The following is a 288,358-nucleotide window of genomic DNA, read 5'->3' as shown; positions in this document are numbered from 1 at the left end:
TAGGCCGAACAAAATGGTCGGATGCGAAGTGAAATTTTTTCGCTCGAAATTTTACGAGCTTGTGCAGAACTTCTAGGCAATCATATCGGCAGGTGACACGAAGTGATTCAAGTTCGTTTGCCCCCCCATTTTCTTTAACGAACGATAACTTTTTGTGAAAATAAGAAGTGCCTCGAACCCGGCCGAAACGACTCGAATTACACTTCGAGACCCGCCGACATGATCGCCACGATGCACAGAGCACCCTCGTAAATTTTCTGGACGTTTTATTTTTTCACAACCAGGACCGAAACCCTAGGCCGAAAAAAATGGTCGGATGCGAAGTGAAATTTTTTTGCTCGAAATTTTACGAGCTTGTGCAGAACTTCTAGGCAATCATATCGGCAGGTGACATGAATTGATTCGAGTTGTTTTGCCCCCCCATTTACCTTAACGAACGATAACTTTTTGTGAAAATAACAAGTGCCCCGATCCCGGCCGAAACGACTCGAATTACACTTCGAGACCCGCCGACATGATCGCCACGATGCACAGAGCACCCTCGTAAATTTTCGGGACGTTTCATTTTTTCACAACCAGGACCGAAACCCTAGGCCGAACAAAATGGTCGGATGCGAAGTGAAATTTTTTCGCTCGAAATTTTACGAGCATGTGCGGAACTTCTAGGCAATCATATCGGCAGGGGACACGAAGTGATTCAAGTTCGTTTGCCCCCCCATTTTCTTTAACGAACGATAAATTTTTGTGAAAATAACAAGTGCCTCGAACCCGGCCGAAACGACTCGAATTACACTTCGAGACCCGCCGACATGATCGCCACGATGCACAGAGCACCCTCGTAAATTTTCGGGACGTTTCATTTTTTCACAACCAGGACCGAAACCCTAGGCCGAACAAAATGGTCGTAGGCGAAGTGAAATTTTTTCGCTCGAAATTTTACGAGCATGTGCGGAACTTCTAGGCAATCATATCGGCAGGTGACACAAAGTGATTCAAGTTCGTTTGCCCCCCCATTTTCTTTAACGAACGATAACTTTTTGTGAAAATAACAAGTGCCCCGATCCCGGCCGAAACGACTCGAATTACACTTCGAGACCCGCCGACATGATCGCCACGATGCACAGAGCACCCTCGTAAATTTTGAGGACGTTTCATTTTTTCACCACCAGGACCGAAACCCTAGGCCGAACAAAATGGTCGGATGCGAAGTGAAATTTTTTCGCTCGAAATTTTACGAGCATGTGCGGAACGTCTAGGCAATCATATCGGCAGGTGACACGAAGTGATTCAAGTTCGTTTGCCCCCCCATTTTCTTTAACGAACGATAACTTTTTGTGAAAATAACAAGTGCCCCGAACCCGGCCGAAACGACTCGAATTACACTTCGAGACCCGCCGACATGATCGCCACGATGCACAGAGCACCCTCGTAAATTTTCGGGACGTTTCATTTTTTCACAACCAGGACCGAAACCCTAGGCCGAACAAAATGGTCGGAGGCGAAGTGAAATTTTTTCGCTCGAAATTTTACGAGCATGTGCGGAACTTCAAGGCAATCATATCGGCAGGTGACACGAAGTGATTCAAGTTCGTTTGCCCCCCCATTTTCTTTAACGAACGATAACTTTTTGTGAAAATAACAAGTGCCCCGATCCCGGCCGAAACGACTCGAATTACACTTCGAGACCCGCCGACATGATCGCCACGATGCACAGAGCACCCTCGTAAATTTTCGGGACGTTTCATTTTTTCACAACCAGGACTGAAACCCTAGGCCGAACAAAATGGTCGGATGCGAAGTGAAATTTTTTCGCTCGAAATTTTACGAGCATGTGCGGAACTTCTAGGCAATCATATCGGCAGGGGACACGAAGTGATTCAAGTTCGTTTGCCCCCCCATTTTCTTTAACGAACGATAACTTTTTGTGAAAATAACAAGTGCCCCGATCCCGGCCGAAACGACTCGAATTACACTTCGAGACCCGCCGACATGATCGCCACGATGCACAGAGCACCCTCGTAAATTTTCGGGACGTTTCATTTTTTCACAACCAGGACTGAAACCCTAGGCCGAACAAAATGGTCGGATGCAAAGTGAAATTTTTTCGCTCGAAATTTTACGAGCTTGTGCAGAACTTCTAGGCAATCATATCGGCAGGTGACACGAATTGATTCGAGTTCTTTTGCCCCCCCATTTACTTTAACGAACGATAACTTTTTGTGAAAATAACAAGTGCCCCGATCCCGGCCGAAACGAGTCGAATTACACTTCGAGACCCGCCGACATGATCGCCACGATGCACAGAGCACCCTCGTAAATTTTCGGGACGTTTCATTTTTTCACAACCAGGACCGAAACCCTAGGCCGAACAAAATGGTCGGATACGAAGTGAAATTTTTTCGCTCGAAATTTTACGAGTATGTGCGGAACTTCTAGGCAATCATATCGGCAGGTGACACGAAGTGATTCAAGTTCGTTTGCCCCCCCATTTTCTTTAACGAACGATAACTTTTTGTGAAAATAACAAGTGCCTCGAACCCGGCCGAAACGACTCGAATTACACTTCGAGAGCCGCCGACATGATCGCCACGATGCACAGAGCACCCTCGTAAATTTTCGGGACGTTTCATTTTTTCACAACCAGGACCGAAACCCTAGGCCGAACAAAATGGTCGGATGCGAAGTGAAATTTTTTCGCTCGAAATTTTACGAGCTTGTGCAGAACTTCTAGGCAATCATATCGGCAGGGGACACGAAGTGATTCAAGTTCGTTTGCCCCCCCATTTTCTTTAACGAACGATAACTTTTTGTGAAAATAACAAGTGCCCCGAACCCGGCCGAAACGACTCGAATTACACTTCGAGACCCGCCGACATGATCGCCACGATGCACAGAGCACCCTCGTAAATTTTCGGGACGTTTCATTTTTTCACAACCAGGACCGAAACCCTAGGCCGAACAAAATGGTCGGAGGCGAAGTGAAATTTTTTCGCTCGAAATTTTACGAGCATGGGCGGAACTTCTAGGCAATCATATCGGCAGGTGACACGAAGTGATTCAAGTTCGTTTGCCCCCCCATTTTCTTTAACGAACGATAACTTTTTGTGAAAATAACAAGTGCCCCGATCCCGGCCGAAACGACTCGAATTACACTTCGAGACCCGCCGACATGATCGCCACGATGCACAGAGCACCCTCGTAAATTTTCAGGACGTTTCATTTTTTCACCACCAGGACCGAAACCCTAGGCCGAACAAAATGGTCAGATGCGAAGTGAAATTTTTTCGCTCGAAATTTTACGAGCATGTGCGGAACGTCTAGGCAATCATATCGGCAGGTGACACGAAGTGATTCAAGTTCGTTTGCCCCCCCATTTTCTTTAACGAACGATAACTTTTTGTGAAAATAACAAGTGCCCCGAACCCGGCCGAAACGACTCGAATTACACTTCGAGAGCCGCCGACATGATCGCCACGATGCACAGAGCACCCTCGTAAATTTTCGGGACGTTTTATTTTTTCTAAACCAGGACCGAAACCCTAGGCCGAACAAAATGGTCGGATGCGAAGTGAAATTTTTTCGCTCGAAATTTTACGAGCTTGTGCAGAACTTCTAGGCAATCATATCGGCAGGTGACACGAAGTGATTCAAGTTCGTTTGCCCCCCCATTTTCTTTAACGAACGATAACTTTTTGTGAAAATAAGAAGTGCCTCGAACCCGGCCGAAACGACTCGAATTACACTTCGAGACCCGCCGACATGATCGCCACGATGCACAGAGCACCCTCGTAAATTTTCTGGACGTTTTATTTTTTCACAACCAGGACCGAAACCCTAGGCCGAAAAAAATGGTCGGATGCGAAGTGAAATTTTTTTGCTCGAAATTTTACGAGCTTGTGCAGAACTTCTAGGCAATCATATCGGCAGGTGACATGAATTGATTCGAGTTGTTTTGCCCCCCCATTTACCTTAACGAACGATAACTTTTTGTGAAAATAACAAGTGCCCCGATCCCGGCCGAAACGACTCGAATTACACTTCGAGACCCGCCGACATGATCGCCACGATGCACAGAGCACCCTCGTAAATTTTCGGGACGTTTCATTTTTTCACAACCAGGACCGAAACCCTAGGCCGAACAAAATGGTCGGATGCGAAGTGAAATTTTTTCGCTCGAAATTTTACGAGCATGTGCGGAACTTCTAGGCAATCATATCGGCAGGGGACACGAAGTGATTCAAGTTCGTTTGCCCCCCCATTTTCTTTAACGAACGATAAATTTTTGTGAAAATAACAAGTGCCTCGAACCCGGCCGAAACGACTCGAATTACACTTCGAGACCCGCCGACATGATCGCCACGATGCACAGAGCACCCTCGTAAATTTTCGGGACGTTTCATTTTTTCACAACCAGGACCGAAACCCTAGGCCGAACAAAATGGTCGTAGGCGAAGTGAAATTTTTTCGCTCGAAATTTTACGAGCATGTGCGGAACTTCTAGGCAATCATATCGGCAGGTGACACAAAGTGATTCAAGTTCGTTTGCCCCCCCATTTTCTTTAACGAACGATAACTTTTTGTGAAAATAACAAGTGCCCCGATCCCGGCCGAAACGACTCGAATTACACTTCGAGACCCGCCGACATGATCGCCACGATGCACAGAGCACCCTCGTAAATTTTGAGGACGTTTCATTTTTTCACCACCAGGACCGAAACCCTAGGCCGAACAAAATGGTCGGATGCGAAGTGAAATTTTTTCGCTCGAAATTTTACGAGCATGTGCGGAACGTCTAGGCAATCATATCGGCAGGTGACACGAAGTGATTCAAGTTCGTTTGCCCCCCCATTTTCTTTAACGAACGATAACTTTTTGTGAAAATAACAAGTGCCCCGAACCCGGCCGAAACGACTCGAATTACACTTCGAGACCCGCCGACATGATCGCCACGATGCACAGAGCACCCTCGTAAATTTTCGGGACGTTTCATTTTTTCACAACCAGGACCGAAACCCTAGGCCGAACAAAATGGTCGGAGGCGAAGTGAAATTTTTTCGCTCGAAATTTTACGAGCATGTGCGGAACTTCAAGGCAATCATATCGGCAGGTGACACGAAGTGATTCAAGTTCGTTTGCCCCCCCATTTTCTTTAACGAACGATAACTTTTTGTGAAAATAACAAGTGCCCCGATCCCGGCCGAAACGACTCGAATTACACTTCGAGACCCGCCGACATGATCGCCACGATGCACAGAGCACCCTCGTAAATTTTCGGGACGTTTCATTTTTTCACAACCAGGACTGAAACCCTAGGCCGAACAAAATGGTCGGATGCGAAGTGAAATTTTTTCGCTCGAAATTTTACGAGCATGTGCGGAACTTCTAGGCAATCATATCGGCAGGGGACACGAAGTGATTCAAGTTCGTTTGCCCCCCCATTTTCTTTAACGAACGATAACTTTTTGTGAAAATAACAAGTGCCCCGATCCCGGCCGAAACGAGTCGAATTACACTTCGAGACCCGCCGACATGATCGCCACGATGCACAGAGCACCCTCGTAAATTTTCGGGACGTTTCATTTTTTCACAACCAGGACCGAAACCCTAGGCCGAAAAAAATGGTCGGATGCGAAGTGAAATTTTTTCGCTCGAAATTTTACGAGCTTGTGCAGAACTTCTAGGCAATCATATCGGCAGGTGACACGAATTGATTCGAGTTCTTTTGCCCCCCCATTTACTTTAACGAACGATAACTTTTTGTGAAAATAACAAGTGCCCCGATCCCGGCCGAAACGAGTCGAATTACACTTCGAGACCCGCCGACATGATCGCCACGATGCACAGAGCACCCTCGTAAATTTTCGGGACGTTTCATTTTTTCACAACCAGGACCGAAACCATAGGCCGAACAAAATGGTCGGATGCGAAGTGAAATTTTTTCGCTCGAAATTTTACGAGCATGTGCGGAACTTCTAGGCAATCATATCGGCAGGGGACACGAAGTGATTCAAGTTCGTTTGCCCCCCCATTTTCTTTAACGAACGATAACTTTTTGTGAAAATAACAAGTGCCTCGAACCCGGCCGAAACGACTCGAATTACACTTCGAGACCCGCCGACATGATCGCCACGATGCACAGAGCACCCTCGTAAATTTTCGGGACGTTTCATTTTTTCACAACCAGGACCGAAACCCTAGGCCGAACAAAATGGTCGTAGGCGAAGTGAAATTTTTTCGCTCGAAATTTTACGAGCATGTGCGGAACTTCTAGGCAATCATATCGGCAGGTGACACAAAGTGATTCAAGTTCGTTTGCCCCCCCATTTTCTTTAACGAACGATAACTTTTTGTGAAAATAACAAGTGCCCCGATCCCGGCCGAAACGACTCGAATTACACTTCGAGACCCGCCGACATGATCGCCACGATGCACAGAGCACCCTCGTAAATTTTGCGGACGTTTCATTTTTTCACCACCAGGACCGAAACCCTAGGCCGAACAAAATGGTCGGATGCGAAGTGAAATTTTTTCGCTCGAAATTTTACGAGCATGTGCGGAACGTCTAGGCAATCATATCGGCAGGTGACACGAAGTGATTCAAGTTCGTTTGCCCCCCCATTTTCTTTAACGAACGATAACTTTTTGTGAAAATAACAAGTGCCCCGAACCCGGCCGAAACGACTCGAATTACACTTCGAGACCCGCCGACATGATCGCCACGATGCACAGAGCACCCTCGTAAATTTTCGGGACGTTTCATTTTTTCACAACCAGGACCGAAACCCTAGGCCGAACAAAATGGTCGGAGGCGAAGTGAAATTTTTTCGCTCGAAATTTTACGAGCATGTGCGGAACTTCAAGGCAATCATATCGGCAGGTGACACGAAGTGATTCAAGTTCGTTTGCCCCCCCATTTTCTTTAACGAACGATAACTTTTTGTGAAAATAACAAGTGCCCCGATCCCGGCCGAAACGACTCGAATTACACTTCGAGACCCGCCGACATGATCGCCACGATGCACAGAGCACCCTCGTAAATTTTCGGGACGTTTCATTTTTTCACAACCAGGACTGAAACCCTAGGCCGAACAAAATGGTCGGATGCAAAGTGAAATTTTTTCGCTCGAAATTTTACGAGCTTGTGCAGAACTTCTAGGCAATCATATCGGCAGGTGACACGAATTGATTCGAGTTCTTTTGCCCCCCCATTTACTTTAACGAACGATAACTTTTTGTGAAAATAACAAGTGCCCCGATCCCGGCCGAAACGAGTCGAATTACACTTCGAGACCCGCCGACATGATCGCCACGATGCACAGAGCACCCTCGTAAATTTTCGGGACGTTTCATTTTTTCACAACCAGGACCGAAACCCTAGGCCGAACAAAATGGTCGGATACGAAGTGAAATTTTTTCGCTCGAAATTTTACGAGTATGTGCGGAACTTCTAGGCAATCATATCGGCAGGTGACACGAAGTGATTCAAGTTCGTTTGCCCCCCCATTTTCTTTAACGAACGATAACTTTTTGTGAAAATAACAAGTGCCTCGAACCCGGCCGAAACGACTCGAATTACACTTCGAGAGCCGCCGACATGATCGCCACGATGCACAGAGCACCCTCGTAAATTTTCGGGACGTTTCATTTTTTCACAACCAGGACCGAAACCCTAGGCCGAACAAAATGGTCGGATGCGAAGTGAAATTTTTTCGCTCGAAATTTTACGAGCTTGTGCAGAACTTCTAGGCAATCATATCGGCAGGGGACACGAAGTGATTCAAGTTCGTTTGCCCCCCCATTTTCTTTAACGAACGATAACTTTTTGTGAAAATAACAAGTGCCCCGAACCCGGCCGAAACGACTCGAATTACACTTCGAGACCCGCCGACATGATCGCCACGATGCACAGAGCACCCTCGTAAATTTTCGGGACGTTTCATTTTTTCACAACCAGGACCGAAACCCTAGGCCGAACAAAATGGTCGGAGGCGAAGTGAAATTTTTTCGCTCGAAATTTTACGAGCATGGGCGGAACTTCTAGGCAATCATATCGGCAGGTGACACGAAGTGATTCAAGTTCGTTTGCCCCCCCATTTTCTTTAACGAACGATAACTTTTTGTGAAAATAACAAGTGCCCCGATCCCGGCCGAAACGACTCGAAGTACACTTCGAGACCCGCCGACATGATCGCCACGATGCACAGAGCACCCTCGTAAATTTTCAGGACGTTTCATTTTTTCACCACCAGGACCGAAACCCTAGGCCGAACAAAATGGTCAGATGCGAAGTGAAATTTTTTCGCTCGAAATTTTACGAGCATGTGCGGAACGTCTAGGCAATCATATCGGCAGGTGACACGAAGTGATTCAAGTTCGTTTGCCCCCCCATTTTCTTTAACGAACGATAACTTTTTGTGAAAATAACAAGTGCCCCGAACCCGGCCGAAACGACTCGAATTACACTTCGAGAGCCGCCGACATGATCGCCACGATGCACAGAGCACCCTCGTAAATTTTCGGGACGTTTTATTTTTTCTAAACCAGGACCGAAACCCTAGGCCGAACAAAATGGTCGGATGCGAAGTGAAATTTTTTCGCTCGAAATTTTACGAGCTTGTGCAGAACTTCTAGGCAATCATATCGGCAGGTGACACGAAGTGATTCAAGTTCGTTTGCCCCCCCATTTTCTTTAACGAACGATAACTTTTTGTGAAAATAAGAAGTGCCTCGAACCCGGCCGAAACGACTCGAATTACACTTCGAGACCCGCCGACATGATCGCCACGATGCACAGAGCACCCTCGTAAATTTTCTGGACGTTTTATTTTTTCACAACCAGGACCGAAACCCTAGGCCGAAAAAAATGGTCGGATGCGAAGTGAAATTTTTTTGCTCGAAATTTTACGAGCTTGTGCAGAACTTCTAGGCAATCATATCGGCAGGTGACATGAATTGATTCGAGTTGTTTTGCCCCCCCATTTACCTTAACGAACGATAACTTTTTGTGAAAATAACAAGTGCCCCGATCCCGTCCGAAACGACTCGAATTACACTTCGAGACCCGCCGACATGATCGCCACGATGCACAGAGCACCCTCGTAAATTTTCGGGACGTTTCATTTTTTCACAACCAGGACCGAAACCCTAGGCCGAACAAAATGGTCGGATACGAAGTGAAATTTTTTCGCTCGAAATTTTACGAGCATGTGCGGAACTTCTAGGCAATCATATCGGCAGGTGACACGAAGTGATTTAAGTTCGTTTGCCCCCCCATTTTCTTTAACGAATGATAACTTTTTGTGAAAATAACAAGTGCCCCGAACCCGGCCGAAACGACTCGAATTACACTTCGAGAGCCGCCGACATGATCGCCACGATGCACAGAACACCCTCGTAAATTTTCGGGACGTTTCATTTTTTCACAACCAGGACCGAAACCCTAGGCCGAACAAAATGGTCGGATGCGAAGTGAAATTTTCTCGCTCGAAATTTTACGAGCTTGTGCAGAACTTCTAGGCAATCATATCGGCAGGTGACACGAATTGATTCGAGTTGTTTTGCCCCCCCATTTACTTTAACGAACGATAACTTTTTGTGAAAATAACAAGTGCCCCGATCCCGGCCGAAACGAGTCGAATTACACTTCGAGACCCGCCGACATGATCGCCACGATGCACAGAGCACCCTCGTAAATTTTCGGGACGTTTCATTTTTTCACAACCAGGACCGAAACCATAGGCCGAACAAAATGGTCGGATACGAAGTGAAATTTTTTCGCTCGAAATTTTACGAGCATGTGCGGAACTTCTAGGCAATCATATCGGCAGGTGACACGAAGTGATTCAAGTTCGTTTGCCCCCCCATTTTCTTTAACGAACGATAACTTTTTGTGAAAATAACAAGTGCCTCGAACCCGGCCGAAACGACTCGAATTACACTTCGAGACCCGCCGACATGATCGCCACGATGCACAGAGCACCCTCGTAAATTTTCGGGACGTTTCATTTTTTCACAACCAGGACCGAAACCCTAGGCCGAACAAAATGGTCGTAGGCGAAGTGAAATTTTTTCGCTCGAAATTTTACGAGCATGTGCGGAACTTCTAGGCAATCATATCGGCAGGTGACACGAAGTGATTCAAGTTCGTTTGCCCCCCCATTTTCTTTAACGAACGATAACTTTTTGTGAAAATAACAAGTGCCCCGATCCCGGCCGAAACGACTCGAATTACACTTCGAGACCCGCCGACATGATCGCCACGATGCACAGAGCACCCTCGTAAATTTTGAGGACGTTTCATTTTTTCACCACCAGGACCGAAACCCTAGGCCGAACAAAATGATCGGATGCGAAGTGAAATTTTTTCGCTCGAAATTTTACGAGCATGTGCGAAACGTCTAGGCAATCATATCGGCAGGTGACACGAAGTGATTCAAGTTCGTTTGCCCCCCCATTTTCTTTAACGAACGATAACTTTTTGTGAAAATAACAAGTGCCCCGAACCGGGCCGAAACGACTCGAATTACACTTCGAGACCCGCCGACATGATCGCCACGATGCACAGAGCACCCTCGTAAATTTTCGGGACGTTTCATTTTTTCACAACCAGGACCGAAACCCTAGGCCGAACAAAATGGTCGGAGGCGAAGTGAAATTTTTTCGCTCGAAATTTTACGAGCATGTGCGGAACTTCAAGGCAATCATATCGGCAGGTGACACGAAGTGATTCAAGTTCGTTTGCCCCCCCATTTTCTTTAACGAACGATAACTTTTTGTGAAAATAACAAGTGCCCCGATCCCGGCCGAAACGACTCGAATTACACTTCGAGACCCGCCGACATGATCGCCACGATGCACAGAGCACCCTCGTAAATTTTCGGGACGTTTCATTTTTTCACAACCAGGACTGAAACCCTAGGCCGAACAAAATGGTCGGATGCAAAGTGAAATTTTTTCGCTCGAAATTTTACGAGCTTGTGCAGAACTTCTAGGCAATCATATCGGCAGGTGACACGAATTGATTCGAGTTCTTTTGCCCCCCCATTTACTTTAACGAACGATAACTTTTTGTGAAAATAACAAGTGCCCCGATCCCGGCCGAAACGAGTCGAATTACACTTCGAGACCCGCCGACATGATCGCCACGATGCACAGAGCACCCTCGTAAATTTTCGGGACGTTTCATTTTTTCACAACCAGGACCGAAACCCTAGGCCGAACAAAATGGTCGGATACGAAGTGAAATTTTTTCGCTCGAAATTTTACGAGTATGTGCGGAACTTCTAGGCAATCATATCGGCAGGTGACACGAAGTGATTCAAGTTCGTTTGCCCCCCCATTTTCTTTAACGAACGATAACTTTTTGTGAAAATAACAAGTGCCTCGAACCCGGCCGAAACGACTCGAATTACACTTCGAGAGCCGCCGACATGATCGCCACGATGCACAGAGCACCCTCGTAAATTTTCGGGACGTTTCATTTTTTCACAACCAGGACCGAAACCCTAGGCCGAACAAAATGGTCGGATGCGAAGTGAAATTTTTTCGCTCGAAATTTTACGAGCTTGTGCAGAACTTCTAGGCAATCATATCGGCAGGGGACACGAAGTGATTCAAGTTCGTTTGCCCCCCCATTTTCTTTAACGAACGATAACTTTTTGTGAAAATAACAAGTGCCCCGAACCCGGCCGAAACGACTCGAATTACACTTCGAGACCCGCCGACATGATCGCCACGATGCACAGAGCACCCTCGTAAATTTTCGGGACGTTTCATTTTTTCACAACCAGGACCGAAACCCTAGGCCGAACAAAATGGTCGGAGGCGAAGTGAAATTTTTTCGCTCGAAATTTTACGAGCATGGGCGGAACTTCTAGGCAATCATATCGGCAGGTGACACGAAGTGATTCAAGTTCGTTTGCCCCCCCATTTTCTTTAACGAACGATAACTTTTTGTGAAAATAACAAGTGCCCCGATCCCGGCCGAAACGACTCGAATTACACTTCGAGACCCGCCGACATGATCGCCACGATGCACAGAGCACCCTCGTAAATTTTCAGGACGTTTCATTTTTTCACCACCAGGACCGAAACCCTAGGCCGAACAAAATGGTCAGATGCGAAGTGAAATTTTTTCGCTCGAAATTTTACGAGCATGTGCGGAACGTCTAGGCAATCATATCGGCAGGTGACACGAAGTGATTCAAGTTCGTTTGCCCCCCCATTTTCTTTAACGAACGATAACTTTTTGTGAAAATAACAAGTGCCCCGAACCCGGCCGAAACGACTCGAATTACACTTCGAGAGCCGCCGACATGATCGCCACGATGCACAGAGCACCCTCGTAAATTTTCGGGACGTTTTATTTTTTCTAAACCAGGACCGAAACCCTAGGCCGAACAAAATGGTCGGATGCGAAGTGAAATTTTTTCGCTCGAAATTTTACGAGCTTGTGCAGAACTTCTAGGCAATCATATCGGCAGGTGACACGAAGTGATTCAAGTTCGTTTGCCCCCCCATTTTCTTTAACGAACGATAACTTTTTGTGAAAATAAGAAGTGCCTCGAACCCGGCCGAAACGACTCGAATTACACTTCGAGACCCGCCGACATGATCGCCACGATGCACAGAGCACCCTCGTAAATTTTCTGGACGTTTTATTTTTTCACAACCAGGACCGAAACCCTAGGCCGAAAAAAATGGTCGGATGCGAAGTGAAATTTTTTTGCTCGAAATTTTACGAGCTTGTGCAGAACTTCTAGGCAATCATATCGGCAGGTGACATGAATTGATTCGAGTTGTTTTGCCCCCCCATTTACCTTAACGAACGATAACTTTTTGTGAAAATAACAAGTGCCCCGATCCCGTCCGAAACGACTCGAATTACACTTCGAGACCCGCCGACATGATCGCCACGATGCACAGAGCACCCTCGTAAATTTTCGGGACGTTTCATTTTTTCACAACCAGGACCGAAACCCTAGGCCGAACAAAATGGTCGGATACGAAGTGAAATTTTTTCGCTCGAAATTTTACGAGCATGTGCGGAACTTCTAGGCAATCATATCGGCAGGTGACACGAAGTGATTTAAGTTCGTTTGCCCCCCCCATTTTCTTTAACGAACGATAACTTTTTGTGAAAATAACAAGTGCCCCGAACCCGGCCGAAACGACTCGAATTACACTTCGAGAGCCGCCGACATGATCGCCACGATGCACAGAACACCCTCGTAAATTTTCGGGACGTTTCATTTTTTCACAACCAGGACCGAAACCCTAGGCCGAACAAAATGGTCGGATGCGAAGTGAAATTTTCTCGCTCGAAATTTTACGAGCTTGTGCAGAACTTCTAGGCAATCATATCGGCAGGTGACACGAATTGATTCGAGTTGTTTTGCCCCCCCATTTACTTTAACGAACGATAACTTTTTGTGAAAATAACAAGTGCCCCGATCCCGGCCGAAACGAGTCGAATTACACTTCGAGACCCGCCGACATGATCGCCACGATGCACAGAGCACCCTCGTAAATTTTCGGGACGTTTCATTTTTTCACAACCAGGACCGAAACCATAGGCCGAACAAAATGGTCGGATACGAAGTGAAATTTTTTCGCTCGAAATTTTACGAGCATGTGCGGAACTTCTAGGCAATCATATCGGCAGGTGACACGAAGTGATTCAAGTTCGTTTGCCCCCCCATTTTCTTTAACGAACGATAACTTTTTGTGAAAATAACAAGTGCCTCGAACCCGGCCGAAACGACTCGAATTACACTTCGAGACCCGCCGACATGATCGCCACGATGCACAGAGCACCCTCGTAAATTTTCGGGACGTTTCATTTTTTCACAACCAGGACCGAAACCCTAGGCCGAACAAAATGGTCGTAGGCGAAGTGAAATTTTTTCGCTCGAAATTTTACGAGCATGTGCGGAACTTCTAGGCAATCATATCGGCAGGTGACACGAAGTGATTCAAGTTCGTTTGCCCCCCCATTTTCTTTAACGAACGATAACTTTTTGTGAAAATAACAAGTGCCCCGATCCCGGCCGAAACGACTCGAATTACACTTCGAGACCCGCCGACATGATCGCCACGATGCACAGAGCACCCTCGTAAATTTTGAGGACGTTTCATTTTTTCACCACCAGGACCGAAACCCTAGGCCGAACAAAATGATCGGATGCGAAGTGAAATTTTTTCGCTCGAAATTTTACGAGCATGTGCGAAACGTCTAGGCAATCATATCGGCAGGTGACACGAAGTGATTCAAGTTCGTTTGCCCCCCCATTTTCTTTAACGAACGATAACTTTTTGTGAAAATAACAAGTGCCCCGAACCGGGCCGAAACGACTCGAATTACACTTCGAGACCCGCCGACATGATCGCCACGATGCACAGAGCACCCTCGTAAATTTTCGGGACGTTTCATTTTTTCACAACCAGGACCGAAACCCTAGGCCGAACAAAATGGTCGGAGGCGAAGTGAAATTTTTTCGCTCGAAATTTTACGAGCATGTGCGGAACTTCAAGGCAATCATATCGGCAGGTGACACGAAGTGATTCAAGTTCGTTTGCCCCCCCATTTTCTTTAACGAACGATAACTTTTTGTGAAAATAACAAGTGCCCCGATCCCGGCCGAAACGACTCGAATTACACTTCGAGACCCGCCGACATGATCGCCACGATGCACAGAGCACCCTCGTAAATTTTCGGGTCGTTTCATTTTTTCACAACCAGGACTGAAACCCTAGGCCGAACAAAATGGTCGGATGCAAAGTGAAATTTTTTCGCTCGAAATTTTACGAGCTTGTGCAGAACTTCTAGGCAATCATATCGGCAGGTGACACGAATTGATTCGAGTTCTTTTGCCCCCCCATTTACTTTAACGAACGATAACTTTTTGTGAAAATAACAAGTGCCCCGATCCCGGCCGAAACGAGTCGAATTACACTTCGAGACCCGCCGACATGATCGCCACGATGCACAGAGCACCCTCGTAAATTTTCGGGACGTTTCATTTTTTCACAACCAGGACCGAAACCCTAGGCCGAACAAAATGGTCGGATACGAAGTGAAATTTTTTCGCTCGAAATTTTACGAGCATGTGCGGAACTTCTAGGCAATCATATCGGCAGGTGACACGAAGTGATTCAAGTTCGTTTGCCCCCCCATTTTCTTTAACGAACGATAACTTTTTGTGAAAATAACAAGTGCCTCGAACCCGGCCGAAACGACTCGAATTACACTTCGAGAGCCGCCGACATGATCGCCACGATGCACAGAGCACCCTCGTAAATTTTCGGGACGTTTCATTTTTTCACAACCAGGACCGAAACCCTAGGCCGAACAAAATGGTCGGATGCGAAGTGAAATTTTTTCGCTCGAAATTTTACGAGCTTGTGCAGAACTTCTAGGCAATCATATCGGCAGGTGACACGAATTGATTCGAGTTCTTTTGCCCCCCCATTTACTTTAACGAACGATAACTTTTTGTGAAAATAACAAGTGCCCCGATCCCGGCCGAAACGACTCGAATTACACTTCGAGACCCGCCCACATGATCGCCACGATGCACAGAGCACCCTCGTAAATTTTCGGGACGTTTCATTTTTTCACAACCAGGACCGAAACCCTAGGCCGAACAAAATGGTCGGATGCGAAGTGAAATTTTTTCGCTCGAAATTTTACGAGCATGTGCGGAACTTCTAGGCAATCATATCGGCAGGTGACACGAAGTGATTCAAGTTCGTTTGCCCCCCCATTTTCTTTAACGAACGATAACTTTTTGTGAAAATAACAAGTGCCCCGATCCCGGCCGAAACGACTCGAATTACACTTCGAGACCCGCCGACATGATCGCCACGATGCACAGAGCACCCTCGTAAATTTTGAGGACGTTTCATTTTTTCACCACCAGGACCGAAACCCTAGGCCGAACAAAATGGTCGGATGCGAAGTGAAATTTTTTCGCTCGAAATTTTACGAGCATGTGCGGAACGTCTAGGCAATCATATCGGCAGGTGACACGAAGTGATTCAAGTTCGTTTGCCCCCCCATTTTCTTTAACGAACGATAACTTTTTGTGAAAATAACAAGTGCCCCGAACCCGGCCGAAACGACTCGAATTACACTTCGAGACCCGCCGACATGATCGCCACGATGCACAGAGCACCCTCGTAAATTTTCGGGACGTTTCATTTTTTCACAACCAGGACCGAAACCCTAGGCCGAACAAAATGGTCGGAGGCGAAGTGAAATTTTTTCGCTCGAAATTTTACGAGCATGTGCGGAACTTCAAGGCAATCATATCGGCAGGTGACACGAAGTGATTCAAGTTCGTTTGCCCCCCCATTTTCTTTAACGAACGATAACTTTTTGTGAAAATAACAAGTGCCCCGATCCCGGCCGAAACGACTCGAATTACACTTCGAGACCCGCCGACATGATCGCCACGATGCACAGAGCACCCTCGTAAATTTTCGGGACGTTTCATTTTTTCACAACCAGGACTGAAACCCTAGGCCGAACAAAATGGTCGGATGCAAAGTGAAATTTTTTCGCTCGAAATTTTACGAGCTTGTGCAGAACTTCTAGGCAATCATATCGGCAGGTGACACGAATTGATTCGAGTTCTTTTGCCCCCCCATTTACTTTAACGAACGATAACTTTTTGTGAAAATAACAAGTGCCCCGATCCCGGCCGAAACGAGTCGAATTACACTTCGAGACCCGCCGACATGATCGCCACGATGCACAGAGCACCCTCGTAAATTTTCGGGACGTTTCATTTTTTCACAACCAGGACCGAAACCCTAGGCCGAACAAAATGGTCGGATACGAAGTGAAATTTTTTCGCTCGAAATTTTACGAGCATGTGCGGAACTTCTAGGCAATCATATCGGCAGGTGACACGAAGTGATTCAAGTTCGTTTGCCCCCCCATTTTCTTTAACGAACGATAACTTTTTGTGAAAATAACAAGTGCCTCGAACCCGGCCGAAACGACTCGAATTACACTTCGAGAGCCGCCGACATGATCGCCACGATGCACAGAGCACCCTCGTAAATTTTCGGGACGTTTCATTTTTTCACAACCAGGACCGAAACCCTAGGCCGAACAAAATGGTCGGAGGCGAAGTGAAATTTTTTCGCTCGAAATTTTACGAGCATGTGCGGAACTTCAAGGCAATCATATCGGCAGGTGACACGAAGTGATTCAAGTTCGTTTGCCCCCCCATTTTCTTTAACGAACGATAACTTTTTGTGAAAATAACAAGTGCCCCGATCCCGGCCGAAACGACTCGAATTACACTTCGAGACCCGCCGACATGATCGCCACGATGCACAGAGCACCCTCGTAAATTTTCGGGACGTTTCATTTTTTCACAACCAGGACCGAAACCCTAGGCCGAACAAAATGGTCGGAGGCGAAGTGAAATTTTTTCGCTCGAAATTTTACGAGCATGTGCGGAACTTCAAGGCAATCATATCGGCAGGTGACACGAAGTGATTCAAGTTCGTTTGCCCCCCCATTTTCTTTAACGAACGATAACTTTTTGTGAAAATAACAAGTGCCCCGATCCCGGCCGAAACGACTCGAATTACACTTCGAGACCCGCCGACATGATCGCCACGATGCACAGAGCACCCTCGTAAATTTTCGGGACGTTTCATTTTTTCACAACCAGGACTGAAACCCTAGGCCGAACAAAATGGTCGGATGCGAAGTGAAATTTTTTCGCTCGAAATTTTACGAGCTTGTGCAGAACTTCTAGGCAATCATATCGGCAGGTGACACGAATTGATTCGAGTTCTTTTGCCCCCCCATTTACTTTAACGAACGATAACTTTTTGTGAAAATAACAAGTGCCCCGATCCCGGCCGAAACGACTCGAATTACACTTCGAGACCCGCCGACATGATCGCCACGATGCACAGAGCACCCTCGTAAATTTTCGGGACGTTTCATTTTTTCACAACCAGGACCGAAACCCTAGGCCGAACAAAATGGTCGGAGGCGAAGTGAAATTTTTTCGCTCGAAATTTTACGAGCATGTGCGGAACTTCAAGGCAATCATATCGGCAGGTGACACGAAGTGATTCAAGTTCGTTTGCCCCCCCATTTTCTTTAACGAACGATAACTTTTTGTGAAAATAACAAGTGCCCCGATCCCGGCCGAAACGACTCGAATTACACTTCGAGACCCGCCGACATGATCGCCACGATGCACAGAGCACCCTCGTAAATTTTCGGGACGTTTCATTTTTTCACAACCAGGACTGAAACCCTAGGCCGAACAAAATGGTCGGATGCAAAGTGAAATTTTTTCGCTCGAAATTTTACGAGCTTGTGCAGAACTTCTAGGCAATCATATCGGCAGGTGACACGAATTGATTCGAGTTCTTTTGCCCCCCCATTTACTTTAACGAACGATAACTTTTTGTGAAAATAACAAGTGCCCCGATCCCGGCCGAAACGAGTCGAATTACACTTCGAGACCCGCCGACATGATCGCCACGATGCACAGAGCACCCTCGTAAATTTTCGGGACGTTTCATTTTTTCACAACCAGGACCGAAACCCTAGGCCGAACAAAATGGTCGGATACGAAGTGAAATTTTTTCGCTCGAAATTTTACGAGCATGTGCGGAACTTCTAGGCAATCATATCGGCAGGTGACACGAAGTGATTCAAGTTCGTTTGCCCCCCCATTTTCTTTAACGAACGATAACTTTTTGTGAAAATAACAAGTGCCTCGAACCCGGCCGAAACGACTCGAATTACACTTCGAGAGCCGCCGACATGATCGCCACGATGCACAGAGCACCCTCGTAAATTTTCGGGACGTTTCATTTTTTCACAACCAGGACCGAAACCCTAGGCCGAACAAAATGGTCGGATGCGAAGTGAAATTTTTTCGCTCGAAATTTTACGAGCTTGTGCAGAACTTCTAGGCAATCATATCGGCAGGTGACACGAATTGATTCGAGTTCTTTTGCCCCCCCATTTACTTTAACGAACGATAACTTTTTGTGAAAATAACAAGTGCCCCGATCCCGGCCGAAACGACTCGAATTACACTTCGAGACCCGCCGACATGATCGCCACGATGCACAGAGCACCCTCGTAAATTTTCGGGACGTTTCATTTTTTCACAACCAGGACCGAAACCCTAGGCCGAACAAAATGGTCGGATGCGAAGTGAAATTTTTTCGCTCGAAATTTTACGAGCATGTGCGGAACTTCTAGGCAATCATATCGGCAGGGGACACGAAGTGATTCAAGTTCGTTTGCCCCCCCATTTTCTTTAACGAACGATAACTTTTTGTGAAAATAACAAGTGCCCCGAACCCGGCCGAAACGACTCGAATTACACTTCGAGACCCGCCGACATGATCGCCACGATGCACAGAGCACCCTCGTAAATTTTCGGGACGTTTCATTTTTTCACAACCAGGACCGAAACCCTAGGCCGAACAAAATGGTCGGAGGCGAAGTGAAATTTTTTGGCTCGAAATTTTACGAGCATGTGCGGAACTTCTAGGCAATCATATCGGCAGGTGACACGAAGTGATTCAAGTTCGTTTGCCCCCCCATTTTCTTTAACGAACGATAACTTTTTGTGAAAATAACAAGTGCCCCGAACCCGGCCGAAACGACTCGAATTACACTTCGAGACCCGCCGACATGATCGCCAGGATGCACAGAGCACCCTCGTAAATTTTCGGGACGTTTCATTTTTTCACAACCAGGACCGAAACCCTAGGCCGAACAAAATGGTCGGAGGCGAAGTGAAATTTTTTCGCTCGAAATTTTACGAGCATGTGCGGAACTTCAAGGCAATCATATCGGCAGGTGACACGAAGTGATTCAAGTTCGTTTGCCCCCCCATTTTCTTTAACGAACGATAACTTTTTGTGAAAATAACCAGTGCCCCGATCCCGGCCGAAACGACTCGAATTACACTTCGAGACCCGCCGACATGATCGCCACGATGCACAGAGCACCCTCGTAAATTTTCAGGACGTTTCATTTTTTCACCACCAGGACCGAAACCCTAGGCCGAACAAAATGGTCAGATGCGAAGTGAAATTTTTTCGCTCGAAATTTTACGAGCATGTGCGGAACGTCTAGGCAATCATATCGGCAGGTGACACGAAGTGATTCAAGTTCGTTTGCCCCCCCATTTTCTTTAACGAACGATAACTTTTTGTGAAAATAACAAGTGCCCCGAACCCGGCCGAAACGACTCGAATTACACTTCGAGAGCCGCCGACATGATCGCCACGATGCACAGAGCACCCTCGTAAATTTTCGGGACGTTTTATTTTTTCTAAACCAGGACCGAAACCCTAGGCCGAACAAAATGGTCGGATGCGAAGTGAAATTTTTTCGCTCGAAATTTTACGAGCTTGTGCAGAACTTCTAGGCAATCATATCGGCAGGTGACACGAAGTGATTCAAGTTCGTTTGCCCCCCCATTTTCTTTAACGAACGATAACTTTTTGTGAAAATAACAAGTGCCTCGAACCCGGCCGAAACGACTCGAATTACACTTCGAGACCCGCCGACATGATCGCCACGATGCACAGAGCACCCTCGTAAATTTTCTGGACGTTTTATTTTTTCACAACCAGGACCGAAACCCTAGGCCGAAAAAAATGGTCGGATGCGAAGTGAAATTTTTTCGCTCGAAATTTTACGAGCTTGTGCAGAACTTCTAGGCAATCATATCGGCAGGTGACACGAATTGATTCGAGTTGTTTTGCCCCCCCATTTACCTTAACGAACGATAACTTTTTGTGAAAATAACAAGTGCCCCGATCCCGTCCGAAACGACTCGAATTACACTTCGAGACCCGCCGACATGATCGCCACGATGCACAGAGCACCCTCGTAAATTTTCGGGACGTTTCATTTTTTCACAACCAGGACCGAAACCCTAGGCCGAACAAAATGGTCGGATACGAAGTGAAATTTTTTCGCTCGAAATTTTACGAGCATGTGCGGAACTTCTAGGCAATCATATCGGCAGGTGACACGAAGTGATTTAAGTTCGTTTGCCCCCCCATTTTCTTTAACGAACGATAACTTTTTGTGAAAATAACAAGTGCCCCGAACCCGGCCGAAACGACTCGAATTACACTTCGAGAGCCGCCGACTTGATCGCCACGATGCACAGAGCACCCTCGTAAATTTTCGGGACGTTTCATTTTTTCACAACCAGGACCGAAACCCTAGGCCGAACAAAATGGTCGGATGCGAAGTGAAATTTTTTCGCTCGAAATTTTACGAGCTTGTGCAGAACTTCTAGGCAATCATATCGGCAGGTGACACGAATTGATTCGAGTTGTTTTGCCCCCCATTTACTTTAACGAACGATAACTTTTTGTGAAAATAACAAGTGCCCCGATCCCGGCCGAAACGAGTCGAATTACACTTCGAGACCCGCCGACATGATCGCCACGATGCACAGAGCACCCTCGTAAATTTTCGGGACGTTTCATTTTTTCACAACCAGGACCGAAACCCTAGGCCGAACAAAATGGTCGGATACGAAGTGAAATTTTTTCGCTCGAAATTTTACGAGCATGTGCGGAACTTCTAGGCAATCATATCGGCAGGTGACACGAAGTGATTCAAGTTCGTTTGCCCCCCCATTTTCTTTAACGAACGATAACTTTTTGTGAAAATAACAAGTGCCTCGAACCCGGCCGAAACGACTCGAATTACACTTCGAGACCCGCCGACATGATCGCCACGATGCACAGAGCACCCTCGTAAATTTTCGGGACGTTTCATTTTTTCACAACCAGGACCGAAACCCTAGGCCGAACAAAATGGTCGTAGGCGAAGTGAAATTTTTTCGCTCGAAATTTTACGAGCATGTGCGGAACTTCTAGGCAATCATATCGGCAGGTGACACGAAGTGATTCAAGTTCGTTTGCCCCCCCATTTTCTTTAACGAACGATAACTTTTTGTGAAAATAACAAGTGCCCCGATCCCGGCCGAAACGACTCGAATTACACTTCGAGACCCGCCGACATGATCGCCACGATGCACAGAGCACCCTCGTAAATTTTGAGGACGTTTCATTTTTTCACCACCAGGACCGAAACCCTAGGCCGAACAAAAAGGTCGGATGCGAAGTGAAATTTTTTCGCTCGAAATTTTACGAGCATGTGCGGAACGTCTAGGCAATCATATCGGCAGGTGACACGAAGTGATTCAAGTTCGTTTGCCCCCCCATTTTCTTTAACGAACGATAACTTTTTGTGAAAATAACAAGTGCCCCGAACCCGGCCGAAACGACTCGAATTACACTTCGAGACCCGCCGACATGATCGCCACGATGCACAGAGCACCCTCGTAAATTTTCGGGACGTTTCATTTTTTCACAACCAGGACCGAAACCCTAGGCCGAACAAAATGGTCGGAGGCGAAGTGAAATTTTTTCGCTCGAAATTTTACGAGCATGTGCGGAACTTCAAGGCAATCATATCGGCAGGTGACACGAAGTGATTCAAGTTCGTTTGCCCCCCCATTTTCTTTAACGAACGATAACTTTTTGTGAAAATAACAAGTGCCCCGATCCCGGCCGAAACGACTCGAATTACACTTCGAGACCCGCCGACATGATCGCCACGATGCACAGAGCACCCTCGTAAATTTTCGGGACGTTTCATTTTTTCACAACCAGGACCGAAACCCTAGGCCGAACAAAATGGTCGGATACGAAGTGAAATTTTTTCGCTCGAAATTTTACGAGCTTGTGCACTACTTCTAGGCAATCATATCGGCAGGTGACACGAAGTGATTCAAGTTCGTTTGCCCCCCCATTTTCTTTAACGAACGATAACTTTTTGTGAAAATAACAAGTGCCCCGAACCCGGCCGAAACGACTCGAATTACACTTCGAGAGCCGCCGACATGATCGCCACGATGCACAGAGCACCCTCGTAAATTTTCGGGACGTTTTATTTTTTCTAAACCAGGACCGAAACCCTAGGCCGAACAAAATGGTCGGATGCGAAGTGAAATTTTTTCGCTCGAAATTTTACGAGCTTGTGCAGAACTTCTAGGCAATCATATCGGCAGGTGACACGAAGTGATTCAAGTTCGTTTGCCCCCCCATTTTCTTTAACGAACGATAACTTTTTGTGAAAATAACAAGTGCCCCGAACCCGGCCGAAACGACTCGAATTACACTTCGAGACCCGCCGACATGATCGCCACGATGCACAGAGCACCCTCGTAAATTTTCTGGACGTTTTATTTTTTCACAACCAGGACCGAAACCCTAGGCCGAAAAAAATGGTCGGATGCGAAGTGAAATTTTTTCGCTCGAAATTTTACGAGCTTGTGCAGAACTTCTAGGCAATCATATCGGCAGGTGACACGAAGTGATTCAAGTTCGTTTGCCCCCCCATTTTCTTTAACGAACGATAACTTTTTGTGAAAATAACCAGTGCCCCGATCCCGGCCGAAACGACTCGAATTACACTTCGAGACCCGCCGACATGATCGCCACGATGCACAGAGCACCCTCGTAAATTTTCGGGACGTTTCATTTTTTCACAACCAGGACCGAAACCCTAGGCCGAACAAAATGGTCGGATGCGAAGTGAAATTTTTTCGCTCGAAATTTTACGAGCATGTGCGGAACTTCTAGGCAATCATATCGGCAGGTGACACGAATTGATTCGAGTTCGTTTGCCCCCCCATTTACTTTAACGAACGATAACTTTTTGTGAAAATAACAAGTGCCCCGATCCCGGCCGAAACGAGTCGAATTACACTTCGAGACCCGCCGACATGATCGCAACGATGCACAGAGCACCCTCGTAAATTTTCGGGACGTTTCATTTTTTCACAACCAGGACCGAAACCCTAGGCCGAACAAAATGGTCGGATGCGAAGTGAAATTTTTTCGATCGAAATTTTACGAGCATGTGCGGAACTTCTAGGCAATCATATCGGCAGGGGACACGAAGTGATTCAAGTTCGTTTGCCCCCCCATTTTCTTTAACGAACGATAACTTTTTGTGAAAATAACAAGTGCCCCGAACCCGGCCGAAACGACTCGAATTACACTTCGAGACCCGCCGACATGATCGCCACGATGCACAGAGCACCCTCGTAAATTTTCGGGACGTTGCATTTTTTCACAACCAGGACCGAAACCCTAGGCCGAACAAAATGGTCGGAGGCGAAGTGAAATTTTTTGGCTCGAAATTTTACGAGCATGTGCGGAACTTCTAGGCAATCATATCGGCAGGTGACACGAAGTGATTCAAGTTCGTTTGCCCCCCCATTTTCTTTAACGAACGATAACTTTTTGTGAAAATAACAAGTGCCCCGATCCCGGCCGAAACGACTCGAATTACACTTCGAGACCCGCCGACATGATCGCCACAATGCACAGAGCACCCTCGTCAATTTTCGTGACGTTTCATTTTTTCACAACCAGGACTGAAACCCTAGGCCGAACAAAATGGTCGGATGCGAAGTGAAATTTTTTCGCTCGAAATTTTACGAGCATGTGCGGAACTTCTAGGCAATCATATCGGCAGGTGACACGAAGTGATTCAAGTTCGTTTGCCCCCCCATTTTCTTTAACGAACGATAACTTTTTGTGAAAATAACAAGTACCCCGAACCCGGCCGAAACGACTCGAATTACACTTCGAGAGCCGCCGACATGATCGCCACGATGCACAGAGCACCCTCGTAAATTTTCGGGACGTTTCATTTTTTCACAACCAGGACCGAAACCCTAGGCCGAACAAAATGGTCGGATGCAAAGTGAAATTTTTTCGCTCGAAATTTTACGAGCTTGTGCAGAACTTCTAGGCAATCATATCGGCAGGTGACACGAATTGATTCGAGTTGTTTTGCCCCCCCATTTACTTTAACGAACGATAACTTTTTGTGAAAATAAGAAGTGCCCCGATCCCGGCCGAAACGACTCGAATTACACTTCGAGACCCGCCGACATGATCGCCACGATGCACAGAGCACCCTCGTAAATTTTCGGGACGTTTCATTTTTTCACAACCAGGACCGAAACCCTAGGCCGAACAAAATGGTCGGATGCGAAGTGAAATTTTTTCGCTCAAAATTTTACGAGCATGTGCGGAACTTCTAGGCAATCATATCGGCAGGGGACACGAAGTGATTCAAGTTCGTTAGCCCCCCCATTTTCTTTAACGAACGATAACTTTTTGTGAAAATAACAAGTGCCCCGAACCCGGCCGAAACGACTCGAATTACACTTCGAGAGCCGCCGACATGATCGCCACGATGCACAGAGCACCCTCGTAAATTTTCGGGCAAATCGGACGACGTTGTATTTTTTCACAACCTGGACCGAAACCCTAGGCCGAACAAAATGGTCGGATACGAAGTGAAATTTTTTCGCTCGAAATTTTACGAGCATGTGCGGAACTTCTAGGCAATCATATCGGCAGGTGACACGAAGTGATTCAAGTTGGATTGCCCCCCCCATTTTCTTTAACGAACGATAACTTTTTGTGAAAATAACAAGTGCCCCGAACCCGGCCGAAACGACTCGAATTACACTTCGAGACCCGCCGACATGATCGCCACGATGCACAGAGCACCCTCGTAAATTTTCGGGACGTTTCATTTTTTCACAACCTGGACCGAAACCCTAGGCCGAACAAAATGGTCGGATGCGAAGTGAAATTTTTTCGCTCGAAATTTTACGAGCTTGTGCAGAACTTCTAGGCAATGATATCGGTAGGTGACACGAAGTGATTCGAGTTCGTTTGCCCCCCCATTTTCTTTAACGAACGATAACTTTTTGTGAAAATAACAAGTGCCCCGATCCCGGCCGAAACGAGTCGAATTACACTTCGAGACCCGCCGACATGATCGCAACGATGCACAGAGCACCCTCGTAAATTTTCGGGACGTTTCATTTTTTCACAACCAGGACCGAAACCCTAGGCCGAACAAAATGGTCGGATGCGAAGTGAAATTTTTTCGCTCGAAATTTTACGAGCATGTGCGGAACTTCTAGGCAATCATATCGGCAGGTGACACGTAGTGATTCGAGTTCGTTTGCCCCGCCATTTCCTTTAACGAACGATAACTTTTTGTAAAAATAACAAGTGCCCCGATCTCGGCCGAAACGACTCGAATTACACTTCGAGACCCGCCGACATGATCGCCACGATGCAAAGAGCACCCTCGTAAATTTTCGGGACGTTTCATTTTTTCACAACCAGGACCGAAACCATAGGCCAAACAAAATGGTCGGATACGAAGTGAAATTTTTTCGCTCGAAATTTTACGAGCTTGTGCACAACTTCTAGGCAATCATATCGGCAGGTGACACGAAGTGATTCGAGTTCGTTTGCCCCCCCATTTTCTTTAACGAACGATAACTTTTTGTCAAAATAACAAGTGCCCCAATCCCGGCCGAAACGACTCGAATTACACTTCGAGACCCGCCGACATGATCGCCACGATGCACAGAGCACCCTCGTAAATTTTCGGGACGTTTCATTTTTTCACAACCAGGACCGAAACCCTAAGCCGAACAAAATGGTCGGATGCGAAGTGAAATTTTTTCGCTCGAAATTTTACGAGCTTGTGCAGAACTTCTAGGCAATCATATCGGCAGGTGACACGAAGTGATTCGAGTTCGTTTGCCCCCCCATTTTCTTTAACGAACGATAACTTTTTGTGAAAATAACAAGTGCCCCGAACCCGGCCGAAACGACTCGAATTACACTTCGAGAGCCGCCGACATGATCGCCACGATGCACAGAGCACCCTCGTAAATTTTCAGGACGTTTCATTTTTTCACCACCAGGACCGAAACCCTAGGCCGAACAAAATGGTCGGATACGAAGTGAAATTTTTTCGCTCGAAATTTTACGAGCATGTGCGGAACGTCTAGGCAATCATATCGGCAGGTGACACGAAGTGATTCAAGTTCGTTTGCCCCCCCATTTTCTTTAACGAACGATAACTTTTTGTGAAAATAACAAGTGCCCCGATCCCGGCCGAAACGACTCGAATTACACTTCGAGACCCGCCGACATGATCGCCACGATGCACAGAGCACCCTCGTAAATTTTCAGGACGTTTCATTTTTTCACCACCAGGACCGAAACCCTAGGCCGAACAAAATGGTCGGATACGAAGTGAAATTTTTTCGCTCGAAATTTTACGAGCATGTGCGGAACGTCTAGGCAATCATATCGGCAGGTGACACGAAGTGATTCAAGTTCGTTTGCCCCCCCATTTTCTTTAACGAACGATAACTTTTTGTGAAAATAACAAGTGCCCCGAACCCGGCCGAAACGACTCGAATTACACTTCGAGACCCGCCGACATGATCGCCACGATGCACAGAGCACCCTCGTAAATTTTCGGGACGTTTCATTTTTTCACAACCAGGACCGAAACCCTAGGCCGAACAAAATGGTCGGATGCGAAGTGAAATTTTTTCGCTCGAAATTTTACGAGCTTGTGCAGAACTTCTAGGCAATCATATCGGCAGGTGACACGAATTGATTCGAGTTGTTTTGCCCCCCCATTTACTTTAACGAACGATAACTTTTTGTGAAAATAACAAGTGCCCCGATCCCGGCCGAAACGAGTCGAATTACACTTCGAGACCCGCCGACATGATCGCCACGATGCACAGAGCACCCTCGTAAATTTTCGGGACGTTTCATTTTTTCACAACCAGGACCGAAACCTTAGGCCGAACAAAATGGTCGGATACGAAGTGAAATTTTTTCGCTCGAAATTTTACGAGCATGTGCGGAACTTCTAGGCAATCATATCGGCAGGTGACACGAAGTGATTCAAGGTCGTTTGCCCCCCCATTTTCTTTAACGAACGATAACTTTTTGTGAAAATAACAAGTGCCTCGAACCCGGCCGAAACAACTGGAATTACACTTCGAGAGCCGCCGACATGATCGCCACGATGCACAGAGCACCCTCGTAAATTTTCGGGACGTTTCATTTTTTCACAACCAGGACCGAAACCCTAGGCCGAACAAAATGGTCGGATGCGAAGTGAAATTTTTTCGCTCGAAATTTTACGAGCATGTGCGGAACTTCTAGGCAATCATATCGGCAGGGGACACGAAGTGATTCAAGTTCGTTTGCCCCCCCATTTTCTTTAACGAACGATAATTTTTTGTGAAAATAACAAGTGCCCCGAACCCGGCCGAAACGACTCGAATTACACTTCGAGACCCGCCGACATGATCGCCACGATGCACAGAGCACCCTCGTAAATTTTCGGGACGTTTCATTTTTTCACAACCAGGACCGAAACCCTAGGCCGAACAAAATGGTCGGATGCGAAGTGAAATGTTTTCGCTCGAAATTTTACGAGCATGTGCGGAACTTCTAGGCAATCATATCGGCAGGGGACACGAAGTGATTCAAGTTCGTTTGCCCCCCCATTTTCTTTAACGAACGATAACTTTTTGTGAAAATAACAAGTGCCCCGAACCCGGCCGAAACGACTCGAATTACACTTCGAGACCCGCCGACATGATCGCCACGATGTACAGAGCACCCTTGTAAATTTTCGGGACGTTTCATTTTTTCACAACCAGGACCGAAACCCTAGGCCGAACAAAATGGTCGGAGGCGAAGTGAAATTTTTTGGCTCGAAATTTTACGAGCATGTGCGGAACTTCTAGGCAATCATATCGGCAGGTGACACGAAGTGATTCAAGTTCGTTTGCCCCCCCATTTTCTTTAACGAACGATAACTTTTTGTGAAAATAACAAGTGCCCCGATCCCGGCCGAAACGACTCGAATTACACTTCGAGACCCGCCGACATGATCGCCACGATGCACAGAGCACCCTTGTCAATTTTCGGGACGTTTCATTTTTTCACAACCAGGACCGAAACCCTAGGCCGAACAAAATGGTCGGATGCGAAGTGAAATTTTTTGGCTCGAAATTTTACGAGCATGTGCGGAACTTCTAGGCAATCATATCGGCAGGTGACACGAAGTGATTCAAGTTCGTTTGCCCCCCCATTTTCTTTAACGAACGATAACTTTTTGTGAAAATAACAAGTACCCCGAACCCGGCCGAAACGACTCGAATTACACTTCGAGAGCCGCCGACATGATCGCCACGATGCACAGAGCACCCTCGTAAATTTTCGGGACGTTTCATTTTTTCACAACCAGGACCGAAACCCTAGGCCGAACAAAATGGTCGGATGCAAAGTGAAATTTTTTCGCTCGAAATTTTACGAGCTTGTGCAGAACTTCTAGGCAATCATATCGGCAGGTGACACGAATTGATTCGAGTTGTTTTGCCCCCCCATTTACTGTAACGAACGATAACTTTTTGTGAAAATAACAAGTGCCCCGATCCCGGCCGAAACGACTCGAATTACACTTCGAGACCCGCCGACATGATCGCCACGATGCACAGAGCACCCTCGTAAATTTTCGGGACGTTTCATTTTTTCACAACCAGGACCGAAACCCTAGGCCGAACAAAATGGTCGGATACGAAGTGAAATTTTTTCGCTCGAAATTTTACGAGCATGTGCGGAACTTCTAGGCAATCATATCGGCAGGTGACACGAAGTGATTCAAGTTCGTTTGCCCCCCCATTTTCTTTAACGAACGATAACTTTTTGTGAAAATAACAAGTGCCCCGAACCCGGCCGAAACGACTCGAATTACACTTCGAGAGCCGCCGACATGATCGCCACGATGCACAGAGCACCCTCGTAAATTTTCGGGCAAATCGGACGACGTTGTATTTTTTCACAACCTGGACCGAAACCCTAGGCCGAACAAAATGGTCGGATACGAAGTGAAATTTTTTCGCTCGAAATTTTACGAGCATGTGCGGAACTTCTAGGCAATCATATCGGCAGGTGACACGAAGTGATTCAAGTTCGATTGCCCCCCCATTTTCTTTAACGAACGATAACTTTTTGTGAAAATAACAAGTGCCCCGAACCCGGGCCGAAACGACTCGAATTACACTTCGAGACCCGCCGACATGATCGCCACGATGCACAGAGCACCCTCGTAAATTTTCGGGACGTTTCATTTTTTCACAACCAGGACCGAAACCCTAGGCCGAACAAAATGGTCGGATACGAAGTGAAATTTTTTCACTCGAAATTTTACGAGCATGTGCGGAACTTCTAGGCAATCATATCGGCAGGTGACACGAAGTGATTCAAGTTCGTTTGCCCTCCCATTTTCTTTAACGAACGATAACTTTTTGTGAAAATAACAAGTGCCCCGAACCCGGCCGAAACGACTCGAATTACACTTCGAGACCCGCCGACATGATCGCCACGAATCACAGAGCACCCTCGTAAATTTTCGGGACGTTTCGTTTTTTCACAACCAGGACCGAAACCGTAGGCCGAACAAAATGGTCGGATGCGAAGTGAAATTTTTTCGCTCGAAATTTTACGAGCTTGTGCAGAACTTCTAGGCAATGATATCGGTAGGTGACACGAAGTGATTCGAGTTCGTTTGCCCCGCCATTTCCTTTAACGAACGATAACTTTTTGTAAAAATAACAAGTGCCCCGATCTCGGCCGAAACGACTCGAATTACACTTCGAGACCCGCCGACATGATCGCCACGATGCAAAGAGCACCCTCGTAAATTTTCGGGACGTTTCATTTTTTCACAACCAGGACCGAAACCATAGGCCAAACAAAATGGTCGGATACGAAGTGAAATTTTTTCGCTCGAAATTTTACGAGCTTGTGCACAACTTCTAGGCAATCATATCGGCAGGTGACACGAAGTGATTCGAGTTCGTTTGCCCCCCCATTTTCTTTAACGAACGATAACTTTTTGTCAAAATAACAAGTGCCCCAATCCCGGCCGAAACGACTCGAATTATACTTCGAGACCCGCCGACATGATCGCCACGATGCACAGAGCACCCTCGTAAATTTTCGGGACGTTTCATTTTTTCACAACCAGGACCGAAACCCTAGGCCGAACAAAATGGTCGGATGCAAAGTGAAATTTTTTCGCTCGAAATGTTACGAGCTTGTGCAGAACTTCTAGGCAATCATATCGGCAGGTGACACGAAGTGATTCGAGTTCGTTTGCCCCCCCATTTTCTTTAACGAACGATAACTTTTTGTGAAAATAACAAGTGCCCCGAACCCGGCCGAAACGACTCGAATTACACTTCGAGAGCCGCCGACATGATCGCCACGATGCACAGAGTACCCTCGTAAATTTTCAGGCAAATCGGACGACGTTGTATTTTTTCACAACCAGGACCGAAACCCTAGGCCGAACAAAATGGTCGGATGCGAAGTGAAATTTTTTCGCTCGAAATTTTACGAGCATGTGCAGAACTTCTAGGCAATCATATCGGCAGGTGACACGAAGTGATTCGAGTTCGTTTGCCCCCCCATTTTCTTTAACGAACGATAACTTTTTGTGAAAATAACAAGTGCCCCGAACCCGGCCGAAACGACTCGAATTACACTTCGAGACCCGCCGACATGATCGCCACGATGCACAGAGCACCCTCGTAAATTTTCGGGACGTTTCATTTTTTCACAACCAGGACCGAAACCCTAGGCCGAACAAAATGGTCGGATGCGAAGTGAAATTTTTTCGCTCGAAATTTTACGAGCTTGTGCAGAACTTCTAGGCAATCATATCGGCAGGTGACACGAAGTGATTCGAGTTCGTTTGCCCCCCCATTTTCTTTCACGAACGATAACTTTTTGTCAAAATAACAAGTGCCCCGAACCCGGCCGAAACGACTCGAATTACACTTCGAGACCCGCCGACATGATCGCCACGATGCACAGAGCACCCTCGTAAATTTTTGGGACGTTTCATTTTTTCACAACCAGGACCGAAACCCTAGGCCGAACAAAATGGTCGGATGCGAAGTGAAATTTTTTCGCTCGAAATTTTACGAGCTTGTGCAGAACTTCTAGGCAATCATATCGGCTGGTGACACGAAGTGATTCAAGTTCGTTTGCCCCCCCATTTTCCTTAACGAAGGATAACTTTTTGTGAAAATGACAAGTGCCCCGAACCCGGCCAAAACGACTCGAATTACACTTCGAGACCCGCCGACATGATCGCAACGATGCACAGAGCACCCTCGTAAATTTTCGGGACGTTTCATTTTTTCACAACCTGGACCGAAACCCTAGGCCGAACAAAATGGTCGGATGCGAAGTGAAATTTTTTCGCTCGAAATTTTACGAGCTTGTGCAGAACTTCTAGGCAATGATATCGGTAGGTGACACGAAGTGATTCGAGTTCGTTTGCCCCCCCATTTTCTTTAACGAACGATAACTTTTTGTGAAAATAACAAGTGCCCCGATCCCGGCCGAAACGACTCGAATTACACTTCGAGACCCGCCGACATGATCGCCACGATGCACAGAGCACCCTCGTAAATTTTCGGGACGTTTCATTTTTTCACAACCAGGACCGAAACCCTAGGCCGAACAAAAAGGTCGGATGCGAAGTGAAATTTTTTCGCTCGAAATTTTACGAGCTTGTGCAGAACTTCTAGGCAATCATATCGGCAGGTGACACGAAGTGATTCGAGTTCGTTTGCCCCCCCATTTTCTTTAACGAACGATAACTTTTTGTGAAAATAACAAGTGCCCCGATCCCGGCCGAAACGACTCGAATTACACTTCGAGACCCGCCGACATGATCGCCACGATGCACAGAGCACCCTCGTAAATTTTCGGGACGTTTCATTTTTTCACAACCAGGACCGAAACCCTAGGCCGAACAAAATGGTCGGATGCGAAGTGAAATTTTTTCGCTCGAAATTTTACGAGCTTGTGCAGAACTTCTAGGCAATCATAACGGCTGGTGACACGAAGTGATTCAAGTTCGTTTGCCCCCCCATTTTCCTTAACGAAGGATAACTTTTTGTGAAAATGACAAGTGCCCCGAACCCGACCAAAACGACTCGAATTACACTTCGAGACCCGCCGACATGATCGCCACGATGCACAGAGCACCCTCGTAAATTTTCGGGACGTTTCATTTTTTCACAACCAGGACCGAAACCCTAGGCCGAACAAAATGGTCGGATGCGAAGTGAAATTTTTTCGCTCGAAATTTTACGAGCATGTGCGGAACTTCTAGGCAATCATATCGGCAGGGGACACGAAGTGATTCCAGTTCGTTTGCCCCCCCATTTTCTTTAACGAACGATAACTTTTTGTGAAAATAACAAGTGCCCCGAACCCGGCCGAAACGACTCGAATTACACTTCGAGACCCGCCGACATGATCGCCACGATGCACAGAGCACCCTCGTAAATTTTCGGGACGTTTCATTTTTTCACAACCAGGACCGAAACCCTAGGCCGAACAAAATGGTCGGAGGCGAAGTGAAATTTTTTCGCTCGAAATTTTACGAGCATGTGCGGAACTTCTAGGCAATCATATCGGCAGGTGACACGAAGTGATTCAAGTTCGTTTGCCCCCCCATTTTCTTTAACGAACGATAACTTTTTGTGAAAATAACAAGTGCCCCGATCCCGGCCGAAACGACTCGAATTACACTTCGAGAACCGCCGACATGATCGCCACGATGCACAGAGCACCCTCGTAAATTTTCAGGATGTTTCATTTTTTCACCACCAGGACCGAAACCCTAGGCCGAACAAAATGGTCAGATGCGAAGTGAAATTTTTTCGCTCGAAATTTTACGAACATGTGCGGAACGTCTAGGCAATCATATCGGCAGGTGACACGAAGTGATTCAAGTTCGTTTGCCCCCCCATTTTCTTTAACGAACGATAACTTTTTGTGAAAATAACAAGTGCCCCGAACCCGGCCGAAACGACTCGAATTACACTTCGAGAGCCGCCGACATGATCGCCACGATGCACAGAGCACCCTCGTAAATTTTCGGGACGTTTTATTTTTTCTAAACCAGGACCGAAACCCTAGGCCGAACAAAATGGTCGGATGCGAAGTGAAATTTTTTCGCTCGAAATTTTACGAGCTTGTGCAGAACTTCTAGGCAATCATATCGGCAGGTGACACGAAGTGATTCAAGTTCGTTTGCCCCCCCATTTTCTTTAACGAACGATAACTTTTTGTGAAAATAACAAGTGCCTCGAACCCGGCCGAAACGACTCGAATTACACTTCGAGACCCGCCGACATGATCGCCACGATGCACAGAGCACCCTCGTAAATTTTCTGGACGTTTTATTTTTTCACAACCAGGACCGAAACCCTAGGCCGAAAAAAATGGTCGGATGCGAAGTGAAATTTTTTCGCTCGAAATTTTACGAGCTAGTGCAGAACTTCTAGGCAATCATATCGGCAGGTGACACGAATTGATTCGAGTTGTTTTGCCCCCCCATTTACCTTAACGAACGATAACTTTTTGTGAAAATAACAAGTGCCCCGATCCCGTCCGAAACGACTCGAATTACACTTCGAGACCCGCCGACATGATCGCCACGATGCACAGAGCACCCTCGTAAATTTTCGGGACGTTTCATTTTTTCACAACCAGGACCGAAACCCTAGGCCGAACAAAATGGTCGGATACGAAGTGAAATTTTTTCGCTCGAAATTTTACGAGCATGTGCGGAACTTCTAGGCAATCATATCGGCAGGTGACACGAAGTGATTTAAGTTCGTTTGCCCCCCCATTTTCTTTAACGAACGATAACTTTTTGTGAAAATAACAAGTGCCCCGAACCCGGCCGAAACGACTCGAATTACACTTCGAGAGCCGCCGACATGATCGCCACGATGCACAGAGCACCCTCGTAAATTTTCGGGACGTTTCATTTTTTCACAACCAGGACCGAAACCCTAGGCCGAACAAAATGGTCGGATGCGAAGTGAAATTTTTTCGCTCGAAATTTTACGAGCTTGTGCATAACTTCTAGGCAATTATCGGCAGGTGACACGAATTGATTCGAGTTGTTTTGCCCCCCCATTTACTTTAACGAACGATAACTTTTTGTGAAAATAACAAGTGCCCCGATCCCGGCCGAAACGAGTCGAATTACACTTCGAGACCCGCCGACATGATCGCCACGATGCACAGAGCACCCTCGTAAATTTTCGGGACGTTTCATTTTTTCACAACCAGGACCGAAACCCTAGGCCGAACAAAATGGTCGGATGCGAAGTGAAATTTTTTCGCTCGAAATTTTACGAGCATGTGCGGAACGTCTAGGCAATCATATCGGCAGGTGACACGAAGTGATTCAAGTTCGTTTGCCCCCCCATTTTCTTTAACGAACGATAACTTTTTGTGAAAATAACAAGTGCCCCGAACCCGGCCGAAACGACTCGAATTACACTTCGAGACCCGCCGACATGATCGCCACGATGGACAGAGCACCCTCGTAAATTTTCGGGACGTTTCATTTTTTCACAACCAGGACCGAAACCCTAGGCCGAACAAAATGGTCGTAGGCGAAGTGAAATTTTTTCGCTCGAAATTTTACGAGCATGGGCGGAACTTCAAGGCAATCATATCGGCAGGTGACACGAAGTGATTCAAGTTCGTTTGCCCCCCCATTTTCTTTAACGAACGATAACTTTTTGTGAAAATAACAAGTGCCCCGATCCCGGCCGAAACGACTCGAATTACACTTCGAGACCCGCCGACATGATCGCCACGATGCACAGAGCACCCTCGTAAATTTTCAGGACGTTTCATTTTTTCACCACCAGGACCGAAACCCTAGGCCGAACAAAATGGTCGGATACGAAGTGAAATTTTTTCGCTCGAAATTTTACGAGCATGTGCGGAACGTCTAGGCAATCATATCGGCAGGTGACACGAAGTGATTCAAGTTCGTTTGCCCCCCCATTTTCTTTAACGAACGATAACTTTTTGTGAAAATAACAAGTGCCCCGAACCCGGCCGAAACGACTCGAATTACACTTCGAGAGCCGCCGACATGATCGCCACGATGCACAGAGCACCCTCGTAAATTTTCGGGACGTTTCATTTTTTCACAACCAGGACCGAAACCCTAGGCCGAACAAAATGGTCGGATGCGAAGTGAAATTTTTTCGCTCGAAATTTTACGAGCTTGTGCATAACTTCTAGGCAATCATATCGGCAGGTGACACGAATTGATTCGAGTTGTTTTGCCCCCCCATTTACTTTAACGAACGATAACTTTTTGTGAAAATAACAAGTGCCCCGATCCCGGCCGAAACGAGTCGAATTACACTTCGAGACCCGCCGACATGATCGCCACGATGCACAGAGCACCCTCGTAAATTTTCGGGACGTTTCATTTTTTCACAACCAGGACCGAAACCCTAGGCCGAACAAAATGGTCGGATGCGAAGTGAAATTTTTTCGCTCGAAATTTTACGAGCATGTGCGGAACGTCTAGGCAATCATATCGGCAGGTGACACGAAGTGATTCAAGTTCGTTTGCCCCCCCATTTTCTTTAACGAACGATAACTTTTTGTGAAAATAACAAGTGCCCCGAACCCGGCCGAAACGACTCGAATTACACTTCGAGACCCGCCGACATGATCGCCACGATGGACAGAGCACCCTCGTAAATTTTCGGGACGTTTCATTTTTTCACAACCAGGACCGAAACCCTAGGCCGAACAAAATGGTCGTAGGCGAAGTGAAATTTTTTCGCTCGAAATTTTACGAGCATGGGCGGAACTTCAAGGCAATCATATCGGCAGGTGACACGAAGTGATTCAAGTTCGTTTGCCCCCCCATTTTCTTTAACGAACGATAACTTTTTGTGAAAATAACAAGTGCCCCGATCCCGGCCGAAACGACTCGAATTACACTTCGAGAGCCGCCGACATGATCGCCACGATGCACAGAGCACCCTCGTAAATTTTCAGGACGTTTCATTTTTTCACCACCAGGACCGAAACCCTAGGCCGAACAAAATGGTCGGATACGAAGTGAAATTTTTTCGCTCGAAATTTTACGAGCATGTGCGGAACGTCTAGGCAATCATATCGGCAGGTGACACGAAGTGATTCAAGTTCGTTTGCCCCCCCATTTTCTTTAACGAACGATAACTTTTTGTGAAAATAACAAGTGCCCCGAACCCGGCCGAAACGAGTCGAATTACACTTCGAGACCCGCCGACATGATCGCCACGATGCACAGAGCACCCTCGTAAATTTTCGGGACGTTTCATTTTTTCACAACCAGGACCGAAACCCTAGGCCGAACAAAATGGTCGGATGCGAAGTGAAATTTTTTCGCTCGAAATTTTACGAGCATGTGCGGAACGTCTAGGCAATCATATCGGCAGGTGACACGAAGTGATTCAAGTTCGTTTGCCCCCCCATTTTCTTTAACGAACGATAACTTTTTGTGAAAATAACAAGTGCCCCGAACCCGGCCGAAACGACTCGAATTACACTTCGAGACCCGCCGACATGATCGCCACGATGGACAGAGCACCCTCGTAAATTTTCGGGACGTTTCATTTTTTCACAACCAGGACCGAAACCCTAGGCCGAACAAAATGGTCGTAGGCGAAGTGAAATTTTTTCGCTCGAAATTTTACGAGCATGGGCGGAACTTCAAGGCAATCATATCGGCAGGTGACACGAAGTGATTCAAGTTCGTTTGCCCCCCCATTTTCTTTAACGAACGATAACTTTTTGTGAAAATAACAAGTGCCCCGATCCCGGCCGAAACGACTCGAATTACACTTCGAGACCCGCCGACATGATCGCCACGATGCACAGAGCACCCTCGTAAATTTTCAGGACGTTTCATTTTTTCACCACCAGGACCGAAACCCTAGGCCGAACAAAATGGTCGGATACGAAGTGAAATTTTTTCGCTCGAAATTTTACGAGCATGTGCGGAACGTCTAGGCAATCATATCGGCAGGTGACACGAAGTGATTCAAGTTCGTTTGCCCCCCCATTTTCTTTAACGAACGATAACTTTTTGTGAAAATAACAAGTGCCCCGAACCCGGCCGAAACGACTCGAATTACACTTCGAGACCCGCCGACATGATCGCCACGATGCACAGAGCACCCTCGTAAATTTTCGGGACGTTTCATTTTTTCACAACCAGGACCGAAACCCTAGGCCGAACAAAATGGTCGGATGCGAAGTGAAATTTTTTCGCTCGAAATTTTACGAGCTTGTGCAGAACTTCTAGGCAATCATATCGGCAGGTGACACGAATTGATTCGAGTTGTTTTGCCCCCCCATTTACTTTAACGAACGATAACTTTTTGTGAAAATAACAAGTGCCCCGATCCCGGCCGAAACGAGTCGAATTACACTTCGAGACCCGCCGACATGATCGCCACGATGCACAGAGCACCCTCGTAAATTTTCGGGACGTTTCATTTTTTCACAACCAGGACCGAAACCCTAGGCCGAACAAAATGGTCGGATACGAAGTGAAATTTTTTCGCTCGAAATTTTACGAGCATGTGCGGAACTTCTAGGCAATCATATCGGCAGGTGACACGAAGTGATTCAAGGTCGTTTGCCCCCCCATTTTCTTTAACGAACGATAACTTTTTGTGAAAATAACAAGTGCCTCGAACCCGGGCGAAACAACTCGAATTACACTTCGAGAGCCGCCGACATGATCGCCACGATGCACAGAGCACCCTCGTAAATTTTCGGGACGTTTTATTTTTTCTAAACCAGGACCGAAACCCTAGGCCGAACAAAATGGTCGGATGCGAAGTGAAATTTTTTCGCTCGAAATTTTACGAGCTTGTGCAGAACTTCTAGGCAATCATATCGGCAGGTGACACGAAGTGATTCAAGTTCGTTTGCCCCCCCATTTTCTTTAACGAACGATAACTTTTTGTGAAAATAACAAGTGCCTCGAACCCGGCCGAAACGACTCGAATTACACTTCGAGACCCGCCGACATGATCGCCACGATGCACAGAGCACCCTCGTAAATTTTCTGGACGTTTTATTTTTTCACAACCAGGACCGAAACCCTAGGCCGAAAAAAATGGTCGGATGCGAAGTGAAATTTTTTCGCTCGAAATTTTACGAGCTAGTGCAGAACTTCTAGGCAATCATATCGGCAGGTGACACGAATTGATTCGAGTTGTTTTGCCCCCCCATTTACCTTAACGAACGATAACTTTTTGTGAAAATAACAAGTGCCCCGATCCCGTCCGAAACGACTCGAATTACACTTCGAGACCCGCCGACATGATCGCCACGATGCACAGAGCACCCTCGTAAATTTTCGGGACGTTTCATTTTTTCACAACCAGGACCGAAACCCTAGGCCGAACAAAATGGTCGGATACGAAGTGAAATTTTTTCGCTCGAAATTTTACGAGCATGTGCGGAACTTCTAGGCAATCATATCGGCAGGTGACACGAAGTGATTTAAGTTCGTTTGCCCCCCCATTTTCTTTAACGAACGATAACTTTTTGTGAAAATAACAAGTGCCCCGAACCCGGCCGAAACGACTCGAATTACACTTCGAGAGCCGCCGACATGATCGCCACGATGCACAGAGCACCCTCGTAAATTTTCGGGACGTTTCATTTTTTCACAACCAGGACCGAAACCCTAGGCCGAACAAAATGGTCGGATGCGAAGTGAAATTTTTTCGCTCGAAATTTTACGAGCTTGTGCATAACTTCTAGGCAATCATATCGGCAGGTGACACGAATTGATTCGAGTTGTTTTGCCCCCCCATTTACTTTAACGAACGATAACTTTTTGTGAAAATAACAAGTGCCCCGATCCCGGCCGAAACGACTCGAATTACACTTCGAGAGCCGCCGACATGATCGCCACGATGCACAGAGCACCCTCGTAAATTTTCGGGACGTTTCATTTTTTCACAACCAGGACCGAAACCCTAGGCCGAACAAAATGGTCGGATGCGAAGTGAAATTTTTTCGCTCGAAATTTTACGAGCATGTGCGGAACGTCTAGGCAATCATATCGGCAGGTGACACGAAGTGATTCAAGTTCGTTTGCCCCCCCATTTTCTTTAACGAACGATAACTTTTTGTGAAAATAACAAGTGCCCCGAACCCGGCCGAAACGACTCGAATTACACTTCGAGACCCGCCGACATGATCGCCACGATGGACAGAGCACCCTCGTAAATTTTCGGGACGTTTCATTTTTTCACAACCAGGACCGAAACCCTAGGCCGAACAAAATGGTCGGAGGCGAAGTGAAATTTTTTCGCTCGAAATTTTACGAGCATGTGCGGAACTTCAAGGCAATCATATCGGCAGGTGACACGAAGTGATTCAAGTTCGTTTGCCCCCCCATTTTCTTTAACGAACGATAACTTTTTGTGAAAATAACAAGTGCCCCGATCCCGGCCGAAACGACTCGAATTACACTTCGAGACCCGCCGACATGATCGCCACGATGCACAGAGCACCCTCGTAAATTTTCAGGACGTTTCATTTTTTCACCACCAGGACCGAAACCCTAGGCCGAACAAAATGGTCGGATACGAAGTGAAATTTTTTCGCTCGAAATTTTACGAGCATGTGCGGAACGTCTAGGCAATCATATCGGCAGGTGACACGAAGTGATTCAAGTTCGTTTGCCCCCCCATTTTCTTTAACGAACGATAACTTTTTGTGAAAATAACAAGTGCCCCGAACCCGGCCGAAACGACTCGAATTACACTTCGAGACCCGCCGACATGATCGCCACGATGCACAGAGCACCCTCGTAAATTTTCGGGACGTTTCATTTTTTCACAACCAGGACCGAAACCCTAGGCCGAACAAAATGGTCGGATGCGAAGTGAAATTTTTTCGCTCGAAATTTTACGAGCTTGTGCAGAACTTCTAGGCAATCATATCGGCAGGTGACACGAATTGATTCGAGTTGTTTTGCCCCCCCATTTACTTTAACGAACGATAACTTTTTGTGAAAATAACAAGTGCCCCGATCCCGGCCGAAACGAGTCGAATTACACTTCGAGACCCGCCGACATGATCGCCACGATGCACAGAGCACCCTCGTAAATTTTCGGGACGTTTCATTTTTTCACAACCAGGACCGAAACCCTAGGCCGAACAAAATGGTCGGATACGAAGTGAAATTTTTTCGCTCGAAATTTTACGAGCATGTGCGGAACTTCTAGGCAATCATATCGGCAGGTGACACGAAGTGATTCAAGGTCGTTTGCCCCCCCATTTTCTTTAACGAACGATAACTTTTTGTGAAAATAACAAGTGCCTCGAACCCGGGCGAAACAACTCGAATTACACTTCGAGAGCCGCCGACATGATCGCCACGATGCACAGAGCACCCTCGTAAATTTTCGGGACGTTTCATTTTTTCACATCCAGGACCGAAACCCTAGGCCGAACAAAATGGTCGGATGCGAAGTGAAATTTTTTCGCTCGAAATTTTACGAGCTTGTGCAAAACTTCTAGGCAATCATATCGGCAGGTGACACGAATTGATTCGAGTTCTTTTGCCCCCCCATTTACTTTAACGAACGATAACTTTTTGTGAAAATAACAAGTGCCCCGATCCCGGCCGAAACGACTCGAATTACACTTCGAGAGCCGCCGACATGATCGCCACGATGCACAGAGCACCCTCGTAAATTTTCGGGACGTTTCATTTTTTCACAACCAGGACCGAAACCCTAGGCCGAACAAAATGGTCGGATGCGAAGTGAAATTTTTTCGCTCGAAATTTTACGAGCATGTGCGGAACTTCTAGGCAATCATATCGGCAGGTGACACGAAGTGATTCAAGTTCGTTTGCCCCCCCATTTTCTTTAACGAACGATAACTTTTTGTGAAAATAACAAGTACCCCGAACCCGGCCGAAACGACTCGAATTACACTTCGAGAGCCGCCGACATGATCGCCACGATGCACAGAGCACCCTCGTAAATTTTTGGGACGTTTCATTTTTTCACAACCAGGACCGAAACCCTAGGCCGAACAAAATGGTCGGATGCGAAGTGAAATTTTTTCGCTCGAAATTTTACGAGCATGTGCGGAACTTCTAGGCAATCATATCGGCAGGTGACACGAAGTGATTCAAGTTCGTTTGCCCCCCCATTTTCTTTAACGAACGATAACTTTTTGTGAAAATAACAAGTGCCCCGATCCCGGCCGAAACGACTCGAATTACACTTCGAGACCCGCCGACATGATCGCCACGATGCACAGAGCACCCTCGTAAATTTTTGGGACGTTTCATTTTTTCACAACCAGGACCAAAACCCTAGGCCGAACAAAATGGTCGGATGCGAAGTGAAATTTTTTCGCTCGAAATTTTACGAGCATGTGCGGAACTTCTAGGCAATCATATCGGCAGGTGACACGAATTGATTCGAGTTCGTTTGCCCCCCCATTTACTTTAACGAACGATAACTTTTTGTGAAAATAACAAGTGCCCCGATCCCGGCCGAAACGAGTCGAATTACACTTCGAGACCCGCCGACATGATCGCAACGATGCACAGAGCACCCTCGTAAATTTTCGGGACGTTTCATTTTTTCACAACCAGGACCGAAACCCTAGGCCGAACAAAATGGTCGGATGCGAAGTGAAATTTTTTCGATCGAAATTTTACGAGCATGTGCGGAACTTCTAGGCAATCATATCGGCAGGGGACACGAAGTGATTCAAGTTCGTTTGCCCCCCCATTTTCTTTAACGAACGATAACTTTTTGTGAAAATAACAAGTGCCCCGATCCCGGCCGAAACGAGTCGAATTACACTTCGAGACCCGCCGACATGATCGCAACGATGCACAGAGCACCCTCGTAAATTTTCGGGACGTTTCATTTTTTCACAACCAGGACCGAAACCCTAGGCCGAACAAAATGGTCGGATGCGAAGTGAAATTTTTTCGATCGAAATTTTACGAGCATGTGCGGAACTTCTAGGCAATCATATCGGCAGGGGACACGAAGTGATTCAAGTTCGTTTGCCCCCCCATTTTCTTTAACGAACGATAACTTTTTGTGAAAATAACAAGTGCCCCGAACCCGGCCGAAACGACTCGAATTACACTTCGAGACCCGCCGACATGATCGCCACGATGCACAGAGCACCCTCGTAAATTTTCGGGACGTTTCATTTTTTCACAACCAGGACCGAAACCCTAGGCCGAACAAAATGGTCGGAGGCGAAGTGAAATTTTTTGGCTCGAAATTTTACGAGCATGTGCGGAACTTCTAGGCAATCATATCGGCAGGTGACACGAAGTGATTCAAGTTCGTTTGCCCCCCCATTTTCTTTAACGAACGATAACTTTTTGTGAAAATAACAAGTGCCCCGATCCCGGCCGAAACGACTCGAATTACACTTCGAGACCCGCCGACATGATCGCCACGATGCACAGAGCACCCTTGTCAATTTTCGGGACGTTTCATTTTTTCACAACCAGGACCGAAACCCTAGGCCGAACAAAATGGTCGGATGCGAAGTGAAATTTTTTCGCTCGAAATTTTACGAGCATGTGCGGAACTTCTAGGCAATCATATCGGCAGGTGACACGAAGTGATTCAAGTTCGTTTGCCCCCCCATTTTCTTTAACGAACGATAACTTTTTGTGAAAATAACAAGTACCCCGAACCCGGCCGAAACGACTCGAATTACACTTCGAGAGCCGCCGACATGATCGCCACGATGCACAGAGCACCCTCGTAAATTTTCGGGACGTTTCATTTTTTCACAACCAGGACCGAAACCCTAGGCCGAACAAAATGGTCGGATGCAAAGTGAAATTTTTTCGCTCGAAATTTTACGAGCTTGTGCAGAACTTCTAGGCAATCATATCGGCAGGTGACACGAATTGATTCGAGTTGTTTTGCCCCCCCATTTACTGTAACGAACGATAACTTTTTGTGAAAATAACAAGTGCCCCGATCCCGGCCGAAACGACTCGAATTACACTTCGAGACCCGCCGACATGATCGCCACGATGCACAGAGCACCCTCGTAAATTTTCGGGACGTTTCATTTTTTCACAACCAGGACCGAAACCCTAGGCCGAACAAAATGGTCGGATGCGAAGTGAAATTTTTTCGCTCGAAATTTTACGAGCTTGTGCAGAACTTCTAGGCAATCATAACGGCTGGTGACACGAAGTGATTCAAGTTCGTTTGCCCCCCCATTTTCTTTAACGAACGATAACTTTTTGTGAAAATAACAAGTGCCCCGAACCCGGCCGAAACGACTCGAATTACACTTCGAGAGCCGCCGACATGATCGCCACGATGCACAGAGCACCCTCGTAAATTTTCGGGCAAATCGGACGACGTTGTATTTTTTCACAACCTGGACCGAAACCCTAGGCCGAACAAAATGGTCGGATACGAAGTGAAATTTTTTCGCTCGAAATTTTACGAGCATGTGCGGAACTTCTAGGCAATCATATCGGCAGGTGACACGAAGTGATTCAAGTTCGATTGCCCCCCCATTTTCTTTAACGAACGATAACTTTTTGTGAAAATAACAAGCGCCCCGAACCCGGCCGAAACGACTCGAATTACACTTCGAGACCCGCCGACATGATCGCCACGATGCACAGAGCACCCTCGTAAATTTTCGGGACGTTTCATTTTTTCACAACCAGGACCGAAACCCTAGGCCGAACAAAATGGTCGGATACGAAGTGAAATTTTTTCACTCGAAATTTTACGAGCATGTGCGGAACTTCTAGGCAATCATATCGGCAGGTGACACGAAGTGATTCAAGTTCGTTTGCCCTCCCATTTTCTTTAACGAACGATAACTTTTTGTGAAAATAACAAGTGCCCCGAACCCGGCCGAAACGACTCGAATTACACTTCGAGACCCGCCGACATGATCGCCACGAATCACAGAGCACCCTCGTAAATTTTCGGGACGTTTCGTTTTTTCACAACCAGGACCGAAACCGTAGGCCGAACAAAATGGTCGGATGCGAAGTTAAATTTTTTCGCTCGAAATTTTACGAGCATGTGCGGAACTTCTAGGCAATCATATCGGCAGGTGACACGAAGTGATTCAAGTTCGTTTGCCCCCCCATTTTCTTTAACGAACGATAACTTTTTGTGAAAATAACAAGTGCCCCGAACCCGGCCGAAACGACTCGAATTACACTTCGAGACCCGCCGACATGATCGCCACGATGCACAGAGCACCCTCGTAAATTTTCGGGACGTTTCATTTTTTAACAACCAGGACCGAAACCCTAGGCCGAACAAAATGGTCGGATGCGAAGTGAAATTTTTTCGCTCGAAATTTTACGAGCATGTGCAGAACTTCTAGGCAATCATATCGGCAGGTGACACGAAGTGATTCGAGTTCGTTTGCCCCCGCATTTTCTTTAACGAACGATAACTTTTGGTGAAAATAACAAGTGCCCCGAACCCGGCCGAAACAACTCGAATTACACTTCGAGAGCCGCCGACATGATCGCCACGATGCACAGAGCAGCCTCGTAAATTTTCGGGCAAATCGGACGACGTTGTATTTTTTCACAACCTGGACCGAAACCCTAGGCCGAACAAAATGGTCGGATACGAAGTGAAATTTTTTCGCTCGAAATTTTACGAGCTTGTGCACAACTTCTAGGCAATCATATCGGCAGGTGACACGAAGTGATTCGAGTTCGTTTGCCCCCCCATTTTCTTTAACGAACGATAACTTTTTGTCAAAATAACAAGTGCCCCGATCCCGGCCGAAACGACTCGAATTACACTTCGAGACCCGCCGACATGATCGCCACGATGCACAGAGCACCCTCGTAAATTTTCGGGACGTTTCATTTTTTCACAACCAGGACCGAAACCCTAGGCCGAACAAAATGGTCGGATGCGAAGTGAAATTTTTTCGCTCGAAATTTTACGAGCTTATGCAGAACTTCTAGGCAATCATATCGGCAGGTGACACGAAGTGATTCGAGTTCGTTTGCCCCCCCATTTTCTTTCACGAACGATAACTTTTTGTCAAAATAACAAGTGCCCCGATCTCGGCAGAAACGACTCGAATTACACTTCGAGACCCGCCGACATGATCGCCACGATGCACAGAGCACCCTCGTAAATTTTCGGGCAAATCGGACGACGTTATATTTTTTCACAACCACGACCGAAACCCTAGGCCGAACAAAATGGTCGGATGCGAAGTGAAATTTTTTCGCTCGAAATTTTACGAGCATGTGCGGAACTTCTAGGCAATCATATCGGCAGGTGACACGAAGTGATTCAAGTTCGTTTGCCCCCCCATTTTCTTTAACGAACGATAACTTTTTGTGAAAATAACAAGTGCCCCGAACCCGGCCGAAACGACTCGAATTACACTTCGAGACCCGCCGACATGATCGCCACGAATCACAGAGCACCCTCGTAAATTTTCGGGACGTTTCATTTTTTCACAACCAGGACCGAAACCGTAGGCCGAACAAAATGGTCGGTTGCGAAGTGAAATTTTTTCGCTTGAAATTTTACGAGCATGTGCGGAACTTCTAGGCAATCATATCGGCAGGTGACACGAAGTGATTCAAGTTCGTTTGCCCCCCCATTTTCTTTAACGAACGATAACTTTTTGTGAAAATAACAAGTGCCCCGAACCCGGCCGAAACGACTCGAATTACACTTCGAGACCCGCCGACATGATCGCCACGAATCACAGAGCACCCTCGTAAATTTTCGGAACGTTTCATTTTTTCACAACCAGGACCGAAACCCTAGGCCGAACAAAATGGTCGGAGGCGAAGTGAAATTTTTTGGCTCGAAATTTTACGAGCATGTGCGGAACTTCTAGGCAATCATATCGGCAGGTGACACGAAGTGATTCAAGTTCGTTTGCCCCCCCATTTTCTTTAACGAACGATAACTTTTTGTGAAAATAACAAGTGCCCCGATCCCGGCCGAAACGACTCGAATTACACTTCGAGACCCGCCGACATGATCGCCACGATGCACAGAGCACCCTCGTAAATTTTCGGGACGTTTCATTTTTTCACAACCAGGACCGAAACCCTAGGCCGAACAAAATGGTCGGATGCGAAGTGAAATTTTTTCGCTCGAAATTTTACGAGCATGTGCGGAACTTCTAGGCAATCATATCGGCAGGTGACACGAAGTGATTCAAGTTCGTTTGCCCCCCCATTTTCTTTAACGAACGATAACTTTTTGTGAAAATAACAAGTGCCTCGAACCCGGCCGAAACGACTCGAATTACACTTCGAGACCCGCCGACATGATCGCCACGATGCACAGAGCACCCTCGTAAATTTTCTGGACGTTTTATTTTTTCACAACCAGGACCGAAACCCTAGGCCGAACAAAATGGTCGGATGCAAAGTGAAATTTTTTCGCTCGAAATTTTACGAGCTTGTGCAGAACTTCTAGGCAATCATATCGGCAGGTGACACGAAGTGATTCGAGTTCGTTTGCCCCCCATTTTCTTTAACGAACGATAACTTTTTGTGAAAATAACAAGTGCCCCGAACCCGGCCGAAACGACTCGAATTACACTTCGAGAGCCGCCGACATGATCGCCACGATGCACAGAGCACCCTCGTAAATTTTCAGGCAAATCGGACGACGTTGTATTTTTTCACAACCAGGACCGAAACCCTAGGCCGAACAAAATGGTCGGATGCGAAGTGAAATTTTTTCGCTCGAAATTTTACGAGCATGTGCAGAACTTCTAGGCAATCATATCGGCAGGTGACACGAAGTGATTCGAGTTCGTTTGCCCCCCCATTTTCTTTAACGAACGATAACTTTTTGTGAAAATAACAAGTGCCCCGAACCCGGCCGAAACGACTCGAATTACACTTCGAGAGCCGCCGACATGATCGCCACGATGCACAGAGCACCCTCGTAAATTTTCAGGCAAATCGGACGACGTTGTATTTTTTCACAACCAGGACCGAAACCCTAGGCCGAACAAAATGGTCGGATGCGAAGTGAAATTTTTTCGCTCGAAATTTTACGAGCATGTGCAGAACTTCTAGGCAATCAGATCGGCAGGTGACACGAAGTGATTCGAGTTCGTTTGCCCCCCCATTTTCTTTAACGAACGATAACTTTTTGTGAAAATAACAAGTGCCCCGAACCCGGCCGAAACGACTCGAATTACACTTCGAGACCCGCCGACATGATCGCCACGATGCACAGAGCACCCTCGTAAATTTTCGGGACGTTTCATTTTTTCACAACCAGGACCGAAACCCTAGGCCGAACAAAATGGTCAGATACGAAGTGAAATTTTTTCGCTCGAAATTTTACGAGCTTGTGCACAACTTCTAGGCAATCATATCGGCAGGTGACACGAAGTGATTCGAGTTCGTTTGCCCCCCCATTTCCTTTAACGAACGATAACTTTTTGTGAAAATAACAAGTGCCCCGAACCCGTGCGAAACGACTAGAATTACACTTCGAGACCCGCCGACATGATCGCCACGATGCACAGAGCACCCTCGTAAATTTTCGGGACGTTTCATTTTTTCACAACCAGGACCGAAACCCTAGGCCGAACAAAATGGTCGGATGCGAAGTGAAATTTTTTCGATCGAAATTTTACGAGCTTATGCAGAACTTCTAGGCAATCATATCGGCAGGTGACACGAAGTGATTCGAGTTCGTTTGCCCCCCCATTTTCTTTCACGAACGATAACATTTTGTCAAAATAACAAGTGCCCCGATCTCGGCCGAAACGACTCGAATTACACTTCGAGACCCGCCGACATGATTGCCACGATGCACAGAGCACCCTCGTAAATTTTCGGGCAAATCGGACGACGTTATATTTTTTCACAACCACGACCGAAACCCTAGGCCGAACAAAATGGTCGGATGCGAAGTGAAATTTTTTCGCTCGAAATTTTACGAGTTTGTGCAGAACTTCTAGGCAATCATATCGGCAGGTGACACGAAGTGATTCGAGTTCGTTTGCCCCCCCATTTTCTTTCACGAACGATAACTTTTTGTCAATATAACAAGTGCCCCGAACCCGGCCGAAACGACTCGAATTACACTTCGAGACCCGCCGACATGATCGCCACGATGCACAGAGCACCCTCGTAAATTTTTGGGACGTTTCATTTTTTCACAACCAGGACCGAAACCCTAGGCCGAACAAAATGGTCGGATGCGAAGTGAAATTTTTTCGCTTGAAATTTTACGAGTTTGTGCAGAACTTCTAGGCAATCATATCGGCAGGTGACACGAAGTGATTCGAGTTCGTTTGCCCCCCCATTTTCTTTCACGAACGATAACTTTTTGTGAAAATAACAAGTGCCCCGATCCCGGCCGAAACGACTCGAATTACACTTCGAGACCCGCCGACATGATCGCAACGATGCACAGAGCACCCTCGTAAATTTTCGGGCAAATCGGACGACGTTATAGTTTTTCACAACCAGGACCGAAACCTTAGGCCGAACAAAATGGTCGGATGCGAAGTGAAATTTTTTCGCTCGAAATTTTACGAGCTTGTGCAGAACTTCTAGGCAATCATATCGGCAGGTGACACGAAGTGATTCGAGTTCGTTTGCCCCGCCATTTCCTTTAACGAACGATAACTTTTTGTGAAAATAACAAGTGCCCCGATCTCGGCCGAAACGACTCGAATTACACTTCGAGACCCGCCGACATGATCGCCACGATGCAAAGAGCACCCTCGTAAATTTTCGGGACGTTTCATTTTTTCACAACCAGGACCGAAACCATAGGCCAAACAAAATGGTCGGATACGAAGTGAAATTTTTTCGCTCGAAATTTTACGAGCTTGTGCACAACTTCTAGGCAATCATATCGGCAGGTGACACGAAGTGATTCGAGTTCGTTTGCCCCCCCATTTTCTTTAACGAACGAAAACTTTTTGTGAAAATAACAAGTGCCCCGAACCCGGCCGAAACGACTCGAATTACACTTCGAGAGCCGCCGACATGATCGCCACGATGCACAGAGCACCCTCGTAAATTTTCAGGCAAATCGGACGACGTTGTATTTTTTCACAACCAGGACCGAAACCCTAGGCCGAACAAAATGGTCGGATGCGAAGTGAAATTTTTTCGCTCGAAATTTTACGAGCATGTGCAGAACTTCTAGGCAATCATATCGGCAGGTGACACGAAGTGATTCGAGTTCGTTTGCCCCCCCATTTTCTTTAACGAACGATAACTTTTTGTGAAAATAACAAGTGCCCCGAACCCGGCCGAAACGACTCGAATTACACTTCGAGACCCGCCGACATGATCGCCACGATGCACAGAGCACCCTCGTAAATTTTCGGGACGTTTCATTTTTTCACAACCAGGACCGAAACCCTAGGCCGAACAAAATGGTCGGATACGAAGTGAAATTTTTTCGCTCGAAATTTTACGAGCTTGTGCACTACTTCTAGGCAATCATATCGGCAGGTGACACGAAGTGATTCGAGTTCGTTTGCCCCCCCATTTCCTTTAACGAACGATAACTTTTTGTGAAAATAACAAGTGCCCCGAACCCGGGCGAAACGACTAGAATTACACTTCGAGACCCGCCGACATGATCGCCACGATGCACAGAGCACCCTCGTAAATTTTCGGGACGTTTCATTTTTTCACAACCAGGACCGAAACCCTAGGCCGAACAAAATGGTCGGATGCGAAGTGAAATTTTTTCGATCGAAATTTTACGAGCTTATGCAGAACTTCTAGGCAATCATATCGGCAGGTGACACGAAGTGATTCGAGTTCGTTTGCCCCCCCATTTTCTTTCACGAACGATAACTTTTTGTCAAAATAACAAGTGCCCCGATCTCGGCCGAAACGACTCGAATTACACTTCGAGACCCGCCGACATGATCGCCACGATGCACAGAGCACCCTCGTAAATTTTCGGGCAAATCGGACGACGTTATATTTTTTCACAACCAGGACCGAAACCCTAGGCCGAACAAAATGGTCGGATGCGAAGTGAAATTTTTTCGCTTGAAATTTTACGAGCTTGTGCAGAACTTCTAGGCAATCATATCGGCAGGTGACACGAAGTGATTCGAGTTCGTTTGCCCCCCCATTTTCTTTCACGAACGATAACTTTTTGTGAAAATAACAAGTGCCCCGATCCCGGCCGAAACGACTCGAATTACACTTCGAGACCCGCCGACATGATCGCAACGATGCACAGAGCACCCTCGTAAATTTTCGGGCAAATCGGACGACGTTATATTTTTTCACAACCAGGACCGAAACCTTAGGCCGAACAAAATGGTCGGATGCGAAGTGAAATTTTTTCGCTCGAAATTTTACGAGCTTGTGCAGAACTTCTAGGCAATCATATCGGCAGGTGACACGAAGTGATTCGAGTTCGTTTGCCCCGCCATTTCCTTTAACGAACGATAACTTTTTGTGAAAATAACAAGTGCCCCGATCTCGGCCGAAACGACTCGAATTACACTTCGAGACCCGCCGACATGATCGCCACGATGCAAAGAGCACCCTCGTAAATTTTCGGGACGTTTCATTTTTTCACAACCAGGACCGAAACCATAGGCCAAACAAAATGGTCGGATACGAAGTGAAATTTTTTCGCTCGAAATTTTACGAGCTTGTGCAGAACTTCTAGGCAATCATATCGGCAGGTGACACGAAGTGATTCGAGTTCGTTTGCCCCCCCATTTTCTTTAACGAACGATAACTTTTTGTCAAAATAACAAGTGCCCCAATCCCGGCCGAAACGACTCGAATTACACTTCGAGACCCGCCGACATGATCGCCACGATGCACAGAGCACCCTCGTAAATTTTCGGGACGTTTCATTTTTTCACAACCAGGACCGAAACCCTAGGCCGAACAAAATGGTCGGATGCGAAGTGAAATTTTTTCGCTCGAAATTTTACGAGCTTGTGCAGAACTTCTAGGCAATCATATCGGCAGGTGACACGAAGTGATTCGAGTTCGTTTGCCCCCCCATTTTCTTTAACGAACGATAACTTTTTGTGAAAATAACAAGTGCCCCGAACCCGGCCGAAACGACTCGAATTACACTTCGAGAGCCGCCAACATGATCGCCACGATGCACAGAGCACCCTCGTAAATTTTCAGGCAAATCGGACGACGTTGTATTTTTTCACAACCAGGACCGAAACCCTAGGCCGAACAAAATGGTCGGATGCGAAGTGAAATTTTTTCGCTCGAAATTTTACGAGCATGTGCAGAACTTCTAGGCAATCATATCGGCAGGTGACACGAAGTGATTCGAGTTCGTTTGCCCCCCCATTTTCTTTAACGAACGATAACTTTTTGTGAAAATAACAAGTGCCCCGAACCCGGCCGAAACGACTCGAATTACACTTCGAGACCCGCCGACATGATCGCCACGATGCAAAGAGCACCCTCGTAAATTTTCGGGACGTTTCATTTTTTCACAACCAGGACCGAAACCATAGGCCAAACAAAATGGTCGGATACGAAGTGAAATTTTTTCGCTCGAAATTTTACGAGCTTGTGCACAACTTCTAGGCAATCATATCGGCAGGTGACACGAAGTGATTCGAGTTCGTTTGCCCCCCCATTTTCTTTAACGAACGAAAACTTTTTGTGAAAATAACAAGTGCCCCGAACCCGGCCGAAACGACTCGAATTACACTTCGAGAGCCGCCGACATGATCGCCACGATGCACAGAGCACCCTCGTAAATTTTCAGGCAAATCGGACGACGTTGTATTTTTTCACAACCAGGACCGAAACCCTAGGCCGAACAAAATGGTCGGATGCGAAGTGAAATTTTTTCGCTCGAAATTTTACGAGCATGTGCAGAACTTCTAGGCAATCATATCGGCAGGTGACACGAAGTGATTCGAGTTCGTTTGCCCCCCCATTTTCTTTAACGAACGATAACTTTTTGTGAAAATAACAAGTGCCCCGAACCCGGCCGAAACGACTCGAATTACACTTCGAGACCCGCCGACATGATCGCCACGATGCACAGAGCACCCTCGTAAATTTTCGGGACGTTTCATTTTTTCACAACCAGGACCGAAACCCTAGGCCGAACAAAATGGTCGGATGCGAAGTGAAATTTTTTCGCTCGAAATTTTACGAGCTTGTGCAGAACTTCTAGGCAATGATATCGGTAGGTGACACGAAGTGATTCGAGTTCGTTTGCCCCCCCATTTTCTTTAACGAACGATAACTTTTTGTGAAAATAACAAGTGCCCCGATCCCGGCCGAAACGACTCGAATTACACTTCGAGACCCGCCGACATGATCGCCACGATGCACAGAGCACCCTCGTAAATTTTCGGGACGTTTCATTTTTTCATAACCTGGACCGAAACCCTAGGCCGAACAAAATGGTCGGATGCGAAGTGAAATTTTTTCGCTCGAAATTTTACGAGCTTGTGCAGAACTTCTAGGCAATGATATCGGTAGGTGACACGAAGTGATTCGAGTTCGTTTGCCCCCCCATTTTCTTTAACGAACGATAACTTTTTGTGAAAATAACAAGTGCCCCGATCCCGGCCGAAACGACTCGAATTACACTTCGAGACCCGCCGACATGATCGCCACGATGCACAGAGCACCCTCGTAAATTTTCGGGACGTTTCATTTTTTCACAACCAGGACCGAAACCCTAGGCCGAACAAAATGGTCGGATGCGAAGTGAAATTTTTTCGCTCGAAATTTTACGAGCTTGTGCAGAACTTCTAGGCAATCATATCGGCTGGTGACACGAAGTGATTCAAGTTCGTTTGCCCCCCCATTTTCCTTAACGAAGGATAACTTTTTGTGAAAATGACAAGTGCCCCGAACCCGGCCAAAACGACTCGAATTACACTTCGAGACCCGCCGACATGATCGCGACGATGCACAGAGCACCCTCGTAAATTTTCGGGACGTTTCATTTTTTCACAACCTGGACCGAAACCCTAGGCCGAACAAAATGGTCGGATGCGAAGTGAAATTTTTTCGCTCGAAATTTTACGAGCTTGTGCAGAACTTCTAGGCAATGATATCGGTAGGTGACACGAAGTGATTCGAGTTCGTTTGCCCCCCCATTTTCTTTAAAGAACGATAACTTTTTGTGAAAATAACAAGTGCCCCGATCCCGGCCGAAACGACTCGAATTACACTTCGAGACCCGCCGACATGATCGCCACGATGCACAGAGCACCCTCGTAAATTTTCGGGACGTTGCATTTTTTCACAACCAGGACCGAAACCCTAGGCCGAACAAAAAGGTCGGATGCGAAGTGAAATTTTTTCGCTCGAAATTTTACGAGCTTGTGCAGAACTTCTAGGCAATCATATCGGCAGGTGACACGAAGTGATTCGAGTTCGTTTGCCCCCCCATTTTCTTTAACGAACGATAACTTTTTGTGAAAATAACAAGTGCCCCGATCCCGGCCGAAACGACTCGAATTACACTTCGAGACCCGCCGACATGATCGCCACGATGCACAGAGCACCCTCGTAAATTTTCGGGACGTTTCATTTTTTCACAACCAGGACCGAAACCCTAGGCCGAACAAAATGGTCGGATGCGAAGTGAAATTTTTTCGCTCGAAATTTTACGAGCTTGTGCAGAACTTCTAGGCAATCATAACGGCTGGTGACACGAAGTGATTCAAGTTCGTTTGCCCCCCCATTTTCCTTAACGAAGGATAACTTTTTGTGAAAATGACAAGTGCCCCGAACCCGGCCAAAACGACTCGAATTACACTTCGAGACCCGCCGACATGATCGCCACGATGCACAGAGCACCCTCGTAAATTTTCGGGACGTTTCATTTTTTCACAACTTGGACCGAAACCCTAGGCCGAACAAAAAGGTCGGATGCGAAGTGAAATTTTTTCGCTCGAAATTTTACGAGCTTGTGCAGAACTTCTAGGCAATCATATCGGCAGGTGACACGAAGTGATTCGAGTTCGTTTGCCCCCCCATTTTCTTTAACGAACGATAACTTTTTGTGAAAATAACAAGTGCCCCGATCCCGGCCGAAACGACTCGAATTACACTTCGAGACCCGCCGACATGATCGCCACGATGCACAGAGCACCCTCGTAAATTTTTGGGACGTTTCATTTTTTCACAACCAGGACCGAAACCCTAGGCCGAACAAAAAGGTCGGATGCGAAGTGAAATTTTTTCGCTCGAAATTTTACGAGCTTGTGCAGAACTTCTAGGCAATCATATCGGCAGGTGACACGAAGTGATTCGAGTTCGTTTGCCCCCTCCATTTTCTTTAACGAACGATAACTTTTTGTGAAAATAACAAGTGCCCCGATCCTGGCCGAACAGACTCGAATTACACTTCGAGACCCGCCGACATGATCGCCACGATGCACAGAGCACCCTCGTAAATTTTCGGGACGTTTCATTTTTTCACAACCAGGACCGAAACCCTAGGCCGAACAAAAAGGTCGGATGCGAAGTGAAATTTTTTCGCTCGAAATTTTACGAGCTTGTGCAGAACTTCTAGGCAATCATATCGGCAGGTGACACGAAGTGATTCGAGTTCGTTTGCCCCCCCATTTTCTTTAACGAACGATAACTTTTTGTGAAAATAACAAGTGCCCCGATCCCGGCCGAAACGACTCGAATTACACTTCGAGACCCGCCGACATGATCGCCACGATGCACAGAGCACCCTCGTAAATTTTCGGGACGTTTCATTTTTTCACAACCAGGACCGAAACCCTAGGCCGAACAAAATGGTCGGATGCGAAGTGAAATTTTTTCGCTCGAAATTTTACGAGCTTGTGCAGAACTTCTAGGCAATGATATCGGTAGGTGACACGAAGTGATTCGAGTTCGTTTGCCCCCCCATTTTCTTTAACGAACGATAACTTTTTGTGAAAATAACAAGTGCCCCGATCCCGGCCGAAACGACTCGAATTACACTTCGAGACCCGCCGACATGATCGCCACGATGCACAGAGCACCCTCGTAAATTTTCGGGACGTTTCATTTTTTCACAACCTGGACCGAAACCCTAGGCCGAACAAAATGGTCGGATGCGAAGTGAAATTTTTTCGCTCGAAATTTTACGAGCTTGTGCAGAACTTCTAGGCAATGATATCGGTAGGTGACACGAAGTGATTCGAGTTCGTTTGCCCCCCCATTTTCTTTAACGAACGATAACTTTTTGTGAAAATAACAAGTGCCCCGATCCCGGCCGAAACGACTCGAATTACACTTCGAGACCCGCCGACATGATCGCCACGATGCACAGAGCACCCTCGTAAATTTTTGGGACGTTTCATTTTTTCACAACCAGGACCGAAACCCTAGGCCGAACAAAATGGTCGGATGCGAAGTGAAATTTTTTCGCTCGAAATTTTACGAGCTTGTGCAGAACTTCTAGGCAATCATATCGGCTGGTGACACGAAGTGATTCAAGTTCGTTTGCCCCCCCATTTTCCTTAACGAAGGATAACTTTTTGTGAAAATGACAAGTGCCCCGAACCCGGCCAAAACGACTCGAATTACACTTCGAGACCCGCCGACATGATCGCGACGATGCACAGAGCACCCTCGTAAATTTTCGGGACGTTTCATTTTTTCACAACCTGGACCGAAACCCTAGGCCGAACAAAATGGTCGGATGCGAAGTGAAATTTTTTCGCTCGAAATTTTACGAGCTTGTGCAGAACTTCTAGGCAATGATATCGGTAGGTGACACGAAGTGATTCGAGTTCGTTTGCCCCCCCATTTTCTTTAACGAACGATAACTTTTTGTGAAAATAACAAGTGCCCCGATCCCGGCCGAAACGACTCGAATTACACTTCGAGACCCGCCGACATGATCGCCACGATGCACAGAGCACCCTCGTAAATTTTCGGGACGTTGCATTTTTTCACAACCAGGACCGAAACCCTAGGCCGAACAAAAAGGTCGGATGCGAAGTGAAATTTTTTCGCTCGAAATTTTACGAGCTTGTGCAGAACTTCTAGGCAATCATATCGGCAGGTGACACGAAGTGATTCGAGTTCGTTTGCCCCCCCATTTTCTTTAACGAACGATAACTTTTTGTGAAAATAACAAGTGCCCCGATCCCGGCCGAAACGACTCGAATTACACTTCGAGACCCGCCGACATGATCGCCACGATGCACAGAGCACCCTCGTAAATTTTCGGGACGTTTCATTTTTTCACAACCAGGACCGAAACCCTAGGCCGAACAAAATGGTCGGATGCGAAGTGAAATTTTTTCGCTCGAAATTTTACGAGCTTGTGCAGAACTTCTAGGCAATCATAACGGCTGGTGACACGAAGTGATTCAAGTTCGTTTGCCCCCCCATTTTCCTTAACGAAGGATAACTTTTTGTGAAAATGACAAGTGCCCCGAACCCGGCCAAAACGACTCGAATTACACTTCGAGACCCGCCGACATGATCGCCACGATGCACAGAGCACCCTCGTAAATTTTCGGGACGTTTCATTTTTTCACAACTTGGACCGAAACCCTAGGCCGAACAAAAAGGTCGGATGCGAAGTGAAATTTTTTCGCTCGAAATTTTACGAGCTTGTGCAGAACTTCTAGGCAATCATATCGGCAGGTGACACGAAGTGATTCGAGTTCGTTTGCCCCCCCATTTTCTTTAACGAACGATAACTTTTTGTGAAAATAACAAGTGCCCCGATCCCGGCCGAAACGACTCGAATTACACTTCGAGACCCGCCGACATGATCGCCACGATGCACAGAGCACCCTCGTAAATTTTTGGGACGTTTCATTTTTTCACAACCAGGACCGAAACCCTAGGCCGAACAAAAAGGTCGGATGCGAAGTGAAATTTTTTCGCTCGAAATTTTACGAGCTTGTGCAGAACTTCTAGGCAATCATATCGGCAGGTGACACGAAGTGATTCGAGTTCGTTTGCCCCCTCCATTTTCTTTAACGAACGATAACTTTTTGTGAAAATAACAAGTGCCCCGATCCTGGCCGAACAGACTCGAATTACACTTCGAGACCCGCCGACATGATCGCCACGATGCACAGAGCACCCTCGTAAATTTTCGGGACGTTTCATTTTTTCACAACCAGGACCGAAACCCTAGGCCGAACAAAAAGGTCGGATGCGAAGTGAAATTTTTTCGCTCGAAATTTTACGAGCTTGTGCAGAACTTCTAGGCAATCATATCGGCAGGTGACACGAAGTGATTCGAGTTCGTTTGCCCCCCCATTTTCTTTAACGAACGATAACTTTTTGTGAAAATAACAAGTGCCCCGATCCCGGCCGAAACGACTCGAATTACACTTCGAGACCCGCCGACATGATCGCCACGATGCACAGAGCACCCTCGTAAATTTTCGGGACGTTTCATTTTTTCACAACCAGGACCGAAACCCTAGGCCGAACAAAATGGTCGGATGCGAAGTGAAATTTTTTCGCTCGAAATTTTACGAGCTTGTGCAGAACTTCTAGGCAATGATATCGGTAGGTGACACGAAGTGATTCGAGTTCGTTTGCCCCCCCATTTTCTTTAACGAACGATAACTTTTTGTGAAAATAACAAGTGCCCCGATCCCGGCCGAAACGACTCGAATTACACTTCGAGACCCGCCGACATGATCGCCACGATGCACAGAGCACCCTCGTAAATTTTCGGGACGTTTCATTTTTTCACAACCTGGACCGAAACCCTAGGCCGAACAAAATGGTCGGATGCGAAGTGAAATTTTTTCGCTCGAAATTTTACGAGCTTGTGCAGAACTTCTAGGCAATGATATCGGTAGGTGACACGAAGTGATTCGAGTTCGTTTGCCCCCCCATTTTCTTTAACGAACGATAACTTTTTGTGAAAATAACAAGTGCCCCGATCCCGGCCGAAACGACTCGAATTACACTTCGAGACCCGCCGACATGATCGCCACGATGCACAGAGCACCCTCGTAAATTTTTGGGACGTTTCATTTTTTCACAACCAGGACCGAAACCCTAGGCCGAACAAAATGGTCGGATGCGAAGTGAAATTTTTTCGCTCGAAATTTTACGAGCTTGTGCAGAACTTCTAGGCAATCATATCGGCTGGTGACACGAAGTGATTCAAGTTCGTTTGCCCCCCCATTTTCCTTAACGAAGGATAACTTTTTGTGAAAATGACAAGTGCCCCGAACCCGGCCAAAACGACTCGAATTACACTTCGAGACCCGCCGACATGATCGCGACGATGCACAGAGCACCCTCGTAAATTTTCGGGACGTTTCATTTTTTCACAACCTGGACCGAAACCCTAGGCCGAACAAAATGGTCGGATGCGAAGTGAAATTTTTTCGCTCGAAATTTTACGAGCTTGTGCAGAACTTCTAGGCAATGATATCGGTAGGTGACACGAAGTGATTCGAGTTCGTTTGCCCCCCCATTTTCTTTAACGAACGATAACTTTTTGTGAAAATAACAAGTGCCCCGATCCCGGCCGAAACGACTCGAATTACACTTCGAGACCCGCCGACATGATCGCCACGATGCACAGAGCACCCTCGTAAATTTTCGGGACGTTGCATTTTTTCACAACCAGGACCGAAACCCTAGGCCGAACAAAAAGGTCGGATGCGAAGTGAAATTTTTTCGCTCGAAATTTTACGAGCTTGTGCAGAACTTCTAGGCAATCATATCGGCAGGTGACACGAAGTGATTCGAGTTCGTTTGCCCCCCCATTTTCTTTAACGAACGATAACTTTTTGTGAAAATAACAAGTGCCCCGATCCCGGCCGAAACGACTCGAATTACACTTCGAGACCCGCCGACATGATCGCCACGATGCACAGAGCACCCTCGTAAATTTTCGGGACGTTTCATTTTTTCACAACCAGGACCGAAACCCTAGGCCGAACAAAATGGTCGGATGCGAAGTGAAATTTTTTCGCTCGAAATTTTACGAGCTTGTGCAGAACTTCTAGGCAATCATAACGGCTGGTGACACGAAGTGATTCAAGTTCGTTTGCCCCCCCATTTTCCTTAACGAAGGATAACTTTTTGTGAAAATGACAAGTGCCCCGAACCCGGCCAAAACGACTCGAATTACACTTCGAGACCCGCCGACATGATCGCCACGATGCACAGAGCACCCTCGTAAATTTTCGGGACGTTTCATTTTTTCACAACTTGGACCGAAACCCTAGGCCGAACAAAAAGGTCGGATGCGAAGTGAAATTTTTTCGCTCGAAATTTTACGAGCTTGTGCAGAACTTCTAGGCAATCATATCGGCAGGTGACACGAAGTGATTCGAGTTCGTTTGCCCCCCCATTTTCTTTAACGAACGATAACTTTTTGTGAAAATAACAAGTGCCCCGATCCCGGCCGAAACGACTCGAATTACACTTCGAGACCCGCCGACATGATCGCCACGATGCACAGAGCACCCTCGTAAATTTTTGGGACGTTTCATTTTTTCACAACCAGGACCGAAACCCTAGGCCGAACAAAAAGGTCGGATGCGAAGTGAAATTTTTTCGCTCGAAATTTTACGAGCTTGTGCAGAACTTCTAGGCAATCATATCGGCAGGTGACACGAAGTGATTCGAGTTCGTTTGCCCCCTCCATTTTCTTTAACGAACGATAACTTTTTGTGAAAATAACAAGTGCCCCGATCCTGGCCGAACAGACTCGAATTACACTTCGAGACCCGCCGACATGATCGCCACGATGCACAGAGCACCCTCGTAAATTTTCGGGACGTTTCATTTTTTCACTACCAGGACCGAAACCCTAGGCCGAACAAAAAGGTCGGATGCGAAGTGAAATTTTTTCGCTCGAAATTTTACGAGCTTGTGCAGAACTTCTAGGCAATCATATCGGCAGGTGACACGAAGTGATTCGAGTTCGTTTGCCCCCCCATTTTCTTTAACGAACGATAACTTTTTGTGAAAATAACAAGTGCCCCGATCCCGGCCGAAACGACTCGAATTACACTTCGAGACCCGCCGACATGATCGCCACGATGCACAGAGCACCCTCGTAAATTTTCGGGACGTTTCATTTTTTCACAACCAGGGCCGAAACCCTAGGCCGTACAAAACGGTCGGATGCGAAGTGAAATTTTTTCGCTCGAAATTTTACGAGCTTGTGCAGAACTTCTAGGCAATGGTATCGGTAGGTGACACGAAGTGATTCGAGTTCGTTTGCCCCCCCATTTTCTTTAACGAACGATAACTTTTTGTGAAAATAACAAGTGCGCCGATCCCGGCCGAAACGACTCGAATTACACTTCGAGACCCGCCGACATGATCGCCACGATGCACAGAGGACCCTCGTAAATTTTCGGGACGTTTCATTTTTTCACAACCAGGACCGAAACCTTAGGCCGAACAAAATGGTCGGATGCGAAGTGAAATTTTTTCGCTCGAAATTTTACGAGCTTGTGCAGAACTTCTAGGCAATCATAACGGCTGGTGACACGAAGTGATTCAAGTTCGTTTGCCCCCCCATTTTCCTTAACGAAGGATAACTTTTTGTGAAAATGACAAGTGCCCCGAACCCGGCCAAAACGACTCGAATTACACTTCGAGACCCGCCGACATGATCGCCACGATGCACAGAGCACCCTCGTAAATTTTCGGGACGTTTCATTTTTTCACAACTTGGACCGAAACCCTAGGCCGAACAAAAAGGTCGGATGCGAAGTGAAATTTTTTCGCTCGAAATTTTACGAGCTTGTGCAGAACTTCTAGGCAATCATATCGGCAGGTGACACGAAGTGATTCGAGTTCGTTTGCCCCCCCATTTTCTTTAACGAACGATAACTTTTTGTGAAAATAACAAGTGCCCCGATCCCGGCCGAAACGACTCGAATTACACTTCGAGACCCGCCGACATGATCGCCACGATGCACAGAGCACCCTCGTAAATTTTTGGGACGTTTCATTTTTTCACAACCAGGACCGAAACCCTAGGCCGAACAAAAAGGTCGGATGCGAAGTGAAATTTTTTCGCTCGAAATTTTACGAGCTTGTGCAGAACTTCTAGGCAATCATATCGGCAGGTGAGACGAAGTGATTCGAGTTCGTTTGCCCCCACATTTCCTTTAACGAACGATAACTTTTTGTGAAAATAACAAGTGCCCCGATCTCGGTCGAAACGACTCGAATTACACTTCGAGACCCGCCGACATGATCGCCACGATGCACAGAGCACCCTCGTAAATTTTCGGGACGTTTCATTTTTTCACAACCAGGACCGAAACCCTAGGCCGAACAAAATGGTCGGATGCGAAGTGAAATTTTTTCGCTCGAAATTTTACGAGCTTGTGCAGAACTTCTAGGCAATCATATCGGCAGGTGAGACGAAGTGATTCGAGTTCGTTTGCCCCCCCATTTTCTTTAACGAACGATAACTTTTTGTGAAAATAACAAGTGCCCCGATCCCGGCCGAAACGACTCGAATTACACTTCGAGACCCGCCGACATGATCGCCACGATGCACAGAGCACCCTCGTAAATTTTCGGGACGTTTCATTTTTTCACAACCAGGACCGAAACCCTAGGCCGAACAAAATGGTCGGATGCGAAGTGAAATTTTTTCGCTCGAAATTTTAAGAGCTTGTGCAGAACTTCTAGGCAATCATATCGGCAGGTGACACGAAGTGATTCGAGTTCGTTTGCCCCCACATTTCCTTTAACGAACGATAACTTTTTGTGAAAATAACAAGTGCCCCGATCCCGGCCGAAACGACTCGAATTACACTTCGAGACCCGCCGACATGATCGCCACGATGCACAGAGCACCCTCGTAAATTTTCGAGACGTTTCATTTTTTCACAACCAGGACCAAAACCCTAGGCCGAACAAAATGGTCGGATGCGAAGTGAAATTTTTTCGCTCGAAATTTTACGAGCTTGTGCAGAACTTCTAGGCAATCATAACGGCTGGTGACACGAAGTGATTCAAGTTCGTTTGCCCCCCCATTTTCCTTAACGAAGGATAACTTTATGTGAAAATGACAAGTGCCCCGAACCCGGCCAAAACGACTCGAATTACACTTCGAGACCCGCCGACATGATCGCCACGATGCACAGAGCACCCTCGTAAATTTTCGGGACGTTTCATTTTTTCACAACTTGGACCGAAACCCTAGGCCGAACAAAAAGGTCGGATGCGAAGTGAAATTTTTTCGCTCGAAATTTTACGAGCTTGTGCAGAACTTCTAGGCAATCATATCGGCAGGTGACACGAAGTGATTCGAGTTCGTTTGCCCCCCCATTTTCTTTAACGAACGATAACTTTTTGTGAAAATAACAAGTGCCCCGATCCCGGCCGAAACGACTCGAATTACACTTCGAGACCCGCCGACATGATCGCCACGATGCACAGAGCACCCTCGTAAATTTTTGGGACGTTTCATTTTTTCACAACCAGGACCGAAACCCTAGGCCGAACAAAAAGGTCGGATGCGAAGTGAAATTTTTTCGCTCGAAATTTTACGAGCTTGTGCAGAACTTCTAGGCAATCATATCGGCAGGTGACACGAAGTGATTCGAGTTCGTTTGCCCCCCCCATTTTCTTTAACGAACGATAACTTTTTGTGAAAATAACAAGTGCCCCGATCCCGGCCGAAACGACTCGAATTACACTTCGAGACCCGCCGACATGATCGCCACGATGCACAGAGCACCCTCGTAAATTTTCGGGACGTTTCATTTTTTCACAACCAGGACCGAAACCCTAGGCCGAACAAAAAGGTCGGATGCGAAGTGAAATTTTTTCGCTCGAAATTTTACGAGCTTGTGCAGAACTTCTAGGCAATCATATCGGCAGGTGACACGAAGTGATTCGAGTTCGTTTGCCCCCCCATTTTCTTTCACGAACGATAACTTTTTGTCAAAATAACAAGTGCCCCGAACCCGGCCGAAACGACTCGAATTACACTTCGAGACCCGCCGACATGATCGCCACGATGCACAGAGCACCCTCGTAAATTTTTGGGACGTTTCATTTTTTCACAACCAGGACCGAAACCCTAGGCCGAACAAAATGGTCGGATGCGAAGTGAAATTTTTTCGCTCGAAATTTTACGAGCTTGTGCAGAACTTCTAGGCAATGATATCGGTAGGTGACACGAAGTGATTCGAGTTCGTTTGCCCCCCCATTTTCTTTAACGAACGATAACTTTTTGTGAAAATAACAAGTGCCCCGATCCCGGCCGAAACGACTCGAATTACACTTCGAGACCCGCCGACATGATCGCCACGATGCACAGAGCACCCTCGTAAATTTTCGGGACGTTTCATTTTTTCACAACCAGGACCGAAACCCTAGGCCGAACAAAATGGTCGGATGCGAAGTGAAATTTTTTCGCTCGAAATTTTACGAGCTTGTGCAGAACTTCTAGGCAATGATATCGGCAGGTGAGACGAAGTGATTCGAGTTCGTTTGCCCCCACATTTCCTTTAACGAACGATAACTTTTTGTGAAAATAACAAGTGCCCCGATCTCGGTCGAAACGACTCGGATTACACTTCGAGACCCGCCGACATGATCGCCACGATGCACAGAGCACCCTCGTAAATATTCGGGACGTTTCATTTTTTCACAACCAGGACCGAAACCCTTGGCCGAACAAAATGGTCGGATGCGAAGTGAAATTTTTTCGCTCGAAATTTTACGAGCTTGTGCAGAACTTCTAGGCAATCATATCGGCAGGTGAGACGAAGTGATTCGAGTTCGTTTGCCCCCCCATTTTCTTTAACGAACGATAACTTTTTGTGAAAATAACAAGTGCCCCGATCCCGGCCGAAACGACTCGAATTACACTTCGAGACCCGCCGACATGATCGCCACGATGCACAGAGCACCCTCGTAAATTTTCGGGACGTTTCATTTTTTCACAACCAGGACCGAAACCCTAGGCCGAACAAAATGGTCGGATGCGAAGTGAAATTTTTTCGCTTGAAATTTTACGAGTTTGTGCAGAACTTCTAGGCAATCATATCGGCAGGTGACACGAAGTGATTCGAGTTCGTTTGCCCCCCCATTTTCTTTCACGAACGATAACTTTTTGTCAATATAACAAGTGCCCCGAACCCGGCCGAAACGACTCGAATTACACTTCGAGACCCGCCGACATGATCGCCACGATGCACAGAGCACCCTCGTAAATTTTTGGGCTGTTTCATTTTTTCACAACCAGGACCGAAACCCTAGGCCGAACAAAATGGTCGGATGCGAAGTGAAATTTTTTCGCTTGAAATTTTACGAGTTTGTGCAGAACTTCTAGGCAATCATATCGGCAGGTGACACGAAGTGATTCGAGTTCGTTTGCCCCCCCATTCTCTTTCACGAACGATAACTTTTTTTCAATATAACAAGTGCCCCGAACCCGGCCGAAACGACTCGAATTACACTTCGAGACCCGCCGACATGATCGCCACGATGCACAGATCACCCTCGTAAATTTTTGGGACGTTTTATTTTTTCACAACCAGGACCGAAACCCTAGGCCGAACAAAATGGTCGGATGCGAAGTGAAATTTTTTCGCTTGAAATTTTACGAGCTTATGCAGAACTTCTAGGCAATCATATCGGCAGGTGACACGAAGTGATTCGAGTTCGTTTGCCCCCCCATTTTCTTTCACGAACGATAACTTTTTCTGAAAATAACAAGTGCCCCGATCCCGGCCGAAACGACTCGAATTACACTTCGAGACCCGCCGACATGATCGCAACGATGCACAGAGCACCCTCGTAAATTTTCGGGCAAATCGGACGACGTTATATTTTTTCACAACCAGGACCGAAACCTTAGGCCGAACAAAATGGTCGGATGCGAAGTGAAATTTTTTCGCTCGAAATTTTACGAGCTTGTGCAGAACTTCTAGGCAATCATATCGGCAGGTGACACGAAGTGATTCGAGTTCGTTTGCCCCGCCATTTCCTTTAACGAACGATAACTTTTTGTGAAAATAACAAGTGCCCCGATCTCGGCCGAAACGACTCGAATTACACTTCGAGACCCGCCGACATGATCGCCACGATGCAAAGAGCACCCTCGTAAATTTTCGGGACGTTTCATTTTTTCACAACCAGGACCGAAACCATAGGCCAAACAAAATGGTCGGATACGAAGTGAAATTTTTTCGCTCGAAATTTTACGAGCTTGTGCACAACTTCTAGGCAATCATATCGGCAGGTGACACGAAGTGATTCGAGTTCGTTTGCCCCCCCATTTTCTTTAACGAACGATAACTTTTTGTCAAAATAACAAGTGCCCCAATCCCGGCCGAAACGACTCGAATTACACTTCGAGACCCGACGACATGATCGCCACGATGCACAGAGCACCCTCGTAAATTTTCGGGACGTTTCATTTTTTCACAACCAGGACCGAAACCTTAGGCCGAACAAAATGGTCGGATGCGAAGTGAAATTTTTTCGCTCGAAATTTTACGAGCTTGTGCAGAACTTCTAGGCAATCATATCGGCAGGTGACACGAAGTGATTCGAGTTCGTTTGCCCCCCCATTTTCTTTAACGAACGATAACTTTTTGTGAAAATAACAAGTGCCCCGAACCCGGCCGAAACGACTCGAATTACACTTCGAGAGCCGCCGACATGATCGCCACGATGCACAGAGCACCCTCGTAAATTTTCAGGCAAATCGGACGACGTTGTATTTTTTCACAACCAGGACCGAAACCCTAGGCCGAACAAAATGGTCGGATGCGAAGTGAAATTTTTTCGCTCGAAATTTTACGAGCATGTGCAGAACTTCTAGGCAATCATATCGGCAGGTGACACGAAGTGATTCGAGTTCGTTTGCCCCCCCATTTTCTTTAACGAACGATAACTTTTTGTGAAAATAACAAGTGCCCCGAACCCGGCCGAAACGACTCGAATTACACTTCGAGACCCGCCGACATGATCGCCACGATGCACAGAGCACCCTCGTAAATTTTCGGGACGTTTCATTTTTTCACAACCAGGACCGAAACCCTAGGCCGAACAAAATGGTCGGATGCGAAGTGAAATTTTTTCGCTCGAAATTTTACGAGCTTGTGCAGAACTTCTAGGCAATCATATCGGCAGGTGACACGAAGTGATTCGAGTTCGTTTGCCCCCCCATTTTCTTTCACGAACGATAACTTTTTGTCAAAATAACAAGTGCCCCGAACCCGGCCGAAACGACTCGAATTACACTTCGAGACCCGCCGACATGATCGCCACGATGCACAGAGCACCCTCGTAAATTTTTGGGACGTTTCATTTTTTCACAACCAGGACCGAAACCCTAGGCCGAACAAAATGGTCGGATGCGAAGTGAAATTTTTTCGCTCGAAATTTTACGAGCTTGTGCAGAACTTCTAGGCAATGATATCGGTAGGTGACACGAAGTGATTCGAGTTCGTTTGCCCCCCCATTTTCTTTAACGAACGATAACTTTTTGTGAAAATAACAAGTGCCCCGATCCCGGCCGAAACGACTCGAATTACACTTCGAGACCCGCCGACATGATCGCCACGATGCACAGAGCACCCTCGTAAATTTTCGGGACGTTTCATTTTTTCACAACCAGGACCGAAACCCTAGGCCGAACAAAATGGTCGGATGCGAAGTGAAATTTTTTCGCTCGAAATTTTACGAGCTTGTGCAGAACTTCTAGGCAATCATATCGGTAGGTGACACGAAGTGATTCGAGTTCGTTTGCCCCCCCATTTTCTTTAACGAACGATAACTTTTTGTGAAAATAACAAGTGCCCCGATCCCGGCCGAAACGACTCGAATTACACTTCGAGACCCGCCGACATGATCGCCACGATGCACAGAGCACCCTCGTAAATTTTCGGGACGTTTCATTTTTTCACAACCAGGACCGAAACCCTAGGCCGAACAAAATGGTCGGATGCGAAGTGAAATTTTTTCGCTCGAAATTTTACGAGCTTGTGCAGAACTTCTAGGCAATCATATCGGCAGGTGACACGAAGTGATTCGAGTTCGTTTGCCCCCCCATTTTCTTTCACGAACGATAACTTTTTGTGAAAATAACAAGTGCCCCGAACCCGGCCGAAACGACTCGAATTACACTTCGAGACCCGCCGACATGATCGCCACGATGCACAGAGCACCCTCGTAAATTTTTGGGACGTTTCATTTTTTCACAACCAGGACCGAAACCCTAGGCCGAACAAAATGGTCGGATGCGAAGTGAAATTTTTTCGCTCGAAATTTTACGAGCTTGTGCAGAACTTCTAGGCAATCATATCGGCAGGTGACACGAAGTGATTCGAGTTCGTTTGCCCCGCCATTTCCTTTAACGAACGATAACTTTTTGTGAAAATAACAAGTGCCCCGATCTCGGCCGAAACGACTCGAATTACACTTCGAGACCCGCCGACATGATCGCCACGATGCAAAGAGCACCCTCGTAAATTTTCGGGACGTTTCATTTTTTCACAACCAGGACCGAAACCATAGGCCAAACAAAATGGTCGGATACGAAGTGAAATTTTTTCGCTCGAAATTTTACGAGCTTGTGCACAACTTCTAGGCAATCATATCGGCAGGTGACACGAAGTGATTCGAGTTCGTTTGCCCCCCCATTTTCTTTAACGAACGATAACTTTTTGTGAAAATAACAAGTGCCCCGAACCCGGCCGAAACGACTCGAATTACACTTCGAGAGCCGCCGACATGATCGCCACGATGCACAGAGCACCCTCGTAAATTTTCAGGCAAATCGGACGACGTTGTATTTTTTCACAACCAGGACCGAAACCCTAGGCCGAACAAAATGGTCGGATGCGAAGTGAAATTTTTTCGCTCGAAATTTTACGAGCATGTGCAGAACTTCTAGGCAATCATATCGGCAGGTGACACGAAGTGATTCGAGTTCGTTTGCCCCCCCATTTTCTTTAACGAACGATAACTTTTTGTGAAAATAACAAGTGCCCCGAACCCGGCCGAAACGACTCGAATTACACTTCGAGACCCGCCGACATGATCGCCACGATGCACAGAGCACCCTCGTAAATTTTCGGGACGTTTCATTTTTTCACAACCAGGACCGAAACCCTAGGCCGAACAAAATGGTCGGATGCGAAGTGAAATTTTTTCGCTCGAAATTTTACGAGCTTGTGCAGAACTTCTAGGCAATCATATCGGCAGGTGACACGAAGTGATTCGAGTTCGTTTGCCCCCCCATTTTCTTTCACGAACGATAACTTTTTGTCAAAATAACAAGTGCCCCGAACCCGGCCGAAACGACTCGAATTACACTTCGAGACCCGCCGACATGATCGCCACGATGCACAGAGCACCCTCGTAAATTTTTGGGACGTTTCATTTTTTCACAACCAGGACCGAAACCCTAGGCCGAACAAAATGGTCGGATGCGAAGTGAAATTTTTTCGCTCGAAATTTTACGAGCTTGTGCAGAACTTCTAGGCAATGATATCGGTAGGTGACACGAAGTGATTCGAGTTCGTTTGCCCCCCCATTTTCTTTAACGAACGATAACTTTTTGTGAAAATAACAAGTGCCCCGATCCCGGCCGAAACGACTCGAATTACACTTCGAGACCCGCCGACATGATCGCCACGATGCACAGAGCACCCTCGTAAATTTTCGGGACGTTTCATTTTTTCACAACCAGGACCGAAACCCTAGGCCGAACAAAATGGTCGGATGCGAAGTGAAATTTTTTCGCTCGAAATTTTACGAGCTTGTGCAGAACTTCTAGGCAATCATATCGGTAGGTGACACGAAGTGATTCGAGTTCGTTTGCCCCCCCATTTTCTTTAACGAACGATAACTTTTTGTGAAAATAACAAGTGCCCCGATCCCGGCCGAAACGACTCGAATTACACTTCGAGACCCGCCGACATGATCGCCACGATGCACAGAGCACCCTCGTAAATTTTCGGGACGTTTCATTTTTTCACAACCAGGACCGAAACCCTAGGCCGAACAAAATGGTCGGATGCGAAGTGAAATTTTTTCGCTCGAAATTTTACGAGCTTGTGCAGAACTTCTAGGCAATCATATCGGCAGGTGACACGAAGTGATTCGAGTTCGTTTGCCCCCCCATTTTCTTTCACGAACGATAACTTTTTGTGAAAATAACAAGTGCCCCGAACCCGGCCGAAACGACTCGAATTACACTTCGAGACCCGCCGACATGATCGCCACGATGCACAGAGCACCCTCGTAAATTTTTGGGACGTTTCATTTTTTCACAACCAGGACCGAAACCCTAGGCCGAACAAAATGGTCGGATGCGAAGTGAAATTTTTTCGCTCGAAATTTTACGAGCTTGTGCAGAACTTCTAGGCAATCATATCGGCAGGTGACACGAAGTGATTCGAGTTCGTTTGCCCCGCCATTTCCTTTAACGAACGATAACTTTTTGTGAAAATAACAAGTGCCCCGATCTCGGCCGAAACGACTCGAATTACACTTCGAGACCCGCCGACATGATCGCCACGATGCAAAGAGCACCCTCGTAAATTTTCGGGACGTTTCATTTTTTCACAACCAGGACCGAAACCATAGGCCAAACAAAATGGTCGGATACGAAGTGAAATTTTTTCGCTCGAAATTTTACGAGCTTGTGCACAACTTCTAGGCAATCATATCGGCAGGTGACACGAAGTGATTCGAGTTCGTTTGCCCCCCCATTTTCTTTAACGAACGATAACTTTTTGTGAAAATAACAAGTGCCCCGAACCCGGCCGAAACGACTCGAATTACACTTCGAGAGCCGCCGACATGATCGCCACGATGCACAGAGCACCCTCGTAAATTTTCAGGCAAATCGGACGACGTTGTATTTTTTCACAACCAGGACCGAAACCCTAGGCCGAACAAAATGGTCGGATGCGAAGTGAAATTTTTTCGCTCGAAATTTTACGAGCATGTGCAGAACTTCTAGGCAATCATATCGGCAGGTGACACGAAGTGATTCGAGTTCGTTTGCCCCCCCATTTTCTTTAACGAACGATAACTTTTTGTGAAAATAACAAGTGCCCCGAACCCGGCCGAAACGACTCGAATTACACTTCGAGACCCGCCGACATGATCGCCACGATGCACAGAGCACCCTCGTAAATTTTCGGGACGTTTCATTTTTTCACAACCAGGACCGAAACCCTAGGCCGAACAAAATGGTCGGATGCGAAGTGAAATTTTTTCGCTCGAAATTTTACGAGCTTGTGCAGAACTTCTAGGCAATCATATCGGCAGGTGACACGAAGTGATTCGAGTTCGTTTGCCCCCCCATTTTCTTTCACGAACGATAACTTTTTGTCAAAATAACAAGTGCCCCGAACCCGGCCGAAACGACTCGAATTACACTTCGAGACCCGCCGACATGATCGCCACGATGCACAGAGCACCCTCGTAAATTTTTGGGACGTTTCATTTTTTCACAACCAGGACCGAAACCCTAGGCCGAACAAAATGGTCGGATGCGAAGTGAAATTTTTTCGCTCGAAATTTTACGAGCTTGTGCAGAACTTCTAGGCAATGATATCGGTAGGTGACACGAAGTGATTCGAGTTCGTTTGCCCCCCCATTTTCTTTAACGAACGATAACTTTTTGTGAAAATAACAAGTGCCCCGATCCCGGCCGAAACGACTCGAATTACACTTCGAGACCCGCCGACATGATCGCCACGATGCACAGAGCACCCTCGTAAATTTTCGGGACGTTTCATTTTTTCACAACCAGGACCGAAACCCTAGGCCGAACAAAATGGTCGGATGCGAAGTGAAATTTTTTCGCTCGAAATTTTACGAGCTTGTGCAGAACTTCTAGGCAATCATATCGGTAGGTGACACGAAGTGATTCGAGTTCGTTTGCCCCCCCATTTTCTTTAACGAACGATAACTTTTTGTGAAAATAACAAGTGCCCCGATCCCGGCCGAAACGACTCGAATTACACTTCGAGACCCGCCGACATGATCGCCACGATGCACAGAGCACCCTCGTAAATTTTCGGGACGTTTCATTTTTTCACAACCTGGACCGAAACCCTAGGCCGAACAAAATGGTCGGATGCGAAGTGAAATTTTTTCGCTCGAAATTTTACGAGCTTGTGCAGAACTTCTAGGCAATGATATCGGTAGGTGACACGAAGTGATTCGAGTTCGTTTGCCCCCCCATTTTCTTTAACGAACGATAACTTTTTGTGAAAATAACAAGTGCCCCGATCCCGGCCGAAACGACTCGAATTACACTTCGAGACCCGCCGACATGATCGCCACGATGCACAGAGCACCCTCGTAAATTTTTGGGACGTTTCATTTTTTCACAACCAGGACCGAAACCCTAGGCCGAACAAAATGGTCGGATGCGAAGTGAAATTTTTTCGCTTGAAATTTTACGAGTTTGTGCAGAACTTCTAGGCAATCATATCGGCAGGTGACACGAAGTGATTCGAGTTCGTTTGCCCCCCCATTCTCTTTCACGAACGATAACTTTTTTTCAATATAACAAGTGCCCCGAACCCGGCCGAAACGACTCGAATTACACTTCGAGACCCGCCGACATGATCGCCACGATGCACAGATCACCCTCGTAAATTTTTGGGACGTTTTATTTTTTCACAACCAGGACCGAAACCCTAGGCCGAACAAAATGGTCGGATGCGAAGTGAAATTTTTTCGCTTGAAATTTTACGAGCTTATGCAGAACTTCTAGGCAATCATATCGGCAGGTGACACGAAGTGATTCGAGTTCGTTTGCCCCCCCATTTTCTTTCACGAACGATAACTTTTTGTGAAAATAACAAGTGCCCCGATCCCGGCCGAAACGACTCGAATTACACTTCGAGACCCGCCGACATGATCGCAACGATGCACAGAGCACCCTCGTAAATTTTCGGGCAAATCGGACGACGTTATATTTTTTCACAACCAGGACCGAAACCTTAGGCCGAACAAAATGGTCGGATGCGAAGTGAAATTTTTTCGCTCGAAATTTTACGAGCTTGTGCAGAACTTCTAGGCAATCATATCGGCAGGTGACACGAAGTGATTCGAGTTCGTTTGCCCCGCCATTTCCTTTAACGAACGATAACTTTTTGTGAAAATAACAAGTGCCCCGATCTCGGCCGAAACGACTCGAATTACACTTCGAGACCCGCCGACATGATCGCCACGATGCAAAGAGCACCCTCGTAAATTTTCGGGACGTTTCATTTTTTCACAACCAGGACCGAAACCATAGGCCAAACAAAAAGGTCGGATACGAAGTGAAATTTTTTCGCTCGAAATTTTACGAGCTTGTGCACAACTTCTAGGCAATCATATCGGCAGGTGACACGAAGTGATTCGAGTTCGTTTGCCCCCCCATTTTCTTTAACGAACGATAACTTTTTGTCAAAATAACAAGTGCCCCAATCCCGGCCGAAACGACTCGAATTACACTTCGAGACCCGCCGACATGATCGCCACGATGCACAGAGCACCCTCGTAAATTTTCGGGACGTTTCATTTTTTCACAACCAGGACCGAAACCCTAGGCCGAACAAAATGGTCGGATGCGAAGTGAAATTTTTTCGCTCGAAATTTTACGAGCTTGTGCAGAACTTCTAGGCAATCATATCGGCAGGTGACACGAAGTGATTCGAGTTCGTTTGCCCCCCCATTTTCTTTAACGAACGATAACTTTTTGTCAAAATAACAAGTGCCCCAATCCCGGCCGAAACGACTCGAATTACACTTCGAGACCCGCCGACATGATCGCCACGATGCACAGAGCACCCTCGTAAATTTTCGGGACGTTTCATTTTTTCACAACCAGGACCGAAACCCTAGGCCGAACAAAATGGTCGGATGCGAAGTGAAATTTTTTCGCTCGAAATTTTACGAGCTTGTGCAGAACTTCTAGGCAATCATATCGGCAGGTGACACGAAGTGATTCGAGTTCGTTTGCCCCCCCATTTTCTTTAACGAACGATAACTTTTTGTGAAAATAACAAGTGCCCCGAACCCGGCCGAAACGACTCGAATTACACTTCGAGAGCCGCCGACATGATCGCCACGATGCACAGAGCACCCTCGTAAATTTTCAGGCAAATCGGACGACGTTGTATTTTTTCACAACCAGGACCGAAACCCTAGGCCGAACAAAATGGTCGGATGCGAAGTGAAATTTTTTCGCTCGAAATTTTACGAGCATGTGCAGAACTTCTAGGCAATCATATCGGCAGGTGACACGAAGTGATTCGAGTTCGTTTGCCCCCCCATTTTCTTTAACGAACGATAACTTTTTGTGAAAATAACAAGTGCCCCGAACCCGGCCGAAACGACTCGAATTACACTTCGAGACCCGCCGACATGATCGCCACGATGCACAGAGCACCCTCGTAAATTTTCGGGCAAATCGGACGACGTTATATTTTTTCACAACCAGGACCGAAACCTTAGGCCGAACAAAATGGTCGGATGCGAAGTGAAATTTTTTCGCTCGAAATTTTACGAGCTTGTGCAGAACTTCTAGGCAATCATATCGGCAGGTGACACGAAGTGATTCGAGTTCGTTTGCCCCGCCATTTCCTTTAACGAACGATAACTTTTTGTGAAAATAACAAGTGCCCCGATCTCGGCCGAAACGACTCGAATTACACTTCGAGACCCGCCGACATGATCGCCACGATGCAAAGAGCACCCTCGTAAATTTTCGGGACGTTTCATTTTTTCACAACCAGGACCGAAACCATAGGCCAAACAAAATGGTCGGATACGAAGTGAAATTTTTTCGCTCGAAATTTTACGAGCTTGTGCACAACTTCTACGCAATCATATCGGCAGGTGACACGAAGTGATTCGAGTTCGTTTGCCCCCCCATTTTCTTTAACGAACGATAACTTTTTGTCAAAATAACAAGTGCCCCAATCCCGGCCGAAACGACTCGAATTACACTTCGAGACCCGCCGACATGATCGCCACGATGCACAGAGCACCCTCGTAAATTTTCGGGACGTTTCATTTTTTCACAACCAGGACCGAAACCCTAGGCCGAACAAAATGGTCGGATGCGAAGTGAAATTTTTTCGCTCGAAATTTTACGAGCTTGTGCAGAACTTCTAGGCAATCATATCGGCAGGTGACACGAAGTGATTCGAGTTCGTTTGCCCCCCCATTTTCTTTAACGAACGATAACTTTTTGTGAAAATAACAAGTGCCCCGAACCCGGCCGAAACGACTCGAATTACACTTCGAGAGCCGCCGACATGATCGCCACGATGCACAGAGCACCCTCGTAAATTTTCAGGCAAATCGGACGACGTTGTATTTTTTCACAACCAGGACCGAAACCCTAGGCCGAACAAAATGGTCGGATGCGAAGTGAAATTTTTTCGCTCGAAATTTTACGAGCATGTGCAGAACTTCTAGGCAATCATATCGGCAGGTGACACGAAGTGATTCGAGTTCGTTTGCCCCTCCATTTTCTTTAACGAACGATAACTTTTTGTGAAAATAACAAGTGCCCCGAACCCGGCCGAAACGACTCGAATTACACTTCGAGACCCGCCGACATGATCGCCACGATGCACAGAGCACCCTCGTAAATTTTCGGGCAAATCGGACGACGTTATATTTTTTCACAACCAGGACCGAAACCTTAGGCCGAACAAAATGGTCGGATGCGAAGTGAAATTTTTTCGCTCGAAATTTTACGAGCTTGTGCAGAACTTCTAGGCAATCATATCGGCAGGTGACACGAAGTGATTCGAGTTCGTTTGCCCCGCCATTTCCTTTAACGAACGATAACTTTTTGTGAAAATAACAAGTGCCCCGATCTCGGCCGAAACGACTCGAATTACACTTCGAGACCCGCCGACATGATCGCCACGATGCAAAGAGCACCCTCGTAAATTTTCGGGACGTTTCATTTTTTCACAACCAGGACCGAAACCATAGGCCAAACAAAATGGTCGGATACGAAGTGAAATTTTTTCGCTCGAAATTTTACGAGCTTGTGCACAACTTCTAGGCAATCATATCGGCAGGTGACACGAAGTGATTCGAGTTCGTTTGCCCCCCCATTTTCTTTAACGAACGATAACTTTTTGTGAAAATAACAAGTGCCCCGAACCCGGCCGAAACGACTCGAATTACACTTCGAGACCCGCCGACATGATCGCCACGATGCACAGAGCACCCTCGTAAATTTTCGGGACGTTTCATTTTTTCACAACCAGGACCGAAACCCTAGGCCGAACAAAATGGTCGGATGCAAAGTGAAATTTTTTCGCTCGAAATTTTACGAGCTTGTGCAGAACTTCTAGGCAATCATATCGGCAGGTGACACGAAGTGATTCGAGTTCGTTTGCCCCCCCATTTTCTTTCACGAACGATAACTTTTTGTCAAAATAACAAGTGCCCCGAACCCGGCCGAAACGACTCGAATTACACTTCGAGACCCGCCGACATGATCGCCACGATGCACAGAGCACCCTCGTAAATTTTTGGGACGTTTCATTTTTTCACAACCAGGACCGAAACCCTAGGCCGAACAAAATGGTCGGATGCGAAGTGAAATTTTTTCGCTCGAAATTTTACGAGCTTGTGCAGAACTTCTAGGCAATGATATCGGTAGGTGACACGAAGTGATTCGAGTTCGTTTGCCCCCCCATTTTCTTTAACGAACGATAACTTTTTGTGAAAATAACAAGTGCCCCGATCCCGGCCGAAACGACTCGAATTACACTTCGAGACCCGCCGACATGATCGCCACGATGCACAGAGCACCCTCGTAAATTTTCGGGACGTTTCATTTTTTCACAACCTGGACCGAAACCCTAGGCCGAACAAAATGGTCGGATGCGAAGTGAAATTTTTTCGCTCGAAATTTTACGAGCTTGTGCAGAACTTCTAGGCAATGATATCGGTAGGTGACACGAAGTGATTCGAGTTCGTTTGCCCCCCCATTTTCTTTAACGAACGATAACTTTTTGTGAAAATAACAAGTGCCCCGATCCCGGCCGAAACGACTCGAATTACACTTCGAGACCCGCCGACATGATCGCCACGATGCACAGAGCACCCTCGTAAATTTTCGGGACGTTTCATTTTTTCACAACCAGGACCGAAACCCTAGGCCGAACAAAATGGTCGGATGCGAAGTGAAATTTTTTCGCTCGAAATTTTACGAGCTTGTGCAGAACTTCTAGGCAATCATATCGGCTGGTGACACGAAGTGATTCAAGTTCGTTTGCCCCCCCATTTTCCTTAACGAAGGATAACTTTTTGTGAAAATGACAAGTGCCCCGAACCCGGCCAAAACGACTCGAATTACACTTCGAGACCCGCCGACATGATCGCGACGATGCACAGAGCACCCTCGTAAATTTTCGGGACGTTTCATTTTTTCACAACCTGGACCGAAACCCTAGGCCGAACAAAATGGTCGGATGCGAAGTGAAATTTTTTCGCTCGAAATTTTACGAGCTTGTGCAGAACTTCTAGGCAATCATATCGGCAGGTGACACGAAGTGATTCGAGTTCGTTTGCCCCCCCATTTTCTTTCACGAACGATAACTTTTTGTCAAAATAACAAGTGCCCCGAACCCGGCCGAAACGACTCGAATTACACTTCGAGACCCGCCGACATGATCGCCACGATGCACAGAGCACCCTCGTAAATTTTTGGGACGTTTCATTTTTTCACAACCAGGACCGAAACCCTAGGCCGAACAAAATGGTCGGATGCGAAGTGAAATTTTTTCGCTCGAAATTTTACGAGCTTGTGCAGAACTTCTAGGCAATGATATCGGTAGGTGACACGAAGTGATTCGAGTTCGTTTGCCCCCCCATTTTCTTTAACGAACGATAACTTTTTGTGAAAATAACAAGTGCCCCGATCCCGGCCGAAACGACTCGAATTACACTTCGAGACCCGCCGACATGATCGCCACGATGCACAGAGCACCCTCGTAAATTTTCGGGACGTTTCATTTTTTCACAACCTGGACCGAAACCCTAGGCCGAACAAAATGGTCGGATGCGAAGTGAAATTTTTTCGCTCGAAATTTTACGAGCTTGTGCAGAACTTCTAGGCAATGATATCGGTAGGTGACACGAAGTGATTCGAGTTCGTTTGCCCCCCCATTTTCTTTAACGAACGATAACTTTTTGTGAAAATAACAAGTGCCCCGATCCCGGCCGAAACGACTCGAATTACACTTCGAGACCCGCCGACATGATCGCCACGATGCACAGAGCACCCTCGTAAATTTTCGGGACGTTTCATTTTTTCACAACCAGGACCGAAACCCTAGGCCGAACAAAATGGTCGGATGCGAAGTGAAATTTTTTCGCTCGAAATTTTACGAGCTTGTGCAGAACTTCTAGGCAATCATATCGGCTGGTGACACGAAGTGATTCAAGTTCGTTTGCCCCCCCATTTTCCTTAACGAAGGATAACTTTTTGTGAAAATGACAAGTGCCCCGAACCCGGCCAAAACGACTCGAATTACACTTCGAGACCCGCCGACATGATCGCGACGATGCACAGAGCACCCTCGTAAATTTTCGGGACGTTTCATTTTTTCACAACCTGGACCGAAACCCTAGGCCGAACAAAATGGTCGGATGCGAAGTGAAATTTTTTCGCTCGAAATTTTACGAGCTTGTGCAGAACTTCTAGGCAATCATATCGGCAGGTGACACGAAGTGATTCGAGTTCGTTTGCCCCCCCATTTTCTTTAACGAACGATAACTTTTTGTGAAAATAACAAGTGCCCCGAACCCGGCCGAAACGACTCGAATTACACTTCGAGAGCCGCCGACATGATCGCCACGATGCACAGAGCACCCTCGTAAATTTTCAGGCAAATCGGACGACGTTGTATTTTTTCACAACCAGGACCGAAACCCTAGGCCGAACAAAATGGTCGGATGCGAAGTGAAATTTTTTCGCTCGAAATTTTACGAGCATGTGCAGAACTTCTAGGCAATCATATCGGCAGGTGACACGAAGTGATTCGAGTTCGTTTGCCCCCCCATTTTCTTTAACGAACGATAACTTTTTGTGAAAATAACAAGTGCCCCGAACCCGGCCGAAACGACTCGAATTACACTTCGAGACCCGCCGACATGATCGCCACGATGCACAGAGCACCCTCGTAAATTTTCGGGACGTTTCATTTTTTCACAACCAGGACCGAAACCCTAGGCCGAACAAAATGGTCGGATGCGAAGTGAAATTTTTTCGCTCGAAATTTTACGAGCTTGTGCAGAACTTCTAGGCAATCATATCGGCAGGTGACACGAAGTGATTCGAGTTCGTTTGCCCCCCCATTTTCTTTCACGAACGATAACTTTTTGTCAAAATAACAAGTGCCCCGAACCCGGCCGAAACGACTCGAATTACACTTCGAGACCCGCCGACATGATCGCCACGATGCACAGAGCACCCTCGTAAATTTTTGGGACGTTTCATTTTTTCACAACCAGGACCGAAACCCTAGGCCGAACAAAATGGTCGGATGCGAAGTGAAATTTTTTCGCTCGAAATTTTACGAGCTTGTGCAGAACTTCTAGGCAATGATATCGGTAGGTGACACGAAGTGATTCGAGTTCGTTTGCCCCCCCATTTTCTTTAACGAACGATAACTTTTTGTGAAAATAACAAGTGCCCCGATCCCGGCCGAAACGACTCGAATTACACTTCGAGACCCGCCGACATGATCGCCACGATGCACAGAGCACCCTCGTAAATTTTCGGGACGTTTCATTTTTTCACAACCTGGACCGAAACCCTAGGCCGAACAAAATGGTCGGATGCGAAGTGAAATTTTTTCGCTCGAAATTTTACGAGCTTGTGCAGAACTTCTAGGCAATGATATCGGTAGGTGACACGAAGTGATTCGAGTTCGTTTGCCCCCCCATTTTCTTTAACGAACGATAACTTTTTGTGAAAATAACAAGTGCCCCGATCCCGGCCGAAACGACTCGAATTACACTTCGAGACCCGCCGACATGATCGCCACGATGCACAGAGCACCCTCGTAAATTTTCGGGACGTTTCATTTTTTCACAACCAGGACCGAAACCCTAGGCCGAACAAAATGGTCGGATGCGAAGTGAAATTTTTTCGCTCGAAATTTTACGAGCTTGTGCAGAACTTCTAGGCAATCATATCGGCTGGTGACACGAAGTGATTCAAGTTCGTTTGCCCCCCCATTTTCCTTAACGAAGGATAACTTTTTGTGAAAATGACAAGTGCCCCGAACCCGGCCAAAACGACTCGAATTACACTTCGAGACCCGCCGACATGATCGCGACGATGCACAGAGCACCCTCGTAAATTTTCGGGACGTTTCATTTTTTCACAACCTGGACCGAAACCCTAGGCCGAACAAAATGGTCGGATGCGAAGTGAAATTTTTTCGCTCGAAATTTTACGAGCTTGTGCAGAACTTCTAGGCAATCATATCGGCAGGTGACACGAAGTGATTCGAGTTCGTTTGCCCCCCCATTTTCTTTCACGAACGATAACTTTTTGTCAAAATAACAAGTGCCCCGAACCCGGCCGAAACGACTCGAATTACACTTCGAGACCCGCCGACATGATCGCCACGATGCACAGAGCACCCTCGTAAATTTTTGGGACGTTTCATTTTTTCACAACCAGGACCGAAACCCTAGGCCGAACAAAATGGTCGGATGCGAAGTGAAATTTTTTCGCTCGAAATTTTACGAGCTTGTGCAGAACTTCTAGGCAATGATATCGGTAGGTGACACGAAGTGATTCGAGTTCGTTTGCCCCCCCATTTTCTTTAACGAACGATAACTTTTTGTGAAAATAACAAGTGCCCCGATCCCGGCCGAAACGACTCGAATTACACTTCGAGACCCGCCGACATGATCGCCACGATGCACAGAGCACCCTCGTAAATTTTCGGGACGTTTCATTTTTTCACAACCTGGACCGAAACCCTAGGCCGAACAAAATGGTCGGATGCGAAGTGAAATTTTTTCGCTCGAAATTTTACGAGCTTGTGCAGAACTTCTAGGCAATGATATCGGTAGGTGACACGAAGTGATTCGAGTTCGTTTGCCCCCCCATTTTCTTTAACGAACGATAACTTTTTGTGAAAATAACAAGTGCCCCGATCCCGGCCGAAACGACTCGAATTACACTTCGAGACCCGCCGACATGATCGCCACGATGCACAGAGCACCCTCGTAAATTTTCGGGACGTTTCATTTTTTCACAACCAGGACCGAAACCCTAGGCCGAACAAAATGGTCGGATGCGAAGTGAAATTTTTTCGCTCGAAATTTTACGAGCTTGTGCAGAACTTCTAGGCAATCATATCGGCTGGTGACACGAAGTGATTCAAGTTCGTTTGCCCCCCCATTTTCCTTAACGAAGGATAACTTTTTGTGAAAATGACAAGTGCCCCGAACCCGGCCAAAACGACTCGAATTACACTTCGAGACCCGCCGACATGATCGCGACGATGCACAGAGCACCCTCGTAAATTTTCGGGACGTTTCATTTTTTCACAACCTGGACCGAAACCCTAGGCCGAACAAAATGGTCGGATGCGAAGTGAAATTTTTTCGCTCGAAATTTTACGAGCTTGTGCAGAACTTCTAGGCAATCATATCGGCAGGTGACACGAAGTGATTCGAGTTCGTTTGCCCCCCCATTTTCTTTAACGAACGATAACTTTTTGTGAAAATAACAAGTGCCCCGAACCCGGCCGAAACGACTCGAATTACACTTCGAGAGCCGCCGACATGATCGCCACGATGCACAGAGCACCCTCGTAAATTTTCAGGCAAATCGGACGACGTTGTATTTTTTCACAACCAGGACCGAAACCCTAGGCCGAACAAAATGGTCGGATGCGAAGTGAAATTTTTTCGCTCGAAATTTTACGAGCATGTGCAGAACTTCTAGGCAATCATATCGGCAGGTGACACGAAGTGATTCGAGTTCGTTTGCCCCCCCATTTTCTTTAACGAACGATAACTTTTTGTGAAAATAACAAGTGCCCCGAACCCGGCCGAAACGACTCGAATTACACTTCGAGACCCGCCGACATGATCGCCACGATGCACAGAGCACCCTCGTAAATTTTCGGGACGTTTCATTTTTTCACAACCAGGACCGAAACCCTAGGCCGAACAAAATGGTCGGATGCGAAGTGAAATTTTTTCGCTCGAAATTTTACGAGCTTGTGCAGAACTTCTAGGCAATCATATCGGCAGGTGACACGAAGTGATTCGAGTTCGTTTGCCCCCCCATTTTCTTTCACGAACGATAACTTTTTGTCAAAATAACAAGTGCCCCGAACCCGGCCGAAACGACTCGAATTACACTTCGAGACCCGCCGACATGATCGCCACGATGCACAGAGCACCCTCGTAAATTTTTGGGACGTTTCATTTTTTCACAACCAGGACCGAAACCCTAGGCCGAACAAAATGGTCGGATGCGAAGTGAAATTTTTTCGCTCGAAATTTTACGAGCTTGTGCAGAACTTCTAGGCAATGATATCGGTAGGTGACACGAAGTGATTCGAGTTCGTTTGCCCCCCCATTTTCTTTAACGAACGATAACTTTTTGTGAAAATAACAAGTGCCCCGATCCCGGCCGAAACGACTCGAATTACACTTCGAGACCCGCCGACATGATCGCCACGATGCACAGAGCACCCTCGTAAATTTTCGGGACGTTTCATTTTTTCACAACCTGGACCGAAACCCTAGGCCGAACAAAATGGTCGGATGCGAAGTGAAATTTTTTCGCTCGAAATTTTACGAGCTTGTGCAGAACTTCTAGGCAATGATATCGGTAGGTGACACGAAGTGATTCGAGTTCGTTTGCCCCCCCATTTTCTTTAACGAACGATAACTTTTTGTGAAAATAACAAGTGCCCCGATCCCGGCCGAAACGACTCGAATTACACTTCGAGACCCGCCGACATGATCGCCACGATGCACAGAGCACCCTCGTAAATTTTCGGGACGTTTCATTTTTTCACAACCAGGACCGAAACCCTAGGCCGAACAAAATGGTCGGATGCGAAGTGAAATTTTTTCGCTCGAAATTTTACGAGCTTGTGCAGAACTTCTAGGCAATCATATCGGCTGGTGACACGAAGTGATTCAAGTTCGTTTGCCCCCCCATTTTCCTTAACGAAGGATAACTTTTTGTGAAAATGACAAGTGCCCCGAACCCGGCCAAAACGACTCGAATTACACTTCGAGACCCGCCGACATGATCGCGACGATGCACAGAGCACCCTCGTAAATTTTCGGGACGTTTCATTTTTTCACAACCTGGACCGAAACCCTAGGCCGAACAAAATGGTCGGATGCGAAGTGAAATTTTTTCGCTCGAAATTTTACGAGCTTGTGCAGAACTTCTAGGCAATCATATCGGCAGGTGACACGAAGTGATTCGAGTTCGTTTGCCCCCCCATTTTCTTTCACGAACGATAACTTTTTGTCAAAATAACAAGTGCCCCGAACCCGGCCGAAACGACTCGAATTACACTTCGAGACCCGCCGACATGATCGCCACGATGCACAGAGCACCCTCGTAAATTTTTGGGACGTTTCATTTTTTCACAACCAGGACCGAAACCCTAGGCCGAACAAAATGGTCGGATGCGAAGTGAAATTTTTTCGCTCGAAATTTTACGAGCTTGTGCAGAACTTCTAGGCAATGATATCGGTAGGTGACACGAAGTGATTCGAGTTCGTTTGCCCCCCCATTTTCTTTAACGAACGATAACTTTTTGTGAAAATAACAAGTGCCCCGATCCCGGCCGAAACGACTCGAATTACACTTCGAGACCCGCCGACATGATCGCCACGATGCACAGAGCACCCTCGTAAATTTTCGGGACGTTTCATTTTTTCACAACCAGGACCGAAACCCTAGGCCGAACAAAATGGTCGGATGCGAAGTGAAATTTTTTCGCTCGAAATTTTACGAGCTTGTGCAGAACTTTTAGGCAATCATATCGGTAGGTGACACGAAGTGATTCGAGTTCGTTTGCCCCCCCATTTTCTTTAACGAACGATAACTTTTTGTGAAAATAACAAGTGCCCCGATCCCGGCCGAAACGACTCGAATTACACTTCGAGACCCGCCGACATGATCGCCACGATGCACAGAGCACCCTCGTAAATTTTCGGGACGTTTCATTTTTTCACAACCTGGACCGAAACCCTAGGCCGAACAAAATGGTCGGATGCGAAGTGAAATTTTTTCGCTCGAAATTTTACGAGCTTGTGCAGAACTTCTAGGCAATGATATCGGTAGGTGACACGAAGTGATTCGAGTTCGTTTGCCCCCCCATTTTCTTTAACGAACGATAACTTTTTGTGAAAATAACAAGTGCCCCGATCCCGGCCGAAACGACTCGAATTACACTTCGAGACCCGCCGACATGATCGCCACGATGCACAGAGCACCCTCGTAAATTTTTGGGACGTTTCATTTTTTCACAACCAGGACCGAAACCCTAGGCCGAACAAAATGGTCGGATGCGAAGTGAAATTTTTTCGCTTGAAATTTTACGAGTTTGTGCAGAACTTCTAGGCAATCATATCGGCAGGTGACACGAAGTGATTCGAGTTCGTTTGCCCCCCCATTCTCTTTCACGAACGATAACTTTTTTTCAATATAACAAGTGCCCCGAACCCGGCCGAAACGACTCGAATTACACTTCGAGACCCGCCGACATGATCGCCACGATGCACAGATCACCCTCGTAAATTTTTGGGACGTTTTATTTTTTCACAACCAGGACCGAAACCCTAGGCCGAACAAAATGGTCGGATGCGAAGTGAAATTTTTTCGCTTGAAATTTTACGAGCTTATGCAGAACTTCTAGGCAATCATATCGGCAGGTGACACGAAGTGATTCGAGTTCGTTTGCCCCCCCATTTTCTTTCACGAACGATAACTTTTTGTGAAAATAACAAGTGCCCCGATCCCGGCCGAAACGACTCGAATTACACTTCGAGACCCGCCGACATGATCGCAACGATGCACAGAGCACCCTCGTAAATTTTCGGGCAAATCGGACGACGTTATATTTTTTCACAACCAGGACCGAAACCTTAGGCCGAACAAAATGGTCGGATGCGAAGTGAAATTTTTTCGCTCGAAATTTTACGAGCTTGTGCAGAACTTCTAGGCAATCATATCGGCAGGTGACACGAAGTGATTCGAGTTCGTTTGCCCCGCCATTTCCTTTAACGAACGATAACTTTTTGTGAAAATAACAAGTGCCCCGATCTCGGCCGAAACGACTCGAATTACACTTCGAGACCCGCCGACATGATCGCCACGATGCAAAGAGCACCCTCGTAAATTTTCGGGACGTTTCATTTTTTCACAACCAGGACCGAAACCATAGGCCAAACAAAAAGGTCGGATACGAAGTGAAATTTTTTCGCTCGAAATTTTACGAGCTTGTGCACAACTTCTAGGCAATCATATCGGCAGGTGACACGAAGTGATTCGAGTTCGTTTGCCCCCCCATTTTCTTTAACGAAAGATAACTTTTTGTCAAAATAACAAGTGCCCCAATCCCGGCCGAAACGACTCGAATTACACTTCGAGACCCGCCGACATGATCGCCACGATGCACAGAGCACCCTCGTAAATTTTCGGGACGTTTCATTTTTTCACAACCAGGACCGAAACCCTAGGCCGAACAAAATGGTCGGATGCGAAGTGAAATTTTTTCGCTCGAAATTTTACGAGCTTGTGCAGAACTTCTAGGCAATCATATCGGCAGGTGACACGAAGTGATTCGAGTTCGTTTGCCCCCCCATTTTCTTTAACGAACGATAACTTTTTGTCAAAATAACAAGTGCCCCAATCCCGGCCGAAACGACTCGAATTACACTTCGAGACCCGCCGACATGATCGCCACGATGCACAGAGCACCCTCGTAAATTTTCGGGACGTTTCATTTTTTCACAACCAGGACCGAAACCCTAGGCCGAACAAAATGGTCGGATGCGAAGTGAAATTTTTTCGCTCGAAATTTTACGAGCTTGTGCAGAACTTCTAGGCAATCATATCGGCAGGTGACACGAAGTGATTCGAGTTCGTTTGCCCCCCCATTTTCTTTAACGAACGATAACTTTTTGTGAAAATAACAAGTGCCCCGAACCCGGCCGAAACGACTCGAATTACACTTCGAGAGCCGCCGACATGATCGCCACGATGCACAGAGCACCCTCGTAAATTTTCAGGCAAATCGGACGACGTTGTATTTTTTCACAACCAGGACCGAAACCCTAGGCCGAACAAAATGGTCGGATGCGAAGTGAAATTTTTTCGCTCGAAATTTTACGAGCATGTGCAGAACTTCTAGGCAATCATATCGGCAGGTGACACGAAGTGATTCGAGTTCGTTTGCCCCCCCATTTTCTTTAACGAACGATAACTTTTTGTGAAAATAACAAGTGCCCCGAACCCGGCCGAAACGACTCGAATTACACTTCGAGACCCGCCGACATGATCGCCACGATGCACAGAGCACCCTCGTAAATTTTCGGGCAAATCGGACGACGTTATATTTTTTCACAACCAGGACCGAAACCTTAGGCCGAACAAAATGGTCGGATGCGAAGTGAAATTTTTTCGCTCGAAATTTTACGAGCTTGTGCAGAACTTCTAGGCAATCATATCGGCAGGTGACACGAAGTGATTCGAGTTCGTTTGCCCCGCCATTTCCTTTAACGAACGATAACTTTTTGTGAAAATAACAAGTGCCCCGATCTCGGCCGAAACGACTCGAATTACACTTCGAGACCCGCCGACATGATCGCCACGATGCAAAGAGCACCCTCGTAAATTTTCGGGACGTTTCATTTTTTCACAACCAGGACCGAAACCATAGGCCAAACAAAATGGTCGGATACGAAGTGAAATTTTTTCGCTCGAAATTTTACGAGCTTGTGCACAACTTCTACGCAATCATATCGGCAGGTGACACGAAGTGATTCGAGTTCGTTTGCCCCCCCATTTTCTTTAACGAACGATAACTTTTTGTCAAAATAACAAGTGCCCCAATCCCGGCCGAAACGACTCGAATTACACTTCGAGACCCGCCGACATGATCGCCACGATGCACAGAGCACCCTCGTAAATTTTCGGGACGTTTCATTTTTTCACAACCAGGACCGAAACCCTAGGCCGAACAAAATGGTCGGATGCGAAGTGAAATTTTTTCGCTCGAAATTTTACGAGCTTGTGCAGAACTTCTAGGCAATCATATCGGCAGGTGACACGAAGTGATTCGAGTTCGTTTGCCCCCCCATTTTCTTTAACGAACGATAACTTTTTGTGAAAATAACAAGTGCCCCGAACCCGGCCGAAACGACTCGAATTACACTTCGAGAGCCGCCGACATGATCGCCACGATGCACAGAGCACCCTCGTAAATTTTCAGGCAAATCGGACGACGTTGTATTTTTTCACAACCAGGACCGAAACCCTAGGCCGAACAAAATGGTCGGATGCGAAGTGAAATTTTTTCGCTCGAAATTTTACGAGCATGTGCAGAACTTCTAGGCAATCATATCGGCAGGTGACACGAAGTGATTCGAGTTCGTTTGCCCCTCCATTTTCTTTAACGAACGATAACTTTTTGTGAAAATAACAAGTGCCCCGAACCCGGCCGAAACGACTCGAATTACACTTCGAGACCCGCCGACATGATCGCCACGATGCACAGAGCACCCTCGTAAATTTTCGGGCAAATCGGACGACGTTATATTTTTTCACAACCAGGACCGAAACCTTAGGCCGAACAAAATGGTCGGATGCGAAGTGAAATTTTTTCGCTCGAAATTTTACGAGCTTGTGCAGAACTTCTAGGCAATCATATCGGCAGGTGACACGAAGTGATTCGAGTTCGTTTGCCCCGCCATTTCCTTTAACGAACGATAACTTTTTGTGAAAATAACAAGTGCCCCGATCTCGGCCGAAACGACTCGAATTACACTTCGAGACCCGCCGACATGATCGCCACGATGCAAAGAGCACCCTCGTAAATTTTCGGGACGTTTCATTTTTTCACAACCAGGACCGAAACCATAGGCCAAACAAAATGGTCGGATACGAAGTGAAATTTTTTCGCTCGAAATTTTACGAGCTTGTGCACAACTTCTAGGCAATCATATCGGCAGGTGACACGAAGTGATTCGAGTTCGTTTGCCCCCCCATTTTCTTTAACGAACGATAACTTTTTGTCAAAATAACAAGTGCCCCAATCCCGGCCGAAACGACTCGAATTACACTTCGAGACCCGCCGACATGATCGCCACGATGCACAGAGCACCCTCGTAAATTTTCGGGACGTTTCATTTTTTCACAACCAGGACCGAAACCCTAGGCCGAACAAAATGGTCGGATGCGAAGTGAAATTTTTTCGCTCGAAATTTTACGAGCTTGTGCAGAACTTCTAGGCAATCATATCGGCAGGTGACACGAAGTGATTCGAGTTCGTTTGCCCCCCCATTTTCTTTAACGAACGATAACTTTTTGTGAAAATAACAAGTGCCCCGAACCCGGCCGAAACGACTCGAATTACACTTCGAGACCCGCCGACATGATCGCCACGATGCACAGAGCACCCTCGTAAATTTTCGGGCAAATCGGACGACGTTATATTTTTTCACAACCAGGACCGAAACCTTAGGCCGAACAAAATGGTCGGATGCGAAGTGAAATTTTTTCGCTCGAAATTTTACGAGCTTGTGCAGAACTTCTAGGCAATCATATCGGCAGGTGACACGAAGTGATTCGAGTTCGTTTGCCCCGCCATTTCCTTTAACGAACGATAACTTTTTGTGAAAATAACAAGTGCCCCGATCTCGGCCGAAACGACTCGAATTACACTTCGAGACCCGCCGACATGATCGCCACGATGCAAAGAGCACCCTCGTAAATTTTCGGGACGTTTCATTTTTTCACAACCAGGACCGAAACCATAGGCCAAACAAAAAGGTCGGATACGAAGTGAAATTTTTTCGCTCGAAATTTTACGAGCTTGTGCACAACTTCTAGGCAATCATATCGGCAGGTGACACGAAGTGATTCGAGTTCGTTTGCCCCCCCATTTTCTTTAACGAAAGATAACTTTTTGTCAAAATAACAAGTGCCCCAATCCCGGCCGAAACGACTCGAATTACACTTCGAGACCCGCCGACATGATCGCCACGATGCACAGAGCACCCTCGTAAATTTTCGGGACGTTTCATTTTTTCACAACCAGGACCGAAACCCTAGGCCGAACAAAATGGTCGGATGCGAAGTGAAATTTTTTCGCTCGAAATTTTACGAGCTTGTGCAGAACTTCTAGGCAATCATATCGGCAGGTGACACGAAGTGATTCGAGTTCGTTTGCCCCCCCATTTTCTTTAACGAACGATAACTTTTTGTCAAAATAACAAGTGCCCCAATCCCGGCCGAAACGACTCGAATTACACTTCGAGACCCGCCGACATGATCGCCACGATGCACAGAGCACCCTCGTAAATTTTCGGGACGTTTCATTTTTTCACAACCAGGACCGAAACCCTAGGCCGAACAAAATGGTCGGATGCGAAGTGAAATTTTTTCGCTCGAAATTTTACGAGCTTGTGCAGAACTTCTAGGCAATCATATCGGCAGGTGACACGAAGTGATTCGAGTTCGTTTGCCCCCCCATTTTCTTTAACGAACGATAACTTTTTGTGAAAATAACAAGTGCCCCGAACCCGGCCGAAACGACTCGAATTACACTTCGAGAGCCGCCGACATGATCGCCACGATGCACAGAGCACCCTCGTAAATTTTCAGGCAAATCGGACGACGTTGTATTTTTTCACAACCAGGACCGAAACCCTAGGCCGAACAAAATGGTCGGATGCGAAGTGAAATTTTTTCGCTCGAAATTTTACGAGCATGTGCAGAACTTCTAGGCAATCATATCGGCAGGTGACACGAAGTGATTCGAGTTCGTTTGCCCCCCCATTTTCTTTAACGAACGATAACTTTTTGTGAAAATAACAAGTGCCCCGAACCCGGCCGAAACGACTCGAATTACACTTCGAGACCCGCCGACATGATCGCCACGATGCACAGAGCACCCTCGTAAATTTTCGGGACGTTTCATTTTTTCACAACCAGGACCGAAACCCTAGGCCGAACAAAATGGTCGGATGCGAAGTGAAATTTTTTCGCTCGAAATTTTACGAGCTTGTGCAGAACTTCTAGGCAATCATATCGGCAGGTGACACGAAGTGATTCGAGTTCGTTTGCCCCCCCATTTTCTTTCACGAACGATAACTTTTTGTCAAAATAACAAGTGCCCCGAACCCGGCCGAAACGACTCGAATTACACTTCGAGACCCGCCGACATGATCGCCACGATGCACAGAGCACCCTCGTAAATTTTTGGGACGTTTCATTTTTTCACAACCAGGACCGAAACCCTAGGCCGAACAAAATGGTCGGATGCGAAGTGAAATTTTTTCGCTCGAAATTTTACGAGCTTGTGCAGAACTTCTAGGCAATGATATCGGTAGGTGACACGAAGTGATTCGAGTTCGTTTGCCCCCCCATTTTCTTTAACGAACGATAACTTTTTGTGAAAATAACAAGTGCCCCGATCCCGGCCGAAACGACTCGAATTACACTTCGAGACCCGCCGACATGATCGCCACGATGCACAGAGCACCCTCGTAAATTTTCGGGACGTTTCATTTTTTCACAACCTGGACCGAAACCCTAGGCCGAACAAAATGGTCGGATGCGAAGTGAAATTTTTTCGCTCGAAATTTTACGAGCTTGTGCAGAACTTCTAGGCAATGATATCGGTAGGTGACACGAAGTGATTCGAGTTCGTTTGCCCCCCCATTTTCTTTAACGAACGATAACTTTTTGTGAAAATAACAAGTGCCCCGATCCCGGCCGAAACGACTCGAATTACACTTCGAGACCCGCCGACATGATCGCCACGATGCACAGAGCACCCTCGTAAATTTTCGGGACGTTTCATTTTTTCACAACCAGGACCGAAACCCTAGGCCGAACAAAATGGTCGGATGCGAAGTGAAATTTTTTCGCTCGAAATTTTACGAGCTTGTGCAGAACTTCTAGGCAATCATATCGGCAGGTGACACGAAGTGATTCGAGTTCGTTTGCCCCCCCATTTTCTTTCACGAACGATAACTTTTTGTGAAAATAACAAGTGCCCCGATCCCGGCCGAAACGACTCGAATTACACTTCGAGACCCGCCGACATGATCGCAACGATGCACAGAGCACCCTCGTAAATTTTCGGGCAAATCGGACGACGTTATATTTTTTCACAACCAGGACCGAAACCTTAGGCCGAACAAAATGGTCGGATGCGAAGTGAAATTTTTTCGCTCGAAATTTTACGAGCTTGTGCAGAACTTCTAGGCAATCATATCGGCAGGTGACACGAAGTGATTCGAGTTCGTTTGCCCCGCCATTTCCTTTAACGAACGATAACTTTTTGTGAAAATAACAAGTGCCCCGATCTCGGCCGAAACGACTCGAATTACACTTCGAGACCCGCCGACATGATCGCCACGATGCAAAGAGCACCCTCGTAAATTTTCGGGACGTTTCATTTTTTCACAACCAGGACCGAAACCATAGGCCAAACAAAAAGGTCGGATACGAAGTGAAATTTTTTCGCTCGAAATTTTACGAGCTTGTGCACAACTTCTAGGCAATCATATCGGCAGGTGACACGAAGTGATTCGAGTTCGTTTGCCCCCCCATTTTCTTTAACGAACGATAACTTTTTGTCAAAATAACAAGTGCCCCAATCCCGGCCGAAACGACTCGAATTACACTTCGAGACCCGCCGACATGATCGCCACGATGCACAGAGCACCCTCGTAAATTTTCGGGACGTTTCATTTTTTCACAACCAGGACCGAAACCCTAGGCCGAACAAAATGGTCGGATGCGAAGTGAAATTTTTTCGCTCGAAATTTTACGAGCTTGTGCAGAACTTCTAGGCAATCATATCGGCAGGTGACACGAAGTGATTCGAGTTCGTTTGCCCCCCCATTTTCTTTAACGAACGATAACTTTTTGTCAAAATAACAAGTGCCCCAATCCCGGCCGAAACGACTCGAATTACACTTCGAGACCCGCCGACATGATCGCCACGATGCACAGAGCACCCTCGTAAATTTTCGGGACGTTTCATTTTTTCACAACCAGGACCGAAACCCTAGGCCGAACAAAATGGTCGGATGCGAAGTGAAATTTTTTCGCTCGAAATTTTACGAGCTTGTGCAGAACTTCTAGGCAATCATATCGGCAGGTGACACGAAGTGATTCGAGTTCGTTTGCCCCCCCATTTTCTTTAACGAACGATAACTTTTTGTGAAAATAACAAGTGCCCCGAACCCGGCCGAAACGACTCGAATTACACTTCGAGAGCCGCCGACATGATCGCCACGATGCACAGAGCACCCTCGTAAATTTTCAGGCAAATCGGACGACGTTGTATTTTTTCACAACCAGGACCGAAACCCTAGGCCGAACAAAATGGTCGGATGCGAAGTGAAATTTTTTCGCTCGAAATTTTACGAGCATGTGCAGAACTTCTAGGCAATCATATCGGCAGGTGACACGAAGTGATTCGAGTTCGTTTGCCCCCCCATTTTCTTTAACGAACGATAACTTTTTGTGAAAATAACAAGTGCCCCGAACCCGGCCGAAACGACTCGAATTACACTTCGAGACCCGCCGACATGATCGCCACGATGCACAGAGCACCCTCGTAAATTTTCGGGCAAATCGGACGACGTTATATTTTTTCACAACCAGGACCGAAACCTTAGGCCGAACAAAATGGTCGGATGCGAAGTGAAATTTTTTCGCTCGAAATTTTACGAGCTTGTGCAGAACTTCTAGGCAATCATATCGGCAGGTGACACGAAGTGATTCGAGTTCGTTTGCCCCGCCATTTCCTTTAACGAACGATAACTTTTTGTGAAAATAACAAGTGCCCCGATCTCGGCCGAAACGACTCGAATTACACTTCGAGACCCGCCGACATGATCGCCACGATGCAAAGAGCACCCTCGTAAATTTTCGGGACGTTTCATTTTTTCACAACCAGGACCGAAACCATAGGCCAAACAAAATGGTCGGATACGAAGTGAAATTTTTTCGCTCGAAATTTTACGAGCTTGTGCACAACTTCTACGCAATCATATCGGCAGGTGACACGAAGTGATTCGAGTTCGTTTGCCCCCCCATTTTCTTTAACGAACGATAACTTTTTGTCAAAATAACAAGTGCCCCAATCCCGGCCGAAACGACTCGAATTACACTTCGAGACCCGCCGACATGATCGCCACGATGCACAGAGCACCCTCGTAAATTTTCGGGACGTTTCATTTTTTCACAACCAGGACCGAAACCCTAGGCCGAACAAAATGGTCGGATGCGAAGTGAAATTTTTTCGCTCGAAATTTTACGAGCTTGTGCAGAACTTCTAGGCAATCATATCGGCAGGTGACACGAAGTGATTCGAGTTCGTTTGCCCCCCCATTTTCTTTAACGAACGATAACTTTTTGTGAAAATAACAAGTGCCCCGAACCCGGCCGAAACGACTCGAATTACACTTCGAGAGCCGCCGACATGATCGCCACGATGCACAGAGCACCCTCGTAAATTTTCAGGCAAATCGGACGACGTTGTATTTTTTCACAACCAGGACCGAAACCCTAGGCCGAACAAAATGGTCGGATGCGAAGTGAAATTTTTTCGCTCGAAATTTTACGAGCTTGTGCAGAACTTCTAGGCATTCATATCGGCAGGTGACACGAAGTGATTCGAGTTCGTTTGCCCCCCCATTTTCTTTCACGAACGATAACTTTTTGTGAAAATAACAAGTGCCCCGAACCCGGCCGAAACGACTCGAATTACACTTCGAGACCCGCCGACATGATCGCCACGATGCACAGAGCACCCTCGTAAATTTTTGGGACGTTTCATTTTTTCACAACCAGGACCGAAACCCTAGGCCGAACAAAATGGTCGGATGCGAAGTGAAATTTTTTCGCTCGAAATTTTACGAGCTTGTGCAGAACTTCTAGGCAATCATATCGGCAGGTGACACGAAGTGATTCGAGTTCGTTTGCCCCCCCATTTTCTTTAACGAACGATAACTTTTTGTGAAAATAACAAGTGCCCCGAACCCGGCCGAAACGACTCGAATTACACTTCGAGACCCGCCGACATGATCGCCACGATGCACAGAGCACCCTCGTAAATTTTCGGGCAAATCGGACGACGTTATATTTTTTCACAACCAGGACCGAAACCTTAGGCCGAACAAAATGGTCGGATGCGAAGTGAAATTTTTTCGCTCGAAATTTTACGAGCTTGTGCAGAACTTCTAGGCAATCATATCGGCAGGTGACACGAAGTGATTCGAGTTCGTTTGCCCCGCCATTTCCTTTAACGAACAATAACTTTTTGTGAAAATAACAAGTGCCCCGATCTCGGCCGAAACGACTCGAATTACACTTCGAGACCCGCCGACATGATCGCCACGATGCAAAGAGCACCCTCGTAAATTTTCGGGACGTTTCATTTTTTCACAACCAGGACCGAAACCATAGGCCAAACAAAATGGTCGGATACGAAGTGAAATTTTTTCGCTCGAAATTTTACGAGCTTGTGCACAACTTCTAGGCAATCTTATCGGCAGGTGACACGAAGTGATTCGAGTTCGTTTGCCCCCCCATTTTCTTTAACGAACGATAACTTTTTGTCAAAATAACAAGTGCCCCAATCCCGGCCGAAACGACTCGAATTACACTTCGAGACCCGCCGACATGATCGCCACGATGCACAGAGCACCCTCGTAAATTTTCGGGACGTTTCATTTTTTCACAACCAGGACCGAAACCCTAGGCCGAACAAAATGGTCGGATGCGAAGTGAAATTTTTTCGCTCGAAATTTTACGAGCTTGTGCAGAACTTCTAGGCAATCATATCGGCAGGTGACACGAAGTGATTCGAGTTCGTTTGCCCCCCCATTTTCTTTAACGAACGATAACTTTTTGTGAAAATAACAAGTGCCCCGAACCCGGCCGAAACGACTCGAATTACACTTCGAGAGCCGCCGACATGATCGCCACGATGCACAGAGCACCCTCGTAAATTTTCAGGCAAATCGGACGACGTTGTATTTTTTCACAACCAGGACCGAAACCCTAGGCCGAACAAAATGGTCGGATGCGAAGTGAAATTTTTTCGCTCGAAATTTTACGAGCATGTGCAGAACTTCTAGGCAATCATATCGGCAGGTGACACGAAGTGATTCGAGTTCGTTTGCCCCCCCATTTTCTTTAACGAACGATAACTTTTTGTGAAAATAACAAGTGCCCCGAACCCGGCCGAAACGACTCGAATTACACTTCGAGACCCGCCGACATGATCGCCACGATGCACAGAGCACCCTCGTAAATTTTCGGGACGTTTCATTTTTTCACAACCAGGACCGAAACCCTAGGCCGAACAAAATGGTCGGATGCGAAGTGAAATTTTTTCGCTCGAAATTTTACGAGCTTGTGCAGAACTTCTAGGCAATCATATCGGCAGGTGACACGAAGTGATTCGAGTTCGTTTGCCCCCCCATTTTCTTTCACGAACGATAACTTTTTGTCAAAATAACAAGTGCCCCGAACCCGGCCGAAACGACTCGAATTACACTTCGAGACCCGCCGACATGATCGCCACGATGCACAGAGCACCCTCGTAAATTTTTGGGACGTTTCATTTTTTCACAACCAGGACCGAAACCCTAGGCCGAACAAAATGGTCGGATGCGAAGTGAAATTTTTTCGCTCGAAATTTTACGAGCTTGTGCAGAACTTCTAGGCAATGATATCGGTAGGTGACACGAAGTGATTCGAGTTCGTTTGCCCCCCCATTTTCTTTAACGAACGATAACTTTTTGTGAAAATAACAAGTGCCCCGATCCCGGCCGAAACGACTCGAATTACACTTCGAGACCCGCCGACATGATCGCCACGATGCACAGAGCACCCTCGTAAATTTTCGGGACGTTTCATTTTTTCACAACCTGGACCGAAACCCTAGGCCGAACAAAATGGTCGGATGCGAAGTGAAATTTTTTCGCTCGAAATTTTACGAGCTTGTGCAGAACTTCTAGGCAATGATATCGGTAGGTGACACGAAGTGATTCGAGTTCGTTTGCCCCCCCATTTTCTTTAACGAACGATAACTTTTTGTGAAAATAACAAGTGCCCCGATCCCGGCCGAAACGACTCGAATTACACTTCGAGACCCGCCGACATGATCGCCACGATGCACAGAGCACCCTCGTAAATTTTCGGGACGTTTCATTTTTTCACAACCAGGACCGAAACCCTAGGCCGAACAAAATGGTCGGATGCGAAGTGAAATTTTTTCGCTCGAAATTTTACGAGCTTGTGCAGAACTTCTAGGCAATCATATCGGCTGGTGACACGAAGTGATTCAAGTTCGTTTGCCCCCCCATTTTCCTTAACGAAGGATAACTTTTTGTGAAAATGACAAGTGCCCCGAACCCGGCCAAAACGACTCGAATTACACTTCGAGACCCGCCGACATGATCGCGACGATGCACAGAGCACCCTCGTAAATTTTCGGGACGTTTCATTTTTTCACAACCTGGACCGAAACCCTAGGCCGAACAAAATGGTCGGATGCGAAGTGAAATTTTTTCGCTCGAAATTTTACGAGCTTGTGCAGAACTTCTAGGCAATCATATCGGCAGGTGACACGAAGTGATTCGAGTTCGTTTGCCCCCCCATTTTCTTTAACGAACGATAACTTTTTGTGAAAATAACAAGTGCCCCGATCCCGGCCGAAACGACTCGAATTACACTTCGAGACCCGCCGACATGATCGCCACGATGCACAGAGCACCCTCGTAAATTTTCGGGACGTTTCATTTTTTCACAACCAGGGCCGAAACCCTAGGCCGTACAAAACGGTCGGATGCGAAGTGAAATTTTTTCGCTCGAAATTTTACGAGCTTGTGCAGAACTTCTAGGCAATGGTATCGGTAGGTGACACGAAGTGATTCGAGTTCGTTTGCCCCCCCCATTTTCTTTAACGAACGATAACTTTTTGTGAAAATAACAAGTGCGCCGATCCCGGCCGAAACGACTCGAATTACACTTCGAGACCCGCCGACATGATCGCCACGATGCACAGAGGACCCTTGTAAATTTTCGGGACGTTTCATTTTTTCACAACCAGGACCGAAACCTTAGGCCGAACATAATGGTCGGATGCGAAGTGAAATTTTTTCGCTCGAAATTTTACGAGCTTGTGCAGAACTTCTAGGCAATCATATCGGCAGGTGAGACGAAGTGATTCGAGTTCGTTTGCCCCCACATTTCCTTTAACGAACGATAACTTTTTGTGAAAATAACAAGTGCCCCGAACCCGGCCGAAACGACTCGAATTACACTTCGAGACCCGCCGACATGATCGCCACGATGCACAGAGCACCCTCGTAAATTTTCGGGCAAATCGGACGACGTTATATTTTTTCACAACCAGGACCGAAACCTTAGGCCGAACAAAATGGTCGGATGCGAAGTGAAATTTTTTCGCTCGAAATTTTACGAGCTTGTGCAGAACTTCTAGGCAATCATATCGGCAGGTGACACGAAGTGATTCGAGTTCGTTTGCCCCGCCATTTCCTTTAACGAACGATAACTTTTTGTGAAAATAACAAGTGCCCCGATCTCGGCCGAAACGACTCGAATTACACTTCGAGACCCGCCGACATGATCGCCACGATGCAAAGAGCACCCTCGTAAATTTTCGGGACGTTTCATTTTTTCACAACCAGGACCGAAACCATAGGCCAAACAAAATGGTCGGATACGAAGTGAAATTTTTTCGCTCGAAATTTTACGAGCTTGTGCACAACTTCTAGGCAATCTTATCGGCAGGTGACACGAAGTGATTCGAGTTCGTTTGCCCCCCCATTTTCTTTAACGAACGATAACTTTTTGTCAAAATAACAAGTGCCCCAATCCCGGCCGAAACGACTCGAATTACACTTCGAGACCCGCCGACATGATCGCCACGATGCACAGAGCACCCTCGTAAATTTTCGGGACGTTTCATTTTTTCACAACCAGGACCGAAACCCTAGGCCGAACAAAATGGTCGGATGCGAAGTGAAATTTTTTCGCTCGAAATTTTACGAGCTTGTGCAGAACTTCTAGGCAATCATATCGGCAGGTGACACGAAGTGATTCGAGTTCGTTTGCCCCCCCATTTTCTTTAACGAACGATAACTTTTTGTGAAAATAACAAGTGCCCCGAACCCGGCCGAAACGACTCGAATTACACTTCGAGAGCCGCCGACATGATCGCCACGATGCACAGAGCACCCTCGTAAATTTTCAGGCAAATCGGACGACGTTGTATTTTTTCACAACCAGGACCGAAACCCTAGGCCGAACAAAATGGTCGGATGCGAAGTGAAATTTTTTCGCTCGAAATTTTACGAGCATGTGCAGAACTTCTAGGCAATCATATCGGCAGGTGACACGAAGTGATTCGAGTTCGTTTGCCCCCCCATTTTCTTTAACGAACGATAACTTTTTGTGAAAATAACAAGTGCCCCGAACCCGGCCGAAACGACTCGAATTACACTTCGAGACCCGCCGACATGATCGCCACGATGCACAGAGCACCCTCGTAAATTTTCGGGACGTTTCATTTTTTCACAACCAGGACCGAAACCCTAGGCCGAACAAAATGGTCGGATGCGAAGTGAAATTTTTTCGCTCGAAATTTTACGAGCTTGTGCAGAACTTCTAGGCAATCATATCGGCAGGTGACACGAAGTGATTCGAGTTCGTTTGCCCCCCCATTTTCTTTCACGAACGATAACTTTTTGTCAAAATAACAAGTGCCCCGAACCCGGCCGAAACGACTCGAATTACACTTCGAGACCCGCCGACATGATCGCCACGATGCACAGAGCACCCTCGTAAATTTTTGGGACGTTTCATTTTTTCACAACCAGGACCGAAACCCTAGGCCGAACAAAATGGTCGGATGCGAAGTGAAATTTTTTCGCTCGAAATTTTACGAGCTTGTGCAGAACTTCTAGGCAATGATATCGGTAGGTGACACGAAGTGATTCGAGTTCGTTTGCCCCCCCATTTTCTTTAACGAACGATAACTTTTTGTGAAAATAACAAGTGCCCCGATCCCGGCCGAAACGACTCGAATTACACTTCGAGACCCGCCGACATGATCGCCACGATGCACAGAGCACCCTCGTAAATTTTCGGGACGTTTCATTTTTTCACAACCAGGACCGAAACCCTAGGCCGAACAAAATGGTCGGATGCGAAGTGAAATTTTTTCGCTCGAAATTTTACGAGCTTGTGCAGAACTTCTAGGCAATCATATCGGTAGGTGACACGAAGTGATTCGAGTTCGTTTGCCCCCCCATTTTCTTTAACGAACGATAACTTTTTGTGAAAATAACAAGTGCCCCGATCCCGGCCGAAACGACTCGAATTACACTTCGAGACCCGCCGACATGATCGCCCCGATGCACAGAGCACCCTCGTAAATTTTCAGGCAAATCGGACGACGTTGTATTTTTTCACAACCAGGACCGAAACCCTAGGCCGAACAAAATGGTCGGATGCGAAGTGAAATTTTTTCGCTCGAAATTTTACGAGCATGTGCAGAACTTCTAGGCAATCATATCGGCAGGTGACACGAAGTGATTCGAGTTCGTTTGCCCCCCCATTTTCTTTAACGAACGATAACTTTTTGTGAAAATAACAAGTGCCCCGAACCCGGCCGAAACGACTCGAATTACACTTCGAGACCCGCCGACATGATCGCCACGATGCACAGAGCACCCTCGTAAATTTTCGGGACGTTTCATTTTTTCACAACCAGGACCGAAACCCTAGGCCGAACAAAATGGTCGGATGCGAAGTGAAATTTTTTCGCTCGAAATTTTACGAGCTTGTGCAGAACTTCTAGGCAATCATATCGGCAGGTGACACGAAGTGATTCGAGTTCGTTTGCCCCCCCCATTTTCTTTAACGAACGATAACTTTTTGTCAAAATAACAAGTGCCCCAATCCCGGCCGAAACGACTCGAATTACACTACGAGACCCGCCGACATGATCGCCACGATGCACAGAGCACCCTCGTAAATTTTCGGGACGTTTCATTTTTTCACAACCAGGACCGAAACCCTAGGCCGAACAAAATGGTCGGATGCGAAGTGAAATTTTTTCGCTCGAAATTTTACGAGCTTGTGCAGAACTTCTAGGCAATCATATCGGCAGGTGACACGAAGTGATTCGAGTTCGTTTGCCCCCCCATTTTCTTTAACGAACGATAACTTTTTGTGAAAATAACAAGTGCCCCGAACCCGGCCGAAACGACTCGAATTACACTTCGAGAGCCGCCGACATGATCGCCACGATGCACAGAGCACCCTCGTAAATTTTCGGGCAAATCGGACGACGTTATATTTTTTCACAACCAGGACCGAAACCTTAGGCCGAACAAAATGGTCGGATGCGAAGTGAAATTTTTTCGCTCGAAATTTTACGAGCTTGTGCAGAACTTCTAGGCAATCATATCGGCAGGTGACACGAAGTGATTCGAGTTCGTTTGCCCCGCCATTTCCTTTAACGAACGATAACTTTTTGTGAAAATAACAAGTGCCCCGATCTCGGCCGAAACGACTCGAATTACACTTCGAGACCCGCCGACATGATCGCCACGATGCAAAGAGCACCCTCGTAAATTTTCGGGACGTTTCATTTTTTCACAACCAGGACCGAAACCATAGGCCAAACAAAATGGTCGGATACGAAGTGAAATTTTTTCGCTCGAAATTTTACGAGCTTGTGCACAACTTCTAGGCAATCATATCGGCAGGTGACACGAAGTGATTCGAGTTCGTTTGCCCCCCCATTTTCTTTAACGAACGATAACTTTTTGTCAAAATAACAAGTGCCCCAATCCCGGCCGAAACGACTTGAATTACACTTCGAGACCCGCCGACATGATCGCCACGATGCACAGAGCACCCTCGTAAATTTTCGGGACGTTTCATTTTTTCACAACCAGGACCGAAACCCTAGGCCGAACAAAATGGTCGGATGCGAAGTGAAATTTTTTCGCTCGAAATTTTACGAGCTTGTGCAGAACTTCTAGGCAATCATATCGGCAGGTGACACGAAGTGATTCGAGTTCGTTTGCCCCCCCATTTTCTTTAACGAACGATAACTTTTTGTGAAAATAACAAGTGCCCCGAACCCGGCCGAAACGACTCGAATTACACTTCGAGAGCCGCCGACATGATCGCCACGATGCACAGAGCACCCTCGTAAATTTTCAGGCAAATCGGACGACGTTGTATTTTTTCACAACCAGGACCGAAACCCTAGGCCGAACAAAATGGTCGGATGCGAAGTGAAATTTTTTCGCTCGAAATTTTACGAGCATGTGCAGAACTTCTAGGCAATCATATCGGCAGGTGACACGAAGTGATTCGAGTTCGTTTGCCCCCCCATTTTCTTTAACGAACGATAACTTTTTGTGAAAATAACAAGTGCCCCGAACCCGGCCGAAACGACTCGAATTACACTTCGAGACCCGCCGACATGATCGCCACGATGCACAGAGCACCCTCGTAAATTTTCGGGACGTTTCATTTTTTCACAACCAGGACCGAAACCCTAGGCCGAACAAAATGGTCGGATGCGAAGTGAAATTTTTTCGCTCGAAATTTTACGAGCTTGTGCAGAACTTCTAGGCAATCATATCGGCAGGTGACACGAAGTGATTCGAGTTCGTTTGCCCCCCCATTTTCTTACACGAACGATAACTTTTTGTCAAAATAACAAGTGCCCCGAACCCGGCCGAAACGACTCGAATTACACTTCGAGACCCGCCGACATGATCGCCACGATGCACAGAGCACCCTCGTAAATTTTTGGGACGTTTCATTTTTTCACAACCAGGACCGAAACCCTAGGCCGAACAAAATGGTCGGATGCGAAGTGAAATTTTTTCGCTCGAAATTTTACGAGCTTGTGCAGAACTTCTAGGCAATGATATCGGTAGGTGACACGAAGTAATTCGAGTTCGTTTGCCCCCCCATTTTCTTTAACGAACGATAACTTTTTGTGAAAATAACAAGTGCCCCGATCCCGGCCGAAACGACTCGAATTACACTTCGAGACCCGCCGACATGATCGCGACGATGCACAGAGCACCCTCGTAAATTTTCGGGACGTTTCATTTTTTCACAACCTGGACCGAAACCCTAGGCCGAACAAAATGGTCGGATGCGAAGTGAAATTTTTTCGCTCGAAATTTTACGAGCTTGTGCAGAACTTCTAGGCAATGATATCGGTAGGTGACACGAAGTGATTCGAGTTCGTTTGCCCCCCCATTTTCTTTAACGAACGATAACTTTTTGTGAAAATAACAAGTGCCCCGATCCCGGCCGAAACGACTCGAATTACACTTCGAGACCCGCCGACATGATCGCCACGATGCACAGAGCACCCTCGTAAATTTTCGGGACGTTTCATTTTTTCACAACCAGGGCCGAAACCCTAGGCCGTACAAAACGGTCGGATGCGAAGTGAAATTTTTTCGCTCGAAATTTTACGAGCTTGTGCAGAACTTCTAGGCAATGGTATCGGTAGGTGACACGAAGTGATTCGAGTTCGTTTGCCCCCCCATTTTCTTTAACGAACGATAACTTTTTGTGAAAATAACAAGTGCCCCGATCCCGGCCGAAACGACTCGAATTACACTTCGAGACCCGCCGACATGATCGCCACGATGCAAAGAGCACCCTCGTAAATTTTCGGGACGTTTCATTTTTTCACAACCAGGACCGAAACCATAGGCCAAACAAAATGGTCGGATACGAAGTGAAATTTTTTCGCTCGAAATTTTACGAGCTTGTGCACAACTTCTAGGCAATCATATCGGCAGGTGACACGAAGTGATTCGAGTTCGTTTGCCCCCCCCATTTTCTTTAACGAACGATAACTTTTTGTCAAAATAACAAGTGCCCCAATCCCGGCCGAAACGACTCGAATTACACTACGAGACCCGCCGACATGATCGCCACGATGCACAGAGCACCCTCGTAAATTTTCGGGACGTTTCATTTTTTCACAACCAGGACCGAAACCCTAGGCCGAACAAAATGGTCGGATGCGAAGTGAAATTTTTTCGCTCGAAATTTTACGAGCTTGTGCAGAACTTCTAGGCAATCATATCGGCAGGTGACACGAAGTGATTCGAGTTCGTTTGCCCCCCCATTTTCTTTAACGAACGATAACTTTTTGTGAAAATAACAAGTGCCCCGAACCCGGCCGAAACGACTCGAATTACACTTCGAGAGCCGCCGACATGATCGCCACGATGCACAGAGCACCCTCGTAAATTTTCGGGCAAATCGGACGACGTTATATTTTTTCACAACCAGGACCGAAACCTTAGGCCGAACAAAATGGTCGGATGCGAAGTGAAATTTTTTCGCTCGAAATTTTACGAGCTTGTGCAGAACTTCTAGGCAATCATATCGGCAGGTGAGACGAAGTGATTCGAGTTCGTATGCCCCGCCATTTCCTTTAACGAACGATAACTTTTTGTGAAAATAACAAGTGCCCCGATCTCGGCCGAAACGACTCGAATTACACTTCGAGACCCGCCGACATGATCGCCACGATGCACAGAGCACCCTCGTAAATTTTCGGGACGTTTCATTTTTTCACAACCAGGACCGAAACCCTAGGCCGAACAAAATGGTCGGATGCGAAGTGAAATTTTTTCGCTCGAAATTTTACGAGCTTGTGCAGAACTTCTAGGCAATCATATCGGCAGGTGAGACGAAGTGATTCGAGTTCGTTTGCCCCCCCATTTTCTTTAACGAACGATAACTTTTTGTGAAAATAACAAGTGCCCCGATCCCGGCCGAAACGACTCGAATTACACTTCGAGACCCGCCGACATGATCGCCACGATGCACAGAGCACCCTCGTAAATTTTCGGGACGTTTCATTTTTTCACAACCAGGACCGAAACCCTAGGCCGAACAAAATGGTCGGATGCGAAGTGAAATTTTTTCGCTCGAAATTTTACGAGCTTGTGCAGAACTTCTAGGCAATCATATCGGCAGGTGAGACGAAGTGATTCGAGTTCGTTTGCCCCCACATTTCCTTTAACGAACGATAACTTTTTGTGAAAATAACAAGTGCCCCGATCCCGGCCGAAACGACTCGAATTACACTTCGAGACCCGCCGACATGATCGCCACGATGCACAGAGCACCCTCGTAAATTTTCGAGACGTTTCATTTTTTCACAACCAGGACCGAAACCCTAGGCCGAACAAAATGGTCGGATGCGAAGTGAAATTTTTTCGCTCGAAATTTTACGAGCTTGTGCAGAACTTCTAGGCAATCATAACGGCTGGTGACACGAAGTGATTCAAGTTCGTTTGCCCCCCCATTTTCCTTAACGAAGGATAACTTTATGTGAAAATGACAAGTGCCCCGAACCCGGCCAAAACGACTCGAATTACACTTCGAGACCCGCCGACATGATCGCCACGATGCACAGAGCACCCTCGTAAATTTTCGGGACGTTTCATTTTTTCACAACTTGGACCGAAACCCTAGGCCGAACAAAAAGGTCGGATGCGAAGTGAAATTTTTTCGCTCGAAATTTTACGAGCTTGTGCAGAACTTCTTGGCAATCATATCGGCAGGTGACACGAAGTGATTCGAGTTCGTTTGCCCCCCCATTTTCTTTAACGAACGATAACTTTTTGTGAAAATAACAAGTGCCCCGATCCCGGCCGAAACGACTCGAATTACACTTCGAGACCCGCCGACATGATCGCCACGATGCACAGAGCACCCTCGTAAATTTTTGGGACGTTTCATTTTTTCACAACCAGGACCGAAACCCTAGGCCGAACAAAAAGGTCGGATGCGAAGTGAAATTTTTTCGCTCGAAATTTTACGAGCTTGTGCAGAACTTCTAGGCAATCATATCGGCAGGTGACACGAAGTGATTCGAGTTCGTTTGCCCCCCCCATTTTCTTTAACGAACGATAACTTTTTGTGAAAATAACAAGTGCCCCGATCCCGGCCGAAACGACTCGAATTACACTTCGAGACCCGCCGACATGATCGCCACGATGCACAGAGCACCCTCGTAAATTTTTGGGACGTTTCATTTTTTCACAACCAGGACCGAAACCCTAGGCCGAACAAAAAGGTCGGATGCGAAGTGAAATTTTTTCGCTCGAAATTTTACGAGCTTGTGCAGAACTTCTAGGCAATCATATCGGCAGGTGACACGAAGTGATTCGAGTTCGTTTGCCCCCCCATTTTCTTTCACGAACGATAACTTTTTGTCAAAATAACAAGTGCCCCGAACCCGGCCGAAACGACTCGAATTACACTTCGAGACCCGCCGACATGATCGCCACGATGCACAGAGCACCCTCGTAAATTTTTGGGACGTTTCATTTTTTCACAACCAGGACCGAAACCCTAGGCCGAACAAAATGGTCGGATGCGAAGTGAAATTTTTTCGCTCGAAATTTTACGAGCTTGTGCAGAACTTCTAGGCAATCATATCGGCAGGTGAGACGAAGTGATTCGAGTTCGTTTGCCCCCCCATTTTCTTTAACGAACGATAACTTTTTGTGAAAATAACAAGTGCCCCGATCCCGGCCGAAACGACTCGAATTACACTTCGAGACCCGCCGACATGATCGCCACGATGCACAGAGCACCCTCGTAAATTTTCGGGACGTTTCATTTTTTCACAACCAGGACCGAAACCCTAGGCCGAACAAAATGGTCGGATGCGAAGTGAAATTTTTTCGCTCGAAATTTTACGAGCTTGTGCAGAACTTCTAGGCAATCATATCGGCAGGTGAGACGAAGTGATTCGAGTTCGTTTGCCCCCACATTTCCTTTAACGAACGATAACTTTTTGTGAAAATAACAAGTGCCCCGATCCCGGCCGAAACGACTCGAATTACACTTCGAGACCCGCCGACATGATCGCCACGATGCACAGAGCACCCTCGTAAATTTTCGAGACGTTTCATTTTTTCACAACCAGGACCGAAACCCTAGGCCGAACAAAATGGTCGGATGCGAAGTGAAATTTTTTCGCTCGAAATTTTACGAGCTTGTGCAGAACTTCTAGGCAATCATAACGGCTGGTGACACGAAGTGATTCAAGTTCGTTTGCCCCCCCATTTTCCTTAACGAAGGATAACTTTATGTGAAAATGACAAGTGCCCCGAACCCGGCCAAAACGACTCGAATTACACTTCGAGACCCGCCGACATGATCGCCACGATGCACAGAGCACCCTCGTAAATTTTCGGGACGTTTCATTTTTTCACAACTTGGACCGAAACCCTAGGCCGAACAAAAAGGTCGGATGCGAAGTGAAATTTTTTCGCTCGAAATTTTACGAGCTTGTGCAGAACTTCTTGGCAATCATATCGGCAGGTGACACGAAGTGATTCGAGTTCGTTTGCCCCCCCATTTTCTTTAACGAACGATAACTTTTTGTGAAAATAACAAGTGCCCCGATCCCGGCCGAAACGACTCGAATTACACTTCGAGACCCGCCGACATGATCGCCACGATGCACAGAGCACCCTCGTAAATTTTTGGGACGTTTCATTTTTTCACAACCAGGACCGAAACCCTAGGCCGAACAAAAAGGTCGGATGCGAAGTGAAATTTTTTCGCTCGAAATTTTACGAGCTTGTGCAGAACTTCTAGGCAATCATATCGGCAGGTGACACGAAGTGATTCGAGTTCGTTTGCCCCCCCCATTTTCTTTAACGAACGATAACTTTTTGTGAAAATAACAAGTGCCCCGATCCTGGTCGAAACGACTCGAATTACACTTCGAGACCCGCCGACATGATCGCCACGATGCACAGAGCACCCTCGTAAATTTTCGGGACGTTTCATTTTTTCACAACCAGGACCGAAACCCTAGGCCGAACAAAAAGGTCGGATGCGAAGTGAAATTTTTTCGCTCGAAATTTTACGAGCTTGTGCAGAACTTCTAGGCAATCATATCGGCAGGTGACACGAAGTGATTCGAGTTCGTTTGCCCCCCCATTTTCTTTAACGAACGATAACTTTTTGTGAAAATAACAAGTGCCCCGATCCCGGCCGAAACGACTCGAATTACACTTCGAGACCCGCCGACATGATCGCCACGATGCACAGAGCACCCTCGTAAATTTTCGGGACGTTTCATTTTTTCACAACCAGGGCCGAAACCCTAGGCCGTACAAAACGGTCGGATGCGAAGTGAAATTTTTTCGCTCGAAATTTTACGAGCTTGTGCAGAACTTCTAGGCAATCATATCGGCAGGTGAGACGAAGTGATTCGAGTTCGTTTGCCCCCCCATTTTCTTTAACGAACGATAACTTTTTGTGAAAATAACAAGTGCCCCGATCCCGGCCGAAACGACTCGAATTACACTTCGAGACCCGCCGACATGATCGCCACGATGCACAGAGCACCCTCGTAAATTTTTGGGACGTTTCATTTTTTCACAACCAGGACCGAAACCCTAGGCCGAACAAAAAGGTCGGATGCGAAGTGAAATTTTTTCGCTCGAAATTTTACGAGCTTGTGCAGAACTTCTAGGCAATCATATCGGCAGGTGACACGAAGTGATTCGAGTTCGTTTGCCCCCCCCATTTTCTTTAACGAACGATAACTTTTTGTGAAAATAACAAGTGCCCCGATCCTGGTCGAAACGACTCGAATTACACTTCGAGACCCGCCGACATGATCGCCACGATGCACAGAGCACCCTCGTAAATTTTCGGGACGTTTCATTTTTTCACAACCAGGACCGAAACCCTAGGCCGAACAAAAAGGTCGGATGCGAAGTGAAATTTTTTCGCTCGAAATTTTACGAGCTTGTGCAGAACTTCTAGGCAATCATATCGGCAGGTGACACGAAGTGATTCGAGTTCGTTTGCCCCCCCATTTTCTTTAACGAACGATAACTTTTTGTGAAAATAACAAGTGCCCCGATCCCGGCCGAAACGACTCGAATTACACTTCGAGACCCGCCGACATGATCGCCACGATGCACAGAGCACCCTCGTAAATTTTCGGGACGTTTCATTTTTTCACAACCAGGGCCGAAACCCTAGGCCGTACAAAACGGTCGGATGCGAAGTGAAATTTTTTCGCTCGAAATTTTACGAGCTTGTGCAGAACTTCTAGGCAATCATATCGGCAGGTGAGACGAAGTGATTCGAGTTCGTTTGCCCCCCCATTTTCTTTAACGAACGATAACTTTTTGTGAAAATAACAAGTGCCCCGATCCCGGCCGAAACGACTCGAATTACACTTCGAGACCCGCCGACATGATCGCCACGATGCACAGAGCACCCTCGTAAATTTTCGGGACGTTTCATTTTTTCACAACCAGGACCGAAACCCTAGGCCGAACAAAATGGTCGGATGCGAAGTGAAATTTTTTCGCTCGAAATTTTACGAGCTTGTGCAGAACTTCTAGGCAATCATATCGGCAGGTGAGACGAAGTGATTCGAGTTCGTTTGCCCCCACATTTCCTTTAACGAACGATAACTTTTTGTGAAAATAACAAGTGCCCCGATCCCGGCCGAAACGACTCGAATTACACTTCGAGACCCGCCGACATGATCGCCACGATGCACAGAGCACCCTCGTAAATTTTCGAGACGTTTCATTTTTTCACAACCAGGACCGAAACCCTAGGCCGAACAAAATGGTCGGATGCGAAGTGAAATTTTTTCGCTCGAAATTTTACGAGCTTGTGCAGAACTTCTAGGCAATCATAACGGCTGGTGACACGAAGTGATTCAAGTTCGTTTGCCCCCCCATTTTCCTTAACGAAGGATAACTTTATGTGAAAATGACAAGTGCCCCGAACCCGGCCAAAACGACTCGAATTACACTTCGAGACCCGTCGACATGATCGCCACGATGCACAGAGCACCCTCGTAAATTTTCGGGACGTTTCATTTTTTCACAACTTGGACCGAAACCCTAGGCCGAACAAAAAGGTCGGATGCGAAGTGAAATTTTTTCGCTCGAAATTTTACGAGCTTGTGCAGAACTTCTTGGCAATCATATCGGCAGGTGACACGAAGTGATTCGAGTTCGTTTGCCCCCCCATTTTCTTTAACGAACGATAACTTTTTGTGAAAATAACAAGTGCCCCGATCCCGGCCGAAACGACTCGAATTACACTTCGAGACCCGCCGACATGATCGCCACGATGCACAGAGCACCCTCGTAAATTTTTGGGACGTTTCATTTTTTCACAACCAGGACCGAAACCCTAGGCCGAACAAAAAGGTCGGATGCGAAGTGAAATTTTTTCGCTCGAAATTTTACGAGCTTGTGCAGAACTTCTAGGCAATCATATCGGCAGGTGACACGAAGTGATTCGAGTTCGTTTGCCCCCCCCATTTTCTTTAACGAACGATAACTTTTTGTGAAAATAACAAGTGCCCCGATCCCGGCCGAAACGACTCGAATTACACTTCGAGACCCGCCGACATGATCGCCACGATGCACAGAGCACCCTCGTAAATTTTCGGGACGTTTCATTTTTTCACAACCAGGACCGAAACCCTAGGCCGAACAAAAAGGTCGGATGCGAAGTGAAATTTTTTCGCTCGAAATTTTACGAGCTTGTGCAGAACTTCTAGGCAATCATATCGGCAGGTGACACGAAGTGATTCGAGTTCGTTTGCCCCCCCATTTTCTTTCACGAACGATAACTTTTTGTCAAAATAACAAGTGCCCCGATCCCGGCCGAAACGACTCGAATTACACTTCGAGACCCGCCGACATGATCGCCACGATGCACAGAGCACCCTCGTAAATTTTTGGGACGTTTCATTTTTTCACAACCAGGACCGAAACCCTAGGCCGAACAAAATGGTCGGATGCGAAGTGAAATTTTTTCGCTCGAAATTTTACGAGCTTGTGCAGAACTTCTAGGCAATGATATCGGTAGGTGACACGAAGTGATTCGAGTTCGTTTGCCCCCCCATTTTCTTTAACGAACGATAACTTTTTGTGAAAATAACAAGTGCCCCGATCCCGGCCGAAACGACTCGAATTACACTTCGAGACCCGCCGACATGATCGCCACGATGCACAGAGCACCCTCGTAAATTTTCGGGACGTTTCATTTTTTCACAACCTGGACCGAAACCCTAGGCCGAACAAAATGGTCGGATGCGAAGTGAAATTTTTTCGCTCGAAATTTTACGAGCTTGTGCAGAACTTCTAGGCAATGATATCGGCAGGTGAGACGAAGTGATTCGAGTTCGTTTGCCCCCACATTTCCTTTAACGAACGATAACTTTTTGTGAAAATAACAAGTGCCCCGATCCCGGTCGAAACGACTCGAATTACACTTCGAGACCCGCCGACATGATCGCCACGATGCACAGAGCACCCTCGTAAATTTTCGGGACGTTTCATTTTTTCACAACCAGGACCGAAACCCTAGGCCGAACAAAATGGTCGGATGCGAAGTGAAATTTTTTCGCTCGAAATTTTACGAGCTTGTGCAGAACTTCTAGGCAATCATATCGGCAGGTGAGACGAAGTGATTCGAGTTCGTTTGCCCCCCCATTTTCTTTAACGAACGATAACTTTTTGTGAAAATAACAAGTGCCCCGATCCCGGCCGAAACGACTCGAATTACACTTCGAGACCTGCCGACATGATCGCCACGATGCACAGAGCACCCTCGTAAATTTTCGGGACGTTTCATTTTTTCACAACCAGGACCGAAACCCTAGGCCGAACAAAATGGTCGGATGCGAAGTGAAATTTTTTCGCTCGAAATTTTACGAGCTTGTGCAGAACTTCTAGGCAATGATATCGGTAGGTGACACGAAGTGATTCGAGTTCGTTTGCCCCCACATTTCCTTTAACGAACGATAACTTTTTGTGAAAATAACAAGTGCCCCGATCCCGGCCGAAACGACTCGAATTACACTTCGAGACCCGCCGACATGATCGCCACGATGCACAGAGCACCCTCGTAAATTTTCGGGACGTTTCATTTTTTCACAACCAGGACCGAAACCCTAGGCCGAACAAAATGGTCGGATGCGAAGTGAAATTTTTTCGCTCGAAATTTTACGAGCTTGTGCAGAACTTCTAGGCAATCATATCGGCAGGTGAGACGAAGTGATTCGAGTTCGTTTGCCCCCACATTTCCTTTAACGAACGATAACTTTTTGTGAAAATAACAAGTGCCCCGATCCCGGCCGAAACGACTCGAATTACACTTCGAGACCCGCCGACATGATCGCCACGATGCACAGAGCACCCTCGTACATTTTCGAGACGTTTCATTTTTTCACAACCAGGACCGAAACCCTAGGCCGAACAAAATTGTCGGATGCGAAGTGAAATTTTTTCGCTCGAAATTTTACGAGCTTGTGCAGAACTTCTAGGCAATCATAACGGCTGGTGACACGAAGTGATTCAAGTTCGTTTGCCCCCCCATTTTCCTTAACGAAGGATAACTTTTTGTGAAAATGACAAGTGCCCCGAACCCGGCCAAAACGACTCGAATTACACTTCGAGACCCGCCGACATGATCGCCACGATGCACAGAGCACCCTCGTAAATTTTCGGGACGTTTCATTTTTTCACAACTTGGACCGAAACCCTAGGCCGAACAAAAAGGTCGGATGCGAAGTGAAATTTTTTCGCTCGAAATTTTACGAGCTTGTGCAGAACTTCTAGGCAATCATATCGGCAGGTGACACGAAGTGATTCGAGTTCGTTTGCCCCCCCATTTTCTTTAACGAACGATAACTTTTTGTGAAAATAACAAGTGCCCCGATCCCGGCCGAAACGACTCGAATTACACTTCGAGACCCGCCGACATGATCGCCACGATGCACAGAGCACCCTCGTAATTTTTCGGGACGTTTCATTTTTTCACAACCAGGACCGAAACCCTAGGCCGAACAAAAAGGTCGGATGCGAAGTGAAATTTTTTCGCTCGAAATTTTACGAGCTTGTGCAGAACTTTTAGGCAATCATATCGGCAGGTGACACGAAGTGATTCGAGTTCGTTTGCCCCCCCATTTTCTTTCACGAACGATAACTTTTTGTCAAAATAACAAGTGCCCCGAACCCGGCCGAAACGACTCGAATTACACTTCGAGACCCGCCGACATGATCGCCACGATGCACAGAGCACCCTCGTAAATTTTTGGGACGTTTCATTTTTTCACAACCAGGACCGAAACCCTAGGCCGAACAAAATGGTCGGATGCGAAGTGAAATTTTTTCGCTCGAAATTTTACGAGCTTGTGCAGAACTTCTAGGCAATGATATCGGTAGGTGACACGAAGTGATTCGAGTTCGTTTGCCCCCCCATTTTCTTTAACGAACGATAACTTTTTGTGAAAATAACAAGTGCCCCGATCCCGGCCGAAACGACTCGAATTACACTTCGAGACCCGCCGACATGATCGCCACGATGCACAGAGCACCCTCGTAAATTTTCGGGACGTTTCATTTTTTCACAACCTGGACCGAAACCCTAGGCCGAACAAAATGGTCGGATGCGAAGTGAAATTTTTTCGCTCGAAATTTTACGAGCTTGTGCAGAACTTCTAGGCAATCATATCGGCAGGTGAGACGAAGTGATTCGAGTTCGTTTGCCCCCACATTTCCTTTAACGAACGATAACTTTTTGTGAAAATAACAAGTGCCCCGATCTCGGTCGAAACGACTCGAATTACACTTCGAGACCCGCCGACATGATCGCCACGATGCACAGAGCACCCTCGTAAATTTTCGGGACGTTTCATTTTTTCACAACCTGGACCGAAACCTTAGGCCGAACAAAATGGTCGGATGCGAAGTGAAATTTTTTCGCTCGAAATTTTACGAGCTTGTGCAGAACTTCTAGGCAATCATATCGGCAGGTGAGACGAAGTGATTCGAGTTCGTTTGCCCCCCCATTTTCTTTAACGAACGATAACTTTTTGTGAAAATAACAAGTGCCCCGATCCCGGCCGAAACGACTCGAATTACACTTCGAGACCCGCCGACATGATCGCCACGATGCACAGAGCACCCTCGTAAATTTTCGGGACGTTTCATTTTTTCACAACCAGGACCGAAACCCTAGGCCGAACAAAATGGTCGGATACGAAGTGAAATTTTTTCGCTCGAAATTTTACGAGCTTGTGCAGAACTTCTAGGCAATGATATCGGTAGGTGACACGAAGTGATTCGAGTTCGTTTGCCCCCACATTTCCTTTAACGAACGATAACTTTTTGTGAAAATAACAAGTGCCCCGATCCCGGCCGAAACGACTCGAATTACACTTCGAGACCCGCCGACATGATCGCCACGATGCACAGAGCACCCTCGTAAATTTTCGGGACGTTTCATTTTTTCACAACCAGGACCGAAACCCTAGGCCGAACAAAATGGTCGGATGCGAAGTGAAATTTTTTCGCTCGAAATTTTACGAGCTTGTGCAGAACTTCTAGGCAATCATATCGGCAGGTGAGACGAAGTGATTCAAGTTCGTTTGCCCCCACATTTCCTTTAACGAACGATAACTTTTTGTGAAAATAACAAGTGCCCCGATCCCGGCCGAAACGACTCGAATTACACTTCGAGACCCGCCGACATGATCGCCACGATGCACAGAGCACCCTCGTAAATTTTCGAGACGTTTCATTTTTTCACAACCAGGACCGAAACCCTAGGCCGAACAAAATGGTCGGATGCGAAGTGAAATTTTTCGCTCGAAATTTTACGAGCTTGTGCAGAACTTCTAGGCAATCATAACGGCTGGTGACACGAAGTGATTCAAGTTCGTTTGCCCCCCCATTTTCCTTAACGAAGGATAACTTTTTGTGAAAATGACAAGTGCCCCGAACCCGGCCAAAACGACTCGAATTACACTTCGAGACCCGCCGACATGATCGCCACGATGCACAGAGCACCCTCGTAAATTTTCGGGACGTTTCATTTTTTCACAACTTGGACCGAAACCCTAGGCCGAACAAAAAGGTCGGATGCGAAGTGAAATTTTTTCGCTCGAAATTTTACGAGCTTGTGCAGAACTTCTAGGCAATCATATCGGCAGGTGACACGAAGTGATTCGAGTTCGTTTGCCCCCCCATTTTCTTTAACGAACGATAACTTTTTGTGAAAATAACAAGTGCCCCGATCCCGGCCGAAACGACTCGAATTACACTTCGAGACCCGCCGACATGATCGCCACGATGCACAGAGCACCCTCGTAAATTTTTGGGACGTTTCATTTTTTCACAACCAGGACCGAAACCCTAGGCCGAACAAAAAGGTCGGATGCGAAGTGAAATTTTTTCGCTCGAAATTTTACGAGCTTGTGCAGAACTTCTAGGCAATCATATCGGCAGGTGACACGAAGTGATTCGAGTTCGTTTGCCGCCCCCATTTTCTTTAACGAACGATAACTTTTTGTGAAAATAACAAGTGCCCCGATCCCGGCCGAAACGACTCGAATTACACTTCGAGACCCGCCGACATGATCGCCACGATGCACAGAGCACCCTCGTAAATTTTCGGGACGTTTCATTTTTTCACAACCAGGACCGAAACCCTAGGCCGAACAAAAAGGTCGGATGCGAAGTGAAATTTTTTCGCTCGAAATTTTACGAGCTTGTGCAGAACTTCTAGGCAATCATATCGGCAGGTGACACGAAGTGATTCGAGTTCGTTTGCCCCCCCATTTTCTTTAACGAACGATAACTTTTTGTGAAAATAACAAGTGCCCCGATCCCGGCCGAAACGACTCGAATTACACTTCGAGACCCGCCGACATGATCGCCACGATGCACAGAGCACCCTCGTAAATTTTCGGGACGTTTCATTTTTTCACAACCAAGGCCGAAACCCTAGGCCGTACAAAACGGTCGGATGCGAAGTGAAATTTTTTCGCTCGAAATTTTACGAGCTTGTGCAGAACTTCTAGGCAATGGTATCGGTAGGTGACACGAAGTGATTCGAGTTCGTTTGCCCCCCCATTTTCTTTAACGAACGATAACTTTTTGTGAAAATAACAAGTGCGCCGATCCCGGCCGAAACGACTCGAATTACACTTCGAGACCCGCCGACATGATCGCCACGATGCACAGAGGACCCTCGTAAATTTTCGGGACGTTTCATTTTTTCACAACCAGGACCGAAACCTTAGGCCGAACAAAATGGTCGGATGCGAAGTGAAATTTTTTCGCTCGAAATTTTACGAGCTTGTGCAGAACTTCTAGGCAATCATATCGGCAGGTGAGACGAAGTGATTCGAGTTCGTTTGCCCCCACATTTCCTTTAACGAACGATAACTTTTTGTGAAAATAACAAGTGCCCCGATCTCGGTCGAAACGACTCGAATTACACTTCGAGACCCGCCGACATGATCGCCACGATGCACAGAGCACCCTCGTAAATTTTCGGGACGTTTCATTTTTTCACAACCAGGACCGAAACCCTAGGCCGAACAAAATGGTCGGATGCGAAGTGAAATTTTTTCGCTCGAAATTTTACGAGCTTGTGCAGAACTTCTAGGCAATCATATCGGCTGGTGACACGAAGTGATTCAAGTTCGTTTGCCCCCCCATTTTCCTTAACGAAAGATAACTTTTTGTGAAAATGACAAGTGCCCCGAACCCGGCCAAAACGACTCGAATTACACTTCGAGACCCGCCGACATGATCGCCACGATGCACAGAGCACCCTCGTAAATTTTCGGGACGTTTCATTTTTTCACAACCTGGACCGAAACCCTAGGCCGAACAAAATGGTCGGATGCGAAGTGAAATTTTTTCGCTCGAAATTTTACGAGCTTGTGCAGAACTTCTAGGCAATGATATCGGTAGGTGACACGAAGTGATTCGAGTTCGTTTGCCCCCCCATTTTCTTTAACGAACGATAACTTTTTGTGAAAATAACAAGTGCCCCGATCCCGGCCGAAACGACTCGAATTACACTTCGAGACCCGCCGACATGATCGCCACGATGCACAGAGCACCCTCGTAAATTTTCGGGACGTTTCATTTTTTCACAACCTGGACCGAAACCCTAGGCCGAACAAAATGGTCGGATGCGAAGTGAAATTTTTTCGCTCGAAATTTTACGAGCTTGTGCAGAACTTCTAGGCAATGATATCGGTAGGTGACACGAAGTGATTCGAGTTCGTTTGCCCCCCCATTTTCTTTAACGAACGATAACTTTTTGTGAAAATAACAAGTGCCCCGATCCCGGCCGAAACGACTCGAATTACACTTCGAGACCCGCCGACATGATCGCCACGATGCACAGAGCACCGTCGTAAATTTTCGAGACGTTTCATTTTTTCACAACCAGGACCGAAACCCTAGGCCGAACAAAATGGTCGGATGCGAAGTGAAATTTTTTCGCTCGAAATTTTAGGAGCTTGTGCAGAACTTCTAGGCAATCATATCGGCTTGTGACACGAAGTGATTCAAGTTCGTTTGCCCCCCCATTTTCCATCTTCATGGAGGAAGACTGTGGTGTGGATTGTCTAAGAAGAAATCTAGGAACACTCTAAGGTGTAGCAGCAACAACCATATCTGGAGATTGCAAGTGCATAGTGGACCGTCGAGTCTCTTCAGAAATAAGTTCTGTTACAGCAGCTTCCAATGTGGGAAGAGGATTGTGGTGTAAGAGAGAAGCTCGAGTGGGTTCAAAATTCGCCCGAAGAGCCATCATGAAATGCATAAACTTCCGACGATCCCGAGACTTTGTAAATATTTCCACATATTCAGGATGCTTCAGTTGAGGATCTGCAGCGAACAATTGCTCCAAAAAACTATTAGTTTGAGAATAAAAATCAGCAATAGACTGACCTAGCTTCTGACGTGTCTGCTAGAGTTTAGTTTCAATCTGAAACTCTAGTGAGGCATTATAAGTACAATTGTATCACTTTGCCAAAAACTCCTAGGCAGCCTTTGCATTCCCAAGCTCGGGGAGCAAACTATGGATGGAAGGAACTAAAGTATTGATAAACCAATAAATAATCTTATAATTTGCACTATCCCAATCTTCAAATCGACTGGCAAATTTGTCGGCTGACTCACCATCTTTTTGTGTGGGTGCAACAGTTTCTCCACAAACATAACGCCATAATCTTCTCCCTCTAAAAAAAAGCTTCCATATTTTGAGCCCACAACATATAATTGGAACCATCTAAAATATTGTCAATGGGACAGACAATATTATCAAGATTAGTAGATTTTTTTTTAAAAAAAAAAATATAACATATTAAATAAATAAACTTGAGGGCAGTAATCCGGTGTGGCGAAGGTGTAGGTACAGCCTCAGTGAGCGATCTGGTGTGGCGGGCGCACAGCAGGTATGGTGCACCCACGAGCAATGATCCAATGTGACACATTACACAACAAGTAATACAGACCACCGGGCAGGGATCCTATGCGGCGCAAGACAGTAGACCTGGCGCGTATGGCGCCTGGTGTGAGTGGGGCGCCTGATTTTCATGCTCAGACAGAGTGTCCGACGCATGGCGGCGCGTTCTAGGTTGTGGCGACGCGTGGCGGACTTCGTTTTACACAAATATTCCGATTTTGAACAACAAGACCTCTACAACGTCCTTCACATACAAAAAAACAACAGCAACAAGCGTTTGGTGTACTGTTGAAACAAAAAGAACCACCAAAAAGAACGCTCAAACGAAAAAAAAAAACAAAAAAATTGTATGGACGGGGAACGGAGGCTTAAAAGAGGCACCAAGAAAATGGTGGTTCTGATACCATGTAGAAAAAGACAACATAAAGATAATTGTAAAGAAGAAATTTGTAATTCTGATGTGTATTCAATTGTACAATAGAATGACCTATTTATAGTTGAATGAGGCCTTAAAAGAAAGGAAATACAATAATTACAAAATCATATAAAATCAGCATATTTACAATACGGTATCAAATATTTTCGTAATATAATGAGACTATTACGAGAATATAATATTGCGGAAATATAATATTCTAACACGTGCGATGGTTTCTGCTTCGTCTCCTTGATCGCAGGGGTCAGATTTGGTTGGTCTTGGGCTGATAAAGCATGTAGTGTGTCTTTGGGGTCTGCAACTCTGACGACATAGCTATGGAAAATGGTCTGACCAAACCGCAGAAGTGGTTGTTGAGTGGCTGAGGGCAAAAGTAAAACACAATAAGACGCATTTGGCGTTTTCGAAGGACATGGGAGGGGTGACACAGTGGGAAAATATGGCTACAATCCCCCCGGGTGCCGTTGAGGGGTCGGCGTTGATGCTGGTGGTGATGCTGGATTTAAAGATTAGGCAACCTCGAACTAAGGGCAAGAAAGATTCTAAATTTAGAAAGCCCCATTAATTATCTAGCGGGCCTTCTCAGAGAAGGAAGGGCAAAAATATTGTGTTGTAGCAATATTCTTTGAAATAGGATCCTCTCTCCAATCCAAATGGACTAGAGACGTCTCCAGTTGACGGCCAGGATGGCCATAGGAGAAATCTAGGGCCATAAATAGGACAAGTGTCCTACTAAAAATACAAATATTAAAATATTATTTACGAATAGTTTTTTTTAAATTAAAATTAATTAAAAAAAAGGGGTGGCTGGCCACACCATCTTGGCCATAGGGGTGGCCGACTACCCCATTTTAGCTGGGGGTGGTGCAAGACACCGCCTAATGGCTGGCCAGGACCGAGCCACTCCCAAGGGTCAAACCATTATTTATTATTATTTTTTTTTTTGGCCCTTGGGGGTGGGTTGAACTAGAATGGAGTGGTCGGGCACCCCCTATGGCCAAGATGAGATGGCCAGCCACCCTTTATTTTTTATTAATTTTTTATTTTATTTTTTTAAATCGTAAATAATATTTTAATATTTTTTTTTTATTTTTAATGAGACACTTGTCCCATTTATGGCCCTAGATTTCTCCTAAGGCCATCCTGGTCATCAACTGTAGACCTCTCCAGTCCATTTGGACAAATGGACTGGAGAGGATCCTACATTAGGTTTTAGTACTGAATATTATATAATTCTCTATGCATTTATTGTTGTACAACTTTTATAATTGTTAATTAATATTTCTTAATAGAGACATTTTTCTTAAAAAAAGGGACAGTTATATAGGGCTGGTAATTTTGACACAACCCGTGAACCCAACACGAACACGACACGAAGTTAACAGATATTGGGTTTGAGTCTTAATCGAGTCTATCCGATTAAGACATGACTAAATTCGTGTATGGCGGGTCAGGCATTTCAAAAAAATGCCTGGAATCGGGTGCCCACCAGACCATTTAAAAAAAATAAAAAAGAAAAAACCTAAATCCCTAACTTAAATTTCTATTCAAACTCTATCGCAGCCCCCCCCCCCCAAAAGCCGGTGACTCTCTTCGGCTCTCTCTCTCTCTCTCTCTCATCTCTAAATCTCTGCACTGCGCCTCTTTTGCCTCTTTCTCCGTCAGCTCGACTCAGCGCGCCCTCTCTCTCTCTGCACTCTCTGTCTCCGGTATGGTGGTATGTCTAACCTTTGAAAGAGTTTTACCTAGTTCTGTTTCTCAGCTCTTGGAAGGTTCCATCTATTGGTTTTCTTTTTAAAACTTATGCTGAAGAGGCGTACAAGCAAACAGACTAGATATGTGAAAAACTTTAAACTCCTAGTATCTCTTTAGCATTACTAATCTTTGAATCAACTCATACAAATCATCACAAAGAAACAATGTAATAAGGGAATGAAGGTTATACTAAGCCACCCTCCTGAGAAGCAGCGATATTGAACAACTCCATCCAATTGGATCACAACCCCAAAATCATCTCACTTATTCTCCCTGAAATACAAGTAAATTTTCTGCACAAACCAAACAAAAAGGAGACAATTAAGTCAGAGAAAGAGAACAGAAAAAACTAATTGGGGTTAAAAGATGCCTAAACATAGAGTTGAAAATTGCTAATCGTGTCGGGTAGTCGTGTCTACCCGATATGACCCGGTTATTTTAAACGGATTAAGCGGGTCGTGTCTGGTTACCCAGATATTTTTTATGTTATAATCGTGTCAAACCCGCTAACTCGTTTAGCTAAACAGGTCGTGTTCATGTATAGGGTAATTGGGTTGCGGGTCTTAACGAGTCATAATCGTGTCTACTCGTTTTGCTAGCCCTACTGTTATATCTAGGGGTGTTAAGAGAGCAAGCCGATTGCGAGAGAACTCGGGCTTGGCTCGCATAAGCCCGACTCGTGCTCGACTCAAACATTAAATGAACTGTTTCGTAAACACAAATCCTGGCTCGAATATTAAACGAAGTAAGCTCGGCTCAACTCGGCAAAACTCATGAGCAAGCTCGTATAAGGCTCGTCTTGTTTATTTGGCTCGGCTCGTATATTTTTTAATAAATAACAAATAACAATATATAGTAAACATTACTCAATAATAACAAATATATTATGTACTTTTGTTTTTTGTTATTTATACATAAGTGTTTATATATTATATATATGTATATATTATATAAACACACACACACACACACATATATATGTGTGTGTGTGTGTGTGTGTGTACATATATACACATATGTGTATATATATATATATATATATATATATATATATATACATGATCTTAGATCTAAGATAGTATTAATATAGATTGTGAGATAATATGATCATATAATTTAAGTATGAATGTATGACTATTAGATTGTGAGGAATTTAGGACTTAGAGTTTCGGCATTACCACTAAATTAAAATTAAATGATTAATAATTAAGTAACTCATGTGTTTCTTATAATTTAAATATTATAATCATAATTTGCAGTAAATAAAAACTTAACAATTTTTACTTCCCACAAATTGTTACGTAAACAATTCCTCATACTACATTATGAGGAATTCGGGGGGCTATTTTCGTCAAAGAAACTATCCCCGATCATAAACCCTCCCTCTTACTTCAGCGAGCTAGGCACCACGGGTTTTGATTTGTAACTCAAGACAACACCGGAGTTGCTCCCCGGAATCACTCAATCCCGATAAAGAAATTATCGGTTTTAACGTCCTTTGGTCTTCCTTATGAACCTCAATATAAGAAATGAAATTATTGACTGTCTAAGGCTCGTTTGTTTCGAGATATAAAATATTTTCGACATTTTACGGTGTTTACGCACCAAAAAAATCTCTTACATTTTTCCCCTTCACTCTCACGCTCAACCCGACATCTCCTTTTTCTCTTCCCTCACACAGCTCTTGCTCTTCTTCCCTCAAGCAGCTCTTCCCTCACACAGCCACTCTAACTTTGAGAGAATCTCGTCTCTCTCGCTGCTACATCTCAGATCTCCCCTCTCTTCAACTTCTCCATCATTCATCTTTCGGCTTCTACATCTCAGGTACTTTCTCCTTTCTTTAGATATGTGTTTTTTGGTGGTTTGAATAATCTGTTTTGATGAAAAAAAAAAAAAAAACTAGCTTGATACATAAATTTGATATTTTTGGAGATTTTGAGTTGTGGTTCCTCTGCTTAGTGGAATTGGGGCTGATTTTGTTGGGTATAAGAATTGTTGTTGTTGAGATTGTATATGCATGGTATTGATGTTCTCACCATTGTTGCCGTCTATACCTGCATTTGTTACCTTCTTTAATTTCTATGGGGATTGGGCCTATTGCGTGGGTGAGGAAGATTGTCATTGGCATTGGGTTGCTCTGATTGGAGATATTCATGGAAGTGGTCTTCCTCAGTTCCTATCAAGCCTTCAATGGATTGCCAAAAATCAGCTTCCTGATGGTTCATGGAGCGACAATGATATTTTTTTTGTTTTTGTTATGATTCCCCTATCTAAATAGTTATTGGGCTCTGATTGTACTTTTGGATTTCAGGGGCAAATTTATTTTGTAGTTTTATAGTGGGCATGCTGTACTATTGAATATATATGACCATATCAACGGCTTTTGGCTCTGGTTGTAATGTTTTTTTTTTTTTTTGTCTTGGCTATGAGGGATGGTTTAACAACGAGTGAAAGACTGATGCAGTGGGGATTTATGGAGTCGTAATGTGCTTGTATTGTAGGAGTTGCATTGAGGGGAGGAATTACTTGTTTTTTGCTTGTGGTTTTGGTAAAAGGATTAAGAGGGAGGTTATGAAGAAGTTTTTAATCGATAATTCTCCTACTGCTATGGAAGATAATCTTAAATGGGGATAAAAGAATGGAAAGGTAGAACTGTAGAAAGATAAAAAGTTGTTTTATGCAAAATGTACTGGGATTAGGGGTGTTAAGAGAGCAAGCCGCTCGCGAGCGAACTCGGGCTCGGCTCGGATAAGCTCGGCTCGTGCTCGCGAGCCTCGGCTAAACTCGTGAACAGCTCATATAAGGCTCGTCTTGTTTATTAGGCTCGGCTCGTATATTTTTTAATAAGTAACAAATAACAATATATAGTAAACATTACTCAATAATAACAAATATATTATATACCTTTGCTTTTTGTTATTTCTGCATATGTGTTTATATATATATATATATATATATATATATATATACATATGTATACGTACATATACATATGTGTATATATATGTGTATGTATACATATATGTGTAAGAAATTACATTTAAAGTATGTCCCTTATGTCATATATATTATTGTAATTATAAAATTACGGTGTTCAATAATTTATTCCAATTAAAGCTTATTGTGTAAATCAAATATTCTGAATTAAATCACTGATTTAATTCTTGTGGAACAAGTACTTGATTTCATTAATGATTTTATTTTTGTGGAATCAATTAGCTGTATTGATTTGATTTTTATTCCTTCATGGGATGAATAATTAAGGTAATAGCTCTAATTGAGGGTCCCCTGACCTATTTATAAATAAGGCATGTGTATTCCATCAATTGGCACTCACTGGTAGGCATAGGTCAGAAAAACCTCTCAATAATAATTTTAGTTTTGTTGTTGTGGAACTGTTCTTCAAGCTGTTTGAGCAAAGCAATGGCCGGAGGTACATATATGTATTAAATAACAAAAAACAAAGGTATATAATATATTTGTTATTGAGTAATGTTTACTATATATTGTTATTTGTTACTTATTAAAAAAAATACGAGTCGAGCCTAATAAACAAAACGAGCCTTATACAAGCTTGCTCACGAGTTAGCCGAGTCGAACCAAGCTTGCTTCATTTAATATTCGAGCCAGGATTCGTGTTCATGAAACACTTCATTTAATGTTTGAGTCGAGCACGAGCCGAGCTTATGCGAGCCGAGCCCGAATTCGCTCGCAATCGGCTTGCTCTCTTAACATCCCTAATCCCAGTACATTTTGCATAAAACAACTTTCATCTTTCTATAACTTCTACCTTTCCATTCTTTTATCCCCATTTCAGAATATCTTCCATAGTAGTAGGAGAATCATCGATTAAAAACTTCTTCATAACCTCCCTCCTAATCCCTTTACCAAAATCACAAGCAAAAAACAAGTGATTCCTCCCTTCAATGTAACTCCTACAATACAAGCACATTACTACTCCATTAAATCCCCACTGCATCAGTCTTTCACCCGTTGTTAAACCATCCCTCATAGCCAAGACAAAAAAAACATTACAACCAGAGCCAAAAGCCGTTGATGTGGGCATACATATTCAATAGTGCAGCATGCCCACTATAAAACTCCAAAATAAATTTGAGCCTGAAATCCAAAAGCACAATCAAAGCCCAATAACTATTTAGATAGGGGACTCATAACAAAAAACAAAAAAAAAAACAAAAACAAAATATATATATATATATATATATATATATATATATATATATATATATATATATATATCACTGTCGCTCCATGAACCATCGGGAAGCTGATTTTTGGCAATCCATTGAAGGCTAGATAGGAACTAAGGAAGACCACTTCCATGAATATCTCCAATCAGAGCAAACCAATGCCAACGACAAGCTTCCTCACCCACGCAATAGGTCCAATCCCCATAGAAATTAAAGAAGGCAACAAATGCAGGTATAGACAACAACAATGCTGAGAACATCAATACCATGCATATACAATCTCAACAACAACAATTCTTATACCCAACAAAATCAGCCCCCAATTCCACTAAGCAGAGGAACCACAACTCAAAATCTCCAAAAATATCAAATTTATGTATCATGCTAGTTTTTTTTTTTTTTTTTTTTTTCCACAGATTCAAACCACCAAAAAAACACATATCTAAAGAAAGGCGAAAGTACCTGAGATGTAGGAAGCCGAAAGATGAATGATGGAGAAGTTGAAGAGAGGGGAGATCTGAGATGTCACAGCCGAGAGACGAGATTCTCTCAAAGTTAGAGTGGCTGTGTGAGGGAAGAGCTGCTTGAGGGAAGAAGAGCAAGAGCTGCGTGAGGGAAGAAAAAAAGGAGATGTCGGATTGAGCATGAGTGTGAAGGGGAAAAATGTGAGGGATTTTTTTGGTGCATAAACACCGTAAAATGTCGAAAATATTTTATATCTCGAAACAAACGAGCCTTAGACAGTCAATAATTTCATTTCTTGTATTGAGGTTCATAGGGAGACCACAGGATGTTAAAATCGATAATTTCTTTACTGGGATTGAGTGATTCCGGGGAGCAACTCCGGCGTTGTCTTGGGTGACAAATCAAAGCCTTTGGTGCCTAACTTGCAAGAGTAGGAGGGAAGGTTTATGATCGGGGATAGTTTCTTTGTCGAAAATAGCCCCCGAATTCCTCATAATGTAATATGAGAAATTGTTTACGTAACAATTTGTGAGAAGTAAAAATTGTTAAGTTTTTACTTACTGCAAATTATGATTATAATATTTAAATTATAAGAAACACATTAGTTACTTAATTATTAATCATTTAATTTTAATTTAATGATAATGCTGAAACTCTAAGTCCTAAATTCCTCACAATCTAACAGTCATACATTCATACTTAAATTATATGATCATATTATCTCACAATCTATGTAACGACCTAGATTTTAAAACTCTTATTTAAATAATATTAAATAGTTTAAAAATATAATCGATAAATTAGAACGATGATATGTGGATTAATGATATTAAATTAGTATTTAGTGTTAAAGGTATATTACATTGATTTTTGACCTCTTATGTATATTACTTCAATTCTAAAAATTTAGCTTCACTAATATGTTTATGGGCATAATCAAACCCAATTTAGCAAATAAATTATTTATATTGGGGTTTAGTGAAGTCATATATTAATTTGAAGCTTTTTAGTTTTTAGCCTAAGAAGCAGTGTTTTAATTTTCATACTGTCTAAATGAGATTAAAACTGCTAAAGAAAGATACCAAGGCTAGCCACTTTTGTTGAAAGATTAAAGCTTCTAGTAATGAGGGTTATAGGAAATATCATGATTATAATAATTTAATAAAGCAAGTGGCTAAGTGGGAATGCAAATAATTAAAGCCTAAGTTGAATCGGAAACTTTGCACATGCCAAAAATAGACACAAACGAACTTGGATGAAGTCAAACCAAAAAAATAAAATGTTTGTCTTGGAGTCCTCTATCTACTCTCAAAATTTCATGTCAATCGGAGTATGTTTGGACATTGAAAAATGGATCGGGATACACTGCCCTCATTTTGGACGAAAATACTATTTGGTATAGAGCATGAAATATGGACTATGTTCATTCTTTTGGTTAAATACATCTCAACCCTTAGATCAAATGTATAAAAATAAATCCTAACCATTCATTCTCTTATAAATAGAGTCAAAGCTAAAGTCACTTTCACTTAAGCTTTTTATTTACAATCTTAGAACAAGTAAAATTGTTTGCTCCTCCTTTCATTTTATTTCTTAGTTCTTGTCAAATACCATATAGCCTAGATCTTTCTTGTAGTGTTCAAGTGTTTTTCTAAACTAGCTACCTAGAGAAAATTTGGTGGACTTTTACTTCTAAGGATTATTGGGTAAGTGTTTCTTGTATAAATGTGATGACCCGCTTGATAAAAGCATGATTAAAATTTTTGCTTTTAAAAACCAATAATCCACAACAAAGCGGATTGTCACAGTGGCATGGCGATACTGCAGTATGCCACGAACCCATGTATTAACCTGATTGACAATATCATAAGTCTCACTGAGCTATATGCATCATCCATGATTAATCAGAGTTTATATATTTGTAGCGGAATATAAATAACATAGACATAACTTAACACATTTGAGCTGACCATACATCTATGTGAATAATGTTTTACATACCAAAGAATGGCTAAACAAAATGTCTCATGCGACACGAGCCATATACAAAATACCAACATCTAAGCATATACATAAATGCTCTAACAAAGAGGACTAATAAATAGTCCAACAAAATTAACTCCCAACGCATCTAGGCCTCAAACATCATGGCCCAAATACATGGCAACAGGATCCTCATCTACCATCTCTGTACCTGCATCCACAACATCGTCTCCACCATGGAAATCACCACCACCCGTGATGCAGGCGGATTTCATGAGCCCGCCGTCTCCGTTAAATAGAGACGCTCAGCAGTATAGAACTCACTGGGCTATCTAAAAGAGTCATCATTTGAAAACATACTTAAAATTTAATTAGCTTAACAATAAAACATAGGGAAGTCATCATGCAATGTCTAGCTATAACAATATACATATATGTTCCATCTCATACCAATCATATATGCATATTGATACGTCTAGTATAAAAATCATACAAAATCAATCATCATCATCATACAATCATATACTATGCATGCTTATGCTCATGCTCATCATCTTGTGCTGGTTCCATTGTGAGGCCAACTCTACGGTAGGAGACTTGTCATCGCTACCGGAGTTGAACCCCGTTTTCATATCAATGCTTATGCAATGTTCATGCTTATGTCAATGAATCATGGAACTCATGTGCTATCATAACTTATATCATAAAATCATAGAATCATGTCATAAACCATGTAAACCAACCAATGCACATAACAACATAATCATCCCATTATCTTGCAAACCCATAAAGCTCATTGAAACATTTCATCAAACATTCAACCAACACATCTCATAGAACATCATCAATAGTCATAGTATTTCAAACATCATACATCAATTGTTCAACTAAAACATCTTTTATACTTTAAAAATAGCACCCTTTTTGCCCAGTAAGTAAAATACTTACCTTAATCTGCTTGGGTTCTCTTAACAACTTTGACCCACTTGCGAGTACCTATATATTTACATGATAAACACATAGTTAAACTCTATTATAGGCTCTAACAATACAAACTTCACCAAGATACTTGCACCTCACAAGCATCTCTTACTACATCGCTTACTCTCCTAGACATTAACTAAGCACCAAAGACCCTCCAAATAAGCCAACACAACTAAGGCCTTATTCTAATTAATTGCTTTACATTAAAACACCCAAGGTTACCATATTCTTACACCATGTATTAACTTGATTACTAAATACACACTTAATGAATTCCATCTTTACATTAGCAATTTATTACTTTATTAATTCATGATATGAAAGTATATTTGGTACTTATATAATCTAAATGCATATTAAGTTAATCCAATTTCAATAACGCTCTTATGTCACTTTTATTGTACATATATATTTAATTGCAATACTAAGTGAATCCAAAGTCTAGTTATGCATTTTTACAACATAACCAATTTATACATATAATACTCTAATGCCTTAAGGTTATATTTGGACAACCAATAATATACAATCATCTCATCTTAAATCATTTTATTACATAACCTTATCATGCTCTATGTTTATCAACATGTTTACCATTATACCCATCTACTTATCTATTTACTACTCATTACATTAAATACTCATTTACTCCCTTATCATATATAACATGTATATATCCATTCTCATTGTCGTTTACCCCAATTTATAATACTCATAAACACTTACGATAATTACCATGATTCTAACATGACATTAGAACCTAAACCCATATTCATCAATTTCTATTAAACCCATGAAAGCCTAGGGTTAATTAACACTTTAAATGTAATTAACCCATTCAAACAACATTCCTAGTGTTCACATACCAAAAGCCCCAATTTAATTCATACTATGTAAAATTAGGGTTTATGTTCCTACTTTACCAATAGGTAAAATTAGAGTTTTAACCCATTAATTCCATAACCCGGAACTTGTATAATGCATAGCATTCTTGATGCGAACCTCAATCGACACGCTTTGAGACCCAACAAAAAATATTGGAAATTAACCCAAGAAAGCTAAAATCAGATGTTTAGATAGAAAACCCCGACCCAACGTTTATAAATGAAACGCGAACCAAAGGTATAAAAAGTAACAACCTTCGACCCAACGTTTATAAACGAAACGCAAACCGAAGGTATAGGTTTGAACGCCACAAGGAAGAATCCTTGATAAGTTCACAAGTTCTTTGAAGAACTAATAGAAGAAGCAAAGCTCACTTTTTGTATTTTTCATTGATGATCTCCATTACAATGAGTGCATGCTATTTATAAGCATGGCTGAAAATATGACTACCTACTTGCTATGGAAAGGAAATTAAATTGGTTCCAACATTGGAAAGTAAATAAAGTAAAAAAGGACTAACTAATAAAAGCCTAAAATTAAGGTTGATTTGGTCTGAAATTTGCAGCTCCTCCATGCCAAAAATAGACTGAGATTGGCAATTAAATCACGCTTAAGGAAGGTCTTGAAATAGGTAAGTCAATCAACCAACTAATTGGCATGTAATTTGGCAAGTCAATCATCCAATTAATTGGTATGTAATTGGATAGTCGATCAGCCATAATCAACCATTAATCCATGCCATTGCTAAGGAAATTTTGTGCAATCTGCTCCATGAATAGCTTGGATCAAATTTATTACGCCTTCATCTCCCTTTGGGCCAAGCTTGGAATGCCCCATTTTAGAATCAGCCCAAATCTCTTGAATCAGCCCATTAAGTGCTTCTTTGATTTCTTGCATCTTGCTCTATTAATAGGCCCAACTGGAACATCCAATGGATTCTTTAATGGTGCTTGTTGATTCTCATCATTCCCCTTCTCTTCAAAGGATTCGTCCTCGAATCATCAGCTACATCAAAAGGAAGAGGACAATTTTTTGTTTTTTGTTTTTTTTTTTTTTTTCTTTTTGACGTCTCCTTTTTTTTTTTTTTTTTTTTTTTTTTGAACTTGGTGTACGACGCGCACAACAACAAGATATAAGGAACACAAACGGAACAAGATAGGATGATAACAATAAACAAAAGATAAAAAAAAAAAGGATAGGAAACCTGATTTTAGAACCTGTGCTCTGATACCAAATGATGCGAACCTCAATCGACACGCTTTGAGACCCAACAAAAAATATTGGAAATTAACCCAAGAAAGCTAAAATCAGATGTTTAGATAGAAAACCCCGACCCAACGTTTATAAATGAAACGCGAACCAAAGGTATAAAAAGTAACAACCTTCGACCCAACGTTTATAAACGAAACGCAAACCGAAGGTATAGGTTTGAACGCCACAAGGAAGAATCCTTGATAAGTTCACAAGTTCTTTGAAGAACTAATAGAAGAAGCAAAGCTCACTTTTTGTATTTTTCATTGATGATCTCCATTACAATGAGTGCATGCTATTTATAAGCATGGCTGAAAATATGACTACCTACTTGCTATGGAAAGGAAATTAAATTGGTTCCAACATTGGAAAGTAAATAAAGTAAAAAAGGACTAACTAATAAAAGCCTAAAATTAAGGTTGATTTGGTCTGAAATTTGCAGCTCCTCCATGCCAAAAATAGACTGAGATTGGCAATTAAATCACGCTTAAGGAAGGTCTTGAAATAGGTAAGTCAATCAACCAACTAATTGGCATGTAATTTGGCAAGTCAATCATCCAATTAATTGGTATGTAATTGGATAGTCGATCAGCCATAATCAACCATTAATCCATGCCATTGCTAAGGAAATTTTGTGCAATCTGCTCCATGAATAGCTTGGATCAAATTTATTACGCCTTCATCTCCCTTTGGGCCAAGCTTGGAATGCCCCATTTTAGAATCAGCCCAAATCTCTTGAATCAGCCCATTAAGTGCTTCTTTGATTTCTTGCATCTTGCTCTATTAATAGGCCCAACTGGAACATCCAATGGATTCTTTAATGGTGCTTGTTGATTCTCATCAATTCTATAACACATAAAAGCCCCAAGCTAATTTTAGGAATTAGGCTTCTAATTAAAATTCCCCAATTTTCGGACCTAATTAGAAATTTCTCAAATTATTATGATTTCAAGCTTGTAATTCAATGGGTAAAACAAAACCTTAAAGAGAAACTAAAGATTCAACTATATAACAAAATTCCATTCAAGAACCCTAATTTTCGGACCAAAATCAAAGCCCAACAAATCTACACAATTTCTAGCTTCTAATCCCATGGGTAACAAGAAAATCAGAAGAGAAAGCTTAGAGATTTACCCAACAATAATCCATGGTCGGAAATCCCATTTTCGTTCCTCACTTTCTTCTTCTTCTTCTTTCTCTTTCTTCTTCTTTCTTCTACTTCGGACAACAGCAGCTGTCTCTCCCATTCGGTCTCATTCTCTCTCTCATTCGGTTTGCAAATCTTCCTCTCTCAATCTCATAATCTCTCCCTCTCGGTGTGGTGTGTGTACGTGAGAAGAAGGGAAAGAGAAAAGAGAAAGAAAAGAAAGAAAGGATGGGGGGGCTGCTGCACGTGGGTTTTTGGGAGAGGGGAAAAAGAAATGGGATAAGGGGATAAGGGATATCCCACATAGCCAATGGCAGCCAGACATGTGGCATTAGTTAGATCTCCTTTTTATTTTAAAGCCCCATCTTTTATAAATTGCTATATTACTCCACCTCATATTAATTATATCTATTTTGTTCTCTTTAATTCCCCACACTACTTTTATTTATTCTAACAACAACTTATCATTACCATTAATCATTTACCACACTATAACTTATTATTGTACTTTATTCTTCTAATACCATTAACTTATTTTATATATAAATCAATTGTCACACTAACATCATTATTAGTTAAACTATTTATCACTAAAACTTATATTACATAAGTATATCATCATTAAATAATATTGAATTATATTATTATCTCACAAATATTATTATTATTATATTTATTATTCTAAATTATTCCATGTATTATTTATTCTCCTAATTAATTCAAATTACTATGAGGTTACTAGTATTAAGCTTAACTATTTTCTCAGGTCTTACAATAAATATCATGATTTATTGCTTGTATCACTTGTTCTCATTTAATTGTTTAAAGACCCAATAAGCGTATAATGTAAAATAAAGTAATAGATACAAGGGAATTAATAATAATGAGTTAGTGGACAAAATCAATTAAGGACTTATAATATTATCTATATATTATTTACTTTACAGTATTTACACTCAGTCATTTCTTTTATTGTCATTTAAATTTTAGTTCACATTTTAATATAATAAAATGAGTATGTAAAGATGAAGTGACGGATAATAAATAAATATAAAAAGATGAGGGTCTTTAAACAATGATATTATTGGAGAATGAACTAAGTATTGTTTATATGTTTATATTTATATGCAGAAGTAGAGCAGAATACTACACTAAGGAGAGTAAGTATGGATATACTTACTGAGTACTAGCTTTGTTTTATTGTTATAGGAATTCTTATTTTGTCTTATTAATATAATTTTGCAATACAACTGTTGCATAATGTGTCTAATAAAATGGGCTGATAACATAGCCACCTTAAGAACAAGCTGGGTGGATTGCCGCAAGGAACTGTCAGTATCTCAGTGGATGGGGGTATATAACCGTCCAACCGGCCTAATATATAACTAAGTTGGGGCAGTATAGTTGCTAGCACCAAACAAGTAAATCTCTAAAGTGTGAAGGATATAACGGACATAAGTAGGCTGAGAGCTCATGACAAGAGGTCTTATGAAAGATTATCATAAAACGCAAACTAATCTGTATTACGCTGCATTCACAACTCATTCATTATTATATATTTTAGTTTTTAATCTTACTTGTTCAAACTAGTCTTTTTAGTCTTTGTCTCTAGGAAAATAGATTACTCACTTGTTTGCCTATGTAAATATGATAATGTCATCTTTACATAGATCTTGATGCAGGAATAGAAAGTGAGGACGATGGTCCTTTTACTGGTTTTAATGGTTGATAGACCATCTAAAGCAAGATTGATGCTTACTCTACGGAGCAAGACTCATTTATGTTAATCGCTTTTATTACGTATGATGATGTGTGTGAACTTAATAAATATTACTATATTAATTTAGGTGCCGTCCATGGCATATATTTGGTACTCCTAGTGTGTACATATGTTGTAATGAAAACCATGTTTCTATTTCATATCACCTCGAGGTATTTCAGTCAGCTCAATTGTGCTGAGTAAGTTATTCCTAGGTCATAGAAAAAGAAAAAACAGAAGAAAATATATACATACTCCGCTGTAAGATTGTATTTTCTAAAGTTGCAGCGTCACGACTTCGATATTTGCTAGTTCAAATATCGGGGCGTTACAATCTATATTAATACTATCTTAGATCTAAGATCATGTGATATTACGTTTTCTAAGAATAAAGTATCTAATTATAATGCATTGATTAAATAACACAATAACTTATGCAGATATACTATATGATTATATAATGATTAATGATAATATCCAATATTTCTTATTTTATATATATATCTGTGTGTGTGTGTGTGTGTGTGTTTATATGTGTTTATATAATATATATAAACACATATGCATAAATAACAAAAAACAAAGGTATATAATATATTTGTTATTATTGAGTAATGTTTACTATATATTGTTATTTGTTACTTACTAAAAATATACGAGCCGAGCCAAATAATCAAGACCAGCCTTATACGAGCTGTTCACGAGTTTAGTTGAGTCGAGCCGAACTTACTTCGTTTAATATTCGAGCCTGGATTCGTGTCCACGAAACACTTTATTTAATGTTTGAGTCGAGCACGAGCTGAGCTTATGCGAGCCGAGCCCGAGTTCGCTCACGAGCAATTTGCTCTCTTAACACCCCTAGATATAACAGTAAGGCTAGCAAAACTAGTAGACACGATTACGACCCATTAAAACCCGAGACCCGATTACCCTATACATGAACACGTCCCGTTTAGATAAACGGGTTAGCGGTTTGACATGATTATAACACAAAAAATATCCGGGTAACCTGACACGACCCGCTTAACCCGTTTAAAATAACCGGTCCATATCAGGTAGATACGACCACCCGGCACGATTAGCAATTTTCAACTCTATGTTTAGGCATCTTTTAACCCTGATTAGCTTTTTCTGTTCTCTTTCTCTGACTTAATTGTCTCCTTTTTGTTTGGTTTGTGCAAAAAATTTACTTGTATTTCAAGGGGAATAAGTGAGATGATTTTGGGGTTGTGATCCAATTGGATGGAGTTGTTCAATATCGCTGCTTCTCAGGAGGGTGGTTTAGTATATCCTTCATTCCCTTATTACATTGTTTCTTTGTGATGATTTGTATGAGTTGATTCAAAGATTAGTAATGCTAAAGAGATACTAAGAGTTTAAAGTTTTCATATATCTAGTATGTTTGCTTGTATGCCTCTTCAACATAAGTTTTAAAAAGAAAACCAACAGATGAAACCTTCCAAGAGCTGAGAAACAGCACTAGGTAAAACTCTTTCAAAGATTAGACATACCACCATACCGGAGACAGAGAGTGCAAAGAGAGAGAGCGGGCGCATTGAGTCAGGCTGACAGAGAAAGAGGCACAAAGATTCAGAATTTTAGATGACCACTATGACATCGTCCACCACAACGAAAAGAGGCGCAATGCAGAGATTCAGAGATGAGAGAGAGAGAGAGAGAGAGAGAGCCGAAGAGAGTCGCCGGCTTTGGGGGAGGGGGGGTGCTGCGATAGAGTGTGAATAGAAAGTTAAGTTAGGGATTTAGGTTTTTTCTTTTTTATTTTTTTTAAACGGTCTGGTGGGCACCCGATTCTAGGCATTTTTTTAAATGCCTAACCCGCCAGACATGAATTTAGTCATGTCTTAATCGGATAGACTTGATTAAGACCCAAACCCAATATCTATTAATTTCGTGTCGTGTTCGTGTTGGGTTCGCGAGTCGTGTCAAAATTACCAGCCCTATATAACTGCCCATTTTTTCAAGAAAAATGTATTTGTTAAGAAATATTAATTAACAATTATAAAAGTTGTAAAATAATAAATGCATAGAGAATTATATAATATTTAGTACTAAAACCTAATGTAGGATCCTCTCCGGTCCAAATGGACTGGAGACGTCTACAGTTGATGACCAGGATGGCCTTAGGAGAAATCTAGGGCCATAAATGGGACAAGTGTCCCATTAAAAATAAAAAATATTAAAATATTATTTACGATTTAAAAAAATAAAAACAAAAATTAATAAAAGATAAAGGGTGGCTGGTCATCTCATCTTGGCCATAGGGGGTGCCCGACCACCCCATTTTAGTTCAAGCCACCCCCAAGGGCCAAAAGACCAAAAAAAAAAAAAATTATAAAAAAAATAATGGTTTGACCCTTGGGGGTGGCTCGGTCCTGGCCAGCCATTAGGAGAAAGTTCTGTTAGTAATCTTGTGATTGCAAAATTCAATTGTAAAAAAATAAAGATAGCAAATTAGGATGATAACTGTTGATGAGTTGCCATTTAAGTTTGTGGAGGGTGAAGAGTTTCATGATTTCATGAAGATAGTTGAGCCTAGGTTTCAAATTCCTTCTCATTACACTGTGATGAAAGATTGTTTCAAGCTATTCATATCTGAGAAGGAAAAGTTGAGGCCAATGTTCTTGACAACCGGTGTTCGAGTTTGTCTTACCACTGATACGTGGACTTCAGTGCAAAATCTTAATTATATGTGTATCACTGCCCATTTTATTGATAGTGATTGATACTTACACAAAAGAATTATAAACTTTTCTTTAATTCCTAATCACAAAGGAGAGACCATAGGGAAGAAGATTGAATTGTGTATGATTGAGTGGGGTATTAGTAGCATATTTACAATCACAGTTGACAACACTAGTGCCAATGACATTGCTATTGATTGATTGAAGAGGAAAACTAGAGATAAGATGAACACCATATTGGATAATGAGTTTATGCACATGAGGTGTTGTGCACACATATTGAATCTTATTGTAACAGAGGGTTTGAAAGAGGTTAGTGACTCCATTGTAAAGCTTTGAAATGCAGTGAAATATGTGAAGTCTTCACCTTCAAGATTCGATAATTATAAGGGTTTTTTTAGAAAATGAACAAGTTTCGTTCAAGAGTTGTTGTGTCTTGATGTTGCAACTAGATGGAACTTTACATATATGATGTTGGAAGGCCCTGAAAAATGTCAAAGTGCTTTCCAACTTATGGAAGAAGATGATGGGCACTTTGTTTCTACGTTGTTTGAGGGAGGGCCAGGGAGAAGGAGTTTGGAATCTCCTACTTTTGATGATTGGGACAATGTTAAAGTTTTTCTCAAGTTTCTCGAACTTTTCTATGATGTAACAAAGCGACTTTCAGGCTCTTTGTATGTAACATCTAATATGTACTTTCAAGAAATTTGTGGCATTCAATCACATTTACAAGCATTTAGTGAGAGTAGTGATTATGTATTGAGTGTCATGGCAGAGAAAATGAAGACAAAATACAATAAGTATTGGGGAGATCTTGATAATGTTAACATGATATTGTTTGTTGCAGTTGTGCTTAATCCAAGCACCGAATTAGATTCAATAGACTTTTGGTTCAAAGAATCTCTCAATGATAATCAAGCAACTCATATGATTACTAAATTGAAGAACCACACGAACAACTTATATGGTAGCTACAACACCATTGGTGGGAGTTCATCTCAAGTCCAACATTGTAATGAATTGACAAAATGTTCATCAATGACAATAGATGAAAGTGAGAACAACAACCTTTCACTTCACTTCATGAACAAGTTTCATAAGTACCTATCTTCTAAAAGTGATGTAGAAAACAAATCGAAGCTAGATCAGTATTTGCTGGAGGCTGTTGAAAAAGTGAGTACTACTTTTGATATTTTAAATTGGTGGAAGGTTAACTCAATTATATTTCCAATACTTGCCCAAATAGCAAGAGATGTTTTGGCCATACCCATTACTACAGTTGCTTCAGAGTCTGCTTGTAGCACCAGAGGGCGTGTGTTAGATCCTTTTCGAAGTTCATTGTCTCCAAGAGCCGTTGAAGCATTGATATGTTCACAAAATTAGTTAAGGTCAAAACCAATAGTTAGTGGCATTGACAATGGTTATGATTCAGAGATAATTGATGATGCTAATAGTTATAGGCTCGAATCAGGTAAGCCTTTTATCATTAACTTATTAATTTATTAAACTATTTACTTGTTCCATTTATCCATTTAAATTATGATTGTAATTCTTTTTTGTTCATTATCTTTGTAGATATCAATTTCAAGAACATGAGCATTTTACTTGAAGAAGATTAGTTGAAGGCTAACGCCTTAAAGGTGTTCCTATGCTGGGCGTTCTACTTCATGGCTGCTGCTTGCAACTTCTATGTTACTGTTTTTGATTGTTGGTTTAAATTTTATGTAATCTTTTAAGTTTTGTGTGTGCTGGACGGTTGGACCATCAAGTTATGTTGAACTGACGAACTTCTTAGGTTTGTGTGCGCTGAATGTTAAAGTTTTAATGTCGTTCATGTTGGATTTGTTTTACTGCTAGAATTTTTAAGTACATGAGTTGAAATTTAAGCTTTATGTTTTATTTGATATAATTTAAGTTTAGGTTAGATTTTTTGATATTTTTTAGGCTAGATGTTTTATTTGATATATATATATATATAAAATGTCTTGAATCTGATTTAGCATGAAAAAGCGCAAACATTGAACTTGGTTAACATGAAAAAAATGCCCATTTTAATTTTTATCATGTTACATTGTATATATAAAAAATTTAAATGGGAAACAAAGTTACAAAGCCCTAATCTCTGGCAGACCAGTTTCTGTAAAAATGGGTTTCGAAATTCAAAACCCATACCCACCTTGTAAGGACCGAATTCTGAAAATGGGTAAAACCCGGGTTGATCTGACCTGTGCCCACTCCTACTTTTCAACGTTATTGAAACGGAGTGTTTTCACTTTACTTAAACGGTTTCTTTTTGTAAAAAATCAAGAGTCGTCTTCCTCTCTTCTTCTCCTTCTACCTTCATTTGACCTAATCTCTCTCATAACACCTGAAATAATCTAGTTGGTGGCTAACTGTGAATCCTCCTCCCTCCGCCCCAATTACAGTAACACATATCATTAGTCCAATAGTCCTATAGGTTTGAATATTATATAATAATTCTTCGTCTACTTTTTAATATGTGATTATAGCTCTGTGCCTCAACCATGCATTGGAAGTTATGGATTTTACAGTTGTTTTCTTACATTAGGTTTAGTACATAATGCATTTATTATTTTACAACTTTTATAATTATTAATTAATATTTCTTAACAGGGACAGATTCTCAAAAGAGGGATAGTTATATCTCGTTCTAAGGCAGTCTTTCTCTCTAAAAATTCTCAGTTTTTCATTCTTTGAGATACATCACTTTCTCTTCTTTGGCAAAGCAAGCAAAAAGAGATAGCGTACCAAGAAGGTACCCTCAAGTTGACCTTTGCATCTGGAGTGAAGGTGTACACTGTGGCATCCTAGAACCGCTCTCTCGCCTCCTGGCTTGACCCCAAGAAGCTCTGAACTCTTCGCAAGGACAAAAGTGACTACTCTACACCCTTCTCTTTTCTCTGTTTCTCCAATTTATCCTTGTGCTTTGTCCCTATAATATTCATGTTGCTTTATGTTATATTTGTCATAGTTTTTTTTTTTTGGCAATTTAGATGTGCCCTACCACCAACACACTTTTCAAAACAAACTACAACATTATTTTAAAAAACGACAAAACACTTCTCAGAAAATAAAACACAAAAAAAATTTTGTAATTTGTTTTGTTGAATCATTAAAATGTTCATTAATTTTGTTGATGTCTCGTCCCCTTTTTATTTATTTGTTAGATTACATGCAAATGGTGGACTTGATACGGGATTTGAGGTTTAAAACTGTAACCATCAAGATAAAGGCAACTCCTGATGGGGAGTTTCTTATATATATATATATATATACACACACACACACACACATGTACGGTAAAGCTGGCCCATGCATAATGGAAACGGGGTTCAACTCCAGCAATGATGACAAGTCTCCTATCGTTGAGCTGGCCCATTCATAACGAGAAACGGGGTGACGGCTCCCGGTAGTGATGACAAGTCTCCTATCGCAGAGCTGGCCTCATATTTAAAGGAAAAACGGGGTGACGGCTCCCGGTAGTGATGACAAGTTTCCTACCATAGGGCTGGCCTCATATGTATAAAAAAAAACGGGGTGACGGCTCCCGGTAGTGATGACAAGTCTCCTATTACAGGGCTGGCCTTACAATGAAAATGACACAAGATGATGAGCATGAGCATAAGCATGCATAGCATATGATTGTATGATTGGTTTTGTATGGTTTTTATACTAGACGTATCAATATGCATATGTGACTGGAATGGGACGAAACATATATGTATACTGTTATTGCTAGACATTGCATGATGACTTCCCTATGTTTTATTGTTGAACTATGTATCTTGTGAGTGTGAACAAAGTTAAATTGTTATTTTAGATAAAACAAGTACGTTTTATACTGATGAGCGTCTCTATTTTATGGAGATGGCGGGCTCATAATTTCGCCTGTATCATGGATGGTGGTGATTCCTATGGTGCAGATGCTGTTGTTGATGCAGGTATAGGGACAATAGAAGATGACCCTGTGGTTATGTATCTATGTTATCACGGTGTCTGAGGCCTGAATACATTGGGTGTTTATTTTTTTGGACTAGTTGATAGTCTCATTTTTGTAGAGCATTCATGTATATGCTTAGACTTTATTATTTTGTATATGGCTCGTGTCGCATGTAACACTTTTGTATAGCCATTCTTTTGTATGTAAGTTTTAATCACCTAGATGTATTAATCAGCTATGATGTGTTACGTTATGTCTTATGTTATTTATATTCTGCTGCAAATATATGAACTCTGATGAATCATTGATGATGCATGTAGCTCTGTATGGCATATGATATTGTTAATCAGGTTAATGCATGGGTTCATGGCATACTGCTGTATCGTCATGCCACTGTGACAATCCACTTTATTGTAGGTAATGCTTAAAAAGAAAAAAAGAAAAAAAAAATTTAGTCATGTTTTAATCAAGCGAGTTGTCACAATATTTATATATACACGTTTTTTAAGAATAAAGTATCTAATTATAATGCATTGATTAAATAAGACAATAACTTATGCAGATATACCATAAGATTATATAATGATTAATGATAATATCAAATATTTCTTAATATATTAAATATTAAGAAATATATTTCTTAATATATCTACTATATTAAGAAATATAAAATATATTTCTTAATATAGTAGAAATATATTTCTTAATATAGTAGATATATTAAGAAATATATTTCTTAATATTTAATATATTAAGAAATATTTGATATTATCATTAATCATTATATAATCTTATGGTATATCTGCATAAGTTATTGTCTTATTTAATCAATGCATTATAATTAGATACTTTATTCTTAAAAAATGTGTATATATATATATATGTTACATGATCTTAGATCTAAGATAGTATTAATATAGATTGTGAGATAATATGATCATATAATTTAAGTATGAATATATGACTATTAGATTGTGTGGAATTTAGGACTTAGAGTTTCAGCATTATCATTAAATTAAAATTAAATAATTAATAATTAAGTAATTAATGTGTTTCTTATAATTTATATATTATAATCATAATTTGTAGTAAGTAAAAACTTAACAATTTTTACTTCTTGCAAATTGTTACGTAAGCAATTCCTCATATTATATTATGAGGAATTTAGAACTTAGAGTTTGAGCATTACCATTAGATTAAAATTAAATGATTAATAATTAAGTAACTAATGTGTTTCTTATAATTTATACATTATAATCACAATTTGTAGTAAGTAAAAACTTAGCAATTTGAATTTAAATCATATATATGTCATGAATCGTGATTATGGGATCATAAAATATAAGTATATAAAAATTAATATTGACTCATATAATGATACAATCATATAAGTATATAAATGTTTACATATAAAATAGAATATATATTAATATTGACATTATATACTTGACCCGTGTTAAGCATTAACATTTTAACATATTAACTAAATAATATTATATGTAATATGATAATGGTGATTAGTGTGTATGAATGTGTGACATAAAGCGTTTTACGTTGTGATTTAAAAAATATTTAATCTAAAATAAGAAAAAAAAAACGAATTGAAAAAAACATAATTTTTAAAATCGTAATTATTGAAATTGAAATAACAAACTGACCCTAAATAATATTACATAACACAATTTTTATTCCTAATTCCTAAATTTTGAATTTTTTATTGAATTTAATCATAGCCGTCCAATTTAATTGAATTTAAACCGTTGAATTTGATCTACGGTATATAAGTAAGTGCAAACCAATTTGAAAGAATTATATGGTGTGCCACATGACATAATAAGCTCATTAATCTGACGTTCTAAATTGAATAAGAAAGTCAAGATCCTAATAAACAGTCTAGATCATCTACTATGCTTGCATGGAACTGGTCTCACTATCAGACGCATACAGAGGATTAATTTCAAGTGCATATATTCCAGAATTAATTCTGTAATGCGTGCGCTTTGTCGGTTGATTTTCACCATCCAAAATGTTTTGATGATTTAATAGCCGTTGGATGCTATTAATGGATGATAGCTAGCAAGCATTTACTAAGTAGTATGTATATGGTGTAATAGAGACACCGCAAGCTTGCCTTGTTTGATCTAATCTGACTATTAATATTAAATGTTGAAAACGTATATACAATCGATGGATCATATTGAACAAGCACACCAGATCTAAGTAGAGACAGCCACATGGGATAAGCTTTTGGTAAAACGAATCAAACCGTTAATATTTAAAATTTAATTATTTTTCCAAATCCAATGGTTGCAAATTAGAGAACCCAAATTTAACCTGAATGTATCGTCTCTGATCTCTCCATTCTCTCGACTCTCCTCTCTGTCTCCACCATCCTCCTCGCCTCCTATTTCTGTTGCCGCTCCCACCACTCTCCCCCAGTGCCCCCAACAGCAACCACCACCACCACCACCGCAGCAACCACACACCTCGACGCCTGGCTGAAGCTGAACGGCTCGTGCCCGGTTTCCAGGAACTTGCCGCTGCCAACCCCGCTGTCCACGCCGCTCTCGGAGGTCGTTTCACTCTCGCAGTACGCCGTGGATCGGAGGCGGAGGAGGTGATAAGATTTGTGGGTTTTTCTTTTCTTTTTGGGTTTTTTTTTTTCTCCGTTTCTTCTTCTTGGGTGGTGGGTGGTTTGGGGTTTTGCCGTTTGATGTGTTTGTTTGGTTGCCCAGAAAAATGTGTAAATATTTTTGGATAGATAGGTATTGGGGTTTCTGTTTTTTACTGAATTATGGTTTGTGTTTGATGAAATTAGAGCAGAAAAAGTATCTAACAGATGGGTGTTGGTCTTTCACATAATATTGAATTCTAGGATTGAATCATTTTTGCCAAATGCATGTACATATACATCCCAAAATTAATCGAGCTTGAGCTCGAACAGGGTTTGCAACCCTATCGAGCGGAGCTCGAGCAACATTTCTAGGCTCGTGTCGAGCTCGAGCCTGGCCTCAAAGTAAACGAGCCGAGCCTGGACGAGCCAAGCTCGCCCAAGCTCGGCTCGTTTACACCCCTTATATCTCGTTCTAAGAGCTCGCCCAAGCTTGGCTCGGTTACACCCCCTTATATCTCGTTCTAAGGCAGTCTTTCTCGCTGAAAATTCGCAGTTTTTCATTCTCTGAGATCCATCACTTTCTCTTCTTTGGCAAAGCAAGCAAAAAGAGATGGCGTACCAAGGAGGTACCCTCAAGTTGACCTCTGCTTCTGGGGTGAAGGTGTACACTGTGGCATCCCAGAACCGCTCTCTCGCCTCCTGGCTTGACCCCAAGAAGTTCCGAACTCTTCGCAAGGACAAAGGTGACCACTCTGCACCCTTCTCTTTTCTCTGTTTCTCCAATTTATCCTTGTGCTTTTTTCCTATAATTTTCATGTTGCTTTATGTTATATTTGTCATAGTATTTTTTTTTTGGGCAGTTTAGATGTGCCCTACCACCAACACACTTTTCAAAACAAACTACAACATTATTTTAAAAAACGACAAAATACTTCTCAAAAAATAAAACACAAAATTTTTTTTGTAGTTTGTTTTGTTGATTCATTAAAATGTTCATTAATGTTGTTGATGTCTTGTCTCCTTTTCATTTATTTGTTAGATTACATGCACAGGGTGGACTTGATACAGGATTTGAGGTTTGAAACTGCAACCACCAAGATCAAGGCAACTCCTGATGGGGAGTTTCTTATAGCATCAGGTTCTTTTGGAGCCCATTTTTATACTTATGATCTTGTATGATGAGATAACTTTGTTTTCAAAAAAAAAAAAAAAAAAAAAAAAAGGAATAAACCAAGTAAAGCAACAATTACACAATATGTATCATTTATTGTGATTCAACATTGAATGTAGGTATATATCCACCCCAAGTCAAAGTGTATGAGCTTAGGGAATTGTCACTGAAGTTTGAGAGGCATTTGGATTCAGAGATAATTGATTTTCAGGTACTTTTACATGCTTTCTATAGTCTCCCATTCACCAAGAGATTGTATTTTGCGAGGCACTAACCAACATATTCATTCCTAAGAATGCCATATAAGTGACATTTGAAATCTTTAGTGATGGCTCAGACACAGGTGTATACAAGTTAAGTCGAGCCTTGTGCTGCTTGGGCTCAGATTGACATGATATCAAGTGGGCTTGAGCTCAACTCAAGCTCCAAACTTAGCTTATTTACTGAGCTTGAGCTTGGCTTCTGGAAAAAAGCTCAAATGTTAAGTTTGGCTTGATTTGAGTTAAGACTCAAGTTGGGTTAGAAAAGTGTTTTGATGTGACATAAATGTGAAAGTAGTTCTGAGTGTTTTTTTGTTTAGAGTTGTTTGTTAATGCTTTTGTTTTTGTTCTGTTTTTGTTTTTGTTTGTTTTTTTTTTTTGTTGCTAAAAAGCAAAAAACATTGTCAATCTGGCCACTATTTTTTTTTTCTACAAACACTTGTTTATTTCTCCCTCCCTCTCTCTCTCTCTCTCTCTAAGCTAATCCGGGTACACGTTAAAAGAATTAATTTTAAGTACAATAATAAAAATAAAGAGCAATATTTCACCTCCAAAAGTGCAAAGCTCTAAGAAAAACAATTTTAAAAAAGTGTATATATAGGTTCTGCAGTCTATGAGATGACCCTATGAGCTCAGACTTGATCTTGTTTACTAAAATTACCAATAAAAAAACTAAAATGTACCCGGCCAATTCTCATTCCATAGATTTGCATGCTTGTGTATGTTAAGGCACATGCTTAACTACACTTTTAGTTATGCATTTATTCATTTGAAATCTAATGATGAGTTGCCTCTAAAGTGTCTCCACATCATTGTCCACCATTGGTTGTCATTTGCTTGCTATTTTGCTGCAAACTTGCCGATGTTTGCGTCACTCAATGATGATTTCGGCTGCTTAGAGCTTCTTGTAGAGCATGAGAACAAGCACATTTCCAATGACCATGATGGTTGTAGGTTATGGACATTTCCAAGAACTATGTTTTACTTGTGGAATCTTTTAAAAAATGTAGGCATATTAATGAGTTGTTGTTCAAGCTAATGTGAAGCAGGATAACTCTTCATGTGCTGATCCTAACCTCCTTTTGTGATTGGCTATATTGTCAAATATCCCCTATTCTACTAGGGGCGTAGGACATCTTTCTCTCTTTCTCCCCTCCTCTTCCTTAGATGTATGTCAAAAATGTTGAATAATCTGTTTCTTAGAGTTATGCCTTTACATGGTAATTACATGAGAAATATTCTTCATTAATACAAGAAAGTACTGGTCCATGTGGAAGGAAAACAAGAGGCCATGTTTGTTAATGAATTTGTTTTCTGCTCTCAAGTCTCTCTCTTTTTTTTTTTGATAACTGGGGTATCTGGGCTTCGCCAACTAGATTTTCGGGATATTATCAAAGCGCCCCCTCTACACGGGTCAGGTAAGGCTTGGGCTTTCGCCCAAGGACATGGCCCAAAGAAATTGTTTGCATTTAAGAGGGGTTGAACCTTAGGTGTGATGCTTCATGAGGCACCAGGGCCAAGTGACCTAATACTTCATAGACATTAACAAACAACTCAAAACACAAACACTCATCAAAATGCAAAAACTGTTTTAACCCTTATGTTACATTAGAATACTTTTTCAAACCAAAAACAGAAAAAACTCCTCAAAATACATTAACAAACATACCCTTGAAATTCAGGTGTTATTTAATATATTTTCATTAACAAACATACCCTTGAAATTCTATTTAATATATGTATTTTCTTTTGAAGTAGCAGATATATTTTGTATTAGGTCTGTGTGTGTGTGTGTATATATATGCAAGTGTCTTAAACACAAGTAGGCAAAGCTCCTTTAGAAAGGGAGTTGAGTTACTTGTCTGAACTCTGAATCATGGGGATTCATCCTATTTTACCTAGGTGGCCTGTTGTGGAGTTGGCTGGGTACAATTTCAACATCTTGGCCATTATTCTACATAAGGGAGTCACTAAAAGCTCCATTCAATATGTCTCTAACTACATAGAATTCTTTGATGCTTTTTTTTTTCCTGGTTTCTGGAATTTGACCCATGTTCAATCTTATGTCCCCGGGTGTGGCCCTCCATATGTGGACTGCAATGCCCTTTGAAATGTTATGGGTTTCTCTTCCTAAATCATAATGCATTTCAGCCTATGCTTAATGTTCTGTGTTCTCTTTCACAATTTTTACATTTTTGAAAATATGATTGAATAAATGTTTTGTGGCTCATAGGTTCTGGCTGATGACTATTCAAAGCTTGCATTTTTATGTGCTGATCGCACTGTTTATCTACATGCCAAATATGGAAAACATTATAGTTTGCGGATTCCAAGGTTTCCTTTTTCTACCTTACTAACATTTCTTTTCATGCATAGACATTGTATTCTTTGTATTGTTTTTTTTTTTAAACATATATTAGACATTTATATTTAAGTTGGGTATTGAATATGTATTGAGCAGTTGATCAAGTTCGCCAAATTACTTATTGGCGTGCTTCAATGTTCCTACTAATGTCATATGCCTTGCAGAAGTTGCAATGAAATGTTCTATTGGGTGGGTTGATGAAGAATTTAAGTTTCATCTCTTGGTTTGGAATAATGTGTGCTCTTCTATCATTAAATGGGGAGATGGGGGTGAGAAAAACCAAGTTCCACTAATTAGGCACTGAGGTGTAAATGGTTATGGTGTTATGATGAGGAAGGAGACCTTTTGCAGGCTGGTTATTGGCCGAAACTATCACGAAAGCTTAGGTTCTATGAACTACAGACTTGGTAAGAAGGCCACATGGTTGTAGTCTATGGAGAACCGATAGATTTGGTTGGGGAGGGATGGTAGAAGAGTTTGTTTTTGGCGTGATGTGGTATGGGGACCTTGTGTTGGAGGAGTTGTTTCATGACTTTTTTTTGATGGTAGAGGATAAAGATCCTTTTATGTTCTCTTATCTGAGCATTTTGGAAGATTCACAGCTACAATTTTCAAGAATATCTTGGGTGGAATCCCACATCATTCTTTCACAAACAGTACCATAAGTTTTGTTAAATCACTACTTATCCTATACTCTTAAGTTGATAGGTAGTGATTGATGCAATCATCTAATTAATATTCTAACAGATCCCATGTAGAATCAGACATTAGTTCTTTGCGGGTTTAGGGTTTCTTTTGTGGGCGTCTTGGTGTTTCGTCTTTTTTGGATTTTTCTGTGTTTATTTTTTTGGTGTTCCTTGTATGTACTTCCTGTATATTTAGGGCGCCTCATGCTTTTTAATGATATTTGCTTGATTACCTGAAAAAAAAAAAAAAAAAGAATCAGACATTAGTTTTTGACAATGAAAATTCTGTTTAGTTTATTTTGTGTAAGTTGAAAGTGGACAATAGTGAAGTCAATTCCTACTCAATATAAGAGCACTAGCAACAACTTTCCTAAATTCTATTTCCTTCCCTAAATGTCGGGAAAACTCTTAAAAAATCACCTGAAACAGACTCTCTTGGTGTTCCCTAAACCAAGGGAATACCAAGGGAAGCAAAAGTGCTACTCTAGATTTGGTTCCCTTAACATTATTTTAATATAAAAAGGCTCTCTCTTTTCTCTCTCTTTCCTCTAGCATTTATTTGAAACAATATTTAAATGGTTTCTCTTTCCTCTCTCTTTGACCTAGCATTTAATTTAAAGAATATTTAAATGGTATAGGGAAATGATAAGGGAAACTATTGTGGAGCGTTTTTGAATAGGGAAGCAAAAAGCAGTTTGGTTCTCTATATTTAAAGAAAATCTAAGGGAAGCTGGTGCTAGTGCTCTAACCTTTTATCCCCGAAGATACAAAAATCGAGCATCTAATACTAGCATGTATGGCATCAATAATGCTACACCCCTTCGTGGAACCATGTCAGAATTCAGTTTGGCCCTAATTCTTAGAATTACCCCTTGGCGCAACACTTCAGCAGTTTCAATAACATATTACCACATGATTAGCAATTAGAGTATGTTGTTGAAATCTTAGATTTTACAGTAACTTCCATGATTAGCAATTCGAGTATGTTGAGTTGCTTTTTCATCTTATTCTTATATTCCTGTTGGCGAATGGCCTGGTCATTTGAAGCAAAAGCTAAACTTTAGTGGCAAGCTTGATGTTTGTTCTTATTGTGAGGTGTTTAGAGGTTTCTAGTGGGAGGCATGTGCTTCGTCCCCTGTTGGCTCTCTCTGTCCTTGGAAGAGCATTTGGAGAAATAACTCCTACAAGAGTGACGTTCTTTGTTGGGACGGTTACACTAGGAAAGATATTGACTTTGGACAACCTGAGAAAGAAGCATGCTATTGTGATGGATTGGTTTTGTAGGTGTAAGAAGAGCGGAAAATCCATTGATCACCTTTTGCTCTATTGCGAGGTGGCTAGAGACATTGTGGGTTTCGGTTTTCCGTCCTTTTGCGATAGAGTGTGTCCATGCCCCAAAGCATGGTGGAGTTGTTGGCTAGTTGTAGATGTTAGTTTGGAAGCCACCTTAATATAGAAGTCTAGAGGATGGTTTCCATGTGCTTATTGTTGTGCTTATTGTTGTGTATTTGGAGGGAATGCAATGCGCTAAATTTTGAAGATTGTAAGAGTTCAATGATGTCCATCATCTTGCGCTTCATTGTTCATTGGTGATAGCATTAAGGTCCTTTGTCTTTTATTTGGAGTTCATTGAGTATTGTTTGGAAGATGGTTGATGTTGGTGGTCGGGAGGTCGTGCTAGAAGTGCGGTAGGTCGGGACTTGGGTTATGGGTTATGCCTTGTAGAGTAAGGGACTTGTTCTATTGTTGGTGGTCGGGAGGTCGTGCTAGAAGTGCGGTAGTGTGGAAGATGATTCCTCTGTCTTATGTGGTGTATATGGATTGAAAGAAATGCTAGATGTTTTGAGAATTCTACTAGGACTATAGAGGAACTGACTCATCTTTTCTTCTTTACTCTTTACTCGTGGACAGCCGCTTGGCTAGCTTCTTTAGTTATTAGCTTCTCTGATTTCCTCTTTCATTTCTCTCCCTCTTAGGCGCTCTCTTTTATACTTCCCGTGTATATGGGTTGCGCCCCTCTTCGCTTTTAATATAAATTTATTACTTATCAAAAAAAAAAAAAAAAGATGGTTGATGTCTTCAGTGCTTTTGACAATAGGTATATTCTTTCTTTGTTGATTTTTTGGTGCTTTGAATATTCATTTGTATTTTTGAAGGGAACTTTTGTGTATACTAACACAAGGCTTTTCGTATTTCTAATAAAGGTTTCATTACTTAAAAAAAAATTTGGCATTTTGAAAATTTGTGAGGCGGGGTTCACTCATGGATTCCACCGTAGATTATGAATGTTGAACAAGTACTTTTGTCTATATATATATAGTAAGAGCTTTCTAGGTCTAGCCTCTTTAAATAATAAAAACTTAAATTCCGTAATTACTTGTATTCTTTCTTTCTTCCTTTGTCTTTCGCGTTTACTATCAATATTAAAACCACAGCCACCCTCATGAATTGATCTGTTCATGCCTCATCAACCCTTAAAAATCCTAGTTTAATGACTCAACCTCTAGTAACAACTTACTCTGTGATCAGGCCCACTATCAACTTTTTCAACCTCTTGACCATTAATATAGGTATCATGAACATAAAGCAAATGGTTAGGAAGGCTGGACCATATACAATTTATCAAAGTAATTCTTCCATCTTTTGAAGTAAAATCATTTCTAGCTTGCTAAGCTCCTCTTCATCTTCTCATCGATCACATCCCACACACATTGGGCCTTGAAAGAGGAATGTAGTGGCAGCCTAGATATACGGAGCCAAAAAACCCCCTTGCAGCTGAAAATGTCTGCCAGTTGCAAAACTCTCATCACCTCGCCTACTGAAAGAACTCACTCATCTCCAAGTTGACCCATAAACCAGAAACCACAAAATTAAGACCATGGAAAACAAGTCTGACCACTCGAAGCTTTTGATATGATATGATAATTTTTACTTTTTTTTGTATATTTATTTATTTATTATTGTGTCCTCATTATGTATAGCATCCAATTAAAATTGGTGTATTGAGGTAGTGCTATGATATCATATCTGTATGCCATTTAATATTGATGCTTCTTAGTACTTCATCAAGACTTCCCTAATTGAACTTTCTTACCTTGAATATATGTGCTGAAAGTTGCACTTGGATTTGTTTACAGGTCACTTTCTTTGACCTTGACCGTGTGCAACAACTTTTTAATTGGACCTCATGATTTGATGAGCTTTTGCATCTGTATTTATGTGGAACAGGATGGGAAGGGATATTGCTTATGATTGCTGGTCTTGTGACTTGTTTTGTGCTGCTTCTTCTCCAGATCTTTACAGAATTAATTTACAACAGGTGATGGGCTTAACTATATGTCATGATATTAGTTTTGAATCACTGGTTTTAGTATTTGTTGCCCTTTTGGAACCTTCTTTGCATTGTAGATGTTTGATAGAAATCACCTTCCTCGTCTTTTGATTTGCAACAGATAATCAGTTGCAACAACAATGTATGTACATAATAATGTTGCACCAAGGGCTATTGACTACTAAATGTTTCACATTTAAAAATTTAGTGGTGAAATCATCACTTTCAAATGTTGGGGTAGCCGTTCTCCTAGGCAGCTACCTGAAATCCTACTCCGCCATGATGAAGGCAAGACTTGATCCTGATTCTAGAGTTTTCAACATTAGGCTAGCTTCAATCTTATATCTAATTTACAAGTTTAGAATGTGTTTTAAATTTACTAAATTCATCCATATCCATCTATCTATCTATCTATCTATGTATCTACCTATCTATATTAAAAAATGGGTCAAATGAATCACTCTCTTTCCGTATTCCTTGTTCTATTGTTTAGTGGCGAAGATGGTGTAGGCTTCTCATGTGAAGTATATTTGAGCTCTTCTCCCCCCCGTCCCCCCCCTCTCTCCACCATGATGAAGGCAAGACTTGATCTTGAGTCTAGAGTCTTCACCATTAGGCTAGATTCAATCTTAAAGCCCTCTGACTTCAGCCACATAACCTCAAACTTAAAATACTGGCTACTCCTACCCAAAACACCACAATCAAGCACCAAAGGGAGGTGATCCGACAAGAGTCTAGGGAGTAATCTTAGAAACATTTGGAAACTGTTCTTCCCAATCACGATTATTGGATCACATGAAGTTCCCACTTGTAAACAAACAATATCCGCCTTCCAATCTCTACAAAGACCTATAATCCTCAACCTTTTATCCCTCTTTTTTTTTTGATAAGTAAAAAGAATTTTTTTTTTATCCCTCTTATTCAGCTCTGTCGCATTCCAGGATAGAATTTTAGTTTTCATTAGGAACGATTCGGACCCCTCCCCTTTCCTTTAACTTTACTAGAGTGACCTCCCTTTAGGTCATAATTGATGGAATAAACCAATCTCTTTAGTTCCCGGTTTCCTCTGTTAGGTAACTTAGAAAATAAATTTGGAGTGCTAGCCAAACCATTATGGTGTTGATTCTTCAATCACAGTAAGCACAGCCATCATCTGACCCTCAAACCTTTCACAAGACAACCCCACCACATGACATAAATTTTTCACTCTAGACCACCCAATTTGAAGACACTTATTCAGGCAACTCATGTTCTTTAATTACAGCAAGGGTATTGACAACCAAAGGCTCATTTTCCTTCAACTCCTCTCCCGGGTAAGGCAGAACTGCCATAGAAGAAGTTTTATCACCCACACTAGAGGAAAACAAACTTATTCGACCCTCAACTCCTTCTAAGGATGTTGCCCATACCACATGGAATTCTTGAACCTCTTTGCTACCTTCCTCCACACCATATTCCAAAGGAGCAAGGGAGGTTCCAAATAAACATTCCAAAGAATGCAACCTTCCCCTTCTCTAAAGTCAAAGGCCCATTTTAGAACCTTATAAACACCCTCCTTATCTATCACCTGCGATGAATGGCCCTCTCTACCATGGAACTTTGTGGGGGCACACCAACTTCATGAGACCCATTCATCCACATCGTAGACCATGCAGTACCATTCCGTACTCCAACATCAGAACAAGAAATACCTAGTTCTGAGAACCCGACTTCCCGCTGACTCACACCCTCAATTTTGGTCTGTGTTTCCTCAAGCTTTGTCTACATAATACCCAAGAGTTTCGGTAACAACTACTATCGTCGGGTGGGAAGTCGAAGGAGACTCTCGTTACGCATCTCAATCAATGAGGCTTGATAAACGCCCCAAAACTCCATCAAGACACTCTGTCGCAGGAGATGGCTATGAGGTTGTAGAGAAACATCGGCTTCATACTCTTGCTCGAACTGCCCAAGAACTTGTTGTGCCCTCCTTAATTATCCACTTGACTACGAGCTTGAGTTGAACCCAGAGACGGTACACAACAACCTTGCTTAGGCTTGACCCATTATCGCTTAGCTTAGAGGATTGTTGGGCTTCCATACTTATCTTAGAGGGTTGGGCCTCCACACTTGAAGTGTGAACACCCAAACCCTTGGACGGATTATTTTGATCTCCCCCTTTAGGAGTGGGCTTCATCTCCTTATGCCCTCCGAGTTGATAATAACTCAAGCCCACCTCTCCAAAGGACCTACTCCGAACAATATTTGACTCATTCGACCTAGAAAATTGAGGTGCCCAAATTATTTTTCTATTGCCTTCGGTTGAAACATCCAAGGCTTTTCTACCGAGTTAGACTTTGGCTCATTAGACAATCCCTTCATAGGGCCTTCAACATTCCCGTGCCCAATTAAAGCCAGACCCACCTCTAATCTTTCCAAATACTTATCCACTTCCCTATTAAAGAGAAACCAACAGATTCTTCAAGGATCGTAATTCAAAGACTCCACTTGAAACGGACAAAGGGATCTTCAAGCTATTATCCATTTTGAACGTCGTGATTTCCGTGTAATGCCCACACCTCCCTCCTAGCATAACCTTCATTACCTTTCAACGTTTGAACCTTTGAATTACCCACTTTACCCTTGCATGAAGAAGCAAATTCCTGAGACTGCCCCTTCCTAATCAAAGCTTCAACGTACGACCTTCGTCCATGATCCACCATTAGATCATTCTTCTCAGGTAACGGCATAGGGCCACACACCATTTAACTAAGGACCACCATACACCTCATGGGAAAACATAACCCTGCTTCCATTGCCATCACACTACACAAAAAGGGTTACTACGTTTCTCATCTCGACAACAGAGTTGCTCCACCCTTCTTCTTGGCCCTTCGGAATGACGATGAATCCTTGCTGCCCACCTTCGCTATATTCTGCCAGCCCAAGTATTGCTTGCGACTATTCAAGCTCCTCTGTGGAATAAATCCTTTTATTTTTTATTTTTTATTTTTTTTCATTGAGAAGCATAGAGGGAGAGGCGAAAAGAACAAAAAATCTACAAATTGAGGCAAAGTAGAAAACTGGGAAACATTAAAAGTCCCGGCCCAATTGAGTAGGGTCTTGACCAACATGTTTTTGAGCATGTCAGGCATCTTCTCATGATCTTCAAAACATCGTGCATTATGCTCTTTCTAAATAGTCCACATTAAACATAGTGGGGCTATTCTCCACACATCCATAATTGAACGATGACCTCTTTGACCTTGCCAACACGTTAACAAATTGAACACACTTCTAGGCATGACCTATTTGTGTCAAAGTGAGTAAGTATCACTCCATAAGGCTCGTGCCACTTCGCTATGAAGAAGGAGATGATTGACAAATTCACCGCTTTTCTTACACATGTAACACCATTCCACCACTAATTATTCTCTTACACAGATTATCCAAAGTCAGAATTTTACCGAGAGTTGCCATCCACACAAAGAAGCTCACTCTCAGTGGAACTTTAACTCTCCATATACTCCTTTACGGAAAGGAAGAAACCCCCAATGTAGACGTCCTTGAAGTAGAAAGCACTTGAAAAAACGACCACACCTCAAATTTCTTCTGCTTTCAATGAGTCCACCATATACAATCCTCCCCTCTATCCGTTGTCGGAGAGCATACAACATCCCAAAAAAAGCCATCATCACTCTACCTTCAAATCTTGGGCCACTCGTAACAAAAGTTCATTCCATTGAATAACACCATCAGAAATCTGCATATTATCCTTAAACCATGCCTCCTTATGTCTTGCAATACGAAATAATTCCGGGAAGACTTCCTTCAAAGACTGATCTCCACACCAAATACTATTCCAGAATCTAATATGAGAATGATCTCTTCAAATCTAAGAGATCTCGAGAAAACTCCCCATCCTCTCCTAATATGTTTACACACTCCAATTGCCTTAGTATACCAACCTCCATTCATGCACCCATATTTACAAGCAAACGCCAATATGCTTCTCTTTCCATAGCAAAGTGTCATAACCATTTACCCAATAGAGCTTGATTAAATTTACTAAAATTCTGAATTCCCAAACCACCAAATTGCATGGGAGAGCATATTTGTGACCACTTCACTTGATGGAACTTAAACTCCTCATTGAGACTGCCCCATAAGAAATCTCTTCGGAGTTTCTCTTAACCTATTGCCACACCCAAAGGAATAGGGAATAATGACAAATAATAAGTAGGTGGGTTAGACAAAGTGTTTTTAATCAACGTCAACCTCCTTTCCATTGTCTCGACAATACCATTCCATATGGTGGTGCACTTGTAAGGCGCCCCCAATGGAGGACCTACGTACTTCATAGGTAACCCTGCCACCCTACATCCAAAAATACTTGCCAACCTATCTATATCTTCCACCTCACTAATTGGAACAATCTGTGACTTTGGCAAATTAATCTTTAACCCCAAAACAGCTTCAAAGCATAGGAAAAAAAGGGGTCAAATGAATCAAACTCTTGTATTTCTTGTTCTATTGTTTGGTGGCAAAGTTGTGTGTCTTCTCATGTGAAGTATATTTGAGCTCTGCTCTCTCTCTCTCCCTTTGTTTGACCCCTGATGCATTCCTGTGAAGAGTTCTTGTGAGCTGTTATGCCATTTATATTCTTTAGTTTTCCACGCCCACTCTATTCACAAATTTATGGTGTTTCATGTTTGTAATCGCCTAACTTAAAAGGGAAAGTAGAATGGAACAAATATTGAAGAGGAGGAAGTGATACTTTTGAAACCATAGGGTGGCAAATGATGTACCATGGTGTTAATATAATTCCATCTTTACTAACAATGATGCTGGCATGGAATCCGTGACATGCTTTAAAATCATTGCATAGCCATTAGCTTCCATTAGGTCATAGAGTCCACGGTTACATGTATGGTATACTTGTTTCTGTTATATATATCTCTTGTAATTGAACTTGCTTTTACATGTTGAATTCGTACACCTGCTTTATTATCAGGGTTTGTCAAATTATTTTATACATCTTTTCAGGGACGATTCCTGTCCTCCCTTACTACACAATCACCAGCAATAAATGTGGTTTCTCGAAGGTTATTCATGGATCCTGTTTTACTTTTTATCCTACTTTGTCTTCTTTATTCGTTAGCATACATTTGTCCATTTGCTCTTGTTCAAGTGTGTGGTGGTTGAATTTTACAATTTCAGCAAGCTCCATGGCCTAGTTGCATGTGGCGGTGAGGATGGAGCTGTAGAATGTTTTGACATGAGAATGAGATCTTCAGTGGGTAGACTTGATGCTGTTGCACCCACTGGTGATATTGACCAGGTAGATCTCCTGCCTCTAATTTTCAGATGCAGAGATTAGTTTCAGTAAAGTAGATTGTTAGTCTTTTTAAAAAATATGGGGAAGACTTCTCATGTCTTGAACGTGATAATGAAAATCATTAATTAGGAGTCAAATATTGTGGACTCCAGTTTGTTGTATTAAATTTTGAGGATGGGTACTACATCCTTGGTGTGGATAGCAGGTCCTTACGGTGAGATGCTATTTTTAGTTGTATCATTTATTTATCGAACTCCAGATCACTTGTGGGGGGTTACATGGGGTCAGCTGTGGGCTTCCTTTCTACTTATTTTATCCTTTTTTCTTGTGGAGCATATCATAACATTTATGGAAAATTTTCCTCTTATGCTTTTGGAGGATGGAATATCGGGTAGTAAGAATATTATTGCTCTTACCCACTTTCTAAGCACCAATAGTACCGTTTCTCTCCTTACCCAATTCCCTTGGTATTGCTTAGAAAAAAATGGGGCTTGTCCCACATCGGCCAAGGAGCGGGAGATGGATGAGTTTATAAGTACCACGGGTCCTCTTCTAGTCAGTAATTGCTTGGATGGGGTAGCTTTGTGAATCTCGCTTATAAACTATCTTCTTCTATTCAGCTTTGATAGTGCTGTTTCTCCCCTTACCCAATTCCCTTTTGTATTGCGTCGAAATAAAGAAAAAAGAGACTATTATTGCTCTTTCTCCATTTGAAGTGAGAGATCCACAAGGTTTCCTAATAGGTTCCCTGTGGATGGATAGGTACATGCTTGCTTAATTTTTTCCTGAAAACAGTCTCTTACCATACCTGCTGCATTTCTAGGAGGTCACTTCATTGGAGTTTGATGGAGATGGGGGTCTACAATTGGCTGTAGGAAGCAGCACAGGAAAGGTACGATATCATTTAACTATATAAGATCTCATCCAAATTGATTATATCATTCATTTTGTCAAACATCATTTACTGCATAGATTGTGTACTGTATAAGATCTGAACCAATACTGGAGGCATTGGGTTAAGTTTTATTTTTTATTTTTTTGATAAGTAATGGAAAACTTTTATAAAAAGTGTAAGGCGCCCTTAGGTACACCGACAATATACAAAGGAAAGCAGCTTACTAGAGTGAGCAAAAGAAAAACCCGCGAAGTATCAAAAACCTACAAAACACCAAAAACCCTCAAACCTAAAACCCACATGAAGCGCTCAACATTAAAAAACGTGAGCCTTGCCTTTCCCATGCCTTAAGGATGCGCCTGTAGTTTCATAGTTAATGGAGCATTCTAAGTTTAGAAGCTCTCTTCTACCTCTGGAGCAAGCACCCTTACCCTCTCGACAGTGGTCTTCTTCAATGGCTGCCAGGAGAGCCAGTCTTATCCTCATTCCCCTCACACAAAAGCCCCACTACCGAACAAATATCCTCAACACAATAAAGAGCCCAATCCAAGGGAGTGCCGGGTGGAAAAATACCTAGAGGGGAAGGAAAATCTCCATGCTTCCCATCATCCCTCACAACTAGCTGACGATGAAGCCAGGGCCATCCTCCCTATTATCCATCACTACGCAATCTGCTGGAGGAGACTGATCAGCCGGCAATATCTGGGAACAACTTAAACCCGGCTCAACCAAACAGCAACGATCTGCAGCAGAGGAAGTCGGGTTGAGAAACCCCCGTTGAAGAAGACCCTCGCCGAAGGGGGATTGTTGACAGCAATTACAAGAGGAGTCATAGACTAATCACTAGTGAATGTTTTTGGTGGAAACGTTCCTCTATGTCACTAGAGGGGGCAACACAGTCTTTGTGTATGGAAATCATATTTACACTCTAATTTTCCTTGTTGCACCACAAGTCTATGAAAATTTGACCACTAGGTATTAGTGACTTAAGGTAAACCTCTTACTAGAGAGGTTGAGAAGTATAGTAATGCGACATGTCAACTGACTTGCGTATGTTGCTAATGTAAAACAAAAGTGTTGTCCTTTGGAAGACGGAGCAATGAAAAATAGATGAAGAAGATAGTCTAAAGAACTACTAAACAAAGGTTGTATAGGGACATTACTGAGGATTTCCTTGGGTGTTATTATTATTTAATTCAGGCCAGGAAATATTTTGAACATGTGACTTAATTTAGGATGGGACAATGGAATGGGGACTGTGAGACTTGGCCCAATTTGGTAAGGCTAGGATGATTATGATGAGAGGCAGTGTCATCAGTTTTTCTTCTCCGTCGTTTCCTGAAAGCCCCTTCTTGCAATATCTCAGGGTAATGTCCAATCTTACAAGTTGAAAACAGTTCTCTTTGTTGTTGCTACCAAGTTCGCGCTTCTATTAATTTTCAAATAGTTGTTTACTAAGTGGTTTTTATACTTGATATTAAATTGACTCTTCATTGGTGTGATATCATCCCCATTTTGAAGTTCTGAATTTAATCTACACATCGAGTATGCAGGTGCTGATCTATGATTTGCGTTCATCTTATCCTATGCGAGTTAAGAATCTCTTGTGAGTCTACTTGCTTAGCATGGTTATTGTGTTTGTATTCCAATGTGCTGGATATTTCTTTGCTTGAAACTAATTTCTTGAAAACCCTGTCATTGTTCTATAGGAATGACAGCCCGATATTGGACATCAAGTGGCATCGTACTCTGAATTCTGAACAACCAAAGTTAATCGCCACTAACAAGAATGTTGTTAGAATATGGGATCCTGAAACAGTAAGAAGTTTTTCCTCTTATAGAAAAAGATATTTTTCAAACTTGTTTTCTTTGATCAATGGCTTAAGAAATCTCCTTGATATTCGGTACCCTTTTCTTGTTGCTGGTCTGTTGGAAGATGGGAAGATTGTTTTCTGACTCATTAAATCTGAGTGACGATTAAGCTGTCAAACAGTGTGAACTTAAACCTGTTTCTGAGAGTCGATATACCTTTTTTTTTTTTTTAAAAAAAAGAAAAAATTCTGTCTCCATAATAGTTTTCTCTAAATTGAGACTTGATTGCATTTTTCACGTCCTAATATAAGGTTATGTGCATCAAAGTTTTGGAATAAGCATGGGAATATGATGACACTTCTTTTAGACTGAATTAGTCTTTCAAGTTTGTTTTAAGAACTTTTAAGAGTATATATTGGTAATCTTCTCTGTTGTTCTGAATTAGTCTTAGGTTTTTATAGAACTTTGATTTTGACATGTTATAATTTGAGTTTACATAAATGATTTTCTTTTCTTTTTTGTTTAGGTGTTTCTCTTGTATACTTTCTGTGTATTTGGGTGCTCCAATTGGTTTTTAATGAAATTTATTTACTTTACATAAATGATAAATATGGATGTTATTCCTCCACCATTGGCTACATTGATGCACTTTTGGCAGTAAATGGCTCATTGGAAATTTGAACTTGCAGCAGTTGTTGACCAACTGTATGCAGCTGGATATAAAATGTGGAAATCGAAAATGGAATGTGAATTTCTTTTACACAAATTGCTATCTTTGTGCTGTTATTGAGATGAAGGAACTTAGTTAAAGGGAGGTAAGGGTACAAAGATTTCCTTTGAATTGAAAGTGGAAAGCTCACAAGCAAGAGCAAGGAATACCTAGAAAACCCCAAAAACCAGACAACAGCAGAAGGACATATTATAACAAGATGAGCATAATTCGAACAAAATATGATTAGCTATAATTCTCTCTCTGAGAGAAAGTGAGCCTTCGAAATTTTTCAGTGATGCACCGAGAAAATCAAGAATTTTCCCAGAATTAGGGATCAGCTAAAGTGGTAATAAATTGCATTTCTCTTTACTTGAAAAGCATGGACAAAAGTTCAGTTTAATGATCTGGAGAAATAAAGTTGAGGCCCTCCTTTTTTAGGACACTTTCATAATTTAGCCCTGTGAACTGACAGGGGAAGATTTATGGATGAGCATTGGATTTGTTGAGGAATATGACCCAAATTCCCTGGGGACATGGGAGGACACATGCCTTGAAGTTTTGTTTTTGTTTTTTTTTTTTGCACGTTTGAACGCAGGAGGGAAAAATAGTTCTCTGAAAAATAGACTCTAATAATATGTAGTTGTCCTTGAAGATCCTTATGCTTCCATTCTAAAGCATCAGAGTAAACCACAATACAGCCTCGATTGGACTAATACATAGAAAATATAATTATGAAAGATGCAAAGAGCTGATGCCATTGGGACCTTAAAGTTTCTACAATGGTTTTTGAGCTTCTGATTAATGAATGCTAACTGGACAGTGGAGGGTGTCCCATGAATGATAATGAATGATAAAGAACATATATGCAACTCATAAAGAACATAAGTGTTACCTGAGCTTCTTTATCTATTAGTAGTATAGTAAAATGGTATATGTATAGAAATGGTGTTGTCTTATTAGATTATGCTTTTTTTTTTTACTGCAAATGCTTTAGAGTAGTATTATTATAATTGTATAGCAGATATCCAATATAATTAGAGTGAAAAAGTTACTAAGCACTGCCAAAGTAAGTACATTCTACATTATTTGTCCATAAGGTAACAACCAATACTTTAGTAGACTCATGACTTTTGTGGTCCTTCTGGAGTGATGCGGTTTTAACCGCTTCTTATTTAATTAATCAGACTCCTACTTCTCTTCTTGATGGAAAATCACCACATCAAATCTTGTTTCCAGATAGAAGTCCTTTCCCTTTATATCCATGAGCATTTGGATCTGTTTGCTATGTTCATAATATGAGTTCTCACATAGATAAGCTTGAACCTTGTGCATACAAATGTATCTTTTTAGGTTATTCTCGTACTCAGAAGGGCTATCAGTGTTATAGTCTGCTCTTACCATGGTATTTTGTGTATGCTGATGTCACATTTTTTAAGTCTTAGTCCTATTTCCTGATATTCCTATTCCACTTCCGGTTTTCGCTTCTCCATCTGTTCCTCGACCTCAACTCTAGGTATATACACGACGTCAAAGATAGACCGTTCAGTTCATGCCTGGCCTGAGTTACCTATTGCTTTACAAAAAGATTCATGATCCTATGACACATATCATCCCTTTTCTAACTATGTTTCTTATCATGCTTTATCTGTTCTGTATTCCTGTTTTATTACCACTCTCCAGTCTCCACTTCACATCTTCCTATGTGTCTTAAAAGATGCTTTATCTCATGATGGATGGAGAAAGGCTATGGATGATGAAATGATTGCCTTACATTGCAATGAGACATGGGCCCCACTTGACATCTTCCTATGACTGCCTTACACTGTCTTTGAGCTTAAAAATTTGGAATGCTCCATTAATTTTGATGCTAGAGGCAGTGGCTATAGTCGGGGTAAAGGCAGGACTGATTTGCGGGTCTAGGGCTTCTTTGAGCTTTTTTTGATTTTTAATTTTTTTTAGTTTTAATTTTTCTTTTTTTAGCGTTCTCTTATATACTTCTTGTGTACTAGGGTTGCGCACCTTCTCACTTTTGATATGCAACATTACTTATAAAAAAAAACATTGTAATGAGACATAAGATCTTGTCCCCTTACCTTATGATACGAAGCTTGTGGGTTGTCGTTGGGTTATACTATTAAATATTGATTATATGGCACCATTGGTTGTTTGAAAGCCTGTCTTGTTGCCAAGGGCTACACACAAACTTATGGAGTGGATTATGCTGAAATATACTCTTGAGTTGCTAAAATTGCTTCAGTGTGGGTACTTATAGCTCTAGCGGTCTCATTTCATTGGTCTTTATATTAGCTTGATGTGAAGACTGCCTTTCTACATGGTGATCTTTTTGAAGACGTGTACATGGAGCAACCTTTGGTTTTGTTGCTTAGAGGGAGCCTGACAAGGCCTGTAAGCTGAAAAGGGCCATTTATGGGTTGAAATAAGCACCTAGAGCATGATTTGGAAAGTTTTTAGGCATTACTCAAGTTTGGCATGAGTAGATGTCACAGATCATTCAGTTTTCTATATTCATTCTGGTAGCATGTATGTTTTGCTAGTAATATATGTTGATGACATTATTGTGACCGGCAATGACAATCGGGGAATTAAGAATGTGAAGTATTTTTTGAGTACTAAGTGCCTCATTAGAGACATAGGCACGCCTAAATATTTTCTAGGCATTGAGGTGGCTCGGTCAGCTGACAATATAAGTCTTTTTCAAAGAAAGTATACATTGGATCTTCTAAAGGATTCGACGTTACTGGGGTCCAAGCCTACTAGTACTTCAACGGATCCAAATCAGAAATTGACAAATAATCATGGGGAATTGTTAGATGATCCAGGCAGTTATAGAAGACAAGGACTAAAGTTGAATTACCTTACTATTACTTGGCCCAACATCTTTTTTTGCAGTATGTGTAGTAAGTCAATTTCTTAAGAAACCGCGAATGCCCAATTGGGTCGCCATGCTACAGATTCTTGAGTATTTGAAAGGATGACCAGGAAGAGGGACTTTTGTATTAGGATCATGGTCATTTGTGTATTAAAGGTTATACATATGCAGATTGGGTTGGTTCACCATTAGACAGAAGATCTACCATGGGCTATTGCACATTCCTTGGAGGAAATTTGGTGACTTGGAATGGCAAGAGACAAGCGCTGTTGCGAGATGTAGTGCTGAAGCAGAATATCAAGCTATGTCCTATACATCTTGTGAACTTATATGGTTCAGAAATTTTCTTCAGGAAAAGTGTTTTTAAATTGGAAACACCCCTGAAACTATTTTGTGATAATCAAGCAGCCATCCATATAGTCACGAATCCAGGTTTCCATGAACATACAAAGCATATAGAAGTAGATTGACACTTTGTTCATGATAAATTGACTAATAAAGAGAAAGTCCTTCCGTATGTGAAAACAAAAGATCAATTGGCAATTTTTTTCATCAAAGCTCTAGGTCCTGGACAAGTTACATTTATTTGTTCAAAGTTGGGATTATATGACATATGTTCTCCAACTTGAGGGGGAGTGTTAGATTAGGATAAAGAACGCGCCATCTATTGCCTTAGACAGGGTTAAGTTTGTGTTATTAGTTGAGGAGTTTGAGCTAAATTGTGCAACTCTTCTTTATAAATAATAATATGGTGTGTGGGGTGATTATGAAAATTAACCCTGCCTCTTATTTTTCTCAACAATAACCACACTCGATTTCCCTTCCTCACTATCGTCTCTCATATTGTTTCTCTTCCCTTTCTTCCACTTTTCATGCTTCCTTTGTACATTCACAGCTTTGAAGTCCCCTTCATTTAATGCCAAATATTAGGTTTGCTAAACCCGAAACTGATAATTGGATTCTATTAGCAACATTATAATTCCCTTCTCTCGCTGTATCCCTCCCTCGCTCTCTCTACCTCTCTCCACATTTTAAACGTTTTAAAATTCCATTAGCTGTCTTCTTTTGAGTTACATTTTAGCCTTGATCATTCCTCCATGTATTGCAAGGTTGTTTAACTGTTTATAACTACAATGTGATATATTCATGACTTGTTCTGTATATCTAAACAGAAGGTTCTTGTTCATTAGCCCCTCTTTTTGTAATTTTTACGTATATGGAGATGAAACTCCATTTTTCTCTGCAAACTAAAATCAATTTAGAAACTGAACATTCATTATGATCTTCTTTGAACTAGACTCTAGGGCATAAGCTATATATCTTGAGAAGCTGTTTTCGAAGTTCTTCTAATCTGTCTTCTGTTTCCAAGTGATATTCGCTCATCACCTATAAGATCAAAGCCTTTGCATGTAGTGTTATTTTTCATATGATTTACATACATTGTCTCAGTTATTAGTATATGTCTCAATATTAGCTGGTACATATATCCATCTATATGTGTATGTATATTGCTTTCTTGTGGACGATTTTTGTGTGTTAGCTGAATAATTTGAATATGGCTAATAGGGGTTCTGCGTCTACCTCATCACTCCATTTATATTTTGGGCTTTTAATTGATTTTTTTGTGGTGTGGAAAATGGTCCCTCTTTGCCTCATGTGGTGCATCTTGAGTGAGAGAAATGCTAGATGTTTCGAGGATTCATATAAGAACATAGAGGACCTTGTCCACTTTTTCTTGTACACTATTTTCACTTGGACTGCTGGTTGGCTAGCGCCCCTAGTGATTAGCTTCCTTGGCTTTCTTTTTATGTTTTCTTCTTCTTTTTCTTCATCTTAGTCGCTCTCTTGTATACTCCCTGTGTACTAGAGTTGCGTCCCTCTGCGCTCTTTAATACATCTTTTTACTTATCAAAAAAAAAAATTGATTTTTTTGTTGTTCTCAGGGTGAAGACATGGCCAACATTGAGCCGACTGCTGGAACTATAAATGATATTTGTACATTTAGCGGCAGTGGGTTGATGTTACTGGCTTTGGACTGCAGCCAGATACCATCTTATTTCTTACCTGCTCTGGGACCTGCCCCGAAGTGGTGTTCTTACCTGGAAAATCTAACGGTATGTTCTTCATATGTTATTTGATTCATTCGCTGCTTTAGGTCAATCTCATTTGAGATCTTGAGTTACATAGTTGATGTTCTCTGAGTTCTTACAGGAAGAGCTAGAGGAGGGTGCACAAACAACAATATATGACAACTTCAAATTCTTGACAAGAGAAGACCTTGAGAGGTTGAATCTGACTAATCTAATTGGCACCAATCTCTTACAAGCCTACATGCATGGGTTTTTTGTTGATTATCGGCTGTATAAAAAGGTAAGGCTGTCTTCATTTCTATTCCTTATTTTTCACAAAAGATATAGTGTGCTGTTTTCAGAAATATTGATGTTGAAGATGTTTTGTGTTCCATTCACTGGGTATCTTGTATGTTTTTTATTAGAAACATTTGTAAGAAAATAGTTGAGTGTGTCAAGCTAGTAAAGGGACATATATGTCATGCATAAAACGAGGTCAAAGTTGTTAGACTTGTTTCAGGAAATGATTGTGTTGTTGTGGTTTCTTATATGGACTATAAGTTGTTTGTTGGAGATGTCTTCTTGAGTCAGTTTAAGGCTTTGCTGATTTAACTTTAGGGTTGAATGATCATTAAGTAATTTAAAGTTGTTTGTCAAGACTAGTGAAGAAAATGTAATGAGGCTTTAGATATCTCACTCAAGATGTTGCATCTCAAAACAATTTACTTCACTACTTTCTCTCTCTATTTTCACCTCATGATCTAGCTCTTTTGTTGTTTGTCTAATTGCTTTATTAACTTGATAATATGCATCTCTCATTTTGTGAACGATAAAGTTTTCCTCCAAGTTGGGTGGAAGGAAATTCCTTCAGCCCAATCTATTAAATTGACATGTATTTGAAATGTAATTTTTTAATTCATGTACAATGTAGCCTTGACATGTGGTTTGTAAATTCTCTCTCTCTCTCTCTTTCTCTCGTTGGTTTTTGGTGGTGCATGTCAACGCTTCTTTCTATGTTTTTCTGGGGTGTCGGCGTTGTTGTAGTCCACAATGTTTGATCGTTTGTGATGGTTTCTTGAGTTGGTTTTATGTAGAGGCTAAAGCTTTCGAGCTTTCGGTAGAAATAGACGGGTCTGTTTTACGCTTGGTTGAAAATGGTCACGGGGTATCCTGAGCGTGTTTCTGGGTCAAGTGAGTTCTGCTTGGTTGTCGGTCACAATGGAGTTGGTTCAAGGAAAAGAGTCAACTGAGTTTGTTAAATCATCAAGGTATATAATCCATTTTTAGCTAAGAGATGCTCTAATAGGTCTGTCCGATATTTGGTGGTGGTTGGAGTGGTTTTATTGTAATACTGGAGGGGCAAGGGAGGGGTTGGAGAGATTGAGCCCGTGAGCTAAGAAAGGTGGTGGCTTTCATCGACCTATCGCTTAGTGAGAGGAAACGAATGTCGTTTCAATAGCAGTGCAGTGTTTTTTCGTTGAACGATGTGGGTGGCTTCTTGGTGTTAATGGGGATGACGCTGGAGAGTGGCACCGGTAGGTCTTATGCGGAGGTGTTAGGTAGGGCGGGGCAGTCGTAAGGGTGCCCATCAGCGCCGATGGTGACAGTGGAGCGAGCATTGGGAGAGCTTGTTGTAAGGAGTAAGTTTGGGTTGATATGGGTTCCTTGAGGGCATAGTATGACAGGCAATTCATCCTGCTGGAAGGGCTAAGCAAGGACCGTTGTGTCCATATCTATGGCCTAGAAGGTCTTTGTGCGTGGAAGGAGTGCAGCCATTCCCCCCTTTTGCGCTAAAATGGAGGTGTGTCAGTATGAGGTAGTGACGAGGTGGAAGTTTATGGGGCCTTACAAAATTTGAGAAGTCAGCTGGAGAATATGAAAGGGAAAGCGGACAGGGTTCTTGCCATAGTGGATGAGGGCCAAACTTTTATTTGGCCGGAAAGGGTTAGTAAATTGGATCATGCCGATCTTATAAAAAAAAAGCCTATGCATTCAAAGAGGGCCCAACCAAAGCCCAATTCTGCAGGATAAAGCACATCTCGTGGCTAAAAGGAAGAAAAAACCTGTCTTCCTAGCAAGTAAAATGAGTGTTTCATCTCAAGCCCACTTTTAAGTGCGTATAAAAGACATGGGCTTGGGAGGAATCTTCTTCTGGGAAAGACTAGCTGTGGAAGAGGGCACGGATGCAGGGCAACCAGATCCTAGAGCCGGGCAGTCTAGTGGTCCTTTGGTGGACTCGCTGGTAGCATTCGATTACTCAGATGTCGATGTTGGAGGTGCACATAATCTTTTGGGATGCAACTGCTATGTTTATCCTTGTTGGATGTCTGTCATCCATGGTGCAGCTTTCTGATGCCCAATCATTGCACTTTTCTCTTCCCTTCCTTCGGATTTTGTCAGTGATGAGGCTGCGATGGTCCCCATCAACTCTGGGTACTCCGATTTGGTTGTAGGCTATAATGTTTCCGGAGGATTGCCTTGTCTGACTCGACAAGTGGGTTCTAACGTAGATGATGTGATGGAGTGTGTTCACTTGAAAAATGAGGATTTGAGTTCCAAATTTGTTCCTATAACGTAAGCGAAGATCCTTACATCCAGCCTGGGCTTGTTAGCGGTTGTCAGAGTTTGTCACTGCTCTGGATAGGAGCTGCCCTCTTGTTAAAGTAACTAACTCCTTGCCTGGATATGGAATTGTTCTCTAGGAAGGAGGCCACTCTTCTAACCTCTTGCCCTTCGTTTGTGTATGAGAATAGTAATGGGGTATAATCTTCAACTTAGGTTTTGCTGAAAGTACAGGAAATCCTTCATCATGTGGGGTTATCGTGTGAGGGTTTTGAACAGGAGTTCATGGCCTTGCTTATGGCTGTTGAAGCGAGCCACTCTCAGGAGTCGGCCTCTAGTTCCAAGTTAGTTAACAAAGGTAGTAGAGAATTAAAAAGGGTATTGTTTTCCATCACTCATGATTCGAAAGACCGTATTTCTAGCTGAGGTGGATTTATTCCACAAAAAGGCTATGCTTGGTTATTTATTAAGACAGTTGATTACTTGAAATGTGAATCGGTCGAATGAGGGTGACAAGCCTCATAGAGTTAGAAACTTGCTTAGACAGTGGAAGACTAATGTTATTTGTTTGCCAGAATTTAAATTGGCATTCATGTCTAGCAGTGTTGTGTTGTGTGTAGTTTATAGGGGTGTCAGCACGTGCATTGGTGTTATTCTGCTTTAAGAGGGGCATCCGGTGGAATCTTTACTTATTTGGGATAGGAGGGTAGTGGGGAAAATCAAAGAATGTGTGGGGGAGTTTATTGTTGCCTGCTTTTTTTATAGTGTTGAAGTTGGATTCTCTTGGGCTTTTGTGGGTGCCTATGAGCCTAATTCTGATTGTGTTAGAATGTATTTATGGGAAGAATTGGCTGGCTTGCTTAGTTGGTGGAACTTTTCATGGTGCATTGGGGGTAATTTCAACGTCACTCGTTTTCCTAGTGAAAGACTGAGAGGAACTCTTTCTTTCTTGCTATGGTAGAGTTCTCAGAGTTTATTTTTTATTAGGGTCTTATTGATATCCCCCTGGTAGGTGGGACTTTTATGTGGTCAAATAACTGGGGGATACCCCCTCGTCTAGAATTGATGGATTTCTTGTCTCACTAGAGTGGGAAGCCTAATATCATGATTTGTCTTAAAAGAGGTTGCCTAGACTCTTCTGATATCACTTCCCCAATCTTCTTGACTGTGGAGGCATTTAGGGTGGTAAATGATATTTTAAGTTTGAGAATACATGGTTAAAGTCTAAAGGCTTTGTGGACAGGGTGAAATAGCGGTGGACTTATTATCATTTTAAGGCTCCCTGAGCTTCATCTTGGCTCGCAAACATAAGGCCTTGAAAGCTGACTTGGATGAATTACAAGTTCTTGATGGTTTGGAGGAGGAGAGAACTTATCATGTTTTATATATACTTTCAATGATTTTTCAAATTAATTTTAATATTAAATATTGATTTGAATTTCTCTGTATTCTAGAACTCTTACATCATGTTCGATTTACATCGCGATGGTAAACAGAAAAGGTTCCCATGCCAATGAGCTTTAACTCTAATGGTACTTCCTCCTTCCTAAGAACGGAGTAAAGGATTGTGGGTTAAAGACTCGGTTGTATATGCAACTAACTGATTATGAAAAAGAAAAGAAAAGAAAAGGTTCTCATGCTCGTAATAGTTAATGTAGTTGGTTGATTGTGACTTTCTGGATAATCTACCTGGAATTTGCTGTTTTATTGTTTTGTACTTCTGCAGGCAAAAGCATTGGTGGAACCATTTGCATATGATGCTTACATAGAAGAGCGGAAGAGAGAGAAATTGGAAAATGAACGAGCATCTCGTATTACGGTCAGTTATTTTCATCTAATATTTGAGTATTTTCATTAAATATAGCTGCTCATACTTTGCATATTATCACCAATTTAATATGTAGGCCATATTACGGTAATATTGCATGGTTATACAATTGTTTCTCAAATGAATGCATTCATGAATCTATCATGGTGGTTTGTGTACTCCACTATGTTATTGGTATACCTTGAAGGTTTAGTTCTAAGGAAGATTAAGTATCTGTGCTTTTCTCCCTTGTCCACTTCATAAAATTTCTTTCTTTTAGTGTCTGCTTACCATAAATATGATCTTGCGTAAGCTTAAGACACAATGAATTTGGTTGGTTTCTTCTTTATTCTTTTCTTTCCAACTATTGACTGTTTTAGACAAATTTGCAATGATATCTTGTGGCCTTAAATTGACGTAGTAGATTATTTCCTTCAATGGCACATGGAATTCTTTGGTTGCTTAAATACTAAGAAACATTGTCATTGCAATTGCTGATGGCATTTGCCTACTAGTAGGCATATAAAAGAGTTGACAATCTCAAAAAATGATCTCTATGTTTTTTTCCCCTCGATAACATTATTTATGATCACAGTAATGATATAGCATTTGCAATCCAAGATTGTCTTCAGTGTTCCATTTGATTTCCAGAGTAACATAGTGGGTAAAATGAGAACTTGGCATTTTGTGGCAGCCTTGGATGAAATGACGGTTTTGAAATTGCAAATTTTATTTGTGTTGCTGGTGCCTGCTGACAAACAGAGCACTATTGCTCAAAGATTATTGATAGTGACTTTAATTTATTAAATATCTCTAAACCTAAAGATATGTTTGAGATCTAGTAGAGGTGGACAATTGGGAGTAGAGGTGAAATGGGGTGGGCTTAGGGTCATGGTGGGAACATCTTTAATGAGTTTTTTATGGACATCAAGTTTATCATGCACTCTCAAATTGTGTAGGAGTTAGATTGAAGGACTGATTAATAAATTCTGATTTCTTATGCCTTTCATTTCTGTTCCTTTATGTTTCTGCAGATTAGGAGGAAACTACCCAAGGTTAACCGGAATCTTGCAGCTCGTATTCTTGAAAATGAGGAAGCAGAAAACGAGGAGAAAGATGCTGATGAGAATGAGACTAAAAAGAAATCAAAGAAAAAGAAAGGACTTAGCGCTGAGATACTCAAAGATGAGCGGTTTGCAGAATTGTTTACAAATAAGGTATGATAATGAGATCATTTTGGTAGTGCTGTTTTGTGGATGTCCTTTTCCTTTTCTTTTTAGATTCTTTTTTTTTTTTTTCGTCTGACCTCTTTTATAAAAAAATGTCTCTATGGTGACCTACTTTGTACAATGATTACCAAATGTCTCTTGAGCTTAGAAGTAGCCGTGGCATCAAGAATCTGTTAATGAAGAATATTATTAAATCATAAACCTATATATGAATTGTGCTTGCTTTAGTTGGGTGCTTTCTGTTGCATACTGCCTGTGTACTTGGGGCACCTTGTGCTTTTAATAAAATTTCTCTTAACCAATATATGGACACACACAAGCCAGATTTTGGTGAGTATTATGGGATGCTTTTAATGGTTTAATAAAATGTTTCAAAATGCATGCTTTCAACATCTAATCCTCATCTTCAATAATGGGTGAACCAAAAAAAAAGAAGGAAGCAATTTTAGCATAGGCTGAAATTTATGTGGAATTGATAAAAGTAATTTTACTTGCCTCTACGGTTGCAAAGAGTGAGGGCTTCTCATGTATTATCTGTTTCTGGATGGGTTCTGAATCACTAGAATGTTCCATTTTATGTTTTTGTTTCTGATTTTGTATCCAGGACTTTGAAATTGATGAGTCCTCCCGCGAGTATCTGGCTTTACATCCTATGCCTGCCAAGAAGCAACCATCGTTAGTGGAGGAACATTTTGAACCTGTTATGGAGGATGAAGAGCAGAGTTTGAGTGATTCTGATGTCACGGCAGCATCTCAGTTGTCAGATGGCGAACTTGACAATGATGAAAGAAAAACAAAGAAAGCACGAGTTCCAAGGTGAGACTTTGTGGCATATTTTTGCTTGTGTTACCTTTCTAGGTATGGTTAGATAGATCTGTCATTTTGTTGAGTTTTATTGAATTTTCTTTTTATCCCCCCCATATTGTGTATCTTGAGTGTGTTGAAGGGTTTAAACCAGGGTGCTTGGATCCTTTGTATCGTTATCAAAAGTGAAATCTTGGAAACTTTTTGTGGGACTGATGATTATTTTTCTTGAAATTCTTAGATTGTATGAAGTTAAGGATGGGCGACATGCAGACGCATTCTGGAACGATGTATCACTTGCGAACGAGGACATTCTTCCTATTGGAGAGAGACTAGCAGCTCTTAAACATGATCGGCGGCCTTCTGGTGCCCCACATGATGTTAAATTTGGACCGGGAGGATCACGAGAGATTTCCTTCACTTCCAGAAGCTCAGCCAAGTACAAGGAAGACGACAACGACGACGAAGTGCTGCATAAGAAGAGAAGGGGAGTCCAGTCACTAGGGCTTAAGCCGGATAGATCAAGCTTCGGGGGCCGAGGGAGAGGAGGAAATCGTGGGAGAGGAGGGAATCGAGGGAGAGGAAATCGTGGGAGAGGAGGGAATCGCGGTAGAGGAGGAAGTCGCGGCGGTGGGAGAAGAGGCCGTTGGTGAAAGTGTTGCGCAGGTGCATTTTTGAGCTGCTTGGGGTTTATGTTTTTTGTTCCTTTTTAGCATTTTGTATTATACGGAAAATTTTGTGATCTTCAACCCATGATTTTGATCTTCCACACATACAGACAAATTTTGCCCTCAAATCTCAAGTGAAAAAGGAAAATTGGCCTTCTTAGGACGGTAATAACCATGATGGGATGGGTGTATCCAGAGTTTATATATATATATATATATTTTATGGCTCAAGTTGAGCGAGTTCCGGGTCTAACTTGGGTCTGAGGCCTACACGGCTCGAAGTAAATTAATATTTCTTAGTACAGAAAGTAGTGTGTTTGCCATTGTGGTCCAGATCTATGAGGTAAGGTATGGCATACGAATCTTGTATATTGAACGAGTAAAAGATAGAAAGTCCTGGGGAACCATTGCTGATGGGGACCAGAAAGAAGAGATATAAAAGGAAGACAGTAAAGTAACAAACCAAAGAAAAGAACATAAAAAAGAAAAAAAAAAAAAAAAAGAAATATAAAAACCAAAGAAAAAAGAAAAAAGGTATTGACGAGACTATAAGAGAGTAACTTGTTTAGGATTGTGTTGGAAAATAAATAAATTAATTAAAAAAAAGGCTTGAAAGAGCTTTTTGGAAAAATAAAATTTCATTTTTAAGCTTCTTGCCAAACAGATCTCTTTTTGCTGATCTGTTTGCTTTTGCACAACTTTTTAAGTATTAAAAGAATTTTTGAAGTTCCCTAATGTCAAATTACACTCATAGTATTTCATGCAAACACACTCAGAGTATTTACAATGACACGAATATCTAATTTAGGCTTAACTTTGTTTGGGTTATGTATAATAAGCAAAGAAGAGTTGGTAAGAATTTTGGGTTTTTAAATGGACAAAAATTTCCTACATACCAGGTTGTAGGATTTCTTATAACTCACTCTCCAAAAAAGTGACATCTATTGCCATGTGAAAATAACTCGTTCTTTTAATAGCATTAATAGCCAAGTATATGTTTTTCATATGCTTAAATGACACTTTACTTTTTAGAGGATGGTACCATTTTTGTTACTATTATAATCGAAAAGCCTAAGAGAATTGTGTTCCAGTTGAAAACCAAAGAGTCCAAGCTATTGGAAAATTGGGCTTGAGAGCTGGGTAAGGCTATAAAAATGGTTTTGCTCAAGCATTCTAAGTAGGGCCATAAATTAGTCTGTTTGAAAACTTGCTTGATATATTTGTGATTGTAGAAACTTGCTTGATTATTAAGTGACACATATCCAACTTGCTTGACAAAACTCAATTAAGGCTTATGAGCCTAACTCGTATAAAGTTTGACCCAACTTGCTCGCCCAACTAGATTAAGGCTAACGAGCTTAGCTCCTATAAACAAACATGTTTATATATGTGTATAAACATAAATGAACTTAGTATTAACTAACATATTAAGTTATTAACTAGTTGGTTAATATATACTAAATAATACTAAACAACTAACTATGTAAGCATAGTTTAAGTAGTTAACTATAGTCTATAGGTCACTTTGATTAAAAAAAGAAAAGAAAAAAGAAGAAGTTAGTTACTAACTATTCTAACTAAGTAAATATAATATTACATATTAATAATACTTTGATAATATTATTACTATATATATATATATATATATATATATAGTTAGTTAGTTAGTTCATAAACTAATATATAGTAAGTTATTAATAGTTAGCATATAACAATATAACTAAGGTAAATATATTATAAGTCCCTAGGTCAATGCGCCAAGATTAAATTCTCCCTAAGTTTTTTTTTTTTTTTTTTTTTTTTTTTTTTTTTTTTTTTCCAAAAATTTAATATCTAATTGACATGACTACTTCCTATACATATGAATTTCATTGGAATTGAGAAAAAATATATGAAAAAGTCAATTATTTTTTATTAAATTAGTATTAATTTTGATTTGGTTTTGGAAATGATGTTAGCAAGGGTCGTGTTAAAAGAAAATGGTAAATAATGTAGCGGGGAATGTTAAATACTAAGTCTTTTTTTTTTTTTTTTTTTTTTTTTTATTTATAATTTTTTTAACGTAGTTTTGTGCTTCGGATTCCATTTTGGGTCCTTAATTTTTGTTATAATTTCTATAATACTTATTACTTATATTCTACAAATAGTGTTTTTTTTTTTTTTTTTAAAAAAAAAATGTTATAATGTGAAAGTATGATTGAATAAAAAAAAAAAAAAAAAAAAAAATCTATTTGACTAGACTTCTTCCTATTATGGTTAGGTTTTTGTTTATGCTCGAGTTAAGAAGTGCGTGAAGAGAAGGAAATTAGTTAGTAATTACAAATAATCTCTTAAAGACCTTATAAGTAAATTAAAAAAAGCAAACCGCCTTACCGTCAAAATTTTTTAACTACCATTATATAAGTTGAAACGCACCGTTTTAATGAAGTCTACATCAAACTATTTTTTGATCCTACGTGGGCATTGTTGACACGTAGGATCAAAACTCACCAGCCAAAACGGTGAGTTTTGGCTGGCTTGGGGGTTTTATTGTTTAAATCCCTAAATTTTCTTCCTCCTTCCCAGATTCAATGACAAAGGATGAAACCCATGCAGCCCATGGAGCTCCCCCGACGCACCCACCGGCGCACCCAGAACCCATTGGCGGTTCATTAGTCCAATGTCGTCACAACCTTTCCGGCGTCACTCCGTCACAGGTAAGAAGTCTGAGATTGGGGATAGGGTTCCATTGATTCAATTTTTTTTTTTTTTTTATTCAAAAAATTTTAGAAAAAACGAAGGTATTTTCTGGAATTTTTTGTGGGTTTTTGTTGGTAATACAAGTTATGTAAGCCTATTATGTTTGTTGATGAAAGCTTTTTGTTGTATTGGAAGCTTTATTGTTGAAACCCCCATCCCCAAGCTTTTTGTCAAATCTGTGTTGGATTTATATATAGTCCTTTGACAATTGGTTGTATTGGAATCTTATATATAATTTATTGCATTTTATATATACTTTATTGCTAAGGATTGGCAGTGGGTGTCGTCATGGAATTTTTTGGTTGTGGTCCTAGAACTTTTTGGTTGTGGTCCTAGAATGAGACAAGTCAGCAATACTTTATTCCATTATTAATTGTGAACTTTTTTAGGCTTAGTGGCTTTGTCGATAATAGGCAGAAGGTATGAGCGGACTAACTTGTCCTTTGACAATTGGTTGTGGGTCATAGAGAGGGTTGTGTATAATTATAGCAAGTAGGGGTGGTAGTTTGGTATTTGTGGCACATGGGTTGGGTGATTGTCTATTATTTATCATGTTTCAATGCACATAGATAAAAAATATACATGCAAACTTTCATGCAGTTTTGAAAATATATAATGCACATAGAGTGCACCAACTCCACTCTCTTCGGCCGAGTATTGCTTTGATAATATAAGTCATAGTATGACTTTTACTGTGATTCATATTTCATATTGGTAATTTTGTGGGAGACAACTTGGTCTTTTCTTTTTTTTTTTTTTTAAATTTTTTTTTTTATGATATTTTCAGTTTTTTTTTTTTTTTTGAAATCTTGTTGGAGATTTAACTCCCAAGTGAAAGGAGTTAATGTAATAATTGGGGCAGCTTTTTTATTTTTTACTTTTTTTTATTTTTATTTTTATAAAGATAGACATAAAAGAGAGACTGCATTTTTGTCCATAGGCTTTTTTGTTCTCTGATACCATTAAATACATTCTAGAATTTTTTTTTTCTTACACTCATTCATATGCTCATAGATATGGTTGTCAATATTGTAACACCTTGATCCCATATTGGGAAGATGAGAAGAAGCCCACATAGAGTGGGTGGTTTATAATGATAGTCATGGGTGCTAAGTCCCACATTGCCTAATTACTAGGTGAAACTGGGCTTTATAATGAATTTTAGGAAAACTCTAAATTAACTAGTTCTTTTGGAGTAATAGTGCAGATATAGTTAGCGCTTTTCTCTAGGTCGTTACAAATATAAACATCCACCATGGTGGGATAATGCACCATACCCCATTTACATATGTTGGTGATGACATCCATCAAGTAAATGGGTATGATATTGACTATTTGAGTGTTTGGGAAGTTAAAGAGCTGATTCATGATTTAGGATACTTGAATGACTTTAACTGTTGGTATAATGTCGGTGACAATCATGACCAAGTGATGCACAAGATGGAGAAGGGGGCGGTGGGGTGGATGAAATACCTAGGGCTACCCGTAAAGATGGAGATGGAGAAGGACAAGATGGAGAGTGTGAAAATTCTTAATCAAGAAATTGTAAAAGCCCACGGGTTAAAACTAGTGTTGACCGTACGGTTACACCATCCAAGAAAATGACCTCCACCGACTGTGCATCTCCAAGCGAGCAACCGGCCACCAGCTGAGGAGGTACACATGATTTTATTCTTTTCATTTTATTTATGTTTAGTTTATTCTTTTAAATTGAGATTAGGTTAATCAATACAATTTGTTTTAATTCTTTTAATTTTTTTTTTTTTTTTTCAGGAAGAGGAACGAAAGCAACTGCTGTTAGGACTCCAACCAAGCAAAGGACCTCTACCGGAAGTGCATCTCCAAGCGAGCAAGCAAGCAAGCAACCGACCACCAGTAGTGGTGGTTACATTCTATTCTTTTAAATTGAGAATGCTTAGTGAATATATATATATATATATATATATATATATATATATATATATATATATATATATATATATATATTTTTTTCTTTTCAGGAAGAGGAAGGAAAGCAACTTCTGGTAGGACTCCAGCCAAGCATAGGACCTCCACCGTAAGTGCATCTCCAAGCGAGCAAGCAAGCAAACAAAGGACATACATCGACGAAACAACTCAAAGCAAGCAAGCAGCCAAGTGAAGGACCTCCACAATGGAAGATACACTTGATTATATGCTTTTTTTTTTATTATTATTTTTTTCGATTTTGGTAGTAATAGTTACATGGGTAGCGTGCACACCCGCGGACACACACACACACACACACACACACAAACGAAGAAAAACACGGGATGCTTAATTTATTTTGCAAGATGAAGAGGACAATGCTAATGTTGGTGTGGAGGACAATGTTAATGTTGGTGTAGACATCGTGCCGAAAACAGGTACAAAAAACACAAGACGTGGTAGGCCATAGAAGGCCGAAGTGATTCAAGATATTGACGAAGTCATCAAGGAACTATTGAGTGACTTCAAAATAAATGATGGTGAGAATGAAGAACTATTCTATGGTATTGATGAGGTCAATAAAGAAAAGGATGGAACGGCGCACTAGTGGGACAAGGTTGACTGTAACATAAGTGAGACGGGAGCCGAGATTGGGGATCAATAATCTGATGATTCAGGTGATGGTCTTGCAAGTTTGCAAGGCAGTGATTTTGACGATGTTGGAAAGAAGAAGCGGTATAGGCAGTTCAATGAGAAACATGACTTGAAAATTCGAGTAACGTTTGAAGGGAATCAGTTTGCAGATACATACTCCTTCAAGCGGGCACTGAAGACTTATACTGTGCAAAGGGGTTCGATTACCACTAAAAACACAATGACATGTAGGATTCATGCCTCTATTAATGCTAAGAGGACTTGTATACAAATTAAAACTTTCTACCCGATTCATATTTGTGGTAATTAGTATAAAAACACTAGATGCGATGTCGAGTATCTTGTTCGTACTTATAAGAAGGACTTCATGGATCATCCCACATGGACACCGTATGCATTGCAATAGAGGGTGAAGAGAGACCTTAATATAGATGTTCCCATTGCTCGTTGCTATAGAGCGAAGAAGGAGGCATTGCATCAACTTTTTGGTCGCCATTCTAAGCAATATCGCATCACAAGGAGATACGCGTTGGCAATACTTAGCACCAACCTTGGTAATAGTGCTTACGTATAGAAAGATGGAGCATTCTTCTAAAGGATGTATATTTGCTTTGATGCGTGCAAGAAGGGGTTCAAGTATGGTTGTTGGCTCATAATTTATTTAGATGCTTATCATCTGAAGAGGGAATATAGAGGGCAATTGCTGTGTGCTATAGGCAAGCATGGCAACGATGACATGTTCCCCATTGCATTTGCTGTGGCCGAGGCAAAGACAAGAAAGTCATGGCAGTGGTTTATTAACATTTTAGTGGAGGACTTATGCGGGTAGAAGGCGGACTTGGTTGGACTATTATTTCTAACAGGCATAAGGTATTTGGTGTAATAAACTACTTATGTTCTTATTGTCTTCTTTTATTTGTTTATGTTCTTACATATAATTCAATGCATAAATGTATGTGTGTAGGGGGCTTACAACTGCAGTTGATGTTATGTTGCCACATTCTGAGCATCGCTTTTGTATTTGGCACTTACATGGGAACTTCAAAGCGAAAGGCTACACGGGGAAAGCTTTTAAGGATGAGTTGTGGGGGCTGCACAGGCAGCCAATATTTATGCCTTTGACCACCACATGCAGAAGTATTGCAAACTGAAACTATATAGCCAGCCTGAGCAAGAAGACAAAAGTCATGTTCTGCATGCAGACAGATAATGCCTTTCAATCAATTCCCGATGCATCTCTTCTTGCCAGTCCGATCGTGAGAGCACTGTTGGTAATATGCACACCTTGTTGTACATGACCTTTGACTGCGCTTGCATATTTAGCAGCCTAAGTAATAATTCATTGCGCTGCTTTTCAATTCTCGTCGTATGGATATGTTTATCGGCATTCTATCCTTTGAGTGTTCAAATACTAATGAATAGTGTACTCCTTTTTTGAGGCATTAACTGACTTTCGACAGCCATGTGCCTAACTATCCCCCGGTCAAGTGAGGGACCCATCACTTTGCTGCCGAGTCAATATTACAAGGACTCCCTTACTTGCTATATAATTGTAGCAAAAGTGCCAATATTGTAATCTTACAGAGACATAATTAGGTCTTCAATCGAGCCTTAATTAAAATACTAACTACATAACAAAAATAAATGGAAGAGAAGAAAAACCCTAGACTCTTCTTGATCTAGCCTTCAATCCTTTATCCCGAGCTTCTGTCTGCTTCTCCCCCTCCATTCGGATGAATAGAGGGTCTATTTATAGGGTTCCTCACAACCTTGGGCATTCTTGTGCAGAAAACTCACAAATCGAGTTGGAATAGGATTCTAGAGTTTGAAACCGTGTGAAAACGTGTCTTCAATTGCACGAGTGCCCTTGATCGCAAGAGGGTGCGCTCGATCGCATGCCTGCAATCGATCCTTGGCTTGGGCGCTCGAGTGCTATTGCACTCGATCCTGCTGCATGTGCAAGCGAGCGCTGATGTGCACGATCCTAGGAGTGCTGCGATCGATTCTATGGCTTCCAACTTTTTCCAATTAATCTTTTAAGTCTGAAACTTGCCGGAAACAATTGCTTTTCTTCAAAAACCCTAAAAACACAATAAAACACAAAAACAAAGCAAAACATCAAATAATAACAAAATTAAGAGCTTAACATATATGAATTAAAGGGCTAGAATATGGAATATTCAGCTCTTATAAAGAAGTACTAAAAAATTTTGGGGAGTTGTTTATTCATGGAAAAATTGTGGTTAATGCATTAGAAAAATTGGTTCGACATTTTAGAATAGATCTGGACTCGTTTCTAAGAAACATAGAATTTGAAAATTTTAATTTCAGAATGGGTGTTTGGTTGTAAAATGTTTTTGCTGGATAACTAATTTTTTTTTATTTTTTTTATTTTTTTTATTTTATTTTTAAGATATATGTTATAAATTTTCTGTAGCATATATTGATAAAAAGAATTAATTTTACAAGCACCTCTCCTCCCATATGTTTTTGAAGCTCTTGAAAAACGATGGCATAAAAACACATGATTTTACATTATTGCTTTTATTGCTTTGTTTATTGTAAAGTAGTTTGTTTAAACTTCTTTTGTTGATGCCCAATGATCTAAAAGATGTTTAGTTGAATCATGGTATAGAATTTTATGGGTTGAAAGTATGCAGGTTGGACCACCATACTACCATTGGCCATGAAGGCCATAACCCATGAGATGGGTGTTCAGCCACCATGTAGTAGCACTAGGATTTTTTAAAATCCTAAATCTGACTTCTAATCCCCGTATCAAATATGTTTTGAACATTAAAGTGTTTAATTGTCTCATACTTTTTTGGGGAAGTAATTTATTGACGAGATTGAGATGATCATTTAACTTTTTTTTTTTTTTGGACTTTTAGTATGGACTGAGTTAGACAAATAACAATGTCATTAGGATTCAACGCTTCCTTTCTCTCTGTGTCTCTCTCTGCTCTGAAGCAAAGCTCCCTCCCTACGAGGAGAGAAGCCCCTTCCCCTCCTTTGAAGCTCCTATCTTGCTAGATTTCTCTCTAGCTCCGTGCATCTCCTTTGAGGCCCTATCCAGTATTCACCTCTTTTGAGCCTTTATCCAACAACTCAAACCCCTTACCACGGTCAACATCGGTCGTCCACCTCCTCCACCATTCGTTCTGTTGGAGCTGTCATGTTCTCATATTGGATTTTTCAAAGCCGGGTCTACCTTCCTCTGTCAGACCCAACTTGCAATGCGCCACTACATTGTTTTCTCCGGCGTCCCAGCTTTTGGTAGCCTCCTGCCACCTCTTCATTCGACATCTAGCGTGGTGCTCACATACTTTGTGCCCAAGCGTGGATCTAATGCTCCTGTGTGAGGATCTCATTCACTAGCATGTGAGTCACTCATTTTGAACAAGCCTTCTTCTGCCTCACCGTTTGCCGGCTTTCTTTTTGGCTATTTTTTTATTTTCCTTGTCAAAATATTGGGTAATTACCTTTTTCCCATCAATTACAATACATTGTCAATTTTTCCTCATGAACTGCCAACCTTACTGCCGGACCCTATCATACTACCATTTTCTTTCCAAAACCCCATTCCGTTTGTCAAATACCCTAACTTTATAAACAAAAATTACATATAATACCCTTAAAATTAATAAAAAATATATATGATTAATGTATATATATTATATATAAATTATTTTTAAAATAAAATAAAAGATATTAAAAAAAAAATTTGGGCCACCCCCTACTTTTTTTTTTTGTAAAATTAATTTATAAATTTTATAGATTTATATTTTTTGTTTGAATTTTTTATTTAGGGGTATTTCTGTCTTTTAATGAGATTTAACGTCTAAAAGAGAATATTTCATCCAATTTAATGAGTTTGATTGACGGAATGGGGGTTGTATGAAGAAAATTGTAGTTTGATAGGGTCGGGCACTAAGGTTGGCAGTTCATGGGGAGAAATTGACAATGCATTGTAATTGATGGGGAAAAAAGATAATTACCCTCTATTTTTTTTTTTTTTTTAATCTATCTATCCCTATGTTCCTATGTTTTTTCTATTGCTATTATCTAACTGGTATTTGAGAAGGGTTGAAGGGTATCTTGAGGGTCATGCCCCTATCTATGTCCCTTGCATTGACGGTTTGGGTAGGGTTGAAGGGTTTTGCGACGATCATGCCCCTGCCCATGACTTGTTTAACTGCCTTTATTGACAACCACTTTTCTTGGTGTTTGTGCCAAGAATTTATAGTACCGTGTCATCCATTTGATGCATTCTATTTTAAAACATGTTTAATCACTCTCTTTGTTTCGGAATTATTGTTGGGTTGTCTAGCCATTTTCTGTTGTTTTTGGATGTAGTTCATGTTTGATGTACTTATAAAAAGGAATCAATACGTTCAAGTTGGATCCATCATTCATGCCAAGATGGAAAACCTGGTCCATCGGGACTTGAAATCCTATTTTAAAATAGATTCCTAATGAGATTAGGAGTCTTAAATTAAAATAGGGCTTTGACGAGATAAATGAATCTTGATTAGCCAAGATTGTTACCCGAACTTGGATTCCTAATGAGATTAGGAAAGTGTTCCAATTTGGAAAAGAATAAGAGGCAAAGGTCATAATTGTAATAAAGTTACAACCAGTTCAAATAAACTCATATTTTTTTAAATATCAAGCAGGAGAGAGATTCAAGAATTGAGTCTCATGGGTTTCATCATAGGTCTATACTAATGTAATAGGCACATTGTTTAACAATATAATCTTTTTTCGAGTGTCTTTATTTTGCAGATTAAAATGATTAAGATCATGAGCGACCACCACTTGGTGGAGTTATTGACAATCACTATAAATCGATGTGATTGTATATGCTTGACTAATTTAAGATGATATTCCTTGGGAGCTCTATCATCTTATAGTAGGAGGCTAAGGGAAGAGTCGTGCATGAGATACTCAGGTGGCATTAATGATTAGAATAGTTCTCGTCTAATCATAATAATTGACAATGTCTTTCTCTGCCTAAGGAGGGTGTTCTTTAATTATGGGATTAGGCTGTCATTACATTAAACATTGTGCTCACTACTGAAGAGCACGAGTTTGTGCTTACTAAGGCATGTTTGGATTATATAAGACTTCGTGGCGGGGAGAAAATTAGGAATTTTTATCGACACGAGCCAAAGTATAAATGAGAAATATATTAATATTAAATATTAAATTAACATATAAAAAATAAAATTATTATCCATTCAATGTTAGGGGAACATAAGCAAAATAAAAGATAAAAACTAATTGTTTATTAAATTATTTCAATTTTCAATTCAATCTCATTTTAAAATGGAACTTGATGTTCTCCTAAATCCTAGAAATTGTCTATGATTGAATTGGGGTGCAACAAGCAATTAAGCAAACTTTACCCATAGCTCTACGAAATACCGCATTCTCGTCATGCACACTGCACTCCAGAAAGGCAAAAAACAATATGGATTTTGGGGAAAGACATAGGGCATTTTAATTCATGAGCTTGGGGCATTATGGATTTTCCTGTTTGAGAGGTCCAATGCATTCTTAAAAATTCTAGACTGGTTTTTATAGATCTAGGCTAAACAAAAAATTGTATACTACTTTCTTTTGGGCCCAAGGCCAAACTAAAAGATTTTTGTCTAAAATGCAAATTTTAGAAGTAAAATTAATAAAAAATTATAAAACCAGGGTGGCCATGGCCCACCCCGGTCAGTGAATAGATCCATCTCTGTTTAGTGGCATCTCAAGAAGAGAAGTGACTATATGATCGTTGGCTTAAATTTGATGAGACAATGTGTTACGTAAATGCGTAACAACAGATCTAGTAACTCGGGTAGAAATGGGAAAAGAAGTAGGGTTCTACTTCTTATTATTCCCTATGGTTGCTAATTGAAACAACTAGCGGTAGGAAATTAGAGGTTCTTGGGCCTCGTATTAAACACAAAGTTTGGGGAAAATTGCATACTTTTCATTGACTGATGGTGCCTTTAAATAGAAAGCTTACAAGACATAAAGGAGGAGATGAACTCCTTAATCCTACAAGGATATGTGATCCTCTACCAAAGGGAGATAACTCCTTATTCCTAATAAATGATAACTCCTATTATGATAGAAGGTAAACACCTCTACCAATCAAAGTTCCATCCTTATTTAACTACTTAACATAAATTAACTAGAAAGCAAATAATCATAGATTCCTACTCCACTACTGCACGCCATATTCATAACACAATAAGATCATCCATCATAACCTATGTGTTAGATGTTATCCAGACATAGTAATTTGTCTGGAGGAGATGTTTTGTGAGTAGCATCTCCCCTTTACCAATACAACCATTGTAATACAATATTATCAAGTCAATACATTAAAAATGTTTCCTTGTTGAACATTTCCTAGGATGGATGTAGAACTCTAAGGCCCAACCACCTTAAATCTTTGAGTCCGCCCATTATTCTCTCAGTCTATCATATATTATTATCTATTTTACCAGCAGCACACCATTAACAGTGAAGGAAAGAATCTACTAAAAGAAGTGAGCATGAGAAAGCACAGATAAATTCTTCTCAAGTTCAATAAACCCATGAGAGTTGACACCTTTTCTCTTCAAGAAATGCTTGTACCAATGAGCAGAGAGCTTTGGTTGTCTTTTTAAATCTGGGTCATCCAAATCTACACAGTAAAGGCCAAAGCTTGATTCAAAGCCGTCCAACATCTCGAATACATCCAAGAAAGACCATTGAAAATAACCCTTTGTGTTTGATCCATTCCTTCCATAAATTTGAGAATGGAGAAAGAGAAAAATATCATAAATCCAGAAAAAGGAGTTATGTCACAATAACTATACATGATGCGAACCTCAATTGACGCGCTTTTGAGACCCAACAAACAATATTGGAATACAGACCCAAGAAAGCTAAAATTCAGATTTTTTTGATAGAAAACCCTGACTCAACGTTTATAAATGAAACGCGAATCAAAGGCATAAAGTAACAACCCTCGACCCAATGATTATAATTGAATCACGAACCGAAGGTATAAAGTTTGAACGCCACAAGGAAGAATCCTTGATAAGTTCACAAGTTCTTTGAAGAACCAACAGAAGAAGCAAACCTCACTTTTTTTTTTTTTTTTTTTTTTTTTTTTTTCTAATTTTCATTCATGATGTGCTCATTACAATGAGTGCATGCTATTTATAAAGCATGGCTGAAAATAAGACTACATGCTTGCTATGGAAAGGAAATTAAATTGATTCCAACATTGAAAAGTAGATAGAACAAAAAAAAGACTAAATAATAGAAACCTAAAATTAAGGCTAATTAGGTCTGAAATTAGCAGCTCCCCCATGCCAAAAATAGACTGAAATTGGCTAGGAAATCACGCCTAAGGAAGGTCTTGAAATAGGTAAGTCAATCAGCCAATTAATTGGTATGTAATTGGAAAGTCAATCAGCCAATTAATTGGTATGTAATTGGCAAGTCAATCAGCTATAATCAACCATTAATTCACGCCATTGCTAAGGAAATTATGTCAAATTAAGCAAGATCTACTCCATCAATAGCTTGGATTAAATTTATTACGCCTTCATCTTCCTTTGGGCCAAGCGTTTACTATCCTTTTTTTTTTTTTTTTTTTTTTTTTTTTTTTTTTATCTTTTGTTTATTGTTATCATCCTATCTTGTTCCGTTTGTGTTCATTATTCCTTCTTGTTGTTTTACGTTGTGCACCAAGTTCAAAAAAAAAAAAAAAAAAAACAAAAAAACAAAACAAAACAATTGTTTGTTTGTTTTCTTTTTTCTTTCTTATGTTCTTTTCCTTTGATTCGTTGTTTCTATAATATTTTTCTGTTCGTTTGTTTTCTTTCTTCTTTCTTTTGTCCTCTTCCTTTGATTTGTTGTTTCTATAATATTTTCCTGTTTGTTTGTTTTCTTTCTTCCTTCTTGTGTCCTCTTCCTTTGATTCGTTGTTTCTATAATATTTTCCTACTGTCGATATTGGTTTAAACACTACAAGTTGAATTTTTTTGATCAAGTTTATTAGTTTAATAAAGAACTAAAAAGGGGAAGCTAAAAGTGGAAAAAGGCAAGAGAGTGTGAGACTAATATCGAAAACAAAGCCAATTTAAGAGTGAAACACGAGTATGAGTGACATAATTTGAGTGCAAACATGTGAAGGAATGTTGTGAGGAATTGTTTCTAACATTTTTCTATAGTTTCAAGCTATGCCTTCCAGGGGCGACACATCAAACAAAGAAGGAGGGGAGGAGTCGTTCTTCTTGTTGCAGGCTATGCAACAACAATTTGAACGCATGAATGTGGTGTTTAACCAGATTCGGGATCGGATGGATAGGCAAGATGCCGTTATTGCTACTTGGCATGAGGGGTGTCCCCAAAGAGTCCCTAATGCTAGAAGGCAAGAAAGACGTGCACACGTGGATGATTCTGATGATGACCACGAGGATGAGTTTGAAGGTGAAGGGGATCAAGCTTCATTAAACGGTGAGGGCAGGTTCGTGCCAAGGGGAGAAAGGCGTGGTAGAGGTTTCCGAAGAGATCCGAGATGGCAAAATGGGACTGACAGAAACCTAGGAAACATCAAAATGAAGATACCATCTTTCCAAAGGAAAAACGATCCTAAAGCATACTTGGAATGGGAGAAGAAGGTGGAGTTGATTTTTGAGTGCCACAACTAGTCCAAGGAGAAAATCACGCCTAAGGAAGGTCTTGAAATAGGTAAGTCAATCAGCCAATTAATTGATATGTAATTGGAAAGTCAATCAGCCAATTAATTGGTATGTAATTGGCAAGTCAATCAGCCATAATCAACCATTAATCCACGCCATTGCTAAGGAAATTATGTCCAATTAAGCAAGATCAGCTCCATCAATAGCTTGGATTAAATTTATTACGCCTTCATCTTCCTTTGGGCCAAGCTTGGAATGCCCCATTTTAGAACCAGCCCAAATCTCTTGAATCAGCCCATTAAGTGCTTCTTTGATCTTCTTGGATCTTGCTCTAGTAATAGGCCCAACTGGAACATGCAATGGATCCTTTAATGGTGCTTGTTCATTCTCATCAATAAATCCATGGAAAGAAAACATTTTGAAATTTAGAATAATACTAGGTCTCTAATGATTTCATTTTTTTAGTACTAAATATCCTAGCAAATTAAGTTTTGAGAAAAAAAAAAAAAGAATAATCATATTAGATATTTATAATTCATCAATCAAACTACATTCTCCAATTTGCATCAAATGGAATTAATATGAACCCCAATATATATGGAGATAAGTGACCAAATTATACTTTTAGAGAGAAACTATACTTCTCCCTGTCAAACTAATACCTTATTTGTAATGTTTCTCATCTAATCCAATTTTTATAATGTCTCCCCCAATCTACTATTGGGATTGTAATGTTCCCAAAAAATCTTAACAAAAGGGGTATAATGGACATTCGACATGAGCCAAAGTGACAAAAATATCCTGTATAAGATAAAAGATTCTAAAACATCGAAAAAATAAAAGCAAATTATTTAGAAAAAAACTATAAGTTAGAAAAATTTTGAAAAGCAAGAAATTACACGTGGCTGGGAAATGGATAAGGCCACGGGAGTTTTTTTTTTTTTTTTTTTTTTTTTTTTTTTTTCAAGTATATATATATTTTTTATAATTAAGGTTATAATTGTTTTGTTTTGTTTTTTTTGTTTTTTTTTTTTTTTTCAAATTTCATGGGAGTATAATAGTTAGTCCAGGTCAAAATATTCCACATAAAACTATTTAATAGACAATCCTAACAGAAAAAATGTATTACAATCCCAATGATAAATTGAAAGAGGAGACATTACAAAAATTGAAACATTACGAGGATTGCAAATAAGGAGGGAGGTGTAGTTGCCCTATAAATAATTGAGTAATATTTAGTACCATCTTTTTATCCTCCCAAAGCTGATGTGGCTTTTAAAATCACCATTAATTATAGTAGAATCATGATGTGTAGAGTTGCAAACACCCAGATTATGGAGAAGGTATAATATGGTCAACAAAAAACGAATATACCTCAATGCATGAAGCAAAGCCCCAATATGTCCATATAAGTATTTCACCCTTGGCCAGTCTTCCATTGATGAATTGTGTTGAGTTGGTTGTCTTGTAAGAACATTAAATGCAAGATTAATTTTATCAATTAAATGAACACATAAATTGATAAGGGAATTGGATTTTGAACCTAGCCACATAATGCCACCCCTAAACAGGAATAATACCCAAGGAAGCAAAGGTGATATTTGAAAATGAAAAATATGCAGGATTCAATGACTTTTTTAGTTGCTAATTTCTTCATTGTTTGATCACTTTTACTTGAAATGGTACCTGCAGTTGAAAGCAAGAATCAAATGGTTTAAAGCATATCAAACATTTAGTTTATTAATGGAGATCTTAAGCAGGCACCCAACCCCTAGTGTGATAGTTGCACTACTAAGGGCTTGTTTGATTCACGGAATGGGTATTTCTTTAGGAAATTGAATAGTTATTACAGGGAATAAAGGAGAGTGGAATGAAATAGTTATTCTTATTCTTTAGTTTGGTAACAACACATATGCTCTAACTGGAATTAAATCAAAATTACTAAAAACCTCATATTATTATTATTTTTTTCAACTCATATTAAAACAAAACAAAAAAAATAGAAAATAAAGTGGGTGGCCGACCACCCCCAACAGACGAGGCCGGGGTGGAGCACGGCCAACCTTGAAGCAAATTTGGGGTGGCCAAGCCACCCCCGATAAGCAACCGGGTGGCCGCGGCCATCCTAGACAGCTTGGGGTGGGTTGCAACCACCTCCGACGACCTCGAGGGTGGCCGCGGCCACCCTAGAGGAGCTTCGGGGTGGCCGCAGCCACCCTTTGAGCCACCCCAAAATGTAACGGGGGTGGTGTGACCACCCCCAACCTCTTCTGTGCGTGGCCGACCACCCTTTTTTTTTTTTTTTTTTTTTTTTTTTTATGTTTTATTTATTTACTTTTTGTTTCTAAGTTTAAAATAAAATAAAAAATAATGTAGGTGTTTTTGGAAATTGTATTCCATTCCTTAAGGAATAGCTATTCCTCTCATTTTGTAGAGGAATAACTATTACTCTATGTAAACAATTAGTCATTCCCACTGCAATAACTATTCCTAAGAATAAACCCATACCAAACAAAAGAATAACTATTCCATAGGAATAGTCATTCCATTCCAAGGTTTATTCTGCAAACTAAATGGGGCATAAGAAGCCAACTTTTGGGGTCGTTTGTTTAGCTGTTGTTTAATCCAAGCGATGTGTATTATAAATTTTGACATCATTTAGTAGGAAACGACTTCAAATTATCATCGGTTAATTTAAACGACACGAACATAATCGTCAATAAAATAATTATATTCTTATGTTTTTTTTAATCTATAACAACAAAAAAAACATAATTCATGGCATTGAAAAAAGAGAAATGCTATAGTGCAACAAAAAGACCATTTTTGGCCCATAAAAGTGGTAGGTGGCAAGAGGTCACAAGCCCCATCCGTAGTTGCTGTGACTCCACCCACTGATGGGGCCTGTGGCCTGTTGCCACCTCGGACTTTTATGGGTCAAAAATGGTCTTTTTATTGCATTATAGCATATCTCTTTAAAAAATAAATGACATGAATTTGTTATGAAAAATTCACGACCAATTGGAATGTATGTCGACATACTTCTAGAATAAGGAAAACCATTCTGCTGATTAAGTTCATCTTTTTTCATCTGATCTCCATCACCCTTTGATGATGCTTCATATATTTCTACATCTTGTACAAAATTGGCAACTGCTTGTTCAAAATCTAAATTTGAAGGCAATGTCATAGAAATTCATCTCATTTGCAACCAAGCTTACAAAACATGCCTCTGAGCATGGATGTTTATTAACTCTAATTCAGATAGATGAAGGCCCCCAGGGAATTCTGATACTAGGGTTGATTGGTTTGCTTGAAGCAGTATGACAATCGGGATCAAAAGAACGTAACAGGTACATAGGTAGGAAGCATCACAGGACCCAAAAGTGGTTTTGGATGTCAAATTGCCCTGGGCAACTGTAACGACCTAGGAAAAAGAGCTAGCCACTTCTACACTATTACTCCAAAAGGACTAGTCAATTTGGAGCTTCCTTAGAATTCATTATAAAGCCTAGTTTTACCTAGTAACTAAGCAATGTGGGAGTTAGCACCCATGACTATTTTTATAAATCACCCACTCTATGTGGGCTTCTTCTCATCTTCCCATTATGGGACCGGGGTGTTACAACAACGGTGTCCCGGGAAGGGTGCACACGTCTTGTCCAAGGAGAAATTTCGTAGAAAGATATGATAGGATCTATAACCCCCGATTTGCGGGAAATGCCATAATAGGCAAAGATGCAGATTCGATATCTTCTCCAAATTAAGATAAGATTGCATTAAAGGCTCTAACCATGTGAAGATCAGTCTCCACATCAAATCCCTGATTCTTAGCCAAGTTGCTATGCTTGGCTCAGCAACCTGGCCTATAAATAGGTTCTTAGAGCATTCCCAGCAGACTCCCTATAAGGGGGTCTGTTCCCTAAGTTTAGGGAATATGTCCAAAAAATCACAAAAAACATTCCACAGCAGATTCCCTATATGGTTCCTTAAATCATCAGCTGCTACAGTTGAACCCAATGTTTTGGGTTCAATTGTAGTGATCCGTTGCCTTATTATAGTCATAAAAAAAAAACTCTCTCTCCTCTCACATCTTTTCACGCCCATTATGTTTCTCCGTTCTTCTCCGCCTTCTTCTTCTTTTGCACTTCATTTGGACACAAACCAAATCTCCATCTTCACTCTCACGGCCACTCAAAGGATTTACACCCAAAATTAAACAACAAATAAAACACACAAAATCAATCTTCCCCGAAGAACTTAAAGCATTCCAGAACTCAGCAACTCAACCAAAACTCAAGAAACTCTAGATCCATTCAGCCAAACCATCTTAAAACAGATTCTAAGAACACCTCAATTAGAACCGAAACTCAACACCCAACCAGCCACTCAAGACAATCAAAAATCCTCAAGAACACAATTGATTACCCAAATCGAATACCCAAAGAATCAACCCCATCACAATCAAATACCCATAACTAAAGGAAGGTGAATTTTATCCAAGGAATGATTCTGAGCCCAAAAGCTGCTGTCCAGCCACTCACGGCTTCGCTGTGGCCATCTACTGAGCTTTCTCTCTCTTACCATCTCTCTCCGTCCCTCTCCCAGCTCTCTCTGCATCACTCTCTCTTTCTCTCTCTCTCTCTCTCTCTCTCTCTCCTGTTCTCTCCCTGTCTGTCTTTGTGAGCGAGAATCTGCTGGGGGGAAAGTGAGGCAGGGAGAGAAAGAAGATGCAGATGAGTGAGAAAGAAAAGAAAAAGAATTTTTTTTTTAGAATAAAAGAAAATATTATTTTAATGAAAATAAAATTAATATTTTAATGATATAGGGAATGGTAAAGGGAAGCTATTGTGGAGTTTTTGTAGATAGGGAAGCAAAAAGTAGTTTGGATCCTTAAATATAGGGAAAATGGTTGGGTAGCTGCTGGGAATGCTCTTACACTAGGTACAAACCCTAGATTGAATATTTAGCATTAGGCATACACTTGGATCAAATGAACTAACTTAGGCATCGAAGGAGGATCTACCGAAGCACCCCTGACAAGTTCTCTTGATAGTTCGTTCTTCTGCAGGGAAATTGGGAAGCGTAAAGGACTAAAAGTGAAGATCAAGCTGCCTTGAAGAAAGCATTCGCAACATACCAGAAACTGACCAATAGTTTGGCACTGTCTGTGGGAATGATTTGTCTCTCACAAAATCAAAATCCATTATGGTGGTTGACACAAGGTCTAGAAGTTGGGCCAACCGGTAGAGGAAGGCTCACGAAAAGTGTATGCTTCAGCCCAATCAACAGCACTCGCCGCTTCACGAAGCCGACGAAGATCAATAACGCATAATAGCACTGGATGCCCAAATAACAATTCTGACTCAGCAGAATGCGAACCTTCTATGTCGGATCCCGAAGCAATCTCATTCAGAGGGTAATTGGGACATGTATATGGAAGAAGAAGGTAAACAGAGTAACCGCAGTAATGACCATGGTTGTCGGGAGAATGGTCATCATGAGGATAACTCCTAGCGGGAGAGACACCAGGAAGACAACTGGCAAGGACGTGGCAATCGGGACAACAATGAGGATCTGAGTATGGTTGTGACCGAGTGATTTGTGCCAAATATTGCACATTTGGACCCCTTAATTTACATTAGTTAACCTTTAGCTGTGTCGTAATTTGATATTTTGTGTAGTTTAGTTGTTTTTAGTTTTTTTTTTTTAGGTTGCCAAGGAAAAATTGCATTTTAACATGAGAAATACGGAGTTTGGAAGAAAACTGGAAAAAGTGCTAGAAAAGGTGGATCGAGCGCACCATCTCGCACACCAACGTATGTGCGTTCGATCCCAGCTCGGTTGCGCTCGAGCGTACCCACGCCCACTAGCAAACCAAGATGCACTGCAAGAGTAGAGCTTTATGGCCGAGTGCAATCGAGCGCACCAGCCATGCGCTCGAGCGCACTCGTCTGCCAGATATGACCTAGTGTCGTTTTTAGGGTTTTAAACCCTAGAAGCCCCTATAAATACAATGTTAAGCTTCAAGGAAAGTGGGCCAGACACCTAGTCCGAAATTCTCCACAGTTTTTCTCCATTTTAGTTTAGTTTTCCTTAGGTTTAGATTTATTTTCAATAATCATGTGGAGCTAAATTCTCAACTAAGGTTGAGGATGAAGCCCCATCGATAAAGAACGACAACACTTTTGTAAGTCAATATTATTCTGATTTTATGGATTTTTAAAGTTTCAACTGTTTTGCTTTAATTCAATTATTGAAATTATTTTTGAATATCTATTGTGATTCCCAGATACATGTGATGTTTTAGGAGAATTTCATATAATTGTTTGCTTGGATCTTTATTAAAATAAAATTGGATATCTATTTGTTTTTTCTTCTGACGAATACAATTGATGATTTGGTTAAATCTGAATATCTTTTGTGATTTAATACAATGGAGGGATACATTAGATCTTTTGATTGATTTTTGAAGCATAGCTAGACATACATAAGTTTGTATTTGTGCGAACTTAAGATTTTATTGATGAACATGAATATGTCGTTCCGAATTGGTGGGTGTGGATTCCACAACTTTAGTATTTTCATCTTGTGATTATTTTTATTTTATTTAGTTTATGTTTGTTTAATTTCCAAAGTCAAAAACCTTTCAGAACTAGGTTAATATAGAATTGATTTAGATAGAAATTGATTTTTACAATAGAATTCCTTGTGGATTCGACCTTGAACTTGCACACACTATATTGCAAACTACTCGTGCGCTTGCGAGGAATTAACACTCACAACACGTTTTTGGTGCCATTGCCGAGGAATTGTTTGTTTGTGAAAATTGATTTTTGTTTAAGTTGATTTTATTTTTCTACTAGTTATAATCAGAACTTCTGTTTTATTTTTCTTTTTGCAATTTTATTTTATTTTATTTGTTTCGGCAATTCTGATAAAATAAAAGATTTTGTGTTTCTGTTTTTCCAGATTTCTACGAACCAGTCCCTGCCAAGATGCTCTAGTGCACTCGTGCTCGTGTCAGGAAGCAGCACGCGCATCTGCGCTCAAGCGCAAGGCAGGCGTACGCTCGAGCGCAAGTCACTTACACTTGAGCGCACTAGTGCAGTAGATAGCAAGGATCCCGCACACATGCACTCGATCACTTCCTGCGCATGCTTGAGCACACGCATGCAGCAGGCAGCATCATTGGCCGATCAGCGCAACTATGCTCGATCTCGCCTACCCTGCGCTCGAGCGCACCTTCGTAGACTGCACCAAAATGGACCAGTACCTGAATTTTGCCAAACTTATGTTGGGTCCGTTTTGTGCGTTTTTGAGTTTTTGTTTTTAATTTTTTGTATTCTTGTTTATTTGATTTTATAAAATAAAATAAAAAATTAGTTAATGTTTTATGTGGGATATTTGCATGCTAAAGAGTGAGGGTGAAGCATGAATTTTCAGTTTGGTAATTTTAATACTTCTCGTAGTTGTAGGACACCGGCTTCTACTAACTATTCTCAAAATTTTCACCCACATGGACCATGTTCATACTGCTCCAATCTTTATCATAGTTCTGGTAACTATCCATCCCAGGGTCAATTTTCCAATTTTTCATATGAGTAGATGAACACTAGTTTTTCCAGCCCGGGGTTTGAATCAAATTTCAATTTGTACACCTCGAACTGGAGTAACCATTATGATTTCTCGTGGCAAGCTCATGCTATGAGAAATTATGCTCCCCAAGTTGATGAACTACACCATCCTGAATATCCACAATTCGACAACCAACTTGATGTACTGCACCAATTTTCTTCTTCGTTGGAGGACACACTCAAAACATTTATGCAAATAACAAGCCAATCCCTGTAAGAAATCAAAGATGCCACTATGGCAAACGCTGAATCAATTGCAAGGTTGAAAGGATAGCTTGGTCATCTTGTTGATGAAATCAATCGGATAGAGGAAGAAGAGTTTCAAGGTCAGTTGATGGCTAAAGGACACTACATGATTGATGAGGATGATGATAGTATCATTAGCATGTCCAAGCCACCACCACACTTGGGAGTGAAGAAAGTGTTGAGGAGACTGTTAATGAGCCAAGTCTGGAGGATCCTTTGGGAGAGTGTTTCGCTCAATTTGGATGCGACCTAGACCTTGACAAGTTTCTTGAGCAAGCGGAGACTTCTAATGAGCCAAGTCTGAAGGGTCCTCTAGAAGAGTGCTTTGCACAATTTGAATTTGATCTGGACCTTGATATGATACGTGAGCAAGCTAAGTCGTTATTGGATTCCACTCCTGAGAACAACAAGGTGAAGAAGAAGGGGAGCAAATTGAGACCCCGTCAACTCCAAATTTGTCCAATGACAAGGATGTGAATACTGAAACTCATTCCTTCATCACAATCCCTCTTGAGACACTTCATGAACCCCAAGCTTTAATTCTTCAATGTCTCCAAGAGCCATCTCAGGCTAAACTTCTCAAGGATCCATCACACAAAGATCCTTCGAAGCAAGCAACTAGGCTACTGAGCTGGCGGAACATCCTTCTAGTGAGATATCAAATTCTAAAGAAGAAATGGTGGAAGGGATTGGTTGGACACCCAAATGATCGGGGAAAGTGATGTATTTTTTTCTTTTTTGTTTTCTGCACTTGATTTTTGAGTCTTTTTACTTCGTCATTTTATTTCTTATCACATTTTTTTTTTTTTTTTTTTTGTTTCTGATAGAAATTAATCTTTGAGGTTTGTTTCTATGAGAAAATATTGCTATTAGTTTTTTGTTGACAGGTGTTTTGGCGTTCAAGTTTGGGGGACGTCTTGGCCTTTTTCACACCTTGATGTTTTGTACTTCTGGTAATGTATTTCTTTCCTACACATTGAGGACAATGTATAATTTAAGTTTGGGGGTATGGAAAGACACTCTGTCTTTTGTTTGTTTTTATCTGTCTAAAAAAAATTTGCTATGTTGTTGTTAAGCATGAGTTAGTTGTACCTATGGTTTGATTTTCATTGGCTTGCTTAACATTTTGAACATATCATCATGTCATTAGGAATCTGAGTCCTTTGACTCAATTTTGGGTAGAGAGACTTCATTTGTTTTAAGTTGATTATCATGTGCACATTAGCATAGAGTCTGTAAGGTATGAAATTTGAATTGAATTATGTGTATCTTGAGATTTGTTGGATGATTTGTTGATGAAAAACCTTGGCTTGAAAATAAAATAATAATAATAATAATAATAATTCATTTTGAGTCCTCACTGAGTAACTGGACCTCTTGCCTCATTAAGCATTGAGTGTTTGTGTAAAAGGGTGTGAAACTCAAGATTGGTTGATTGTACGGCTAGTTTGGCTTTGTAGCCTTTTTGACTTGAGTCAGCAAGCCCTTAGGGATGTTTTTACATCTAGTGCCCTAAAACTAGCTGGTTTTGGAGTCATTGGCCTAACACTCGTTACATGGGTCAATTAGAAAGCTTAAGGGAGCTAAGCATTGCACAGCCTACACAAAAAAAAAAAAAAAAAAAAACACTAAAAACAAAAACAAAAACAAAAAAAATGCATATCTTGCATTGGTTGTTTCACTCGATAGGGATTCCAACAAATTTTGAGCTATCTATCTTGTGAGTAAATTGAAGCCTCATGACTGTATGCTAATTTCACTGTGCACATATCAGAACATATGATGTCTCAATAGTCCATTTATGAGTTCTTTGACTTTGGATGCACTAATGTGTGTGATGATGGTGTTTATCTTTTTAAGTTTGCTTATGAATGAGAACCATGGTTTGTATGAAACTTTATTCTTTTCAATAACATAGGATTAACAATGTTTATGGGTATCATTCCTTTAAAACCCTCACGAGACTTCACTCGTCCACTAGGAATGCCTAGGGTTTAAAAGGCTTGTTGCATATGCTAAATGCAATCTCTCTCCCATGATAGAGGATTTATGTTTCTAATTTTTCTTATTTTTTTGTTTTGTTTTGCTAAGGGACTAGCAAATTGTAAGTTTGGGTGTATTTGATGTGTGCCAAATATTGCACATTTGGACTCCTTAATTTACATAAATTAATCCTTTAGCTATGTCGTAATCTGATATTTTGTGTAATTTTGTTGTTTTTAGTGTTTTTGTAGGTTGCTAAGGGAAAACTGCGTTTTAACGTGAGAAGTACAGAGTTTTGAAGAAAGTTGGAAAAAGTGCCAGCAAAGTAGGATCGAGCGCACCATCTCGCGCTCGAGCGTATGTGTGCTCGATTCCAGCTCGGTTGCGCTCGAGCGCACCCATGCCCACCAGCAAGCCGAGATGCCCCACAAGAGTAGAGCTTCATGCCCAAGTGCCATCGAGCGCATTGGCCATGGACTCAAGGGCACTCGTCTACCAGATATGACCTAGCATCGTTTTTAGGGTTTTAAACCCTAGAAGCCCCTATAAATACAATGTTAAGCTTCAAGAAAATGAGGCTGGACACCTAGTCCAAAATTCTCCACAGTTTTTCTCCATTTTCATTTAGTTTTCCTTAGGTTTATATTTATTTTCAATAATCAAGTGGAGCTAAATTCTCAACTAAGGTTGAGGATGAAGCCCAATCAATGAAGAACGACAACACTTTTGTAAATCAATATTATTCTGATTTTATGGATTTTTAAAGTTTCAATTGTTTTGCTTTAATTCAATTATTGAAATTACTTTTGGATATCTATTATTATTCCCATATACATGTGATGTTTTAGGAGAATTTCATATAATTGTTTGCTTGAATCTTTATTAAAATAAAATTGGATACCTATTTGTTTTTTTGTCCAACGAATACAATTGATGATTAGGTCAAATCTGGATATTTTTTGTGATTTCGTATAATGGATGGATACATTAGATATTTTGATTGATGTGTGATGCATAGCAAGACATACATAGGTTTGTATTTGTGAGAACTTAAGGTTTATTGATGAACATGAATGTGTTGTTACGAATTGGTGGATGTGGATTCCACAACTTTAGTATTTTCATCTTGTGATTATTTTTATTTTATTTAGTTTATGTTTGTTTAATTTCCAAAATCAAAAACCTTTCGGAACTAGGTTAAGATAGAATTGATTTAGATAGAAATTGATTTTCACAACACAATTCCCTGTTGATTCGACTTCGCACTTGCACACACTATATTGCAAATGATTCGTGCGCTTGCGAGTAATTAAACCTCACAACACCGAGCATCTAGAGTATTTTCAGACCCACCTAGACCTACATGGTACGCCTGATGAGGTGGATTGCCAGGCTTTTCCCTTAACTGTTTTTTGACAATGCCCTAGAATTGTTTCGAAAGCTGGCCCCAAGTTCCTTTGACAAGTTCAAAAATTTGGCTCGGGTTTTCCTAACCTAGTTCCTGGGGTCTCAGACCCTATAGAAGCCCTCAGAATATCTATTGATCCAGCAATAGCACAGTAATGGAACTTTGACGGAGTTCATGACTAGGTTTAATTTGGAGAAGTTGGTGGTGGAAGAGCCAATCGAAGATTTGGTCTTTCCAACAATCTACCAAGGCATCTCCCCGAAGGAGCCCTTAATGAAGAAGTTGGCCTGCAAGCAACCCAGCACACTTTAGGATTTGATGGACAAGGTGGAAGATTTCATCAACCAGAAGACATTGAAAGCTATGAGTAGCTCTCGGAGACCACAAGTGAAGGTTGAGGAGAAGAGGAGGAAAGGGCCTTGGTGGACTAATGACAAGCAAAAGCCCCTGAGGAAAAAGTTCAATGATTATGAGTTCACCCCGCTCAATACAGAGATCTCGAAATTTTTAATGGAGATTAAGAAGGATCCAGAGTACCAAAGACCACTGAAGATATTGGGCAATACGTGCACAAAAAACCAGGACAGATACTATAAGTTCTATGAGGTAGCTGGACATTAAACGGGAAAATGAATAGCCCTGAGGTTATTGATTGAGAAGTTTATCAAAAATGGTAAACTTGTTCGGTTTTTAGGAGAGCAGAAGGATCCTAAAGCTGTTAGAGATGATCACACCCAAGGCCACCAACCAAAGAATCCCTGAGGCTGCTAGCCTCGAGATTATCAACCCCAAGAATACCATTCGCGGGATCGCCCTCGATGGGAGGAAAGAGGTCGGGATGACAACCTCTAGGAGAATTTAGAGTGAAGGGACCATCGAAGAAGGGAGAGAAGTAGAAGTCAACATCACTGAGAACCTAGGTGCCAAGAAGCTATCCCGGAAATTCACACTATCTCTAGGGGGTTTGCCAGTGGAGGAGAATCCAAGGTGGAAAGAAAGGCTTATGCTCAACGGGCACAGCATCCAGAGGTCTAAGCTATTGAAAGACCCATGAAGTGCCTCAGGAAAGAATCACTGTTGATTGGCTTTGCTGATGAAGATTATGCAAATGTTTCATTCCTCCCCACAGATGCTTTGATGGTCACCTTGACAATGACAGCGTTTTATTCCACCCCACATCCATCGAATCTTGGTGGACAATGGTAGCTCGGCCAATATCTTATATTAGTCAATATTCAAGCAACTAAATCTTGGACGGGAGAAGATCATCCTAGCCCTGTTTCCACTAATGGGTTTCGCAAGAGAGCCGGTTAATCCAATTGGTTCAATTGATCTCAAAGTGACAACTAAGACGTTCCTGCAGCATGCGACAATCATGGTGAAGTGTTCACTAGTGGACCAGCCATTAGCATATAACGCTATCATTTGAAGGGCAGCTCTTAACGAACTCAAGGTAATAACATCCACCCCACACCTAAAGATGAAATTTCTAACGGGTTGTGGGGTAGGTGAAGTTAGGGGATATCAACGAGCAGCCTGGCAGTGCTACAATGTCTTCATGAAAGAATGCCCTGATAATAAGGGATTTGGGCAAAGTGTAAGGAAGATGGAAAATAGCAATTACAAGGTGGAGAGCTAGTCGGAGACTTGGAGTAATTCTTGATCGGTTGACTTTGACAAGAAGGTGAAGGTCAGGTCTCAGTTAGACCCGGGAGTGGAGGAGGAATTGGTGCCCTTCCTCCCAGATAACCATGACGTATTGTCCTGGAGCCATGAACACATGCCGGGAATTGATGCGTTAGTAATGGTTCATAAACTGAAAGTCGATCCGAGCCACCGGCTAGTAAAGCAAAAGCGGAGGGGTGATGCTCTAGAGAGAAGTCAGGCAGCCTCGGATGAAGGGAATTAGCTGTATGAGGCCAGGTCTATAAGCGAGGTATATTACCTGGAATGGTTGGCTAATGTGATGTTAGTGAAGAAGTCCAATGGCAAATGGAGGATGTGCATGGACTTCACTGACTTGAATAAGGCATGCCCAAAAGACAGCTATCCAGCCATGAACTTTTAAGTTTCATGGATGCCTTCTCTAGGTACAACCACATATCATTGCATGAAGTGGACCAAGAGAAGACATCTTTCATGACCAACTGGGCGTTATACTTCTACAAGGTAATGCCCTTCAGATTGAAGAATGTGGGGGCTACATTTGAAAGGTTGGTCAACAAAATGTTTCTCGAGCAAATCTAGAAAAACATGGAAGTCTACGTGGATGACATGCTAGTGAAACGCGTTCAAGCAGCTAACCACATTAACGACCTAACCGAGGCATTCCAGACTCTTGAGGTAGTATGGTATGAAATTTAAGCCTTCCAATTGTGCATTTGGGGTATCCTCGAGTAAGTTTTTGGGATTCATACTCTCAAGAAGGGGAATTAAGGCTAATCTCGAGAAGGTAAGGGCAGTATTAGAAATGCAAGCTCCCCGGAATATCAAGCAGTTGCAGCAGCTCACTTAAAGGATTGCTGTGTTAAACCAGTTCATTTCTCAGTCCACAAAAAAGTGTTTTCCATTCTTCAAGATCTTGAGAAATGCCTTTGCCTGGAATGAAGAATACAAAGGAGCTTTCAAGCGGTTGAAAGAGTACCTCGAGAGCCCTCCTTTGCTTAGCAGACCCATTAAAGTAGAGATACTCTTCCTCTATTTGGCAGTGTTCCCTTCTAACAGTATGTACAATTGATAACTCACGTGGACCTGTTCAGTGTATGACACAACTTTGCCAATACCCCAACATATTAACCTGAATGGATGGATTGGAAACGTAAAAATATTGGATATAAATATATATATTTTTTTGAATAGGGAATAACCAAGTAAACTGACTAAATCAATCAATAAAAGTAACATAATATTTATTTCCTTGAAATGGAGTTACAGTAGATGGCCCCCATACATCGGAGAAAATTAAACCTAAAGGATGTTAAGAAATAGAACTAGAACTGGGAAAAGGTAATTGATGGCTCTTGGACTGCAGGCAAGCTAAGCATAAAGAGGGTGACTTATTCTGATATACTGCTAATGTAAACTTCAACCAAACATGATGGACAATGCGGAAAGGAGGATGTCCCAAATGGCGATGTCGGTGAGGAGTGGTACGTTCACCAACAAGCACTTGTTTTATTGGACTCGAAAATGAAGACAAAAAAAACTGGTGCATACCATCTTTTAAGTGGTCCTTGATGAAGAAGGGTTTTGATTTTACAATCCTTGATGAGAAAGTTAGAAGAGTGAAATTCAAAACACAGAATTATCAAAGGCAAATTTACTAACAGAGTGTAAGTTTTTGCAAATATTAGGAAGTAAAAGAAGTTGTTTGAGAATAAAATCATGACGACATGTAGATATAGAAGCTAAAACATTGTCGCTGATATGCAAACTTGATCCACTAACTGTTCGAATTTGGTTGCTACCAGCATATTCCTCGGTAGAGAGATTAAGGTTGGTCAGGTCGTTGGTGAGATGATGCATTACACCAGTATTTGGGTACTAATTTTCATCCAACAAGAGAGAAGGGGATGAATAAAATGCTTGTGGAAAGGTAGGGGAATCTTGCTGGCATGCATGATCAAAGCGATGATAAAAAGTCATCGCTAAATGTCCTAGCTTATTGCAAACTTGGCAATGGGGATGAGAATCACTTGAAGGGCTAAAGGAGGAATGTCCACGTCCTTTGACAAAAAATGGAGAACCACTACCATGATTTCCATGGTAGCCACGACCAGGTTGAGAGAAAGTGGCCACCTCTGCCACGATTTGTAGGAGCACGGGTTGAGACACTGGCGAAGGAGAACAACAAATCTAGTGCAGGAAAATTGTGTTTCAAGCGCATTTCGTAGGAAAGTAAATACTCGTAGATTTCATCAATAGATAAGGAGTTAGCCCATATGGTGATGGAGGTTACAAAATGATCATACTCAAATCCCAAACTAGCCAAAAGAAATATAGTTGTCTCAAAATCTTTGAGAGGCTATCCAGTGGTAGCCAAAACATCACTAGTGGACTTGACTCATTGGAATTGCAATTGTTAGTGGGGCTCCAACAGTAGTGGATGTGTTGGGGATGGTGCGAGGAGGTGGAACAAAACCATCAACCATCCTTACAATATTATGATCAATAAGATAGGGAAGAATGACTATTTGCCAAACGGGGTAGTTGTCTCTGGACGGTGTGACAAAATTCTGTAGGCTTGACATGGTAATTTGGCCATAGGTGTTGGATGAGGGAACAAGGGAATCAGTTAATGTAGGTATAGGCATGATGGATGAAAGGATCAAAAATGACCTTAGTCTTGGGAAAGCTCTGATACCATAATAGAACAAATAATATTGTAGGTTGTAATGCTTCTCTTCTCCTATCTACTGGGTTCTAATGATATGTATATATTATACAAGTTGATAGACTTTACAATTGAATGAGCTAGTGATCTATTAGGTACATTGTTGTATACCAAATTACATAGTGATCATCTAGGTTACATCAATATCTTTTTGGTTTGTATTATCCTTATCATGAGGTTTCCTACTCTTATCACAACTCTTCTTCTTATCACACTGCTGGTAATAACTTGGCTTCTTATCCTTATCATACGTTGAGTGAGAGTCATCATTTGCTTCAACATTCTCTCTCTTTCATATTTTATTTCTCATAATATATTTCCACATTACATATTATAGGAGTGTGCGTATGTGTGGTTGCATGTTTTTGTGTGTATAATCTGTATGAGAGAGAGAGAGAGAGAGAGAGAGAGAGAGAGACCATTCTCATGAATGTAAATAGGAGGATTTCCATAAACTTGCTTAAAGTTCTCCAACAGTCCTTGCAAACCCCAGGGTGTAAGTGTAAACTAGTTCAAACAGGTTAGATAGTATTAGACTGATATAACCTTAAATAGGAAAATCATCTCTATAGTTTAATGTTCATTCTCTCACCTTAGTTGTAGACGAATCCTTTTGAATAATTGTCATAGCTTAGGAAAAGAGTAAACTATTTTAGTTTCATCTATAAAGACTTGGTACAAAAAGGATGAATTTGTTAAGGACATCACAAAGATATAATGTATATATAAAAGAACATACATTTAAAATCTACTGCCATGTCTACAATAAAGTCTTTGACCTCCATCTCTAGTTTGCTGGGGTCATCCTTGACATATGATGTGGAATAGTAGTTTACTCCTAGGAAGTCAAATGAACCCTTAACTTGATTAGATTCAAGATTGGTGAAGGTTGGAAGTCTTGTTCCTACATTCCTTTTCATTACATCAGGATTGTCACCGTAGATCAAGGGATCCAAATACCTGTAATGTCATGCAAACCAAGCATAAGTAAACTCGGAACATAGCTTATATGCTGCTCACAGATGCAAAATGAAAATCAATAATTCTTTCATTGAAAAAGTGAAAGAATCCCAAACTTTTGATGATTATTTGCCTTTAGGGCTATACTAGGTTAACATTACAATTTATAGATGAACAATGCCTCTTTATTCGTGAATGTGTAACTTACCAACCAATCAGAAAGTCCATGGCTCTTTGAAAGGCAATTGCATCTTCAGTTGTGTTTGTTAGGGGAACAAGCCAATAAGCAAAGAGATTAATTCCTATAAATCCATGTTGCTTGTCCTGCATTGTCCAGAGTCCGAATTCATGAGCATTTTGGTGATGTTCCATAGGATTAAAGTTCTCTCTCTCTCTCTCTCTCTCTCTCTCTCTCTCTCTATATATATATATATATATATATATATATATATATATATGTTGGGTGGTCCCATCATTCCATAAATCCCAATGATTTTATATCTATGTTGACATTCAAATGTTTGTATTGAATATATGTTTTATTAACTCGTTAAATGACTTGAACATATGGCATAAAAAATGTCTTTTACATTCTTAATGCAAGAAAATTTATCATATTTATTATGCATGTGAAAGGTCTTAGGATTACATTGAATATGGTTATGGGTGTGAGTAACTTGGTTATCATACAAGGTCTTAGTCTAGAATCCTTGTATCCTTAAATATAGAAAAATCACAGTTGGTAAATGGAACTGTGGCATTCCATTTTGACAAAGATTGTTACACTTCAAATCTTGGTGATCTACCTTGATCAAGCGAAGCAGTAAATACGGATTGATGTGTAGGTGCTGGACCCCAAGGCCCTGAATGGACCAAGGAGTTGTCTTTGAACAAAAATACTGTCGACATCCTAAGGAGATTTTGCATGTAGGTTACTTTGATGTATCAAAGAGTTAGACCTATCGTCGGTCAAAATAACATCGATACATTGGGTAATGGCATGTAACATTGTGGGAAAGCCTTTTTCAAGAGGGAATCCAAATCCTTTGTCGAAACACTTTGGTTGGCATACCAAAATATATACCTGTGTTTATACAAGTATGACAATAGCGTAAAATCAGTGACTAATTGTTTAATCAAAAATATTTATTGGAGTGTAGTCACAATTATTTAGTGGAATTAATTGTGTTTAAAATATTGTTGTGCAATGAATGTCGTAGAGACATGATTACAGACATATTTAAGCCAGGAATTATTTTTCCCTTTAAGTCGCTCAACAAGCTGATGTAATTTAAGAAAATATAGATTTTCTTATTTATTTGTTATTTATTTAAAACATGGGCTAAAGAGATACATTGTAGATATGCATGTATGAATAATTGGGCTTGAGATAAAACCCAAAATTCTAGTGGACAAGGTGGACGCATAAGGTCAGGGAATTTTCCTTGGCCCTATGCGTTGAGTGCAATGGGAAAGAGCTTGGGATAAAACTCAAGCCCAAGACCCTAAAATATGTAGTAGACCTTAAAATTTTCCCTGGCCTTATGTGCCACTTTCTAAGGAGGTGGAGGCTAGGGTTTTTACAAGCTTTAGTTGTCCACTCGTAGTAGTACTAGTGGGACTATGTTTTCTACTACTACTACTGCTTGTCCCATATTGGTTAGTTCTCAACCTCTGCTAGCATGCTAAGTCTATAAATAAAGAAGAGCCTAAGTTCTCAAATTACTCACCAAGTTCCCTTAATAACTAATTTTCAGAAACTCTCTTAGAATTAATAGTTCTTGTGTTAACTCATAAAGAATAAAAGTTTATGATTTGGAGGGGAACCTACACTCTCTTGGTTATTATCAATCATTGGCGAGAAGATCTAGAGGTCTCATCATCCTTGAGATTTGTCGTGTTCTTGGAGGAGGAAGAATGTGTTCTTGGAGAAAGAAGAATCAAAAATAATTTTGCCCAAAGTCAGGTGTGGCCATTGATATCCAAGTAAGTGTCCTTCGTTCTTGGAATTTAATTTTAGATAGAAATTGTTTTTCACATGTTCTTCATAAAGAAGTTCGTGGGCATAGGAATTTGAATTTTCCACTGCACAGATATCTGATTTGCTTACCTATTTCCAGCACCTATGTAAGATGCCCACCCGTGTGATGAGAACAAGTAAATATGGGCAACAACTCTTTTACTTTTCAAAATCAAGAAAGATAAAGTTTATTTATGTGAAGTGCAAGCATTTTGTAGAGAGAAGAAGAGGTGACATTGGGGGTTTTTGTTGGGGTTACGCCTTGAATCTTAGTGATTTTATATCCATGCTGACATTTAATATTTGTAATAAATATATGTTTAATTCACTGATTAAATTATTTTGAGCATATGACATATAAAACGTCTTTTACATACCTATTACCAATAGTTCATCATGCATGTGAAAGGTCCTAAGGATAACATTGAATATGGCTATGGGTGTGAGTAACGTGGTTATCACACAAGGTATTAGTCCATAATCATTGTATCCTTAAACATAGAAAGTTTGCAGTCGGTAAATGTAACTGAGGCAATTACATTTTGAGTAAGACTATTACACATCAAATCTTGGTGATCTACCTTGATCAAGCAAAGCGGTGTCTTCGGATTGATGTGTAGGTTCTAAGACCCTAAGGCACTGAAGTTCGGAATATGTATGCAAGTCAAAATTTGCATAGCCGGAAGGAATCATACTCCCATGCCCAAGAAAACTTTATGAAGAACGGTTGCTATTTCAATAAATAGCAAGAACAAGCATAACTTACTTAAAGATCTACGGCCACGCTTTGGCTATGAGCAAAGAATGTTTATTTTTCTTCTCCAAGAAAACAATTGATTGTAACCTCTAGATCTTCTCTCCAATGACTGATTATAACCAAGAGAGTGTGGGCTCTTGCTTGGCTCTTCAAATCTTAAACTTTTTTTCTTCGTGAGTTAACACAATGAACTTAATAATTTTTCGAAAATTTCTAAAAACTATGTATCAAGAGAACTTGATGGGATGATTTGAAAACCTTAGGCTCTTCTCAATTTATAGGCTTAGCAGGGGAAAGAATTTCTAGATCTTAGCAATATGGAACAAGGAGCAAAAGAAGAGTCCAAGTAGGACAAGGAGAAGGCATGGATGGCTAGGGTTTCACCTTAGCCTCCATGCCATTGCCACATGGGCTAGGGAGAAATTCTCCCTGGGCGATGCTGCTCCCTTGTCAAGGGAGCTGGGCCTAGGATTTAATCCCATTCCCTTTCTTCTATAGTCCAACGCATAGGGCCAAGGAAAGCTTTCCTAGCCTTATGCGCTCCATGCTTATTTAAGCCTTATGGGTTTTATCCCAAACCCAACCTTAAATATTCTGTAGCCAATGTTTTAAATAAATAAAAAATTTAGCCCATTAAACAAGAAAGCCTTAATATGGTTAACTTATATCAGCATGGTGAGGGACTTAAAGGAGAAAAAATAATTATTGGCTTAAATATTTCTGTAATCATGTCTCCCTAACATTCGTTACATGATAATATTTTAATCACAATTAATTTCACTAAATAATTGTGACTGCACTCCAATATATATATATATATATATATATATATATATATATATATATATATATATATATATATATTATTTTAAACAATTAATCCCTTTGACTTACTTAACGTTGACTTACGATTCCTCCATGAAATCATCTGTATCAGAATTAAGGCTGAGGATACTGCCACATAATTCTCTATCTCTTTTCCTTGAGTCACTGACTTTATGTTATTCTCATAATGTGTAAATCACATATATATTTTGGTATGCCGGCCAAAATGCTCTGGCCAGAGACTTGAAAATAATATCCATAAAATCTATCTCAAAGGGAAATTTCCTATCTCTTTGTCTACTGATAAAAGGATTTGGATTTCTTCTTGGAAATTGCTTTCCCACAATGTTTCATGTGATTACCCCATGAATTGAGATTTAGTTTGACCAATGATAGGTCTGACTCGGTGATACATCAAAGTAATCTACATAAAACATCTGAGTCCACAATTCCCTCAAAATTTAGAATCAAAGTCTAAAGTAGTCTGTAAAGGAGTTATTGTCTTTTTCTTAATAGACAGTATCTTTATGAAAAGACAAATCCTTGGTCCGTTCAGTGCCTCAGAGTCTCAGCACCTACACATCAATCCGAAGGCGCCGCTTCGATTGATCAAGGTAGATCACCAAGATTCGATGTATAACAGTCATACTCAAAATTGAATTACCGAATGTGAACATATATCTTTAAGGATACAAGGATTTATGGACTAAGACCTTGTATGATAATAACGTTACTCACACCCATAGCCATATTCAGTGTCATCCTTAGGACCTTGCACATGCATGATGAACTATTGGTAATAGGCATGTAAAAGACGATATATGTCATATGCTTAAAATGATTTAATTAGTGGATAAAAAAAAAATATTCATTACAAACATTAAATGTCGTCATAGATCTAAGATCATTGGGATGTAGGGCATAATCCCCAACAACCAAATAGACCAAGGAGTTGTTTTTTCATAAAGATACTGTCTATTAAGAAAAGCCAATAACTCCTTAATATACTGCTTTAGACTTAGATTCTAAATTCTGAGGGAATTGTGGACTCAAATGTCTTATGTAGATTACTTAGATGTATCAAAGAGTGAGACCTATCATCGATTGAAACAACCTCAAAACATTGGGTAATCACATGAAACATTGTGGGAAAGCTTTTTCCAAGAGAGAATCCAAATCCTCTGTCAGTAGGCAAAGAGATAAGAAATTTCCCCTTGAGTTAGATTTTATTGACATTATTCTCAAGACTGGCTAGAGCATTTTGGTTAGCATACTAAAATATATACATGTGATTTTCACAGTATGAGAATAACATAAAGTTAGTGACTCAAGGATAAAGAAGTAGAGAATTAAGTGGTATGATGAGTGCCAAATATTGCATATTTGGATCCCTTAATTTGCATTTGCTAAGCATTTAGCTTTATTATATTCCAATATTTGTGTTAGTTTTGGTGTTTTAGTGTTTAGCAGGTTGCTAAAAGAAAACTACGGTCTTAATGTGGAAGATGCAAAGAAGTTGAAGAAAAGCATTTATGAAGCTGGGATTGAGTGCACCACACTGGTGCTCGAGCGCATGTGCACTCGAGCCTAGCAGCCTTACGTTCATGCGCATCTGCACTCAAACATGGCCACAGCAACACACGAGCACAGCTGCACCACTGAAGAAGAAATCATGCACAACTGCGCTCGCGTGCACCCGTCTTGGGATCGAGCACACTCACGCCCAACATCAAGCCAGCAGTGCTCAAGCACTGCGCCGTAGGAGACCTAATGTACAAGTACAATCGAGCGCACTTCAAGTGTGATCGAGCACACTTGTCTAACCTGGAAGTGCTAAAACCCTATATTAATGTTATAAATACCATATTTTTCTAGGGAAACGCACCAAGGGGGCGCCATTCAATGTTTTTTCTGACTTTTTGACACTTTGTAGCTCTGAACTCGTTTCTCTCTTGTATGTTGGTTAGTTTCAATGATTTCAATTGTTTGTGAGATGATTTTTTTAGTCATGAGAGGGTAAACCTTCAGCTAAGGTTGGAGATGACGCCTCACCATTGATGTTCTATTTCAATTCGATTTTTTTATATATATAATGTTCTATTTCAATTCAATTATTAGATTAAACCCTTTTAATTGATTGTTTGATTATTAGTTTGATTAAATGTTGGATATTCGATGTGTTTCATCCGACAGATACATCGAATCATTCGATTGAAATTGGATATCCATTGTGATTCGTAAATCAAACGGATACATTGGATAAGTTGATTTCAACTAGGCACTCGTTGCGATTTGTGTTAAGGATGGATTCATTGAATGCTTCAATGGATTAATTTTATGCAAAAAATAGAATATGCATAGAGATTAATTGGTTATCGGTTGTATGAACAAAACATGAGAATGTATGCTTTAATTTGGTGAGGTAAATTCTGAAACCTTAGAGTTTTTTATCATTTTATTTAATCAATTTCATTTAGTTATTATTTTTGCAAGAAAAATCACACAAAATTTGTAACTAGGTTAAAATGCAATTGGTTTAGATAGAAATTAATTTTCACAACACAATTTTGTGTGGATTCGACCTTGCACTTGCGAATCTATATTGCAAACGGCTAGTGCACTTGCGAGTAACTTTAAAACTCACAGTAAGTTTTTGGCAGCATTACTGGGGAGTTTTTTTTGTTTGTGAAAATAAAATTTTTGTCTTAATTTATTTTATTTTTCTACTAGTTTAGTTAGATTTTTGTTTTATTTTCTTTTTGCAATTTTATTTTTATTTTAATTGTTTCGGTTTGATTATATATAAAAAAAAAAAAAAAAAAGACATTTTTTTTTTTTTTTTTTTTTGTGTTGTTTTAGTTTCTGTTTGCAGTCTCGGACAAACATACCAGGCGCAGTACAGTTGAGTGTACTTCAGCATGCTCGACCCCACTCGAGCACAAGGCAGCAAGGTGAGCCGCACCTGCGCTCAACCATTCCGCACCTACGCTCAAGCGCACTGCACACTTACGCTCGAGTGCAAGCCATTGCTACTTGAGCGCACCAACGCAGTAGCAGCATCTCCAATGGACCATTGCACGCCTGCACTCGATCACTCCTTACACCTGCTCGAGTGCATCTTTGCAGACAGCATCAGCAGACTGGCAGCAACTGTGAAAAAAAAAATTTGCCAAATTTTTCTGTCCTTTTTGTTATTGTTTTATTTTCTATTTGTGCATTTATTTTCTATTTTGTTTGTCTTATTTGTGTGAATATTTTGTGTTTGTTAATTAGTTTACTTTAGTACGTCTTGAGTGGTGCATGCTTGGTCGGAGATCTTTGAACTTAGAGATTACACTTTTTGATCCCAAAATAGAATGAACTGCTAGGAGAAATCTTAGAACCCCTGTTGAGACGGGAGAACAACATGATATACTCGAGAATATGGAGCAAGGTAGAGTTGAGAACCTTGACCAAACTAGATCTCTTAGAGAATTGTTTGCACCTGTTGCAACAAACTCTCCCTCGTGCATAGTAATGCCTCCAACAAATGCTATGCATTTTGACCTTAAACCTCATGTCATCCAACTCTTACCTGCATTCCATGGTTTAGAGATGGAAAACCCTTATAGTCATTTGAAGAAATTCAAGGACATGTGCGCTACGTTCAAATTTTAGAATTTTTCTAAGGAGTTTGTTCATGTGATACTATTCCCTTTCACTCTACATGATAGAGCCAGGGCATGGTTGGACTCTAACATGCCAGGCTCCATCACCTCTTGGGAAATTCTGTTGAGCAAGTTCTACAATAAGTTTTTCTCGATATCTAAAGTCAAGGAGTGCCGAAAGGAAATTAGTTCTTTCACTCAGGAGGAGGATGAGAAATTTTGGGAGAGTTGGGAGCGGTTCAAGGAGTTACTGATAAAATGCCCTCCACATGGATATGAGAGATGGAGGCTTGTTCAGTTCTTCTACCAAGGATTAACTCAATCCAACTGTAGTATGATTGAGTCCATGAATGGGGGAGCTTAAGTATGACGGGAGATGAAGCCTACAAATCTCTAGATAAGTTGTCCAACAACTCGCAGCAGTGAGATTTTTCAAGTTGTCAGGACAAGTCCATCCATGCTCCCAAGAAAGGAGGCATCTATGAGGTGAAGGAAGACACTCATTTAAGGTTGAAGATAGATGCCCTCACCCGAAAGGTCAACTCTCTCACAGTGAGCCAGCCCATTAATACAGCCAATGCATTCAATGTTGATAGTTGTTCCATCTGTGCTACTACAACTCCTTTAGGAAAAAAATGTTCCATCTCAGATAAACCATGCATCCACGGAGAAAAAGCTCTAGTCCTTTGCACTTAGCACAAAATTGTCCATCTTTACCGGCTTTTGCCGAGTGTTCAATGGAACAACTGAATGCTTTCAATGATTATAGGAAGCAATCAAGTGGACCTTACTCAGAAGCCTATAAGTCAAGGTGGCAGAACCACCCCAATTTCTCGTGGAAGCAGAACCAACCGATGAATCAGGGAGGAGCCCCCTCATCATGCTCAAAATCAATACCCTCCTAGATTTCTTCCATAGTTGCAGAATGAAGGTTGCTCAGCCCATCCAGTGCAAACCTCCTACATTTCAATCCACCAGCATCTTCATCACAGTCATCACTGGAAGACACACTAAAGGCATTCATAAAATCAAACAGCCAGACTAGACAAGAGCTGAAGAATTCCACTCTGGTCAACAGCCACACCATAAATGAGCTTAAAAATGCCACCATGGTAAATATTGAAACAATTGATAAGATGGAGAGTCAGATCAGACAAATAGCAAATCACTTGGGTGAAAGAGAGAAGGGAAAGTTCCCAAGTCAGCCCGTGCCCAACCCTGAGGGACAATTTGTGGATGAAAATTCTTTAAATCTTGCGCATAGGGAGGAACATGTGCAACCATTGTCACACTTAGGTCAGGGAGACAAGTGGACAATCAAGTGGTTCTCCTAAAAGAGAACCCTGTTGTGCCACAAGGGCAAGATAGTAGCAATAAAGGGAAAGATGCTGAGCCTTATGGAGTTATGCTCATTTTTTAGGATCCCCCAAGGACATTTGTTCCCAAAGCGCCTTACCCTGAAAGACTACAAGCTCCTAAGAAAGGGAGGAAGTTTAAGGACATTTTGGAGGTGTTCAAGCAAGTCCAAATCAACATCCCGTTTTTGGATGCCATCCAACAAGTGCCATCATATGAAAAGTTCTTGAAGGACTTGATTACTGTCAAGAGAAGGACGAATGTCCCGAAGAAGGCTTTTCTCAACGAGCAAGTCAGCTCAATCCTTCAATGCACGCTGCCCATCAAGAGTAAGGACCCTGGGTGTCCTGCCATTTCTTGCATGAAAGGAGTCAGTCGGATTGAAAGGGCTTTGTTCGATCTGGGAGCAAGTGTGAATCTCCTACCCTATTAAATCTACTTACAATTAGGGTTGGGAGAATTGAAGCCCACATCTATGACACTCCGATTGGTTAACAGGTCTGTTAAGACCCCAAAGGGAATAATTGAGATGTATTGATCAAGGTGGACAAGTTCTATTAACCTGTGGACTTCATTGTGCTATGTTGTGCCAAATATCTACCTAAATTAGTAGGTAAATAATGGTACATTTTACCTACAAGTGCACAAGGTCAACATAGTAGTATATGGTGCAAGTACAAGCTCATTCCCACAAGGATTGCTGAATTTTGCTTAAAAATAAATTCCTTAAGTAAAACAAAGATTGATTTTTTTAAGTGATGATAATAAAAAGTAGGGCTTTGATATCCACCACTAATTATATTTAGATAATATAACAATATGCCAATGCTTTGATCATGTTATGCATATTTAATGTTTGTCAACCTAAGGGCATGGCATATACTCCTTAAGCTATAGATCACCCTAAGCAACGAGTTAGGCATGGCATATACTCTAACTCTTTTCTTTTCTAAGGGATTTAGCATGGTGTATAGTAAGTTGTTCATTAGGAAAGCATATACTCTATGGAAATCGACAAACACATGAGGCCTAGGGCATGGGCATATACTCCCGGTTCCCCATGTTGATTAACCCAAGAACCGCGGTGTGGATTCTTTTGTTACTTTTATTAAACCTAGGAATCGGCCATCCAAATTGATTTAACTAACTAGTCCATACCACATGCATATGTTGATTAGGCACACACAAATGAGGAATTGATGCAAGTAGGTGTTAATCAAGTTAAATAGCACAACAAGATCATTACAATGGTGCCTGATAAGTGCTAAAATATTCATATTTTCAGCCCTTAACTTGTATGTTTTAATCCTTTGGTTTTGGTTAATTAGGCCATTTTACTTCATTTTTGTATTTTCTTTGTTTTTTAGGCTTTTGAAAGAAAAGAAGGCGTTTCTGGAAGAATTACAAGCTTAAAAGGAAAATTGGAAAGACCTAGAAGATATGGTTGAGCTTAGCGAATCATGGTTAAGTTTAATCAAATAGAGAAAAGGATCAATTCGGAATTTCTCACATTGAAGTCAAATCGGATTGGATGAAAAATTGGATTCTGAACATGTCTCGGTATTTTAACCATAACTTTCATCTCAGATATCCGATTGAGGTGATTCATGCGGAATTGGAAAGCTAACTAAAAGGGCTACAAATTATTGTGAAATAACATTTTCCCAATTCGGAGCGCAGCAAGGCCAAAATCATGCCGCAAGTTAGGACCGCAATTCTGGGCGAATCCTATTCCGATTTGGACTTAGTTTTCTTTATCCTAATTGGACTTGGACTTAAAACTCCGAATTTTCTAGGTTTACTTGTATAACAAGGACTTATAAAGCCTATAAATAGACCTCTTAGCCTCTAGGAATAGGTGTGGAGAAAGAGGCACAAGCTCTGGAAATGAACTGAAAGCTAAATCAAGAGGAGTTTGGGTTTTTCTTCTCTTCCACCCTTTTATTTTTATTATGTAGTTTATATTTTATTTAGGGCTAGATTGAAGCCCTAGTTATGTTTAATTAATATTTCAATATTGGCGCCTTTGTGATGATCCTGTTGTGCTATTTAACTTGATTAATACCTGCTTGCATGAATTCCTCATATGTGTGTGCCTGATCAACATGTGCATGTGGTATGGACTAGTTAGTTGGATCAATTTGGATGACCGAGTCTTGGGTTTAACTTAAGTAACAAAAGAATCCACACCGCGATTCTTGGGTTAATCAACAAGGGGAACCGGGAGTATACACCAATGCCCTAGGCCTCGTGTGTTTATCGATTTTCATAGAACATATGCTTTTCTAAAGAACAACTTAGTATATACCATGCTAAATCCTTTAAGAAAGAAAAGAGTTAGAGTATACACCCATGCCTAATTCGTTGCTTAGAAAAATCTATAGCTTAAGGAATATACACCCATGCCCTTAGGTTGGAAAACATTAGATATGCATAACATGATCAAAGCATTGGCATATTGTTATATTAGCTTAATATAATTAGTGGTGGATATTAAAACCCTAATCCTTTTTAGTTTTTGTTTATCTTTTATTTTATTGAATTCAATCATGACAATTGAATTTTATCTTTTAATTAAATAGGAAATTACTTCTAAACATAATTTACCAATCCTCGTGGGAATGATCCTGTACTTGCACCTTATTCTACCATGTTGATCTTGTGCACTTGCAGGTAAAACGTACAATTATTTACCTATTAATTTAGGTATATTTTTGCACAATAGCGCTAATATTGAAATATTAACTAAACATAACTAGGGCTTCAATCTAGCCCTACTAAATAAATTAGCTACACATAAAGTTGATATTAAACATCTTCATAAAATAAAAGAAAAGAAAGGAAAAGAATAAACCCGAGACTTGAACTTGAAGAGCTCCTATTCTCCTCCTTACAAAGCATACATATTCTAGAGGCTTAAGGGTCTATTTATAGGCTTTAGAAGTCCTTGACAAACTCGTAAACCTAGGAATTTCTTAGGGTTTCAAAACCTATTACAATTGGGAGTTGGAAAACCCTAATATGAAAATATTAGGATCATGGCCACAGCTTTGAGGTGTCTCCTGCGCATGGGTGCGATCGATCGCAACCCGTGTGCACTCGATCACAGGTTTGCAATTAATCCTCTTTTGTTATGCGCTCGATCGCTCATGGCTTGGTTCGTGCTGTGTCTTCTCTGGTACTGCGCTCGATCGTAGGTAACCTATGATCGATCATAGTGTCAGGGGCTCCCATTTTTCCCATCTTCTCTCTTTGAGCCCAAATCTTCCAGATTTACTTAATTTTCTTCCAAAAGCCTACAAAAGTGTGGAAAACACAAAAATGAATTAAAATGACCTAATTAACTAAAACCAAAGGATTAAAACATGTAAGTTAAGGGCTGAAAATACGAATATTTTATCACTTAACACACCCCCAAACTTACATATTGCTAGTCCCTTAGTAATACAGAACAAAAAAAAAAAAAAAAAACAGAAATGGAAAAATAGAAAACAAAAAGATAAATCTATCTTTCGTGGGATGTACGATTGCATTTAGCATATGCAATAAGCCTTTTAAACCTCTAGGAATTCCCTAGAGGACGAGTGAAGTCTCGTGAGGGTTTCCCAGAAATGTTACCCACAAACATCATGCACAGTTCATGTTATTCCAAAAATCAAAGCATCACTTCAAGATTATGATTTTCAATCATAAGCAAGCTTAAAAAGATGAACTCCATCTTCACAATAAATTGGAATTTCGAAGTGCAATTACTTACAAAGGACATGCTAAATCATCACAAGTTTGAAATTTGTGTACAGTAAATTAGTACAAAATTATGAGGCTTCCAAATCATTCCAATATGCAATGTTTCCATATCTCAAAATTCACTAGAATCCCTATTAGAATGACACAATGGCATATATATATATATTTTGGTTAGGTTGTGCAATGTTGGTTCCCTTAAGCTTTCTAATTGACCCTTGTAGCTGGTGTTAAATCAATGACTCCCAAACTAGGTGGTTTTAGGGCATTAGGTGTAGAGACACCCCTAAGGACCTACTAACTCGAGTCAAAAAGGCTACAAAGCCAACTAACCATGACATTGATCAAATCAACATTTTTCACCTTTTGACGTGAACACTCAATGCTTTGAGGCAAGATGTCCAGTTACTCAGTGAAAAGCTATCAATGATCATTTATTTCACATCTTTTTTTTTTTTTTTTTTCATCACTATATATGCCTTAGTGTCATCTAATAAGTCATCCAATTTCATCCAAGAGGCAATACCTCACAAATTATGTGCTAATGTGCTTGTGTGATCAGATCAAACATGCGATTTTTTCAACTGTCCTCAACAAGTAACCAAACTAACAGATTCACTTATCAGATCATGTGTTCAAAATTTTAAGCTCACTGATGAATTTAAGCCACAATTCTTTTAGATCAACTTAAAATTTTAGAGCAAACATGAACATGCATATATATATTAATTTAATTTAATTTTTTTTTTTGAACAAACAAGCACACAAACAAATAACTTGAAATTGGGACAAAGTGTGTGAACAATCATGTGTGTCCATACCCCCAAACTTGAATGACACATTGTCCCCAATGTGTCTAAGTAAGGGAAAGAATGTACCCGGGAGATGGTTGACATGATCTTGGGAAGCATGGCTCATAGCACACCCCCAATGAACAAAATTTAAAGATAAATAAAAAGATTAACTGAAAACATATATAAACAAAACAAAATAAAAGGATAAACTAAGGGGTGCCTCCCATGAGCGCTAAGTTTAATGTCTTCAGCCAAACTATGGTCTCTGCTCATTGCTGTCCAGAAGTAGATGCTCCAGATGGTGGTGGCAAATGGCTAAGGATGGACTGCATCAATTCTTCCAAGGCAGCTAATCGTTGATCCATCAATGCTTTATCTTTTCGAGCCTCCCTTTGATCAATCAGCTTTCTTCGAAGGCCTACCATCTCTTCACTAATGGAGCGGTACTGTGCAGCTTGAAAAATGATTGGAGCCTCCTCCTCTTCCACTGCTGTCGGCTCAGCTGCCAGGTCATCTTTGGCCATTGGCTCAGCCTCGCTCTTTTCTTCACCAGCTGCTGGTGCTGGGGGTACTCGGGGCATGTAGGAGCAGCTCTTGTTCCATTGGTGAATGCCAAATGTTGGGGTAGTAGTGACTGGCTCATCAGCTGTAGTGCCCTTTATGCCCTTTTTTCGAAGAATATACGTGATGAGGTATAGAAAAGGCAACCCCCATGAGTGAGTGGACTCTACTCCTCCAATATGCACTCCATTCCAAAATTTGTGTATTTGGTTCCAAATGATGTTCGGAATGGAGTACCAAGCATCTTTGTGGAAGGCGTAGAGGGTTTGGAGAAATTGATCACGCCTTTGAGTTTTGTGTCCCAAGGGGAAGGCATTGCAGTGTAGTATGGAGTCCACAAACCAAAGCCTTCGAGATAGCTTAGACCGGCTGCCGACATTATGGTGGGCATCAGCATAGTGCTCGGCAAGATGTGCAACTTCTGGAGGGTGCTAATCATTACATTGAAGTGCTGCTGCAATGTTGGCTCTAGTTACATCAATAGCTTGGCCTTGCACCTTTGAAGAGAGAGCAGCCGAATTGTCACAGTCATGGGAAAGTTTGGCATAGAATTCAATGACCAACTTCTGGTTGGCGGTGGAGGTGACTGGTTTGAATAGCTTCTTGAGTCCCCTTTGCTTAAACTCAGCGACCGCCCGTTGAGTCGCCTTATGGTTTTGAAAGTCTTCGCGAATGGCGAAGGTAGTCTTAAACAATAGCTCCTGCTCTTTAAAAGTGGGTGGGGGAGAAATAGCTTGGGCCTTGGACCCCCGGGAGGATAAAGCACGGGTTCTAGGCAATTTGAGCTTGATTGGGGACTTTTGTCGAACAGTTAGTGTGCACTTCTGATGACCACAGTAGCAAAATACAACAAAAGATGCCTAAAACCCCCTGCAAAGAAAAGAAACGCCCAACATAGAGGCAATGTGGGTGGGTGAACACCCACAATTACAAAAAGAAAAAGCAAAAAACTGGAGGTTGGGGGAGTGTTCGGAGATGGGGTGGTGATGGGACGGAATGTGTGATATGTGATGAGGGTGATGATCGTGGGATAGAATGGGGCCGTGCAGTGATGGTGCGGTGGTGTGGAGGTGGTTGGAGTGGTGGAAAATGGTGTAGGTGTGTTAGTAGAGGAGGTAGCTGGAGTTGGATGCTTTGGGGACTTGTACGGCGCCGGGAGATTGTGAGGGAGATTAGGGGAAAAATGACCTCAAATAGGTCACGTGTTGTTCTCTCCGAGTGCGCTCGATCGCACACTTGGTGCGCTCGATCGCATTTGGCCAGAGGTGTGCATGTGTGGGTGATGTGCGCTCGATCGCACTGACAGAATGTGTAGAGCCAACATTCGGTTACTGCGCTCGATCGCATACTTGGTGCGATCGATCGTAGTAACCGAAAAAAAAAAAAAAAAGAATTTTTTTTTTCATTTTTTTTTAAAAAAAAACAAAACAAAAGAAAAATGAAAACGAAACACAAAGGATAATTGAGACATATATAAAGTAAAGAAATTGATATGATGGAAAACAGAAGAAGAAAAAAAATTGTACCGCCTTCAGTGGCCTCAGTACCACTTGTTTTAAGTTGATGTGTTTGAGCTCCGGGATTGCTCAAACACTTTTACTTGTGACTGTAATGTCTTTTAGTGTGAAGAGCTGCACTTGAGCTCTTCGAAATTTGGCTCAAGTGCCCTTGATGGTGCAGGAACAGGACCTCTGAGGACTGTGGTTGCTTTCAACTGCTGGTGACTCCCTGGGTTAGGTATTATTTGAGCTGGAAATTCTCTCTGCTTCCTCTCACTCAGCTCCTTTGCCATCTGGCCCATTTGCACTTCCAATCTTTGAATGGCTTGATCAGTCTTTATATTGAATTGTTTTTTATCAGCCGTGAATTGCTGTTGTGAAGTTACCAGGTTGTGTATTATACTCTGCAGTTGGTTCATCTTTGACTCTTGAGTTGGTTGGATTGCTTGTTGGGGCCCTTTCTGCTGTCCTTGATTATTACTCCAAGAGAAATTTGGATGGTTGCGCCATCCTGGATTGTAAGTATTGGAATATGGATTGTTCTTGTGGGGGTAATTGTTTTGTCCCACATAATTCACCTCTTCTTGCTCTGCAATTGAAGATAAGGGACACGTCTCAGTAGTGTGAACTAGATGAGAACAAATAGCACATACCTGGATTGGTGTGTCCTGTAGCATAGGTGATATTTTCTGTGCAGTCATAGCCTTGACAATCATGTCCAACTTCTTTTCTACAGCAGCCATCTAATTGGGCGATCCCCCACTGAGGTTTACTTCATACATGCCCTTGCTTTTGACTCCTCTCCTTCCTCTTGAGCAGAATTGCTGGGAATGCTCACTTAATGTCTCAAAAAGTTCCATTGCTTCCTCACTACTCTTCTCCATAAGTGTTCCTCCACAAGCTGAATCAACCATCCCTTTGTTAGTATCATCTAATCCTTCATAAAAAATTTGTACCTGCTCATCTTGAGGGATGTTGTGATGTGGGCACTTTAGAAGCAAGGAATTGAAGTGATCCCAGGCCTCAAAGAACAAATCTCTGTCTCGTTGTTGGAACATTTGAAGTTCCCTTGTAAGTTGTTTTGTCTTATGGGTTGGGAAAAACTTCTTCAGAAACTCGGTGGTTAATTCTTCCCAAGTATGGATAGAATCTGCAGGCAAGGAATTGTACCACAGTTTAGCATTATCTTTCAAAGAGAAGGGGAGGAGGACTAACCTGAGTCTCTCTGGAGTTAGGCCTTGGACATGTTGCAACTTGAATAAATCAAAGAATTCTTTAAGATGCAAGTTGGGATCCTCAGTAGTTGTGCCTCTGAAGTGAGTCAATGCATTAAGGATTTGAGGAGAAATATAATAGCTGCTTTCCACCTCCGGTTGATATGCTATGCATGAGGGTTGATGGCGGTTTGCTGGAACAAATTCCTACTTCATCGATCTCCTCACCCGTGGTGGATTTGCCTCTAATGGTCTTGGTCCAATTGGATTCTCTTGCAAATCTTCCATCACAATTTCTCTCTTCTTCTTTGTCTCTAGGTCGTTGTCGAATTGTCTGCTCAATTTCAAGATCGAGTGGAATAACGGTTGAGGCTTGAGATCAACGACCTTGCATCAACTGAATTGCTTCATCAATTAGGCAACTTCAGTGCTGCTGGTCCGAATGCTCCTTGGAACTGCGCTCGATCGTAGGTTGGTGCATTCGGTTGCACTGCGCTCGATCGCACTTGGCTGACAATTGATCGCAAGCACAGAATGCCAATCCGCAACCTGCAATAGAAAACATAAAAGTTAGGGAAAACAAAAAATCCTTTTGATTTTTGATAACAACTAAATTTAAAATTGAAAATTAAAATAGCACAGCTAAAGGAAAATAAATCTAAACAAAATTCACCCCAATCCCCGGCAACGGCGCCAAAAAACTTGTTGTGCCAAATATCTACCTAAATAAGTAGGTAAATAATGGTACGTTTTACTTGCAAGTGCACAAGGTCTACATAGTAGTATATAGTGCAAGTATAGGATCATTCCCACGAGGATTGCTAAATTTTGCTTAAAAATAAATTCCTTAAGGAAAACAAAGATTGATTTTTTTAAATGATGATAATAAAAGGTAGGGCTTTGATATCTATCACTAATTATATTTAGATAATATAACAATATGCCAATACTTTGATCATGTTATGCATATTTAATGTTTGTCAACCTAAGGGCATTGCATATACTCCTTAAGCTATAGATCTCCCTAAGCAACGAGTTAGGCATGGCGTATACTCTAACTCTTTTCTTTTCTAAGGAATTTAGCATGGTGTATACTAAGTTGTTCCTTAGGAAAGCATATACTCTATGGAAATCGATAAACACATGAGGCCTAGGGCATGGGCATATACTCCCGGTTCCCCATGTTGATTAACCCAAGAACCGCGGTGTGGATTCTTTTGTTACTTTTATTAAATCCAGGACTCGGCCATCCAAATTGATTTAACTAACTAGTCCATACCACATGCATATGTTGATCAGGCACACACATATGAGGAATTCATGCAAGCAGGTGTTAATCAAGTTAAATAGCACAACAAGATCATTACAAAGGCGCCAATATTGAAATATTAACTAAACATAACTAGGGCTTCGATCTAGCCCTACTAAATAAATTAGGTATACATAAAGTTGATATTAAACATCTTCATAAAATAAAAGAAAAGAAAGGAAAAGAATAAACCCGAGACTTGAACTTGAAGAGCTCCTATTCTCCTCCTTACAAAGCATACCTATTCTAGAGGCTTAAGGGTCTATTTATAGGCTCTAGAAGTCCTTGACAAACTAGTAAACCTAGGAATTTTGTAGGGTTTCAAAACCTATTACAATTGGGAGTTGGAAAACCCTAATATGGAAATATTAGCATCATGGCCGCAGCTTTAAGGTGTCTCCTGCGCACGGGTGCGATCGATCGCAGGTCTGCGATCGATCCTCTTTTGTTATGCAGTTGATCGTTCATGGCCTATTTCGTGCTGTGTCTTCTCTGGTATTACGCTCGATCGCAGGTAACTTGTGATCAATCACAATGTCAGGGGGTCCTATTTTTCCCATCTTCTCTCTTTGAGTCCAAATCTTCAAGATTTACTTCATTTTCTTCCAAAAGGCTACAAAAGTGTGGAAAACACAAAAATCAATTAAAATGACCTAATTAACTAAAACCAAAGGATTAAAACATGCAAGTTAAGGACTGGAAATATGAATACTTTAGCACTTAACATGCTAGACACAAAACTGGTTCAGAATGTTGGCATTCAAATACCGGTAATTTTAGGGCGACCATTCTTAGCTATGGCTAATGCCGTGATAAATTGTAGGACAGGGGTGATGAAAATCTCTTTCGGGAACATGACAGTGGATCTGAATATCATTGATATAAGAAAGTAGCCACTGGAATATGATGAGGTGAGAAATGTATGCTTGATTAAGGAGATTATTGAGGAGACTGTTAGTGAATCAAGCATAGAGGACCCCATGGAAGCATGCCTGGCTCAATTTGGAGATGATTTGGACTTAGACAAGTTACTTGAGGAAGCAGATGTAATTTTGGAGTCTGCTTTAGTGATAAGTAGTGAGAATGGGGAGACAGCATTGCCATAGTCCCCCAAGTTGGAACTTAAGCCTTTACCAGACAATCTTAAGTATAAGATCCTTGGTCCAGCAGATTCTTTGCCTGTGCTTGTAGCTTCAGATTTGGTTGGTGCTCAAGAAGAGAAGTTATTAGATGTTCTGAGAGAGTACAAGGGAGCTATTAGCTGGACCATAGATGATATCTGGTAAGTGTCAAATATTCCATATTTGGACCCCTTTATTTACATTAGTTAATCCTTTAGCTGTCTCGTTATTTAATATTTTGTGTTAGTTTTGTGTTTTTAATGTTTTGTAGGTCAATAAAGAAAAACTACAGCTTTAAAGGAAAAAATGCAAAGTTTGGAAGAAAGCGTTCTTTGAGAAGACCTACATGATGTGGTTAAGTCTAACCAAATCCAAAAAAAGGTTAAATCAGATTAAAGATCAGATTGGATAAGATTTCGGATTGGATTCAAATTTACATGTTGCACACGTCTTAGTATTTTGACCATAACTTTCCGCTCAAATATCGGATTGAAGTGATTCAAGCTGTATTTGAAAGCTAACTCAAAATAATACAATGGGAAAATGTATAATAAATCTTTGAGTCAGCCCTTCAAAATTTTAATATCCTTAAGTTTTTTTTTCTTCGAAAATTTAGTCCCTGACTCAATTGAAATGACAATAAAATCCTTGCCGTTACAATTTTTTAACAGACGTTTGGCAAAACTTAAAACACACTGTTTTACTCCATTAAAATTTTAATTTTTTATTAATTTATTTTAAAAAATAAATCTTAAAAAAAAAAAAAAAATAGAAGGGTGGCCAGGGGTGGCAGCGCGCCACCCCTGGCCACCACCCAACCCCTATGGGGTGGCCGCAAGCCACCCCAGGCCACCCCTTTACCCATGGGGTGGCCGTGAGCCGCCCCAAACCACCCAAGGGGTGGCTCGAGCCACCCCAAGGGGGGTTTGGGGTGGCCCGCAGGCCACCCCTCCACCCATGAGGCCACCCCAAACCACCCAAGGGGTGGCCGCAAGCCACCCCTGGGGTGGCTTACGAGCACCCCATAGGGGTTGGGTGGTGGCCAAGGGTGGCAGCGCCACCCCTGGACAACATTCTATTTTTTTTTTTTTTTAAGATTTATTTTTTAAAATTAAATTAATAAAAAATTAATATTTTAATGGAGTAAACGGTGCGTTTTAAGTTTTCCAAACGTCTATTAAAAAATTGTAACAGCAAGGATTTTTTTGTCCTTTCAATTGAGTTAGGGACTAAATTTTCGAAAAAAAAAAAACTTAAGGATATTGAAATTTTGAAGGGTTGACTCAAGGATTTGTTATACATTTTCCCTAATACAATTCGTTATGAAATAAGATTTTCCTAATTCGGACGGTTACTATGCAAAAATCGCCCCACAATTAAAGGACACAAATGTGGACGAATCATATTCCGATTTCAGACTTTTGTTTTGACTGGGAGACAGACCTCCAAATTATTTAGGTTAGCTTGGGCTTCTAGGACTTCCCTAAGCCTATAAATAGACTTCTTTGCATTCAAAAAAAATATATAGAATTCCAAAGAGCAAAATTCTACAGTTTTTCTCTTTTTAGTTTAGGTTTTCTTTAGATTTTGGTTTTATTTTTATGTGGAGCTAAATTCCCATTTTTATGTGGAGCTAAATTCCCAACTAAGGTTGGAGATGAAGTCTCACCGATGAAGAACATCAATACTTTCATGTAAGTCTTTATTTATCTGATTTTATTAGGTTTAATATTTCAATTGTTTTACTTCTTTTCAATGTGTGAAGTGATTCTTGGATATCTTTTGTGATTTAAGGATACATTTGATGATTTAAGATAATTTCACACAATTGATTGCTTGATTTTATTTGCCTAAATAATTGGATATTCCTTGTGATTTGTTCTACGGATACATTTGGTATTTCAATTAAGATTGGATATCTTTTGTGATTTACGGATACATCTGATGATTTAATTGCTATTGGATTCATTTTGTGATTTGTGCAATGAATGGATACATGGGATGGTTTTGATTAACTGTTGAAGCATAGTAAAACATATCTAGGATTTTAATTGTGAGAACTTTAGATTAATATTAATAAATATGGAAGTATGTTGTTATAATTCAATGAGTGTGAATTCCCAAACCTTAGTCTTTTATCTCTTAGTTTATTTTAATTAGTTTATGTTTGTCTTTTAATTTCAAAACCAAATTCAAAATCAAAAACCTTTTGGAACTAGATTATGATTTAATTAGTTTAGATATAAATTGCTCTTTCAAAAACACAATTCCCTGTGGGTTCGACCTCGCACTTGCAATCCATTAAACTACAATTGATTCGTGTACTTGCAAGTTAAATAAATTTGCACAACAAGTTTTTGGCCCCGTTGTCGGAGAATTGTTTAATTTTTGAAACCAATCTATTTCTAAATTAGTTTTATTCTTCTACTAGTTATAATTAGGATTTTATTTTTCTGCAATTTGTTTTGTGTTATTCGTGTTACTAATAAAAAAATAAAAAATAAAAAAGATTTTTCTTGTTGTTTTTTGTTTTGTTTTGTTTTTTTGCTTGTTTTACAGTTCTACCGTAGCACCTTCTGCACACCCCTGTTAGTGCGATCGATTGCAGCCTTACTACGATCGAGCACACTCGGGGCCAAGACAGCAAGATCGAGCGCACATCAGCGCGATCGAGCGCACTCAAAGCAAAGGCAGCAATTCCGTAGATTTTTGCCAAAATTTTATTTTTGGTCCTTTTTGTGATTTTTTAAATTTTAGTTTTATTTATTTATTTATTTGTTTATTTATTTATTTTTTGTTTGTGTTAGTTAGTCGTTAGTTTTTTTTATATATATATATTTTTTTAAAAAAATGGTTAATGTTTTCTGTGGGATATTTGCATGCTAAAAAGTGAGGGGGAAGCATGAATTTTCATTTTAATGTCTCTCCTAGTTATAAGACACTAGCTCCTACCAACTACCCTCAAAATTTTTACCCACATAAGCCATGTTCATACTGCTTCAATCCTTATCATCATTATAGTGATTGTCCATCATGGGGACAAGCTTCTAATTTTCCATATGAGCAAATGAACACCAGTTTTTCCAGTCTAGGGTTTGATTCAATTATTACAACCCGGATTGGAGCAACCAATCTAATTTCTCATGGTCAACTCAGGCTATAGGAAATTACGCTCACCAATTTGATGAAGTGCACCACTCAGACTATCCACAGTTTGATCACCAAGCTCAACCGCCTGCTTATCAATCCATCACTCAAGAGTCACAGCCTCTTCCACAAGAGTTATCATTGGAAGACACATTCAAAGCATGCATGCAAAATATGCATCAAGCTATACAAGAGCTCAAGACTTACAACTTACAAACGATTCGTGCACCTGTGGATCAATCCATTACTCAAATGCCACAACCTGCACCACAGTCATCACTGGAAGACATAATGAAAGCATTCATGAAATCAATTGATAAGAACATGCAAGAGATGAAGCAAGATATGAATAGACTCAATCAAGAGCTCAAAGATGCCAATACTCTTGCTACCGCAGGGATGGAAGAATGGATTGGCGAGAATGAGAATGAACATCCATTTGAACATCAACTTGACCCAATGACTCAATATTTGGACAATGAGAGCATAGAGGATAACAATAAGGAAGAAGAGCTTCAAAGTCAGTTGAAGGCTAAAGGACACTACATGATTGATGAGGATGAGTCCGGAAATTCTTATCATGAGCATGTCCAAGCCACCACCAACTATGAAAGAGAGGAAAGTGCTACATTAAATTATCTTCCTAAAGATGATATATGGCAACTTTGTCCAACTGCTCACATTGATGACTTAGATAGCAGAAAATACCAACTTAGGGCAGCTAAGTCTATCTATGTCAGATTTATGAAGAAACACGAGTGATGAGAATCAACAAGCATCATTAAAGAATCCATTGGATGTTCCAGTTGGGCCTATTAATAGAGCAAGATGCAAGAAATCAAAGAAGCACTTAATGGGCTGATTCAAGAGATTTGGGCTGATTCTAAAATGGGGCATTCCAAGCTTGGCCCAAAGGGAGATGAAGGCATAATAAATTTGATCCAAGCTATTCATGGAGCAGATTGCACAAAATTTCCTTAGCAATGGCATGGATTAATGGTTGATTATGGCTGATTGACTATCAAATTATATACCAATTAATTGGATGATTCACTTGCCAAATTACATGCCAATTAATTGGTTGATTGACTTAAATCAACCTTAATTTTAGGCTTTTATTAGTTAGCCCTTTTTTACTTTATTTAGTTTCCAATGTTGTAAACCAATTTAATTTCCTTTCCATACTAGGCAGGTACTCTTATTTTCAGCCATGCTCTATAAATAGCATGCACTCATTGTAATGAGAGGATCATGAATGAAAATTAGAAAAAATGTGACGCTTGCGTCTTCTATTGGTTCTTCAAAGAACTTGTGAACTTATCAAGGATTATTCCTTGTGGCGTTCAAACTTATATACCTTCGGTTCGCGTTTCATGTATAAACGTTGGGTCGATGGTTGTTTCTTTATACCTTTGGTTCGCGTTTCATTTATAAACGTTGGGTCGAGGGTTGTTTCATTATACCTTTGGTTCGCGTTTCATTTGTAAACGTTGGGTCAAGGTTTTCTATAAAAATCTGCATTTTAGCTTTCTTGGGTCCGTATTCCAATATTGTTTGTTAGGTCTCAAAGCGTGTCGATTGAGGTTCGCATCACGAGCCATCTCTGTTTTGTGAATATTGTTATAATCCCACTCACCACAAAAGCGAATGCCCATTCTTTTTACACTACGTAAGCATGATGTAGGATGATGCTAGCATATCTCATCATGAATTTGTCAAATCTTCTTATGCTTCTCTAGCAATAGTGCAACATTTTCCAACTGCTCATGTTAATGACATAGGCGAGAGATTAGCCCAGTTCAAAGAAGCTAGAGTTGGCCATCTTACATTGCCTAGCAATCATCCATTATATAAGGCATGTTCATATTGTTATAATCCTTATCACAAGATAGAAGAGTGTGCATTCATTCTAAACTACATGATTTATGAGGAGGAAATTGTGAATAACATTGAGGAGGAAGAAAAAGAAGAAGTTGAGCACATAGAGCAAGTTGAGCACCCTGAGCAAGTTCAGCACCATGACAACAGTGAGCCACCAATAGATCCTGATCTACCCAGTGACATGAAAGTGAGTATTGAAGCTCATGCCTGCATCACTGTCCCTCTTTGAGACATATCGAGAGCCCAAAGCTTCATCGCTTGAATGTCTCAAAGAGCCATCTTATGTCAAGATACTTAAGGACTTGTGCACACAAGCACACAAATCTAGGAACCACTTTCCTAAGAAGATCCTTCGAAGCAAGCAATTCTACATAAGATGGCAAAACATCCTTCCAAAGGGGTATGAAGTTTTGAAGAAGAAGGGGTGTAAGGGATTAGTTGGACATCCGCATGATAAGGGGAAGCGCTGTAAAGTTTTCTCTTCCAATGAAGCACTTCACTCCACAAATTCTTTCTTTCCTTTTTCATTATATTGCATTTCTTTTTATTTGTTTTTGTTTCTAACAACAATTGATCTTTTGATGTTTTGTTTCTATGAAAAAAATATTGATGTTAGTTTTTGTTGATTGGTGTTTTGGTGTTTAAGTTTGGGGGACACCCTATCCTTGTTCACACTAAAATTTTCTTACTTTCGGTAATGTATTTCTATACTACACATTGAGGGCAATGTGTAATTCAAGTTTGGGGGTATGAAAAAACACTTTGTTAGTTTATTTTTATTTGTCTTTTTGTGTTAAAAAATTTTGAAAAAAAAAAAAAAATTGTGCTATGTTTTTGTCAAGATTGAGTTAAACTGTGACTATGGTTTGCATTTAATTGGATTGCTTTAAGGGTTGAACACATTATTATGTCATTAGGAGTCTGAGTCCCTTGACTTATTTTTGGGTAAAAGAGATTTCACTTGTTTTTAGATAAAATTTTATGAGCACATTAGCATGTTTTCTGTAAGGTATGATGTTTGAGCTTAAGCTTGTTCTCTTTGAGATTTGTTCGATGACCTATTGATGAATAGCCATTGGCTTGCAAGATATAAAAAAATAAAAATAAAAATAAAAATAAATAAAAAAGAGAAGGAAATAGAAAATAAAGATCATGTTGAGTTTTCCGTTGAGTAATTGGACCTCTTGCCTCATTAAGCACTGAATGTTCGAGTCAAAAGGTGGGAAGTTTAGTGTTGATTTATGATATGGCTAATCTGATTTCGTAGCCTTTTTGACTTAAGTTAATAAGCCCTTAGGGATGTTTTACATCTAGTGCCCTAAAGCCACCTGCCTTGGGAGTCATTGGCCTAACACTTGTTACATGGGTCAATTAGAAAGCTTGAGGGAGTTAGACATTGCAAAGCCTATGAAAAATAAATGCATATCTTGCCTTGGTTATTTCGTTTGTTAGGGAGTCTTACAATTTTTTTTTGGAACTTGTCTTGAGTTTAAGCTAAAAGCTTCATGATTGTATGCTAATTACACTTTACACTTTTTAGAACATATGAGGTCTAAATTGTCCATTTATGAGTGATTTGATTTTGGATTTCCTTTTGACTTTATGATGGAGTTTGTCTTTTTAAGCCTTCTCATGAATAAGAACCATGGTTTATGTGAAACTTCTTTCTTGTTAACAACATAGTGCTACAATGTTTGTGGGTATCATTTATGTTAAGCCCTCACGAGACTTCACTCGTCCACTAGGGATGCTCAGGGGTTTAAAAGGCTTGTTGCATATACTAAATGCAATCGTCTCTCCCACGAAAGAGGATTTATGTTTTTTGCTTTCATTGTATTTTTCATTTTGTTTTGCTAAGGGACTAGGAAAATGTAAGTTTGGGGGTATTTGATAAGTGCCAAATATTCCATATTTGGACCCTTTATTTACATTAATTAATCTTTTAGCTGTCACGTTATTTAATATTTTGTGTTAGTTTTGTGTTTTTAATGTTTTGTAGGTCAATAAAGAAAAACTATAGCTTTAAAGGGAAAAATGCAAAGTTTGAAAGAAAGCATACTTTGAAAAGACCTAGATAGTCTAACCAAATCCAAAAAAAGGTTAAATCAGATTAAATATCAAATTAGATTAAATTTCAGATTGGATAAGATTTTGGATTGGATTCAAATTCACATTTTGCACACATCTTAGTATTTTGACCATAACTTTCTGCTCAAATATTGGATTAAAGTGATTTAAGTGGCATTGGAAAACCAACTCAAAAAACTACAATTCTTTGTGAAATAGGATTTTCCTAATTAGGAAGGTTACTATGCCAAAAATTGCTCTGCAATTAAAGGACACAAATGTAGACGAATCCTATTCCGATTTCAGACTTCTATTTTGACTGAGAGACAGACCTCCGAATTATCTAGGTTTACTTGGGCTTCTAGGACTTCCCTAAGCCTATAAATAGACTTTTTTGCATTCAAAAAAATATATATAGAATTCCAAAGAGCAAAATTTTATAGTTTTTCTCTTTTTAGTTTAAGTTTTCTTTAGATTTAGGTTTTATTTTTATGTTGAGCTAAATTCCCAACTAAGGTTGGGGATGAAGCCTCATCGATGAAGGACATCAATACTTTCATGTAAGTCTTTATTTATCTGATTTTATTGGGTTTAATATTTCAATTGTTTTACTTCTTTTCAATGTCTGGAGTGATTTTTGGATAACTTTTGTGATTCAAGGATACATTTGATGACTTAAGATAATTTCACATAATTGATTACTTGATTTTATTTGCCTAAATAATTGGATATTCCTTGTGATTTGTTCTACAGATACATTTGGTGTTTCAATTAAGATTGGATATCTTTTGTGATTTACGGATACATCTGATGATTTAATTGATATTGGATTCCTTTTGTAATTTGTGCAATGAATGGATACATGTGATGGTTTTGATTAACTGTTGAAGCATAGTAAAACATATCTAAGATTTTAATTGTGAGAACTTCAGATTAATATTGATAAATATGGAAGTATGTTGTTATGATTCGATGAGTGTGAATTCCCAAGCCTTAGTCTTTTATCTCTTAGTTTATTTTAATTAGTTTATGTTTGTCTTTTAATTTCAAAACCAAATTCAAAATCAAAATCCTTTTGGAACTAGATTAGGATTTAATTAGTTTAGATATAAATTGCTCTTTCAAAAACACAATTCCATGTGGGTTTGACCTCGTACTTACAATCCATTAAACTACAATTGATTCGTGCACTTGTGAGTTAAATAAATTTGCACAACAGTATCAAAAGAATCAGCCCCTCGGTGGTAATGCACAAGATACATCTGGAGGAGAATGTGAAGCCATGGAGGAAGCCACAAAGGAGGCTGAACCCAGCTATGCAAGAAGTTGTGAGAGCATAAGTGATAAAGTTATTGGATGCAGGTATCATCTATCCAATTTCTGATAGCAAGTGGGTGAGCCTGATTCATGTTGTGCCTAAGCTAGCTGGATTGATGGTAGTGAAGAACAAGGAAAACGAGTCCAACTTGTGTTCAGTCAAGATGGAGAGTTTACATAACTACCGCAAGCTAAATGTCACTAAGAGGAGAGACCATTTCCCACTTCCATTCATTGATCAGATGGTGGAGCGCTTAGCTGGGCATGAGTATTATTAATTTTTGGATGGTTATTCTGGTTATAACCAGGTCCCTTTGGACCCCGAAGATTAGGAGAAGACCACATTCACCTGTCCTTTTGGGACATTCGCCTACCGCAATGCACCCACCACTTTTCAGTGGTGCATGATTAGTATCTTCTCTGACATGGTAGAACATTTCCTAGAGATCTTCATGGATGACTTCTCAGCCTTTGGTTCATCTTTCGAGGAATGTTTGCACCACCTCACTCTTGTCTTAGTGTGGTGCGAAGAAAAGAACCTAGTGCTCAATTTGGAAAATAGACATTTTATGGTAAAGCAAGGGATTGTACTGGGACATGCCATTTCTCATCGTGGGACTGAGGTTGACAAAGCAAGGGTGGATTTGATTTCCAACCTTCCACCCCCACGTACAATGAAGGAAATTCGTTCTTTTCTAGGCAATGCAATATTCTACAAGCGATTCATCTAGAATTTCAGCAAGATCGTCAGGCCCCTATGCAAGTTGTTGGTGAAAGAGACCCCGTTTATATTTAATGAGGACTGTAAGCAAGCATTCCGAGCTCGGAAGAAAATTCTAATGTCCACACCCATTATTCAGCCACCCAACTAAGGTGTGCCATTTGATATCATGTGTGATGCTTTTGACTATGCTATTGGAGCCGTTTTGGGGCAGCATGTTGATAAACTCCCCCATGTCATCTACTGTGCGAGCAAAACATTAAACGATGCGTAACTCAACTACTCCACTACAGAAAATGAGTTGCTTGCAGTCTTTTGTTGCTTTGGAGAAGTTATGATCCTTCTTGTTAGGATCGAAAGTCATTATCTACTTGGATCATGCAGCATTGAAGTATCTTTTCTCCAAAAAAGATGCTAAATCTTGTCTCATCCGGTGGATTTTGCTAATGCAAGAGTTCGACATAGAGATTTGGGATAAGAAGGGTTTCAAAAATGTGGTGACAGACCATTTGAGTAGGTTGACTGTGGATGTCACAGAGGACGACATCCCCATCTATGAGACCTTCCTTGATGAGCCATTGATGTACATTGCTCACAATCCTGCACCATGGTTTGTTGATATAGTGAACTTTCTTGTCACCAGCCAAATGCCTTTGCTACGGTGAAATACTTTTTCTGAGACGATCCACATCTGTTCAAGTATTGTCCTGATCAGATCATTAGGAGGTGTATTCCAGAGCATGCCCAATCCAATGTCATCTCTTTTTGACACGTTCATGCATGTGGAGACCATTTCAATGCTCGTAAGATTGCTGCAAAGATTTTGCAGTGTGGATTTTTTTGGCCTACCCATTTTCGAGTCTCTCATACATATTGTACCGCTTGTGAGCATTGCCAGATGCTAAGGAGTATTTCTAGACGAAATATGATGCCCGTCAATCCTATCTTGATTGTGGACATTTTTGATGTGTGGGGCATTGAGTTTTTGGGACCTTTCCCAAACTCATTTGGCTTCCTTTATATTCTTGTTAATGTGGGTTACGTGTCCAAATGGGCGGAGGTTGTTGCATGCAAGACCAATGACCACAGAGTCATGGTCTAGTTTTTGAAGGATAATATCTTTGCTCATTTCAGTACGCCTCGAGCTATCATAAGTGATGGAGGCAAGCATTTTTGCAACAAGATTTTTGAGCATTTAATGAAGAAGTATTTCATCACACATAAGGTTGCCACCCCCATATCACCCACAGACGAGTGGACAAGTGGAAATTTCAAATCGAGAGATCAAACATAATTTGGAAAAGATGGTGAATCCCACTAGAAAAGACTGGTCTTTGCAATTGAATGATGCATTGTGGGCATACCATACAACATTCAAGACTCTGATTAGCATGTCTCTATATCGTCTTGTGTATGGAAAAGCATGTCACCTTCCGATGGAGTTGGAGCATAGAGCATACTGGGCCATCAAGCAGCTAAATTTCAATCTTAAAAAGGCTGGCTCACAAGGGAAGCTCCAACTCAATGAATTAGAGGAACTAAGGAATGATGCATATGATTGTGCAAGGTTGTACAAGGCACAAATGAAGAAGGCTCACGACCAGAGCATTTTGAGACAATCTTTTGAGCCTGGTCAGAAAGTCCTTCTTTATAATTTATGTTTGCATCTCTTTCCAGGCAAGCTGTAATCTCGATGGATAGGCCCATTCATCATCATTCGGTCAGTTTTTAGTCTTGGGGCCGTTGAGATTAAGGATCCAAAGAATGGCAACACTTTCAAAGTAAATGGACAGCGGCTGAAACCATTCTTAGAATTGAAGAGTCCGGAGATTGAGACAACACTATTGGTGGATCCTAGTTATCCGAAGTGATCATCAGTTGTTGGGGAGAGTCTAGCTGAAGACTGTAAATTTGGCGCTCATGGGAGACAACCCTCGCTTTTGTTATTTCTTGTCATTTGATTTTGTTTGTTTGTTTGTTTAGCTTTTGTTTTTATAGTGGTTTTTAGGACAAGTGTCTTACATTCAAGTTTGGGGGACGTTCTCTACGTTATGCCCGGTGTTTTCTCCCCATTCGGTATTGTATTTCTGGCCACATTGGGGACAATGTGTCATTTTAGTTTGGGGGTGGGAAAGACATTACTATCCATTTCATGTTATCTTTTGTTGTTTGTTGTGTTTAAAAAAAAAAATGAAAAAAAATAATAATAATTTGTGCTATGTTGTCGATTGAGCATGAGTTACACTGTAACTATGGTTTGCATTTCATTGGCTTGTTTAACATCTAGAACCAATCATGTTATTAGAAATCTGAGTCCTTTGACTCATTTTTGGCCTAGAGAGACTTCACATGTTTTGAGTTGATTATCACGAGTACATTAACATAGAGTCTGTGAGGTATGAAATTTGAACTGAATTGTGTGTTATCTTGAGATTTGTTGGATGACTTGTTGATGGAATAACTTTGGCTTAAAAAAAAAAAAAAAAAAATCACCATCATTTTGAGTTTTTCACTGAGTAACCGAACCTCTTGCCTCATTAAGCATTGAGTGTTCGCATAAAAAGGTGTGAATTCAAAATGGTTGATTGTATGGCTAGTAGGCTTTGTAGCCTTTTTGACTTGAGTCATTAAGCCCTTAGGGATATTTTTACATCTAGTGCCCTAAAACCATCTGGTTTGGGAGTCATTAGCCCATCACTTGTTACATAAGTCAATTAGAAAGCTGAAGGGAGCCGAGCATTGCACAACCTATACAAAAAAAAAAAAAAAAAAAAAAAAATGCATATCTTGGCTTAAGGCTTTGGTGTTTTCATCTAATAGATTTCCTATGAATTTTGAGATACACAGAATTTGAGTAAATTGAAGCCTTGTGATTTTATGCTAATCTCACTTTGCACTTAATGGAGCATGTGTTGTCTCAATTTCCCACTTATGAGCGAATTGATTTTTGATGTCTTGATGATGTGATTGTAGTGTTTATCTTGTTAAGCATGCTCATGAGTAAGAACCATGTGTTTGTGTGGAAAGTCATTCTTGTCAATAACATAGTGCTGAAAAAATGTTTGTGGGTATCATTGCTGTTAAACCCTCATGAGCCTTCACTCGTCCTCCAAGGATGCCTAGTGGTTTAAAAGACTGGTTGCATATGCTGAATGCAATTGTCTCTCCCACGACAGTGGATTTATATTTCATGCTTTGATTTTGTTTTCCATTTTGTTTTGCTAAGGGACTAGCAAAATATAAGTTTGTTGGTATTTGATGAGTGCCAAATTTGCATATTTGGACCCCTTAATTTGCATTTGCTAAGCCTTTAGCTTTATTATATCAGATGTTTGTGTTAGTTTTGGTGTTTTAGTGTTTAGCAGGTTGCTATGGGAAAACTACGGTCCTAATGTGGAAGATGCAAAGAAGTTGAAGAAAAGCATTTATGGAGCTAGGATCGAGCGCACCACACTAGTGCTCGAGCCCAGCAACCTTACACTCGAGCACATCTACGCTCGAGTATGGCCACAGCAGTGCACGAGTGTAGCTACACTACTGAAGAAGAAATCATGCACGAGTACGCTCGTTTGTACTCGTTTTGGGATCGAGCGCACTTGCACCCAACATCAAACCAGTAGCGCCCAAGTGCTACGCCGCAGGAGTCCTGATGCACGAGTGCGCTCGAGCGTACCTAGAGTGCGATCGAGTGCACTTGTCTGACCTAGAAGCTCTAAAACCCAAGCTTAATGTTATAAATACCATATTTTCTAGGGAAACGCACCAAGGGGGTGCCGTTCAGTGTTTTTTTCGACTTTTTGACACTTTATAGCTCTGAACTCGTTTCTCTCTTGTATGTTGGTTAGTTTCAATGATTTCAATTGTTTGTGAGATGATTTTTGTAGTCATGAGAGGCTAAACCTGCAACTATGGTTGAAGATGAAGCCTCACCATTGATTTGCAACCACATTCTCATTGTATTGTTCATACAATTTGATTTTTTTTTTTTTTTAATATATATGATGTTTTATTTCAATTCAGTTATTAAATTAAACCCTCTTAATTGATTGTTTAATTATTAGCTTGATTAAACGTTGAATATTCGATGTGTTTCATTTGACGGATACATAGAATCATTCGATTGAAATTGGATTTCCATTGTGATTCGTAAATCAAACAGATACATTGGATGATTTGATTTCAACTGGGTACTCGTTTTGATTTGTATTACAGATGGATTCATTGAATGCTTCAATGGATTAATTTTGTGAAAAACATAAAAATATGCATAGATTTTAATTGCTTGTCGGTTGTATGAACCAAACATGAGAATGTATCCTTTAATTTGGTGAGGTGAATTTTGAAACCTTAGTGTTTTTTATCGTTTTATTTAATCAATTTCATTTAGTTATTATTTTTGCAAGAAAAATCACACAAAATTTGGAACTAGGTTAAAACACAATTGGTTTAAATAGAAATTAATTTTCACGACACAAGTCCCTGTGGATTTGACCTCGCACTTGCAAAATCTATATTGCAAATGACTCGTGCACTTGCGAGTAACTTTAAAACTCACGACATGGTAGTATCCTTAGCCTTAACTCTACTACGAAATATTTCGTGGAGGAATCATCAGTCAACGTTAAGTAAGTCAAAGGGATTAATTGTTTAATCAAAAATATTTATTGAAGTGCAATCCCATTTATTTAATGAAATTAATTGTAATTAAAATATTATTGCGGAACGAATATCAGAGAGACATGATTATGGATATATTTAGATTAATAATCATTTTTCTCTTTAGGTCCCTCACCAAGCTGGTATAAATTAACCTTATTAAGGCTTTCTTGTTTATTGGGCTAAGTGTTTTATTTATTTGTTTAAAACATGGGCTAGAGAGTATGTATGAGATTTGGTTTGGGAAAAAACCCATAGGCCTAAACAAGCATGGGGCGCATAGGGCTACCGAATTTTTCCTTGTCCCTATGCGTTGGATAGAAGAGAGGAAGCCTGGGATAAAATCCTAGACCTAGCTCCCAAGGCAGGGTGCCACATGGCCCAGGGAGAATTTCTCCCTGGCCTATGTGGCAATGGCATGGAGGCTAGGGTGAAACCCTAGCTATCCATGGCTTCTCCTTGTCCTACTTGGACTCTTCTTTTGCTCCTTGTCCCACATTGCTAAGATCTGGAAATTCTCTCCCCTACTAAGCCTATAAATAGAGAAGAGCCTGAGGCTCTCAATAGTTTTCAGAAACACTCTGAAAATTATTACTTCCTATGTTAACTCACGAAGAACAAAAATTTAAAGATTTGAAGAGCCAAGCAAGAGCCCATACTCTCTTGGTTATAATCAATCATTGGTGACAAGATCTATAGGTCTCAATATTCTAGAGATCAATTGTGTTCTTGGAGAAATAGCAAAAAGTTTTTAACTTACAACCAAGGCGTGGCCGTAGATCTTCAAGTAAGTAATCTTTGTTTTTGCTATTTGTTGAAATAGCATATGTTCCTCATAAAGTTTTCTTGGGAATGGGAATATGATTTTTTCCGTTGTGCAAATTTTGATTAGCATACGTATTCCCAATAGTTTTCAAGTAGCCAATTTTGTCAGAGATTGGTGAATCGTTTATGGTTTGATATTGATGAAATTTCAATATGTTGTTCCTAATCATGAGATCTACGTATTGACTAGTGGCGATCATTGGTTTTCGTCTCCAATTCTTTGAGAAGATGGAGTTTATCTTTTTAAGCTTGCTAATGAATGAAAACCATGATTTTGAGTGATACTTCACTTTTGATAACATGAACTTGTGCATAATGTTTGTGGGTAACATTCTTGGAAAACCTTCACGAGACTTCACTCGTCCTCTAGGGAATCCCTAGGGGTTTAAAAGGCTTGTTGCATATGCTAAATGCAATCGTACATCCCAAGAAAGATGGATTTATCTTTTTGTTTTAAGTTTTCCATTTTGTATTTAGTTTTGTATTACAAAGGGACTAGCAATATGTAAGTTTGGGGCTGTGATAAGTGCTAAAATGTTCATATTTTAGCCCCTTAATTTATATTTTTTAATTTCTTAGTTTTGTTAGTATGTGCTATTTTATTTCCTTTTTGTGTTTTCTATGTTTTGTTAGTCATGGACGAAAAGGAAGCACTCTTGTAGAGTTCTTGCATTAAAGGACAACATTGGGAAAAGCTAGAGGTTCTGATAGTGCAATTGATCACAGGCAACCTGCGCTTGAGCGCCCTACTAGAGAGCGTCCAGACGAGCACATGCTTGCACACGTGCGCACAAGAGGAGACTCGATCACACTGGTGCGATCGAGCGCACCTGTGCGGTGGAGAAATGAATCAGACGCAGAACCAGACCTCCTTTACTTCCAAAATAGGGTTGTATAATCCTAGTTGAACTAACACTAAACCCTACGAATTTTCTAGGTTTACTATGGATTCTAGGATTTATCTAGGTCTATAAATAAACCCTTAAGCTTCTTAGAAAAGGGACTTTCGATACACAACTTTGAAGAGGAGAATTTGGAGGCTACTTCTAGGAGCGGTTTTTGATTTTTTCTTTTCCCTTTATTTTAATTATGTGTAACTAATTACTTTAGTAGGGCTAGATTGAAGCCCAAATTATTTTTCTTTAATGTTTCAATATTGGCACCTTTGTGATAATCATATTGTGATGCTTAACTTGATTAATTCCTTCTTTATTGAATTCCTCATATGAATATGTGTCGCCAACATATGCATGTGGTATGAATTAGTTATGGGAAAAATATAAAAAAGCCCCCCAAACTACCAGCCGTTTTCGATTTAGCCCCCTGATGTTCTAAAAGTCATAAAGTAGCCCCCTAAACTACCAAACTGTCGCATTTTGGCCACTCTGTTAGTCAAAACCGTCAGTCTGGACGGAAACTACAAAACGACGTCGTTTGGTTACGGGTAAGTTACAAAAATGCCCTTCTATGTTTTTTTTTTTAAGAGGCGCCGTTTTGCTCCCAAAAGGGTTCACTTACCCTAAGCAAAACGGCGCCGTTTTGCTTAGGTTAATTAAACCCTTGTTCAGCGTTTTCCCTCCACGCCTGAACAAACCTTCTTCTCGGCTCAGACTTCATCTTGTCTCAGATGTTGGGTTCAACTCCTCTGGAGAGAAATATGGTTTCATCTCCTTCTCAATCGCTTAGGTTCAACTTCTCATCAGAAAAATCTGGTTGCAAAGCTTGCTTTCGTTTCGGATCTTCGAGAGGGTATACTATATCTGAGCTTGCAGAAATATAGATTAAGCAAAACTTGCGGCATCTCAACAAGTTTTATGGGTTTGAAGCTCAATGAGTATGAAGTTTCTCTGATAAACATCGCTTAAATGGATGCCATTATAATCATTTTCGGCGCATTAAAATCCAGTTTTTGGGTTCAATATTCATGAAAGGCCAAGTTTCAATTTCAAATAAACACGAACACCATCGGGAGTTCATTTCAGCTCCGTGAACAGAATCTGTGGAAGAATAGTGCAACTTGATAAGAACCCCATTTCACGAAATTACAATCCCACGACATAAAAACACCCTCAAATCTTAGCCTCTAACTATTGGACAATCCTAAGAGAACTGAAAAAAAAAAGAAAAAAAAAAAAAAAAAAACTCCAGGGCAGAAAACAACACCCAAACCCATCTATGGGAATTGAATTTGGTTTTTCTCTGCAGTAGCCATGAAATCAAAGAACGTGAATGTTACAGATCAACAACCCGGCCAGTGGGTTTTGACAGAATGATTTTTGGGTTGGACGAAATGATTTATGGGTTTTTGGGTTTTGCAGGACGACGGCGTGAAGATGGGACGACGAACGATCGGCGTGAGGGGGACCACCGGCGCGATGGGCTGGATCACCGTAGCTGTGTGTGTGGAGAAGAGAATCGGTCATGGCTATGCGTGAGGGGGAGGGGGTGAGCTGTGCTGCGTGGGATTGATTGAGAATGGGGAAAAGGGTTTAATTAACCTAAGCAAAACGGCGCCATTTTGCTTAGGGTAAGTGAACCCTTTTGGGAGCAAAACGGCGCCGTTTTACTCCTCCTTTAAAAAAATAAAAATAAAAAAAAAAAACATAGAAGGGCATTTTTGTAACTTACCCATAATTAAACAACGTCGTTTTGTAGTTTCTGTCAAGACTGACGGTTTTGACTAGCGGAGTGGCCAAAATGCGACAGTTTGGTAGTTTAGGGGGCTACTTTATGACTTTTGGAACATCAGGGGGCTAAATCGAAAACAGCTGGTAGTTTGGGGGGCTTTTTTATATTTTTCCCATTAGTTATTTAAGTCAATCTGGATGATCGAGTCCTGGGCTTAATAGAGTAAAACAAAAGAATCTCATTACGGGTTCTTGGATTAATCAACATGGGAAACTGGGAGTAGACACCCATGCCCTAGGCCTTATATGTTTGTCAATTTCCACAAATTTATGCTTTATTAAATAACTACTTAGTAGACACCCATGCTAAATCCTTTAAGAAAGAAAAGAATTAGAGTAGACACACATGCCTAATTCGTTGCTTAGAGAAATCAATAGCTTAAGGAGTAGACACTCATGCCCATAGGTTGGCAAACATTATGTAATCATAATATGATTGGAACATTGGCAAATTGTTATATTATTGAGCATAATTAGTTGTGGATATCAAAGCCCTACCGTTTCATTTATGTTTATTCCGTTTTCATATTATCAATTTCATGACAAAGTTGATATTTTAATAAATTCTAAGCAAAATCAACAATCTCCGTGGGAACGATCTCGTACTTGCACCCTATACTACGGTTTTGATCTTGTGCACTTGCGAGTTAAAACGTACATTTATTTATCTATTAATTTAAGTGAATCTTTGCACAACAAGTTTTTGGTACCGTTGCCAGGAATTGTTTAATTTTGTTTAGAATTATTTTCATTCGTTAATTTTGTTTTTGTTTTAAATCTCTAGTTTTTTTATACTTTCTGTTCTATTCTCCATAGGTGCGCTCGATCGCCCATTCCAGGGCGATTGAGTGCACCAGTGCGATAGAGCACACTAGCTAGTGCGATCGATCGCACATCCGGACAGAGAAACTATTTTAATTATAGATTTGAATTTTTTTTTTTTTTTCGTTTCATGCAGGTTCATTCGAGTCTGCATCTTCTTAAGCCTTTATTTTTATTTTTATTTTATTTTATTTTATTTTTAAATTCCCTTCTAATTTTAACTTCTCATTGTTATTTTATTTTTGTTCTCATGTGGGTAAACTTTCCGACACCCCATGGACAATGTTCATATTGCCATAACCCTTTTCACCATGTTAGAGATTGTCCTTCGTCAGGACAATTTTCTAACTATTCTTCTGGCATATGAACAGATCATTTTCTAGACCGGGGAATGACATCTATTTTGATTCCTATAACTCATCATGGAGACAACAATCTAATCTCCCATGGCAAGCTCAAGCTCCTAGAAATCATGCTCCACAATTTCATGAACTACACCATCAATCTTATCCGCAGTTCTATGATCATTCATATTCCTCTTAATCAGCTCCACAACAGCAATATCAGGCTAAACTACCTCCTCCTAAGGTTTCTAAAGATTTGTTAGATATGATCAATGTATTGACCAATAGTACACGGCAGTTAGTTACGATGATGAAAGCCCACCCAAAACAAGGAGCCGATATCCTCAAAGAAGAAAGAAGAAGAATGCCAAAGTCAGCAGGTGGCCACTCCTCAAGAACACTATATGAAGGAAGAGAGTATTTTCTATAATGAAGAGGAACCATCTCCCATCAATTGGTCTCCACAATATCATGAAGAACCACCTCCTCCTAAGATTTCTGAAAAGTTATTGGAAGCAAGTTTTGCCTTAAAAGATGCATATTCTGCCTATAAAGAAACAATGTCAGCTTTTCATAGCCACAGTATGGCCTATAATCAACTACTGCAATCCACCCTGGCAAAGACAGAGGTTCACTTCAAGCAAATATCGGAGATCCACAAAGAAGAAGCGCTCCAAGATCAATTGGTGGCTAATCCTAATGGACAATACATGGAGGAAGAGCGCATTTACTATCATGAGCAAACAACCACCACACCTGGGAATGAAGAAACTATTGAGAAGAATTGTTGTGAGCCAAGTCTTGAGGATCCTTTGGGAGAGCACTTTGATCAATTTGGAGGGGACCTAGACCTAGACAAGCTACCTGAGCATGCTGAGATGTTTAGTGAGCCAAGTTTGGAGGCTCCATTGGAAGAGCACTTTGCTCAATTTGAATTTGACCTGGACCTTGACGTGATACATGAGCAAGCTGAGGCCTTATTTGATTCCACTCCTAAGAACAACAAGGTGGAAGAAGAAGAGGAGCAAACCGAGCTTCTAGAGGAACCGCATCAAGAAAAGGAAGAGAGCACCGAGACTTCTTCAACATCAGCTCATATTCTCGAAGTACCAAGAGTCCAAGAGAGAAGTCTGTTGGGGTTATGTGATGAGCAAATTGGGGACATCAAGATAGAAAAATTCCCTGAGTATTCTTCTTATTTTATTCTAGTTCATTATTCCCTTCCGGATGAGAAACTGTTTGAGAAGACTCAGAATTGTCTAACCTGATCTATAAATATTTGGAATCACCTTGCAATAGGAAAAATTCATTCTCTTTGGTGCAAGAGAAGAAGTGACTAGTGCTTCAAGTTTAAGATGAGGACAATAGTTTAGCTAAAGACGTTAAACTTAGCTCCCATGGGAGGCACCCATAGCATATCCTTTTTATTTCTTTGTTTGTTTTTATTTTATTTTCCTTTTCCTTTTATTTGTTTTTGTTTTCCGTTGTTATTTTAGTGTTTTGTTTTTTAGGGACAAGTGTGCTTGCATTCATGTTTGGGGGTATGCTATGAGCCATACCAGTCCAGCCAGTTTCAACATCTCCGGAATAAGATATTTCCATGTTATACAAACATTGGGGACAATGTATAATTTAAGTTTGGGGATATAGGAGACATTTTACAAACACTTTGTCCCATTTTTGAAAAAATGAATGTTCATGTTTGTCTTAAAATTTTGGTTCATCTAAAAGAATTATGATTTGATTTCATTGGTGAGCTTAAAATTTTGAACACATTATCTGATGATAGAGTTTATTAGTTTGGTTACTTGCTATAGGCATTTGAGAATTCACCTATTTGATCTAATCTGGCACAAGCACATTAGCACAAAATTTGTGGGGTACGATGTGAAAGTCTAATGTGGATGTTTCTATGTCTTGGGTGAAACTGGATGACTTAGATGGATACTTTGGCATATATATATATATATATATATATATATATATAAAAAGAGAAAAAGAGTATAGAAAAAAATATATATATGTTCATTGATAAACTTTTCACTAAGTAACTGGACCTCTTGCATCATTAAGCAATGAATGTTCACGTCAAAAGGTGAAGAATTTTGATTTGTTTAATTTCATAGTTAGTTTGGTTTCGTAGCCTTTTCGGCTCGAGTTAGTAAGTTCTTCGGTGTGCCTTTACACCTAATGCCTTAAAACCACCTAGTTTTGGGAGTCATTGACTTAACACTTATTATATGGGTTAATTAGAAAGCTTAAGGGAACCAAACATTGCACAGCCTAACATAGAAGAAAAAGAAAAAAAAAAGTTATGGCATAGTTATTCATTCTGATTGAGATTTAAGTGAACTTTGAAATATTGAGACATTGAACGTTGGAATTAAGTGCAAGCTTCATATTTATGTGCTAGTTCACTTTACACTATTTCGAACTTATGATGCCTTAGCCTATCTTTTGTAAGTAATTAGATTTTAAAATTCCTATTCATTGAGAAGATGGAGTTTATCTTTTTAAGCTTGCTAATGAATGAAAACCGTGATGAATGAAAACCATGATTTTGAGTGATACTTCATTTTGGATAACATGAACTTGTGCAAAATGTTTGTGGATAACATTTCTGGAAAACCCTCACGAGCCTTCACTTGACCTCTAGGGAATGCCTAGGGGTTTAAAAGGCTTGTTGCATACGCTAAATACAATCATACATCCCACAAAAGATGGATTTATCTTTTTGTTTTAAGTTTTCAATTTTGTTTTTAGTTTCGTATTGCTAAGGGACTAGCAATATGTAAGTATCGGGGAGTGATAAGTGCTAAAATATTCATATTTTAGCCCCTTAATTTATATCTGCTAATTCCTTAGATTTGTTAGTTTGTGAAATTTCATTTTATTTTTGTGTTTTCTTTGTTTTGTAGGTCATGGAAGAAAAGGAAGCATTCCAGGAGAGTTCATGCATTAAAGGACAAAATTGGGAAAAGCTAGAGGTTCTGACAGTGCGATTGATCGCAGGGGACCTGTGCTCGTGTGGACTACCAAAGAGCCTCCAGACAAGCGCAAGCTTGCGCTCATGCGCACAAGAGGAGACTCGATCGCACTAGTGCAATCGAGTGATGAAGAAAAGAATCATAGGCGAGGTTAGACCTCCTTTACTTCCAAAATAAGGTTTTTCTAATCCTAGTTGAACTAAGACTAAACCCTACGAATTTTCTAGGTTTACTACGGGTTCTAGGATTTCTTTAGGCCTATAAATAGACCCTTAAGCTTCTTAGAAAAGGGACTTTTGATACACAATTTTGGAGAGGAACATTTGGTGGCTACTTCTAGGAGCGGTTTTCGTTCTTTCTTTTCCCTTTATTTTAATTATGTTTAACTAATAACTTTAGTAGGGCTAGATTGAAGCCCTAATTATATTTCTTTAATATTTCAGTATTGGCGCCTTTGTGATAATCATATTGTTATGCTTAACTTGATTAATTCCCACTTTATTGAATTCCTCATATGAATGTGTGTGGCCAACATATGCATGTGGTATGAATTAGTCATTTAAGTCAATCTGGATGATTAAGTCCTGAGCTTGATAGAGTAGCAAAAGAATCTCCTCACGGGTTCTTAGGTTAATCAACATGGGGAACCGGGAGTAGACACCCACACCCTAGGCCTCAAGTATTTGTCAATTTCCACAAATTTATGCTTCTTAAAGAACAACATAATAGACACCCACGCTAAACCCTTTAAGAAAGAAAAGAATTAGAGTAGATACCCATGCATAATTCATTGCTTAGGGAAATCAATAGCTTAAGGAGTAGACACCCATGCCCTTAGGTTGGAAAAATTAGGTATTCATAATGTGATTGGAACATTGGCATATTATTATATTATTGAACATGATTAGGAGTGGATATCAAAGCCTTACCTTTTCATTTATCTTTATTCCTTTTCAATATTATAAATTTTGTGACAAAGTTTGTATTTTAATAAATTCTAAGCAAAATCAACAATCCCCGTAGGAACGATCTCGTACTTGCACCCTATGCTATTGTTTTGATCTTGTGCACGTGCGAGTTAAAATGTACATTTATTTATCTATTAATTTAGGTGGATATTTGCACAACAAGTTTTTGGCGCCATTGCCAGGGATTGTTTAATTTTGTTTAGAATTATTTTCCTTCGTTATTTTTGTTTTTGTTTTAAATCTCTAGTTTTTTTACAGTTTCTGCTCAGTTCTCTATAGGTGCGCTTGATCGCCCATTCCAAGGTGATCGAGCACACTAGCCAATGTGATCAATTTCACATCCAGACAGCAGCAGAGAAACTGTTTTAATTACAGATCTAATTTTTTTTTTTTTTTCGTTTCATGCAGGGTCATTCGAGTCTGCATCTTCGCAAGCCTTTATTTTTAATTTTGTTTTTATTTCCCTTTTAATTTTAACTTCTCATTGTTATTTTATTTTTGTTCTCATGTGGGGAAACTTTCCGACCCCCCATGGACCATGTTCATATTGCCATAACCCTTATCACCATGTTAGAGATTGTCCTTCATCAAGACAATTTTCTAACTATTCTTTTGGGCATATGAACACATCATTCTCTACACCAGGGAATGACAGCTATTTTGATTCCTATAACCCACCATGGAGCCAACAGTCTTATCTCCCATGGCAAGCTCAAGCTCTTGGAAATAATGCTTCACAATTTCATGAACTGCACCATCAATCATATCCGCAATTCTATCATCATTCATATTCGTCTCAATCTGCTCCACAACAGCAATATCAAGCTGAACCACCTCCTCTTGTGGTTTCTAAAGAGTTGTTAGATATGATCAATGTGTTGACCAATAGTACACGGTAGTTAGTTGAGATGACGAAAACCCACCCCAAACAAGGAGCCGATATCCTCAAAGAAGAAGAAGAAGAAGAATGCCAAAGTGAGTAGGTGACCACTCCTCATGGACACTATATGAAGGAAGAGAGTATTTTCTATCATGAAGAGGAACCATCTCCCATCAATTGGTCTCCCCAATATCATGAAGAACCGCCTCCTCCTGAGATTTTTGAAAAGTTGTTAGAAGCGAGTTCTACCTTAAAAGAAGCACAATCTTCCTATAAAGAAACGATGTCAGCTTTTCATAGCCACAATAAGGCCCATAATCAACTGCTGCAATCCACCATGGCGAAGACAGAGGTTCACTTCAAGCAAATATCAGAGATCCTCAAAGAAGAATAGCTCCAAGATCAATTGGTGGCATATCCTAATGGACAATTCATTGAGGAAGAGTGCACTTACTATTATGAGCAAACAACCACCACACCTAGGAATGAAGAAACTGTTGAGGAGATTTTTTGTGAGCCAAGTCTTGAGGATCCTTTCGGAGAGCGCTTTGATCAATTTGGAGGTGACCTAGACCTGGACAAGCTGCTTGAGCATGTCAGAGTGGTCTAACCCGAGCTATAGACATTTGGAGTCACCTTGCAATAGGAAAAATTCATTCTCTTTGGTGCAAGAGAAGAAAATACTGGTGCTTCAAGTTTAAGATGAGGGCAACTGTCTAGCTGAAGACGTTAAACTTAGCACTCATGGGAGGCACCACATAGCATATCCTTTTTATTTCTTCGTTTGTTTTTATTTTATTTTACCTTCATTTTATTTTTATTTTTATTTTGTTTTTGTTTTTGTTTTCCGTTGTTATTTTAATGTTTTGCTTTTCAGGGACAAGTGTGCTTGCATTCAAGTTTAGGGGTGTGCTATGAGCCATACCAATCCAGCGAGTTTCAACCATCTCCCAAGTAAGATCTTTCCATGTTATACACACATTGGGGACAATGTGTAATTTAAGTTTGGGGGTATGGGAGACACTTTACACACACTTGGTACCATTTTTGGAAAAATGAATGTTCATGTTTGTCTTTAAATTTTTGTTGATCTGAAAGAATTATGATTTGATTTCATTGGTGAGCTTAAAATTTTGAACACATGATCTGATGATAGAGTTTTTCAGTTTGGTTGCTTGCTTTAGGCATTTGAGAATTCACTTGTTTGATCTAATCTGACACAAGCACATTAACACATAATTTGTGAGGTACGACATGAGAGTTTGATGTGTATGTTTCTATGTCTTGGGTGAAACTAGATGACTTATTAGATGAATACTTTGGCATATATGTTCATTAATAAGCTTTTCACTAAGTAACTAGACCTCTTGCCTCATTAAGCAATGAGTGTTCACGTCAAAAGGTGAAGAATTTTGGTTTGGTTAAATTAATGGTTAGTTTGGTTTCATAGCCTTCTTGAGTCGAGTTAGTAGGTCCTTAGGGGTGTCTTTACACCTAATGCTCCAAAACGACCTCGTTTGGGAGTCATTGACTTAACACTTGTTACATGGGTCAATTAGAAAGCTTAAGGGAACCAAACATTGCACAGCCTCAGCAAGAAAAGAAGAAAAAAAAAAGAAAAAAAGTTATGCCATAGTTATTCATTCTGATTGGGATTCCAGTGAACTTTGAGATATTGAGACATTCCACATGGGAATTAAGTGGAAGCTTCATATTTACGTGCTAGTTCAATTTACACAGTTTCGAACTTGTGATGCCTTAGCCTGTCTTTTGTAAGTAATTTGATTTTAAAACTCCTACTCATTGAGAAGATGGAGTTTATGTTTTTAAGCTTGCTAGTGAATGAAAACCATGATTTTGAGTGATACTTCATTTTGGATAACATGAACTTATGCATAATGTTTGTGGGAAACATTTCAGGAAAACCCTCACGAGCCTTCACTCGACCTCTAGGGAATGCCTAGAGGTTTAAAAGGCTTGTTGCATATGCTAAATGCAATCACACATCCCACGAATGATGGATTTATCTTTTTGTTTTAAGTTTTTCATTTTTTTTTTTTTAGTTTTGTATTGCTAAGGGACTAGCAATATCTAAGTTTGGTGGTGTGATAAGTCCTAAAATATTCATATTTTAGCCCCTTAATTTATATTTGTTAATTCCTTAGTTTTGTTAGTCTGTGCAATTTTATTTCCTTTATATGTTTTATATGTTTTGTAGGTCATGGAAGAAAAGGAAGCACTACTGGAGAGTTATGCATTAAAGGACAAAATTGGGAAAAGCTAGAGGTTCTAAGAGTGCGATCGATCGCAGGGGACCTGCGCTCAAGCGCACTACCAGAGAGCATCCAAACGAGCGTAGGCTTGCACTCGTGCTCACAAGAGGATACTTGATTGCACTACTGCGATCAACTGCAATGGGTTTGCGATCGAGCGCACCCATGTGCTGGAGAAAAGAAACAGAGGCGGGGCCAGACCTCCTTTACTTCCAAAATAGGATTTTTCTAATCCTAGTCGAATTTGGACTAAACCCTACGAATTTTTTAGGTTTACTATGGGTTCTAGGATTTCTTTAGGCCTATAAATAGACCCTGAAGCTTCTTAGAAAGGGACTTTTGATACACAACTTTGGAAAGGAGAATTTGGAGGCTACTTCTAGGAGCAGTTTTCGGTTTTTTCCATTCCCTTTATTTTAATTATGTGTAACTAATTACTTTAATAGGGCTAGATTGAAGCCCTAATTATATTTCTTTAATATTTCAATATTGGCGCCTTTGTGATAATCATATTGTGATTAATTCCTGCTTTATTGAATTCCTCATATGAATGTGTGTGGCCAACATATGCATGTGGTATGGATTAGTTATTTAAGTCAATTTAGATGATCGAGTCCTGGGCTTAATAGAGTAGCAAAAGAATCTCCTCACGGGTTTTTGGGTTAATCAACATGGAGAACTGGGAGTAGACACCCATGCCCTAGGCCTCATGTGTTTGTCAATTTTCACAGATTTATGCTTTCTTAAAGAACAACTTAATAGACACCCATGCTAAGTCATTGAAGAAAGAAAAGAATTAGAGTAGACACCCATGCCTAATTTGTTTCTTAGGGAAATCAATAGCTTAAGGAGTAGACAACCATGCCCTTAGGTTGGCAAACATTAGTTATTCATAATATGATTGGAACATTGGCATATTGTTATACTATTGAGCATGATTAGTGGTGGATATCGAAGCCCTACGTTTTCATTTATCTTTATTCCTTTTTCATAGTGTCAATTTTGTGACAAAGTTGATATTTTAAATAAACTCTAAGCAAAATCAAAATTCCCCGTCGGAACGATCTCGTACTTGCACCCTATACTACTGTTTTGATCTTGTGCACTTGCGAGTTAAAACATACATTTATTTATCTATTAAATTAGGTGGATATTTGCAAAACAACTCATACCCACTTGGTGAGATATTTCTTTGTTGTCTTTGTTGGAATCCACTCTTAGAATGACAAACTTATATTATGATCCAAGAGTTCATGTATTCTTCATATAGTGGTAGCCTATAGATATTGTTCTGAAGTTGAAATTTGTTGATAGTGGAAGATTTTGCTGGACTGATTCTCGTAGTTTTTTTCCCTTCACACTAGAGAGTTTTCGCATACAAATTATGGTGCTTGATTGTGGGTTGTTTAATTTATTTATATACATTGTGGTAAGTTGTTTATTTTGTGTTAGATTGATTACTTAATTGGCACAAAGAGGGGTAGATAAATTTCCAGTGCGTGTGCCTTGGATTGGCATTCACTCGCAACAAAGTGGTATTAGAGCTTCAGTTAATTGTTAATGTGAAGTTCTTGTATAAATTAAATGGAGGAGCCATCTTAGCATGTTTAACTCACAACTTCCAATTATTCAATTTGGAAGACTAGGATAGAAGATATTTTGTTTTGTAAAGGGTTTTTTGAGCCTATTGAGTTGAATGAGGTCAAACTGGATGCCAAAACCAATGATGAATGAAAGAAACTGAATAGGAAAGTTGTCAAACATATTAAGCAGTGGGTTGATCAAAGTGTCTTCCATCACATTACCAAAGATGATGGTACTTACGGTCTTTGGCAAAAGTTAGAGAGTTTTTATGAATGAAAGACTTCTCAAAACAAAGTCTTTGTGATTAGAAAGCTTGTGAATTTGAAGTACAGAGATGTGCAAAGTGTTTACAGTTGATGAGAGCTAAAATATGTATATTTTAGCTCCATAATTTATGTGTTAATCTCTTAGTTGAGCTATTTTGTGTTATTTTACTTCCTTCTTGTGTTTTTGTCTGTTTTTAGGTGTTTGAAGGAAAATGAGGCCACTTTAAGAGCGTTTTTCCGGTTTCTTCCTTCCCTTTTCTTTTTTAGTTTTAGTTTAATTATGTGTAACTAAACTCCTTGTTAGGGCTAGATTGAAACCCTAATCATGTCTTTTTAGGCTTAGTACTAGTGCCTTTGTTTCAATCATATTGTGGTTTATTTTAATTGATTATGCTATGTGGTTGAATTCCTCATAGTTTATGGTATGAATTTGTTAATTAAGTCAATTTAGATGACCGAATCTTGGCCTTAATAAAGTGACAAAAGAACCTCATCATGGGTTCTTGGCTTAATCAACATGGCAACTAGGAGTGGATACCATGCCCTAGGACTCATGTGTTTGTCAATCTACATAGAATTATATTTTCCTAAAGAACAACTTAGTAGATACCATGCTAAATCCTTTAAGGAAGAAACAAATTAGAGTAGATATCATGCCTAATTCATTAAAGCATTGCAATCAGGGGGGAGTAGTGTCATTGCAATCCAAATTGTATAAATATGTTGGCTTATCTATGACAAAGGCGTAATACATTGCTATCACAGAAGCTACCAAATAATTGTTACAAATGAAAAATTTCACACAAGAACCGGGTCTACAATATGAGAGGTATATGCTTTACTGCGACAATTAGAGTGCCATCCATCTTAGTAAGAATCCAGCTTTTCATTCAAGATGCAAACATCGGATTCGTGAAGCACTGGATGAGAAATTGTTACAGATTGAGAAAATCTAAAGTGATGAGAATGGGTAAGTTATGATGACAAGATTCTTGCCAATGCAAAAGCTTGAAACTTGTAGAACCGCAATGGGCTTGGTGGAGCTCTCCACATAGTTGGGAGGGAGAGATTTGTTGGATGGTCCCTCCTAGGTGAGGGGCTCACCCATTTCAGGAGAAAAGTAAACATGGACAACAACCTACTTTTTGAAGTCAAGAAAGAGGAATTTCACTCCCATGAAGTGCAACCATTTTTGAAAGAGAAGAGAAAACATAGGGACTTTTCACATAGGCATTCCCATCAGAGATTGGAGGAACGCTTATGGTCCAATCTTGATGAAATTTCAATATGTTGTTTCTGACGATGAGATCTACAAATTGACTAATGTCAATCGTTGGTTTTCTTCTATAGTTGCTTGGTTGCTCATATCCACTTGGTGGGATATTTCTTTGTTGTTTTTGTTGGAATCCACTCCAAGAGGGACAAATTTATGTTATGATCCAAGAATATATGTATTCTTGATGTAGTGATAGCCTCTAGACATTGTTCTATAGAAGACATTACTGTTAATAGTGAAAAATTTAACTGATTAGGTCTTGTGGTCTTTTCTTTCATACTGGAGGGTTTTCCACATACAAATTCAAGTATCTTTGCTTATGGGTTGCTTAATTTATTTCTCTACATTGTTGGTGAGTTTTTTATTTGGTGGTAGATTGACTATTTTATTGGCACACATAGGGGTAGATAAATTTCCGCTGTGTGTGTCTATGATTGGCATTCACTGCCAACAATATAATATCTATCTATATATATATATATATATATATATATATATATATATATATATTCCCAAAATTAAAACAAAGGCCTAAATGGACTACAAAAAAAAGGGCAAAAGGGGCTTTTTAGAAATAAAGCTTTTTTCAAACTCTACACTCAGGCATGATCCTCATTATTGGATAGAGAATAACTTCTATAGGGTCTTGGCACAAACTAAGGCCTTTGTGCCTTCCAATAAGAAGGCGACACATCAGCGTGTAACACTATAACAAAAATATGGTGTTCCACTTAATCTTTTTTTCTAGAATACCTAAAACAAAACACTTTCTAGAATAACCTTTTTATATTTTTTTCCAAAACCACCCCGGCCACCAACCTGAGGAGACACCGCCGGAGTCAACGCAGGAGACGATGCCAACTGTACAGAAAACGCCGGGTAAGAACCAAGATCCTCCTCCCTCTCTCCGGCGCCCCTCTCTCTCACCGGCTTTTTCTATACCGTTGGCGTCGTCTCTGGCGTTGTCTCTGACACCGGAGACAATGTCGGAGACGACGCCAACGGTACAAAAAACGCCGGGTAAGAACCAAGCTCCTCTTCCCTCTCTCCGGCGCCCCTCTCTCTCACCGGCGTTTTCTATATCATTGGCGCCATCTCCGGCGTTGTCTCCGGCAACGTCTTTGGTAGTGTCTCCTCAGGTTAGTAGCTGAGGTGGTTTTGAAGAAAAATATGAAAAGATTATTCTAGAAAGTGTTTTGTTTTAGCTATTCTAGAAAAAAGATTAGGTGGAATACCATATTTTTGTTATAGTGTTCCATGTTGATGTGTCGCCTTCTTATTGGAGGGTACAAATGCCTTGGTTTATGCCAAGACCCTATAGAAGTTATTCTCTATTGGATATCATATAGTGAAGTCATTGTTGGAAATTTAGAGCTAAATGTGGGCTTCATGATCACGTGAAAATGTTTAATGAGCATTCATATTATTAAATACCAATAAATTACTATATGATGAATGAGGGAAATATGACCAAAGTATTGTCTATTAAAAAGTTTAATGTACAATTTATTCATTCTGTTGCGAAAGTTTTGGCAGCTTTATGTGTCGTGAAATTTAGTAGGGAGATTCCTTGCAAATTATAAATGTGGTCAAAGCAGGAAACATAAATTGGAGGAAATACGATTATATAGTAGATGGAATCAAGGAGAGTGCGTATATTGAGATCTTGTAGAATTGAACATATATGGAGGGATGCGCTGCTCATGTCTTAGCCAAAGAACTTATTAATTGTGTGATAGATAGTATTTGGATCAAAGAGATTTCAAATTGTATCTATGATATTATAATCAGGGAGCGAATTGCCCTGATTGATCAATGATTTATCAATAAAGTATATCTTATGTTAAAAAAAAAAAAAAAAATCATTCATTCTGGAAATCTACAGCCTAATTATTCCATGTAGCAAAATCTTTTAGTTTTTTCATTTTGTTTTTTTAATAGATTTATAAGAGTAATTAAATGTAAGAGAAAGTAAAAGAGATCATAATTATGGCTTCAAATGGATGGAGGCAATTTGGCAAACTAAATAAAAGGGTCTTGGTTTCATTATCAACTCGAGCAAAACGTTTGTGGGAAAAATTAAGCTAGTTAAATCATATTTTGTGACCAATGACAATGAACCTAGATTTTTTTTTTCTTTTTTGGGGTGGGGGCAAAACTAAAATTGTATTTTCAGCACTATTTTGAGCTAACGATAATGTTTTTCATTGAAGATAAGCCCAATCATATTAATGGGCATGCATAGGGTGAAAGGGCGGGAGGTTATTAGCGGCCCGCTAATAGCACTAGCCGTTAACCACTAACCGCATTAACTGCTAACTGCTTTTGAAGGCAGTTAGGGAAAACCGCTAACCTCTCAGGTTGTTACAGTTTGCCGTTTTAGGTTTTGAAAGAACTACTAACCGCCTTTATGTATATTATATAATATATATTATATAAAAATAAATAAAAATACCTGAAATGTCGTTTTTGTGTTTAAATATATAAATTAGAAATGATGTTGTATGTAGTAGAGTATTAATAACCATATCACCATAAAAACCACGTTGTTTTGGTATTTTTTTAATTTTTGAACTTTTAAAATTTTTCTTTAAAATGTGGTTAGCAGTTATTAAGGTTATTAACGGCTAACCGCCTAAGCGGTTAATTACAATTTGCATTGGCGGTTAGTTATTTTTTCAAACCACCTAAGCAGTAGCTAATAACCACTAACCGTAACCACCTTTTCACCCCTTCACATACACATCTCTGAACTCATCTACAAGGACAAGGCCTTAGAATTACTCTAGCATAAAATTTGGTCGTTACATTATATATTCTCACCGTACAAATATATTATATAGTGATGAATGATGATAGCACACCTAATGACAAAAGCATTGACATCAAAGATACATAATGCCATAGATAGAACATTTTAGCAAATCGACCAAAGCATTTTATATGAAAAGCTTAAAGAATACCTGATACTTTTCCTTGTATAATACAGCAGCTGATGCATGTGCCAGCAAAATATGATGAGTTGCCAGGTATGGCTCAGTTGAGGAGTTGCCTCTTGTGCAGTTAACTCCGAACGGAGAAGAACAATGTTGAGGTTGTAGAAATCCTGTGTCATAACCCTCGAGTACGAACACATTGGCCTCGTTCACGGTCGTCCAATGTGAAACCTTGTCACCAAACATCCTAAAACACACATCTGCATATGTCGTGAAGTCTTTTCTGCATTCAAATCTAGATTATTTAATAACATACCTTGCCATGTTCTGCGCTTTGTGCATAGATTGATTATATATATAAAGACATTTCAAGCACAAAACCATACACAATTTTTCGATTAATCCATCCTCCATACTCGTCTTCCAGTGCCTGTGGAAGGTCACTGTGGTGTAATGTAACATGTGGTTGGATTCCTGGTTGATCAAGAATTTAATAAAGAAATATCAGTAGGAGAAAGGCATGGAGAAATTAGCATTTTGGAAGTACTCTTTCTTGCTTTAAATTGAAAGTACTCTCGCAATGCTAAGAGATAGGCAGTAACCATTGCTGATAAGTTCATTGATAAGATTGTTGTAATATTGCAGACCCTTTGGATTGACAAGTCCTCTTCCATCTGAAAAAGTAGAAAATGTGAGGAAAAGTACCAGAAGTCACTTGTTGTTCAGTTAAATGTGAGTAAAAGATTGGTGATCATACTTGGAATGAGTCTTGACCGTGAGACGGAAAATCTATAGGCCTCTAAGCCAGTCTCCACCATGAGCTGGATATCTTCCTGCAAGAGTGGATTTATCCTAATAATCATACCAGATGGTTTAAAATCAACATACAATTAGCTGGTTGTGTCACAAATTAATGGTTGAATAAACATGTAGTACTCATCTTACAGTCATATGAAAAGACTTATAATTTATACCTTGAATTTATGATATTGATCACACGCTATGTCAGCATTGTCTCCATGCATTTTCCCTGTAAATTTAAGGTTGAAGATCAATCTCCTAAGACACATTAGATGCAAACGCAGATAAATTTCAGCAAATGTCTATTTTCTAAGCATATGCTTTTGTATGATAAGCCTGCAATTTTAGGTAGAATACATGGCCAGCTTGGAAGAGTGAGCCTTAGTCTTAATCTAAATCGACTAAAGGTGCACTAGCTTGGTTGATAGAGACAATTTTAGTCAACTATACTTTCAAAATTAATTAGAGCTCGTCAATTCGAGGAGGTTGCAAGCGCCTACCTCTTTTCTCCATCACTCAATTTATTCTTAATGTGTTTAGGATACCTTATAAACTAGTTGACTTCTTTTTTAACCAATGTGGGACAAACTTTTCTCCATACACTTCAAAATTTTGGCTTTCCTCCAAAATTTTAGATTCACATGAATGATGTAAATCTTTCAATCAAATACACACAATAATTTAGATAGAAAATATGTTTTATAATTAGGGAAAAATGCAAAATTAGTCTTTATAGTTTACCTGATTTACAATTAATTCCCTATGGTATCAAAATGAACTCAAAAGTCCCTAAGGTATGCCAAAAATATAATTTAGTTTATACAATCAAATTCTGTCCACTAATTTAACAAATTCCCTTAGTATGACACTAACTTAAATAGGACAAGTATCACAATTATATTGGCTCTAATGTTTTATACTATTAGAATCTGTTAAGTTAGTGAACGAAATTTGACTATAGGGACTAAATTAGTTTTTTCGCATACCTCATGGACCTTTGAGTTCATTTTGATACCATAATGAGTTAATTGCAAATCAGGTAAACCACAAAGACTGAATTTACATTTTTCCCTTATAATTATTCGAAATATCCAAAAAAAAAATAATGTTATTTATTTATTTATTTTTATTTTTATTTTTTAAGCTAAAGGGTGGGAAGAGGCGACCAGTGTAATTTCCCCCCTTGGGCGTTACCATCGGGGTCCCCACCCGCTGTGAAATGTTCGGTTTGAGCCATAGCTACTGCCGGGGAAGGCGAGCCCGTCACCACAACCCCACCAAGGTGCAAGCCAGTAAATTCCCTTCAAAGTAGCATCTGGTTCACGCATCTACTACCGCAAGCGGATTCGAACACGCGACTACTAGGATGAAAAGAATTCCATTACCAACTCAACTACCACCTTGGTGGTAATGTTATTTATTTATTTAGATAGAAAATATGTTCTAGCAAAGTTTTATCAAGAGTAATGAAGTTAGTTTTCACGCTGAACTGAGTGTGACGAAGATAAATTAAAGGTTTTCAAGAAAAATGTTATTTCTTGAAATTATAAGCAAGCGATCGAGTTAGGAGGCCAGAGATGCTAGTCCCAGGGGGAATCATGATAAGTGCGTTATAACTTATATCATTTCAATTTGTTAAATAAGCGCCTAGGGGCACAGAGGTATTTTCCTTAAGAAATATTGACCTTATCTATAGTTTAATAAAGGATTTTCAGATCATGCACTAATTGAATTATTGCCGAATACATACAGGAAAAACTAGTAATTAATAATAAATTAATTATTTCTCAGATAAATTTCTAGCTACATCATAGGATGTGGGATTTTGATTTTGTGCAACTTGAAAGAAAAAGACCATCAACCGTGGTAATTCAATAGCCCAAAAAAATTTTCAAGTGGTTAGATAAGTATTAGGGTGTAGATTCGAATCTCCGCAATGGAGAATCCTCACGTCCAATTAGTATAAACTACATTGGTTCTCATTGATGCCCTGGTGGAGCAGACGGTTAAGTTATGGCTCAACTGGTTTTGAGGGTGGGCATGCGGTTTCTGCCATTTAAGTCCCTCATGAGCAATCTCCCGCAGGTTGGTGCTACTATGGTTATGCATAGGTAGAATAGTCACAATTGGTCACTCTCTCCAACCTTTATTGATTAGAGAAAAATAAAATAAAATAAAATAAATAAAAAAGGTATATTTGAATATTATGTACATGGATGGAAGCAAGGGGGAGCCAATGGCCACCCCAAAGATTTTGCAAAAAGTTATTTTAGACTTATGTTCATTCCTCACGTTGTATACACAAACAATGGTCCCTTCTTTTTCTTTTTCTTTTTTTCTTTTTTTTTTTTTTAATTAATGAACAAATTACAGTGTTTATTTGATAAACTTTTAACCAAACATGAGAGCTTAAACTCCCTTGAACTTAAACTTTGTTGGGTCATATTTTCAAACAGTAAACAATAAATACAACACCCCTCAGAACACTCGGTAAAATTCAATATACTCGGTACCCTCGGTAAAATTCGGTATACTCGGTACCTTCGGTATACTCGGTAAAATCCGGTATACTCGGTACCCTCGGTAACACTCCGTATACTCGGCACCCTCGGCACACTCGGTACACTCAGAACCCTCAGCACCCTCAGCATTATGTCACCTTCCACTAAGGTGAGAAATATATGCTACTTCTAAACTCCTATAAAAGGGGACCTCCACACTACTTTTAGGACGGGTTTTTTTTTCAACCTCATTACTCTCTGAATCTCCTTTATATTTTTCACAATTGAATATCTTGCATATACTTTATCTCATTTATAATCTACAAGTTCATTTTTCTCTTATAATCTGTAAGTTCATTTTTCTCTTAAACACTGTGACTAACTTAGGCATCGAAACTTTTGCCGGCCGGACAACGCCGACAGCTTTGATCCCTTTTCTTTGTCTTTCATACACAGTTTAACCTTCGGTTATCAAGTATTACACAGGGCCTTTTCCCACGTCATCATTTCAGAAAACTACTTCAATAGTTTGGTGCCGTATCTGGGAACAACTACGTTCTTACTAACTCAAAATCTGTTATGGTGACGATCTTATGTTCAGTTCTTCTCAGATAAATTCAACGAGGTGTAGAGCTCAAGAAACTCAAAGAAAAGCAAATTCACAGTCAGCTGACATCTCTGCTCCTTTCTGAGTTCCATCGCACCAACAAAAACGAAAAAAAAATAAAAATAAAAAAGAAAAAAAATTGGTATTTTTTGAGTAGAAGTAGAAAAAATATCTCTGACATATCATTTTATATATATATATATATATATATATATATATATATATATATTGTTGTTATCTTTTACAAAGTCTGAGAAAGCAGACAACAACTTGAGTCATGCATGTCTTTCCGCCTGGCCACACACGTGGACTCATATCAACAACGTGGCCAGCAAGCAGCGAGCCAACAGGTCTAAACGGCGAGCCCCTCTGCAACCATCAACAAGGCTCAGACAACTAGAAAAGTTGCCGAGCTTGCCATATGCATCGTATCTTTTTTCTTTATGGCCTAAAGGGGCAGAAAATATCTGTGTCTTATGTACCCTTTTGGAAGAAAAAAGAAGCTATGCAGAATCTTCAAGAAGGCTTGCCAGCAAAAAAAAAATATATATAAATAAATAACAATTGAATTTTTTCTTAAATTTGTTATAGGCACGTGGAACGATAAGGTCAAACACTATGTGCCATTTCATGCCATGTGGTGTTCAGAAGATATTTTTATCTTTACATTGCAAAATCCAAAATTTACAATTATGCCATTATTGCTATTATTTCTACGAAGTGCTTTTCTAGATAACTCGTGAAGACAGCCAGACAGGCAGTGAGCTCAACAGGTCCTCCGGCGAACGGGTAAAACCAGCAAAGGAGACCCCTAGTGTGCCCATTAAATTTGTTGCCGAACAATCACCCCAATTCGCAGGATTTTAGTTTCATGGTTTCAACCCAATATGGCTGGACTCTAACTTCACTGCCTCGAAACAGTATTGGCGTCTCAAACAGGTTCGCCGACCCATTTTCACGTCCGTCTGAACAAGCCCAGACCAAAACGGAGTTGGAACCACGACAACCCAAGTCGCCGACCATCCTCGGACAGTGGGTCACCACCCATGCCAGTCGCCGAGCTTCATATCGCCGAGCCTACTTTGGCCGAGCATTTCCATTACCGATCTTAACTCAGACCGCAAGTCACTGACCAATTTTATCGCAGACCATGTCTTTTCGCCGACCAAGTCTTGGACAGTTGGTCACCGAGCGCCATCGTGCCCATCGCCGAGCATCACTATTCTCGGATTACCGAGCTTGCCTTGGCTAAAGCACCACGGCTGCCGAGCCTGCTTCAGCCTTCATCACCATCACTGATTCTGCTTCGTTTTTTGACCCATGCTCGGTTTCACCTGGCAAACTTTCGGCATTGCTCACGACCATCAGCTGTGCACTATTATTATAGCAGAGCCTTCTTCGGACCGTGGGTCATCACTGCCGAGCTTGCCTAGCCGAATGTCATCACTGCCGAGCTTGCCTAGCCAAATGTCATCACTGCCGAGCTTCCCTCCACAGTATCACCATAGCTCAGCTTGCTCCTGGACAATATATGTCATTTCCTGAGCATTGTTCTGTTTCTTGCTCTGCTCTGAATCACCAGATTTATCTAGTGAATTGGTACTTGGTTTTAAATTCTGACCAGCCAACACATTTGGAACTGCAAGTGATGCTGTTGCCGGTTTCCTCCCCTACGCCGGGGTGCTCCGACTCCACTCTGAGTCTTTCGACTTTGCCCTTTAAATTTCCATAGGGATGGAAGGACAAGGAGGGGTGAATTGAGAAACTGGAGAAACTAAAGAAGGATGGGTTGACTGAGAATTCAAAGCAATCCTTGCGCCAGAATGTTGATCTGTTCCAGTGATACATTCAAAGGCGGCAGAACCAGGCAAAGAATCTGGAGCGTGGGCATTGGGGATGTCATATATACTTCCACTCATTGCAATGGCTTCATTCCCAGATGGGTTCATAGGTTTACTTTGTGTTTGCTCATTTAGTTTTGGATCAGGGTCAACTAAACCAGGAACAGCAGAAGGGGAAGCAACGATCAATTCAGAGCCAGGCGTAACAGAAGAACCAGCTGTCACAAGGCGAGAAGGCAGGAGAGATCTCCTCACTTGGAAATAATCAAGAGGCTCATGTATTCAAGTCAAAATCTGTTTTCAACACCGAGTGTCGCCATTGCTGAGCATGCCTCGCCAAGCCTTAAGATTGCCAGACTTTGCCAAATATTCACAAAGAATTGCAACGGTGAATTTTGCAATAGCCTCCATGGCGAGCTCCAGACAAACGATCCCGACTTAAACTCGGTGAGTTCCCTCCAGGTATCACTCTTACCCCATAAAAATTGAGGTATATATTTTATATTCAACTCCTAAAGCTTCAAAGAACCAAAATGACAAGTCTTTTAGGTTTATTAATGCTCAAATCATTATAAATTGTCTCTGTTAATAATGTTTTACCGAGTTATTTTCGTTGCTCGGATACATGAATTTGTTTGGTTTCTCATTTTTTGCAAAAAGCCGGACTTGTAAAAGTTGACCCATTCTCAGAAATATGAAATTTCCATAGTTTGTCAGACTAGGCAAATTGGGGGGTAATAGTTTCTCATGGTCAACTGTGCTTTCACTGAAAGAAGCTCAGCATTCAATTCCCATTGGAACACTGGCTACGACTCTCGCAAACTACTGCAACTTATCTAGTTTCTGTGTTGTTATTTGGAGCCCTTGCAACCAGAAAGAATCTATTGGCCGACAGACTACTTATATCTACAGTTGCTTGGCCTTTACTAGCCATCATCTATTTTGGAATCATTTTTTCGACATTTAAGGCTGCACTTCAGAGCATGATAGATGTTATGCAGGTGTGAACTTGTATTGCTTCCTCCCGGATCTTCTAGATGCTCCCAACTGGCATCCTCGGTGGAAATATCACCATTGGAGCTTTTCTCTTTTTGGAGCATCACAAAGAAAGGTTGGGGACTGGGATAATGGCTTCAAGAGTGCATATTTCCAGCTAGCTCTCCGCAATCTTCAGTCATTAGGAGCAAGCCAAATGCACCCAAAGGCGGTATTCAAACACCCTGAAAAACCGAGCATGCCAAACATGCCGAGCATGCCGAACATCCGAGCATTCCGAACATGCCGAGCATGCTAAGCTCAGCAGCCAACAAAACTCTCAATTCTACACTAGGAAAATATAGTTGAACTAAGCGCTTTTCTGAGAGTCACCTTTTGGAAAGTATTTATAACACTTTTCAACCCTTTGGTGAAATATAGCCTGAGATTTTCTCGAGCGTAACTCGCTGATACATCGCTAAGGCGCTTTCCCATGGAAGACTTCGGAAATATAGCTGAATAAAGCGCTTTCCGAACTTAACCTTTGAGCAAAGGTTCTTCATCGGAGAAATATAGCCAGAGAAGTTCCCGAACGTATTTCGGTAAACATCACTAAGACACTTTCCCGATGATGAAGTTCATAAAACATCCTTGAAACTACAACATTCATCGAGTATCAAGCCTTCACACCAAACGCCTTCCCAAGGCAAACACTCAAGCTATTACATTCAAACCGAATATTCTCGCAACCATGCATTCTCATAAGAGATTCCCATTGTTATAACTAGCTTATAACCTATGGGAATCGGGGGGTAACTGTTGGGTCATATTTTCAAACAGTAAACAATAAATACAGCACCCCTCAGAACACTCGGTAAAATTCAGTATACTCGGTTCCCTATGTAAAATTCGGTATACTCGGTACCCTCGGTATACTCGGTACCCTCGGTAACATTCGGTATACTCGGTAAAATTCGGTATACTCAGTACCCTCGGTAACACTCGGTATACTCGGTACCCTCAGCACACTCGGCACACTCAAAACCCTCAGCACCCTCAACATTATGTCACCTTCCACTAAGGTGAGAAATATCTGCTACTTCTAAACTCCTATAAAAGGGGACCTCCACACTACTTTTAGGACGGGTTTTTTTTTCAACCTCATTACTCTCTGAATCTCCTTTATATCTTCCACAATTGAATATCTTGCATATACTTTATCTCATTTATAATCTGCAAGTTCATTTTTCTCTTATAATCTGCAAGTTCATTTTTCTCTTAAACACTGTGACTAACTTAGGCATCGGAGCTTTCGCCGGCCGGACAACGCCGGCAGCTTTGATCCCTTTTCTTTGTCTTTCATACACAGTTTAACCTTCGGTTATCAAGTATTACACAGGGCCTTTTCCCACGTCATCATTTCAGAAAACTGCTTCAACAAACTTCATTGCAATCACACCCAAACTTTATAAAGTGCCAATCCAATTCTTCAAATTCCTTTTGCCCCATCCATTAGCATTTTTCATTAACTTGAACATAAAATAAATCAATTGATCAGCATGTTACTCAAATTGTCTATTATATGTCTGTGGATAAAAAATAAAATAAATAAATAAAAATCCAAAACATAAAAAAACACACAAAATCTCTAAAGGAGACTACCACAATGCCCTGGCTCTCAATAGCTAGAGACCCACAATCTAACTGTTGGGTCTAACCACGACTAGGCCATGGGTCTCCGTAGGCAGAACTATCTCCATGACTTTTTTTTGTTCATTTTTAATCTAAATGCATAGTGGTATTTTCACGTATCCGACAGAGGGTATAATAGACCATTTCAGTCATTAGTATCACACAATACATGTTTTTTTACGAAGTTAACAGAAAATCCTAACCAATGAGACAAAGTAAAAGGGCTAGATGATTTAAGGGAATTTTTTTTTTTTTTGATAAGTAGATAATTTAAGGGAATTGATTGTCACTTTTTTAAAGTTTGTAGCGATCACAAATAAGATGTAAGTTTAAGGGGCTAAGTCCAATTTCTCCAATAAAATAAAATGTTATACTTTGTTTTACCATGGAAAAAATACTTAGTGTGAGGATAATTAAGATACAGAATCTTGATTATTAACAAGTTTGTTGTATTAGATCATTAATATACTCTTTCTTTTTCAAGGTAAGAGTACTTAGAACATATCATTAAAAGCAAAACTAAAGAAAATCATACCATCATGAGTTAATGTATCCCATATGCTAGGCTTCCTACCCTCTTGGTCTGCTGCACCTTCAACCTTTCATATATAATTTTTCAACAGATCCAAACAAAAAAAGAAAAGAAAGAAAGAGAGATCATATAATGAAATATTATACAAAGAAATAAATTATCCATCAAAATCTTTTTTTTTTTCATTTGTTCCTGTCTACAATGAAATAATATCACTTTTTCTTTTCTTTTTTTTTTCTCTTTCAAAAATTCTGAAGTTACTTCAAGACAAACAACAGAAAGTAAATATATACTGACCTGGTATGCTGAGGTCCCAGACCCAAACACAAAGCCTGGTGGGAAGTCATCTCTGCTAAATCTATCAGCAGCTGAAACTACCGCTGCTAAGTTTATAAGAAGAAAGAGAGAGAAAGAGAGGCTGATTCGCATCTTCCCAAAGCTTATTATGATCCTTCAGCTTTACCTAAATTAATACTTTAATTTTTAGCCAGACAAAGTGGTCTCTTAGTTTGGTGAAAAGACAAATCTGTCCCGGTTGCAGGCTCAAGTATATTATTGGACCTCTTTTCCACTTGTAGGGAGTGTCCGCTAAGGGAAAACGGTATCATTCAATAATTAGTCATCCATTATTTATATTTGCGTGGTGGCATTAGTCTCAAATAATCACACATTATCATTCAATAATTTTAGGTTCGCTTTCATTCGAACTTTCTAATGTGCATAATTACTCCCATCAAATATAGGAGATGCACTTGGACAGTGTTCCATGAGAATGGGTTCAATGAAAACATTCAAGACGTGAGACAAAATATAAGTGAACCAGTTCTGATACCAATTGTTAGAATCTAAGGAATGGTTCAACTCCCAACGACAAATGCACAAGCAACCAAAAAAAATTGTAATGCATAATAATAAAACAATAAAACCAAAAAATTATTTATACATCCACGACACAAAGCTTTATTGACGAAGTAGAAAATTATTTTACTTACTAAGCAAAAGAGTAGATTTTCAAGATGTTTTCAAAGAATGTTATATGAATTGAGCCGAGCCGATGGTATATTATTTTTATAGATGTTTTGTGATTACCTTCAATGATTTCAATTATGTTAAGATATATTTTGATGAATCGAGTTGATGGAAGGTTTGTCAAATGTTGAATGGGCATGGAAGTATAGTGATGAATTATTAGGGTTTGTGAGTCATTAGGATTTGGGGGTATTTTGGTCATTGTAATATTTTTCTAACCCTATATGATAATATGTGTGGTAGACTACAAATGAATAAGATTAATAGCATCTACCTTTTGTGTCTAAACCGTTCATACAAACAATAACATGGTATCAGAATGTGTTTTGATTCTTGGCTAATCTATTATTTGGTTTTCTCTTATTGGTGGCAGCATTGCCTGTGTAGGTAGTGCCTTCGTAAAGATGTATAGGAGATTTTTTTTTTTTTTTTTTGGTGACCGGAACACCTCCGGTGAGAACAAAAAGAATGATTTTGTTTGTTTTTGGTATTCTATGATGGTGGCCAACGTGTTTTGTGGTGGTTGGCTAGCATAGTTTGTGGTGGCCGGCATGTTTTGTGGTAGCTGGTGTGTTTGAGTGGCCATCAGGAAAAAAATAAAATAAAATAAATTCCGGCCTTTTGATTATGTGTTGTTGAAGCGTTGATATGTGGTCGGCGTTTGATACTATGGCTACTGTTTTTGGAGTGGCCGGAGTTTTCTGCCTTCTCTGGCACACTCCGATGAGTCTCTAGCGAAGCTCCGATGACTATTCAGTTTGACTTTTCAGCAGTTTTTCGACTTGGTTTTTGTGTCTCCAGCGTGTTCTGCCTGTTGCCGACATGTTATGTCTATCTCTGGCAAGTTTCGGCGATTTCCAGCGAAGCTCCGACGAAGTTTTTTTTTTTTTTTTTTTTTTTTTTTTTTTTTTTTTTTTTTTCAGTAGTTGTTTTTTGGCGAAACTCGTTGGTTGATTACGTGAAATGTGATCATTGTTAGTTGTTGAGATCCAACCGGCGTTGGTGTTTTGCAGTAGTTTCCAACAGGTTGTTGTTGTCTGACGAGATTCTACCAGCCTTGATGTTTTGCGGTGAAATCCGACCGGCCTTTGTGTTTTGTGGTGAGATCTGATCAACCATTGGCGTTTTGCGGCGAGATCCAACCGGCCTTGGTGTTTTGCGATTGGTTCCGACTGGTCCTTGTTGTTTTCCAGCTAGAACCTATCAACCTTCGTGTTTTTTCGGCGAGATCTGACCACCTGTTGTATTTTCCGATGAGTTTTCAACCTACATTGAAGTTTTATGAAATTATCTTGTTATTTATATGAGTCTTTGTATTGTGTGCTTCAAGCTGGGGGGGAAGTGTTAAAGTATGTTTTTCTAGTTGTTTTTTGTTTGCTTGTATCTTTCAAGTTGGATTCATATGATATATATGCTCTAGCTTGAGGGGGAGTGTGAAAAGAATTATTAGGGTTTGTAAGTCATTAGGGTTTGGAGGTATTTTGGTCATTGTAATATTTCTTTAACCCTATATAATACCTATGTGTGGTAGGTTACAAAAAAACAAGTTTAATAGCCTCCGCCTTTTGTGTCTAAGCGTTCATACAAACTATAACAATTTTTATAGATGTTTTGTGATTACCTTCGATGATTTCAATTATGTTAAGATATTTTTTGATGAATCGAGTTGATGGAAGGTTTGTCAAATGTTGAATGGGCATGGAAGTATAGTGAAGTATTATGTTAGCATGCATCATGGATATGTAAATGGAAAATGGAACGAGAGAATAAAAGATAAATGATGTTATGGCACAATGACGGTTCTCTAGCAGTAATTGAGCATACTCTCATGACTGGCGGGGCAAGTCCCTTATGACAACTATGAAATGAATGGATTCATGAAACAAAGAAGGGTTAAAGTCCCCAAAACTTAGACGAATAAGGGTTAAAGTCTCCAACATATAAAATGAAATGACATGAAAAAGTAATGGAAATGGGAATGGAATGAACGAATAAAAACATGCATGTCATTGTGTTACGATGATGTTTCATGATATGTTTTATACGGGGTTTCATGCTATATATATATATATATGTGGCTGCATGGAATAGATCATGTGTATATTGTTCGCTACAAAAAAATGATGATTTTTTGACAAGTTTACAGTAGCCAATTTTTTGCCACGACAATATTTCCTAACGTTTTAATTTCTACCACATCAATGAAGGCTTTGTTGACGTGTTGAATCTAACATGTCAAAAATTATTGACGTGTTAAACTCCACACGTCAATAAATAATGATGTGGCATATCGACACGTCAATAATTTATTGATGTGTCCAAATGCCACGTCTTATTGACGTGTCAAAATGCCACGTCAATATTTTATTGACGTGGGATTTCGGCATGTCAATAATTCACTAAATTGTAATTATTAATTAATAAGATTAATATTTATTATGTATTTCCAAATATATATATAGTGTGTATTTGTTTGACGGGATATGAATTATTAATTGTGAATTTGTTTGATTTATTTGTTATATGATTTTATTTATTTGTTTGACATTATGATGATTATTTCTGAATTTGCTTGTGTGTACGTGGGATTGACCATGCATGCATGCAAAATTAGGTTACAAAATATTATGTACGCTACTTTAAAAGAAAAATGAAACGATGTAATTAATTTTGTTTCGGTACGTTTAGCAAATTTAGATTATGTATGTTTACTTAAAAATAAAAATTAAATGAAGTAAAAAAATACACTAAAAAAAAGAAAAAGAAACTAACTAATTAACTTAGGGTTATTTTATTTAGGGTCCCCATATATAAGCAATTTTGCATATCAATTTCGCCTTTAATTTTGTTTCAGTACGTTTAGCAAATTTAGATAATGTATATTTACTAAAGAAAAAAATAATAATAATAATAATAATAAATAAATGATGTAAAGAAATACACTAAAAAAAACGAACTAACTAATTAACCTAAGGTTATTTTATTTAGGGTCCCCATATATGATCAATTTTACATATCAATTTTGCCTTTAATTTTGTTTCGATACGTTTAGCAAATTTAGATTATGTATGTTTACAAAAAATTAAAAAAATAATAATAAAAATTAAAAATTAAACAATGTAAAGAAATACACTAAAAAAAAAAAAGAACTAGCTAATTAACCTAGGGTTATTTTATTTAGGGTCTCCATATATGAGCAATTTTGCATATCAATTTCATCTTTAATTTTGTTTAGGTACGTAGTTACGCTATAGACAAGAGTTGGATGACAAAATCTAGAGGTTCGGGAATACAAAGACGGGTGTAGATTGTTCGTGGACTTCGCAGTTAGGAACTGTACAATCCCTGATGGAAGAATTCACTGTCCCTGTAAGGCATGTCGAAATAACCAACGCCACCTGCCGGGTTTTGTACTTGACCACTTGATAGGGGTAAAGGAATAATGACTACATACAAAAACTGGTATTATCACGATGAAAAGCCTGTACGGTCCCCTATTGTAGTCTCTAATTCGACTACAACGAGCACAGATGTGGGTAGAATAACAGAACAGGGTGGAAACATGCACACAATGTTGTGTGATGTATTCGGCATGCACGATGTTAGGGAAGATAATTGTGAGCCTCAAGTCGTGGTATAGGGGGATGAAGAAATTGTGAATGAAGAAGCCGCTGAAGATGACGTACTAAAGTACTACAACTAGCTTAAAAAGTCAAAGACGCCACTTCATGATGGAACCAAACATAGCAAACTGAGTCCAACTATACATCTGTAAAACTTGAAGTGCATTGGTGGACTTCGTAACGCGATATTCTCGTCTTTCCTTAAGTTCATCAATCAGTTGCTGCCTGCGAGTGATGAAACTTTTCCAGTTAATACATATGAGGCGAAAAAGTTTCTAAGGGACATGGGACTCAGGTATGAAAAGATTCTGGAATGTTGTAATAATTGTATGTTATTCTGGAAGGGCAATAAGGATTTAGATTCATGTACCATCTGTGGAGTATCTAAGTGGAAGGATAAAATTCATTTAGATGAGGATGGTCAACCTATATCGTCGGGTAAGAAACGCTTGGCAAAGGTGTTACGGTGGTTTTCACTCATACCACGACTACAGACGCTGTTTATGTCAAAGCAGACTATGCCCTATATGAGGTGGCATGCAGACGGCCGCACTAAGGACGGTGTATTGAGGCATCCGGTCGACGGTGAAGCATGGAGGTCATTCGACAATTTACATCCGAAATTTTCAGTGGACAGCAGAACGTAAGGTTTGGACTAACCTTGGATGGATTTAATCCATTTGGGAACATGAGCACATCCCACAACACTTGGCCTGTAATGCTTATACTGTACAACTTGCCTCCTTGGATGTGCATGAAACAAACGTCTTTCATACTATCCTTGATTATCCCGAGCCCAAGGTCACCTGGAATGGATATAAATGTCTACCTGCAACCCTTAATTGAGGAGTTACAGGAACTATGGAATGTAGGGGTATGCACATTTGATGTCTAAAAAAAAAATAACTTTGTGTTGTGAGCGCAGTTGATGTGGACAATTAATGACTTCGTAGCATACGTAGATTTGGCCGAGTGGCCTAACAAGGGTGAGAAGGCATGTCCTTGCTATATGCACTCGACAAGGTCTAGAAGGTTAAAACATGGCAAGAAATCTTGTTATATGAGGCACGGGCAATACTTGCCCAGGGATCATCCGTGGAGGCGGAACAAAAGAACATTTGATGGCAACCAAGAACTAGAATGTGCCCCCGATGTGCCAAGTGGAGATAAAATCCTGAGATAATTAGAAAGGATGGCATTTGGGGATGAGACGCCAATAAGGGAAAGCCGGATGATAAAGGAAAGAAGCAGAAGAAAAGTACTGATAATGTAGTGTGGAAGAAGAAAAGTATTTTTTTTAGGTTGCCATACTGGAAAGATAATTTATTACGACACAACCTTGATGTCATTCACATAGAGAAAAATGTGATGGACAACATACTTAACACAATACTGGACATTCCAGGGAAAACAAAGGACAACTTTAAGTCCGTACAGACTTGCAAGAAATGAGTTTGAGACATATACTTCATCCATACATGGGCGAGGATGGTAAAACCTATATGTCCGCAGCTTGCCACACGATGTCTAAGGACGATAAAATACATTTTTTTTAAAGTGTTTCGAAATGTAAGGGTGCCAGAGGGATATGCCTTGAACATTTCCCGATGTGTACGACTTAAGGACCGTACAATATTGGGTTTGAAGAGTCATGACAATCATATGATTATGCAATAGCTTCTCCCTATTACATTGCATGGATCACTGCTAGGTAACGTGGTTAGACCATTTGTTGGGATGTCTACATTCTTCAAGGGCCTATGTTCAACGTCATTGACACAAGAGGATATAGACCGATTAGAGGGTGACGTTTATATTACTTTGTGCAAGATGGAATAGGTCTTCTCCCCCAGTTTTTTTACCATCATAGTTCACTTGGTTGTGCATCTTGTCCGTGAATGCCAACTCGATGGACTAGTACAGTATAGGTAGATGTATCCGGGAGAAAGGTAAAATTTGTTTACGCTTATTCATGATTTTATTTTTCCTCCATTATAAGACAATGACTAACTGTAATTAAAGAATTATGTTCATATGTAGGAGCCTTGAGGGATTCAAATTTGATGTGCGCCACAAAGCGGCTCCTAAGGGCTGCATTGTGGAGGGCTACATAGGAACTGAGTTGGTGGCATTCTGCTCGAGGTATTAAGATAACGTACCAACATTTCACAATAGGACTCAAAGAAACCCAGATGGTTCAAATGGGAAGGGAACACGAGTCATTCTCGACTATATCATATTGACACAGATTCACCGATGCATTATATTTAATTCGAATGAGTTCCTTCAACAGCGGACGTAAGTCATGTTAGTAGCATATGCATGGTCAATATCACCTTGCACCCTTAGTTGTGAATTATAATGAAAATAATTTCGAATTGTGGGATGCACATGGATACACTTAGGCAATCATGCAATAGGGGGCGAACGGCAGACAATCAGTTGGAAACCCAACATCATGAGCAATTCTGTGATTGGTACCGTGACTATGTAAAACTAATGTGATGTTTAACTATTACAGTCCGATTATATTTACTTCTGGTTCATAACAACTAACCAAACTAACTTCGCATTTTCCATTATACGTAATATACTCTCATGTCGATCGATTGGACGATCGATGCAGGAAGGAAATGGGTGACAAATTGGTAATGCATTGTAGAGGGCTGAAGGAGGCAACTATCAAATATAACAGATATGTGGTTAACAGGAAACTGTTTCACACTCTTGCATTTGATGTCAAAAAGAGGACTCATAACAGCGGCGTGTGCGTGCTAATTGTTGATTGCAAAACGTACTACGAGAAGTTAACGGAAGTAATTGAGGTGGAGTACTTCGGCAGGACCAAGTACGTTATGTTTAAGTGTGATTGGGCAAACAACACAAGGGACAAGGGGTACAAGGTAGACGAGTATGGCATAATGCTTGTCGACTTCAAAAACCTTGTCCACCGGGCAGAGCAAATTACTAATGACCCATATGTGCTAATGATAAGCGCTGAATGTTGCACATTCAAGCCCCTTAATTTGCATATGTTAATTCCTTAGCGTTGTTATTTGTTTCATTTTGTTTTGTTTTTGTGTTTTCAGGTTATAAATCAAGATGCAATTAATTCCAATGTTTTTGGGCTTAAAAGAACACTTTGAGAAGACCTAGAAGATATGGTTAAAATTAACCAATCATGGTTAAGTTTAATCAAATAAAGAAAAGGATTAATTCTGAATTTCTCAAATTTGAGTCAAAATCGGATTGGATTCAAATTCGGATTCTGCATACCTTTCGGTATTTTGGCCATAACTTTTAGCTCAAATATTCGATTTAGGTGATTCAAGTGGAACTAGAAAGCTAACTCAAATTGGTACAAATCATTGTGAAATAGAATTTTCCTAATTCGGAGTGTCGCAATGCCAAAATCGCCCGTCAAGATAGGAACGCAATTCAGGGCGAATCATATTCCGATTTTGATTTGGTTTTCAGTCTCCCAATTGGACTGGGAGACTGCTCACCGGTTTTCTCAGGGTTTTTAGGGTTTTCCAATTCCCTATAAATAGGGCTCTAAACATTGTAAACAGACACACTGCTTTCTAGAGCAAAATTCAGTAAAATTGTCTTTGGAGCATAGAAGATCATGAGCGACTAAACCCCTTTGTGGGGTGTTGATGTAACCCTATCCAAGCACAATGATTTGATTGTATTTAATTTCTAGATTTTTAATTTATGCATGTTGATTGTATAACTATGAGGATTGCTACAATTGATTTATGTTCTTCATATTAAATGCAATTGTTCTTAAATTTCAATATCAATATTTGATATTCTTCTCTTGTCTTAGAAAGTATTTTACTTTTGTTGATCTCAAATCATTCTTGTTTTCTGTGATTATGAGAATGATGGTTATACAATGGGTTTAATTGACATATGATTAATAGGATTTGATAGGCCATGCCTAGGGAAGACGGATTGTACTACAACCTAGTTTAGTGTAATTTAGGTAGACAGTCCGTGCCAACTGAAGATGAGTTACACTTATTCATTGATTGTGTGTATCCTGTTAAAGAGTTTGATAATTTATACCTAGAGAAGACAGGTCGTACCGCATCTTAGTGGTTAGGTGGACGATCCGTGCCAACCGAAGATAGATTATGCTTATTCTTTAATAAGGTAGTTTCTTGTTTATTTATAACATGCATAGAATGAATTTCTGTGATTAATTATGATTAGCTATTGTTGTGCGGATAGAGGTGAAGTCAATACCCTACACTCTCTCTCTTATTTTAAATCTATTTTATTTTCATGCACTTTAGTTTTTAAGCAAATCAAAACCCCTTTTAATTAAGTTAACTTTAATCTTTTAAATTTTGATAATTAAAGCCCTGCAGTCCTTGAGGTTCGACACCCTCAATATAGCCCTATCCTACAGGATTCGTACTATTGCGAGTAGTTATTTTTTATTATTGATATTTTTGGACACAAAAATACCACATCAATTTTTGGCGCCGTTGCCGGGGACTGCTTAACGGTTTTATTGTTAACTTTTAGAGATTAATTTTAGCTTAATAATTTATTCTATGTTTTAAGTTACTAATTTTAATTCTGTTTTGTGTTTGATTTTTATTTTTTCTAGAAATTGAAAACAGGTCCGTATGCAGCCTTCTCTGTGACTGCGATCGAGCGCAAGTCGTGTGCGATCGAGCGCACAAACGCACTCCAGCAGGATCCAAGCCAGCAGCGCTCGAGCCCCCTACTCCTGCGCTCGCACCCATTTGCGGTAGTACACTCGAGCGCACCCTGCCGTGCGATCGAGCGCACTTGCGGCATCCTGCATCCAGAACCCTAAGTGCTTTAAGGCCGTTTGTGAGCTTGTTTGTTTATTTTCTGTTTTCTTTTTAAATTTATGTTTAGTTTATGAGAGGTCGTCATTCTTTGTCTTTTCCATTAATTTCTTGTGACCTTGAAATTGAACACACCCTTCGACAAATTAGATCCCAAAAGAACTCTAATTTGCTAGAAGAGCGTTCCACTGAGACCATGGGGGACGGTAACCACGTAGCATTGCAAGATCACTATCTCCCTACCACTTACACTACTCCCACATGTCTTCGGTTGCCGGAAATTACGGCAACCCATTATGAAATTAAGCCTAGCACTATATGAAGTTTACCTTCCTTCTTAGGGCTTAGCACTGAAAATCTTTATGAATTCCTCAGTGATTTCGAAGCAATATATGATACCACTAAAATGAATGGATTCACTGAGGATGCCCTAAGGATGCGTCTTTTTCCTTTCTCCCTCAAGGAAAAAGCCAAACATTGGTTTCAGTCCTTAACACCCAATTCTATCACTTCATGGGCTCAATTGCAACAAGAATTTCTTAAGAAGTATTACCCCATAGGAATGACCAATGACACTAGGAGAGCCATTACTACCTTCTCCCAATATGAGGGAGAAGACTTCCATGAGACTTGGGATAGGTTACAGAGCTTGCTTAGATCATGTCCACACCACGCTGTCCCAAAATGGCAGCTAGTGCAATGTTTTTATGATGGCCTAACTGAGTCCAATAGAAAAATGGTGGATGCATCATGTGGGGGAACTTTCATGTTAAAAAGTGAAGATGAAGCATGGGCTATGTTTGAAAATTTGAGTAACAATTCTCTTCAGCAGGTTTCCACCAGACGAAGGGCACCAGCACCTAAAGCACTCAAGACAGAGAGTTTGTATGAAGCAGGCCATTCCCCAAACATAGCCAACCAAGTAGTTGAGGCTATCACCAAGAAGCTAGATCAAGTTTTGATGACTGCTGGTTTTGTTCCTAATACTGCCCAAATGCACACACCACATGAATCTTGCTCATTTTGTTCAAGTCCTATCCATCATGTCAATAACTGCCCTCTTGTTGGAAATTTTACTGATGTTGCTAATGAGCAGGTTAATGCAGCTTTCTCCAAACCGGGTAATGATCCATACTCCAATACCTACAACCTCAGGTGGAGAAATCATCCAAATTTCTCATGGAAGAATTCAAATTCGGGCAACTCAGCCCTAGGGCCATACAATCAAGCTCAATCCAACAGGCAGCCTTACCAACCTCATTCCACTTACCGGCCTCCACAGCAGCACTACCAGTCTCCATCAGAGTCTAATTTTGAGGATTGGATTCTAAAAGCAGTGAATGAGCTAACCAGCGAGATAAAGCAGTCAATCAAATCTCAAGAGGAAAGAGTAAAGAGTAAACTCACATACCCAATCCATTGCCAACCTAGAAGCTCAAGTCGGACAACTTGCCAATGCCCTCAACAGGAGGGATGATGGAAAGCTTCCAAGTCAGCCAGTGACCAACCCTAGGGGACTATACATGGTAGAAGAAAGCACATCTCATCTGGAGCAAGTTCAAGCCGTCACCACATTGCGAAGCGGAAGACTAGTTGACAATCATGTGGAAGAAAAGAAGGATGAGCAAATTGAGGCCCCACAGAATCTGCATCAGGACAAGGGTAAACAAGTAAGCATTGAGGCATCTTCATCATCTGCCCCCACTCCTAAGGTACCATATGAGCCTAAGGTCCCATTCTCAGAGCGGCTTAAGGCACCCACCCACTTTGGGAAACAAGGAGAGAAGATACAAGACATGATGGAAACCTTCAAACAGGTTCAAATCAACATCCCACTCCTTGATGCCATCAAACAAATTCCAGCCTATGCAAAATTTCTCAAGGACTTGTGCACTCAAAAGAGGAAGAATCAGAAGCACATTCCCAAGAAGGTCATTCTCACCGAGCAAGTAAGCTCTCTGATTCAGCATAACACTCCTCCAAAGTTCAAAGACCCTGGAGCGCCTACAATTTCGTGCGTCATCGGAAACACTGAGATTGAGAGAGCTCTCCTCGACTTAGGAGCTGGTGTTAATCTGCTTCCATACTCGGTATATCAGAAACTGGGCTTAGGGGAATTGAAACCGACAAGTACTGTCTTGCAATTGGCTGACCGCTCGATCAAGAAACCCCGTGGGATTGTGGAAGATGTCATTATCAAGGTGGACAAGTTCTACTATCCAGTTGACTTTATAGTTCTGGACACAGAACCGGTCTTAAATCCAGAGAAGCAGATTCCAGTAATCCTTGGGCGTCCTTTCCTTGCCACAGCCAATGCATGCATCAATTGCCGGACTGGAGTAATGAAGATCTCTTTTGGGAATATGAAGATCAGATTGAACATCTTCAATACCTTCCAGAATGCGCCTAATCAGAATGCATGTTTCTTCTTGGATGACATTGAAGAAACTGTTGAAGACCCACCTCCTGATCCTCCATCTGGAGCCCCATCATGGAGCAACCCACCGGAGCCAATGCCTCTCACTTCAAGTACTCCACCACTTGATGACAACCCCACAGGGGACATATTTCATTCAAAGGTTGCTAAAGTTGATTTCATTGGGGTAGAAATTTTTTTGGCAAATTCCCTAGCTACCTTAGTTTTTGAGAACTCCCATAGAGAAAAGAGGTTGATCATGAAACCAGTTCGGGACAAACACCCTGAACATCGTCATGGGGAGCATCAAGACCTATTAGCTGAGATAAGCAGTTTTAGGATGTTAAGAGGAATCCTCTTCCTTGTGGAGTGCTACATGATCATAAAGAAGAAGAGGTGGAAGAGCTTGATTGGACTTCTGAAGGATCGAGGTAAGATCCTTCGGGACTCGGACTTACATTGAGAAATACCTCATAGGATCAAGCGTAGGCCCTATGCGCTTGACTCCTCACTCCACCAGGGTACATGATCTTCATCCAGGTTTATTTTATCCATTGTTGCTTCATTCTTTGTTTATCTTTTTACAACAATGTGTGCACTTGATTGGTATTTGGTTGGAGTATCACTTTATTTTTAGAACATGTGTTTTTGCATTCAAGTTTGGGGGTATGATATGCCCACATTTGCCCATTCAGGTATTTTTGTACTCTTGATCTTATCTTTAGTTCTATACATACATTGGGGACAACGTATGATTCAAGTTGGGGGGTATGGAAAAATAAAACACAGTCCATTATTATTGTTATGTCATTCTTAAGCATATGGTTGAACTTTGATTTTGGTTTGAAATTCATTGGTAGGCTTAAAGTTGTGAACACATGATCATATGACTTAGGGATTTTGAGTCTTATTACTTACTTTTGGCAACATGAGATGCTTCTTGTTTCAATTTAAATCTATCTTGAGCACACTAGCACATATCTGTGAGGTATGAATTTTGAGACCAATTATGTTTGTTTTCAATATTTTGAATTCTGTTGGGTGACATATTGGGTGAATAACTTTGGCATGCTAAAAAAAAAAAAAAAAACAAACAAAAAACAAAAAACAAAATCAAGTTTGAATTTTTCACTGAGTAACTGGACCTCTTGCCTCATTAAGCAGTGAGTATTCGCATCAAAAAGTGAAATTTTTGGGTTGATTAATAAAATCGCTAGCTTAGCTTCGTTGCCTTTTTGACTCGAGTTAGTAAGTCCTGAGGGTGTCTTTACACCTAATGCTCTAAAGCCATTTGGTTTGTGAGACATTGGCCTAACACTCGATACATGAGTCAACTAGAAAGCTTAAGGGAGCTAAGCATTACAAAAACTTAAAAAATAAAAAATAAAATAAAAAATAAAAAATAAAAAAATAAAAAAATAAAAATGTATGCCTTGGTTGTTTCATTTGATATGAAGTCCAATGAATTCTGAGATGATGATTCATTCATATTGGAATTATTTTGAAGCCTCATGACTATGTGTTAGTTCACTTTGCACTAATTGAAATTTGTGTATCTCAATCTGCCATTTGTAAGTGATTTGACATGTAAATTCTTTGGAATTTTGAAGATGGGGTTTATAATTTTAAGCTTACTAATGAACGAGAATCATTATTTTTGTGATGCTTTATCCTTTTGAATGACATAATGATGACAATGTTTGTGAGTCTCATTCCTGGAAAACCCTCACGAGACTTCACTCGTCCTCTAGGGAATTCCTAGGGGTTTAAAAGGCTTGTTGCATATGCTAAATGCAACCGTACATCCCACGAAAGTTGGATTTATCTTTTTGTTTTTTAGTTTATTTTCTGTTTTATATTGCTAAGGGACTAGCAATATGTAAGTTTGGGGGTGTGATAAGCGCCGAATGTTGCACATTCAAGCCCCTTAATTTGCATATGTTAATTCCTTAGCGTTGTTATTTGTTTGATTTTGTTTTGTTTTTGTGTTTTCAGGTTATAAATAAAGATGCAATTAATTCCATTGATTTTGGGCTTAAAAGAACACTTTGAGAAGACCTATAAGATATGGTTAAACTTAACCAATCATGGTTAAGTTTAATCAAATAAAGAAAATGATTAATTCGGAATTTTTCAAATTGGAGTCAAAATCGGATTGGATTCAAATTTGGATTCTGCATACATTTCGGTATTTTGGCTATAACTTTTAGCTCAAATATACGATTTAGGTGATTTGAGCGGAACTGGAAAGCTAACTCAAATTTCTACAAATCATTGTGAAATAGTATTTTCCTAATTCGGAGCGCCGCAATGCCAAAATCGCCCCTCAAGATAGGAACGCAATTCTGGGCGAATCATATTCCGATTTTGATTTGGTTTTCAGTCTCCCAATTAGACTGGGAGACTGCTCTCCGGTTTTCTTAGGGTTTCTATGGTTTTTAGGGTTTTCCAATTCCCTATAAATAGGGCTCTAAACATTGTAAACAGACACACTGCTTTCTAGAGCAAAATTCAGTAAAATTGTCTTTGGAGCATAGAAGATCATGAGCGACTAAACCCCTTTGTGGGGTGTTGATGTAACCCTATCGAAGCACAATGGTTTGATTGTATTTAATTTCTAGATTTTTAATTTATGCATGTTGATTGTATAACTATGAGGATTGCTACAATTGATTTATGTTCTTCATATTAAATGCAATTGTTCTTAAATTTCAATATCAATATTTGTGAAATTCTTCTCTTGCCTTAGAAAGTATTTTACTTTTGTTGATCTCAAATCATTCTTGTTTTTTGTGATTATGAGAATGATGGTTATACAATGAGTGTAATTGACATATGATTAATAGGATTTGATAAGCCATGCCTAGGGAAGACAGATTGTACTACAACCTAGTTTAGTGTAATTTAGGTAGACAGTTAGTGCCAACCGAAGATGGGTTATACTTATTCATTGATTGTATGTATCCTGTTAAAGGTTTGATAATTTATACCTAGGTAAGACGGGTCGTACCGCATCTTAGTGGTTAGGTGGACGATCCATGCCAACCGAAGATAGATTATGCTTATTCTTTAATAAGGTAGTTTCTTGTTTATTTATAACATACATAGAATGAATTTCTGGGATTAATTATGATTAGCCATTGTTGTGCGGATAGAGGTGAAATCAATACTCTACACTCTAGCTCTTATTTTAAATCTATTTTATTTTCATGCAGTTTAGTTTTTAAGCAAATCAAAACCCCTTTTAATTAAGTTAACTTTAATCTTTTAAATTTTGATAATTAAACCCCTGCAGTCCTTGAGGTTCGACACCCTCAATATAGCACTATCCTACAGGATTCGTACTATTGCGAGTGGTTATTTTTTATTATTGATATTTTTGGACACAAAAATACCACATAAGCTAACGTCACAAGTTGACCTAGTATTTTACGTCGAAGATGAAAGGGACCCAGATTGGGCTTGCACTGTAAGGACTAAACCTAGAAACGTATATGACGTTGGTTAGGGTGAAGGTCCTCATGATGAATGTGCCAACTACCACAAGTGTGAGTTGCTCTTATTGACCAGTAATAATGAAGTGGATCTGCAGGATGACGTCGAATACGTCCGACCAGACTTAGATCCAATCCAAGCGTATGTGATTCAAAAAAATAAAATTATATATATATATATATTTCACATTAATTGACTGGTTTCCTGTTATTTATGTCTACATTGATTGATAATTGTTCACTAATTATTACGTCAACACAATTAATTAATTTGTGCATTGGGTAAATGGTATATATCTCATTTTTAAATATGTGAGTCATTTATATATAGTGGTGCATATTTCATCTATTGTATACATAATTTATTTGGTGTGTGATGTATTTTGCAGGTTCATGTGAGTACTAGGGGGAAGACTAGAGCACGGAGGTCCAGACTTGTAGTATGGTCATCACCGGCGCATGGGTCAACATCGTGCGACCATGATGATAGCGAGCCACAGGTCGACGTTGCTATGCTTATGAGGCAGCAACCGGGGTATAGACCAGTACTTCCAGATCATGTAGAAGGGCAGTCCCCTGTACCTAGTCCATACATTCCGACAGGACTGACCCAGCTGGGGTATCAGTATCAGCCGTCCCCGCATGCCTACTCCGCTGCCGACAATGAGTGAGTTAGGATTGTGTTCTCATGGCCATGTAGAGCGGCTCTTCCCCCACAGTAGCACATGTGTGGACGATAGTGAGACACAGGAACCGAAGGACATGGATGATGGGACAAGTGCCACGCATGACTCGTAGCCCGAGGACCCTACTCTACAAGTGTTGGGCAGTAACCAGGTCTGGACTATAAGTAAGTATGTATGCTAGAAATGCCAATATTGAATACATATATATGTTTTGTAGTTAGTATTGAATTCCAAATAATTAGCATCGGTAATTATTAATGTGTTAGGCATTAATCGAGATGGAAGCACCCATATTCAAGTGTTGACCATTAAAGCCTCAAACAAGACGTGGGAAATCCCCAATGGGCAAATGGTCGTGTGCGAGTACAATAATGCGTGGCAGCCCGTAGGATTTAGTGGTTTGAAATTTAGAAGGACGACTGGTAATATTATAAGGAGTGGGAATTATGTTAGATTACGGGGACGAGGGGACGAAGGTATCGCAACGTACGAAGGAAGATATATGAGAGGCCTTGATGGTATTGTTAAACTATATGTTATATTATAGCATGTGTATCTCATGATGCCAAACACCCCTAATGCAAGAAATATATGCCTTAATGTTAATATATATATCAAAAATGAAATATATATATATATATATATATATATATATATATATATATATATATATATATATATATACGCCTTATTTTTTAACTTATGCAGGTGGACTTCTACATCCTGCCTGAGTTCGATCTCGTTGCCGTAAAACGGGATGCGTTCCAAGATATGGGCGTGAAGCTGAAGAGTTGGAGACACTCAGTAAAAGATGCTCTTAAAATTCAGCCGGGTGATACTCTTAAAACCGTGAAGGCGAGAATGGGGAAAGATTTCGTTGACAACTATGACCCCTTCGACTTGGACGTGTTGTTGGATAAATGATGTGACCTGAAAAATTAGGTAGGTCACGAGTTGTATTACTATTTTGTGTAGTTTCATTATGTGTTAGGGCTGATATATTAAGAATGTTAATTGTGTAAGAGTATGCTACGTATATAAAGGGATTGCGAGCATTGAACAACATGCCTCACTGCACCGGGTCGATGTTAAGTGCCAAAATATTCATATTTTAACCCTTAAACTTATATGTGTTAATTCCTTAGTATTGTTAGTTTGTACTATTTTACTTCCTTTTTATATTTTCTTTGTTCTATAGGTTTTTGGAAGAAAAGAAAGCGTTTCCGAAAAAATTCCAAGCTTAAAGGGCAAATTGGGAAGACCTAGAAGATATGGTTAAGCTTAACCAATCATGGTTAAGTTTAATCAAATAAAGGAAATGATGAAATCGGAATTTTTCAAATTGAAGTCAAAATCTGATTGGATTCAAAATTGGATTCTACATATGTCTCTGTATTTTAACCATAAATTTCAGCTCAAATATCAGATTGAGGTGATTTAAGTGGCATTGGAAAGCTAACTCAAAATTATATAAATCATTGTGAAATATCATTTTCCTAATTAGGAGCATCACTATGCCAAAATCACCCCACAAGATAGGAACTCAATTCTGGACAAATCCTATTCCGATTTGGACTTAGGTTTTCTTTATCCTAATTGGACTAGGACTTAAATCTCCGAATTTACTAGGATTACTAGGGCTTCTAAGACTCTCCTAAGTACTATAAATAGACCTCTAAGCCTCACAATTCAATGGAGAATTTCAGGGAGACTACTTTGGGGAGAGGAATTGGAGGCTACTTCTAGGAGCGGTTTTCGGTTCTTTCTTTACCTTTTCTTTTAGTTTTATTTTAATTACGTATAACTAACTTTTAAGGAGGGCTAGATTATTGAAGCCCTAATTATGTTTATTTAATATTTCAATATTGGCGCCATTGTGATAATCATATTGTGTTGCTTAATTTGATTAATTCCTGTTTTCTTGAATTCCTCATATGTATGTGATTGGCCATTATATGCATGTGGTATGGACAAGTAAATTAAATCAATTTGGATGACCGAGTCCTGGGTTTAATAAGAGTAACAAAAGAAATTCACATTGGGTTCTTGGATTAATCAACATGGAAAATTGGGAGTATACACCCATGCCCTAGGTTCCGTGAGTTTGTCGATTTCCATAGATTTATACTTTCTTAAAGAACAACTTAGTATACACCCATGCTAAATCCTTTAAGAAAGAAAAGAGTTAGAGTATACACCCATGCCTAACTCGTTGCTTATGGAAATCAATAGCTTAAAGAGTATACACCCATGACCTTAAGTTGGCAAACATTAGGTATTCATAATATGATTGGATCATTGACATATTGTTATGCTATCTAAGCATAATTAGTGGTAGATATCAAAACCCTAGCTTTACCTTTACCTTTACCTTATCTTTATATCTTTTTATTTCTTTTTCATAATATCAATTTAGTGACAACTTGATATTTTCTTAATTAATTCTAAATAAAATCAACAATCTCTGTGGGATCGATCTTGTACTTGCTACTCATTTGATCTTGTGCACTTGCGAGTAAAACATACTAAATATTATCTATTAATTTAGGTAGTATTTGACACAACAATCAAAGAGCTTTGCTAGGGTGACACATGAAGAGGTATGTGTCTCATTTACCACACACACACACACACATATATAACCATATGTTTATGTTTTTTTTTTTTTTAACTATTTTTTTTTTTTTATGCAAACCGTATCTTTGGGCCCTCCTCCTATTCGCACACAATCTTACATCTCAACATACAAGAAGAAGGATAGTGACTATCCAAATGATATGGTCAGGGAGTGATGTGTATGCTACTCACCGATATATCTTGTGATAACTTATTTATGATTAAGGTACCTTACATGACGCACTAACTTTTAATTTAACATATAGGAGAGGATGAAGGAGCTGATACCCACTGACTCGGCATTAACGTCGAGCGTGACTGAAGGGACGGTACGGTGGGCACCGAATGACGCATATGCCCAGGCGTACGAAAATAAGCCTGAGTACGCTGGCAAGGTTCGATAGGTTGGTCCGAATGTTCTACCTGTGCGGGGCAAGCATACACTTGTACTATACACCGTCCCAAGCACGGTCACCGAACCCTGGGAACTCCACGGTCTCACAGATGACTGAGAGGATTAGAGAACTTGAAGCGGAGAGGGCACAACAAAGAGCACAGATGGATGAGATGGCTAAATGAATTGAAGAACAAAATGCTCAGATGGCAGCAAAAGATGTAATAATTGACGCCCGTTTTCGCCAGCTTGAAGCCATGTCCGGGTCGACCTCCGGATCCGCGCCCGAGGTGACTCAACATAGGAGACAGAGGTAATGCTATATTTGTGTTGTTTTTGTTTTTCTTCTGTTAACATGACTATAGCCTGTATCGATCACTTTAACGGTTAAAATTCTGTTTGCACAAAAGTCTCAGTTAGCAACGCATTGTTACTGTGGTTCATTTTAGAACAAACGTATCTTTGCACCACTGTATATTTGTGTTCGGATTTTTGTATTGATTATCATTAGATTTCAGAATGATATTGCAACTCTTGGTTCACAACTCATTCGCAGTTAGTGCAGATAAGATGTTCGATGATGATGCTGTTGAGTTGGATTGAGCAAGGGGTTTTCCATCGCAGTTTATTAACTTGTATATATATTTTGTTCCTGTTTTGTTGATGTATATAGTTAGATCAAACTATATCTATTTGTGATAACAGAGATAGTTTGAATGTTTGTTGAGACTGGTTTATTTGTCATGTGGCGCGCAGATGGATAGTTCTTTTGTATATTTGTGTTGTGTTGGAACTTTTTTTGGATGTGTCAATGTAGTAGATATGCAAATTGTCTATCAAGTTAACACATAAATCTGGGTATAAACTCGAATAGTTCAGAAAATATATACGGAGGAGCAATATTTTTTTTTTTAAAATTACCTATTTTACTGACGTGGCAGGTTTCTGACATGTCACTACTTATTGACGTGTCAAACCGTGTGCCACGTCAAAACAATTTATTGACGTGGTGAAACTGCAATGCTAAAAAAAAAAAAAAATTTGAAGTGCCAATTTGACGTATCGAAATTAGCACGTCAAAAAATTGGAAGTTTTGACACCCGCCTTTTTAACCTTTGACACATGTCAAAAAAGGTTTCTGACGTGTCAGTATGCTTGACACGTCAAAAACTATTGGTCAAGAAAAAATTGTTTTTTTGTAGTAGTTATAGCTGAAATGCATATGATGTTTTATATAGTTCGTGCTCAGATATGCTCATATGCGCGTGTTTCGCTTGAGGTAGTGAATGCATGTTTATATGTATAGCTAAGTTATATGATGTCTAGAAATATATGACTTAGATGGGCTATATATGTATGTTTTCAAGCAAGAGATTGGATCGTACAGATATACTCCCAGCTAAATATTACGTTTCCAAAGGTTACTTTAAACTCATGGTAGCAAATGAAAAATCGGTTCAATACGAAAAGTTAGTAATTTTTATACCCATTGAGCTTGTGAACTCATAATTCCGACTATGTGAAGTGGTAACCTTGTGATCGCATAAATGATATTGTTCATGCAGGTACCGGCGATATTGATGAGGATCCGATAACCTTGTACTTGCGCTACTATGACTGAGGCCATTGGATGCCGAATGCTTGAGAAATCAGACTATTAGCTAATCCATCTTTGGGGTCGTATATCTTTCGTACGTTATGTTCATAGACTTTGTGATACATATGGCATTTGTGTCGTATGTGACACTTTTGTATGGTCTTTTTTTTTTTTTTGTATATAAAAGATAGATGTATAAGCTTTATATATAAGGAAATGCTAGATGTTTTTCTTGTATTCTCATAGTATTCTCCTGGTCTTATGTTTATATTATTTTTTAAAAACGAGAAATAAGGGCCAATTTCTTTCTTTCTTTTTTTTTTTTTTTTTTTTTGCTTTTTTAGATAATAATATACATCTGAGACCAAAAGAATATGAAGAGAACACCTAGCATTTCTCTTATATATATATAAAAGCTTTGTGTTACATTTACTCCCTTGTGCAATATGTTTCCGCTGCTAGGTTATGGAACCCTATTATATATGTTCATGTCCATGTCCATGTGTGATTATAAAATGTATGTATGATACAAGTTATTGTAATGACTTGGCTACAAATTTATTCTATGATTTCCGTACCTTTTTTTTTTTTTTTACAAACCTTGGGTTCAAAAACTAGAGAAATTACAAAAGGTCCAAATAGAGAAGGAGAGAAATAAGGGTGGATCTTTTTCACTACAAATTGGGATGGCAGGAAGTAAGTGGGAATGCAACCCAAATAAACTATTTCCGTGGCCCAATATGCCACAAGATGGACGTAGAACCCAGTAGCAAGTCAACTTGCTAGTAGTAGAGCACTGAGCTAACTGAATACACCTAAGCTAACTTCATTGTTCTTATAATGTTATTATAACTTATAGGTTGCAGTATTAGATGGTTTACTAATTGTTGCTCCGTTAATATTTCATGAATTTAAATGTAAAATTTATTTTAAGAACAAGTTTAATTTAATGATAAATGTTAGAATTGCCTTAGCTCCAATAAAATTTAAGTACATGCATATTTTACTACAGAGGAGATAAAAGAAGAAAGTTTGAATGTACTCAAGAGATGATAGAAATATTTTTTAGAAATTTACTAAGACTTTCTGGCCTTAGAGTTGAGAGATAATATAGTATTGAAGCTCAAAGGATGGAGCGCAACCACTGCGAGTGGTTTATCACCCATAGTTTAGCCATTTTGAGTGCATCTAAAGTTAATTAAGTGGCCCAAAATGGCTTAATTTGCGGCCATTGGTTGAGAATGAGTCCATCGAGATTACTCATAACTTTTGTATATGGAGCGTAATAATATGCTAGGCCATGCCATTAGAGCAAGTAAGAATACTAAGTTAAATGGATTTCATTTTTGTCAAAGAGTTTTCACAAAGTTTTAGGAGAAGAAATACTTTTAGAAAATTTGATTTTTCTTCCATTGCAAAGATAAAATGAATTTTTGTCGAACGCTTCCACATGTAGGAAGAAGTTTAGATGCTTGCTTTATTTTTAGGAGAAAATATAAAATTAGTCTTTATAGTTTACCTTATTTACAATTAATTTCCTGAAATATCAAAATGAATTCAGAGGTCCCTATGGTATACCAAAACAACAATTTTGTCCAAACAGAAAAATTTCGTCCACTAAATTAATAGATTCCGATAATGTGATATGATAGAGCCAATAAAATTGTGACACATGTCCTATTTAAATCAGTGTCACTTGCGAAGTTTATTAAGTCAGTGCACAAAATTTGACTGTAAGGAGTAAATTTTTGTTTTAGGGACCTCTCTAAATTCATTTTAATACAAGAGTTAAATGCAAATCACGTAAATCACATAGACTAATTTTATAATTTTTCCTTATTTTTAAATAAAAATAAAAATATTCCAATACAGTTTCTAGTTTATGTTGTTGAAGTAGAACTTATTTATAATTTAATTACCGAAGTATTAAATTTGTGCTTTGACATATTAGAATAAATCGACTGGGTAAAAATTTGACATGTTTTCTCCAAATCACCGGCGAAGAATAGAATTCATCCAACAATAAAAATAAATTAAAAAACCCCTCACATTCTCATGCAATATATAAATAAATTATGAAGAAGAAAAAATCCCATCCTCCCAATCTTTTGAATTTCAAACTCAAGCTTGAACTTGAGTAGAGTTGTTAATGCAATAAATATATTTTTTGTTTATTAGAGCACTAGGAGCAACTTCTTTAAACATTATTTTAGGGCAGCACTTTTAAGTTCCCTCAACCTTATTTTAATATAAAAAGTTTTCTCTTTCCTCATAATATTTATTTGAAACAATATTTAAATAGTTTCTCTTTCCTTTCTCTTTCGCTTCATTTAACTTAAAAATATTTAAATAGTATAAAGAAAGAAGAAGAAAAATTATTGTGGAAATTATTTGAATAGAAAAATAAAAAACAGTTTGATTCCTTACATTTAAGAAAAATCTAAAAGAATATGCCAATAATGCTCTTAGGTATATTAACTTATATTGTATCGCACAACTCATCTACCACCACCCACCCACCACATTGTACTCTATAAATACAAATATTGTAATTCAAAATGATCAAATCAATACATTAAAAATGAATATTACCTTATTGACGATTTCATATAATGGATGTAGACCTCTAAGGGCTGACCACCTTAAATGTTTGAGTTCTTCTATCATTATTCTCCAACTCTATCATATACATTAAAAATGTTACCTTAATGACCATTTTCCATTTGTATATTTTATCAAGTACCACCAGCACACCATTAACAATTTAGGGAAGAATCTACTGAAAGTAGTGAGCATGAGAAGATGAATTCTTCTCAAGTTCTATAAACCCATGTGAGCTGACACTTTCTCCTTTCAAGAAATGCTTGTACCAATGAGCAGAGAGCTTTGGTTGTCTTTTTAAATCTGGGTCATCCAAATCTACATAGTAAAGGCCAAAGCCCGATTTATAGCCATCCAACATCTCGAATACATCCAAGAAAGACCATTGAAAATAACCCCTTGTGTTTGATCCATTCCTTTCAGAAAGTTGAGATTGGAGAAAGAGAAAAAGATTAGAAAACCAGAAAAGGGAATTATGTCACATAAATAATACGTATACATCCATGGAAAGAAACGTTTTAATACTAGGAATTTAATGATTTCAAGTTTTTAGTACTAAAAATCCTATCAAATTTAGTTTTGAGAAAAAAAAATAAAATAGAATAGAATAGAATATTAGCTAAAATTCTTCAGAGAAACTAGTTTTACATTCTCTTAAGTGTATGAAATGGAATTAACATGAACTCCAATACGGAGATATGTGACCAAATTGTATTTTTATGGAGAAACTACACTTATGACTTATCCCCTGTCAAACTATCACCATATTTGGCATGTTCTCCAATATTTTAGTTTTTGCAATGTCTTCCCTCTAATATAGTATTGGTATTGTAACGTCTTACAAAAAAATCATAACACGGGATATAAAATGACAAAAATACCATGCATAAGATAAGATATAAAAATAAAAAAGAAAAAAGAAGCACAAAAATTAAGAAAAAAGGAAAAAAGGAAGAAAAAAAATTTGAGGGAGTGTTTTTTTAAAAGGTAGTTGTATTTTTACAAAATTTTCATGGAGTTATAATAGTCCGTCTAGGTCAAAATATTGCACATGAAACACACATAACGACCCTCCATTAGAATTTAACATAAAATCTTATCGGCAAAGGGACATTACAACCCCAATGATAAATTGGTAGGAGGACATAACAAAAATTGAAACATTAGAAACATTGCAAATAGCGGGCAAGTGTAATTTCCCCTTTAAATCATTGTAGTAGTAGGATCATGACAGCTAGATAGAGTTGCAAACACCCAAATTATGGTGAAGGTATTATTTATAGGACTTTTGGATCATATCTTGAGATTGTAATAAGGTCAATAGAAAACGGATATACCTCAATGCATCAAGCAAAGCCCCAATATATCCCTGCAAGTATTTCACCCTTGGCCAATCTTCCAATGATGAATTACGTTGTGTTTCTTGTCCTGTAAGAACATTACATGCATGATTAATTTGTCTCAATTAGATAAACACATAATGATAAGGGAACTAGATTTTGAGCCACATTATGCCACTCCTAAACAGGAAAAACAATTCCCAAGAAAGCGAAGGTGATATTTGAAAATGCAAAATATGCTGGATTCGATGGATTTTTCAGCAGCTCATTTGTTCATTGTTTGATCACTTTTACTTTAAATGGTACATGCAGTTGAAAGCAAGAATCAACATCTTAAGCAGGCAGCCAATCGCTTGTTATGCACCTAAAATGTCTACATACTTCCAGAATAACATAAACCATTCCCCTGATTGAGTTCATCTTCTGCCATCAGATCTCCATCACCCCTTGATGCTGCTTTATATATTTCTACATCCATCCATCAACTCCTTATACTAAAATTGTCAATTGCTTGTACAAAATCTAAATTTGAAGGCAATGTCAGAGAAATTCATCTCACTTGCAACCGAGTTTACTAAACATGCCTGTGAACTTTGGAATTTTCTAGTTTCCAACTATTAGCAATTCAAAATGAGGAATCAAAGGTTACTTTTAAAAACATGAAACTTATACTAAGAGGGTTAGGATCATGAAAAGTAAATATTGCACTTTTTTTTTTTATAAGTAATAATCAGTTTTATTAAAAGCGTAAGGCATCCCAAAGTACACAAGGAGTGTACAAAATGAATCACCTAAATAGAAAGGAAAAGCGAACAAGAAAATCATCATAACTAATCGACAACGAGGACACAAATGCAACAGTTCCGAGATACAATGCATCAACTTGAAATGCTCTGTAGCACTACTCTGAATGGAATTTCACTAGAAAAAGAGCAAGAACAACTCATACTTGCATATTATAGGAGTCTGCATATGTGCGTTTGCATGTGTTTTTGTGTCTATAACGTGTTGGTGTGTGTGTGTGTGTGTGTGTGTGTGTGAGAGAGAGAGAGAGAGAGAGAGAGAGAGACCATTCTCATAAATGTAAATAGGAGGATTTCCATAAACTTGTTTAAAGTACTCCAGCAATCCTTGCAAACCCCAGGGCGTAATTGAAAACTGATTCAAGCTGGCATCTCTACAGTTTAATGTGCATTCTCTCACCTCAGATGAAGACATATCCTTTTGCGTAACTGCCACAGTTCAGAAAAGAGTAAACTATTTCAATTTCATCTCTAAAGACTTGGTAAGATATAATAGAATAGCCTTAATCCAACTGCAGGGCTAGCAGAGTTGAATTGGTAAGCTCCATTAAGCTGACGCAACTTAATTAAAGGTAATCTAATTATCACTATTGAAATTAGTCTTCATTGTGATGAGTGTTTATATATGAAAGAACATACATGTTATATCTACTGCCATGTCTGCATTAAAGTTTCTGAGCTCCATCTCTAGTTTGCTGGAGTTGTCCTTCACATACACTGTGAGATAGTAATTTACTCCTAGGAAGTCAATTGAACCCTTAACTTGATTAGATTCGAGATTGGTGAATGTAGGAAGTCTTGTTCCTACATTCCTTTTCATTACATCTGGATAGTCTCCGTACATCAAGGGATTCACATACCTGCAATGCCATGCAAACTAAGCATAAATAAACTCAGAACATAGCTTATACACGGCTTATAGATGCAAAATGAAAATCAATGGTTTATTTATTGAAAAAGTGAGAGAATCCCAAATTTTTTGATGATTACTTGCCTTTAGGGCTATACCAGATTAACATTGCAATTTATAGATGAACAATGCCTCTTTATTCATGAATGTGTAACTTACCAACCAACCATAAAGTCCATGGCTCTTTGAGAGGCAATTGCATCTTCAGTTGTGTTTGTTAGAGGAACTATCCAATAAGCAAAGAGATTGATTCCTATAAATCCATGTTGCTTGTCCTGCATTGGCCATAGTCTAAATTCATGAGCATTTTGGTCAAGTTCCATAGCAATAAAGTTCTATATATACACATTCGCAAAATTAACAAAGGCCTAAATGGCGGGTAGTGCTTTTTTCGAGCTCACATACTTGGACAGGATCCTCATTATTGGATATCATATAGTGAAGTAATTGTTGGAAATTTAGAACTAAATATGGTCTACATGATCACTGGAAAAAGTTTAACGAGCATGCATATTATTAAAATCCCAATAAATTACTATGTGATGAATGAGGATAATATATGCGTTGAATTTATTTAAGGGAAACATTACCGAAGTAATCTTTGCTAAAAATTTTAATGTACAATTCATTCATTCGTGAAATCTACAACTTAAATATTCCATATAACATAATCTTTTAGGAATATTGAAGCTTATATACCTGATACTTTTCCTTGTAGAGTACAGCAGCTGATGCATGCGCCAACAAGATATGATGAGCTGCCAGGTATGGCTCAGTTGAGGAGTTGCCTCTTGTGCAGTTAAATCCGAACGGGGAAGAACAATGTTGAGGTGGTAGAGATCCTGTATCATAACCCGCGAGCACAAACACATTGGCCTCGTTCACAGTTGTCCAGTGTGAAACCCTGTCACCAAACTTCCTGAAACACACATCTGCATATGCCGTGAAGTCTTTCCTGCATTGCATTCAAATCTAGATTATTCAATAACATACCTTGCCATGTTCTGCACTTTGTGCATAGATTTTATATGTATAAGCACATTTCAAGCACAAAATCATACACAATTTTTCGATCAATCCATCCTCCATACTCATCTTCTAGTGCCTGTGGAAGGTCACTGTGGTGTAATGTAACATGCGGTTGGATTCCTGCTTGATCAATAATTTAATAAAGAAATATCAGTAGGAGAAAGGCATGGAGAAATTAGCATTTTGGAAGTACTCTTCCTTCCCTTAGATTGAAAGTACTCTCACAACACTGAGAAAATAGTATTATCTTAATTTATGATGGAAATAGCCAGTAACCATTGCTGATAAGTTCATTGATAAGATTGTTGTAATATTGTAGACCCTTTGGATTGACAGGTCCTCTTCCATCTGAAAAAGTAGAAAATGTGCAGCAACTTAAGTGTGAGGAAAAATACCAGACACCACTAGTTGTTTAGTTAAATGTGAGTAAGAGATTGGTGATCGTACTTGGAATAAGTCTTGACCATGAGATGGAAAATCTATAGGCCTCTAAGCCAGTATCCACCATGAGCTGGACATCTTCCTGCAAGAGTGGATTTATCCTAATCATTCAAGGGCCAGAATCTTAATACCAGATGGTTCTTAAAATCAACATACACTTAGCTAGTTACGTCATGGCTTTTTTTTGTTTTTTTGTTTTTTTTTTTTTAATTGTCACAAGAAATACCTTTCCCAAAGAGTATTCTCATTCCTGTACAACCAATCGGGGGAT

At 40.7% G+C, this 288,358-nt stretch overlaps 4 protein-coding genes, 2 long non-coding RNA genes and 1 other non-coding gene across 17 annotated transcripts in view; 3 read left to right on the top strand and 4 right to left on the bottom strand.

The window, feature by feature from the left end:
• Window positions 1–126,257: 126,257 nt before the first annotated feature.
• On the bottom strand, window positions 126,258–130,731 carry LOC132186063 (uncharacterized). The gene is made up of 3 exons (XR_009440700.2): window positions 130,554–130,731; window positions 127,248–127,295; window positions 126,258–126,631 (listed from the first exon to the last, which is right to left on the bottom strand). It is a non-coding gene; the product is annotated as an uncharacterized LOC132186063 (long non-coding RNA).
• Window positions 130,732–141,340: 10,609 nt separating this feature from the next.
• On the top strand, window positions 141,341–170,411 carry EDA7 (embryo sac development arrest 7). 3 transcript variants are annotated; one of them, XM_059603369.2, is made up of 17 exons: window positions 141,341–141,605; window positions 142,200–142,345; window positions 142,642–142,740; window positions 142,893–142,984; window positions 145,267–145,367; window positions 149,313–149,403; window positions 154,441–154,499; window positions 154,615–154,735; window positions 155,556–155,624; window positions 157,181–157,233; window positions 157,337–157,445; window positions 162,985–163,155; window positions 163,253–163,411; window positions 167,399–167,491; window positions 168,514–168,696; window positions 169,313–169,524; window positions 169,754–170,411. In XM_059603369.2, the coding sequence occupies exons 2-17, from the start codon at window positions 142,213–142,215 to the stop codon at window positions 170,163–170,165; spliced, it is 2,157 nt and encodes a 718-aa protein (XP_059459352.2). In that variant the 5' UTR covers window positions 141,341–141,605; window positions 142,200–142,212; the 3' UTR covers window positions 170,166–170,411. The 3 variants fall into 3 exon arrangements, with proteins under 3 accessions (XP_059459352.2, XP_059459350.2, XP_059459351.2); XM_059603367.2 differs by having other exon boundaries at window positions 142,156–142,345; XM_059603368.2 differs by having other exon boundaries at window positions 141,341–141,617; window positions 142,156–142,345.
• An 11,648-nt stretch (window positions 170,412–182,059) lies between these two features.
• Window positions 182,060–262,219, bottom strand: LOC132187911 (beta-glucosidase 11). Its single transcript, XM_088517581.1, has 13 exons — window positions 260,574–262,219; window positions 260,280–260,343; window positions 252,302–252,357; window positions 252,085–252,160; window positions 251,930–252,001; window positions 251,714–251,801; window positions 251,355–251,610; window positions 201,052–201,167; window positions 200,623–200,843; window positions 200,476–200,513; window positions 200,303–200,390; window positions 185,591–185,681; window positions 182,060–182,303 (listed from the first exon to the last, which is right to left on the bottom strand). Exons 1-13 carry the CDS (start codon window positions 260,703–260,705, stop codon window positions 182,060–182,062), a joined length of 1,542 nt encoding a protein of 513 aa, XP_088373707.1. The 5' UTR covers window positions 260,706–262,219.
• LOC148584916 (small nucleolar RNA R71) lies at window positions 208,265–208,368 on the bottom strand. The gene has a single exon (XR_015912766.1). It is a non-coding gene; the product is annotated as a small nucleolar RNA R71 (small nucleolar RNA).
• On the top strand, window positions 255,890–259,617 carry LOC148584915 (uncharacterized). Its single transcript, XR_015912652.1, has 2 exons — window positions 255,890–257,539; window positions 258,079–259,617. It is a non-coding gene; the product is annotated as an uncharacterized LOC148584915 (long non-coding RNA).
• Window positions 262,220–269,602: 7,383 nt separating the features above from the next.
• Window positions 269,603–281,035, top strand: LOC132186209 (uncharacterized). Of its 8 annotated transcripts, XM_088517783.1 has the most exons (6): window positions 269,603–272,716; window positions 276,060–276,520; window positions 276,623–276,874; window positions 277,065–277,298; window positions 279,239–279,679; window positions 280,932–281,035. In XM_088517783.1, the coding sequence occupies exon 1, from the start codon at window positions 271,284–271,286 to the stop codon at window positions 272,637–272,639; it is 1,356 nt and encodes a 451-aa protein (XP_088373909.1). In that variant the 5' UTR covers window positions 269,603–271,283; the 3' UTR covers window positions 272,640–272,716; window positions 276,060–276,520; window positions 276,623–276,874; window positions 277,065–277,298; window positions 279,239–279,679; window positions 280,932–281,035. The 8 variants fall into 8 exon arrangements, 6 of the variants coding, with proteins under 6 accessions (XP_088373909.1, XP_088373910.1, XP_088373906.1 ...); XM_088517784.1 differs by lacking the exons at window positions 279,239–279,679; window positions 280,932–281,035 and adding an exon at window positions 277,555–278,165; XM_088517780.1 differs by lacking the exons at window positions 279,239–279,679; window positions 280,932–281,035 and having other exon boundaries at window positions 269,603–272,697; window positions 277,065–277,479.
• Window positions 281,036–283,532: 2,497 nt separating this feature from the next.
• Window positions 283,533–288,358, bottom strand: part of LOC132187774 (beta-glucosidase 11) — an 8,750-nt gene continuing 3,924 nt past the window's right edge. For both annotated transcript variants that reach the window (XM_059602202.1, XM_059602203.2), the window contains 9 exons: window positions 288,094–288,169; window positions 287,923–287,994; window positions 287,679–287,766; window positions 287,317–287,572; window positions 286,777–286,892; window positions 286,347–286,567; window positions 285,975–286,136; window positions 284,902–284,992; window positions 283,533–283,980 (listed from right to left, as the gene is read on the bottom strand). In XM_059602202.1, the coding sequence (XP_059458185.1) occupies window positions 283,740–283,980; window positions 284,902–284,992; window positions 285,975–286,136; window positions 286,347–286,567; window positions 286,777–286,892; window positions 287,317–287,572; window positions 287,679–287,766; window positions 287,923–287,994; window positions 288,094–288,169 (1,323 nt within the window). In that variant the 3' untranslated portion in view covers window positions 283,533–283,739. The remainder of the gene's footprint in view (window positions 283,981–284,901; window positions 284,993–285,974; window positions 286,137–286,346; window positions 286,568–286,776; window positions 286,893–287,316; window positions 287,573–287,678; window positions 287,767–287,922; window positions 287,995–288,093; window positions 288,170–288,358) is intronic.

The sequence above is a fragment of the Corylus avellana genome, chromosome 6 (genome assembly GCF_965113065.1).
Source record: "Corylus avellana chromosome 6, dhCorAvel1.hap1.2, whole genome shotgun sequence".
NCBI lineage: Eukaryota > Viridiplantae > Streptophyta > Magnoliopsida > Fagales > Betulaceae > Corylus > Corylus avellana.
The sequence above is the reverse complement of the archived record's forward strand: the minus strand, read 5'-3'. Positions and strand labels throughout refer to the sequence as shown.

Excerpts from the sequence above, each read along its gene's own strand:
- EDA7 (XM_059603369.2), top strand. The coding sequence starts at position 142,213 with ATGGCGTACCAAGGAGGTACCCTCAAGTTGACCTCTGCTTCTGGGGTG. Across the intron at positions 145,368-149,312 it reads TATAGTTTGCGGATTCCAAG|GATGGGAAGGGATATTGCTT; the intron begins GTTTCCTTTTTC and ends TATGTGGAACAG. Across the intron at positions 157,446-162,984 it reads GAATATGGGATCCTGAAACA|GGTGAAGACATGGCCAACAT; the intron begins GTAAGAAGTTTT and ends TGTTGTTCTCAG.
- LOC132187911 (XM_088517581.1), bottom strand. The coding sequence starts at position 260,705 with ATGCGAATCAGCCTCTCTTTCTCTCTCTTTCTTCTTATAAACTTAGCA. Across the intron at positions 201,168-251,354 it reads TATACAAGGAAAAGTATCAG|GACAAGCAACATGGATTTAT; the intron begins GTATTCTTTAAG and ends TGGACAATGCAG. Across the intron at positions 200,391-200,475 it reads AGGATTCGTCTACAACTAAG|TTTACACTTACACCCTGGGG; the intron begins GTGAGAGAATGA and ends TGTTTGAACTAG.
- LOC132186209 (XM_088517783.1), top strand. The coding sequence starts at position 271,284 with ATGGTAGAAGAAAGCACATCTCATCTGGAGCAAGTTCAAGCCGTCACC.